Source organism: Drosophila miranda (genome assembly GCF_003369915.1).
Source record: "Drosophila miranda strain MSH22 chromosome Y unlocalized genomic scaffold, D.miranda_PacBio2.1 Contig_Y2_pilon, whole genome shotgun sequence".
Taxonomy (NCBI): Eukaryota; Metazoa; Arthropoda; class Insecta; order Diptera; family Drosophilidae; genus Drosophila; species Drosophila miranda.
Window position 1 is genome coordinate 10,595,460 of NW_022881614.1, and position 274,840 is coordinate 10,870,299.

The 274,840-nt window shown below is 44.7% G+C and overlaps 26 protein-coding genes, 6 long non-coding RNA genes and 15 pseudogenes across 50 annotated transcripts; 27 read left to right on the forward strand and 20 right to left on the reverse strand.

Annotated features, from left to right (window-relative positions):
* Positions 1-897: 897 nt before the first annotated feature.
* On the reverse strand, positions 898-5,916 carry LOC117193074. Of its 2 annotated transcripts, XR_004474498.1 has the most exons (3): positions 5,901-5,916; positions 5,723-5,833; positions 898-1,070 (listed from the first exon to the last, which is right to left on the reverse strand). It is a non-coding gene; the product is annotated as an uncharacterized LOC117193074 (long non-coding RNA). The 2 variants fall into 2 exon arrangements; XR_004474497.1 differs by having other exon boundaries at positions 5,723-5,909.
* Positions 5,917-6,306: 390 nt separating this feature from the next.
* LOC117193067 lies at positions 6,307-8,418 on the forward strand. The gene is made up of 3 exons (XM_033397799.1): positions 6,307-6,601; positions 6,666-6,855; positions 6,912-8,418. The coding sequence occupies exons 1-3, from the start codon at positions 6,388-6,390 to the stop codon at positions 6,967-6,969; spliced, it is 462 nt and encodes a 153-aa protein (XP_033253690.1). The 5' UTR covers positions 6,307-6,387; the 3' UTR covers positions 6,970-8,418.
* A 207-nt stretch (positions 8,419-8,625) lies between these two features.
* Positions 8,626-10,611, forward strand: LOC117193073. Its single transcript, XR_004474496.1, has 2 exons — positions 8,626-9,050; positions 9,118-10,611. It is a non-coding gene; the product is annotated as an uncharacterized LOC117193073 (long non-coding RNA).
* LOC117193077 lies at positions 10,525-12,156 on the reverse strand. Its single transcript, XR_004474504.1, has 2 exons — positions 11,714-12,156; positions 10,525-11,640 (listed from the first exon to the last, which is right to left on the reverse strand). It is a non-coding gene; the product is annotated as an uncharacterized LOC117193077 (long non-coding RNA).
* A 13,037-nt stretch (positions 12,157-25,193) lies between these two features.
* On the forward strand, positions 25,194-26,142 carry LOC117193018 (annotated as a pseudogene).
* A 2,355-nt stretch (positions 26,143-28,497) lies between these two features.
* Positions 28,498-31,001, reverse strand: LOC117193063 (annotated as a pseudogene).
* A 158-nt stretch (positions 31,002-31,159) lies between these two features.
* LOC117185853 (eukaryotic translation initiation factor 3 subunit C) lies at positions 31,160-34,680 on the forward strand. Its single transcript, XM_033397796.1, has 3 exons — positions 31,160-31,265; positions 31,492-31,624; positions 31,687-34,680. Exons 2-3 carry the CDS (start codon positions 31,532-31,534, stop codon positions 34,327-34,329), a joined length of 2,736 nt encoding a protein of 911 aa, XP_033253687.1. The 5' UTR covers positions 31,160-31,265; positions 31,492-31,531; the 3' UTR covers positions 34,330-34,680.
* Positions 34,681-35,952: 1,272 nt separating this feature from the next.
* On the forward strand, positions 35,953-36,538 carry LOC117193070 (TP53-regulated inhibitor of apoptosis 1-B-like). 2 transcript variants are annotated; one of them, XM_033397803.1, is made up of 2 exons: positions 35,953-36,190; positions 36,236-36,538. In XM_033397803.1, exons 1-2 carry the CDS (start codon positions 36,040-36,042, stop codon positions 36,265-36,267), a joined length of 183 nt encoding a protein of 60 aa, XP_033253694.1. In that variant the 5' UTR covers positions 35,953-36,039; the 3' UTR covers positions 36,268-36,538. The 2 variants fall into 2 exon arrangements, with proteins under 2 accessions (XP_033253694.1, XP_033253693.1); XM_033397802.1 differs by having other exon boundaries at positions 35,957-36,190; positions 36,243-36,538.
* A 603-nt stretch (positions 36,539-37,141) lies between these two features.
* Positions 37,142-38,254, reverse strand: LOC117193064 (annotated as a pseudogene).
* Positions 38,255-39,184: 930 nt separating this feature from the next.
* LOC117193066 lies at positions 39,185-40,417 on the forward strand. Its single transcript, XM_033397798.1, has 3 exons — positions 39,185-39,419; positions 39,484-39,673; positions 39,730-40,417. The coding sequence occupies exons 1-3, from the start codon at positions 39,206-39,208 to the stop codon at positions 39,926-39,928; spliced, it is 603 nt and encodes a 200-aa protein (XP_033253689.1). The 5' UTR covers positions 39,185-39,205; the 3' UTR covers positions 39,929-40,417.
* A 2,084-nt stretch (positions 40,418-42,501) lies between these two features.
* LOC117193069 lies at positions 42,502-43,439 on the forward strand. Its single transcript, XM_033397801.1, has 2 exons — positions 42,502-42,893; positions 42,956-43,439. The coding sequence occupies exons 1-2, from the start codon at positions 42,593-42,595 to the stop codon at positions 42,997-42,999; spliced, it is 345 nt and encodes a 114-aa protein (XP_033253692.1). The 5' UTR covers positions 42,502-42,592; the 3' UTR covers positions 43,000-43,439.
* A 5,101-nt stretch (positions 43,440-48,540) lies between these two features.
* Positions 48,541-48,766, reverse strand: LOC117193076. Its single transcript, XR_004474503.1, has 2 exons — positions 48,735-48,766; positions 48,541-48,607 (listed from the first exon to the last, which is right to left on the reverse strand). It is a non-coding gene; the product is annotated as an uncharacterized LOC117193076 (long non-coding RNA).
* A 5,041-nt stretch (positions 48,767-53,807) lies between these two features.
* LOC117193071 lies at positions 53,808-55,057 on the forward strand (annotated as a pseudogene).
* Positions 55,058-64,945: 9,888 nt separating this feature from the next.
* On the forward strand, positions 64,946-71,590 carry LOC117193068. 15 transcript variants are annotated; one of them, XR_004474487.1, is made up of 12 exons: positions 64,946-65,037; positions 65,093-65,535; positions 65,590-65,819; positions 66,601-67,394; positions 67,682-67,864; positions 67,938-68,280; positions 68,378-68,601; positions 68,662-68,837; positions 68,892-69,435; positions 69,500-69,826; positions 70,647-71,326; positions 71,382-71,590. XR_004474487.1 is itself a non-coding variant. In XM_033397800.1 (2 exons), the coding sequence occupies exons 1-2, from the start codon at positions 71,093-71,095 to the stop codon at positions 71,520-71,522; spliced, it is 375 nt and encodes a 124-aa protein (XP_033253691.1). In that variant the 5' UTR covers positions 70,653-71,092; the 3' UTR covers positions 71,523-71,590. The 15 variants fall into 15 exon arrangements, 1 of the variants encoding a protein (XP_033253691.1); XR_004474489.1 differs by having other exon boundaries at positions 67,706-67,864; XR_004474483.1 differs by having other exon boundaries at positions 66,601-67,378; positions 67,505-67,864.
* On the reverse strand, positions 71,520-72,410 carry LOC117193065 (methylosome subunit pICln-like). The gene is made up of 2 exons (XM_033397797.1): positions 72,203-72,410; positions 71,520-72,139 (listed from the first exon to the last, which is right to left on the reverse strand). Exons 1-2 carry the CDS (start codon positions 72,319-72,321, stop codon positions 71,599-71,601), a joined length of 660 nt encoding a protein of 219 aa, XP_033253688.1. The 5' UTR covers positions 72,322-72,410; the 3' UTR covers positions 71,520-71,598.
* Positions 72,411-80,812: 8,402 nt separating this feature from the next.
* On the forward strand, positions 80,813-84,863 carry LOC108159780. Its single transcript, XM_017293340.2, has 7 exons — positions 80,813-81,358; positions 81,425-81,645; positions 81,708-82,511; positions 82,586-82,740; positions 82,833-83,819; positions 83,890-84,179; positions 84,245-84,863. The coding sequence occupies exons 1-7, from the start codon at positions 81,222-81,224 to the stop codon at positions 84,618-84,620; spliced, it is 2,970 nt and encodes a 989-aa protein (XP_017148829.2). The 5' UTR covers positions 80,813-81,221; the 3' UTR covers positions 84,621-84,863.
* Positions 84,864-85,140: 277 nt separating this feature from the next.
* LOC117192888 lies at positions 85,141-86,867 on the reverse strand. The gene is made up of 3 exons (XR_004474459.1): positions 86,727-86,867; positions 86,577-86,664; positions 85,141-85,379 (listed from the first exon to the last, which is right to left on the reverse strand). It is a non-coding gene; the product is annotated as an uncharacterized LOC117192888 (long non-coding RNA).
* On the forward strand, positions 85,368-85,842 carry LOC117192887 (protein PET100 homolog, mitochondrial-like). Its single transcript, XM_033397632.1, has one exon. The coding sequence runs from the start codon at positions 85,456-85,458 to the stop codon at positions 85,696-85,698; it is 243 nt and encodes an 80-aa protein (XP_033253523.1). The 5' UTR covers positions 85,368-85,455; the 3' UTR covers positions 85,699-85,842.
* Positions 86,868-86,979: 112 nt separating the features above from the next.
* LOC117192886 lies at positions 86,980-88,673 on the forward strand (annotated as a pseudogene).
* Positions 88,674-94,540: 5,867 nt separating this feature from the next.
* On the forward strand, positions 94,541-95,423 carry LOC117193751 (leptin receptor gene-related protein-like). Of its 2 annotated transcripts, none has more exons than XM_033398482.1 (3): positions 94,541-94,651; positions 94,834-95,089; positions 95,160-95,423. In XM_033398482.1, the coding sequence occupies exons 2-3, from the start codon at positions 94,868-94,870 to the stop codon at positions 95,265-95,267; spliced, it is 330 nt and encodes a 109-aa protein (XP_033254373.1). In that variant the 5' UTR covers positions 94,541-94,651; positions 94,834-94,867; the 3' UTR covers positions 95,268-95,423. The 2 variants fall into 2 exon arrangements, with proteins under 2 accessions (XP_033254373.1, XP_033254372.1); XM_033398481.1 differs by lacking the exon at positions 94,541-94,651 and adding an exon at positions 94,696-94,775.
* An 892-nt stretch (positions 95,424-96,315) lies between these two features.
* Positions 96,316-99,565, forward strand: LOC117193251 (annotated as a pseudogene).
* Positions 99,514-100,757, reverse strand: LOC117193252 (annotated as a pseudogene).
* A 2,634-nt stretch (positions 100,758-103,391) lies between these two features.
* Positions 103,392-104,572, reverse strand: LOC117192631 (mediator of RNA polymerase II transcription subunit 24-like). The gene is made up of 4 exons (XM_033397356.1): positions 104,490-104,572; positions 104,270-104,427; positions 103,562-104,206; positions 103,392-103,494 (listed from the first exon to the last, which is right to left on the reverse strand). The coding sequence occupies exons 1-3, from the start codon at positions 104,523-104,525 to the stop codon at positions 103,843-103,845; spliced, it is 558 nt and encodes a 185-aa protein (XP_033253247.1). The 5' UTR covers positions 104,526-104,572; the 3' UTR covers positions 103,392-103,494; positions 103,562-103,842.
* A 136-nt stretch (positions 104,573-104,708) lies between these two features.
* Positions 104,709-121,134, forward strand: LOC117192628 (protein tumorous imaginal discs, mitochondrial-like). The gene is made up of 3 exons (XM_033397355.1): positions 104,709-104,737; positions 119,683-120,252; positions 120,319-121,134. Exons 2-3 carry the CDS (start codon positions 119,712-119,714, stop codon positions 121,050-121,052), a joined length of 1,275 nt encoding a protein of 424 aa, XP_033253246.1. The 5' UTR covers positions 104,709-104,737; positions 119,683-119,711; the 3' UTR covers positions 121,053-121,134.
* Positions 104,746-106,131, forward strand: LOC117192630 (annotated as a pseudogene).
* On the reverse strand, positions 106,810-108,524 carry LOC117192632. The gene is made up of 3 exons (XR_004474401.1): positions 108,506-108,524; positions 107,332-107,418; positions 106,810-107,269 (listed from the first exon to the last, which is right to left on the reverse strand). It is a non-coding gene; the product is annotated as an uncharacterized LOC117192632 (long non-coding RNA).
* Positions 121,135-130,839: 9,705 nt separating the features above from the next.
* Positions 130,840-132,445, forward strand: LOC117192629 (annotated as a pseudogene).
* An 11,989-nt stretch (positions 132,446-144,434) lies between these two features.
* On the reverse strand, positions 144,435-146,806 carry LOC117193169 (mediator of RNA polymerase II transcription subunit 24-like). Its single transcript, XM_033397903.1, has 3 exons — positions 146,570-146,806; positions 144,821-144,907; positions 144,435-144,758 (listed from the first exon to the last, which is right to left on the reverse strand). The coding sequence occupies exons 1-3, from the start codon at positions 146,657-146,659 to the stop codon at positions 144,558-144,560; spliced, it is 378 nt and encodes a 125-aa protein (XP_033253794.1). The 5' UTR covers positions 146,660-146,806; the 3' UTR covers positions 144,435-144,557.
* Positions 145,009-146,570, forward strand: LOC117193168 (chaperone protein DnaJ-like). Its single transcript, XM_033397901.1, has 2 exons — positions 145,009-145,637; positions 145,704-146,570. The coding sequence occupies exons 1-2, from the start codon at positions 145,097-145,099 to the stop codon at positions 146,435-146,437; spliced, it is 1,275 nt and encodes a 424-aa protein (XP_033253792.1). The 5' UTR covers positions 145,009-145,096; the 3' UTR covers positions 146,438-146,570.
* A 10,512-nt stretch (positions 146,807-157,318) lies between the features above and the next one.
* On the reverse strand, positions 157,319-159,812 carry LOC117193661 (mediator of RNA polymerase II transcription subunit 24-like). Its single transcript, XM_033398400.1, has 3 exons — positions 159,583-159,812; positions 157,833-157,919; positions 157,319-157,770 (listed from the first exon to the last, which is right to left on the reverse strand). Exons 1-3 carry the CDS (start codon positions 159,670-159,672, stop codon positions 157,570-157,572), a joined length of 378 nt encoding a protein of 125 aa, XP_033254291.1. The 5' UTR covers positions 159,673-159,812; the 3' UTR covers positions 157,319-157,569.
* LOC117193660 (chaperone protein DnaJ-like) lies at positions 158,034-159,551 on the forward strand. Its single transcript, XM_033398399.1, has 2 exons — positions 158,034-158,650; positions 158,717-159,551. The coding sequence occupies exons 1-2, from the start codon at positions 158,110-158,112 to the stop codon at positions 159,448-159,450; spliced, it is 1,275 nt and encodes a 424-aa protein (XP_033254290.1). The 5' UTR covers positions 158,034-158,109; the 3' UTR covers positions 159,451-159,551.
* Positions 159,813-168,684: 8,872 nt separating the features above from the next.
* LOC117193138 (mediator of RNA polymerase II transcription subunit 24-like) lies at positions 168,685-171,201 on the reverse strand. Its single transcript, XM_033397868.1, has 3 exons — positions 170,955-171,201; positions 169,237-169,323; positions 168,685-169,174 (listed from the first exon to the last, which is right to left on the reverse strand). Exons 1-3 carry the CDS (start codon positions 171,042-171,044, stop codon positions 168,974-168,976), a joined length of 378 nt encoding a protein of 125 aa, XP_033253759.1. The 5' UTR covers positions 171,045-171,201; the 3' UTR covers positions 168,685-168,973.
* On the forward strand, positions 169,404-170,849 carry LOC117193136 (annotated as a pseudogene).
* Positions 171,202-174,623: 3,422 nt separating the features above from the next.
* LOC117193140 (chaperone protein DnaJ-like) lies at positions 174,624-175,791 on the forward strand (the record flags this gene model as incomplete). Its single annotated transcript, XM_033397870.1, has 2 exons — positions 174,624-175,119; positions 175,186-175,791. Coding segments are annotated over 2 exons (885 nt in total), but the record flags the coding sequence as incomplete, so codon positions are not given.
* A 1,282-nt stretch (positions 175,792-177,073) lies between these two features.
* LOC117193019 (protein tumorous imaginal discs, mitochondrial-like) lies at positions 177,074-178,074 on the reverse strand. The gene is made up of 2 exons (XM_033397736.1): positions 178,060-178,074; positions 177,074-177,985 (listed from the first exon to the last, which is right to left on the reverse strand). Exons 1-2 carry the CDS (start codon positions 178,072-178,074, stop codon positions 177,176-177,178), a joined length of 825 nt encoding a protein of 274 aa, XP_033253627.1. The 3' UTR covers positions 177,074-177,175.
* A 5-nt stretch (positions 178,075-178,079) lies between these two features.
* On the reverse strand, positions 178,080-178,616 carry LOC117193139 (protein tumorous imaginal discs, mitochondrial-like). The gene has a single exon (XM_033397869.1). It carries the CDS (start codon positions 178,589-178,591, stop codon positions 178,214-178,216), a length of 378 nt encoding a protein of 125 aa, XP_033253760.1. The 5' UTR covers positions 178,592-178,616; the 3' UTR covers positions 178,080-178,213.
* A 141-nt stretch (positions 178,617-178,757) lies between these two features.
* Positions 178,758-179,390, forward strand: LOC117193141 (mediator of RNA polymerase II transcription subunit 24-like). Its single transcript, XM_033397871.1, has 2 exons — positions 178,758-178,868; positions 178,931-179,390. The coding sequence occupies exons 1-2, from the start codon at positions 178,833-178,835 to the stop codon at positions 179,129-179,131; spliced, it is 237 nt and encodes a 78-aa protein (XP_033253762.1). The 5' UTR covers positions 178,758-178,832; the 3' UTR covers positions 179,132-179,390.
* Positions 179,391-181,292: 1,902 nt separating this feature from the next.
* Positions 181,293-182,191, forward strand: LOC117193137 (protein tumorous imaginal discs, mitochondrial-like). Its single transcript, XM_033397867.1, has 2 exons — positions 181,293-181,379; positions 181,446-182,191. Exon 2 carries the CDS (start codon positions 181,586-181,588, stop codon positions 182,177-182,179), a length of 594 nt encoding a protein of 197 aa, XP_033253758.1. The 5' UTR covers positions 181,293-181,379; positions 181,446-181,585; the 3' UTR covers positions 182,180-182,191.
* A 14,177-nt stretch (positions 182,192-196,368) lies between these two features.
* LOC117193481 (mediator of RNA polymerase II transcription subunit 24-like) lies at positions 196,369-198,857 on the reverse strand. 2 transcript variants are annotated; one of them, XM_033398233.1, is made up of 3 exons: positions 198,589-198,834; positions 196,871-196,957; positions 196,373-196,808 (listed from the first exon to the last, which is right to left on the reverse strand). In XM_033398233.1, the coding sequence occupies exons 1-3, from the start codon at positions 198,676-198,678 to the stop codon at positions 196,608-196,610; spliced, it is 378 nt and encodes a 125-aa protein (XP_033254124.1). In that variant the 5' UTR covers positions 198,679-198,834; the 3' UTR covers positions 196,373-196,607. The 2 variants fall into 2 exon arrangements, with proteins under 2 accessions (XP_033254125.1, XP_033254124.1); XM_033398234.1 differs by lacking the exon at positions 196,871-196,957 and having other exon boundaries at positions 196,369-196,808; positions 198,589-198,857.
* On the forward strand, positions 197,051-198,551 carry LOC117193480 (annotated as a pseudogene).
* A 3,404-nt stretch (positions 198,858-202,261) lies between the features above and the next one.
* Positions 202,262-203,192, forward strand: LOC117193482 (annotated as a pseudogene).
* A 1,509-nt stretch (positions 203,193-204,701) lies between these two features.
* Positions 204,702-206,214, reverse strand: LOC117193222 (annotated as a pseudogene).
* Positions 206,215-206,282: 68 nt separating this feature from the next.
* Positions 206,283-207,344, forward strand: LOC117193020 (mediator of RNA polymerase II transcription subunit 24-like). Its single transcript, XM_033397737.1, has 3 exons — positions 206,283-206,392; positions 206,455-206,583; positions 207,333-207,344. Exons 1-3 carry the CDS (start codon positions 206,357-206,359, stop codon positions 207,342-207,344), a joined length of 177 nt encoding a protein of 58 aa, XP_033253628.1. The 5' UTR covers positions 206,283-206,356.
* A 3,295-nt stretch (positions 207,345-210,639) lies between these two features.
* On the forward strand, positions 210,640-218,805 carry LOC117193223 (mediator of RNA polymerase II transcription subunit 24-like). Its single transcript, XM_033397976.1, has 3 exons — positions 210,640-210,874; positions 218,537-218,623; positions 218,686-218,805. The coding sequence occupies exons 1-3, from the start codon at positions 210,815-210,817 to the stop codon at positions 218,788-218,790; spliced, it is 252 nt and encodes an 83-aa protein (XP_033253867.1). The 5' UTR covers positions 210,640-210,814; the 3' UTR covers positions 218,791-218,805.
* Positions 216,526-218,391, reverse strand: LOC117193221 (annotated as a pseudogene).
* A 7,419-nt stretch (positions 218,806-226,224) lies between the features above and the next one.
* LOC108165457 (protein tumorous imaginal discs, mitochondrial) lies at positions 226,225-227,737 on the reverse strand. The gene is given in 3 exon segments (XM_033397974.1): positions 226,225-227,049; positions 227,116-227,232; positions 227,235-227,737. Coding segments are annotated over 3 exon segments (1,272 nt in total). The 5' UTR covers positions 227,656-227,737; the 3' UTR covers positions 226,225-226,315.
* Positions 227,738-257,954: 30,217 nt separating this feature from the next.
* Positions 257,955-259,445, reverse strand: LOC117193021 (annotated as a pseudogene).
* Positions 259,446-274,840: the final 15,395 nt, after the last annotated feature.

Genomic DNA, 274,840 nt, shown 5'->3' on the forward strand with positions numbered 1-274,840 from the left:
CCGCCCCCACAAAGAACGAAAATCTGTGGCATCCACAATTTTAAAGATATGAGAAAACCAAAAACGTAGAATTGTAGAGAATGATTATATCTTTAAGACTGCGGAATCTGAATTGGATCGTATTTGTATTATAGCCAGCATCAAGAAAACAATTTCATTTTTTCTCGCCCTGTCTCTCTCTAACACACACGTAGCATAGATCTCAGAGACTACAAAAGCTAGAGCAACTAAATTTGGTATCCACACTCCTAATATATCGGACCGAGACGAGTTTGTTTCAAAATTTCGCCACACCCCCTTCCGACCCCGCAAAGGACGAAAATCTGGGGATATTCAAAAATCTTAGCGCCAAGATCTCAGAGACTATAAAAGCTAGAGCAACCAAATTTGGTATCCAGTCTCCTAATATATCGGACCGAGACGAGTTTGTTTCAAAATTTAGCCACACCCCCTTCCGCCCCCGCAAAGGATGAAAATCTGGGGATATTCACAAATCTCAGAGACTGTTAAGGCTAGAGTAACCAAATTTGGTATCCGCACTACTGTTAGATCTTACTATAAAACGTGTATCTCAAAATTTCGAAAATCTGTTGCATCCACAATATTGCACATTCGAGAAAACTAAAAACGCAGAATCATAGATAATGACCATATCTATCAGATTGCTGAATCTGGATCAGATCAGATCATTTTTATAGCCAATAGGAACAAATCAATTTGCAGTGGCTACGCAGCGCCCGACGTCACGCTCAGACTGATTTTCTGTCTCTCTCGCACGCACTCTTTGACGTGTCGTTTAATATTAGCGGCGGCTGCCGGAGGAGAGCCATACTGACTAAGTATCTGGTATAACCGTAGAGTTGCGGTGTCCGCAGCAACTCACAACGTTCCCCCTCGTTTTTTGTTTCTTTTGGACCAGGCTAGATCTCTGTGACAATTTCAACTTCGATCAGCCACTAACTGCCGAACACTTTTTCCTCTCTGCCTCCTCCCTACGCGCGGGGTATGGACGCATACGCGGAGCGATGAAACAAACCGACGCGGCTGCCGTCTGCCGGGCACTAGCTGGCCTCTCCTCTCTGGCTCGCCGAATTGCTCCAAGGCGACGTCCCAAAGCTCCGGCGAATTTCCATGACCTGCAGCTGGTTGTCGTGGAAGACGAGCCTCCTCCAATTTCCAACCTAGGGAAATTTGCACACACAGAACACCTTTATACACTTCACTCGGCTGTTTTTCTTTTCAACTTACCCAAACGGGTGCCCCGTCGAAAGGGTGTATTGCAAGGGTATCACTATACACTATACAATGGCGTCCAATGACATCTATTTGTAGCCTCTCTTCTCGTCGAACTTCGACTTCGAACCCGCTCTCCTTTCGACGAGGAAGTCTGACCTGGCTCTGACCCACTCTCTGATCCCAGGCCCTCTTTGCCGACTGTTAAAGAGCCATCTCGTCAGATGGTGCCTAATTTTCGGCGGACCCCCAAAAACCCTAGGCCTCCTCACAGCAGCTACAAGCCTCACCGTACAACTCCCCCCTGCCAAGATCAGACTTGGGGTGCAGAAGGCTCACAAGGATGAACCGCTTGTCGCTGTTATTGGAGGATATCTTTCCCGTGGTATTTCCCAATGATTCGGCTTTGCAGATCTTCCAACTCATAAAGCGAATTTCCTAGCTTTCTCCGAACTCTAGCCTTCACGAAAGCGTGGTCAAGCTTAGCGTTGTATCCAGCTTGGAAGTTGCTTTGTTTAAAATTCCTTCTATAAACTTCCTGCCCAACCTGGTATACTACCTCTCTTGATCTTAGATTATTCTGCTTTTCATTACGAGCATTTGGCTTATCCACTACTTCACGTGCTTTCTTCCTGATCAACTCCAAGGAATCCTCTTTTGTGAAAGCTACCGCCCTTTCTTCCAACATCTCCAGCGATCTCAGCAAAGAGTAAGTGCCACCAGAAGTGATCATCTGCTGACCAAACACCATGTAATATGGCGTAGCGCCTACTCCCGAGTGGATGGACGATCTCAGCGCGCAACAAATGCTGCTTAAATTCTCGTCCCAATCTTTTTGATCCGGACGCACATACGCTCTGATGGCGTCAATCACTGAGCGATTGACTCTCTCGGAGGCATTTGCCTGTGGCGCGTGTACCGCTGTCAAGGTATGTGAGATACGGTGGCTTTTTAAAAGGCTTTGGAATTTTTCAGCCCTGAATTGGGATCCATTGTCGGACACTATGGTTTCGGCCCCCCCGAAAGTATGAAAGAGATCCTCCCGCAAGTATTTGATAACTACATCAGCTGTCAGCTTCTTAACGGCTTTGAGGAAAACAAATTTAGAATAATGGTCTAACACGATAAAAATTGCGACGTGACCACTTCGAGACCTAGGATATGGACCAAGAAAATCAATGTAAAGTCGCTGAAATAATCTTTGTGATTCGGCCGGCTTTCCCATGGGTGGCCGCAAAGTAAAGTTCGGCGCTTTTGTGGTCTTACATTCACTGCAATTGTTCACATAATCTTTGACGTCGTTAACCAATCCTGGCCAAAAGTAGTACCTACGGACGCGCTCCAAGGTCTTATGAATACCCCCATGCGAGGCTAACGGATCATCATGTGACTGTTTTAAGATCTCGCTGATCAAATCCTTAGGCACCCATAATTTCCAGGCAAACGAGTCATGAAGTAATTCGCCATTCGCATGCTCAGCTCTTCGGTAAACTAAGTTGTCGACCACTTTTACGTCTGGCAATCGTGCCTGGTTGCTCTCTACACGCTCCACCAATTCACGATACCCTGCCGCTCTGAAGTGAGGAGATTCTAGATCCACCAGAAGCCCATTACTCTTGTCTATCGCTGCGGTCTCATCCTGGTGAACCCTTGACAATGCATCTGGGACTATGTTCTGGGTTCCCTTTCGGTGCTCGATGCTAAATCGGAAACCTTGCAATTTTAGTGCCCATCGAGTTAACCTCGAGTGCAGATCATTTTGGGACATCAACCACTTCAGTGATGCATGATCCGTTATCACGGTGAATTGATGACCTTCGACATAAGCTCTGAACTTTTTTATGCACACTAAGGCCGCCAGGCACTCTAGCTCGGTCACTGTATAATTGCGCTGGGCTTTATTCAGCTTTTTAGGCACGAAAGCTATCGGCATTTCATCCCCTTCCTCCGTCTTCTGGACTAGTACACCCCCTACTCCCGTATTGCTCGCATCGCAATGTATATAGAAGGGCTTTCCAAAGTCAGGACTTCTTAAAACTGGAGCCTTGCACAGCGTTTCTTTCAATTTCTCAAAGGCCTCTATTCCACCCTGGGACATGACGAATTTTTTTTAGCAAGTCTGTTAAATGGGCGGATAGCGAAGCAAAATCATGTATAAATTTCCTATACCACCCGGCCATTCCAAGGAAGCTCCTCAGGGCTCGGAGAGTTCTTGGGAGCGGAAACTTAGTAATAGCGGAAATCTTTTCCGGGTCTGTTTTAATACCGCCTTCGCCAATTACGTGACCTAGATATTTTACGGATTTCCTACAGAATCTGCTCTTCTCTATATTTATGGTCAGCCCTGCGTGACGGATGTGTTCTGCCACCGAACGCAGTACCTCAAGATGCGAGGGAAATGTGTCTGAAATGACCAGCAGGTCATCTAAGTAGACAAACACTTGATTTCGAAGAGCTGCGGGTATTACCTTATCCATGAGTCTGGACATGGTTTGTGAGGCGTTGCATAAACCAAAAGGCATGACCTTGTATTGGTACAACGGCCTCCCTGGTATGGTGAATGCAGTCTTGTCTCTCGACGCCACCTCCAAAGGTATTTGCCAAAATGCATCTTTCAAGTCCAGGCTAGTTACATATTCTGCCTTGGGCAATCTACTCAAGATGCCATCAATTTGGGGCAACGGGTACGCATCTTTTTCTGTCACCGCGTTTACTTTTCGACTGTCTAGACAAAGACGAGCTTTCCCAGGCTTTTGGACCAGAACCACCGGAGAAGACCAAGCGCTTCCTGACTCCTCAATCACCCCTAATCTCAGCATCCTATCAACTTCCCCGTACAGCAATTTCTCAACGGCCGGTGAGAAATGCTATTCTAGTAGTGTTCCTATTAATCACGACAATGGCCCGGAAACCTGCCCTGGGGCTTATTTTTCTATCGGTATTCCAAAAATCCGTAAGAGAACTGAATGACAGCGGAAATGATTTGGGTTTCTTTGTCTTTAATGAAGACATCGAACAGTCTCCAAGGAAAATTTAAAAAGTGAAGGTTTGTTTTAGGCCATTGCTCGTGAACCACACCCCTAAGTACAAATTTTATTAATTCCTACCTAACAGTGAGGCCCCACGTTGGGCGCCAAAAATAATAATAAATGTAACGTGCAACCACGACGTAGGCGAGATGGTCCTCTCAGCTTGGAGCGGCACGCTGTCAATTTTCCGGCTACTGGCTCGTCGGCCACGAGTGTGGTGTTCTTATGTATTTTGCTCCTCAGCTGAGGCCTACCCTATTATTATTTTACATTTAATGCGTGTCACTAAGCCATTTGAAACCGGACGGAAAGCACAACACCTAAAACGAAAGACAATGACTGCACTGGTGAACGGACAACGACAAGAATTCCTCAGCTGTTCATGAGGAGTGATGTTCGCCCACCCTACCTTGGTCTCGTTGTGCCCGATAACACATGATTTGCTACAAGACCCCTTATATTATGGGGACCTACAGGGGCTTGCTGCAGGAGATCAAACACTATAGCTTCTACTCACACATTATAAACATTTATTCATCGCTTATGACTAAAATTCTTGATCCCTTGTAATTAAGTTTATTCATTAGTTTCTCCCTTCCCCGAGTATTGGCTACGACTTAATTTTAAATAAAATAGAGTGAAGTAATGTAAATAAGTAAGAAGCTTAGATTAGATATGTTTGAGAACAGATAATTTGAATAGGAATGAAAACAAAAGAAATGTAAGAAATTTTAATCTGAGCATTCATCAAAAGGGAAGGTGTAATACGCGAGAGACGTAGGGAAAAGAATCAAGAGGAGAGCAATTATCTACGACTTTCCGATGCCCTCACTTTTCATCCCACTAAATGGGTGTGCTCCCGTGACGAACCTTCAGAGCTTTCGCCACACAAAAAAAATGGAAGATAATTTTTTTGTTTAATCAAAACCACTTACAGGAACCTCCATCGACGAAGCGCTTCCGACTTGGGTTTCTGAAAAGTTAAAAAAAAAAGAGAACACACACAATTCGCACACACCAAAAAAAAGTGAGACGACGACCGAGTGGCTCAGGCAGGTCGAGCTAATTTTACTGTGAATTTTTATCTCTCTTCTTCCCGTCCCTCACGCCCCTTCCGCATTCCTCTGCGCTCAGTCTCGCATTCCTCTTTGCGGATCACCGGCGCTTAGCGAGCACCGGTATGTGGGGGCTCGCCCTCAGCAGCAAAGTTAGGTGGAGAAAAAGGGAAAGGGATAGAGAGATCAAAAAGCCTAAATGAAGAGGGACAATGAAATAACCCGGGTAAAAATGCTTAGAGCATATGACTGTGTTACGTTATTTTTTTTTTTTACTTATTCTTGCTATTTTTTTTGTTTCTTTTGGACCAGGCTAGATCTCTGTGACAATTTTAACTTCGATCAGCCACTAACTGCCGAACACTTTTTCCTCTCTGCCTCCTCCCCTACGCGCGGGGTATGGACCTCTCCTCTCTGGCTCGCCGAATTGCTCCAAGGCGACGTCCCAAAGCTCCGGCGAATTTCTATGACCTGCAGCTGGTTGTCGTGGAAGACGAGCCTCCTCCAATTTCCAACCTAGGGAAATTTGCACACACAGAACACCTTTATACACTTCACTCGGCTGTTTTTCTTTTCAACTTACCCAAACGGGTGCCCCTTCGAAAGGGTGTATTGCAAGGGTATTACTATACAACGCCTCACTGCCTGAGATATATTTCCTTGTCGTGATTTAATTTAAAAGGTTTCTCTCTCTTTTTTTTCGAATATTTAAAAACCCCGCTGCCACTCTAGAAAATGAACACCATCCAATGCTGTCGACCAGGCTTGGAATGCGGCAATGGCGTCCAATGACATCTATTTGTAGCCTCTCTTCTCGTCGAACTTCGACTTCGAACCCGCTCTCCTTTCGACGAGGAAGTCTGACCTGGCTCTGACCCACTCTCTGATCCCAGGCCCTCTTTGCCGACTGTTAAAGAGAATTTCTCTTGCCTCTCGTCAAATGGTGCCTAATTTTCGGCGGATCCCCAAAAACCCTAGGCCTCCTCACAGCAGCTACAAACCTCACCGTACATCACCGTGTTCAAAGCCTGAACACAACCAGGAAGGCGGCGGCCTCCCTCTGCCCTAATATGCCTCGTGATGGCGCAGGCGCTGAAACTGTCAGCTTTGTTACCATGGCTCCGGCACCAACGGAGGAGCAGAAGCTGCTGTATTCCAATGTTGGCTCCTCGCCGGGCAGCCAGCTCAGCTTAGAACAGCAGCCAACTGGTGGCGACGACTTTGGGATGAATAAGATTACCCTGACCTCAATGGACCCCGAGGAGGTTATGATTAATCTGAACGGTAGGTTGCCCTCTTTTTTTATTGATGATGCTTGCTCTAACAAATATTTGATCCTGCCCAATAGATCCACAGAAATCGATAGCCAGCGTGGACGAAATTAAGCAAGCGTCCAGTCCAGGCACCATGCTTCTCTTGTTTGTCGTTTTCATCACCTTCTTTGTGGGCGGATGCGTGGGCATTGTGTGTGTGAAAGCGAAGAACCGCCTGGATGGTCAAATGGACGACAGCCACCACAATCACTTTGGCAAGCCTATGTAAGTGGCACATTTCTCTTTAGCTGAGAGCTATTTTCACGTTAATTTATTTTCAGACAATTTAAAACCCAGAATACCGGCAAGGACATCAATCTGCTGATGGGCTCCTCCTGACACCCTATGTCACCACACAGAAAACGCCGAATTTGGATATTGAAAAGGATCGCAGTCATGAGTGCAAAACCTCCACAGAACATTTGGAAAAGGAGCTGCCCTGCAAGACGTCCACGCTGACGAAAGTGAAACGCACTTACATTTAATGTGGAAGCAGCAGCAGTAGCAGATCCCTCTGCAAAATTAGTCGAATTTCTCTATATATTCTATAACATATTTTCGTAGTTTATGTTGCTCTGTTAGTTGTACGAGTAGTAACCCCCCCACCACATCCCTCGAACGGAACAGACAACAGCTTCGGTGATGCGTTTGAAACGCGTCTCAAGAGTACGGCGCAGAAGCTGTTGCACCATTTTTTATATGTTAGCGTCACTAATATAATTTAATTGTATGTATTAATTGTTTAAGTTAAGGTTATTTGGCAAAATTTAGTTAAATTTATTGACAACAAATTTCGCGGGCTGCCCAAGCGAGGGCCCAAGCAATCCGCATTCCCTTCACGCCGACTTTTTCTGTCCAAGCTGGAATGCTTGCGCCTCGGGCTTAACGAGTAGCAGCCCCGACATGTCGGGCCCCTTATGTGTATTCTATATGTATATTCTGTAAGTGCAAATATTAGAGCTGTAAAAATCTACACACATACATATCATAGTACCCAATCAGCATGTGGCCGAGAGAGACCCCCAGAGAATCCCAACCCGCAGCTCGAATAATTTCTCGAAATTCAAACGAATATTCTGCAAGTATTTTGTTAGACTGAATTTTTTTTTTTCTGTATAATTGTGTGTTTTTGTGGAGAACTAACATGCCAGTGCGATTCCGGTTGCGAACGGTATAGACCGGAAAGGTCTATGCTTTGTGGCTAACAAAAGCGTAAAAATTGTATCTAACATAAGCTCAATAAGGAATTTAAAATTTAAATGTATTTTTTATAGTAAGAACTAGTCTAAGCTACGAACAAAACTTCTATGAGGCTGTTTGATATGAACTGAGTGCTCAGCATTTTAATATTTTTAGTATGTCTACGTTTTAAGCTGTTGTCCGTCCAACTGCAGATTTTACATAAAACATGTACAATGGCAATTATATTTTATAAAGTGTAAAATCCAATTTTCGTATAACTAATATATATATTTTTATATGCATGTGTACGCCTAGTGTCTAAAGAATCTAAGCATAAGCATAAGCATAATCCATAAACGGAAAACATGAAAAAAGCTTCACATAAAATATTTTTAAAACCTGAAAAAAAGGAACATAATCGTAAAGGAAAAATTCTCATATTGTGATAGATTTTATTGAAATTTTATAATGATGAAATGCGATGCCTTCTTGGTCGACAAACGATGATAGAGTCTGATTGCATGCATGATAATATACATACCTGTAGGCCAGGATCTTCTGATTGGAGGATCGGATCAGATCACAAGATGGAAGCAATTACACGATGGGAATTCTAAAGATTTTTATTATTGTGTGCGTCTTGTAAGCAATTCAAAAATTTAATAAAGTCGTCATTTTTCCAAACACTGCTAATCATTTTTAGGGATACCTTAAAATTTGTTTTTATATGTGGCACTAAAACCACACAATACTTTCCAGATCGGCCGCTGTATAGCGAAAATATGGCGTTCGTACTCCGTATTGAGGAATGTAGGGGGCATGAATCGCCTTTGTACGTGTTGGAAGGTGCCTGCCGATCAGCTGCCTGGGCAGCTGACCGCAAGATTGACAATTATCGAAATCAGCCGAGGTCAGGGTTGCTCCAATTTGGCAACCTAGAGGGCGTAACCTCCCCATGCAAGAGTGCATGCAAATGTCAAGTGGCCAGAGCAGGTTTCCGGCTTCGATCTTTTCCTGTGCGATAATCAAGCCGACGAGTCGTGTTTTTTCCAATCAGTGAAAAGTTTTACAACCGCGCCTAATTCCACTAAATATAGTCGAAAGTGTGTACAGTGCCGGAAGGGTTATAAGTGTGGCCGTTTTCTGCGGGAGCCACCTCTTCTGTGGGCGTTCTAACCCCGAGAACCGCCAGAGGCTGGATTAATCTGTGTACATCCACGGATACCGCCGCCACTGCGGTAAGATAAATGTCGATCCCCGTTCTCCGGGCGAATATCTAATAGAGGTAACTCGTATTTTCCGCAGCAAAAGATTTCCTGCGGAAATTGTGGACCAGCTCCTCGGGAAGACGCCGCCTTACGCGCCCCAGCCTAGCGCGACACGTGCTAAGGCGCCGTAAGGCACCCCACGTTTGCGGCACCAAAAAGTGACCAGCAAAGTGGAGTACTTCGACCCGCCTGGAAATCGCAGGCGTCAGCATACTGGTTCATCGTTTTTCCCGGATCCGCCGAGAGGCTCCGTAGATTCCACGTGCCGCATCAACAAGCCGAGACCGCGTCCACTGCTCGTGGGCTGATATTCTCGTTCCGTCGGCCGCTCCCCGTCCCCAACCGGCGCCCATGTCGCCCGGCGAGGAGTTTGTGCTGGCAAAACCAGGCGCATTCGAGCCCTGCAACGTTTAATGTTCTAAAGACTTGCAAAGAAAATACGATCTACCGTTCCCGCTTCAACAGACCCCTGTATTAATAGAGTTTCGTCGACGTAGAATCCAGATCTCGGTCCGTGTTTCAAAAATGGCGCAGTAAAGCCGGTGTTGAAGAAAGACACGGCCCGAGAGCAGCCCAGCAGAATTAAAATTAATAAATACGCTCTTCGGACCCTGATTTCAGTCCCGCCTATCCTCTCCTTGGCAGGCAGTCCGATGCGATTCGCCCAACCCAGTTAAAAAGTAATTGAGCTGCAGGCCATCCGGTCGAATTCGCCAGAGACTCGAACCAATGAACAAGACTCTAGAATCGCTCCTTTGAGCAAACGAATGAAGCTCCTAAAATTTAGCTTAAATATCAGTTAGGCCATTCCGTCGAATCCGACAGAGACTCGAACCCATGAATAAGACTCTAGAATCGTTCCTTTGAACAAACAAATGAAGTTCCTAAGATCTAGCTTTAAATACTAGTTGTACCCGTTCTAATTAAGAATTTATATGAAATATTGGAAAGAATTTAGAGGAAATTGTAAGAAATCTAAAAAGCACCCGAAACAAAACAGAAATTGATTGGATTTAGATCTAACCCCGCCTGAGGGAAATCAAAGGTCTCGAAAGCACTAATGTAAACGAAAGAAAAAGGATAACGTTCTATTTCAGCAGTTGCCGGAAGATCGATCTTTCGCCGATGGAGAAACGTAATTGCGTGAGTAAAATCCTGCGACTTTCGTTTGGTTCTAGCGGGCGCGCCCAATCCTAAGCTCTCGAAAAGTAAATAAGAAACGAATTTACGATGAAATCGCTAATGCATAGCAGCAATCTTACACTTTCCTCACTATATCCTATATTGCCAGTTGTATACAAGCAACCGAATTGAAAGAAAATTTGAATGAATTTGTGCCAGGAATACCCTGCTAACCTTAAGATACACCTTAAGTATTAACCCCACCTCATATCACTTTATATACGCCTCAGAATCTCTCATATACATATACTCGCTGTAGATCTCTAGAATTAGAAAAATATGCCATCGCTGAATATATTAGTTTTGATCGTTTATCGAACAAATATATAATGGAATTTAGATAAAGATACAAAAGGATGAACTCTGTGCCGGCGTGCGTGTAACCGCGATCTAGCTAAAGGGGCCATCTGAAACTTCCGGTTTCGAGGAAGATGGTCATAGGTTGGGCGGGCAAAATAAGCTACCACACTGACATCCGTGGGATAGCAACCGATATCTCCTCCTCTTTCCCTCACTCTTCACTCTCTTTCTACTTTCCCTCTCTCTCTCTCTCCCTCATCTTCTCCTTCCTTCTCTTCTGCACTCTCCCCTATTCTTTACGGAGCGTTTCTTTTATCTTTTCGTCGATCTACCGGTAGTTCTAGCACCGTATAGTCGCAGCACGCTCAATTCTTAGGAAAATAAATCGTTAAAATTATCGCGTGATAGTGTTGCTAAATGGAGACGATCTGTACGCGCAAGAACCACCACCCCAAAGCCGACGAGCTAGAGCCGGAACATTTAAAGCGTGCCCCGCCTTTGCAGATCGCCCCTCCTGTCCGTCTAGCGTAGACGAGCGTTACACGTTACAGTTATAATAATATTATAACTAAAAAGATAATTTTATTAAATGATTAAAGAAATTTTCATAAGTGGCGCCCAACGTGGGGCCCGACAGGGTAGATTCAAATACTCGGTTGGACCCGTGGATGATTAGATAGAAATTTTCTTTTCCGCGTTTACAAAAGTTTCCTTTTCCGTTAAAGTGCTTTCGCTATCCCTTGCGGACTAGTCATCTGAAGTGGAAACCAGATAAAGGAGCAGAGTTATTCCTTTCTGACCCCAGATGACAGTCAGCAAGAAGAGGCTCAATTAACTAGAAGCGACGTAGGCTAAATCCTTCAGTGGAATTGCAGAGCGAGAATGACGAATGTCGACCGCCTGACCCTGCGGGAAATACCGCGTTAGTGTTCACACCATCCTATTAAGTAAAAGTTTTCTTCGACTCCAGCGCATTGGAACATAGATATTCTGCTTTCGAGCGTTACTCTATCCACGATGGAGAGAAGAGATTTATTCCAGAATTACTGACGGTGGTCTCAGAGTTAGCTGTCGGAAGCTGGAAAACAGATAGATCAGGTTTTATTATCGGTTACTGTCCGCTGCCGGCGGCGAACAATCTGGGTACCCACTGTCGGAATCAGTGTCGATCCGTAGATGCGAGTCGCGTTCGAACTAAACGTAAACCTTTCAAAGGAGATATCGAAAAAGAGTAGAATGTAGATTGTGGTGCGCGAGCGTCGGTCATAGAGTTCATTATTGGTATCAAAACTTAGTATCGAAATTTTAGTTGAATAAAACAAAGTTAGGACGAATTATAGTCACGACTTTCAGAGTAGTATTGCCAAACCAATCCCATACTACATAGATGATAGGAAACAACCGAGATAAGTAGCATTTTCTTGCCATGGGTTTGGACAGATCTCCCGGAAAGGAAGCCCAAGGGGCAGGTGAAGGTGTAAGACCTGTGTGCGCGCTGTGCCAGAAAGCCATACAGACCACAGATGAGGTATTCCGATCGGTTTGCGAGCACGAGTTCCATCTTCCCTGTATGACCACATATTTAAAGACTAGCAATGTTTTCCCGGTATGTAAAAGCAGGTGTAGAACTGCAAGCGGGGCTGTGCCGAAGGTAGTAGCGCAAAATACTCGCGCTCAGTCCAAGGAACGTGCAAAAGGGGGAGAAGAAGCGAGTTCTTCTAAAAATATAGATCTGTTGGCAATGGAACAGAGATTGCTCGCTTCGCTAAGTAAACGAATGGCAGAGCTGATTCAAAGCTCGGTAGTTGATTCAATGCAACAGGTAACCCGAACCTCAAGTCAGTCCACTGTCACCGCAGCGTTAGACCGTTCTCCAACGCCGTTGTCCGAGCAGTTGCAAGCAACTAACTATGGAGAGGGAACTGGTCCTGGCCATAGACAAGCACCCCAAAGCATAGGTCATCCGTCACCATTGCGAAGCGGTTTCTCTGATTTATCCCAGAGACCGGACAAAGTGGTCCATATACTCAATGGATGGAAAATTAAGTTCTCGGGAGTCGGGGTATCGATAGATAACTTCATATATAGAGTAGAGGCATTGACCCATTAAACTTTGGAAGGAAATTTTTCCGTGCTTTGCCGGAATGTGAGTGTTTTGTTTGAAGGAAAAGCTAACGAGTTCTACTGGCGACATCACAAGGCAGTAGTTGAAGTTCAATGGGATACTTTATGTGCTGCCTTACGACTGCAATTTCGCCAAGAAAAAGATGACGTTGACATCGAAGAACTGATCCGAAACCGGAAGCAGAAGGCAAGCGAGACTTTCGATGGGTTTTACGATAGCATCTCTAGCTTGACCGATCAGTTGGAGGTACCCTGGACCATTCGGAAGTTGGTTCGGGTATTGAAGAATAACCTGCGTCCGGAGATTCGCCATGAACTGTTGAACGTAGAAATCAGAACGGTACAGGAGCTCAGGGAAATTTGTCGAAGACGCGAAATCTTCTTAGAGGACGTTAAAACTTCGCATGGGTATGCGAAAACAATGCCTTCTCGTCGAGACATATCGGAGCTAAAACAGAACATGGAGGATCAAGAATATTCAGAGAGGGAAAGGGAGATGGAAGTAGACGCAATTGCATTGATCTGTTGGAATTGTCGGAAGACGGGACACAGATATCAAGATTGTGTTTCTGCTCAAGAAGGTTTAGGAAAAACCGACTTGATAACACATGTTATCGACGTGGGGAACGCTAGGCCAGTGAAACAAAGACATTTCCCTGTTTCGCCAGCTGTAGAGAAGGCGATGTACTCGGAAATAGACCGGATGATCCAATTGGGAGTAATAGAGGAGTCAGACAGCGCTTGGTCCTCGCCAATAGTGTTGGTCTCCAAGCCGGGAAAAATCCGCATCTGTTTGGATTGTCGGAAAGTAAACAGTTTCACGGAAAAGGATGCTTATCCCTTGCCTCAGATTAACGGGATCCTGAGCCGTTTGCCGAAAGCAGAATTCATCTCCAGTCTTGATTTGAAGGATGCGTACTGGCAAGTACCGTTGGATGTAAAGTCCCGGGATAAGACGGCTTTTACAGTCCCTGGGCGTCCCCTTTACCAATTCAAGACGATGCCTTTCGGGCTGTGCAACGCCACCAGTACCATGTCACGATTAATGGACAAAATAGTTCCTTGTAACCTTCGAAACGAAGTGTTCATCTACTTAGATGATCTGTTGATAGTTTCTTCAAATTTCGAACGACATCTAGAAGTACTATTAGAGATGGCTAAGCAACTCAGGCGTGGGAAATTAACGATCAACATCAGTAAAAGCCATTTCTGCATGCGCCGTGTAAAGTATTTGGGGCACATAATAGGAGACGGAGGAGTCCGAACAGATCCCGACAAGATAAAGGCTATTGCCGAGTTCCCAGTTCCGAAAAACCTGAGGGGACTGAGAAGCTTCATAGGAATGTGTGGGTGGTATCGCAAGTTCGTACCAAATTTTGCGTCACTCGCCTCGCCCTTGACCGACGTCATGACAACCAAAAGGAAGTTTATGTTTCCAAAGGAAGCCATAGAAGCCTTCAATGAATTGAAGCGGTGCCTTTGCGAAGCCCCGGTATTAAGGAGCCCTGATTTCACGAAACCGTTTTACATCCACTGTGATGCTAGCAAAACAGGAGTAGGGGGAGTTCTGGTGCAGCTGTCTGAAGAAGGGGACGAATGTCCGATCGCTTATGTCTCAAAAAAGCTAAACAAAGCTCAACGAAATTATACAGTAACGGAGCAAGAATGTTTAGCCGCCATAGTATCACTGAAGAATTTCAGAGCGTACGTAGAAGGGCACGAATTCACCGTGATAACGGATCACGCGTCCTTAAAATGGCTCATGTCTAATACCGACCTCAGTTCTCGGCTAGCTCGATGGGCACTGGGATTGCAAAGATACCGATTCAAAATTGAGCATCGTAAAGGTACTCAGAACGTGGTTCCTGATGCCTTGTCGCGGGTTAATGAAGAGATGGTGGCTGCTTTGGAATCACCCGAAGGATCGCTGGTGGATCTGGAATCGGCAGAATTCAAGTCACCCGAGTACACCGAGTTAGTTAGTCGAGTAGAAACCAATAGGGATAAGCTGCCTGATTTGAAAACTGACGGCGTCTTCGTATTCCGTCGTGCAGAGCACCTGTCTGGAGAGCAAATCCACGACGAGTATGCTTGGAAGCTCTGGGTGCCAAAGAGTTTGGTTCCGGATATCCTAGTTCGAGCGCATGATAGATCGCTAGCTGCTCATGGAGGAATCCACAAAACGATCGAACGCGTAAGGCGTCACTACTTTTGGCCAGGTTTGGTTTCGGATGTCAAGGCGCATATCAACTCCTGTGACGTGTGTAAAATGACTAAGGCTCCGAATCGCATTCTCCGACCTCCGTTGGGGAAAGCACCAGAAACCCACCGGTTTTTCCAAAGGCTATTCGTTGATTTTTTGGGGCCCTATCCCCGGTCCAGAAGCGGGAATATTGGCATTTTTATTGTGCTCGATCATTTCTCAAAATACGTATTTCTGAAACCGGTGAAGAAAATTAGCGCAGATGTGGTGGTCAAGTACCTCGATGGAGAGCTGTTCATGACATTTGGTGTACCCGAAACTATCGTGTCCGATAATGGATCGCAGTTTCGATCTGAAACGTTCCGAAAACTCTTGACCCAGTTCAAAGTAACGCACACCCTGACGGCAGTCCATTCACCTCAGGCGAACGCCTCCGAACGGGTAAACCGTTCCGTGATTGCTGGTATCCGGGCTTACATACGACCCGACCAGAAAAACTGGGACGAGTGCTTAAACAGAATAGCGTGTGCGTTAAGATCGGCGAGACATGCCAGCGTAGGAACGACTCCGTATTATTTAGCTTTCGGTCAACACATGATTACGAGTGGTTCGACATATTCGTTATTAAGAAAATTGAACATGCTAGAGGATCGATCGATGTGGTTCGATAAGCAAGATTCCTTTGAAATAGTACGCCAGAGCGCTGGAAAGCAAATGCAACGAAGTCACAAGCTGAACGAGCAGCGATACAATTTACGGTCCAGCAAAGTAACGTTCGCAGTAGGTCAAGAAGTGTTTAGAAGAAATTTTAAGCAAAGTTGTTTTCAGTCCGGCTACAACGCCAAGTTTGGGCCTGCTTTTTTAAAAGCCCGTGTCCTTAGGAAGATAGGTAATTCCTACTACGAATTGGAAGATCTGCAAGGACGCCTGCTGGGTAACTACCACGCAAAGGACATACGACAATAACAAGTCGCTTCATGCGGTATCAGTCTAGGAGATGTAACCACCCCTAGTCTGATCTGGTGGGGGGGCTTTGTAGGGGGCATGAATCGCCTTTGTACGTGTTGGAAGGTGCCTGCCGATCAGCTGCCTGGGCAGCTGACCGCAAGATTGACAATTATCGAAATCAGCCGAGGTCAGGGTTGCTCCAATTTGGCAACCTAGAGGGCGTAACCTCCCCATGCAAGAGTGCATGCAAATGTCAAGTGGCCAGAGCAGGTTTCCGGCTTCGATCTTTTCCTGTGCGATAATCAAGCCGACGAGTCGTGTTTTTTCCAATCAGTGAAAAGTTTTACATCCGCGCCTAATTCCACTAAATATAGTCGAAAGTGTGTACAGTGCCGGAAGGGTTATAAGTGTGGCCGTTTTCTGCGGGAGCCACCTCTTCTGTGGGCGTTCTAACCCCGAGAACCGCCAGAGGCTGGATTAATCTGTGTACATCCACGGATACCGCCGCCACTGCGGTAAGATAAATGTCGATCCCCGTTCTCCGGGCGAATATCTAATAGAGGTAACTCGTATTTTCCGCAGCAAAAGATTTCCTGCGGAAATTGTGGACCAGCTCCTCGGGAAGACGCCGCCTTACGCGCCCCAGCCTAGCGCGACACGTGCTAAGGCGCCGTAAGGCACCCCACGTTTGCGGCACCAAAAAGTGACCAGCAAAGTGGAGTACTTCGACCCGCCTGGAAATCGCAGGCGTCAGCATACTGGTTCATCGTTTTTCCCGGATCCGCCGAGAGGCTCCGTAGATTCCACGTGCCGCATCAACAAGCCGAGACCGCGTCCACTGCTCGTGGGCTGATATTCTCGTTCCGTCGGCCGCTCCCCGTCCCCAACCGGCGCCCATGTCGCCCGGCGAGGAGTTTGTGCTGGCAAAACCAGGCGCATTCGAGCCCTGCAACGTTTAATGTTCTAAAGACTTGCAAAGAAAATACGATCTACCGTTCCCGCTTCAACAGACCCCTGTATTAATAGAGTTTCGTCGACGTAGAATCCAGATCTCGGTCCGTGTTTCAAAAATGGCGCAGTAAAGCCGGTGTTGAAGAAAGACACGGCCCGAGAGCAGCCCAGCAGAATTAAAATTAATAAATACGCTCTTCGGACCCTGATTTCAGTCCCGCCTATCCTCTCCTTGGCAGGCAGTCCGATGCGATTCGCCCAACCCAGTTAAAAAGTAATTGAGCTGCAGGCCATCCGGTCGAATTCGCCAGAGACTCGAACCAATGAACAAGACTCTAGAATCGCTCCTTTGAGCAAACGAATGAAGCTCCTAAAATTTAGCTTAAATATCAGTTAGGCCATTCCGTCGAATCCGACAGAGACTCGAACCCATGAATAAGACTCTAGAATCGTTCCTTTGAACAAACAAATGAAGTTCCTAAGATCTAGCTTTAAATACTAGTTGTACCCGTTCTAATTAAGAATTTATATGAAATATTGGAAAGAATTTAGAGGAAATTGTAAGAAATCTAAAAAGCACCCGAAACAAAACAGAAATTGATTGGATTTAGATCTAACCCCGCCTGAGGGAAATCAAAGGTCTCGAAAGCACTAATGTAAACGAAAGAAAAAGGATAACGTTCTATTTCAGCAGTTGCCGGAAGATCGATCTTTCGCCGATGGAGAAACGTCATTGCGTGAGTAAAATCCTGCGACTTTCGTTTGGTTCTAGCGGGCGCGCCCAATCCTAAGCTCTCGAAAAGTAAATAAGAAACGAATTTACGATGAAATCGCTAATGCATAGCAGCAATCTTACACTTTCCTCACTATATCCTATATTGCCAGTTGTATACAAGCAACCGAATTGAAAGAAAATTTGAATGAATTTGTGCCAGGAATACCCTGCTAACCTTAAGATACACCTTAAGTATTAACCCCACCTCATATCACTTTATATACGCCTCAGAATCTCTCATATACATATACTCGCTGTAGATCTCTAGAATTAGAAAAATATGCCATCGCTGAATATATTAGTTTTGATCGTTTATCGAACAAATATATAATGGAATTTAGATAAAGATACAAAAGGATGAACTCTGTGCCGGCGTGCGTGTAACCGCGATCTAGCTAAAGGGGCCATCTGAAACTTCCGGTTTCGAGGAAGATGGTCATAGGTTGGGCGGGCAAAATAAGCTACCACACTGACATCCGTGGGATAGCAACCGATATCTCCTCCGCTTTCCCTCACTCTTCACTCTCTTTCTACTTTCCCTCTCTCTCTCTCTCCCTCATCTTCTCCTTCCTTCTCTTCTTCACTCTCCCCTATTCTTTACGGAGCGTTTCTTTTATCTTTTCGTCGATCTACCGGTAGTTCTAGCACCGTATAGTCGCAGCACGCTCAATTCTTAGGAAAATAAATCGTTAAAATTATCGCGTGATAGTGTTGCTAAATGGAGACGATCTGTACGCGCAAGAACCACCACCCCAAAGCCGACGAGCTAGAGCCGGAACATTTAAAGCGTGCCCCGCCTTTGCAGATCGCCCCTCCTGTCCGTCTAGCGTAGACGAGCGTTACACGTTACAGGAATCCATTATATTGAGCTATATTTTTTTCAAAATAATTTATATGTTCCAAATAACCATGAGCCAGTCAATCCGGCATGATGGCCCAACAATCAGCCTACTAATCTGCCCATTTCTTACAGTATTTTAATTATTTTTAAATGTACAAGTTCGGGACTTTTTTTTTTTGTATTCGCTATGTTAATACTTGTATAAGCGGTTTTCAATTATAGATTGATTCGTTTGTGGAGGATTCCTGACAGTGACATTGCGTAAGGCTTTGCTTGCAAACGGACCAAGTCGGCATCTTTGGCTTACAATGTGAGGGAACCTGCTGCAAAGGAAACACTGAGGAGTGAGGTTAAAAAGAGCGTGTGCCCAGCTGGAAAAACCATGTTTTCGATCATCATCGACGAGTCTACGAATGTGACATGTACTAAGGTACTAGCGTGCGCTGTAATGTTCGTCGACACGGATGTTCAAACTAAGTACTTATTTTCGATTGATTTGGATGGCGAGAAAGCAAAGGACTTATTCCAAGCTTTGGATATGGGACTTCAGGAATTTGGGTTCAGCATGGAGAACATTATAGGATTTACAGCTGACACCACAAATGTCATGTTTGGTGAGCATAACAGCATAGTTTCCAAGATTAAAAATGCAAATGATTCGGTTCTTTTTGTAAAGTGTGTTTGCCACTCAGTAGCACTCGCTTCAACTTATGCTTGTAAAATGCTACCAAGAAGTCTAGAGCAAACGATTAAGGATACATTCAATTACTTTTCTAAGAGCTCAAAGCGGCACAGAAAATTAAAGGCATTTCAAAAATTTCTAAATTCTCCGGAGCATCAAATACTCAATCAATCATTATGAAATTCGCTGGTTGTCTCTGCATTCTTGTATTGCACGTATGATTGAGCAGTGGGATGCACTTGTTCTTTTTTTTGAGTACGAATTGGCCATAGAAAAAAATTTACCTGCAGAATACACTCTCTCAAATTTAAAAAGCGTTTCAGTCTAATTATATTTATACTTTCTAGACTATATTTTGCCTATAATAAATAGATTTAATATCATTTTTCAGTCTAGCAAAGCTGTAACACACATAATATATAAAAATATGTCTGAAACTTATAAGTTAATATTAAGCTGTTATTTGAATTTACTAGATCCAAGCAGCAATGTTAATTTCGTAGAATTCCAAAAAATGAATTTGGGCATTAATGTAAGCCTCGAAGTGTCAAAATTAGAAAGAAATGAAAAATATGCTTTTTTCCAAAGAGCGCAGTCTTTTTTGATCGAGTTGAGTATACAATTAAAGAAAAGGTTGCCTTTTAACGAGAAGGTTTTTAAACTTCTCTCATTCTTAAACCCTGAAGACATAGTCAATGGCCAATTTGCATGACCTGTATAAAAGTTTCCTCAACTTATTAAAGATCCGCAGGGAATCGAATGTGCTCTTTTTAGTTTATTAAAAACACACTAAAGTCCTGGCCATTTCTGGTATACATTGGGACAAATTAACCATTTCAACAATGAATTAAAATATGAAAAAATTTCAAAATTTGCACAAGTACTGCTTATATTGCCAGTTTGGAATGCATCATGTGAAAGAATTTTCTCCGAAGTGAACTTAATAAAAACAAATACAAGAAATATATTTAAGAATATAAATGTTTCAAATCTTTTATATGTGAGACAAGGTCTAAGGAAGAACAACGGTTGCGAGAATTTTGAACCGAACACTGAAATGCTGTTAAAAAATCCCAGCGACATCGTTAGTGACGATTGTGATGTTAGTGATTAGTATATTATTAAGACTTTATTATTATTAATAAGTCTTATTAAGACATAAGATTATTAAATGAAATGAATTAAACAAGTATTTCGAATAGGCCAATCAAGTAGGCAATAGATTCACCAATCGTATAAAATTATGTGGGCATGGCTAAATGTTCTATATAGCTAGTAATATTCGTCGGAATATCAAAAACGAGGAATATGTAAAATAGAACTTGAATTCGTCAGTATATTTACGGTATATTTTGAAAATGAGGCGGTATGTTTCGGTATATTTCTGAGGGTCGGACGTTATATTTCATCGATAAATCCGCGGTCACACTGATCAATACCGTCTACAGCACATTTTCTAGAATTTCGCCAAAAAAGAGATCCTACAATAATTATATAACAAAACGAGGGGGAACGTTGTGAGTTGCTGCGGACACCGCAACTCTACAGTTATACCCGATACTAAGTCAGTATGGCTCTCCTCCGGCAGACGCTGCTAATATTAAACGACACGACAAAGAGTGCGTGCGAGAGAGACAGAAAATCAGTCTGAGCGTGACGTCGGGCGCTGCGTAGCCAGTGCAAATTGATTTGTTCCTTTTGGCTATACAAATTATCTGATCTGGTCCAGATTCAGCAATCTGATAGATATGGTCGTTATCTATGATTCTGCGTTTTTAGTTTTCTCGAATGTGCAATATTGTGGATGCAACAGATTTTCGTCCTTTGTGGGGGCGGAAGGGGGTGGGGCGAAATTCTGAGATATACGTTTTATAGTGTGATCTAACAGAAGTGCGGATACCAAATTTGGTTACTCTCGCCTTAATAGTCTCTGAGATTTGTGGATGCCCCAGATTTTCGTCCTTTGCGGGGGCGGAAGGGGGTGTGGCGAAATTTGGACGGTCAAGGTCCGATATCACAGGAGTGTGGATACCAAATTTGGTTGCTCTGGCTCTTATAGGTTCTGAGATCCTTGAACTCATATTTTGCAATTGGCAAAACCGACCATGAAACCTGTGTGTTAGAGAGAGACAGAGCGAGAAAGAATGAAATTGTTTTCTTGATTCTGGCTATAATAATTATACGATCTGGTTGAGATCTTACATTCTAAAACATATAGTCATCCTCTACGATTCTGCGTTTTTGGTTTTATCGTATCTTTAAAAATGTGGATGCCACAGATTTTCGTCCTTTGTGGGGGCGGAAGTGGGCGGGGCGAAGTTTTGAAATATTTTTGTAGCAGTGACATATCACAGAAGTCTGGATACAAAACATCGTTGCTCTAGCTCTTATAGTCTTTGAGCACTAGGCGCTGAAGGGGATGGACAGACGGACAGACAGACATGGCTCAATCGACTCGGCTATTGATGCTGATCAAGAATATATATACTTTATGGGGTCGGAAACGCTTCCTTCTGGACGTTACACACATCCACTTTTACCACAAATCTAATATACCCCAATACTCATTTTGAGTATCGGGTATAATGAACAACCTGAGGATAGCCACACTACGATTCTCCGTCGCGGCAGTGTTTAGTGGGTCTTGAAGTCCTCGAGGATCGAGGTATTTTTCGCATAGGCCAGTAGTTGCTGTGGCGTCCTCTTGGAGGCATCTTCCAGTGATGCCAGCACTGGGGCGCCCAGGTATCTCCTCCTTGCCCTTAAGAGAGCAGGACAGTTGCAGATGAGATGTTCTAGGGTTTCGGTTGCCCCAAGTTCGTCACATTTCCTACAACTGTCTCTGTTTGTGATTCCTAGCTTTGTCGCATGCGCCGCAGCCAGGCAGTGTCCCGTTAATATTCCCACTAATAATCTGCAGTCCTTCCGTGGTAGGTGCAGCAGGTAGTGGCTGAGTTTGTCATTGCGTTCCTTGCACATGATTTTCGAGGTTCTGCAGGCGGTGGTACTCCTCCACCTACATTCGGTTTGTGATCCGGCCTGCTTTTCTAGATCGCTTTGCAGCGTTCTGAGGGAGACAGGCACGTTCTCGGTTCTCGTATTCGCCAGCCCGACGCCTTCCTTAGCTAGTAAATCCGCCGTCTCGTTGCCTTCGATGCCCTGGTGGCTGGGAATCCAGTAGATCCGCACTGATCGCCAAGACATTTCTGGAACTGACTGCGGATGACTGCATGGATCTTATCGCCGCTTGGCTGTCGACGAATAGGTTGACCGCATCGTGTGCTCTTTCAGTGAGAAGAGCGACCTCTGCTGCTTTCCTGATGGCAAAAACCTCTGCCTGGAATATGCTACAATGGTCCGGTAGCTTATATGACAGCCTTATCTCAGGGTCTGTACAGTATAGGCCCGCTCCTACTCCTCCGTCCATCTTGGAGCCGTCCGTATATATATTGAGGGGCTCCGTTTGGTCTCTTCCGATTTTCCAGTCTTCAGGTCCCAAGGATGCAGTTGTTTTTACGTCGAGGCATGTTTGGGGGGGTCATGTAATCAGTTGATCTGTTCATTTCCCTTCCAATTGAACTATGCCCGTATTCTTGTGGCGACATATTTCCTGAAGCGATGAGGCGTTGTGCTGCCTTTCCTGCAGTCAGACGGGCGTGGATGTCTAGGGGTTCGATTCCAAGTAGGGTTTCGAGTGCTTTTGTTGGGGTTGACCTCAGCGCCCCTGTAATACAGAGCAAGGCCTGTCGCTGAGTCCTTTCCATAAGCTTATGATACGTTTTCTTTCCAGTAGCTTGCCACCACACTAAGACTCCATACAGCAGAGTTGGTCGCACCACCGAGATGTAAATCCAATGCATCAGAGCCGGAGATAGGCCCCATGTGCTGCTGAGCATCTTCTTGGATGCATAAAGCGCAATGGTGGCCTTCTTCACCCTTTCCAATACATTGGGTTTCCATGCCAGTTTACTATCCAGTACAGTGCCCAGGTATTTGACTTGTGTTTTTGGGGTTAGCCTAGTTTGATTGATCTTCGGGGGGTCGGTACCTTGTACCTCTTGGTAAAGAGGATGAGGTCCGTCTTGTCCGCGTTGATACTGAGTCCTACTTCTTCCGCCCACTCGCGTATCTCCCTGAGTGTTCGTTGCATTAGTGAGCTGAGGGTCGATGGGCAAACACCCGTAATAAGTATGCTTATGTCGTCCGCATAAGCTGTTATTATTGGGGCCTTCCTTTCGTATCTCTTGATGAGGTCGTCGACCACCAGATTCCACAGGAGGGGCGGCAGGACTCCACCCTGGGGTGTGCCTCTGTGTGCCTCTTTCACCATGGAAGCGGTGCGATTGCACCTAGGTCTGCAACCTAGGAGGTTCCTTATCCACAGGTTGATTGCTGGGTGTGTATTAGTTGCTACCAGGCAATTTGTTATTGCTTCCGTAGCCACGTTGTTGAATGCTCCGGAGATGTCCACGAATACTCCCAGTGCATACTTTTTATTGTGAAGGGCTTTCTCAATGGTAGCTACTACCGAATGTAGTGCGGTCTCCACCGATTTCCCTTTAGTATAGGCATGCTGGTTGGTTGACATCAGTCCCCCTACCTCATTCCTGATGTGTAAGTCCAGCAGCTTTTATAGTGTTTTTAATATAAAGGAGGTAAGGCTTATCGGTCTATAGTCCTTGGGACTCGCATGGCTGCACTTTCCTGCCTTTGGGAGGAAGACAACTCTCGAGGTTCTCCATTGGATAGGGATATAGCCCGTACTTATACAAGCTGTGAATATTGCTGAGAGCCATGGGGTAATCGCCTCTTTGGTCACCTGCATCATGGCTGGGAATATCCCGTCAAGTCCTGGTGCTTTTGTGCCCGCAAAGGAGTCTATTGCCCAGTGGATTTGCTTGGTGGTCAACAGATCTGTTGGGGGGTGTTGTTCCTCGGTTGCTAGGTCCTGGTGCTCTTTGGCCTCAGCGACCTCGGTGCAACCAGGGAAATGTTCCTCCATTAGTGCTGTTAGGGCTTCGTCACTGCCCTCTGTCCACTGTCCGTCATCTAGCTTTAATTGGCTTTGTATGGTAGGCTGCTTAGAGAGCAGCTTCCGTAGCCGTGCGGTTTCTGGTACTTTCTCGATGTTGGAGCAGAAGGTCCTCCACGAGTTCCGTTGTGCTTTACGTATTTCCTTCTTGTAGCTCCTGAGTAGGAGTCTGTATTCCTCATAGACGATCCCTTCGTTCGCTTGTTTGGCGATCTTAAAGAATTCCTTGAGGTTGTCCCTTTGAAGAGAGAGATCCCGGCTCCACCAGAGTGGCTTGGACCTCTTCTTCGTCCTCGAGGGTTTGCACGATGTGTGGTAGGCGTCCAGCAACGCGTTGGATAGGGTCTCTAGAGACTTCTCTATGTCCTCCGCGGATTTCACTGTGCCCGGACTCGCGAGCTTCGAAGTAACTGTCTTTTTAAACTTTTCCCAGTTTGTATTCCGGGGGTTTCTATAGACTATTACCTTCGAAGAATGTTTGAAGTCGCACTTAAACTGAATGTACTTGTGATCTGAGAAGGAGGGTCTTTCAAGGACCCTCCAGCTAGATACCGTAGTACTGTTTCCCGTTGCTAGTGTTAGGTCTAGCACGTTGGATGAAGTCAGACCCACGAAGGTGTGCTTCTCCCCGACGTTTGCTATATATAGATTAGTTGCTAGTATAAAGTCTAAGAGTGACTCACCTCTATCATTGATGTCGGTGCTTCCCCACACATTGTGGTGGGCATTGGCATCCGTCCCGATGACGAGTTGATAGTTTTTGGTGCCGGCTTCTGTCACCAGGCTCCTGAGTTCGTCGGGTGGTGCGGGTCTGTCGTGAGCCATGTAGCAGGAAGCTACCAGAAGGCGCTTTTCCTCGCTTTCCAGCATCACAACCGTCAGGTCATCCGTGCTGTAATGAGACTTAAGGTAAGCATGGATTCCCTTTCGTACGAGTACGACGGTTCTGTTCCTGCTTACCGATGTTGCGTAGAACAGGTTGTGATTTGAGGATTTTAGTCCGGCCACTGAATTGCCTGTCGCAATCCAGGGCTCCTGGACTAGAGCTATGTCGGCGAGCCCTTGCTCCATGGCGATGAGGAGCTCCGCACCCAGCATTACTTGCACCTGTGGCTGCAATGTGCACACCAAAGGTAGGTTTTCATTGAAGAAAACCCGATAGTGAGGGAAACATGCCGCATGTTACATAACCTCAAACGCGAGATGATGAAATGGGAGGCAAAACATAATTAATTTATCTTTCTATAGCTGAAAAGGAACTGGTGGAGTGCCTCTCCGAGGAGATCGTGGCCGAGCGCAAAGTGCAGAAGGGCAAGGCTGTTTCCAGCACCCTGGATGGATTCAATGTGAAGATTGTGGGCGGCGATGTGGAGCTCATCAAGGAGACCGACAAGGAGAAGGTCGTGGTTAGCTTCAACGTGAACCATACGGTCGACAGCGAGGAGGAGCCGTAGGTCAATCCCAATGCCGACAAGCCGGAGCTGGGAGAAATGAGGAGCAAACCACAGTTTGAGGTCGATATTATTAAGAGCGGGACCACGCTCTCGTTCACATGTTCCTACCTTCAGGGCGAGGAACAGGAGGGTGAGTACAGTAAGTATACGTAATTTACTATATTTTGAATCTATAATTGATTGGCTCTCCTTTGCAGATGACGAAATGTCCATCTTTGAGGGCGAATGGAACGACAAAGTCTATGCCGTGGCTGGCGATGTTTTGGACGGCTATTTATATGATTTGCTCTTAAACTACCTGGAAGAGAAGGGCATTAGCCAAGAGTTCGCAGAGAAGGCCACTGGCCACTGCCCATGAACACACCTCCTATATAGGATTGCTGGAGAAGCTCTCCAAATTCACGGCGGGTGGCAAGTAAATGCCTGGATTGCATTTTTCCCCGCATAATCGTAAAGCAGAAAGTTGTTTAGATTTATAAGTTCCATCGTCTGCTGCCCCAGTTCATAGCTAAACACATTTTTTATCATGCGTGTTTGTAGTTGTATTGCGGCCGTTGTCCTAGTTAATAAATTCAAAACATTTATTCACCTTTAATGTCGTGCGGGCAAAGCTCTTCCCAATCTGTACCATTCGTGGCAATTGCTTAATACTCGACTTCATGAAATACAGCAAGAGTATATAGTTTAGTTTTCAATCAATTGTTTATTTTCGCAATAAGATTTTCCATTTTCACGGTTGTCGGTTATGCGTAGGGATTGGATGGACGCGATCTGGGCTCGGAGTCCCATGGCTTGTGGCCTGGAAAGTCCTCATGGTTCTTGCAGGCTGCGCAGATGACTTGAGTTACCATCACGAGTATTGGCAGCAGTTTCATCTTGAATGTGGTACAGTGAACTTTTGATTGTATCGTCGAAGCTGTGTTGGCCGCTCTTTATATGATTCGATGAGGGTGTTATCAGCACACGTTCTTTCCCTAATGGGGAGTACTCGGCCATGCTCTGGGATTCACCATGGACCCGTTTATCAGATAAGACAGTGGCTATAAAAGGTGTATTGCGACGGGCTTGCAAGTTTTTTTATGTACAACACTTTAGTTCAAGCATAAATTAACAACTGTAGTATACTATACTTTTGAGCTTAATGTTTAACTAATATTTGCTAAATAATTTAATCAGTTTTTGGGCTATTGTAGGACTTAAAGATTTCGAGGAGGAGCTTCTTCTGGTACGCTTGCCCCTTGCACCTCGCCGAAAACTAGGCCGACCCCCTGCGCTTGCGTTGGCGTTGATGGCCAAGGCTTTGGCCTTCTAGGCTGCTTGCAGAATCAAATCCGTAGCCAGGCTGTTCAGCTGGTGTCATTGGTCAACTCTTGCTCTGCTGTTTCCCGGAGGAGCTGCCGGTTTTCTCGTACTCTGAATTCGTAGTGTACTCCGTGTCGATTTCTCTATCTTCTGCTCCCGCTTGGCGCGCTGAGTGCGTTAACATTAATGCGTTATCAGGTGATGAAATAATAGCACCCACCTTCACACAACCAGAGCCACACACCGATATCTCCATTTAAATAATTGCTATCGGAATGGTTTTCGACAAGAAATTTTCGTTCTCTTTGAAACACATTTTCTTATTAAATATTCTTTAATTATACCCGATACTCAAAATGAGTATTGGGGTATATTAGATTTGTGGTAAAAGTGGATGTGTGTAACGTCCAGAAGGAATCGATTCCGACCCCATAAAGTATATATATTCTTGATCAGCATCAATAGCCAGGTCGATTGAGCCATTTCCGTCTGTCCGTCCGTCCGTCTGTCCGTCCGTCCGTCTGTCCGTCCCCTTCAGCGCCTAGTGCTCAAAGACTATAAGAGCTAGAGCAACGATGTTTTGGATCCAGACTTCTGTGATATGTCACTGCTACAAGAAAATTTCAAAACTTTGCCCCGCCCACTTCCGACCCCACAAAGGGCGAAAATCTGTGGCATCCACAATTTCGACGATACGAGAAAACCAAAAACGCAGAATCGTATGACTATATCTTCTAGAGTGCAAAATGTGAACCAGATCGTATAATTATTATAGCAATTTCATTCTTTCTCGCTCTGTCTCTCTCTAACACACAGGTTTCATGGTCGGTTTTGCCAATTGCAAAATATGAGTTCAAGGATCTCAGAACCTATAAGAGCCAGAGCAAATTTGGTATCCACACTCCTGTGATATCGGACCTTGACCGTTTTGTGTCAAAATTTCGCCACACCCCCTTCCGACCCCGCAAAGGACGAAAATCTGGGGCATCCACAAATCTCAGAGACTATTAACGCTAGAGTAACCAAATTTAGTATCCGCACTCCTGTTAGATCTCACTATAAAACGTATATCTCAAAATTTCGCCTCACCTACTTTCGCCCACACAAAGGACGAAAATCTGTTGCATCCACAATATTGCAGACTCGAGAAATCTAAAAACGCAGAATCATAGATAATGACCATATCTATCAGATTGCTGAATCTGGATCAGATGAGATCATTTTTATAGCCAATAGGAACAAATCAATTTGCAGTGGCTACGCAGCGCCAGACGTCACGCTCAGACTGATTTTCTGTCTCTCTCGCACGCACTCTTTGTCGTGTCGTTCAATATTAGCGGCGTCTGCCGGAGGAGAGCAATACTGACTTAGTATCGGGTATAACTGTAGAGTTGCGGTGTCCGCAGCAACTCACAACGTTCCCCCTCCTTTTTTTTACCATGTTTGTTTTATTAAAAACACACAGGCAATACAACTTCGCTCTTTTCTTTTTATGGTTTTTAAGTTTTCCGTTACAGGTTGATACAAAATTCTATGATTGATTTTAAGTTCTTTAACTAATGAGCGCTAAAGCAAATTCATTTGGGACATGGCAACAACACAATGGGCAATGATGGCGGATGAAAGCAGACCTCCGACTCAGCTCTGTCGGGAACTGAACTGAGTCGGAGGCCTGGCTGCAGCTAACAGCAAAAGTTGTCCATGACCATTCCATTTTAATAGTTTTGAAGTGTTACAAATTTGTTTTTCTGTTTGCTGTTGGTTTTTACGCAAGCAATCGCCCACTGGGGATGGCTGAGTTGGCGTCTACTCTTCGTCGATGGTTTGGACTTGCTGTTGCTGCTGCTGTTGTTGGTTCTTGTGAGGTCCACGCTGGTTGCGGTTGCGCTGATTGCGATTGTCCCGTCGCTGGCCGCCCCAGTTGCCGCCCTGGTTATTCTGGTTGCGGTTGTAGCCGCGGTCCCCACGATTGCCCATGTTGCCGCGCTGGAAGAAGTTGCCCTGCTTCATATCGAAGACCTTCTCGTTAACGTCCACCAGATTGGTCACCTTGTCGACAAACTGCATGGCCAGGGCCTGGAGGCGGGACGGCTCTGAGCGGTGCATGACCACAGTTTCCGAGGGGTCGTCCAGGCTGGCCATCAGCTCCTCGTTGATGATCATCTTGCTGATGATCGAGTGGACCTTCGGGACGGGCAGCTCGTACATCTGAGCCAGGGATGGTATGCTTATGGAAGTGTAGACATTGGAGTACGTGAACAAATAGGTGCGCAGCGACTCCTCCTTGATGGACTTGACGAGCATCTCACGCACGCGATCTGACTCGTAGAACAGATCCCACACCTTGGTGTTCATTTTCTTGTTGACAATAAAGTTGGCGCAGGCCTGCCAGTTACCGCAGCGCATCGCCTTGGCGGCGGCCACAACGTGCTCCCTCATGGATTCGGGGGGACCTACCAGGGATTGACGCTCCGAGGAGCGCAACTGCTGGTAGAAGGTCTTACTGATCATGCGACGGCGGGCATCGAACTCGTGAGCTGCAATGTAGGGAATCTCAAGCAGCATGGCGGACACCAGATAGACACACTCGAGCAGCTCCAGATTGATGTGCATGTGGAATGGCATCTGGCGCTGTTTCTCAATTTTCTCCTGTTCGGCGGAGCGTTCGTGTTGACGCTGTGGCAGCAGGCCCTGAGCCAGCAGTTCCTTGGGCTTTCCGGTGACCATCAAGTCCACCAGACAGTGATGGGCATCCTTCACGTTCTCCTGACGGAAGGCACACAGACCCAAGTTGGCCATCATGCGGTTGTACAGGATACGCGTGGCAGGATCGGCGGCATCGATGTTGTCCTGCAGAGGAGACATGAGGGCCAGGTCGCGAGCCTGGAACCAATTGTCGTGCATGGCATGGTGATAGATGTGCGCCAGGATAGCCCGAGTTCGGATGCGATCGGTGTCGTCCTTGGTATAAATGAACTTGCACAGTTTATCCATCACGTCCACCGAGGTGGCTGTGGTGGCAGGCACCCCGCCAATCTTCTTCTTGAGCACCTCCGGATCGAATTTGTAGTACAAGTGCTCGATCTTCCTCAAGTAGATTCTGCAGCGTTCGTTGGGGTTGCCGCACTGCTCGAAGTATTGCAGGACCAATTCAATAGTCTTCACCACGTTCATCTCGTCCTTCAAGCGGCAAACATAATCGTTTGAGTGGGGATCGCATTCCTTCAGCAGCTTAATGAACTCGTCATCCAGACGCTCAACGGCGGCCAGTGGGCAGCCTCGGATATAAAACGGAGCCGTGATGTATTCCTCGTGCTCCTCGGCGACGCTCTCGCTTATGCTGATGTCGGCGTTGGCCAGGAGCAGCTTCATCGTGCTCTGCATCACCTCCAGCAGCAGGGCCCAGTGCTCCATCTTCATGGGCTCGGATATCTTTTGATTGTAATCAAAGATGGCAGAGATAATGTTGATGTGGATCTTCACCGAGACGGGCACGCCCAGGTTATGCTGATCGGAGATGTCTCTCAGCTCGAAGAGCAGATCGATTTGCAGGCGACGATCGGTGCGCTTCTTGCCACTAATTTGGCCAGAACCAAGGGAATATCGATCTCGGCGTCCTTTTCGAACATCTTGGGCTTCTCCACCACATGACCCTTGACAACCGTCTCCCATTCGCCATCTTCATCATCTTCGGCACGCTTGCGGATCTTCAGCTTCTGCTCCTTACGCTTATCCTTCCGCTTGTCATCGTCTCCCTTGTCTTCTCCCTTCTCAGTGGATCTCTTCAGGAAACGCTCACGCATATTCTGGTACTGGTTCTCGTCCTCGGAAGACTCGGTTTCACTCTCCGAATCGGAGTCCCAGTCAATGGAATCGTCCGAATCCTCATCATCGGCGGGAACCGACTTGGCGGGAGCAGATTTGGCGATCTTGGGAGCAGTCACCGACGCCTCCTTCTTGAATCCCGCATAGCTGTCATCAGCAGCCTCACCCGCATCGCTCACATGGGCCTCTTCGTCTTCAGCTTCACTCTCCTGGTCGGGTGCTTCGCGGAAGCGTGACAAATTCTCCTCGAGTGGGGAAAGTTCGCGTGACCTGATGTCTTTGGTCATCGTTATGGAGTTGGCGCGTGTTGATCGGCGGTTGCTTGCGGAGGGGGGCGTTGGTTGCGGGGTGTGGTGCGACGCTCTCTTTATAAGTCGGGGGACGGATTGTATCGAAACCTTTTAGGTTCGTTACAAAACTAATATGAAAATAACTGTTGCACACATCGTGACTTTTAAAAATACTTATCGATATTTAAGAAATCACGTACAAATATATCAAAACGCTTCGTCTCCTCTCTTTTAGATGTCTTGTGCATTCGACATCGTTTTTTTGCTGTAAAAATAGTAAGTTTATTTGATTTTACGTGTGTTCTGACAATGCCAAGTGGTGGCGCGAGGAGCGAAAAGCGTGCCGGCAGTGAATTAAATTGTAGTTTTACACAGGGTTGTACGTCGCCTTGCCAAATTTGTGGCATGCATTTTTTACAAAACGCCATGTTGGCCGCTTATACATAACCTCAACACCGTTCCAAATTATGTGGCTGTGGATATTAAAACATTGTAATTCCAGGTGCAGTGTAGACAAACGGCTTGCGTAGAAACTAAACAACATGTCACGTTTCTTTTCCAACGGTTCCGACTCGGAATCCGAGTCCAGTGAGGAGGAGGTCCAGGCGCCAAACTTCAACAAAGCCTCCGCCTTTGTAAGTATAAGAGGAAGCAAGTTGAGGGGAAATGTTCATCATCTGCCCATCCCCTCCCCTAGCAATTCAGCGATGATGAGGAGGAAGTCAAGCGCGTGGTTCGCTCGACCAAGGAGAAGCGGTACGAGAACCTAACCAGTATCATCAAGACCATCCGCAACCACAAGAAGATCAAGGATATACCGAATACCTTGAGCAGCTTCGAGGACCTGACGCGCGCCTACACCAAGGCCCTGCCCGTCATCTCAAAGGAGGAAAACGGCATTACGCCTCGTTTCTACATTCGCTGCCTGGCGGAACTGGAGGATTTCATCAACGAGATCTGGGAGGACCGCGAGGGCCGAAGGAACCTGTCCAAGAACAACACCAAGTCCCTGGGCACTCTGCGTCAAAAGGTGCGCAAGTACATCAAGGATTTCGAGGAGGATTTGTCACGCTTCCGCGAAGCACCCGACCAGGAGAGTGAAGCTGAAGACGAAGAGGCCCATGTGAGCGATGCGGGTGAGGCTGCTGATGACAGCTATGCGGGATTCAAGAAGGAGGCGTCGGTGACTGCTCCCAAGATCGCCAAATCTGCTCCCGCCAAGTCGGTTCCCGCCGATGATGAGGATTCGGACGATTCCATTGACTGGGACTCCGATTCGGAGAGTGAAACCGAGTCTTCCGAGGACGAGAACCAGTATCAGAATATGCGTGAGCGTTTCCTGAAGAGATCCACTGAGAAGGGAGAAGACAAGGGAGACGATGACAAGCGGAAGGATAAGCGTAAGGAGCAGAAGCTGAAGATCCGCAAGCGTGCCGAAGATGATGAAGATGGCGAATGGGAGACGGTTGTCAAGGGACATGTGGTGGAGAAGCCCAAGATGTTCGAAAAGGACGCCGAGATCGATATTCCCTTGGTTCTGGCCAAATTAGTGGAGATCATGTCGGCCCGTGGCAAGAAGCGCACCGATCGTCGCCTGCAAATCGATCTGCTCTTCGAGCTGAGAGACATCTCCGATCAGCATAACCTTGGCGTGCCCGTCTCGGTGAAGATCCACTTCAACATTATCTCTGCCATCTTTGATTACAATCAAAAGATATCCGAGCCCATGAAGATGGAGCACTGGGCCCTGCTGCTGGAGGTGATGCAGAGCCTGATGAAGCTGCTCCTGGCCAACGCCGACATCAGCATAAGCGAGAGCGTCGCCGAGGAGCACGAGGAATACATCACGGCTCCGTTTTATATCCGAGGCTGCCCACTGGCCGCCGTTGAGCGTCTGGATGACGAGTTCACCAAGCTGCTGAAGGAATGCGATCCCCACTCAAACGATTATGTTTCCCGCTTGAAGGACGAGATGAACGTGGTGAAGACTATTGAATTGGTCCTGCAATACTTCGAGCAGTGCGGCAACCCCAACGAACGCTGCAGAATCTACTTGAGGAAGATCGAGCACTTGTACTACAAATTCGATCCGGAGGTGCTCAAGAAGAAGAGTGGCGAGGTGCCTGCCACCACAGCCACCTCGGTGGACGTGATGGATAAACTGTGCAAGTTCATTTATACCAAGGACGACACCGATCGCATCCGAACTCGGGCTATCCTGGCGCACATCTATCACCATGCCATGCACGACAATTGGTTCCAGGCTCGCGACTTGGTCCTCATGTCTCATCTGCAGGACAACATCGATGCCGCCGATCCTGCCACGCGTATCCTGTACAACCGCATGATGGCCAACTTGGGTCTGTGTGCCTTCCGTCAGGAGAACGTGAAGGATGCCCATCACTGTCTGGTGGACTTGATGGTCACCGGAAAGCCCAAGGAACTGCTGGCTCAGGGCCTGCTGCCACAGCGTCAACACGAACGCTCCGCCGAACAGGAGAAAATTGAGAAACAGCGCCAGATGCCATTCCACATGCACATCAATCTGGAGCTGCTCGAGTGTGTCTATCTGGTGTCCGCCATGCTGCTTGAGATTCCCTACATTGCAGCTCACGAGTTCGATGCCCGCCGTCGCATGATCAGTAAGACCTTCTACCAGCAGTTGCGCTCCTCGGAGCGTCAATCCCTGGTAGGTCCCCCCGAATCCATGAGGGAGCACGTTGTGGCCGCCGCCAAGGCGATGCGCTGCGGTAACTGGCAGGCCTGCGCCAACTTTATTGTCAACAAGAAAATGAACACCAAGGTGTGGGATCTGTTCTACGAGTCGGATCGCGTGCGTGAGATGCTCGTCAAGTTCATCAAGGAGGAGTCGCTGCGCACCTATTTGTTCACGTACTCCAATGTCTACACTTCCATAAGCATACCATCCCTGGCTCAGATGTACGAGCTGACCGTCCCGAAGGTCCACTCGATCATCAGCAAGATGATCATCAACGAGGAGCTGATGGCCAGCCTGGACGACCCCTCGGAAACTGTGGTCATGCACCGCTCAGAGCCGTCCCGCCTCCAGGCCCTGGCCATGCAGTTTGTCGACAAGGTGACCAATCTGGTGGACGTTAACGAGAAGGTCTTCGATATGAAGCAGGGCAACTTCTTCCAGCGCGGCAACATGGGCAATCGTGGGGACCGCGGCTACAACCGCAACCAGAATAACCAGGGCGGCAACTGGGGCGGCCAGCGACGGGACAATCGCAATCAGCGCAACCGCAACCAGCGTGGACCTCACAAGAACCAACAACAGCAGCAGCAACAGCAAGTCCAAACCATCGACGAAGAGTAGACGCCAACTCAGCCATCCCCAGTGGGCGATTGCTTGCGTAAAAACCAACAGCAAACAGAAAAACAAATTTGTAACACTTCAAAACTATTAAAATGGAATGGTCATGGACAACTTTTGCTGTTAGCTGCAGCCAGGCCTCCGACTCATTTCAGTTCCCAACAGAGCAGTTCCCGACAGAGCTGAGTCGGAGGTCTGCTTTCATCCGCCATCATTGCCCATTGTGTTGTTGCCAAGTCCCAAATGAATTTGTTTTAGCGCTCATTAGTTAAAGAACTTAAAATCGATCATAGAATTTTGTATCAACCTGTAACGGAAAACTTAAAAACCATAAAAAGAAAAGAACTAAGTTGTATTGCCTGTGTGTTTTTAATAAAACAAACATGGTAAAAAAAACGAGGGGGAACGTTGTGAGTTGCTGCGGACACCGCAACTCTACAGTTATACCCGATACTAAGTCAGAATGGCTCTCCTCCGGCAGACGCCGCTAATATTAAACGACACGACAAAGAGTGCGTGCGAGAGAGACAGAAAATCAGTCTGAGCGTGACGTCGGGCGCTGCGTAGCCACTGCAAATTGATTTGTTCCTATTGGCTATAAAAATGATCTGATCTGATCCAGATTCAGCAATCTGATAGATATGGTCATTATCTATGATTCTGCGTTTTTGGTTTTCTCGAATCTGCAATATTGTGGATGCAACAGATTTTCGTCCTTTGTGTGGGCGGAAGGAGGTGGGGCGAAATTTTGAGATATACGTTTTATAGTGAGATCTAACAGGAGTGCGGATACTAAATTTGGTTACTCTAGCGTTAATAGTCTCTAAAATTTGTGGATGCCCCAGATTTTCGTCCTTTGCCGGGGCGGAAGGGGGTGTGGCGAAATTTGGACACGAAACGGTCAAGGTCCGATATCACAGGAGTGTGGATACCAAATTTGGTTGCTCTGGCTCTTATAGGTTCTGAGATCCTTGAACTCATATTTTTCAATTGGCAAAACCGACCATGAAACCTGTGTGTTAGAGAGAGACAGAGCGAGAAAGAATGAAATTGCTATAATAATTATACGATCTGGTTCACATTTTGCACTCTAGAAGATATAGTCATACGATTCTGCGTTTTTGGTTTTCTCGTATCGTCGAAATTGTGGATGCCACAGATTTTCGCCCTTTGTGGGGTCGGAAGTGGGCGGGGCAAAGTTTTGAAATTTTCTTGTAGCAGTGACATATCACAGAAGTCTGGATCCAAAACATCGTTGCTCTAGCTCTTATAGTCTTTGAGCACTAGGCGCTGAAGGGGACGGACAGACGGACGGACGGACAGACGGACAGACAGACATGGCTCAATCGACCCGGCTATTGATGCTGATCAAGAATATATATACTTTATGGTGTCGGAATCGATTCCTTCTGGACGTTACACACATCCACTTTTACCACAAATCTAATATACCCCAATACTCATTTTGAGTATCGGGTATAATTAAAGAATATTTAATAAGAAAATGTGTTTCAAAGAGAACGAAAACTTCTTGTCGAAAACCATTCCGATAGCAATTATTTAAATGGAGATATCGGTGTGTGGCTCTGGTCCCATCCCTAAAAATATCTTTGCGAATATAGAGTGACCATAGAGTGATAAGTGTGGCGGCATACATCCTCACATTTCGACACATTATTTAACATCCAATAAATTATAAGTTAAAATTTCAAAATGAACAGCATTGGCGAGGACTGCAATGAGCTGAAAAAGCAGTACGACGCTTGCTTCAACAGCTGGTTCTCGAAACGCTTTCTAAAGGGCCACACAGACGAATCTGCATGCGCGCCGATTTTCCGGGTCTATCAGGAAAGGTTGCGTGAAGGTGGGTGCTATTATTTCATCACCTGATAACGCATTAATGTTAAAGCACTCAGCGCGACAAGCGGGAGCAGAAGATAGAGTTACGTGAAATCGACACGGAGTACACTACGAATTCAGAGTACGAGAAAACCGGCAGCTCCTCCGGGAAACAGCAGAGCAAGAGTTGACCAGTGACACCAGCTGAACAGCCTGGCTTCGGATTTGATTCTGCAAGCAGCCTGGAAGGCCAAAGCCTTGGCCATCAACGCCAACGCAAGCGCAGGGGGTCGGCCTAGTTTTCGGCGAGGTGCAAGGGGCAAGCGTACTAGAAGAAGCTCCTCCTCGAAATCTTTAAGTCCTACAATAGCCCTACAATAATCAGTTTTTGATTAAATTATTTAGCAAATATTAGTTAAACATTAAGCTCAAAAGTATAGTCAACTACAGTTGTTAATTTATGCTTGAATTAAAGTGTTGTACATAAAAAAACTTGCAAGCCCGTCGCAATACACCTTTTATAGCCACTGTCTTATCTGATAAACGGGTCCATGGTGAATCCCAGAGCATGGCCGAGTACTCCCCATTAGGGAAAGAACGTGTGCTGATAACACCCTCATCGAATCATATAAAGAGCGGCCGACACAGCTTCGACGATACAATCAAAAGTTCACTGTACCACATTCAAGATGAAACTGCTGGCTCTGGTCATCTGCGCAGCCTGCAAGAACCATGAGGACTTTCCAGGCCACAAGCCATGGGACTCCGAGCCCAGATCGCGTCCATCCAATCCCTACGCATAACCGACAACCGTGAAAATGGAAAATCTTATTGCGAAAATAAACAATTGATTGAAAACTAAACTATATACTCTTGCTGTATTTCATGAAGTCGAGTATTAAGCAATTGCCACGAATGGTACAGATTGGGAAGAGCTTTGCCCGCACGACATTAAAGGTGAATAAATGTTTTGAATTTATTAACTAGGACAACGGCCGCAATACAACTACAAACACGCATGATAAAAAATGTGTTTAGCTATGAACTGGGGCAGCAGACGATGGAACTTATAAATCTAAACAACTTTCTGCTTTACGATTATGCGGGGAAAAATGCAATCCAGGCATTTACTTGCCACCCGCCGTGAATTTGGAGAGCTTCTCCAGCAATCCTATATAGCAGGTGTGTTCATGGGCAGTGGCCAGGTCGGACAGCTTCTCTGCGAACTCTTGGCTAATGCCCTTCTCTTCCAGGTAGTTTAAGAGCAAATCATATAAATAGCCGTCCAAAACATCGCCAGCCACGGCATAGACTTTGTCGTTCCATTCGCCCTCAAAGATGGACATTTCGTCAATGGAGAAAACGTCATCTGCAAAGGAGAGCCAATCAATTATAGATTCAAAATATAGTAAATTACGTATACTTACTGTACTCACCCTCCTGGGCCTCGCCCTGAAGGTAGGAACATGTGAACGAGAGCGTGGTACCGCTCTTAATAATATCGACCTCAAACTGTGGTTTGCTCCTCATTTCTCCCAGCTCCGGCTTGTCGGCATTGGGATTGACCTACGGCTCCTCCTCGCTGTCGACCGTATGGTTCACGTTGAAGCTAACCACGACCTTCTCCTTGTCGGTCTCCTTGATGAGCTCCACATCGCCGCCCACAATCTTCACATTGAATCCATCCAGGGTGCTGGAAACAGCCTTGCCCTTCTGCACTTTGCGCTCGGCCACGATCTCCTCGGCGAGGCACTCCACCAGTTCCTTTTCAGCTATAGAAAGATAAATTAATTATGTTTTGCCTCCCATTTCATCATCTCGCGTTTGAGGTTATGTATCACTATCGGGTTTTCTTCAATGAAAACCTACCTTTGGTGTGCACATTGCAGCCACAGGTGCCAGTAATGCTGGGTTTGTGGACATTCAATACGGTTACATGATCATTGGATGCTCCTGACGCCGGCTTCTTTGTCATGTGCCACAGACTGCGAGTGAAGTCGCGTTTTCCCAGGGATCCAGTAGCCTTGGTGGCCAAGCTGGAGAATCGTAGTGTGGCTATCCTCAGGTTGTTCATTATACCCGATACTCAAAATGAGTATTGTGCATTACTTGAAATACAGCAAGAGTATATAGTTTAGTTTTCAATCAATTGTTTATTTTCGCAATAAGATTTTCCATTTTCACGGTTGTCGGTTATGCGTAGGGATTGGATGGACGCGATCTGGGCTCGGAGTCCCATGGCTTGTGGCCTGGAAAGTCCTCATGGTTCTTGCAGGCTGCGCAGATGATTAGATTTGTGGTAAAAGTGGATGTGTGTAACGTCCAGAAGGAATCGTTTCCGACCCCATAAAGTATATATATTCTTGATCAGCATCAATAGCCGAGTCGATTGAGCCATGTCTGTCTGTCCGTCTGTCCGTCCGTCCGTCTGTCCGTCTGTCCTGCAGCTGGTTGTCGTGGAAGACGAGCCTCCTCCAATTTCCAACCTAGGGAAATTTGCACACACAGAACACCTTTATACACTTCACTCGGCTGTTTTTCTTTTCAACTTACCCAAACGGGTGCCCCGTCGAAAGGGTGTATTGCAAGGGTATCACTATACAACGCCTCACTGCCTGAGATATATTTCCTTGTCGTGATTTAATTTAAAAGGTTTCTCTCTCTTTTTTTTCGAATATTTAAAAACCCCGCTGCCACTTTAGAAAATGAACACCATCCAATGCTGTCGACCAGGCTTGGAATGCGGCAATGGCGTCCAATGACATCTATTTGTAGCCTCTCTTCTCGTCGAACTTCGACTTCGAACCCGCTCTCCTTTCGACGAGGAAGTCTGACCTGGCTCTGACCCACTCTCTGATCCCAGGCCCTCTTTGCCGACTGTTAAAGAGAATTTCTCTTGCCTCTCGTCAGATGGTGTCTAATTTTCGGCGGACCCCCAAAAACCCTAGGCCTCCTCACAGCAGCTACAAACCTCACCGTACATCACCGTGTTCAGAGCCTGAACACAACCAGGAAGGCGGCGGCCTCCCTCTGCCCTAATATGCCACGTGATGGCGCAGGCGCTGAAACTGTCAGCTTTGTTACCATGGCTCCGGCACCAACGGAGGAGCAGAAGCTGCTGTATTCCAATGTTGGCGCCTCGCCGGGCAGCCAGCTCAGCTTAGAACAGCAGCCAACTGGTGGCGACGACTTTGGGATGAATAAGATTACCCTGACCTCAATGGACCCCGAGGAGGTTATGATTAATCTGAACGGTAGGTTGCCCTCTTTTTTTATTGATGATGCTTGCTCTAACAAATATTTGATCCTGCCCAATAGATCCACAGAAATCGATAGCCAGCGTGGACGAAATTAAGCAAGCGTCCAGTCCAGGCACCATGCTTCTCTTGTTTGTCGTTTTCATCACCTTCTTTGTGGGCGGATGCGTGGGCATTGTGTGTGTGAAAGCGAAGAACCGCCTGGATGGTCAAATGGACGACAGCCACCACAATAACTTTGGCAAGCCTATGTAAGTGGCACATTTCTCTTTAGCTGAGAGCTATTTTCACGTTAATTTATTTTCAGACAATTTAAAACCCAGAATACCGGCAAGGACATCAATCTGCTGATGGGCTCCAATCCCTATGTCACCACACAGAAAACGCCGAATTTGGATATTGAAAAGGATCGTAGTCATGAGTGCAAAAACTCCACAGAACATTTGGAAAAGGAGCTGCCCTGCAAGACGTCCACGCTGACGAAAGTGAAACGCACTTACATTTAATGTGGAAGCAGCAGCCGTAGCAGATCCCTCTGCAAAATTAGTCGAATTTCTCTATATATTCTATAACATATTTTCGTTGTTTATGTTGCTCTGTTAGTTGTACGAGTAGTAACCCCCCCACCACATCCCGCGAACGGAACAGACAACAGCTTCGGGGATGCGTTTGAAACGCGTCTCAAGAGTACGGCGCAGAAGCTGTTGCACCATTTTTTATATGTTAGCGTCACTAATATAATTTAATTGTATGTATTAATTGTTTAAGTTATCTCTACCGACGCACAAAAGTTACTGAATTCGTCGCCTTGATTCATATTCTCGATGGCCATTTTGTCATTCCTTGAGTTTTCTTGTGTCTGATTTTTAAATGGATAAGAACGTTTGATTAGCGCGCTTCTTTCTGATTGATTACCATCTAACTTATCATATAGTCTTATGTTAATATTATTTTTACGTTCGGTGAATAAAGACGCGCAGGTTAAACTAATAGCTTTTTGCTTTAACGAACTTAATGATGTGTGTTGCTTCGCATTGATATTTTTCTTATGAACTAATTTTACTTCAATAACTTTAAGGGCATCGCGTCCCAACAATACCGGCAATGGCAGCATGTTATCATCTACGATGTTTAATAAAACGATGTATTTCTTTGTGCAAAATTCAATATGGCACTTAAATTTCCCCCATATGGGAATTGGTTGTCCTCCTAGTCCATAGTATTTCCTAACTTCATTATAGGCTTCAACTATAGCCGACTTCGGTATCAAAGACTTATGAATAAAACTTACAGGGCTACCTGTATCAAATAGACTAAAAATACTGACGCCTCTTTGTTCACCAAACGGAAGTCATAAAGTGATTAACTGGACAGCCGCTAAATCGTCGTTGTTTTTTTCTCCTGGTCGCTCCTCATCTTGAACTGCAGCTACCCTAGTGGCCATCTTTCGTTTCGGGCACTGCGAATATAGGTGGCTGGTACTCCAACAGTTAAAACATGCCCCATCCGGTCTCTTTGGCTGACTGCATTCCTTCATAACGTGCCCAAATTGCCGACAGTTGTAGCAACGCATTGCGCCACCACCTTGCTGCTGCCCAACTGCCATACTCACATTTAGTTTTCCCTTTGTCATACCTTCGCTACGAATTGCTACGACGCCAGGAGCTCTTCTGACCTTATCATAGGTGACCATCTTGTCACGCAACTCGTTGAGTGTGCTGCAATATAGCATGGATGCTGCCATGCCCGTCTTGTCCTGCAGTCCCTCTACGATGAATTTGACCACATCGCTCGTGGCCATGTCTGCTTGCGACGCTATGCTGCACATTGCGACGAAATATTGCAATGCGCTTTCATTATTTGCAATTTTCCGTGCCTCCAGTCGCTTTCCAATGTCCCACGCTGTCACTTTCTGCTCAAAGACGTTGAGCAAATCTGCTCGCATCAATTGCCAAGTCAAAGGCGCCAGATGGTCGATGTTCGCCTTCGCCGATCCGCCTAGCAGCCGCTTCGCTAATATCCAGCATTTGGACTCGAATACACCATGGAAATTCATAATGTCCTCAAAGTTACTTATCCAATTGGTTACAGCCTGGTCGTCATCTCCAGAAAATGGACGCATCAACGCCTCAATGTGTGTCAAGTCGATGCAATCTCTCGGCGTTTCCAACTCCATAGCCTCTTTCTCCGTTTTCAATATGCTTAATTTGAGATCAGCTAAGCGCTTGCGAGAAACGGACAATTGTTCCAACTGCTGCAAACGGCGCGATTCTTCTTCGTATTCATCTGATCGCATGGTCAATTTCGAACAAGCGTTGTCTTGTCGCGGCATGAATGCTTCTCGAGCCTTCTGCACATTTTCACCATATTCTTCTGGCGCCGCTTTTACTGCGTGTTGTGCACTACGGTTGTCTCTATCTATCTCGCGCTCAACCGGGACTGCAAAAATGTCTGCCTGCATAGTCTCGTCTGCGTTTGGCGCCGTATTTCCTAGCTCATGCGTGTCTTCCATGATTTTTTGTACTGCTGTACGTAATTGGTGTATGTTGGCATCTTGATCAAAATATACGTTATGTCGCTACGCAATATGTCGCTAAGTTCACTTTTGGTTTTCGCTCTTATGTCTGCATTGTTCATCGCAGTTTTTTTTTTTTTTTGGGCAAACCCCACACCTGATATGTAAACTTTTAATAGCACGGTTGTATTATATGTTCTTCTTTCTTGATCGGCGTATTCGAATGAATGTGTGTTGGCATATCGATACTTGTCGAGGACAAGTATCGATATATCGAGTACATTGGTATTTCTTATAATACTATCGATGAGTAAATCTTAAACTAATATTCAAATCTTATAAACTAATATTCATATCTTACAATATTGAGCTTTATTTTTTTCAAAATAATTTATATGTTCCAAATAACCATGAGCCAGTCAATCCGGCATGATGGCCCAACAATCAGCCTACTAATCTGCCCATTTCTTACAGTATTTTAATTATTTTTAAATGTATAAGTTCGGGATGCTTTTTTTTTGTATTCGCTATGTTAATACTTGTATAAGCGGTTTTCAATTATAGATTGATTCGTTTGTGGAGGATTCCTGACAGTGACATTGCACAAGGCTTTGCTTGCAAACGGACCAAGTCGGCATCTTTGGCTTACAATGTGATGGCACCTGCTGCAAAGGAAACACTGAGGAGTGAGGTTAAAAAGAGCGTGTGCCCAGCTGGAAAAACCATGTTTTCGATCATCATCGACGAGTCTACGAATGTGACATGTACTAAGGTACTAGCGTGCGCTGTAATGTTCGTCGACACGGATGTTCAAACTAAGTACTTATTTTCGATTGATTTGGATGGCGAGAAAGCAAAGGACTTATTCCAAGCTTTGGATATGGGACTTCAGGAATTTGGGTTCAGCATGGAGAACATTATAGGATTTACAGCTGACACCACAAATGTCATGTTTGGTGAGCATAACAGCATAGTTTCCAAGATTAAAAATGCAAATGATTCGGTTCTTTTTGTAAAGTGTGTTTGCCACTCAGTAGCACTCGCTTCAACTTATGCTTGTAAAATGCTACCAAGAAGTCTAGAGCAAACGATTAAGGATACATTCAATTACTTTTCTAAGAGCTCAAAGCGGCACAGAAAATTAAAGGCATTTCAAAAATTTCTAAATTCTCCGGAGCATCAAATACTCAATCAATCATTATGAAATTCGCTGGTTGTCTCTGCATTCTTGTATTGCACGTATGATTGAGCAGTGGGATGCACTTGTTCTTTTTTTTGAGTACGAATTGGGCATAGAAAAAAATTTACCTGCAGAATACACTCTCTCAAATTTAAAAAGCGTTTCAGTCTAATTATATTTCTACTTTCTAGACTATATTTTGCCTATAATAAATAGATTTAATATCATTTTTCAGTCTAGCAAAGCTGTAACACACATAATATATAAAAATATGTCTGAAACTTATAAGTTAATATTAAGCTGTTATTTGAATTTACTAGATCCAAGCAATGTTAATTTCGTAGAATTCCAAAAAATGAATTTGGGCATTAATGTAAGCCTCGAAGTGTCAAAATTAGAAAGAAATGAAAAATATGCTTTTTTCCAAAGAGCGCAGTCTTTTTTGATCGAGTTGAGTATACAATTAAAGAAAAGGTTGCCTTTTAACGAGAAGGATTTTAAACTTCTCTCATTCTTAAACCCTGAAGACATAGTCAATGGCCAATTTGCATGACCTGTATAAAAGTTTCCTCAACTTATTAAAGATCCGCAGGGAATCGAATGTGCTCTTTTTAGTTTATTAAAAACACACTAAAGTCCTGGCCATTTCTGGTATACATTGGGACAAATTAACCATTTCAACAATGAATTAAAATATGAAAAAATTTCAAAATTTGCACAAGTACTGCTTATATTGCCAGTTTGGAATGCATCATGTGAAAGAATTTTCTCCGAAGTGAACTTAATAAAAACAAATACAAGAAATATATTTAAGAATATAAATGTTTCAAATCTTTTATATGTGAGACAAGGTCTAAGGAAGAACAACGGTTGCGAGAATTTTGAACCGAACACTGAAATGCTGTTAAAAAATCCCAGCGACATCGTTAGTGACGATTGTGATGTTAGTGATTAGTATATTATTAAGACTTTATTATTATTAATAAGTCTTATTAAGACTTAAGATTATTAAATGAAATGAATTAAACAAGTATTTCGAATAGGCCAATCAAGTAGGCAATAGATTCACCAATCGTATAATGTTCCAGTCCCACCTGAACGATAGGTGGCCAGGGCTGAGGGCGACGCGCCATCTAGCGGAAGTCCAGGGAGGCTCGATGGTGTATGGGGACATCGGGGGGAGCTGGAGCCGTTACTGGGGATATAAGGAAGAGAATAGGATTAGTTATATGTATTAGTAAGGGAAAAAGGGATAAATAGGAGTGAAAATATTAGAAAACGTGGATTGGATTATGGAAATCGGGGAGCGTGGACGGAGTAACGTCGAAATTTGAAATTTTGTGCTTAAAACAGAAAGTTTGAAGTGAGTACAGAAAAGGCGGGCGATAAAATAGGTTGTAATGCAGAAAATTTTACTAACAGCCGGCAAGGAATATAGCCACCAGAACCGGGCCAGAAGGTTTCCTGGAGAGGGACACTGGAGTTCGAGAAAGTCGACTGCAGAGAAGAAGACTGCCCAACGGAATCTGAGTGAGTTCGTTCCAGTTGCGCGTGTGTGAGCCAAGTAGCGCGGGACATGTGAAGGGGGAGGGTGAAAGAGGACGATTTAGCTGCCAGGGCAATTCTAGCCACACCGCACGATCGTTGCATCGCCTTCCAGTGCGTGCCACACATTTAGTCTCATTCACCAAGTAAAAACCCCGAAACCCTATTCACACACACAAACACGCGCACACGTATACACGGACCTATATAAATTTAGGGCTGACCGGCCACGGCCAGCGATCGCCCACGTCGTTTGAACTTAAAGAAAAAAAACATAATCCGCACTCCAAACACCGTTCCACATTAAATGTTATTTTGTTCCGTGTGTTGTCCTTTATTTAGTAATTAGTATTAGCTTAAACCGTTTAACGTAAAATCTTGGCCATTGAAAAAAAATATGTAAAAACACCAACACCTTTCACGAACCTAAATCTGCGATCAGCTGTTCAGTGCCAGAAGATTAACCCTTAGTGGGTGACGCGGGGGTCCCATCAGTCCACCGTATTTGGTCGAGCGATTTGTGGAAAAATACTGTTTATTGTTTATGTCCCGGGGACCATTAACAAGAGCTCTTGGTAGGTTAAGTCTCCGTAGGGGCTCGAGTTAAATTGACTCCCGTAAAACTGGATCCACTCATCTACACATATTCCATTACGTATGGGTGAGGGTATCCCTGTTGGTTGAACGAAATTTCAGCAGTTATTTCCTTGTTTGCCTTTGTGTCGAACGTTTTGGTGTTTCTTAGTGGTTAGTGATAATTTTGAGTATAGCTATTTATTAATGAGAAAGATGAAATCGTCAATTTACGATTATTAAAGCTTGGATATATATTGAAGCATGATGCATTAAATTTAAAATAGAGGGAGGACGCGTGGCGTAAGCCATGGATTAGGCCAGCCGTCACCGTTCCAGCAGAGGGTGGCCAAAATGAACGTTGTGTTTGGTCACAGGTAGGGCGGGCGCGCGAAGTGATAACACCCAAGCTTGACCCACTTGATAGCCGTCTGTTTATGATTTTCTTTGTTGTTGTTAGGTTGTTGTCAGTTTTGATGTCCCGAGAAGTAGTATGTCTCCTTTTTTGTCTACATTTGGCGGGCAAGGGGAACTACCCAGCCCTGGGGTCGACAGCTAGCCGGCATTGCCCTCTGGGAAACAAGCCAAGTGTAACAAATGGCGCCCAATGGTTTTCGAATTCGCATGCATCTGGACTGACGCAGGTTCGGGTGGTATTACAAGAAATGTCAATGTTGATGCTAGGGATGGATAGACGGAGTTAGTTAACGGATATATAAAATTTGTGATAGGGACTTACGAATTACAGTTGAACATTTTGTCGCTATTCGATGTCGCAAGTGAACGTAAGTCACTGCCGTTCAACAAAAAAATGGACAGGGAGTTTGCGACGGACACATTGCCTGGTGGACTGTGATATCGAATAAATCTGTGATGGAATGTGATATTGGAATAAGTTAGAGTAAGTCATGTAGGTAAATGTTCATTGTAGTTTTGCTCATGCACCGTGAGGCTTTTCGTTTATCGGCCATCGCTTAGAGCGATGACTAGAGTAGATGACAGGCCACACAAAGGTGGTGTTCGTAATTGTAGGATATCCGTAGGGCGACTGTCAAGTGGAGCGCAGAAACTGGAGCGGTTGCTGGTCCCGGCTAGTCACGTGTCCCCCTCTTAATGAATCTTGTAAGAAGAAGAAGAACTGTTAGGAATTTTTGTTGTTAGGTTTTGTGTTGTGTTGAACGTGTTTGAAGTTTGAGTGTCTTAGGTGTCGATCGAATATACATGTATGTTATTATTTATTTATTCAAATATTTAATTGCATATATCTCGTTAACGGCGCTAGTTGGCGCAATATTTATATCGGTATTTATTTATTTATTTATCGGAGTATTTATTGGTCCGAAGCGTGGTGTTATTTATTCTTACTAGTTATTTCTTTGGGTATTTATTTCTTTATTTATATATATTATCTTAGTTTAGGAGTTTCCCTTTTTTTTTTTTTGTAATATTGGTGTTGCTCGGTGCAGATGCCACAAGAAGGGGGTAGTAGACAGTATCATACGCGATCAAGCATAAACAAAACAGTGGACCAGATAGGAGAAGTGTCAGGGGCGATGTTTGATCAAGATCGGGAGGAACTTGGAGCTGTGGGTGGGTTGCCAAGAACACCGGTCCAGGCCAGGTCAGAAGAATGGCCAATGTCCGATCCTACACCCACGCTTGCTTCCGAACTGGCATCAGCAGTCAACGTTGGCTCAGGCTCATGCGACACACAGGGCAGCGAACACTGACTCGATTAGTCGGGTGTTGCAGGAGGAGTTGCGTAAGGGGTTTATCGAGATGATGCACCAACTCAACGAGGTACTCCAGCCGGTTAGACAGCTGCAGCAGCAGAAGGAACCGCAGCGGGAGAAGGTTCACCACGAGCAGGAGTATCGAGGAGCAATCCCGAAAAGGAAGCCGTCTAGCACGACTGATGCGCCGATTCCGCCACCAAAACCATTTTTGGCTCGCTCGGGGCGAGGTGGTATTGGTCCGGAACCGTCTTCAGGAGTAGGACCGATCGCATCCAGTGAGCAGCATCAACGGGGTGGGCATCAAGCGCGAAATTGGCGAAACCCGATAGCACTCAGACACTCGGGTCAGGGTCGTGGCGAGGGTAGGAGAGCTGGTGGGATTCCTCGAGAAGATCCGAATCCAAATCCCCCGGGTTATAGACCTTGGCCACGGTGGGGCCGAGTCGAAAAATGGGACGTGACGTTCGACGGAGACAGCAACAAAATGACAGTCGAGGATTTTGTGTTCCGAATTGAATTCCTACAAGCCCAATGCCGCTGTCCGTGGGATGAAGTTCTAAAGGGATTTCATCACCTGGTTAAAGGAAACGCGCGGGAATGGTACTGGCAGTACATCCGTGATCATGGCGGTGGTGTTTGGCAGGAACTAAGGGGCGACTTAATTGCTCGTTTCCGAGGCACGGCGTCCGAGTTCGACCGCATGAGAGAACTGCGAAAAAAAAAATGCAGCGGTCAAACGAGAGTGTGGAAGACTTTTTCCATGTCATGAGAAAGCTCGCGTCGAGGTTGGAGATGCCACCACCTGAAAAGGAGATGGTAAAAATCGTCAAAAAGGCACTCACAGATGAGATAGCGAGTTTCGTCTACGGCTTACGGGTTTATTCCTTAGACCAACTGCGGGATGAGTGCGTGGAAATAGAGGCACATCTGAAGAGGAAGGCTCGATCCTCGTGGTCGCGGGCCGAATGCGAACGTCAGCGAGGTCGCGCAGGATCGGTCGATTGGCGATGAAGAGGCAGAGGTCATTGAGGAAGCGCAAGTGACACAGCGTGTTCCACAGAAGTTGATTTGCTGGAACTGCGGGCAGACCGATCATGGCTTTAGGGACTGTATGGCATCGGAGAGGCGAATTTTCTGCTACCGGTGTGGAAAGCCCGATGCATATTGTCCAACCTGTCCGAATTGCGCGGGAAACATGAAGAGGGGTGCGATCCAAGCAGGCGAATCACGCTCACAGAAGGGGCCTGCGCAGAGAAAGTAGAAGAAAATAAAAATGAATTAGATAGACGTAAATTGCATGCTAGGTTAAGGAACTTATCATATGAAGAGCGCTTAAGAAATTATTTAGAAACCAGAAATAGAATATTTTCTGAGCTACAAGTGGATGGTATGCGAGCACTGTCGGTGCGGGTGAGAAAGGCGAGATCCCGTTTTAAGCAAAGGCGAGCTATGAGGAGGCAGGTGATTGCTTCAGTAAAGCGTTGGTGCAAGAAAGACCCGAGAGTTTTCGCAGAAATCTCTATAATGGGCAAGTCCGTGCGAGGCCTGTTGGATTCAGGCGCTACACACAGCATGCTAGGGTGTAATGGTCAGGAATTCCTGGAGAAGCTGGGCGTGGAGGCTCGTCGATATTCTTCTATAGTGAAGGTAGCGAATGGGAAGATCGCGCAATCGTTGGCCGAGTAGAATTACCGGTGAAATACAAGGGAGAGGTAAAAAGATTAACGTTTTTCGTATGCCCTTTCTTAGAACAGGAAATTTACTTGGGGGTAGACTTTTGGCGGGTATTCTCATTGGCTCCTGAGGTGATGGAGAAGGTCCAGTAGGGGCATCTCACAGATTAGTGGAAGAAGTGCTGGCTGATCAAGTCGCTCACTATGTGGAAGGCCCGGAGAAGGAGATAGTGCAGGAAGAATGGGAGTTGTCAGAAGAGCAAAGGGCAGCCTTGGGTCAGGTGAAGGCAGAGTTTCTGACTTTCGAAGCCGTAGGCCTGGGAGGACGTCGAGAGAGACTCACAAAATTCAGTTGGTGGAGAAGGCGAGCCTGTGAAGGATCGACATTACCCGCTGTCGCCAGCGATGCGGGAAGTGGTGTGTGGTGAGGTGGACAAAATGTTGGCTTTGGGAGTCATCGAGTACAGTGATAGTCCGTGGAGCAACCGTACCACCGTGATGCGAAGGCCGGGCAAAAATCGTTTCTGTCTCGATGCCCGAAAGCTCAACAAAGTAACCATCAAGGACGCTAACCCACTTCCTAGCATCGAGGGGATTTTGTCGCGTCTCGATCAGACGATATATATCTCCAGCGTCGACTTAAAATTCGCTTTTTGGCAAATCGAGCTGGACGAGCAGAGTCGACCATATACGGCGTTCACGGTGCCGGGACGGCCTCTGTACCAGTTCCGTATGATGCCCTTTGGCCTCTGCAACGCCGCACAACGCCTATGTAGACTGGTCGATAAGGTGATTCCTGTTGAGATGCGTTCAAACGTCTATGCGTATCTCGACGACTTGCTGATTATAGCTGAGGACTTCCAAACGCACGTGAAGATTCTGCGACAGGTTGCCGAGCGTCTACGAGAAGCAAATTTAACGATAGGGCTGAGCAAATCTCATTTTTGCTATAAAAACATTAAATACCTGGGATTTATAGTGGGAGGAGGAGCGCTGAAGATTGATCCGGATCGTGTGTCGGCCATTTTGCGCATTCCCGAGCCGCGATCTGTTCGAGAATTGCGTAGTTTCCTGGGAACTGCGGGCTGGTACCGGCGCTTTATGAAAAACTATGCTGAGATGGCCGGTCCGCTCACAGACGCCCTGAAAAAGTCGGGAAATGGAAAGTTTAAATTGACGGAGGAGGCAAAACGAGCCATGGGGGAGCTAAAAGCTGCACTCACCTCGGCACCAGTCCTGGTACACGCGGATTTCAAGCGGCACTTCTACATACAGTGCGACGCCTCACATTATGGAGTAGGAGCCGTACTCTTCCAAAGGGATGACGAGCAGAGCGAGAGGCCCATAGCGTTTTTCTCTGCCAAACTGAATTGCCACCAAAAAAACTACTCGGTGACAGAGAAAGAGTGTCTGGCAGCCCTCATGGCGATCCTTAAGTTCCGTCCGTACGTAGAGCTTATGCCGTTTACAGTCATAACTGACCACGCCAGTCTCAAATGGCTCATGACCATGAAGAACCTGGATGGTCGCTTAGCTCGTTGGTCCCTTCAACTGCAGGCCTTTGATTTCGGCATAGAACACCGGAAAGGAGCGGACAATGTAGTGGCAGATACATTGTCACGCAGTATTGAAGAGCTGGAATTGGATCCGAGTAGTATCCTGGGTTTTGAAACGGTGGAGTTTGAATCTGGAGAATATCAGGAGTTAAGGAAGGAAATAACAGAGAACCAAGACCGCTTACCTGATCTCCAGATTGTTGACGGCATGATATTCAAGCGCATGCGCTTTGAACGATTGGATGATCAACTGGAGGGCGCCGTCTGGAAATTGTGGGTTCCGAGTTCGCTGACGGCCGCGTTGATAGACAAAGCACATTCGGAAGAGAAGACAGCGCACGGAGGAATCGCGGAAACCTTGCACTTATTGCGTAGGCAGTTTTACTGGCCGAACATGGCGATAGAGGTGCGGGATTATATCCGACGGTGCACCGTGTGCAAGGAGTCGAAAGCGCCGAATTATCGGATGCAGGTCGGGATGGGGCAAGAAGTGGTCACTGAGCGCCCGTTCCAAAAACTTTATATTGATTTTTTGGGCAAATATCCGCGGTCAAAGAACGGTCAGGCGTGGATATTTATTGTAGTTGACCAGTTCTCTAAGTTCACATTCCTAAAGACCATGACCAAGGCCACAGCAAAGTAAGTTGTAAGATTCCTCGTTCACGAGGTGTTTTACAAGTTTGGAGTGCCGGAGATGATTCACTCGGACAATGGGGCTCAGTTCGTCTCGAAAACTTTTAAGGAGATGACCGATGCATTCGGAGTCACTCATATGAGGAGGCCAGTGTATTCTCCGCAGAGTAACGCAGCCGAACGCGTGAATCGCACAGTACTCAGCGCGATTCGGGCGTATCTGGAAGACGATCACCGGGACTGGGATGTGCATCTGCCGGAGATAGAACTGGCTATTAGGAACTCGGTTCACGAGGCAACAGGCGTAACACCATTCTTTGCAGTCTTCGGGCAGCAAATGTATTTGCATGGGTCATGCTACAAGCTGGCAAAGCGACTGCGGTCAATCGGCGAGCATGACATATCGCTGCTGGAGGGTCAGGACAAGCGACAACTCATCCAAGAGAGGATTCGCGCTAGTTTACATCAGGCATACGAGCGTAGTAGGGTAAGATACAACCAGCGAGCTCGGGTGTTTTACGCGAGGCCGGGACAAGAGGTATTCCGCCGAAATTTTGTCCTTAGTGACTTCGGAAAAGGCTTTAATGCCAAGTTCGCGTGCAAATTCATCCGATGCCGGGTAATGAAGCCAGTAGGAGAGAACGCGTATGCTCTGGAGGACCTTAACGGCCGTCCCATAGGAGTGTACCACGCCAAAGACCTGAGAATGTAGTGAGGTTTGGGTGTGGCCTACGTTGGGCGCGGCAGAAGAATGCAGGGCACGCCGGCGTGTGCTCAATAGTGTTCCGGAATCCGGTGGGCATGCCCACGCGAATGTTGTCCCTCCTGGGACTGACGACATACTCGTGGTGGTGCTCCAGTCCCACCTGAACGATAGGTGGCCAGGGCTGAGGGCGACGCGCCATCTAGCGGAAGTCAAGGGAGGCTCGATGGTGTATGGGGACATCGGGGGGAGCTGGAGCCGTTACTGGGGATATAAGGAAGAGAATAGGATTAGTTATATGTATTAGTAAGGGAAAAAGGGATAAATAGGAGTGAAAATATTAGAAAACGTGGATTGGATTATGGAAATCGGGGAGCGTGGACGGAGTAACGGGCGATAAAATAGGTTGTAATGCAGAAAATTTTACTAACAGCCGCCAAGGAATATAGCCACCAGAACCGGGCCAGAAGGTTTCCTGGAGAGGGACACTGGAGTTCGAGAAAGTCGACTGCAGAGAAGAAGACTGCCCAACGGAATCTGAGTGAGTTCGTTCCAGTTGCGCGTGTGTGAGCCAAGTAGCGCGGGACGTGTGAAGGGGGAGGGTGAAAAGGACGATTTAGCTGCCAGGGCAATTCTAGCCACACCGCACGATCGTTGCATCGCCTTCCAGTGCGTGCCACACATTTAGTCTCATTCACCAAGTAAAAACCCCGAAACCCTATTCACACACACAAACACGCGCACACGTATACACGGACCTATATAAATTTAGGGCTGACCGGCCACGGCCAGCGATTGCCCACGTCGTTTGAACTTAAAGAAAAAAAACATAATCCGCACTCCAAACACCGTTCCACATTAAATGTTATTTTGTTCCGTGTGTTGTCCTTTATTTAGTAATTAGTATTAGCTTAAACCGTTTAACGTAAAATCTTGGCCATTGAAAAAAAATATGTAAAAACACCAACACCTTTCACGAACCTAAATCTGCGATCAGCTGTTCAGTGCCAGAAGATTAACCCTTAGTGGGTGACGCGGGGGTCCCATCAGTCCACCGTATTTGGTCGAGCGATTTGTGGAAAAATATTGTTTATTGTTTATGTCCCGGGGACCCTTAACAAGAGCTCTTGGTAGGTTAAGTCTCCGTAGGGGCTCGAGTTAAATTGACTCCCGTAAAACTGGATCCACTCATCTACACATATTCCATTACGTATGGGTGAGGGTATCCCTGTTGGTTGAACGAAATTTCAGCAGTTATTTCCTTGTTTGCCTTTGTGTCGAACGTTTTGGTGTTTCTTAGTGGTTAGTGATAATTTTGAGTATAGCTATTTATTAATGAGAAAGATGAAATTGTCAATTTACGATTATTAAAGCTTGGATATATATTGAAGCATGATGCATTAAATTTAAAATAGAGGGAGGACGCGTGGCGTAAGCCATGGATTAGGCCAGCCGTCACCGTTCCAGCAGAGGGTGGCCAAAATGAACGTTGTGTTTGGTCACAGGTAGGGCGGGCGCGGCGTAGCCAGTGCAAATTGATTTGCTCCTTTTGGCTATAAAAATTATCTGATCTGGTCCAGATTCAGCAATCTGATAGATATGGTCATTATCTATGATTCTGCGTTTTTAGTTTTCTCGAATCTGCAATATTGTGGATGCAACAGATTTTCGTCCTTTGTGTGGGCGGAGGTGGGGAGGAATTTTGAGATATACGTTTTATAGTGAGATCTAACAGGATTGCGGATACTAAATTTGGTTACTCTAGCGTTAATAGTCTCTGAGATTTGTGGATGCCCCAGATTTTCGTCCTTTGCGGGGGCGGAAGGTGGTGTGGCGAAATTTTGACACAAAACGGTCAAGGTCCGATATCACAGGAGTGTGGATACCAAATTTGCTCTGGCTCTTATAGGTTCTGAGATCCTTGATCTCATATTTTGCAATTGGCAAAACCGACCATGAAACCTGTGTGTTAGAGAGAGACAGAGCGAGAAAGAATGAAATTGTTTTCTTGATTCTGGCTATAATAATTATACGATCTGGTTCAGATTTCGAACTCTAGAAGATATAGTCATCTTCTACGATTCTGCGTTTTTGGTTTTCTCGTATCGTCGAAATTGTGGATGCCACAGATTTTCGCCCTTTGTGGGGTCGGAAGTGGGCGGGGCGAAGTTGATGCTGATCAAGAATATATATACTTTATGGGGTCGGAAACGATTCCTTCTGGACGTTACACACATCCACTTTTACCACAAATCTAATATACCCCAATACTCATTTTGAGTATCGGGTATAATGAACAACCTGAGGATAGCCACACTACGATTCTCCAGCTTGGCCACCAAGGCTACTGGATCCCTGGGAAAACGCGACTTCACTCGCAGTCTGTGGCACATGACAAAGAAGCCGGCGTCAGGAGCATCCAATGATCATGTATTGAATGTCCACAAACCCAGCATTACTTGCACCTGTGGCTGCAATGTGCACACCAAAGGTAGGTTTTCATTGAAGAAAACCCGATAGTGAGGGAAACATGCCGCATGTTACATAACCTCAAACGCGAGATGATGAAATGGGAGGCAAAACATAATTAATTTATCTTTCTATAGCTGAAAAGGAACTGGTGGAGTGCCTCGCCGAGGAGATCGTGGCCGAGCGCAAAGTGCAGAAGGGCAAGGCTGTTTCCAGCACCCTGGATGGATTCAATGTGAAGATTGTGGGCGGCGATGTGGAGCTCATCAAGGAGACCGACAAGGAGAAGGTCGTGGTTAGCTTCAACGTGAACCATACGGTCGACAGCGAGGAGGAGCCGTAGGTCAATCCCAATGCCGACAAGCCGGAGCTGGGAGAAATGAGGAGCAAACCACAGTTTGAGGTCGATATTATTAAGAGCGGGACCACGACTTCGTTCACATGTTCCTACCTTCAGGGCGAGGCCCAGGAGGGTGAGTACAGTAAGTATACGTAATTTACTATATTTTGAATCTATAATTGATTGGCTCTCCTTTGCAGATGACTTTTCTCCGTTGACGAAATGTCCATTTTGAGGGCGAATGGAACGACAAAGTCTATGCCGTGGCTGGCGATGTTTTGGACGGCTATTTATATGATTTGCTCTTAAACTACCTGGAAGAGAAGGGCATTAGCCAAGAGTTCGCAGAGAAGCTGTCCGACCTGGCCACTGCCCATGAACACACCTCCTGTATAGGATTGCTGGAGAAGCTCTCCAAATTCACGGCGGGGGGCAAGTAAATGCCTGGATTGCATTTTTCCCCGCATAATCGTAAAGCAGAAAGTTGTTTAGATTTATAAGTTCCATCGTCTGCTGCCCCAGTTCATAGCTAAACACATTTTTTATCATGCGTGTTTGTAGTTGTATTGCGGCCGTTGTCCTAGTTAATAAGTTCAAAACATTTATTCACCTTTAATGTCGTGCGGGCAAAGCTCTTCCCAATCTGTACCATTCGTGGCAATTGCTTAATACTCGACTTCATGAAATACAGCAAGAGTATATAGTTTAGTTTTCAATCAATTGTTTATTTTCGCAATAAGATTTTCCATTTTCACGGTTGTCGGTTATGCGTAGGGATTGAATACTTGGACGCGATCTGGGCTCGGAGTCCCATGGCTTGTGGCCTGGAAAGTCCTCATGGTTCTTGCAGGCTGCGCAGATGACCAGAGCCAGCATCACGAGTATTGGCAGCAGTTTCATCTTGAATGTGGTACAGTGAACTTTTGATTGTATCGTCGAAGCTGTGTCGGCCGCTCTTTATATGATTCGATGAGGGTGTTATCAGCACACGTTCTTTCCCTAATGAGGAGTACTCGACCATGCTCTGGGATTCACCATGGACCCGTTTATCAGATAAGACAGAGGCTATAAAAGGTGTATTGCGACAGGCTTGCAAGTTTTTTTATGTACAACACTTTAATTCAAGCATAAATTAACAACTGTAGTTGACTATACTTTTGACCTTAATGTTTAACTAATATTTGCTAAATAATTTAATCAGTTTTTGGGCTATTGTAGGACTTAAAGATTTCGAGGAGGAGCTTCTTCTGGTACGCTTGCCCCTTGCACCTCGCCGAAAACTAGGCCGACCCCCTGCGCTTGCGTTGGCCTTGATGGCCAAGGCTTTGGCCTTCCAGGCTGCTTGCAGAATCAAATCCGTAGCCAGGCTGTTCAGCTGGTGTCATTGGTCAACTCTTGCTCTGCTGTTTCCCGGAGGAGCTGCCGGTTTTCTCGTACTCTGAATTCGTAGTGTACTCCGTGTCGATTTCTCGTAACTCTATATTCTGCTCCCGCTTGGCGCGCTGAGTGCGTTAACATTAATGCGTTATCAGGTGATGAAATAATAGCACCCACCTTCACACAACCAGAGCCACACACCGATATCTCCATTTAAATAATTGCTATCGGAATGGTTTTCGACAAGAAATTTTCGTTCTCTTTGAAACACATTTTCTTATTAAATATTCTTTAATTATACCCGATACTCAAAATGAGTATTGGGGTATATTAGATTTGTGGTAAAAGTGGATGTGTGTAACGTCCAGAAGGAATCGATTCCGACCCCATAAAGTATATATATTCTTGATCAGCATCAATAGCCAGGTCGATTGAGCCATTTCCGTCTGTCCGTCTGTCCGTCCGTCCGTCTGTCCGTCCGTCCGTCTGTCCGTCCCCTTCAGCGCCTAGTGCTCAAAGACTATAAGAGCTAGAGCAACGAGATTTTGGATCCAGACTTCTGTGATATGTCACTGCTACAAGAAAATTTCAAAACTTTGCCCCGCCCACTTCCGACCCCACAAAGGGCGAAAATCTGTGGCATCCACAATTTCGACGATACGAGAAAACCAAAAACGCAGAATCATAGATAATGACCATATCTATCAGATTGCTGAATATAGATCAGATCAGATAATTTTTATAGCCAAAAGGAACAAATCAATTTGCACTGGCTACGCAGCCCCCGACGTCACTCACTCCTTGTCGTTTCGTTTAATATTAGCGGCGTCTGCCGGAGGAGAGCCATACTGACTTAGTATCGGGTATAACTGTAGAGTTGCGGTCTCCGCAGCAACTCACAACGTTCCCCCTCGTTGATATTCCGACGAATATTACTAGCTATATAGAACATTTAGCCATGCCCACATAATTTTATACGATTGGTGAATCTATTGCCTACTTGATTGGCCTATTCGAAATACTTGTTTAATTCATTTCATTTAATAATCTTAAGTCTTAATAAGACTTATTAATAATAATAAAGTCTTAATAATATACTAATCACTAACATCACAATCGTCACTAACGATGTCGCTGGGATTTTTTAACAGCATTTCAGTGTTCGGTTCAAAATTCTCGCAACCGTTGTTCTTCCTTAGACCTTGTCTCACATATAAAAGATTTGAAACATTTATATTCTTAAATATATTTCTTGTATTTGTTTTTATTAAGTTCACTTCGGAGAAAATTCTTTCACATGATGCATTCGAAACTGGCAATATAAGCAGTACTTGTGCAAATTTTGAAATTTTTTCATATTTTAATTCATTGTTGAAATCTTTCATTTGTCCCAATCTATACCAGAAATGGCCAGGACATTAGTGTGTTTTTAATAAACTAAAAAGAGCACATTCGATTCCCTGCGGATCTTTAATAAGTTGAGGAAATCTTTTATACAGGTCATGCAAATTGGCCATTGACTATGTCTTCAGGGTTTAGGAATGAGAGAAGTTTACTCAAGTTGTATACTCAACTCGATCAAAAAAGACTGCGCTCTTTAGAAAAAGCATATTTTTCATTTCTTTCTAATTTTGACACTTCGAGGCTTACATTAATGCCCAAATTCATTTTTTGGAATTCTACGAAATTAACATTGCTGCTTGGATCTAGTAAATTCAAATAACAGCTTAATATTAACTTATAAGTTTCAGACATATTTTTATATATTATGTGTGTTACAGCTTTGCTAGACTGAAAAATGATATTAAATCTATTTATTATAGGCAAAATATAGTCTAGAAAGTAGAAATATAATTAGACTGAAACGCTTTTTATACCCGATACTCAAAATGAGTATTGGGGTATATTAGATTTGTGGTAAAAGTGGATGTGTGTAACGTCCAGAAGGAATCGTTTCCGACCCCATAAAGTATATATATTCTTGATCAGCATCAATAGCCGAGTCGATTGAGCCCTGTCTGTCTGTCCGTCCGTCCGTCTGTCCGTCTGTCCGTCCCCTTCAGCGCCTAGTGCTCAAAGACTATAAGAGCTAGAGCAACGATATTTTGGATCCAGACTTCGGTGATATGTCACTGCTACAAAAATATTTCAAAACTTCGCCCCGCCCACTTCCGCCCACACAAAGGACGAAAATCTGTGGCATCCACAATTTTAAAGATATGAGAAAACCAAAAACGTAGAGTTGTAGAGAATGACCATATCTTTAAGACTGCGGAATCTGAATTGGATCGTATTATTATTATAGCCAGCATCAAGAAAACAATTTCATTTTTTCTCGCCCTGTCTCTCTCTAACACACACGTAGCATAGGCGGCTTTGCTTAGAGTAAAACATTAGCGCCAAGATCTCAGAGACTACAAAAGCTAGAGCAACCAAATTTGGTATCCACACTCCTAATATATCGGACCGAGACGAGTTTGTTTCAAAATTTCGCCACACCCCCTTCCGCCCCCGCAAAGGACGAAAATCTGGGGATATTCAAAAATCTCAGAGACTATTAAGGGTAGAGTAACCAAATTTGGTATCCGCACTCCTGTTAGATCTTACTATAAAATGTGTATCTCAAAATTTCGCCCCACGCTCTTCCGCCCACACAAAGGACGAAAATCTGTTGCATCCACAATATTGCACGTTCGAGAAAACTAAAAACGCAGAATCATAGATAATGACCATATCTATTAGATTGCTGAATCTGGATCAGATCAGATCATTTTTATAGCCAATAGGAACAAATCAATTTGCAGTGGCTACGCAGCGCCCGACGTCACGCTCAGACTGATTTTCTGTCTCTCTCGCACGCACTCTTTGTCGTGTCGTTTAATATTAGCGGCGTTTGCCGGAGGAAAGCCATACTGACTTAGTATCGGGTATAACCGTAGAGTTGCGGTGTCCGCAGCAACTCACAACGTTCCCCCTCGTTAAATTTGAGAGAGTGTATTCTGCAGGTAAATTTTTTTCTATGGACAATTCGTACTCAAAAAAAAGAACAAGTGCATCCCACTGCTCAATCATACGTGCAATACAAGAATGCAGAGACAACCAGCGAATTTCATAATGATTGATTGAGTATTTGATGCTCCGGAGAATTTAGAAATTTTTGAAATGCCTTTAATTTTCTGTGCCGCTTTGAGCTCTTAGAAAAGTAATTGAATGTATCCTTAATCGTTTGCTCTAGACTTCTTGGTAGCATTTTACAAGCATAAGTTGAAGCGAGTGCTACTGAGTGGCAAACACACTTTATAAAAAGAACCGAATCATTTGCATTTTTAATCTTGGACACTATGCTGTTATGCTCACCAAACATGACATTTGTGGTGTCAGCTGTAAATCCTATAATGTTCTCCATGGTGAACCCAAATTCCTGAAGTCCCATATCCAAAGCTTGGAATAAGTCCTTTGCTTTCTCGCCATCCAAATCAATCGAAAATAAGTACTTAGTTTGAACATCCGTGTCGACGAACATTACAGCGCACGCTAGTACCTTAGTACATGTCACATTCGTAGACTCGTCGATGATGATCGAAAACATGGTTTTTCCAGCTGGGCACACGCTCTTTTTAACCTCACTCCTCAGTGTTTCTTTTGCAGCAGGTGCCATCACATTGTAAGCCAAAGATGCCGACTTGGTCCGTTTGCAAGCAAAGCCTTGCGCAATGTCACTGTCAGGAATCCTCCACAAACGAATCAATCTATAATTGAAAACCGCTTATACAAGTATTAACATAGCGAATATAAAAAAAAAAGCGTCCCGAACTTATACATTTAAAAATAATTAAAATACTGTAAGAAATGGGCAGATTAGTAGGCTGATTGTTGGGCCATCATGCCGGATTGACTGGCTCATGGTTATTTGGAACATATAAATTATTTTGAAAAAAATAAAGCTCAATATAATGGATTCCTCAATACGGAGTACGAACGCCATATTTTCGCTATACAGCGGCCGATCTGGAAAGTATTGTATGGTTTTAGTGCTACATATAAAAACAAATTTTAAGGTATCTGTTCGGTCAAACTCCTTTAAGGAACAAGTATTCAAATGACCCTCGTAAAATAGAGAGCCTACGCTCACTTTTTGTATTTACTCACCATAATTGTTGTGGAGATAATGTTTTTTATCCCCAATCGGCCGACTAATTATTTCGAATTAAATAAAACTCGGCGCAGAAATAAAATTACGATATGTTCTTTAATGCGTGACATCCAAATTGCAAGTGTGGCTTGCCTGCCCTTTACATTGCCGCTCCGATCGCTAAGCGCAGCTTCGCTCGGCCGACGTCGGTAGGCAGACGCAAAGCGGAGATAGCGAAGAGCGAGCTGGCAGAGAGCGTTTAGCAGGGCAAGCAAGCGCAAAGCTTTAACAAGTAAGTAAGTAACAAACAAAATAAGCGGCTGAGGGCCAAGAATTAGGTGCTATTTGGCAAGCAGCTAATCGGCTGGGTTCTGCTCCGAACATTCACCCCCCGTTGGAAGGCAAAGGCTTTCAACAGATCCATCCTGAAGGGCAGAACCGCTATTTTTCCAACGGCCCTCTTGAAGATGCTTGCTTGGGCGCAGCTGGCGGCTACGCTGGGATGATCGTCGAACGCAGCAATCGGCGCTTCTTTACGAAGGCGGCTTGTCGTGATTACGTCTTGATCATCGGGAACCTCTGTAATTGTATAGAATGGCAGGAAATTTGGCAATGTAGAAATTGTTGAAAGTTGAATTTCATTAAGCGTGGATATGTAGGTTTTTAATATATGGAAAAGTTCGCGCTGCAGTTCCTGATTCTCCGATCGCAGTTTTTCCACTTGCACCTGGCACTCGAGCAGCTGCTTCCTGCATTGCTGCTCTAAGTTTTGGTACTCCAGCGTTGTGAGTCGAAAATCGTCAATAGAGATGCACGAGGAATTTTCAAAAGCGGCTAAAGCTGCACGCTTATTCTCCGAGCTATCAATGCTTCCTGATACTATCCAACCAAGTTTTGTCTCCTGCAATGTTGGCAATTGGGCTGATAGTCGAATCTGTCCGACGCACATTAAATCGAAGAACAAACCAGAACCTATCAACAGATCGATACGTTGGGGCTTGGAGAAATTAGGATCAGCTAGTTTTAGATTATTCGGCATTGGCCAATCCTTTGCGTCTACGCCGAAGTTAGGCTGCATTTCCGTAATTGAGTTGGTGACAATTGCAGCGAAGGAAGCTCGATAGCTTGCGTCCTGCGATTGTACAACTATATGTACAGACTTGCTCGAAGGTAGAATGGAATCTCCGATTCCAGAGATGTGAACATAAGACGAGCGATGATTCAACTGCAACTGATCAGCAAGTCAAGATGTTACAAAGTTTGCCTGTGATGCAGAATCCAAAATGGCGCGACATGGGATAAGTGCTCCATAACGATCTGTTACATGGACGAGGGCAGTAGGTAGCAACACGTTCTGGCTAGGCTGAGATTTCTGGATCGAGGGGGAGGGCTGGAACACCCGCTTGCTAGAAGCACAGTCGCGGCCTCTTGCTGGATCGATTCCTCGGCCGGTGAAGAGGAAGATGAAGCACCAGTTCCCGATGGAATGTGGAGTAGCGTGTGATGTTTGGCCTGGCAATGCCTGCAAAGTCCTGACCTGCACCTCTGCAATTCATGGCCTTTGTTGAGGCAGCTCAAACACAAGCGGCTCTTCTTTGCTTCTTTGTATCGTTCAAACGCAGAGAGATTCAGGAATGCCTGACATCTAGATATGTAATGCTCGGAGGAATTGCAATGGTTACATATGGGGTTAGGATGGTCGTTACTGGAGGTGATAAGGGTGACAGGTTTGTCTTCTCCCACCTGTTGACTAGGACTTGTTGCCATGGCTGATCCCAAATTCTCCAGCATCCGACATCTCGCTTCCAGAAATGAGGCCATGCTTGACCACCGAGGCAATCCTGACGTCGGCAAGTTCTCTTCCCATTTCTCCTTTGTTTTGTGGTCCAGTTTCGTGCCTATGATGAAGATCAGCAACCCATCGGATATCTCCTGCGGGGTCGCCAAGGTCTGAAGTGCACGCAAGTGCGAATTGATTTTGTCGCTGAGCGCGCGCAAGCCGATAGCTGAGCCCTTCTCCACCCCTTGCAGCCCGAAAATAGCCTTGACGTGTGCCTGAAAATGTAACAGTTTATTATCGAATCGCAACATTAGCAAAGTCAACGCCTTGTCGTAATTCTCCTCAGAAAGTTCCAAGGAATGAATCGTATCCAGCGCAGCACCATCTAGACATCCACGAAGATATTGGAATTTTTCGATAATTGGTATACGATGGTCTTTGTGCACCATTGTCGAGAACATCGAGTGGAATTCTGGCCAATCCATGTAGTTCCCCCCGAATCGCGGAAGCTGCAACTCGGGCATTCGAGAACGGCCTATACTATTATAGGCGAACAACGACGAATTCCCCTCGAGAGTATGCCGAGCCGTTGAATTGGCAACATTTACCGTGCGAGCAGCCATCAACTCCCGCGACAGCCTGGACCTAACCTTGACATAAACATTCGAAAAGTCCAGCCGGGCATCATGGGCTAACTGCAGGAAATCCAGCCTTTCAAGGCTCGTTTGAGCGGCATCGAAATCCGCATTCATTCGCTCGATTTGCTCTAAGCGAGCTTGAAGTTCTGCCTCATCTAACTCGGCAAGCTCTTCCTTGGTGAGAAAGCGATCCATGGCCTTTAGTTGGCGCGCGATGGACTCGGCCTTGTGCTTGTAGAAATCTACATCACTCGGCATTGCTGCGTTCGCGACATTGGTAGGCTCAGGTGCTGCCATGTTGAGGTTTTAAAAGAGTCACTCAGCACGACCGAAAAAGACACCCGTATACGTATAAACGTGGGAACCGAAAGCAAAGGGATTACAGCTAATGCCTTTAGCTGTGCGGCTGTGCGAGCTGTCCGATTCCGCTTTGTACTCCGCTTGTGTGTATTAGTGAGTTCGCTGCACTGCCTACCGCACTGCACATGACCGAATTGTCGCGACAGAGAAATTAATAGCCAGCAATGCGTGTATGTAGGTGTATGTAAGTGTGTTTTAGCACCGAATTGTGCTTAACCGACGAAAATTTGCTAGGGCTAACGATTGTCGATCGCGAATGATTTTTAATTGACACTGCAACTCAGAGATCACGTCGGGGTCACCAAATTTTATGTGGAGATAATGTTTTTTATCCCCAATCGGCCGACTAATTATTTCGAATTAAATAAAACTCGGCGCAGAAATAAAATTACGATATGTTCTTTAATGCGTGACATCCAAATTGCAAGTGTGGCTTGCCTGCCCTTTACATTGCCGCTCCGATCGCTAAGCGCAGCTTCGCTCGGCCGACGTCGGTAGGCAGACGCAAAGCGGAGATAGCGAAGAGCGAGCTGGCAGAGAGCGTTTAGCAGGGCAAGCAAGCGCAAAGCTTTAACAAACAAATGAGTGACATAGACATAAGTAACAAACAAAATAAGCGGCTGAGGGCCAAGAATTAGGTGCTATTTGGCAAGCAGCTAATCGGCTGGGTTCTGCTCCGAACAAACTTAAAGGGAAAAAAACATAATCCGCACTCCAAACACCGTTCCACTTTAATTTTTTTTTTCCGTGTGTTGTCCTTTATTTAGTATTTAGTATTAGCTTAAACCGTTTAACGTAAAATCTTGGCCATTGGAAAAAATATGTAAAAACACCCGGGGACCCTTAACAAGAGCTCTTGGTAGGTTAAAACTCCGTAGGGCCCGAGTTAAATTAACTCCCGTAAAACTGGATCCACTCATCTACACATATTCCACTACGTATGGGTGAGGGTATCCCTGTTGGTTGAACGAAATTTCAGCAGTTATTTCCCCGTTTGCCGTTGTGTCGAACGTTTTGGTGTTTCTTAGTGGTTAGTGATAATTTTGAGTATAGCTATTTATTAATGAGAAAGATGAAATTGTCAATTTACGATTATTTAAGCTTGGATATATATTGAAGCATGATGCATTAAATTTAAAATAGAGGGAGGACGCGTGGCGTAAGCCATGGATTAGGCCAGCCGTTACCGTTCCAGCAGAGGGTGGCCAAAATGAACGTTGTGTTTGGTCACAGGTAGGGCGGGCGCGCGAAGTGATAACACCCAAGCTTCACCCACTTGATAGTTTATGATTTTCTTTGTCTTTAGATTGTTGTTAGTTTTGATGTCCCGAGAAGTAGTATGTCTCCTTTTTTGTCTACATTTGGCGGGCAAGGGGAACTACCCAGCCCTGGGGTCGACAGCTAGCCGGCATTGCCCTCTGGGAAACAAGCCAAGTGTAACAAATGGAGACGTCTAACAAAAATAAATGATGGGAGTAAATATGTTGATTGATGATTTTTTTTTCTCTCCCTAAATGGGCGAGGGACCCGCACTATGTGGCCAGGATTGTGTATTCGAGCCCAGCAAAAAGCAAGCTAGGATGGCGGAGCTGTGACCTATTCCCTACGGATTGGCCAACAAAAAAAAATTAATTTGGGGTTTCTTTACTCCCCCTCTGGAGCGGACTCACTCTTATGCTTCTTGGGTCTCTTTCCCGTCCCGCTAGTCCTGGTTCCTGGTCTCTCACTGATCTGGATCCCCTGGAATCACAAATTTATTTATCTTTTTTTTTCAGGGTGATGGCCACTACTCCATCCTCATCCCACTCACTTTTTCTTTCAGAACAAAAAAAATCACTAGATCACTATGTACGGTGCGCATGCTCCTCCGTTGCGGGAATCTCTTTCTCTGAACCCCCTCTTGGCTTAGCTGCTCTGTTTAATGCTCCCGGGCCGCTGATCCCCATCGCTCTCTCTTCTATCGCCCTTGAACTAGGTTCAAGAGCATGGCCTGATTCGTGCTGCTGGCGGCTCTCTTTTCTTTGAGGTATGGGTGAGTTGGCTTCGGGACTCCGTTATGGGATGAGATCGGATATCTTCTCTCATAACGGCTCCGGAGAGCGCGCGGAACTCTCACTCTCCAGGACCAGGTGGCGCCACTCTTCGCTAACCTTTTCCCCTTCAATTTTGGCCTTGCCACTCTGTTCAAACTTCTTTCCTCCTCACCGCTTCTATGGGGTATCACCTATCGATATCTTCGCATGCAACACCTAGCGAAAATTCGAGCGACCATGGCCGGAGAATTATTCGCAAACATCGAAGAGTTACACGTTTCCCCAAAACTGCTGGCCTTCCCGGACATTACGATGCCTAGGATCTTGCAGCGCCCAACGTAGGCTTACACCCACTGATCGGATATTCCCTACGTGAGTGCGTTTCCCTTGTTTCTGACTCAGTCTGAAGTTTTCGCTACAATTTTAGGTCTTTGGCGTGAAAAATCCCCACCGGCCACCCCGACAGATCCTCCAGCTCGTAGGCGTTATTCCCTACTGGACGTACGACTCTGCATTTTAGGAATTTCCGGGCGAACTTGGCGTTGTAGCTTTTGCCAAAGTCGCTGAGGGTGAAGTTGCGCCTGTAGACTTCTTGGCCAGGTCTGGCGAAAAAGACTCGGGCCCGTTTGTTGTATCGCTGGCTGCTCCGCTCATACGCTTGGTGTAGGCTGCGTTTAATTTGCTCGCGAATGAGGTGTCGCTTATCCGCGGGATCTAACGCGTGCACTTCATGTTCCGTCAAAGACTGCAGCTTCCTCGCCAGCTTATAGCAGTTCCCATTCAGAAACATCTGTTGTCCAAATACAGCGAAAAACGGCGTTACGCCTCGGGCTTCGTGCACCGAGTCACGGATTGAAACTTCGATCTCCGGTAGGTAGATGTCCCAGTCTCTGTGATCCTTTTCCAAATACGTCCTTATTGCAGCGAGTATCGTCCGATTTACTCTCTCGGCTGCATTGCTTTGCGGCGAGTAGACTGCTGTGCGCATGTGTCGTATCCCGAAGCCGCTGACCATGTCCATGAACGCCTTCGATAGGAACTGCTTTCCGTTGTCGGAGTGGATCACCTCTGGCACCCCGAATTTGTAGAATACCTCTTGCACCAGGAATTGAACGACGTTCGCAGCGGTCGCCTCTCTCATCGCCTTCAAGAAGGTAAATTTTGAAAAGTGGTCTACGACGACGAAAATCCAGGCCTGTCCCCTTTTTGACCTGGGATACTTTCCCAGGAAGTCTATGTAGATCCTTTGGAATGGCCTCTCCGTGACCACTTCCTGACCGATCCCGACTTGGCTACGGTAATTGGGAGCTTTGGATTCCTTGCATTCGGTGCAGCTTCGGACGTATTCCCGCACTTGTGCCGTCATCGCCGGCCAGTAGTGGTGCCTTTTTAACCTATGCAAGGTCTTCTTCATTCCACCGTGTCCAGCTGTGTGGTCTTCGTGGGCCTTCGCGATGAGGGTTTTCGCCAGTGACGCGGGAATCCATAATTTCCACATGGAACCTTCCACTTGGTCGTCGATTTGCGCGAAGCCCATTCGAAGTCTATTCGCAGGTCAGGCAATAATTCTTTGTTCCTGCAGACTTCTCCTTTCAACTCCTGGTATTCCGTTGATTTGAATTCCGTCGTCTGGAATCCGAGGATTTCCGTTGGGTCTAGAACCACCTCCTCGATGCAGCGCGATAGTGTATCCGCCACTATATTTTCGACTCCCTTGCGGTGTTCGATCTCAAAGTCGAACCTCTGCAGCCGCAATGACCATCTCGCTAGACGCCCATTCAGGTCCTTGAGTGACATTAGCCATTTAAGGCTGGCGTGGTCAGTGATTACCGTGAACGGCATCAATTCCACATATGGCCTGAATCTTTCAATCGCCAATACCGCAGCTAAGCATTCTTTCTCCGTTACCGAATAATTTATTTGATGTTTGTTCAGCTTGGAAGAAAAGAATGCCACTAGGCGCTCTGCTTTGTCATCATCCAGCTGAAAAAGCACTGCTCCCACTCCAAAATTTGAGTCGTCGCACTGGATGTAGAAATGGCGTTTAAAGTCGGCATGGACTAATACAGGAGCCGTGGTGAGAGCCTTCTTCAGGGATTCTATGGTCGCCCTCGCTTCCGTTGGCAAGAAAAACTTCCCGCGCGGATGCTTCTTCAGAGCATCTGTTAACGGTACCGCGATGGTGGCGAAGTCCTTGATGAAGCGCCTATACCATCCTGCGGTTCCTATGAAGCTCCGTAGCTCCTTCACTGAACTCGGGCTCGGGATCTTTTGTATAGCCACAACCCTATCGGGATCCATTTGCAGCGTGCCGCCTCCGATGATAAACCCCAGGTATTTCAGCGACTTAAAGCAGAATTTGGATTTTTGTAGACCTATCGTGGTGGCACTGGGCCACCAATCGCAGATATCGCAGATGCGTCTGGAAATCCGGGGCTCTCACCAAAAGATCGTCCAAATAAACGAAAACGTTTGATCTGAGCTGAGTCGGGATTACCTTATCCATCACTCTGCATAACCTCTGGGCAGCGTTACACAGACCGAAGGGCATCATCACGAATTGATACAGCGGACGGCCTGCAACGGTAAATGCGGTGCACTTCCGGCTTTCTGGGTCCAATTTAATTTGCCAGAATGCGAATTTGAGGTCGATGCTGGAAATGTAATATGTCTGGTCAATCCTGGATAGTATACCCTCGATGCTAGGAAGAGGGTAAGCATCTTTTACGGTGAGCTGATTCAGTTTCCGCGCGTCCAAACAGAATCTATTTTTGTTTGGCTTTCGCACCACCGTCGTCCGATTGCTCCATGGACTATCGCTGACCTCGATCACTCCTAGTTCCAGCATTTTATCCATCTCGGTCCAGATCACCTCCTGCATCGCTGGGGATTGAGGGTAATGCCGATCTTTAAATGGTTCTGCGCCCTCGATCAACTGGATCCGATGCTGTTCTACCGTCGTTGTTCCTAATGCGGCATCCTCATAGGTCAGAAACTCCTTCTTTACCTTCTCCAGCTCTTCGGGTTCCGTGTCTTCCAGGGTCCAAGCTTCCACATCCACGTCCTCCTGGCGATGTTCGACGTACTGGCTGATTTGTGACATTTGGATCTCGCCTACTTGGGCCTCGCTGGATCGCCTGGGCTTTTCTCCGAGGACTGTGGGAGCCAGCGCGAAGGATCTCCAGAAATCAATACCCAGGTACATGGCTTGCTCTAGGTACGGGCATACTTAAAACAAGATCTCTTTATTCATTCCGTTATATCCTACGCAGAGTTTGGTTTTGCCGACTATGGACCTGTCTTCTCCAGAGGCTGTCTTGATGATCGAGACATAATTGTCCATTTCCACCTCGAGGTCGGCAAGGAGTTCACGGCTGCCCTTTCCTAAGACACTAACGGATGCCCCAGTATCTAGGAGTCCAGCAATCCGAAGTCCTCTTATCTGCACTTCGACAAATACTCTGGGATCGCGTCCTGCTCCTCGTCTGACTGCCTCGGCCACCTCTTTGCGAGTCTGTCGCCTTTCCTTAAATCTGGAACGGGCCTTTTGGAGTCTACGACTGACACCGCGCATCCCCTCCAGCTGCCTGTCATCAAAGATCTGGTTTCGAATTTGTATGTATCTCCTCATCCTCTCTTCGGCCGGTATGAACTTCAAACTATTTTTATTAAATTTATTCGGGCTATTATTCTTAATTTCTATATTGATTAGTGGACCATCGTTCATTTCTTCGCGGGCTTCTGTCCCGAGCGCTGATCTCCCGCTTTCATCATGCCCGATCGTGCGTTTCCCGAGCAATTTGGACACGTTGGAGTAAACATTTCTGGCTTTCCGCAGCGGTAACAAAATATTTTGCGTTCCTTCGCCACGCAGTCTCGGAACCCGTGGTCGAACTGGCCGCAATTCCAGCAACACAGCCTGAGTTTGTTCGCCAGGTGAGTTTCTTCTACTATCCTTGCTTCGTCTTCATCCAGAAACTCCGTTTCCGGCTCTAGCTCCTCCACTCGCTTCCCGGCTGAATGGAATTTCGGCGCAGGACGGAACGTAGACTTCTGCTCGCGTCCGCGAAAGTGGTACTCCACTTCCAGGCACTCTTCCCTCAGCTGCTCCACGTTTCGGACTCGGATCGCGTAAACGTAGCGCACTCGCACCATTTCGGACTCAACCAAAGGTATGGTGAGTCTAGCTGCCAGCCTGCGCATCGCTCTAAAGTACTCTTCCACAGATTCGCCAGATTGTTGTCGTCGCTCATGCAAGGTGCGTAGCCGCTCGAACTCGCCACCCACTGCTCGGAACCGGGACACCAACTCGTCCTTCAAATCCTCCCATACTTCCGGAGGCCGTTCTCGGACAAATTGCCAATACCACTCCGCCGCTTGTCCTTTGACGAGATGGTGAAAGTCGTCAAGGACCTCGTCCCACGACCGTCGGTTCTGCCTACGGAGGAACTCGACCCTGAACACGAAGTCCTGCACCGTCATCTTATTTGGGTCTCCGTCGAAGTGGATTTCCCATTTGTCGACGCGTCCCCATCTCGCTCCTCTCCAATCATCTCTCCTTTCAAATGGTGGCAGATCTGTTGGACCTCCGCCGTCTCCTGATGTCTCCCGTCTCTGCCTTCCAGCACCTGGATCCAGGTCCGCTTCGCCTATTCCTCGGCGCCAGTTCTGGCTCAACCTCGCTGGCTTCCTTGGAGGCGACTGGGAATTCCATACGTCATCGTCCTTGGACCTTTTGGGAATGGTCCCTGTGTTCGGCTTCTGCCTGAGGTGAGCTAGCGGCTAGATCGCCGTTATTATCCTTGATATCCTTCTGGTCTCTTTCCAATCTCAGGTCTTGGATCAATTCCACGTTCTGGCGCAGAGGCGCCATCACCTCTGTTATGGCCCCCATGAGCTCCATAAAGCCGCGACGGATCTCCTCCTGCAGCGTCTTACTCAGGGTATCTGCCATGCTGCCTCTCCACGTCTCCTGTGCTTGCGCTATGGCGACATTTACTCCTGAGAGAATCTCGGAGGGCAGTGCGTTGGATTGGCCTGGCAAATTCCAGCTGTCGTCTCCACGCCCCTCAGCGCCCTGTGTGTCACCGCCTTGCATCTGTCCTTGGAGGTTACCTGGTGGAGGAGTCCTGCGGGTCATTTTCTGTTTAGACCGCAAGTTGTCCGCGCTTATCAACTTGGCCCTATATTTCCCTACCTCGAACTATCCTATTTATCTTTTTATACCCGATACTCAAAATGAGTATTGGGGTATATTAGATTTGTGGTAAAAGTGGATGTGTGTAACGTCCAGAAGGAATCGTTTCCGACCCCATAAAGTATATACATATATTCTGGATCAGCATCAATAGCCGAGTCGATTGAGCCCTGTCTGTCTGTCTGTCTGTCCGTCTGTCCGTCTGTCCGTCCGTCCGTCTGTCCGTCCCCTTCAGCGCCTAGTGCTCAAAGACTATAAGAGCTAGAGCAACGATGTTTTGGATCCAGACTTCTGTGATATGTCTGGGGATATTCAAAAATCTCACAGACTATTAAGGCTAGAGTAACCAAATTTGTTATCCGCACTCCTGTTAGATCTTACTATAAAACGTATATCTCAAAATTTCGCCCCACCCCCTTCCGCCCACACAGAGGACGAAAGACTGTTGCATCCACAATATTGCACATTCGAGAAAACTAAAAACGCAGAATCATAGATAATGACCATATCTATCAGATTGCTGAATCTGGATCAGATCGGATCATTTTTATACCCAAAAGGAACAAATCAATTTGCACTGGCTACGCAGCGCCCGACATCACGCTCAGACTGATTTTCTGTCTCTCTCGCACGCACTCTTTGTCGTGTCGTTTAATATTAGCGGCGTCTGCCGGAGGTGAGCCATACTGACTTAGTATCGGGTATAACCGTAGAGTTGCGGTGTCCGCAGCAACTCACAACGTTCCCCCTCGTTATTCACTACACTTATCTATTCTTCTTTCAGAACAATCGCCTAAACACTACCTATAACGCTAGCTCACTGATCTTCAGCACAAAAACACTTAATACGGCAAAACAATAATAAGGGGGAAGAGGAACCACAGCAACGAGAGGGTAAGGCTGCTGCACATGGCAGGGAGATCCAAAACGTTGTTATTCAGATCTCAGGTAGGGAGGGTACGTCAGGGGTAAAACATCGACACCTCGACCTGGTCCACGTCTGTGTTGAAGGAAGTTACTGTAATGTTGTTTGTCAAGTAGAGTCCGTTTGCAGTTTTTTTTGTCGGTTACTTTTGTTGTTTCAATTTGTTCGAGATGTCCAATTAGTTGGTATATTGTGCGACCTGAGGGCTTGGGAAGTACCCAGCCCTGGGATGACTGGCTAGCCGGCCTTGCCCCGAAGAAAACAAAGGTTCGTAACAACGTGAAGCCCCCGAGTACGGATCAGGGATGCTGACCAATGCCTTGCGCGGCTATCCTTTGGTGGGCGAGCGGATGAAAGTACCGGAAGGTTACAAGGGCCTAGTCCTGCAGGAGACGGAGAAGCCTTTGAGCGAGTCTGCTGACCGTCAATTGCGCCTCACCGGTGTTTTTGACGAGTTCACCTACTGGAACTACGATAAAGTCCCCTCAAACGGCGATCCCTTCAGACAAGCCATGCTTATGGCAGATATGGCCAAGGCGGTAAGTACAGGAAGCTCCAGTGCGACAAATTTAAGAGTAATGTCTTCCCTTCCAGCTGTCCGAACCCATAAGCGATTTGGAGATTTGGAGGCAGAAATTAGACGAAACCTGGAAAGCTAAAAGGAAAACGATTCCTAGCTCTTTAGCGTGCTTACAGCGTTTATTATATAATATTCTAAAAGCTAATCAAATATAATCTTAACATTTCATACTTTTTAGTCTTAAATTTATATAAGATTTCAAATATAAATACGTTTAGTATCAGTGATGGTTTATTCATCGGCGTCCTCGAAGCGCTCATCGTCGTCGTCCAGGCTCAAGTTCTGCATGCCTCCTACTTCTCCCCCGTTCCGTCCAAGTGTTAGAGCATCGTCGGCCATATCCTGGTCTTCGAGGACCATTCCGCCAGCATCTTCCATGGCGTCGCTGTCCTCCGAATTGCTGTCAGACGAGTCTGGATGCAGGGCCTGGCAAGTAGTCATTGCGCTGTACATCGTATCGACTGTGTGTATATCCTCGGACAACAGCCAGCACTCTGTAACTTCCTCAAACTGTTCGTCCACAGCATCCTCAAAGTTCTCATCGTGCTCATCGCTGCCATTGCCCTCGTCAACGTCTGCCTCTGCCCCGCCACCGTTCTGCCCATTGACGATTGCCGGCTGCGGATTTCCATACACGCCATTCCACTCCACTTTGTGGTCCAGCATGAAATAAATGCACTTCCTTGGGTTCGAAGAAATCCCATGAAGGCTCACTTGTTTCCACTCGATGGATATTCCCTCGGGTAGGTCAATTGGTTGCCAAGAGAGAGAACTAAGAGAGTCGAGACAATAACAATTGACGACGCCGGCATTTTGCACACCATTTTCGACTCACTTTTGAGCGATGTAAATCGTACCCTCGCCCACAATATTGTCGCCCAGCTTGAGCTTGATATTGTTGGCTGTGTACAGCAGTCCATGTTCCGGCGGGGAAACTGGCGTTATTAATACCATTTTGATACGAAAATTGCAATTAAAAAATATTGTTAAAAAAAGCGTCTGGCAGCAAAATAGTGTGATTTGAGATATACGGTCTGACCTTCGGAAATATACCAAAATATACTGTCTCATTTAAAAAATATACCATAAATATACTGACGAGTTCAAGCTCTATTATACATATTCCTCGTTTGTTCCAGTCCCACCTGAACGATAGGTGGCCAGGGCTGAGGGCGACGCGCCATCTAGCGGAAGTCCAGGGAGGCTCGATGGTGTATTAGGACATCGGGGGGAGCTGGAGGCGTACTGGGATATAAGTAATAGAATAGGATTAGTTATATGTATTAGTAAGGGGAAAAAGGGGATAAATAGGAGTGAAAATATTAGAAAACGTGGATTGGATTATGGAAATCGTGGAGCGTGGACGGAAGAGTAACGTCGAAGTTTGAAATTTTGTGCTTAAAACAGAAAGTTTGAAGTGAGTACAGAAAAAGCGGGCGAGAAAATAGGTTGTAATGCAGAAATTTTACTCACAGCCGGCAAGGAATATAGCCACCAGAACCGGGCCAGAAGGTTTCCTGGAGAGGAACACTGGAGTTCGAGAAAGTCGACTGCAGAGAAGAAGACTGTCCAACGGAACCTGAGTGAGTTCGTTCCAGTTGCGCGTGTGTGAGCCAAGTAGCGCGGTACGTGTGAAGGGGGAGGGTGAAAGAGGACGATTTAGCTGCCAGGGCGATTCTAGCCACACCGCACGATCGTTGCATCGCCTTCCAGTGCGTGCCACACGTTTGGTCTCATTCACCACGTAAAAACCCGAAACCCTATTCACACACACACACGTATACACGGACCTATATAAATTTAGGGCTGACCGGCCACGGCCAGCGATCGCCCGCGTCGTTTGAACTTAAAGGGAAAAAAACATAATCCGCACTCCAAACACCGTTCCACTTTAATTTTTTTTTTCCGTGTGTTGTCCTTTATTTAGTATTTAGTATTAGCTTAAACCGTTTAACGTAAAATCTTGGCCACTGGAAAAAATATGTAAAAACACCCGGGGACCCTTAACAAGAGCTCTTGGTAGGTTAAAACTCCGTAGGGGCCCGAGTTAAATTAACTCCCGTAAAACTGGATCCACTCATCTACACATATTCCACTACGTATGGGTGAGGGTATCCCTGTTGGTTGAACGAAATTTCAGCAGTTATTTCCTTGTTTGCCTTTGTGTCGAACGTTTTGGTGTTTCTTAGTGGTTAGTGATAATTTTGAGTATAGCTATTTATTAATGAGAAAGATGAAATTGTCAATTTACGATTATTTAAGCTTGGATATATATTGAAGCATGATGCATTAAATTTAAAATAGAGGGAGGACGCGTGGCGTAAGCCATGGATTAGGCCAGCCGTTACCGTTCCAGCAGAGGGTGGCCAAAATGAACGTTGTGTTTGGTCACAGGTAGGGCGGGCGCGCGAAGTGATAACACCCAAGCTTCACCCACTTGATAGCCGTCTGTTTATGATTTTCTTTGTCTTTAGATTGTTGTTAGTTTTGATGTCCCGAGAAGTAGTATGTCTCCTTTTTTGTCTACATTTGGCGGGCAAGGGGAACTACCCAGCCCTGGGGTCGACAGCTAGCCGGCATTGCCCTCTGGGAAACAAGCCAAGTGTAACAAATGGCGCCCAATTTATTTTCGAATTAGCATGCATCTGGACTGACGCAGGTTCGGGTGGTATTACAACAAATGAAACTCGGGCTGGTAAAGGCAGATGCGGGGAATGAAAAAAAATAATAAATTTTGTGGAGAAGACGACAGCTCGCGAAGTGCAGTTTAGCTGTCCCGGCAGAAGACGCTGCTGCAGGCTTAAGGTGAGCGTAAAGCTGGTCCTTAATGGCGCGGGGTGATTGATGCTAGGGATGGATAGACAGGAGGCAGTTAACGGAAATATAAAATATGTGATAGGGACTTACGAATTACAGTTGAACATTTTGTCGCTATTCTATGTCGCAAGTGAACGTAAGTCACTGCCGTTCAACAAAAAAATGGACAGGGAGTTTGCGACGGACACATTGCCTGGTGGACTGTGATATCGAATAAGTCTGTGATGGTATGTGTTATTGGAATAAGTTAGAGTAAGTCATGTAGGTAAATGTTCATTGTAGTTTCGCACCTGCTTGTTTAAAACAAAGCCGCTTTCGTGTTTTTGAACCGGTTGTCTGTCTGCCGAGAGGTGGTGAGGAGTAGGTGGCCCGGGAGTCGTAAAGACAACCCGCGATGCATCTGTTGTCATGGCAGATCGTTATGATGGATGACAGGAACAAATCACAAGCAAAGTGAGCTCATGCACCGTGAGGCTTCTCGTTTATCGGCCATCGCTTAGAGCGATGACTAGAGTAGATGACAGGCCACACAAAGGTGGTGTTCGTAATTGTAGGATAACCGTAGGGCGACTGTCAAGTGGAGCGCAGAAACTGGAGCGGTTACTGGTCCCGGCTAGTCACGTGTCCCCCTCTTAATGAATCTTGTAAGAAGAAGAAGAACTGTTAGGAATTTTTGTTGTTAGGTTTTGTGTTGTGTTGAATGTGTTTGAAGTTTGAGTGTCTTAGGTGTCGATCGAATATACATGTATTTTATTATTTATTTATTTATTCAAATATTTAATTGCATATATCTCGTTAACGGCGCTAGTTGGCGCAATATTTATATCGGTATTTATTTATTTATTTATCGGAGTATTTATTGGTCCGAAGCGTGGTGTTATTTATTCTTACTAGTATTTCTTTGGGTATTTATTTCTTTATTTATATATATTATCTTAGTTTAGGAGTTTCCCTTTTTATACCCGATACTCAAAATGAGTATTGGGGTATATTAGATTTGTGGTAAAAGTGGATGTGTGTAACGTGCAGAAGGAATCGTTTCCGACCCCATAAAGTATATATATTCTTGATCAGCATCAATAGCCGAGTCGATTGAGCCATGTCTGTCTGTCCGTCTGTCCGTCCGTCTGTCCGTGCGTCCGTCTGTCCGTCCCCTTCAGCGTCTAGTGCTCAAAGACTATAAGAGCTAGAGCAACGATGTTTTGGATCCAGACTTCTGTGATATGTCACTGCTACAAAAATATTTCAAAACTTCGCCCCACCCCCTTCCGCCCCCACAAAGGACGAAAATCTGTTGCATCCACAATATTGCACATTCGAGAAAACTAAAAACGCAGAATCATAGATAACGACCATATCTATCAGATTGCTGAATCTGGACCAGATCAGATAATTTTTATAGCCAAAAGGAACAAATCAATTTGCAGTGGCTACGCAGCGCCCGACGTCACGCTCAGACTGATTTTCTGTCTCTCTCGCACGCACTCTTTGTCGTGTCGTTTAATATTAGCAGCGTCTGCCGGAGGAGAGCCATACTGACTTAGTATCGGGTATAACTGTAGAGTTGCGGTGTCCGCAGCAACTCAGAACGTTCCCCTCGTTTTTTGTAATATTGGTGTTAGTCGGGTGCTGCAGGAGGAGTTGCGTAAGGGGTCTATCGAGATGATGCACCAACTCAACGAGGTACTCCAGCTGGTTAGACAGCTGCAGCAGCAGAAGGAACCGCAGCGGGAGGAGGTTCACCACGAGCAGGAGTATCGAGGAGCAATCCCGAAAAGGAAGCCGTCTAGCACGACTGATGCGCCGATTCGGCCACCAAAACCATTTTTGGCTCGCTCGGGGCGAGGTGGTATTGGTCCGGAACCGTCTTCAGGAGTAGGACCGACCGCATCCAGTGAGCAGCATCAACGGGGTGGGCATCAAGCGCGAAATTGGCGAAACCCGATAGCACTCAGACACTCGGGTCAGGGTCGTGGCGAGGGTAGGAGAGCTGGTGGGATTCCTCGAGAAGATCCGCATGCAAATCCCCCGGGTTATAGACCTTGGCCACGGTGGGGCCGAGTCGAAAAATGGGACGTGACGTTCGACGGAGACAGCAACAAAATGACAGTCAGGATTTTGTGTTCCGAATTGAATTCCTACAAGTCCAATGCCGCTGTCCGTGGGATGAAGTTCTAAAGGTATTTCATCGCCTGGTTACAGGAAACGCGCGGGAATGGTACTGGCAGTACATCCGTGATCATGGCGGTGGTGTTTGGCAGGAACTAAGGGGCGACTTAATTGCTCGTTTCCGAGGCACGGCGTCCGAGTTCGACCGCATGAGAGAACTGCGAGAAAGAATGCAGCGGTCAAACGAGAGTGTGGAAGACTTTTTCCATGTCATGAGAAAGCTCGCGTCGAGGTTGGAGATGCCACCACCTGAAAAGGAGATGGTAAAAATCATCAAAAAGGCACTCACAGATGAGATAGCGAGTTTCGTCTACGGCTTACGGGTTTATTCCTTAGACCAACTGCGGGATGAGTGCGTGGAAATAGAGGCACATCTGAAGAGGAAGGCTCGATCTTCGTGGCGAGGAGCACCCAAAGCCACAAACTATGGTCGCGGGGCGAATGCGAACATCAGCGAGGTCGCGCAGGATCGGTCGAGTAGCGATGAAGAGGCAGAGGTCATTGAGGAAGCGCGAGTGACACAGCGTGTTCCACATAAGTTGATTTGCTGGAACTGCGGGCAGACCGATCATGGCTTTAGGGACTGTATGGCATCGGAGAGGCGAATTTTCTGCTACCGGTGTGGAAAGCCCGATGCATATTGTCCAACCTGTCCGAATTGCGCGGGAAACGTGAAGAGGGGTGCGATCCAAGCAGGCGAATCACGCTCACAGAAGGGGCCTGCGCAGAGAAAGTAGAAGAAAATAAAAATGAACGAGGGGGAACGTTGTGAGTTGCTGCGGACACCGCAACTCTACAGTTATACCCGATACTAAGTCAGTATGGCTCTCCTCCGGCAGACGCTGCTAATATTAAACGACACGACAAAGAGTGCGTGCGAGAGAGACAGAAAATCAGTCTGAGCGTGACGTCGGGCGCTGCGTAGCCACTGCAAATTGATTTGTTCCTATTGGCTATAAAAATGATCTGATCTGATCCAGATTCAGCAATCTGATAGATATGGTCATTATCTATGATTCTGCGTTTTTAGTTTTCTCGAATGTGCAATATTGTGGATGCAACAGATTTTCGTCCTTTGTGTGGGCGGAAGGGGTGGGGCGAAATTTTGAGATACACGTTTTATAGTAAGATCTAACAGAAGTGCGGATACCAAATTTGGTTACTCTAGCCTTAATAGTCTCTGAGATTTTTGAATATCCCCAGATTTTCGTCCTTTGCGGGGGCGGAAGGGGGTGTGGCGAAACTTTGAAACTAACTCGTCTCGGTCCGGTATATTAGGAGTGTGGATACCAAATTTGGTTGCTCTAGCTTTTATAGTCTCTGAGATCTAGGCGCTAATGTTTTACTCTAAGCAAAGCCGCCTATGCTACGTGTGTGTTAGAGAGAGACAGGGCGAGAAAAAATGAAATTGTTTTCTTGATGCTGGCTATAATAATAATACGATCCAATTCAGATTCCGCAGTCTTAAAGATATGGTCATTCTCTACAATTCTACAATTTTCTCATATCTTTAAAATTGTGGATGCCACAGATTTTCGTCCTTTGTGGGGGCGGAAGTGGGCCGGGCGAAGTTTTGAAATATTTTTGTAGCAGTGACATATCACAGAAGTCTGGATCCAAAACATCGTTGCTCTAGCTCTTATAGTCTTTGAGCACAAGGCGCTGAAGGGGACGGACAGACGGACGGACGGACAGACGGACAGACGGACAGACAGACAGACAGACAGGGCCCAATCGACTCGGCTATTGATGCTGATCAAGAATATATATACTTTATGGGGTCGGAAACGATTCCTTCTGGACGTTACACACATCCACTTTTACCACAAATCTAATATACCCCAATACTCATTTTGAGTATCGGGTATAATTAGATAGACGTAAATTGTATGCTAGGCTAAGGAACTTATCATATGAAGAGCGCTAAAGAAATTATTTAGAAACCAGAAATAGAATATTTTCTGAACTACGAGTGGATGGTATGCGAGCACTGTCGGTGCGGGTGAGAAAGGCGAGATCCCGTTTTAAGCAAAGGCGAGCTATGAGGAGGCAGGTGATTGCTTCAGTAAAGCGTTGTTGCAAGAAGGACCCGAGAGTTTTCGCAGAAATCTCTATAATGGGCGAGTCCGTGCGAGGCCTGTTGGATTCAGGCGCTAGACACAGCATGCTAGGGTGTAATGGTCAGGAATTCCTGGAGAAGCTGGGCGTGGAGGCTCGTCGATATTCTTCTATAGGGAAGGTAGCGAATGGGGAAGATCGCGCAATCGTTGGCCGAGTGGAATTACCGGTGAAATACAAGGGAGAGCTAAAAAGATTAACGTTTTTCGTATGCCCGTTCTTGGAACAGGAAATTTACTTGGGGGTAGACTTTTGGCGGGTATTCTCATTGGCTCCTGAGGTGATGGGAGAAGGTCCAGTAGGGGCATCTCACAGATTAGTGGAAGAAGTGCTGGCTGATCAAGTCGCTCACTATGTGGAAGGCCCGGAGAAGGAGATAGTGCAGGAAGAATGGGAGTTGTCAGAAGAGCAAAAGGCAGCCTTGGATCAGGTGAAGGCAGAGTTTCTGACTTTCGAAGCCGTAGGCCTGGGGAGGACGTCGAGAGAGTCTCACAAAATTCAGTTGGTGGAGAAGGCCGAGCCTGTGAAGGATCGACATTACCCGCTGTCGCCAGCGATGAAGGAAGTGGTGTGTGATGAGGTGGACAAAATGTTGGCTTTGGGAGTCATCGAGTACAGTGATAGTCCGTGGAGCAAGCGTACCACCGTGGTGCGAAGGACGGGCAAAAATCGTTTCTGTCTCGATGCCCGAAAGCTCAACAAAGTAACCATCAAGGACGCTTACCCACTTCCTAGCATCGAGGGGATTTTGTCGCGTCTCGATCAGACGATATATATCTCCAGCGTCGACTTAAAATTCGCTTTTTGGCAAATCGAGCTGGACGAGCAGAGTCGACCATATACGGCGTTCACGGTGCCGGGACGGCCTCTGTACCAGTTCCGTATGATGCCCTTTGGCATCTGCAACGCCGCACAACGCCTATGTAGACTGGTCGATAAGGTGATTCCGGTTGAGATGCGTTCAAACGTCTATGCGTATCTCGACGACTTGCTGATTATAGCTGAGGACTTCCAAACGCACGTGAAGATTCTGCGACAGGTTGCCGAGCGTCTACGAGAAGCAAATTTAACGATAGGGCTGAGCAAATCTCATTTTTGCTATAAAAACATTAAATACCTGGGATTTATAGTGGGAGGAGGAGCGCTGAAGATGGATCCGGATCGTGTGTCGGCCATTTTGCGCATTCCCGAGCCGCGATCTGTTCGAGAATTGCGTAGTTTCCTGGGAACTGCGGGCTGGTACCGGCGCCTTATGAAAAACTATGCTGAGATGGCCGGTCCGCTCACAGACGGTCCGCTCACAGAACAAGAGCTCTTGGTAGGTTAAGTCTCCGTAGGGGCCCGAGTTAAATTAACTCCCGTAAAACGGGATCCACTCATCTACACATATTCCATTACGTGTGGGTGAGGGTATCCCTGTTGATTGAACGAAATTCCAGCAGTAGTTCCGTGTTTGCCTTTGTGTCGAACGATTTGGTGTTTCTTTTTGGTTAGTGATAATTTTGAGTATATCTATTTATTAATGAGAAAGATGAAATTGTCAATTTATAATTATTAAAGATTGGATATATACTGAAGCATGATGCAGTAAATTTAAAATAGAGGGAGGGCGCGTGGCGTAAGCCATGGATTAGGCCAGCCGTTACCGTTCCAGCAGAGGGTGGCCAAAATGAACGTTGTGTTTGGTCACAGGTCGGGCGGGCGCGCGAAGTGATAACACCCAAGCTTCACCCACTTGATAGTTTATGATTTTCTTTGTCTTTAGATTGTTGTTAGTTTTGATGTCCCGAGAAGTAGTATGTCTCCTTTTTTGTCTACATTTGGCGGGCAAGGGGAACTACCCAGCCCTGGGGTCGACAGCTAGCCGGCATTGCCCTCTGGGGAACAAGCCAAGTGTAACACGTTTTTGATCTTCCGTGGAATATTCTCAGCTACATAATTTTATCCGATTAGCGAATCAATTTTCTACTTAACTGGATTACGTTAAATACTTGCTTTTGTTGGATTTTGCGTAAAAAAAGGTTTTAGCGAAATAGGTCATAACAAAAAAAACGAAAGAGTATAGACGTTAATATTGCTAAATCTTAATATTCCGTTGAATAATTCTGGCTAACTAAAACTGTTAGTTTTGCCCACATAATTTTGGGCCGTTGATAAATAAATTTTCTACTTGAATGGCTAGTTTTTAGACCTTGCTTTTATTGTATTTTGGCTAAAACAAGGTTTCAACAAAGAAGTCTTATTTTCTTACATGGTAACTACACATTTGGTACATATAATCTACATGTGTATGTAAAAACGTATATGTGTTCCGAAGATTAATCACAATCGTTGCACATAATAAAATTTTGTAATTTCGAGTTCTTTAAGAGATTTACTAACTAATTTCAGCTGTAAATAAAGAAGCATTAGTGTACAGCTTATAATTCTTCAACATGGAGCTGGCGTTTTCGCACAAAATGTTCTTTGGACGCCAGTGACAACTCTGCCAGTTCAATATTTCAATTTTTGCAGCGCGTCTCGCCCAATTTTCTGCAATTAAATTCCACCAGCAAAGCTATCAACAAATATGCTGTCAAGCCACAAACCGTCTACATATATTGTACTTTTAGAAAAGTAATATTTGTTAAAGTGAGCGTGTGAGTGCTGTGATTCGAATCTACGGAAGTCCTTTTCGTTGGTGCTGAGCTGTTGTTGTTTTTGTTGCTTTCGCTGCTGCTGTTGCCCTGTATACGCCCTTGCGTATAACAATGGACATGGAATACGCCAACATCAATGAATTTAATGACCGCGACCTAGCGACACGCATGCGCAACAGCAATTATGAAAAATACAAGTCTCTGGTGCGCATGCACCTCTCCTTCGAGCTAGAACTAAACACCGACGAGTAAGTTGCCTCGAGCGACGCTGCCATCCCATCGAAATATAGTGCTTACCGATTTATGGGTTGCAGGTTCGACTTGCCGTGCCATGAAATCGTCTACGAAGATAAGGGCAAGATAAAGAAGTGGAATCGCCTCTCCAAGAAGAATCGCGGACCTGCCACAGGCTGCACGACTGGGGCAGGCAGTAAGTCGGGGGGCAACAGTCCCACTGAAACGGTGCAGCAACAAATTGATGCTGGCTTTCTGATGCACCTGGAGGAGCTCAAAGAGTTTCTTATGCTGGAGAAGAGTAAGTGACAGGGAGAGTCCGGAAAAATGGATTATTCTAAATGCGGAAATGCTATTCTGCAGATCTCACCCAGGAGGGACTCTTTCGCAAGACAGGAGCCGTTTCCAGGCAGAACGAGCTACGAATGCACATACAGCACGACCAGCGCTTGGATTTGGAACTGACAGGATTCTCGGCTCACGACTGTGCCACTGTTTTTAAGAGCTTTCTGGCCGAGCTGCCAGAGCCTTTGCTTACAGACGCCCACTATCCGGCACATCTTCAGATAGCGCCGCTTAGCCAGGCATTAATGGGGGGTCAGGTGGCGGCTACTGCAGAGCGCCAACGACATCTTCTCAACTCGATGCAGCTGCTCCTTCTCCTGCTCCCCGAAGAGCATCGCGAGTTACTGCAGCACATTATTGAAATGCTCCATTCGGTGGCAGCGCGTGAGGAGAGCAACAAGATGTCCGCGGAGAATTTGGCCACCTTGTTTACACCGCACCTGATTTGCCCCAGGCAAATGCCGCCTGAGGTGCTCCACTATACGGCGAAGAAGATGTCCAGCATTGTGTCCTACATGATTCAGCAGGGTCTGGAAATCTTCGAAGTTCCCGAAAAGCTAGCCACCGATATTCGGGCGTACTTTCTTGAGCGCAAACGCAAAAAAACCATGTCACCGGAGCAAACCCTTGACGAATCCATCTCGGACGTCTCGACGGTCAACACGGTGTACACTTTTGTAGATCGTGCCGCCACGGCAGCGGCAAACAACAGCAATAACACGGACACTGCACTGGCGCAGCTGTACGCGCACATTCAGAGCCTTCCGGAGTCCTCCAAGAAGCGTCGCCTCATCAAGCAGTTTAACAAGCAAAACGGACAAGGTAGCACATTGTCTCCACTCCGTTGCGATCATTTGGGACACAGCTCATTGATTCCACTCATTGATTCCTTTCAGGCACACCGCTGCAGGTCGTTGTAATGAATCGTCTAAAGAACAACGAGGCCACTCGCAGTGCCAAGTCCTTGGGGGACTCCATCAAAAAGCACATCTTCCACAAGAGCCTCATGTCGCGCACCCCTAAGAGAGTGCCCCCCAGCTTTCATCCTGAGGTGAGCCGCAAGAGAAGCATTTGCAACGCATTTATTCCATTTATGTGTGTGTTTATTGGTGACTAACCGCACGTCTCTCCATCGTATCCTAGACGCCCAATCTGTCGCATGTAAAGCAGCCCAAGCTGCGTGTGCTGTTTCAGAGTCCCTGTCCACCGACACCCACCTCATCAAAGGGCACAAGCTCCACATCCACCGTCACCTCTACCTTCATTGCTACTAACTCCTTGCATCAGCTTCAGAAATCCATCTCATCCACATCGCTCAAGATTGAGTCCTCGTCCACGGACAGCAGCTCCAGCTGTAGCATCTCTGCTCCCGCCAGTCGTCAGCAATCGAATGAGCTATCTGTAATGGTTTCTGCTGTCCAAGAAGAGGACGAGATAGACGCTAGTTGCTGTGTGACGCCTCTGAAGCTTATGTCAGCGGCTGCCAAGCAGCTGATCGACAAGAAGAGCGTGGCCTGGGACCACCATCGTCTGTTCGAGATTGAGGAGTACTCGAATCCCTCTACACCCGTGCAGCAGTCCACACGCTACAAATCGGAGCCTAACCTTTTGAGTATTCTGCCCCAGGTTCCAGACGAAGAAAACGTCGATGGCGACGAAGCTCTCACTCCGATTGTTGAGGTGTCCAGCTCAATGGCTGCCAGCAGCAGCTGCCACATGGGCAAGTTGATAACTCGCAAATTGATGAAGGGCGTGAGCATGGGCAATTTAAGATTCCCGTTCAGCACGCCGGAAACGACCAAACGATTGGTGCGCAGTGTTTCGGCCACCCTAAGAAGGCGTCCCAGTAGGGATGAGGGCAAGTATTTCCCGTCGGCAGCAGATGCTCCTCTTCTTGAGGACGTGGACGGTAGCGATGAAGATGAGGATGGGGAAGATGACGATAGATTGCCAGAGTCCAATGGCAGCTCCAATGAACTGCCTGCGATGACCGTGGGCTACCATCAGATCCTCCAGAGCAGCGTGTATCGTAACATGGATCTCATAACGAGCACACCAGCTCTCCACATGGGCCGCCGTTCAATGTCGCCCATCACCAAATCGACGCAGCGCATGCCCAAGGCCATGCAGGTAGACGCAATAGCAACAGCAATAGATTCCCGTATGAAAGATCCTTTTTTGATACCTGATTTCATTGCAGGAGTCTATTATGACGCCACGCTCCCGCAAACCCGTTATGCTGCTCAATGCCTTGGCTGGCAATGGCGGCAAGCAGCTTAACTTGAGCTTATCCGAGCAATATGAACAGGACTCCCTGGCCGGGACCCCCGTGAAGCAGCGCGAACCACCCTCTCTCCATAGCGAGGACGCTACTTCACTTGGCGGCTATGCCGAGATATTGAGACATCAGCAGGGTTATGGCCTACTCAGCTCTAACAGCAATAGCAATGAGGAGTCCAAGCCTCCAAACGCTCTGTCCAGTGATTTCAAGTGAGTCACAATGGCATTACCGGACTACCATTCTTATCTCGCACTCTAATTTCCTTCATCTTTAGGGAATATCTGCTTACACGCAGCGTGCTGACTGCCAGCCCGACGGATTTGTCGTTTGCCAGTCGCTCGGATGACTTCGGTGGAGCCAGCACCACCCAAGATATCGACGACTTCGATGAGGCCGAGCTGAGTCCCAGTTTGCTGTACTGCTTGGATGGCAATGAACCTGCTTCAATGGTCTCGCCCTTGTGCAATGGCAATGTTAATGCCAGCGTCACAAACGGTCGCAAACGATCGGCCGTCACACCCCTTAAGTCTCAACTGATCACAGATGATGCGGACAACAAGGAGAACATGAATGTTCAGGAGGAGCACGTGCGCACCAAAAAGCTGCTTATTACTTCTTCCGAGGAGTATCCAGGCGAAACAGCCCTCTAGCCTTAAATAGTACTCGTACATGTGTAGTTTTTCATAATCCTAACGTTAAAACCGTTGTACGGTTTTAAAAAATGTTCAAGAAAAATATTGCTTCCGTGAAATTGTTTTCGGTATGACATGTGTCCCGCTTTGTAACTGACCGCGTTTTGAAGTTAAGCTAAGAATATTACATTATAAATGCATGCCGTCTCAAAAACATTACATTACATATTAAAGAAAGTGTATACCACAACAGTTAAAGAATTGCACGGGTACTATCAGCGGGACTATGAGAAATCTCGAATTAATGGTCAAATTAACCATCAAACGCTGGAATTAGTGTGCCTGGCTGTTTGGATTACTACTAAACAGAAGAGTACAAACTAGTTAAACCATCGGAAATTATGTTGAATTATCAAGAAATGATTATATTCTATTCTTCAAATCGCAAGTTATAGCAAACGGGATGTTCTCAAAGAGCTCTTGCACACTGATAACCATAAGGAAACGGTATTACGCGACTTATTCTTTTTTTTCATGTGAAAAATTTGTATTTTATTGTAAACAAGTTTACTGCTACATTTCGTGGCAACTTAATCTAGTTTCACAGCGACTTATTCTATAAAACAATTAAATACATTTACTGTTGCATACTTTTAGACAGCAGTTCTGAAATTTCTCGTTTTCTTTTAGCCGTTGCACACACTGTTTTTTCTCCCACCGGACTCTACCCAACACTGTCGGTAGTGTCAAACAGCTGATGTTTGTTGACAACAATTTCTAGACGAAAGAAACAAAGTTTTGTTGGGAAAATTAAGTTTTACAAAAGATTTGTGCGTAAACAGCGACTAGGATAATGGGAACTTGGGTTCTAGAAGTAGCCAAGATGGGCATGTACATGGCATTTCCGGTGGCTCTGTTTCACATCTTCAACCAAACGGAATATTTCGACGAGTGGGTGACCAAAAAGAAGCGCGAGCTGTATCCACCCGAGCACAAGAGTCATCGCGAGGAGCTCCAGTGTGCCATAAGGGAGCATCACGAGAAGCATGATGCCAAAATGATGCGCGCCATGGAGGAGGCAGAGCGTAAGAAGTAGAAATCCATATGGATCACTGCACCCAGCCGTTTCGTTATATAACACCATTTCGATCATCCTGCAGCTATGCCATAAATGCGGCTAAACTGAAACTGTAAACACTTTTGTATGCGACGTAATAAAGACTTGAATGTACCCAAGGCACTAATCCATTCTGAGGATATGATGAGTGGAAATTATCTGTAAATTATCTGTAAATTATCGTCGAACCATGGCTTGTGTGTATGTGCAGTGCCATACTTGAAACAAAATAGATTGGTTTCTAGGGGAAAACACCTCTATTGCATTAACACAAAACAAGGAACCGGGTGCAAAGCGGATTCTCCCCAGTGGAACACTTGAAATGGTCAACGTATATCAAACGATAGACGATTATCAGCAGGCCAGCCGCTCCACTTCGCTGCCACCTGGTTGAATGTGTCCACTGCCCGTTCGATGCTCCTCCACACGCGTATACAAATTCAAATCCAAACGATCAACATCAACGAGGACGCCACTTTCCTGATAACTTGACCGCCATGTGACCGTTGGCATAGGAATTTTGTCACAGTTTAGAAACCCACCTACATGTGTTTTCGGCGTGATGAGTACGATGATGTGTGTTAAGAGCCAGATTAGATGCCCTCCAAGCGATTTACGCCCATTCAATTATTTTGGTAGGTAATGCTATTATCTACTTTCACACGATGCAATAAATAGAAAAATGCCCCGGAAATGAAGCCTTACGCCGAAGATGAAATACTCTTGTAAGTGAAATTCCACATAGATATATTGGATTTCTAGAATTGGAAGAATCCTGCATGCATGTACTCCTAAGGTTAGATGACCAATAAATCTGTATCTTTCAAAATGGATGTTGGGCTCCCCACGCAACTTACCCAACCATCTATATTTGGTACTTAGGTATGAGCCTATAGTGATATTAAAGCACGATCCAGTACAAATTATAGTTCTGGCTGATGTTTCCTATAGCAGATATATAATTTTGAAGTGATCCGATACTGATTCAATCTGTGTGTAATAAATACCATTTTCGTGGCGTAGCAAGATGAAATATAAAGTCCATAAGTTCCGCGCAAAAGTATAATCAGTAGCTCCAGATAGCCGACTGGCAGCGAACGGATTGTTATAGAGGCACTTGATTGTTCTTATAACAATAGGCGGGGGTGTGTATTGGGGGTGGGTGGAGGTGGCGGTGGCATATCAGCAGTCATTTAATTAGCTGTTTCACATTCCGATTGCTTTTTGGGGATTTTTGCTTACGTTAAAGCGCGCTTTTCACACCGCTGCCTCCGCCGCCGCTCTGAAGGGAAACTGTAGAATCTGATTTACGACTCTCTCCAACTTCAAGTATTTCCCCCTCTGCCAGCGTGCCAGTTGTACGCCAGCGTCGACGCTTTGGTTATCTCATGCAGGGCAATTTGTCAAGCCAAATAACGGTCTGCGTGTCAGTTTCAGTTCCATTTTTTGCATCACGGAGAACAGAACAGAACACAACATGTCCAAGGGATCGGTCCTACCACAGTATATAGCCGGTTTATCGGCCAGCTTTGGCGCCATGTGTATGGGCGCCTCAATCGGCTGGTCCTCGCCGGTGGAGAAAATGATCACGGAGGAATCGGACTACGGCTTTGAGATATCCTCGGGCCAATTCGGCTGGATATCCGCACTGCTGACATTGGGCGCCACTGTCATCTGCATACCCGTTGGCTTCATGATCGATTGGATTGGCCGGAGGCCGACTATGCTGGCCCTCATACCGCCATACATGGTCGGCTGGGTCCTAATGCTCTTTGCCAAGAACGTGACAATGCTATACTTTGGCCGCTTCATCCTGGGCATGTGCGGCGGGGCATTCTGCGTGACTGCTCCCATGTACTGCACGGAGATTTCAACGACAGCCTTGCGCGGAACGATTGGCTGTTTCTTCCAGCTGCTGATCGTATCCGGAGTATTCTATGGGTGGGCGCGTTTGTCCCGCTTACCACGATCAACATTCTGTGTTCGATTCTTCCCCTGATCTTTGCCGCAGTGCACATCTTCATGCCGGAATCACCTGTGAACTTGGCCATGAAGGGACGCAACGAGGACACCGCTAAAGCCCTCCAATGGTTACGCGGCAAGGATGCCGATATCAGCGAGGAACTGAAGGAGATCCTCGACGAGGCACAGAAACAGAATGATCAGCCTAAGGTCAATGTTCTGGCTGCTATAAGACGTCCCGTCACCAGAAAGGGTCTGGGGATATCTGTTCTGCTACAGATCTTCCAGCAGTGGACCGGCATCAACGCCATTCTTTTCTACTCGACCTCCATATTCGAGGATGTAGGCTCTGGTCTCAGCGGCAGCACCAGCACAACCCTAATTGGAGTCACTCAAACAACCACAACGCTGGTGGCAGTGGCTATCATGGACAAGGCCGGTCGCCGTATTCTCCTGCTGATATCTGGAGTCGTCATGGCTATCACAACGTGCCTGTTGGGGGTCTACTTTCAGATGAGTGAAAGCGATACAGATTCGGTGGTCGGCCTTAGCTGGCTGCCCATCGTCAGTATTTGCATCTTTATTGTATTCTTCTCCATTGGATTTGGTCCCGTTCCCTGGCTGGTCATGGCCGAACTGTTCTCGGAGGATATCAAGAGTTTTGGTGGATCCATTGCTGGCACCAGCAACTGGCTCTCTGCTTTTATGGTAACGCTCCTGTTCGCGATCCTGAAGGATTCGATTGGGCCGGGACCGACCTTTTGGATTTTCACGGCTATTTCTGTTTTGGCCTTCTTCTATGCCTTATTCTTTGTTCCCGAGACCAAAGGCAAGACGATATTAGAGATTCAGGACATGCTGGCTGGAGGAAAGGTAAAAAAACCCGAAAAGAACGAGGCGTAGCAGATCAAACATCTAAATGTGCGAATTGTCTAATGAATATATGTTAGTGTAAATTATCGATTTAAAATTAAAATTTACAGAAAAGTTAACATCGCTGTTCGGAGCAGAACCCAGCCGATTAGCTGCTTGCCAAATAGCACCTAATTCTTCGGCCCTCAGCCGCTTATTTTGTTTGTTACTTATGTCTATGTCACTCATTTGTTTGTTAAAGCTCTGCGCTTGCTTGCCCTGCTAAACGCTCTCTGCCAGCTCGCTCTTCGCTATCTCCGCTCTGCGTCTGCCTACCGACGTCGGCCGAGCGAAGCTGCGCTTAGCGATCGGAGCGGCAATGTAAAGGGCAGGCAAGCCACACTTGCAATTTGGATGTCACGCATTAAAGAACATATCGTAATTTTATTTCTGCGCCGAGTTTTATTTAATTCGAAATAATTAGTCGGCCGATTGGGGATAAAAAACATTATCTCCACATAAAATTTGGTGACCCCGACGTGATCTCTGAGTTGCAGTGTCAATTAATAATCATTCGCGATCGACATTCGTTAGCCCTAGCAAATTTTCGGCGGTTAAGCACAATTCGGTGCTAAAACACACTTACATACACCTACATACACGCATTGCTGGCTATTAATTTCTCTGTCGCGACAATTCGGTCAGTGCAGTGCGGTAGGCAGTGCAGCGAACTCACTAATACACACAAGCGGAGTACAAAGCGGAATCGGACAGCTTGCACAGCCGCACAGCTAAAGGCATTAGCTGTAATCCCTTTGCTTTCGGTTCCCACGTTTATACGTATACAGGGTGTCTTTTTCGGTCGTGCTGAGTGACTCTTTTAAAACCTCAACATGGCAGCACCTGAGCCTACCAATGTCGCGAACGCAGCAATGCCGAGTGATGTAGATTTCTACAAGCACAAGGCCGAGTCCATCGCGCGCCAACTAAAGGCCATGGATCGCTTTCTCACCAAGGAAGAGCTTGCCGAGTTAGATGAGGCAGAACTTCAAGCTCGCTTAGAGCAGATCGAGCGAATGAATGCGGATTTCGATGCCGCTCAAACGAGCCTTGAAAGGCTGGATTTCCTGCAGTTAGCCCATGATGCCCGGCTGGACTTTTCGAATGTTTATGTCAAGGTTAGGTCCAGGCTGTCGCGGGAGTTGATGGCTGCTCGCACGGTAAATGTTGCCAATTCAACGGCTCGGCATACTCTCGAGGGGAATTCGTCGTTGTTCGCCTAGATCCTCACCCGTCTCACGTTAAAATCGCCGGTATTGGAGAGTCAATTCTACCATCCAGCAAGGCTGTGGACATCGTCCTGCAATCTCAAGACGAAAGCTATCGCGGTTTCCTCTCTGCAATTATCACTGCCTCAATCACAGGAATGCAGCCTAACTTCGGCCTAGACGCAAAGGATTGGCCAATGCCAAATAATCTAAAACTGGCTGATCCTAATTTCGCCAAGCCCCAGCGTGTCGATCTGTTGATAGGTGCTGGTTTGTTTTTCGAATTAATGTGCGTTGTACAGATTCGACTGTCAGACCAATTGCCAACATTGCAGAAGACGAAACTTGGCTGGATAGTGTCAGGAAGTATTAAAAACTCTGAGAAAGCCCGTGCGGCGCTAGCAGCCGTTGAAGATCCCCCTGTCATCTCCGCTTGCGAGACTAATTTGTGCGATATTGTAAGGCGGTTTTGGGAAGTCGATGGAGATTATTCGCCCTCATCAATTTCGGAGGAAGATGTTCATTGCGAACAGCATTTCGTCACAAACTGCATTCGCCTAGAGTCCGGAGCTTACTCCGTGCGTTTGCCAACCAAATTCAGTCTAGAGGAATTAGGAGAATCGTATCAGCAGGCGCTACGTAGATTTCTCAATTTGGAGAGGGAGCTAGCAAAAAATGCACAGCTTAAGGCAAAATATATGGAGTTTCTCCAGGAGTATCGTGATTTAGGACACATGTCGCCAGCTTCGCGGCAGTCAGACCTCCCGCAGTACTTCTTGCCTCACCATTGCGTCCACAAGCAGGATAGTACAACCACCAAATTACGCGTAGTGTTCGATAGATCTGCCAAAACAGCGTCTGGAGTATCACTGAATGATGCGCTAATGGCTGGACCCACCATCCAACCTAAAATTCTGATAACTCTGCTTCGTTTCCGCTTTTTTAAAGTCGCCTTGTGTGGCGATATCTGCAAAATGTACCGCTGTGTACGCGTTTCCCATCCCGATACGCTCGTTCAGTGCATTTTATGGCGCAATGACCCGAAGGAGGAGATTCAGGTGTTCAAGTTGGAGACTGTTACTTACGGAACCAAACCTGCCGCTTTCTTAGCAATTCGTGCTATGCATCAATTGGCAAATGATGAAGAGTTGCGTTTTCCGCTTGGAGCTGATGTTGTTCGAAGAGATTTCTATGTCGATGATCTCATATCTGGAGGGGACAGCATTGATTCTGTCATCAAGATTCGTCAGCAGGTAAAGGAGCTACTTTCGAAAGGATGTTTTCCCATACGTAAATGGTGTTCCAATGAACCCGCTGCTTTGGAAGGCGTATCGGAGGCGGATCGCGAAAAGTTCCTTACCTTTCATGACGGGACTGAAGTAACCAAGGCGCTTGGTCTAGTTTGGGATCCCACCACGGACAATCTTCTGTTTAGCTTCGCTCACGTCGGAACCGCTGCAGGCCCAATATCGAAGCGTTCGGTCCTGTCTACACTAGCTAGGTTCTACGATCCTCTAGGGCTCATCTCTCCCATCATCACAAAAGCTAAAATATTTATGCAGTCGCTATGGAACGAAAGCCTAAAGTTGAATTGGGACGAAAGCCTGCCCCAGGATCTACATACGACTTGGATTGAGCTGACTTCGCAGTTGTCGATGGTTAAAAACTTTAAGTTTCCACGTTACGTGCTTCGGCAGCAAGCCAGATTAGAAATGCACGCGTTTTGTGATGCGAGCCAAGCAGCATATGGCGCCTGTGTATACATGCGTTCGGAAGCTCTTGGCATTGTGCAAAGTCATCTCCTATGCTCTAAATCCAGAGTCGCGCCCTTGAAAAGTATGACTATCCCCAAGCTTGAGCTGTCCGCTGCCCTCGTATTAGCCGAACTAGTGTCCACCATAGTTAAGGGATTATCAGCTCCATGCCAAATACATTGCTGGTCGGATTCGTCCATAGCCCTTGCCTGGATTCGAGAATCACCATTGAATTTTAATATATTTGTTTCTAATCGAGTTCAGCGGATTCAGGAGCTCACCGCTGGAATGACTTGGCATCACGTGCCCACAAAGTTGAATCCTGCCGACATCATATCACGTGGATCCACGCCCGCTGAACTAATGGATAGCAGCCTTTGGATCTCTGGACCACCATTCTTGCGTCTTGAGAGCTCAGAGTGGCCTGCAGGCTTGCAATTGCCGACCGATGTACCAGAACGTCGTCATGCAGCATTGGTTGTTTCAAACGAAAGGGATGTATCGTACGATTGCAAATTTCAAAACTCATTCGGATCCATGCAGCGCGTCTTTGCTTACATATATCGATTCTACATTCTCAAGGACAAAGGCATAGCGCGGTCGAAGGGTCAACTTACCGTAATCGACATCAAAAATGGTACGCATTTGCTCATAAGGGCAATACAGCAGCAACAATTTTCGGAAGAGATAAGGGCCCTCGCCAGCAAACAGGCCCTACCCCCAAAAAGCACGATGGCCTCACTGAATCCCTTTCTGGATAGCTTTGGATTGCTGCGTGTTGGAGGCCGCCTCCAAAATGCCGAATTGGACTACGACGCGAAGCACCCGATCCTGCTTCCTAAGGGACATCCTGTCACTGTCTCTATTATTATCTTCTTTCACGAAAGGTTTCTCCACACAGGAGCTCAAGGATTGCTCGGACTGCTTCGGCAAAAGTTCTGGCCTATTGGTGGACGCAAATATGTTGCGGGAATCATTCGCAAATGTGTTAGATGCTTTCGTTTGAAGCCAGTGCTGAGGGAACATATCATGGGAAACTTGCCTGCGGATCGCGTAAGGACTAATCCAGCATTCCACACAACGGGCGTTGATTTTTGCGGACCCTTTTATCACAAGTCGGAAGTCAGAAGCAGGCCTCCTATCAAATGTTACATCGCTGTCTTCGTATGCTTTAGCACCAAAGCAACTCATTTGGAAGTCGTTCGGGATCTATCTACAGAATTCTTTCTGGCAGCATTAAGGCGTTTTATAAGTCTACGTCCCAAACCTCGAATCATCTGGTCAGACAACGCTACAAATTTTGTAGGAGCAAAAAATGAGCTTTTGGAGCTTCGGCAAATGTTCCTCAGCGATCCTCATACGTCGGCTGTGTCACATCTCTGCGTTTCTAGTGGAATCGACTGGAAATTCATCCCCCCTCGCTCACCTTATTTTGGGGGTTTGTGGGAGGCGGCTGTTAAAGCAGCTAAATATCATTTTCATCGCATCGTCGGGACCTACATTGCTCTTGATGAAATTCAGACCTTGGCTTGTGAAATCTCTGCTTTGTTAAATTCCCGTCCGCTTTATGCAATTACAGAAAGTCCCGATGATCTAGATGTGCTCACGCCAAACCACTTTCTCAATGGAGCCCCGAAAGCTGCATTCGACGAGCCAGATGTGGCGCATCTCCGGGTCAACCTACTTAGTCGATGGCAGCGGCTGTGTCAAATGAAGCAGGCGTTTTGGAGAAAATGGAGCACGGCGTATCTTTCGATTCTTCAGGAGCGGAGCAAGTGGCGGTCATCGTCTCCAAACATCAAGCTAGGAGCGCTCGTCATGATCAAGGAGGAAACGCTGCCACCATTAAGGTGGCCGCTTGGCCGCATTGAGAGCGTCATCCCAGGAAAAGATGGAACCATCAGAGTAGCCGTCATCCGCACTCAAAAAGGCCTTTTCAAGAGGGCCGTTGGAAAAATAGCGGTTCTGCCCCTTCAGGATGGATCTGTTGAAAGCCTTTGCCTTCCAACGGGGGGTGAATGTTCGGAGCAGAACCCAGCCGATTAGCTGCTTGCCAAATAGCACCTAATTCTTCGGCCCTCAGCCGCTTATTTTGTTTGTTACTTATGTCTATGTCACTCATTTGTTTGTTAAAGCTCTGCGCTTGCTTGCCCTGCTAAACGCTCTCTGCCAGCTCGCTCTTCGCTATCTCCGCTCTGCGTCTGCCTACCGACGTCGGCCGAGCGAAGCTGCGCTTAGCGATCGGAGCGGCAATGTAAAGGGCAGGCAAGCCACACTTGCAATTTGGATGTCACGCATTAAAGAACATATCGTAATTTTATTTCTGCGCCGAGTTTTATTTAATTCGAAATAATTAGTCGGCCGATTGGGGATAAAAAACATTATCTCCACAATCGCCTTGCTGTTGTATTTTAAAATTGTTTTTAAAATTTTTAAATTTTCAAATTACTGCGAAGATGTCGTTCAATGAATGATGTCGCGTATTTGGGAATATATTATATATACAGAACTTATCGAGCTGGATAGAACAGCGAACTCCTTCCTTCATTTCAGCAGGTCGTCCCCTCCAATTCCCAGGAGGCTATTTTATTTTATTATTTTTATTATTATAATTTTTTCTCGTTGATCACCTGTTTAAATAAAAAGGGATTATATCGGTATATTTTGAAACTGTGACGTATAAATCGGTATAATTGTGAGAGTCGGACGGTATATTCTATAACTGATTCCGGGGTGACGGTTTACGGTATTTTTAATACTTTTCGGTATTTTTTGAGGTCAAAATTGAACCGACCGAATGGTATATTTTGTCAATTTCATCAATCTATTAAATTCCATTTTCAACGGCATATAGAAATCAAATAAAAGCAAGTATATAGAATAGGCCAGTCAAGTATAAAATTGATTCACTAATCGGATAAAATTTAGACAGTAATATTCCACGGAATATCAAAATCGTATATTTTTAAGATGAGACGGTATATGGTGGTATATTTCTGAGGGTCGGACGGTATATTCTATAACTGAGTCACGGCGACGACAAAGAAAAAAAAAATTATAAACAAAAAACATTACAAACAATGGCTACTTTAAAAGGTAATTAAGCATAGTAAAGACCATGGCCAATAATTCGAAATTCAATTATCTCTCCTTCCATGCGATTTCTGCACGTGACTGCTTTCTTATTGGACGGGCACTGTCTCGGAAAACACAATACAGCGTAAGACTGAGGCACCCACCCCCTGCTGCTTGAACTAACTTTTGATGGTACCTTTCAGGTTGATTATCTGCGCATTTCTCACATGCCTGGGAATGACCTTTCTAATCTTGGCCTGTGCGGTGCCCACCCCAAAGATATACTACTCGTTCTTTGTCCTGTTGTTCTACGCACTGTCGGTGCTGCCAGTTTTCATAGCCAAGCGAACAACGCCGGTGAATGAGACAAATCCAAAGACAGAGTTTGCCCTGTTCCTCACGGCCGGTATGGTACTGAGTGCCTTTGCCTTGCCCATCGTTCTAGCCCACTCGGCGGTGGTGAGTAACTGTAACTTACAGTTGCTGAATAGATAAAGGATATTCATATTCCCCTTTCTCTCCTGGATAGATCACTTGGACAGCGTGCACATTGACATTAATTAGCAATGTTATCAATTATGCGACCATTTTCGGCTATGCCATGCACGATGAGGAACAATATGGAAGTATGTTCTAGGCGGAGGCTGTGAACTAAACGAATTTTACTAGTAAGCACGCATTCTGCACACTTCCTTGCAGACATCAACCAATCTCATATACATATAACCAAGTGTATTCAACATAACATAAACGGCACTCAAAATAAACAAGTAGTTGAAATTTGGCGTCGAAATTGAGTTGAAGGTAAACGGTATATATGGTATATTTATTTAATGAAATTATATTTAATTTACATGAAAACAATGAGTTTTCATTCCATAGATTTGTATGGAGTAAATTATGTATAATGCATAATACTCATGGGGAAATAGGATATTATAAAATTGATGAAATGTTTGTCATCTTAGGCTGCAATGAATTCAGAAACAAGTCAGTCTCTCAACGAAATTTTGCAGATTATGGTCTTACATAGACCAAGAAGACCAAGGTATCGGGATTGAGATATAAATACAGAAGTCATAAGAAAACATAATTCTTTGTAAAAGTCATTATTGATAAGTTTTCAAAGCAGCATGGAAAATAGAATTTTAGCATTAATTAAAGGAAGTATACATATATAGTATGTACATAGGTACCATTTAAAAACTATACATTTCTGTTGACCTTCTTTGCCTAAACCTTAATTAATAAACAATCCAATAAAAAAGAGTCATTAAAATTAGTCAATCTTATAGAAAATTGATTCATCAATCGGATAAAATTATGAATTTAAGACAGGGTGGTATTAAGCTAGTAATTTTCAACCCAATATCAAAATCGAGGAATATGGTTTCCGTTCATGGATCGAGAACGATTAACCCATCGTGGACCATCCATCGAAAATTATGAAGCTTGAGAGATATCGTTGTTTTATTTTAAATAAACAGGAAAGATATGATGGATCTAAAAGAATAATTTACAAACAGTACTGTTTTAAAAAATTTAACTCAAGTTGTTCAATTTTTTAAATAAAGTGATGCTGAGTGGGTTTAGTTTGTTGCTTGCATCGGTATATTTACGGTATATTTTAAAAATTGGGATGGTATATTTCGGTATATTTCTGAGGGACGACGGCGTTCACAGGACGACGTCACTTAATTAATTTTTAAATGAATAGATTCGGATTGGTAAATAAAAATCCGGAGTACAAAGGCCCTACTACTCTGAGAAGACCTAACTTTTTTGAGAAAAATATGGAGAAGCAACCAAACGAGGACGAAGGCGAAGAGCAAAGCGAAAACGATGAATTTGAGGACGACTTGCAATTGGAAACGAGTAGCCAGGATCTGGATACAGAAGACGAAATGATCCCGTCGCAGCTTAACATTTTGCCGAGCATGCCTTCCGACGATGCCCCAATGCGCAAGTATTCATTCAAACTTAAGCACGATGAATCTGGGTAAATTATAGATCAACGACATAAATTGAAGGTATAATTTAATTTTGGTTTTTCCAACTAAAGCAATATTCTCACTGTACATCATACGGTGAAGGAGGAGGGCCAGCTACTGCGCATCCAGATTGCAGCATGCTGCTTCAGTGACCAGAGCAATAAATTGGTGGTCATTGACAAGCGGTAAGATCAGGACGAGCTTGAAAAGTATCCCTGGCTATAATGCGATTTTTTTTCCTCAGCGGCAACATCTTCGTCTTTGATTTTGTTAGCAAACGCTATTGGCGTCTCAGTATTCGCATGCCCAAGGCGAAGCTGATCCGCCCGTCGCCCCTGCACAGGAACGACTACATTGTGGGCAATAAATTGGGTCAAATTTACACTATCGATGTAGACAACTCGATTGTGTCTACCTGCGGCGAGGTCTGCAGTTGGAGGTCTCAGCTGGAGCAGTGGCCTGAAAGGCTCTCGTAAGTACACGACTCTGATGCGCTTTGGACGCGAAGCAGTCTTGGTGAATCTCGAAACTCTGCGGGTTTCGCATCAGCTGGAGTTTGATGAGTCGCGCTATACATTGAAATTTGCTGGGTACCTGCCAAACTCGGATCAGTTTCTCACGTGTTTCACCAACGATTCGCTGCACGTTTGGTCTACCCACTCCTTGGGCACCTTGCGGTCAGCCCTGCCCATAAAGGCAAGAGACCGCAGACTGAGGCTGCTGTCCGCTGGAAAATCCGTGCCAGAGATCACCCTGCGTGGCCCTATCGACAGTGATGTTGAGCATGAGCTGGCGTTCGAGTGTCAGGACCACGACTTTGCCGATGGTCTCTTGCTCGGCTATTGCTTCACACCTGATGGCAACAAGCTTTGTTTAAGCACCTTAGATAGCTATTTTCTCATGCTAAGCACGGCTTCCTTTGATCTGGAGAAAATTTACCGGCTGTCTGACTTCGTTTTGAAGACACTGGCTTTCCTTGTGCAGCCCAAGGAGCGAATTTTGTTCGGCATAACAGGCAGGAATCAAGCTGTGATGCTAGACTTGGCACACACGGATCAAAAGTTCATTGTGCAGCGCTCGAATGCGACCAGCTTAAGCTTGAGTCGGGATGGAAAGTTGCTCAGCATCATCTCTAAATGCGGCGAGGTAAATGTGTGGTCCACTTGCCGCCTCTTCAATGCACTGCAGGCCCAGACAAACTGCCTCAGCAAACTGAAGTGCACGTTCAAACAGCTGCCACCTCTTCCCACCTGCATTGTCAGCGGCTGCATGAACCAAGAGGTGCGACATCTACTTAAGCGCGATCGCCTGAAAGCCATGATCAAGGAATACGGCTGCTACCCGGAGAAATATCGGTTTCTTATATGGACGTCTCTCCTGGAGATTCCTTGCAATGGAAGCCAGTTCCAGTCCCTCATTAAACTGGGTACACCGCCAAATGTCAGAAATCAAGGTAGAAATCTTCAAATCCGGAATGATGCACATAGACGTGGAGTTATAAAAGTTTGGGGCTGTCTTTCCCAGTGGTGCAAGGTCATTGCCTATGCGAACTTTATGCCGCATTTGATCTACCCGTTTGTGAAACAGTTTCCCAAAAACGGCCTGGTGGCCTTTGAAGTTCTTGTGACTCTCATCCTAAACCATTTTCAATTGTGGTTCGAGTTCCATCCCCCATCCAACTATCTGGCCATGTGTGAGAATCTCCTGCAGCGCAGCGACGAGATGCTTTGCAAGTACTACAAGTCTCTAGAGGTGACGCCAAAGGAGTATGCCTGGTCTATGCTCAGCAATGCCTTTGCTGAGGTCCTAGAGGAGCAGCTGTGGCTCATTTTATGGGACAATATAGTCACAGAGCAAACCTTTTTCCCAATATTCCTGGTAGTGGCCTACAATCTGATTCAGCGAGAGATTATCCTTCGGCTGTCAGACAAGCAGGCCATTGTCGCATTCTTTCACGATCAAAATCCGGTTGATATGTGCAAGCTCCTTTGTAAAGCGCGCAAACTGGCGGCCAAATGTGATCCCACCCAGCATCCTCAGCGCTTTATTCAACGATTTACTCCCATACCCAAGGGTTTATATCCCAAATTCCTGAAGTATCCAAGCGAATGGATTGAGCAGCAAGAGGAACAGACGGATAAGATCATCAAGTCCCACCAGGAAATTGATGCACGCATAAGAGAACTAGAACTGGAGGAGGTCAAGATGATGGAGCGTTTTGAAAACGGGCTCAAGCAGGAGGAGCACGCTCGTCGCGTAAAGAAAATGGAGGAACTCTATGCGCACACCATCCAGCGAGAGGAGGAGCGGCTCACCTGCCAGCGGAAAATGCTGATTACTTCCCAAATGGAGGTTCGCCGGCGGAAGAGTGAGGTCATCACAAAGCTGCAAGAGTCCGAGCAGCGACGCAAGGTCATCGAAATGGAGAAGGACATAGACCTTCTTATGCATACCATCGAGCGGGAGAGGCGATGCCACAACCAAGAGATGCAGCTGGCCGAGGACGAGATTCACAACCAGGAAATGGACCTCTTGGCACAGCGCTACATCAATGAGTGCGAGGGTGCTCCTTTGTCCCAGAAGTTCTACGATAATATTCAAAAACTGCGCCAGGAGCGGGACCATCTGCAGAAAAACTTGCACAAGGTTTGTTCTTCTTATTCCTTCTGTCTGTTTAATTGATCTCTTTCTTCCAGATGACCATGGAAATAGTTCAGCCTGCGGATTCATCATCGCAAATGATATCACCGCTTTTGGCTATCGAAAACTCCATTACGGAAATCCTGCGGGAGTTCTCAGACATAATAAGCACTGATAGGTCAGGAGCGTGAAAGCAATACTTCTCAGAGGAAAGCGCAAGAAGGCCTTATTGTACAAATAAATAATGTCGAAGCTATAATTATTATCATGGCACCATAGCATACAAATAAATATTTACATAAAATCAAACCCACTGGGATAGGTTGCATCTTAGGGGCAAAGGCATTCTGTGCATGTTACTTTATATCCACACTCGTAATTTGTGCAGACGAAGGCACTAGCATACTGGGGACATTGATGAGCAGGTGAATGCTCGATGGAGGAATTTTTAGTTGATTTGCCACAACTGCAAGAAAAGTCGAGAATTACAAGGGATTTAAGTGGAAAGTATATCAAATAATACCACCAGCCATGCTGCTGTTGTGCTGATTCAGTTCCTTCTCAAGCCTGGCTATCCTCTCGCGCAGATCCTGATTCTGCTGCTGCAATTGAGCGTTTTGCTTCCGAAGGTCCTTCTGCTCGTTGCGCATCTTGTTCCTGTAGCGGCTGGCAGCCGCTCGACGCCGCTCCATGCAATCCCCGTCCCGATCCGGCTTTGCTCTTACACTTTTTGGCTGTTCAGAGAAGATACGCTTTTGGTTGTTGCTGTGGATAATGGCCTTCAGGCACCAGGCACCCAACGGGGCCGGGGTATTGCGCCTTGTGCTGGGCTTGGGAAGTATGAACGGGCGTCCGGATTGCCCGGGAATGGAACTGGTAAGGTGTTTTCCACTAGGGGGTTCTGTTGCCATGGGCACCGTCTGTGCAGGCAGTACCCAAGCAATAACTTGGGGTTGTATCAACTGTATGGGGAGCGGATCTTCAGCGCAGACTGCTGTCGTAGCTGTGGTGGTGGGCCAGCAGCTGCTCCACATCTATCGAACTGCAGCTCTCGCTTCACATTACCGTTCCAACCGGGACGGGAGGCGGGGCAGTAGTGTGGACCGAAACCGTCTCCAGGGGGACTCGCCATCATTCTGTGGAGCTTCTGGACGATTTGGCGTGCCACTCACGTTCTGTTCTGCCGCACGCTGGAATCCAATGTCGAAGGGATTGACATGCTGCAGGTCCTCAAAGAGGCCCACTTCGTCGCAGTTCTTGATGAGGCGCGTGGGTGTGGGCGTTTGATCGGCAGCAAACAGGTTCTCCTTTTGTCCCAAGGACAGATTCAACGTCATGTCATGCTTGGGCTGTTGCCCGTAGCTCTCGTAGCAGGGCCCATCCTCCCCCGAGGTCTTTGTCCCAAAGTCGGCAAACGAGACGCTGGCCAGGTCCCCGATGCCAGCGGAGTTCTCCATGACGAATAGAAAATGGCCAGAACCACTAACCATACAGTATAATAACCAAACCTAATATGTGTCTGATTTAAGCGATGTAATAATCATCACATCATCAGAACAGGAAGAAGTAAGATCCTTAGGAGATAAATATAAACATAATCCGGCACATCATCACATTGAATTATTCCTTATTTTTGTACCAGACTCTTGGCAGTTCTTTTCGCCTTGTTGGCTAATAAGCTACCAGACATTGATTCCGTGTTTTTATTCGTGTTCCTTGCGGGTTTTTGTTTGATGGCGACGCGCGAAGTAGCTTTTATGGTTTGTCTCAGTCTCGGTCTCGTCCTTGTCTGTCTGTCAGGGTCCTCCCGTCGCCTTGTTGCTGAATGTTCCCCGTCTGTGTCTACTAGTTCATTTACGGCCTTTTACTACAGTTTTTATGCTGGCTTATTAAATGGAAAATAAATGCGGGCCGGGACCGCACGAGATGGGAAGGGATGGGACGTTTATGTATAAGTACGAGTATATATTTGTACATATGTACATACCTACTATAAGTATATTTATTTGGCTTTGACTGAGGTCAGTTATTTTTGGGGTTCTTTTGTGTTTTGTATGGTGTGCCTTTTGGGACCCTTGTTAACCTTCCTTTTCTTTATGGAATTCTGTGTGTACACATTTATTCCATTTTATGGTTTTTGTTTTATGCTTATGTAAGCCTTGGCCTTCAAATGATTTTAAATCTTACACAAAACTTTGAAGAGCAAGAGTGTGAGCTTTCGCCCTTTAAAGCACTTCCAGATAATACTCATGTGGAGGTATAGATTTTTGCATTGATTGAATGAGTGGGAACAACAGTCGCCGACTGGGATTATGGGTGCCACGGAAGGGGTTCGGGATTTGGGATTCTGCAGAGACATACGCAGACATAGCTTTCCAACACAACACAAAAAAAGCCTAGACAAATCCTGGAACCCCTTTACGTCTCTCTCTCTTTCCGTGTGCGAGTCCCCGTTGTCACTCATATCAATCGAAGTGGTACTACTTTTGATTAAAATTTTCCGACCCAACCCCAACGCCAACCCCACATATCCGGTAAACCCTTTGGTTTCCCTGCTTTTAATTGTGGTTTTTAATAATTCTTTGGTGGCTTGGTCCCACATTGGATGGCGGCAGTACATTGGGAGTCCATCCAAAATCTGCATTTGTTATGTTTGATTTGTCTCTGGCTCATGGTTCTCTGTTCCCTTTTGTCAGATTCGAAATGAAGCATTAAATATTTGGCCGTCTGCGAAAACAAAAGCAAATAACGTATGTTTTTTATTGTGTTTTAATATTCATGTGGCTGTATTTTTGTTTTACACATTTTCGATAACAGAAGGATGCATGGCTTTTGGTTTTTTGGGGGGCCTTGTTTAGTACTTGAGAAATGAGCATTTTTAGTAGTGTTGTGTTGCTCATGAGTGAGTGAACAAAAAAGAGTTGTTCACTTAAGTGAGCAACTGAACATGTTCCTTCCAAGCTATTCTTTTTTGTTCACTTGTTCTTTGTTGTTCACTTGTTCTTTGTTTTTCACTTGTTCTTTTTTGCTCACTTGTTCTTTGTTCTTCACTTGTTCATTTTTGTTCACTTGTTCTTTACTCACTTCTTGCGCAATTTTGATCCTCAAAGGGCATTTTGCGATCTGTCAGCTGTTGCTCATATTTGCGTTTACTTCACACTATTTGTATTACCGGCAATGCTGTTTACTCTTTCAAATATTCTGTATGTCGCTAAATTGAAAGTATAGTGAAATTTGGAACCATCTGTGCATGAATAGTGAACAACTGAGTGAGCAAGTCAGCAACTGAGCAAGTGAGCAACAGAGCAACTGAGCAAGTGAGCAACTGAGCAAGTGAGTAACTGAGCAATCTAAGAGAGCAAGTGAGCAATATGAGTGAGTTGACTCACTTACTAAAAAAGAACAAGTGAACATGTTCACCAAAATGAGCAATGTTTGAAAACCGAAAACCTGCCCATATTTCGAGTACTCAGTGCGGAATGTTATAGTTTGGCTGGTTGCGCAGACGGAGAAGCTGAAGAGACGTCGCTTTATGTTGTCCAAAATGCTCTTCACGTCCGCCGACGAGAGGGTCTCTTGCTCCCAGGCAATCAGCACATGATGCAGCACTCCTGGCAGATTCAGGCAGGTCTCTTGCCAGCTCAAAGAGCACGGCTTCAGTTGTGCCGCCTTCGGCTTGCTCAGGCTGAGTAGCAGCTCATCCACCATGCTGTCATCGCAGAGCGCCAATATCTGGCGCGGAATCTTAAGCTTGTTTCGCTCCACCATGCACTCTCTCACCCACTTCTCAAAGAAGGAGTCCCCGCGGTCGGACAGTACCACCTGAAATAAAGGAAACTCAATAAATATATCCTAAATTTTCACCGAGTATTCATTACATCTGAGCCATAGGTCTGCACGATACTTGTTAGCATCAGAAAGGAGACATCAAACAGTGTGGAGCGCGTGACACAGAGCTTGCCGAGCTCCGCAGGAACCGGCTTGGAGTTCTCATTGCACTGAATCAGCCGAGAGACAAACGTCTTCAGGCGTCCGTCCACAGTGGCCACCGACAGGATCAACTCGAAGCTGTTCCCCACCGGCACCTGGCACAGAACATTCACCATGTCCTGCACTTTATTCGTGCACAGGGTCTTCAGCACACCCGAGAGGGGAACCTCTGCGCGTTTGATTATGTTGGAAGGCGTCTGCTGGCCATTGTCGCACTTTTTAAGCAGCAGCGAGGCAGCTTCTCTGTAGACGATAATTCGTTATTAGAAAACATTCTTCGGGGGAAAAATCTTGCATCGAGAAATCTTACCGCTGGCTGGCAAACTTTTTCACATGCACATCGTTTACAAGCTGCTGTTTGGTCTAGTCATTGAGCAAGAATTCAATCATATTGCACGAGCATTTGGTGTCCATAAAGTCGAGCAGTAGATTATCCTGAATGAGCAGCTCCAAGACCTCTACTAGCTCTTGTATATAATCAGAAGGGGGCGGCTGCTCTCCGGGCAAACGCTGCAGGGCATGCAATTGTTTGATAATATACGGCCAGCAGAGGTTGGATACAGTAGGAGATCTTCTCTGCCGGCAGCACATTCAGCTTTTGCAAATCCAAATGTGAGACATCAATGTAGGCGAACTGTTGCAGCTGCTGCTCCACTCCGGGGAGCTGAGAGTGAAATTGGAGTTGGTGAGGGATCCCTTGATGGCCGCATACTTGTCCCGTATCTTTCCGTGGCACTCGAACTCCTCGCGAGAGCCCACATAGAGCATGGAAAGCATGAACTGATGCTGGCTAATCCGATCAATAACCACACAGGTCTGGTCCAGCATATACGACTGCTCGGCGCTTATCTCCCCGTACAGCTCATAGTGCTGGACCGTGCGGGCAAAGATCTGGAGCAGCCAGTAGATCAGCTGGACCACAGCGCCCGGCAGCACAGCCTCCTCCGATTTGATGCTTCAAAGCACTGTTGATTCGATTAGAGGGATTATTGATAACAGATTAGAGAGAGATACTCACCGACAGGTCACACCATCCACAATGCTAACTAGAAACTCCAGCAGCGATGTGATGCAGTAGATACGCTCCAGTTTATCATATCTGGCTATGCAGCGGAGCACTGCGGCATGCGAGACGAGGTGGGCACACAACGAGTGCTTCAGGTAGTTGAGTACCAGCTGAGAGGACAAAAATCATAATGGTTTAAGTTAAGGTCAAATATCAAGGAGGTAACACTCACTGGATTGGCTGTGGAGCCAATCAGCGCCTGCTGCATGAGGCAATCGGCCAAATTGTACACATCCCCACTGACGCCTCGGGGCAGCACCTGAAAATCGGAGGCCCAATATTTATTAATTTATAAAACATCTATCTATGTCTTTCCTGTCAAGGCTTCATAGGGATTCCGGCCGAATCTCCAAACCAATCAGTGCTATCCTAACTATTGTAAAACTGACATCGTAAAAAAATCAAGTCAGCTTATTTCTGGTCTATTTATTCTGATTTTTGGCAAGAATATGTCCCGCTTAAGTCTCTTGAGCAACCGCGCGCTTCTGCTAAGACGAACCACATTGGCCAGACTATACATAGGCCGCTGTCCCCTGAAAGCTGACAGAGGGTACGCCGCGTACCAATTTAAACAACCCAAGACATTTTACTATCCAGATCGTAAACAAGAAGCGGAACGTAAGAGTGGCGTTACCACTGAACAAGCGCAACGTCAGCTCGAAGATGGCGGCAAGCCAGAGGACTTTTACTACAAGGTCCTAGGCGTCGGCAAGTACGCTATCAGCAAGGAAATACGCAACGCCTACTTGATGCTAGCCAAGCGCTATCATCCCGACAAAATGGGCTCGGGGAGGTCCCTGAAACACTTTCAGGAGATCTCCAATGCCTATCATATTCTGACAGATGAAAACAAAAGGCTGGAGTACGATCAACTGGGGGGTGTCAAGGACGAGAAGGCGTTCCTCGAGCAAGCAACTGTGAATCCGACGATCTTGGGGCAAAAGCTGGACTAGGCTAAGAAACTTCAGGCGGAGACAGACGCAAACGATGGTGAGCTGTCGTGTCAATGTGTCCTTGCAACCCCTAGATTAAATAGTAGTCTCCCCTCCCGTATAGAAATTAATAATCTGAAGCAGCTGAATGGCAAGAGTTTTGAATTGAGTCTTAGCTTCGAAGAAGCCGCCAATGGGTGCAAGAAGCGCGTGGACATACGCTACCTGCGGAAGTGTGGCAAGTGCGGCGGCAAGTCGCAGTTGATGACGCATCGTGATGTCGGGAAGGAGCCATGCCGACGCTGCAATGGCGCAGGCAAGGTGACCAAGCGGACGGTGACCTTTACGGCCGAAAAGACATGTGAACACTGTAAAGGAAAGGGATTCATCAACCGCCGCGACTGCGAGCCGTGTGGCAGCCGCGGTTCCATAGCATCCGGTGTCGAGGTGATGTTATCACCATCCAAAACCCGAATACCCAAGAACGTGTTAATTATCGCCTGGTGGTCGAACGCAGCGACTACTTTCGCCGATATGGCCTTGATGTCCATAGTGACAAGCTGATAACTATATCGCAAGCCATTTTAGGCGGCAGGTTCACTGTTCGCGGCCTCCACGAGCCTGTGGAAATACGCGTTGACCCAGGAACGCAGACAAATAGTGAGATAATAATCAAGAGCAAGGGCATACGCTGCGAGAATGGAGTGGGCAACCACGTAGTAACTTTGAAAGTTTTCATACCTACAAAACTTTCAATTAAGCAGCGTCTTCTGATCCTGAGTTTAGCCCAGGCAGAAGATCCCATTTTCGAGCGCAAAACCTAAAAACCAAATAGCATAGCGCTTCAAAACTAATCTTGTTAAATTTTCTGTTAAATTACTCTGTCAATTACTCTGTTAAATAATGTTTAAATTAAAATATACCGTCCGACCCTCAGAAATCACTAACCATACAGTATATAGATGTGCCAGTTCATACAACGAAAGCGTCACACACTGGCTAGCGCGTTCAGTACCCCAGAGTGACGTCATCATGAGAGAGAGAGAGCGCAGAGAGAACATCTTTGCATGTGTTAGTACACACGCAATATGTTTCGACAAAAATATGTGATTGTATGCTTTTTCAGATTTTTTGAACTCTCTCAGGTCTGGTTCTGTTTTGCACATGCATTCTCACGTACTTTGCGTGTGTGTTTAGTATTGCTGGCCGCTAGAACTGAAATTTGAGTTTGGTTCTTGTTTTGGGTCTTTTGATGGACTGACCTACTGCCACAAAATAAATGAAGAATGGGCAGGGGGTGGGGGTATGGTACACTAGGGCGCGGGAAATGAAATAAAAGCTGTTATTTGTTTGATTTATACCACAAAATATAAAATATTTCAATAATATAATTACACATTTATTTCCTTATTTTAAACATGTTTATTATAAATTATAAAAATTATGCAACGCCGTCGGTTCTCGACTTTTTTGTTTATTATAACTAAAACAATGATGTATCTAAATATACAATATAAAAAAAAATATATACATATATACTTAAATAAATTTGCATAAATATATATATTTCTTTCTATAAATAGAGGATATGCCTTAAGAACGTTCATATATGTAACTACATATATGTATGTATATACGTAAATACATACATACATATGTACTTAAAGTCGCCGCTAAAATTGGCTCCTGATTGAAGATCGGTACCCAGGGAACACCACGAGGAGGCCATTATATATTAAATGGGGTCAAAAATTAATCTGACCTTTGAGTCGACTTGATATGACTTAATTTCAAGACTTTTAAGTAATTAAGTCACATCCATGTTCCCCGCCAAAAATTAAATCTGTTAGATATATGTACATACATATGTATGTATGTATGTATATCTAACTAGAAACTCCAGCAGCGATGTGATGCAGTAGATACGCTCCAGTTTATCATATCTGGCTATGCAGCGGAGCACTGCGGCATGCGAGACGAGGTGGGCACACAACGAGTGCTTCAGGTAGTTGAGTACCAGCTGAGAGGACAAAATTCATAATGGTTTAAGTTAAGGTCAAATATCAAGGAGGTAACACTCACTGGATTGGCTGTGGAGCCAATCAGCGCCTGCTGCATGAGGCAATCGGCCAAATTGTACACATCTCCACTGACGCCTCGGGGCAGCACCTGAAAATCGGAGGCACAATATTTATTAAATTATAAAATATCTATCTATGCCTTTCCTGTCAAGGCTTCATAGGGATTCCGGCCGAATCTCCAAACCAATCAGAGCTATCCTAACTATTGTAAAACTGACATCGTAAAAAAATCAAGTCAGCTTATTTCTGGTCTATTTATTCTGAATTTTGGCAAGAATATGTCCCGCTTAAGTCTCTTGAGCAACGGCGCGCTTCTGCTAAGACGAACCACATTGGCCAGACTATACATAGGCCGCTGTCCCCTGAAAGCTGAGAGAGGGTACGCCGCGTACCAATTTAAACAACCCAAGACATTTTACTATCCAGATCGTAAACAAGAAGAGGAACGTAAGAGTGGCGTTACCACTGAACAAGCGCAACGTCAGCTCGAAGATGGCTTCAAGCCAAAGGACTTTTACTACAAGGTCCTAGGCGTCGGCAAGAGCTGAATGGCAAGAGCTTTGAATTGAGTCTTAGCTTCGAAGAAGCCGCCAATGGGTGCAAGAAGCGCGTGGACATACGCTACCTGCGGAAGTGTGGCAAGTGCGGCGGCAAGTCGCAGTTGATGACGCATCGTGATGTCGGGAAGGAGCCATGCCGACGCTGCAATGGCGCAGGCAAGGTGACCAAGCGGACGGTGACCTTTACGGCCGAAAAGACATGTGAACACTGTAAAGGAAAGGGATTCATCAACCGCCGCGACTGCGAGCCGTGTGGCAACCGCGGTTTCATAGCATCCGGTGTCGAGGTGCTGGTTAAGGTACCGCCTGGATCTAAGGACGGCGATGTTATCACCATCCAAAACCCGAATACCCAAGAACGTGTTAATTATCGCCTGGTGGTCGAACGCAGCGACTACTTTCGCCGATATGGCCTTGATGTCCATAGTGACAAGCTGATAACTATATCGCAAGCCATTTTAGGCGGCAGGTTCACTGTTCGCGGCCTCCACGATCCTGTGGAAATACGCGTTGACCCAGGAACGCAGACAAATAGTGAGATAATAATCAAGAGCAAGGGCATACGCTGCGAGAATGGAGTGGGCAACCACGAAGTAACTTTGAAAGGTTTCATACCTACAAAACTTTCAATGAAGAAGACGCTGCTTCTGATCCTGAGTTTAGCCCAGGCAGAAGATCCCATTTTCGAGCGCAAAACCTAAAAAACAAATAGCATAGCGCTTCAAAACTAATCTTGTTAAATTTTCTGTTAAATTACTCTGTCAATTACTCTGTTAAATAATGTTTAAATTAAGTATGCATTTCAAACGACAAACTATTTGATTGTTGCTTGCCTTCTTTATGTTGATGCCTCATTGAGAGTCCGACCAGCGTTCTCGCCACGCCACATAGATGAACTGAAAAATTGTTGTTCTCCTTCATATCCCTCGCTCAAACTCCACTCTCCTTCCGTGATGCAGTTACTTCTTTATTTTAAATTTTTAAGTAACTAAATTTTGTTACTTTTCAGTTGTTTTCTTTTTTTTAGAGCACCGCACCGTAGTAGTGCTGCCAGATATTGAGAGTCCCCATAAGCTAGATTGAAGAAAAAAATAAGCTAGAACAAGCTAAAAATTAAAAACAAATAGTTTAAAAATAAGCTAACCATAAAAACACATCAAAATCATAGATAATTTAATTTTGACGATATACTTTTTTTTATTTATATTTATTTTTTAAGTAATGACATGCATTTTTCCACTTTACAACAAATCGCAGTCTCGTGCTCCTCTGGTTTTTGAGGACTTTTAATAAAAGGTATTTTGTTAGTTCATGCTTGCATTGGACGCAATATGTTTTTTAGCGACAGCATGCTGCCGTAATTCGCACAACTTGGACCCAATTTTTGCTTTATAAGAGCAGCTGTACGATTTTGTGGGGTAAGTTGGCACGTTGCGTAGACACTCCATAAATTCATCAAAATTTAACCAGAAATTGTGGAAATATTGATTATAAGACACTTTCGGCATTTTCTCTTATGTAAATGTGCAAACATGTGCAATACTGTGGTATGACTAAAATTTATCAACGAAAGATTACTATACATTTATACACAAAATTGGATGATATACCAAAATAAGAACTATTTCTTGTTTTTATTGAATTTTATGATTTTCCCGCTAAAAATTAACAAATATTTCAATAAAATCAAAAAACATAAATTTTGCTGTACTAATTATTTTAAGCCAAGATAAGCTAAATGAACCTTTGAATAAGCTAGATTTCAAGCTATACGCATTTCAAATATTTTTCGAGCTATTTGGTTTTAAAATAAGCCAAATCTAGCTTAAAATAAGCGAAAATGACAGCACCGCACCGTAGAGGTGTAAACAGTGTGACCGCGGATTTATCGATAAAATATACCGTCCGACCCTCAGAAATCACTAACCATACAGTATATAGATGTTCCAGTTCATACAACGAAAGCGTCACACACTGGCTAGCGCGTTCAGTACCCCAGAGTGACGTCATCATGAGAGAGAGAGAGCGCAGAGAGAACATCTTTGCATGTGTTAGTACACACGCAATATGTTTAGACAAAAATATGTGATTGTATGCTTTTTCAGATTTTTTGAACTCTCTCAGGTCTGGCTCTGTTTTGCACATGCAAATTAAATAACTGCGGTAGCGGATTGTGTTTTTAAAAAGTTTTTATTTTACTTCTAACTTCACTGATATAGATTTAAGTAGAGGGTCACAAAGGATTCCGGGCAAAGGGTTTGCGCGATCTTAATTTTTAGCTCGACTTTGCGGTGTCGCTTCTGGATCAAGACTGACTTGAACTTTCTGATCTTTGCATCGTTGATCCCTTTCGGGAATAGTTTTTCTATAAACATTTCAATTGATTTCGCCATCCCGAGTATTGGATTTCCTCATCCAAAGAGAGAACTGTAAAATGCCTAAAGTGCAGGATCTGCAGAAAGCCGGGAGTGAGATTGTTTATGAGAAGCCGGGTGTGGGCAAACATTGGTTTTCCATTTAGGCGAGTGTCAAAGATTGGGATTGCGGCGGGAGCCCTTGAGATTGTACATCTTAGAAATCAATTAGGCGGAGGCCCAAGATTGAAATTGTTTTCGTTTTGGAAAGCCAAAGATTGTTTACAACTCGTATAAGAGCTCAATAGAATTGGGTACGTTAACTCCCCCCATTCTTAAATGTTTCGTCCCGATACATTTTGAAGTTCTGATAGAGCTCTAATTTCTTCTGACAGTATTTGAATGTTGCTTTCCACTATTTCTTCTGACGGTATTCTTATTGATTTAATAAGTACAAATTTGGTTAATTTATAGCCGAAGTAAAATAACATTATCAATATCAAAATGATTAAGAATAATGTTGTTAATGGTAAGGCCGTATTACCTAATGTTATAAGGGGATTTAAAATATTAACATTATCAAAAGAAAATTGCTTATCATTCGATTGTATATAATCAACTTATTCAAAATCGCTATATCTATGATGCGATATATATCTTAGAATTTTACCCTTATCATTTATGTGGGTTATATTATTTATTACAATTGTGTTGTTGAATATAAGGAGATACGATCCTAACAAAGTAGTATTGTCTACGATATTTTTGCCTGAAACTAATATGGCACCATCCTGAATGATGTCTATTTCTTTGTTTTTTTTCCTTTTTTTAGTGCAGTTGGCTTTAAAGCCATTAAGTGAATTGGTGAAACAGGTCTTCTTTAAATTTATTTGTGCGTAATTGTTAAAAGTTTCACTTTTAAAATTATTCATTAAATAGTATTTCTCCTTACATTCACAAACTTTTTCACTTATAACTAACATTCCATCATTTTGTGAGATGGCTCTTGCATGGTAAAACTTGCAAATATCTTTAATTTGAGGATATTTTATGTAAATGATTATTAAATCAGCATTTCGAATTATTTTAACCGTTGCAATGTCCAGCAGATCAGACAGTTCAACAGGATTTTTTTTGTCATGCTTATAAATGTCCTCTATTTCGTTTTTATTTAAAATTTTTGTATTGAAAATGTTTACTTTTAAGAGGGTTATGGTATCAACTAAATTTAGTAGGTCAAAATTTATTAATTTTAAACGATGCTTTCTCAGTATCGTTTCTTCATTGAAGATGACATTTTTTAATGAATTTGATAGCAATTCAATTTCTTTGAAAAATTTGGAATTTATTACAAATTGTTTATTATTATTTTCAGTTAATTCATTTACTTTATTTTGTATTTTCAAAAAGTCGCCATGAAAATATTTAATATTTGATGTTATCTTTAGTATAATTCTGTTTCTATTGTTGATTATAATTTTATTCGGTCGATTTTCCTTAACTACCTGCTTTTTGTATCGGGATTGAAGTTTATTTCTTTCCCCGAATTTCTTTTCATAAACTACTTCTCCTATTTTATAATCTTTTTCTCTTCTATCTTTGTTATGTAGCTTAAGCATTTTGGTCTGAGCTTCCTTAAGTAATATTGGATTATGCTTGTGTTCTATTTTGTTATACAATATGTCATATGGCATTTGATTGGTCGTTGAATGTATCGTCAGGTTATATTTCAGTGCCGCCCTTATTATTATTTCTGAATAATCTGTTAGATTTAGTTCATCCTTGATGCACCGCGCTATTTCTGTTAGTGTGGAATGTACCCTTTCTACCTGACCATTTGAGGTGCTGTGTCTGGGATCAGCATAATAAATAGTTAAGTTACTTCTTTGTATGAATGATCTAAATTGTGCTGAAGTAAAGCTTGGTTCGTTGTCAGTCATTAAAGATGTTGCTAACGGAAAGTGTTGCAAAATTTCCATTACCTTATTTTCAATGTTTAATTTACTTTGAATTTCCTTGACCACCAAGTATTTGGAATAAGAATCTATACAAGTTATGAATGTTAGGTTTTGGGCATAGTATATGTCTAAGTGTAATTGATCTCCTTCTTTTGCTGGAATGGGAGCTTCCCCAATTGGAATTTTTACAGGGTGTCTGTGATATTTGTTTTTGTTACAGATCTCACAATTTCTTATATATTCTTTTAACTTTTTGTGCAGGTTTGGCCAATAATACAGCTTAGTTATTTGTTTGTAATTTTCGTCTAGTCCTCTATGGGCTCTGCAATGTGTTTCTTCTATAATTATAGCTTTATCTTCTGAATTTACTACATCTTGGAGGAACTTTCTCGTGAAGAGAAATTTATTTATGAAGTTTTCCTTTAGCTTATTTTGGATAAGGTATAAATCTTCTAAAGTGCAGTGTATTCCTGTGGTTAAGTGAGGCTGAATAAATTCTTTTAAAATGATTAGCAGATTGTCTACCGTATCAAATTCAATAATATGTCGGGTATTTTCATAAACTCTTACTAACTCATGAACTGTGAATCTCCCTTGCGCTAATAGTAGCTGCTGTTTAAATTGGTTTAGAGGCTTGCTAGTCTCTTGAATGACGTTTTCAAAACTACTCTCTGCTGAGTATTTATGTCTGATTCTGAATCTGTCTGGTCGACATCACTATCTGTCATATGATTTATTTTAATCCGAGATAAAGCGTCCGCTACTACGTTAGTTGAGCCTGGCTTATAAATGATTTTTGGTGTGAAACTTTCTATGAAGTAATACCAACGTTTCATTTCAACATTTGGATTTTTTTGGGACATTGCAAAGGACAAAGGTTGGTGATCTGTATGTATTTCAATTCCACTCACTCCGTATAAATAATTTCGCAAATTTTTTAATGCCCATACAATAGCTAATAATTCCTTTTTATTAGTAGCATATAATTGCTCGGTTTTACTTAAAGTTTTAGAAATAAATGTTATGGGATTCCCATCTTGCGACAAAACTGCACCTATTGCTATGTCCGATGCATCTGTGGTTAATGTAATTTTTTTATTGTAATCTGGTTGTACTAATTCAATATGTGCTATTAAACTGTCCTTTAAATTATTAAATGCTCCCATTGCTGGTTCATCCAGCTGTATTAATGTTTTCTTGGATGCCCTTCGTGAAACTTTCCCATTTACTCCACTCAGATATTTTGTTAATGGTTTGGCAATTGTAGCATAATTTCGGACAAATTTTCTGTAATACCCTGCTAGTCCTAAGAAGCTACGTAGCTCTCTGATATTTTTAGGAATTGGATAGTTTTGTATTGTGGAGATTTTGTCTGGATCTGTTTTAATGATATTTTGGGAAACAATGTATCCCAGAAATTCGGTTTCCATTTGAAAGAATTTAGACTTTTCTAGGGAAATTTTCATGTTAGCGTTTTGCAATATCTGTATTATATGAATTAGATCTTTATAATGTTGTTCTATAGTTTTTGAAAATATTATTATATCGTCCATATAGACGTGACAAGTTTTCCCAAATTGTTTTCTAAGTATATCGTCCATTGCCCTTTGGAAAATTCTGGGAGCGTTCGTCAATCCCATAGGCATTCTTAGAAATTCATATTTGCCGTTATTTATGGAAAAAGATGTTTTTTCAATATCTGATTCCCTCATTAAAATCTGATAGAAACCTGACTCTAAATCAATGGCCGAGAAATACTTTGCCTTACCTAAATTGGCAAGGATTACTGAAGGATCTTGCATAGGGTATCTATCCGGTATGGTGTTTTCATTAAGTTTCTTAAAGTCTATTACTAATCTATGTTTAGGAGTTCCGTCCTCATTTACTCCCTTCTTTGGTACTACTATTACCGGTGAATTATATGGGCTTTTACTAGGTCTGATTATACCTTCATCTAACATTTTACTTATTTCGTTATTAACGAAATCGTTAACCGAATAAGCGTATGGATACTGCTTGCCATATGGCAAGCCGGTATATACCGGTCTATCATGTTCAGTGTTAATCTCTCCTTTTATATCCGTTCTGAACGGTAACTGTAAATTTATATTGGCATGGTCTTCTTCGATGATAGATACCATTTTCTCTCTGAGATTTTCTAAATTGTCCTCTTTGTAGGTTATTGTGTTATACAATTTCATTTTTTTCAATTCAGAATTTGCATAATTTTGAATGTCGGATATTTCTACGACGGCGCGTTCAGGATTTTTGCATCCCAAACTTTTAAATTGTTCATTGTCGGATAATTCAACGACGGCGTGTTCAGGATTCTTTAATGCCAAACTATTCGAACTTTTAGTGTCGGATAATTCTACGACGGCGTGCTCAGGATATTTTAATTCCAAACTATTAAAACTTTGGATGTCGGATAATTCAATGACGGCGGGTTCAGGATATTTGAATCCCAAACTATTGACGGATAATTCTTCGTCGGCGTGCTCAGGATTTTTTGATCCCAAGCTATATAAACTTCCTTCTACCTTTACTGAATCACTTTTCATTTCTTTTTCTTCTTCAAAATATTTTTTTATTATATATTCCTTCAACGGAAGGATGGATTTTCCTTCTATAAAGGTTAATTTGTTTAAAGAAAGGACCTCGTCATATATTAGTTTCTCCTCATTGTCTTTATAACTTAAAGTCCCCTTTCCTGTATCAATAACAGCTCCGATTTTCTTTAATAGGTTAAATCCTATTAGTAAATCTGCCTCCATTCCATCTATTTCATAAAACACTTGTTTTGTGTTGAAAATAGTTATATTATGGAAATATTTAATTATTGAAAACCCATTCACTGTAGCAACTTTCTTATAAATTGATAATTCTTTTTTATTTTCGTAAATTCCCTTTTTTATATAACAGGAAGTTGCTTCCGTATCTATCAAAACTTTTAATTCTCTGTTTATTTTTTTATCTACTCTTTTTAAGTAGGGCAGACCTACTTCGGGGGCTGATCTAAAAAATGGTCCTCCTCAATGTTATTTATCCGCATTGCTTTATTAGCCGGTTGTTCCGACATTTCGTTTGGCTTTCGTTTCTGCGCCTGATTTTCGTTAGACTGATTATTCGGTACTACGTTTGCCCTAAAATGCTGAGCTTGGTTATAATTGTTATTATTTCTCCTATAATAACCGTTAGTATTCTCCCGATAATTTCTATTATTATTATTTCCCCTGAATTGATTGCTGTTCTGTCGGTTCTTGATTTGTATCGATTCGTCTACATCCATTGGTTCTGGGGCCTGATTTTGTTGTCTATTACCCAAGAAATAGGGTTGTCCCCATGACATGTTATTCCTCTGAAGATCCTTTTTTTGGTCGAATGGTGAACTATTAGTCCTTGGTTGTCGTTGGTTGAATCTTAATGTATTGTAGTTATTATTCCCTGAATTTCTGGGGCCACTGAATTGGGAGGCAAATTGGGCCCGAATGTTATTTGATTGCAATTCCTGTACCTTTGCCAAGGCATTCGGTAAATCTGGGGGATTCAGTGAAAATAGGATTTCTGCAATGCCGCCGTTTAGGCCAGTGACAAAAATGCGTAAGGCATTGTCTCTAATTTTCTTATTTGATTCTTTCGTGATTTCACTGTCCTTTCCGTGAGTCATTATTGTCTTATTTATTAACAAGGTCATTTTCTTGTTAACCTCGTTATAGAAATCTATTATTGAAAGGTTCCCTTGTCGGAGAACGCTTAACTCCTGTTCTATTATGTAAATTGGTCTCTTGTCACTGTAAACAAAGTCAAGTCGTGAAAGTATGGCATCAAAATTTAAAACTGTCCCGTGGTTGGTCAGTGCGTCATGTGCTGGTCCTGTTATTTTGTTTCTCAAAATTGTTAAGGCAATATAATATTGCTTACTTCCTTTCTTATATAACTTCACTGCAGTTTCTGCAGCTTCCCTCCATCCTACGTATTGGTTTAATCCACCATTGAAAATTGGTAGGGATTCTATTACCTTTAATGTGGTGTCATCTTTTATTGTCTCGTCTATTGTTTCTGCCTGATAATCTGATACCTGATCGGATTTAGTTTCTATTTGTTGTTTTAAATTTACAATTTGCTCCTGTACTTGTGAAATTTGAAGTGCTATCAATTGTTTGACCAGATCTGCAGTGAGATCGGTACTTGTTTGTGAGTTAATCATTTTTAGTTTTTCAAAATCTAAAGTTAGTTGATCCACCTTAAATTGTTCTTATATGTTTGTTTCTATAATCTAATATAACCTAATTGAACTTATATATTTATTAATACAACTTTTGCTCACGAGCTATCCGGTAAGGGTCGTCCTTCTTAGTTTGGCTGACAGATCTTCGAACGGGTCTTCCTTCTTGATTTGGCTGACAGGTCTTCGAACGGGTCTTCCTTCTTAAATTTCTTTGTTTAACTGGGTCTTCTGGGGGTCTTCCTTCTTTGGTTTAGCTGATAGCTTCACTTTCTTTGTGTTTTGGTTTGGTTGGTTTTGTTTAAAAACTTTGGTTTTTTTGGTTTTTTGTATTTTTGAATTGTCTTGATTAGCTTTTGTATTTATTTGTATTTTGTATTGTATTTGTATTGTATATTGTATTTATTTTTGCACACCCTAAGCTCCGGTTTGTTTCCTTTTTATCTCACTTTTTCTTGTCTTATATCTCACAGTCACTCCGCGTTTTTATATCTGAAGGATTTATTCCATTAATTAATTGTCCTTCGGGTTTCGGCACGACGCAACACTTTTATTATTCGGTGCTTTTTATACAACGTCGCCCCACGTTGGGCGCCAATTAAATAACTGCGGTAGCGGATTGTGTTTTTAAAAAGTTTTTATTTTACTTCTAACTTCACTGATATAGATTTAAGTAGAGGGTCACAAAGGATTCCGGGCAAAGGGTTTGCGCGATCTTAATTTTTAGCTCGACTTTGCGGTGTCGCTTCTGGATCAAGACTGACTTGAACTTTCTGATCTTTGCATCGTTGATCCCTTTCGGGAATAGTTTTTCTATAAACATTTCAATTGATTTCGCCATCCCGAGTATTGGATTTCGTCATCCAAAGAGAGAACTGTAAAATGCCTAAAGTGCAGGATCTGCAGAAAGCCGGGAGTGAGATTGTTTATGAGAAGCCGGGTGTGGGCAAACATTGGTTTTCCATTTAGGCGAGTGTCAAAGATTGGGATTGCGGCGGGAGCCCTTGAGATTGTACATCTTAGAAATCAATTAGGCGGAGGCCCAAGATTGAAATTGTTTTCGTTTTGGAAAGCCAAAGATTGTTTACAACTCGTATAAGAGCTCAATAGAATTGGGTACGTTAACTTGCATTCTCACGTACTTTGCGTGTGAGTGTTTAGTATTGCTGGCCGCTAGAACTGAAATTTGAGTTTGGTTCTTGTTTTGGGTCTTTTGATGGACTGACCTACTGCCACAAAATAAATGAAGAATGGGCAGGGGGTGGTGGTATGGTACAATAGGGCGCGGGAAATGAAATAAAAGCTGTTATTTGTTTGATTTATACCACAAAATATAAAATATTACAATAATATAATTACACATTTATTTCCTTATTTTAAACAGGTTTATTATAAATTATAAAAATTATGCAAACGCCGTCGGTTCTCGACTTTTTTGTTTATTATAACTAAAACAATGATGTATCTAAATATACAATATAAGAAAAAATATATATATACTTAAATAAATTTGCATAAATATATATATTTCTTTCTATAAATAGAGGATATGTCTTAAGAATGTTCATATATGTAACTACATATATGTATATACGTAAATACATACATATGTACTTAAAGTCGCCGCTCAAATTGGCTCCCGATTGAAGATCGGTACCCAGGGAACACCACGAGGAGGCCATTATATATTAAATGGGGTCAAAAATTAATCTGACCTTTGAGTCGACTTGATATGACTTAATTTCAAGACTTTTAAGTAATTAAGTCACATCCATGTTCCCCGCCTAAAATTAAATCTGTTAGATATATGTACATACATATACATAAATGAAAATAAAAAACGAGGTGGAACGTTGTGAGTTGCTGCGGACACCGCAACTCTACGGTTATACCCGATACTAAGTCAGTATGGCTCTCCTGCGGCAGACGCCGCTAATATTGAACCACACGACACAGAGTGCGTGCGAGAGAGACAGAAAATCAGTCTGAGCGTGACGTCGGGCGCTGCGTAGCCACTGAAAATTGATTTCTTGCTTTTGATATACGTTTTATAGTGAGATCTAACAGAAGTGCGGATACCAAATTTGGTTACTCTAGCCTTAATAGTCTCTGAGATTTGTGGATGCCCCAGATTTTCGTCCTTTGCGGGGGCGGAAGGGGGTGTGGCGAAATTTGGACACGAAACGGTCAAGGTCCGATATCACAGGAGTGTGGATACCAAATTTGGTTGCTCTGGCTCTTATAGGTTCTGAGATCCTTGAACTCATATTTTTCAATTGACAAAACCGACCATGAAACCTGTGTGTTTGAGAGAGACAGAGCGGGAAAGAATGAAATTGTTTTCTTGATTCTGGCTATAATCATTATACGATCTGGTTCAGATTTTGCACTGTAGAAGATATGGTCATCCTCACCGATTCTGCGTTTTTGGTTTTATCGTATCTTTAAAAATGTGGATGCCACAGATTTTCGTCCTTTGTGGGGGCGGAAGTGGGCGGGGCGAAGTTTTGAGATATTTTTGTAGCAGTGACATATCACAGAAGTCTGGATCCAAAACATCGTTGCTCTAGCTCTTATAGTCTTTGAGCACTAGGCGCTGAAGGGGACGGACGGACAGACGGACAGACAGACAGGGCTCAATCGACTCGGCTATTGATGCTGATCAAGAATATGTATACTTTATGGGGTCGGAAACGATTCCTTCTGGACGTTACACACATCCACTTTTACCACAAATCTAGTATACCCCAATACTCATTTTGAGTATCGGGTATAATAAGCAAAATATAATAAACTCACCGACAGGTCACACCATCCACAATGCTAACTAGAAACTCCAGCAGCGATGTGATGCAGTAGATACGCTCCAGTTTATCATATCTGGCTATGCAGCGGAGCACTGCGGCATGCGAGACGAGGTGGGCACACAACGAGTGCTTCAGGTAGTTGAGTACCAGCTGAGAGGACAAAAATCATAATGGTTTAAGTTAAGGTCAAATCAATCAGCGCCTGCTGCATGAGGCAATCGGCCAAATTGTACACATCTCCACTGACGCCTCGGGGCAGCACCTTAAAATCGGAGGCATAATATTTATTAAATTATAAAACATCTATCTATGCCTTTCCTGTCAAGGCTTCATAGGGATTCCGGCCGAATCTCCAAACCAATCAGTGCTATCCTAACTATTGTAAAACTGACATCGTAAAAAAATCAAGTCAGCTTATTTATCTATTTATTTATTTTGAATTATTGAAGTCTATTTATTCTGAATTTTGGCAAGAATATGTCCCGCTTAAGTCTCTTGAGCAACCGCGCGCTTCTGCTAAGACGACCCACATTGGCCAGACTATACATAGGCCGCTGTCCCCTGAAAGCTGAGAGAGGGTACGCCGCGTACCAATTTAAACAACCCAAGACATTTTACTATCCAGATTGTAAACAAGAAGCGGAACGTAAGAGTGGCGTTACCACTGAACAAGCGCAACGTCAGCTCGAAGATGGCGGCAAGCCAAAGGACTTTTACTACAAGGTCCTAGGCGTCGGCAAGTACGCTACCAGCAAGGAAATACGCAACGCCTACTTGATGCTAGCCAAGCGCTATCATCCCGACAAAATGGGCTCGGGGAGGTCCCTGAAACACTTTCAGGAGATCTCCAATGCCTATCATATTCTGACAGATGAAAACAAAAGGCTGGAGTACGATCAACTGGGGGGTGTCAAGGACGAGAAGGCGTTCCTCGAGCAAGCAACTGTGAATCCGACGATCTTGGGGCAAAAGCTGGACGAGGCTAAGAAACTTCAGGCGGAGACAGACGCAAACGATGGTGAGCTGTCGTGTCAATGTGTCCTTGCAACCCCTAGATTAAATAGTAGTCTCCCCTCCCGTATAGAAATCAATAATCTGAAGCAGCTGAATGGCAAGAGCTTTGAATTGAGTCTTAGCTTCGAAGAAGCCGCCAATGGGTGCAAGAAGCGCGTGGACATACGCTACCTGCGGAAGTGTGGCAAGTGCGGCGGCAAGTCGCAGTTGATGACGCATCGTGATGTCGGGAAGGAGCCATGCCGACGCTGCAATGGCGCAGGCAAGGTGACCAAGCGGACGGTGACCTTTACGGCCGAAAAGACATGTGAACACTGTAAAGGAAAGGGATTCATCAACCGCCGCGACTGCGAGCCGTGTGGCAACCGCGGTTTCATAGCATCCGGTGTCGAGGTGCTGGTTAAGGTACCGCCTGGATCTAAGGACGGCGATGTTATCACCATCCAAAACCCGAATACCCAAGAACGTGTTAATTATAGCCTGGTGGTCGAACTAAGCGACTACTTTCGCCGATATGGCCTTGATGTCCATAGTGACAAGCTGATAACTATATCGCAAGCCATTTTAGGCGGCAGGTTCACTGTTCGCGGCCTCCACGAGCCTGTGGAAATACGCGTTGACCCAGGAACGCAGACAAATAGTGAGATAATAATCAAGAGCAAGGGCATACGCTGCGAGAATGGAGTGGGCAACCACGTAGTAACTTTGAAAGTTTTCATACCTACAAAACTTTCAATTAAGCAGCGTCTTCTGATCCTGAGTTTAGCCCAGGCAGAAGATCCCATTTTCGAGCGCAAAACCTAAAAAACAAATAGCATAGCGCTTCAAAACAAATCTTGTTAAATTTTCTGTTAAATTACTCTGTCAATTACTCTGTTAAATAATGTTTAAATTAAGTATGCATTTCAAACGACAAACTATTTGATTGTTGCTTGCCTTCTTTATGTTGATGCCCCATTGAGAGTCCGACCAGCGTTCTCGCCACGCCACATAGATGAGCTGAAGGATTTTGTTGTTCTCCTTCATATCCCTCGCTTAAACTCCACTCTCCTTTCGTGATGCAGTTACTTCTTTATTTTAAATTTTTAAGTAACTAAATTTTGTTACTTTTCAGTTGTTTTCTTTTTTTTAGAGCACCGCACAGTGGTAGTGCTGCCAGATTTTGAGAGTCCCCATAAGCTAGAATGAAGAAGAAAATAAGCTAGAACAAGCTAAAAATTAAAAACAAATAGTTTAAAAATAAGCTAACCATAAAAACACATCAAAATCATAGATACTTTAATTTTGACGATATATTTTTTTTATTTATATTTATTTTTTAAGTAATGACATGCATTTTTCCACTTTACAACAAATCGCAGTCTCGTGCTCCTCTGGTTTTTGAGGACTTTTAATAAAAGGTATTTTGTTAGTTCATGCTTGCATTGGACGCAATATGTTTTTTAGCGACAGCATGCTGCCGTAATTCGCACAACTTGGACCCAATTTTTGCTTTATAAGAGCAGCTGTACGATTTTGTGGGGTAAGTTGGCACGTTGCGTAGACACTCCATAAATTCATCAAAATTTAACCAGAAATTGTGGAAATATTGATTATAAGACACTTTCGGCATTTTCTCTTATGTAAATGTGCAAACATGTGCAATACTGTGGTATGACTAAAATTTATCAACGAAAGATTACTATAAATTTATACACAAAATTGGATGATATACCAAAATAAGAACTATTTCTTGTTTTTTATTGAATATTATGATTTTCCCGCTAAAAATTAACAAATATTTCAATAAAATCAAAAAACAGAAATTTTGCTGTACTAATTATTTTAAGCCAAAATAAGCTAAATGAACCTTTGAACAAGCTAGATTTCAAGCTATAAGCATTTCAAATATTTTTCGAGCTATTTGGTTTTAAAACAAGCCAAATCTAGCTTAAAATAAGCGAAAATGGCAGCACCGCACCGTAGAGGTGTAACCAGTGTGACCGCGGATTTATCGATAAAATATACCGTCCGACCCTCAGAAATCACAAACCACACAGTATATAGATGTGCCAGTTCATACAACGAAAGCGTCACACACTGGCTAACGCGTTCAGTACCCCAGAGTGACGTCATCATGAGAGAGAGAGAGCGCAGAGAGAACATCTTTGCATGTGTTAGTACACACGCAATATGTTTCGACAAAAATATGTGATTGTATGCTTTTTCAGATTTTTTGAACTCTCTCAGGTCTGGTTCTGTTTTGCCACCAGAATGTTTTAGTGTATGGGTGCACATGCATTCTCACGTACTTTGCGTGTGTGGTTAGTATTGCTGGCCGCTAGAACTGAAATTTGAATTTGGTTCTTGTTTTGGGCCTTTTGATGGACTGACCTACTGCCACAAAATAAATGAAGAATGGGCAGGGGGTGGGGGTATGGTACACTAGGGCGCGGGAAATGAAATAAAAGCTGTTATTTGTTTGTTTTATACCACAAAATATAAAATATTACAATAATATAATTACACATTTATTTCCTTATTTTAAACAGGTTTATTATAAATTATAAAAATTATGCAAACGCCGTCGGTTCTCGACTTTTTTGTTTATTATAACTAAAACAATGATGTATATAAATATACAATATAAGAAAAAATATATATATACTTAATTAAATTTGCATAAATATATATGTATATTTCTTTCTATAAATAGAGGATATGCCTTAAGAATGTTCATATATGTAACTACATATATGTATGTATAAATTTTAATTTTATTTCTTTCAATTTTTATTTTATTTTATTCGGTTTGAGATAGGCGTGGCGACGGCCGACGCGGTTGATTTCTCCCCCCGAACTACTCTACTGCTTACAAGTAAGTTACCAGCACTCCCGACGCTCACTGCTCGTTCTGCAACATTGTTGCGTACCCAAAACTCCGGTGTCGCTGGGCAACATCCCCTGTATAACGGCTGATCTTGTTTTTATATATTTTTTCGATCGATTGTGTTAACTCCTCCTTCACTTAAGTGGAAGACGTCCTCGGATTCCTTTAAGCCGTCATTTAGCACTTGGAGGTCACGTTGGCGTCTGTTTCTCGGAGCCAATCCAGATATTATCGGTCTTCTTACGAGTCCTGATTCCAGTTGGTCGATGTGTCGTAAGTTTCCATACTTAACCTTTATAAGTACGGCAAGCTCGGTACGTCTTCATGGTTTGTTATGTCGAGGAATGTGGATACTGTTGATCCTGGAGACTTCCTCGCGTAGTTCTGTTTATCGATTGTATCCACTATGTCGTTTATGATGATTATGCCATCGTCGATGCGTGTTACAGGTTCGAGATGGCTGGGCCGAGTTGGACAGTGCGCGATGACACCGGAGTATAGTTGCTGCGCACAAGTTGTGTAGGGAAGTTTTTTACAGAATGTTGTTGTAAGAGTGGTAGCGCAGTTTCCGATAGCTGTAACATGGTTACCACCGTCGGCAATTTTTCGTCTTCGGCGAAGTTAATTGTGATGCCGTTGTGCTCAACAGGGTGATTACAGATTAATCTTACAGAATATTTTTTTTTTTTTTTTGCAAACTAGGTAAGGCTTAGGAAAGAATTCATTATTAAATAAAACTTTGATTTTAGCTTCCTCTATTAAATCAGTAATAGTTAAATTCGTAGAGTGTTTATTAATTATTCTTCTCAAATCGTGAGAGTCTAATACGGAAGGGTTAACAATTCCTATCTTTGCAAGTGTAACTGATAACATTAATGCTTTTAATTCTGAAATAATTATTCTGTTTCTTGAAAGTAATGTCTCATTTGCGATTGTAGGAATTGGTTTCTTAACTCTTCTGTATCCTCTATTATTGTTGTATATTGAATAGTGAAGAGGAATATGAACTCATTATGAACTGATGTCTATCTTAAATTGTCCTTGTGGACCACCCTTCCTTTTATTAGGACCGTTGTCCCCAAGTCTGCCTCGATTTTATTTTCGGTGTACAAAGGTGTCAGTTTGTTTCCTAATCGTTTGTTTGCTTTTACAAGGACTGTGTCACCTACTTGAAACTGTCTATCATGTCTTACTTCATTCAGTTTTTTTACCCGATACTCAAAATGAGTATTGGGGTATATTAGATTTGTGGTAAAAGTGGATGTGTGTAACGTCCAGAAGGAATCGTTTCCGACCCCATAAAGTATACATATTCTTGATCAGCATCAATAGCCGAGTCGATTGAGCCCTGTCTGTCTGTCCGTCTGTCCGTCCGTCCCCTTCAGCGCCTAGTGCTCAAAGACTATAAGAGCTAGAGCAACGATGTTTTGGATCCAGACTTCTGTGATATGTCACTGCTACAAAAATATCTCAAAACTTCGCCCCGCCCACTTCCGCCCCCACAAAGGACGAAAATCTATGGCATCCACATTTTTGAAGATACGATAAAACCAAAAAAGCAGAATCGGTGAGGATGACCATATCTTCTACAGTGCAAAATCTGAACCAGATCGTATAATGATTATAGCCAGAATCAAGAAAACAATTTCATTCTTTCTCGCTCTGTCTCTCTCTAACACACAGGTTTCATGGTCGGCTTTTCCAATTGCAAAATATGAGTTCAAGGATCTCAGAACCTATAAGAGCCAGAGCAACCAAATTTGGTATCCACACTCCTGTGATATCGGACCTTGACCGTTTCGTGTCCAAATTTCGCCACACCCCCTTCCGCCCCCGCAAAGGACGAAAATCTGGGGCATCCACAAATCTCAGAGACTATTAAGGCTAGAGTAACCAAATTTGGTATCCGCACTTCTGTTAGATTTCACTATTAAACGTATATCTCAGAATTTCGCCCCACCCCCTCCGCCCCCACAAAAGACGAAAATCTGTTGCATCCACAATATTGCACATTCGAGAAAACTAAAAACGCAGAATCATAGATAATGACCATATCTATCAGATTGCTGAATCTGGATCAGATCGGATCATTGTTGTAGCCAAAAGCAAGACATCAATTTTCACTGGCTACGCAGCGCCCGACGTCACGCTCAGACTGATTTTCTATACTGACTTAGTATCGGGTATAGCTGTAGAGTTGCGGTGTCCGCAGCAACTCACAACGTTCCACCTCGTTTCATTTGGAGTTGTTGTGCTTTATGAACTCTATTCCTGATTTCCACCTCAAGTTCAGGGGAGGACGAGTGAATTACATCGACCGGACGTTTCTTCGTTACGGAGTGAACTGTGTTATTGTATTCAATAGTTGCTTGAAGTATCGTTTCCACAGTATTTGTAAGCTTCCTTTGGGCTGTTAAACATCTCGCGATGTCATTAGTGGTGCTATGGAATCTTTCGACTTGTCCATTGGAAGTACTATGAAGTGGTGGAGCATTTATAATTTGAATGTTATATTGGTTACTTAATAATGATTTTATTGTCTCCGACTTTATGGAAGGTTCGTTATCGCAATAGATCGTCTTGGTGTTCCGGTAAAAATTGATAAGTTGTAAAATTGCTGATTGTATGTCAACTATTGTTCTTGAAGCGATGGGTTGGACAACTGCAAATTTTGAAAGCTTGTCTATGCATGTGAGGAAATATTTTTTATCGGTTGAATATACGTCGATATGTAGCATTTCGCCCACATACGAGGGTATGGGTGTTTCCCCAAGTATTTGTTTTTGTGGGTGTCGGTTGTACTTGGCCGTTTGACAAATTTTGCAATTTGCAACAACCTCGACTGCTAATTTGGTCATTTTCGGGAAAAAATAGTCTTGTAAAATTTGTTTTACATTCTCCTGTGCCGCCCTATGGGCTCTATTGTGTTCTGTAATAACTATTTCTTTTTGTTCGTTCTTGTCCAAAATGTCATTTACTATATGTTTTGTGTATCGGAATATTGTTGTTGGAAATGTTTCTATTAATTTATGTTGAATGAATGCTAATATGGGTAATTCGCAGTGGATTGCATTTACGACATCTTTTTTGACAGCGTCACTTATTTTTTTAATTAACGAGTCCCTACTTGAGAAATATATTGTATGTCGGATCTTTTCACCGAACAAAATGGTTGTGCGATTTGAAGCTACTTCATGTTCCTCTATTATAATTTGGTTTCGAAAGCAGTTGATTGGTTTGTCTGTTGATTCTATAGTGTATGTAAGTGATATTTCGCTGTGTATTGTGGCCCTGTCTGACTGTGCATCATCTTCTAAGGTATGGATGTTGTGTCGTGATAGTGCGTCAGCGACGAAGTTTTCTTTTCCTGGCTTGTAGAAGATATTTGCATTGTACTCGTCTATGAGAGCTTTCCAAGGTCTTATTTTTGCGTTTGGGTTGCGATCAGAAACTGCAAACGTTAGAGGCTGATGGTCTGTAAAAATATTTAAATTTTTTACTCCGTATAGATAGTTTCTGAGGTTTTTCAAAGCCCAAACTATAGCGAGCAGCTCTCTTTCGTTTGTTGCAAAGTTAAGTTCCCTATCATTTAGTGTCCTTGATATCATGGTAATTGGCTTGTGATAAGACGGCTCCCAGACCGAAGGACGAAGCATCTGTTGTTAGGTCAAATGCTTTCTTATAGTCAGGATAGAGTAACATTACGCTTTCGGATGCCAGAATCTCTTTTAGTTTATTGAATGCCGCGCACTGACTTTCGTCTAATTTGACTGGTATTTTCTTTGACTGTCCGGCGCTTACCTTGCCATTTTCGCCCTTAAGGATGTCACTTATGGGTTTAGCTATGGATGCAAAGTCTTTAATAAAACATCTATAGTAACTTGCAAGTCCAAGGAATGATCTGACGTTGAACAAAGTGGTTGGTTGTTCGTAGTTACGAATCGCTTCCACTTTATTGGGGCATGTTTTTATACCATTACTTGAGACGACATTTCCTAAGTATTCGACATTCTCCTTGAAAAAGTGCGATTTTTCGCGCGAAACTCTCATATTGGCATCGTACAGTTTGTCTAAGACCCATGCGATATGCTTGACATGGCTTTCCATGTTTTCGGAAAAAATGATTACATCATCGACATAAACATAGCAAGTTTTCCCAATTTGCTCTCTGAGCACGTCGTCAATGGCCCTCTGAAAAATACTAGGTGCATTTTTCAAGCCAAAGGGGAGTCTACAGAACTCATACTTCCCATTTGCTACGGAGAAAGCTGTTTTTTCTTTTTCTGCAAGTAAAATCTGATGGAATCCAGATTTAAGATCTAGGGTTGTAAAGTATTTAGCTGTACCCAAGTTGGATAATATAGAAACTATATTGGGAATGGGATATTTGTCATCTGTTGTTTTTAAATTTAGTTTCCTGAAATCTATGACCAAACGTTTTTTTTTATTTCCCTGTTCATCGGTAGCTTTTTTGTCTACAACCCAAACGGGGTTGTTGTATGGTGACCGAGACGGTCGTATTATACCACCTTTCAACAAGTCTTGAGTTTCTGCATTTACGAATTCTGAAACGCCCATTGGATATGGGTACAATTTTGAATATATGGGATCTTCATTTTCTGTTCGGATAGTGCCAATGATATTTGTATTATATGGGAGTGCTTCATTTGGGTCTGCGAAAACCCCTGTTCGGTTTCCTAACATCAGCTGAAACTTTTGGGATATAGTCTCAGGGACCTGTATTTCCTCGACATTTGTGAAATTTATGTTTGCACATTTTAAAAATTGGATTGTTTCGGAACCGAAGTTTGTTATTAATTTCTTATTCTTTAAGTCCAGTAGAACGTCACTCTGTTTTAATAGGTCCAGTCCAATTATACCGTCAAATGTCGTGAGGTTTGGTAGTAAAAAAAATGTTGAGTTGGTATTGAAAAGGTGCATTATACATTTTTTGTCTATGCCACTATAGCCATGGATTGACTTCACTCGGAAGGGTTTATTTACTAGGGTAATATGTTTTAGTTCTTTTAATGGTTTTATGTAGTTTTTGGAAGCTCCTGTATCTATGAGTAATTTGATTGTTCTCCCTGCTACTGTCCTTTCTATGAACGGAAGCAAGGAGTTATGTCTAAAAAATTAATCTGGTCATAATCTGAAAGGTCGTTTTCTATGCCATCAACTTCGGCGTTTGCTATAGTTTGGTAATCCTGTTCTTCCTGATCGAGTAGGGTATCTTCTGCTTCTACGTGGTTAATTCTTTGTTGTTTCGGTCCCGTAAAACGTGCGCTACTATTGTTCGGTCGCTTGTTTGTTTGTCCCTGGTTGTTGTAGTCCGATTGGTTGTTTTGTTGCTGACTTTGCCACTGGTTTTGTCTCTGAGGCGCGCTATTTTGTTGATACTGAGTAGTCTGCCTAAAACGTGAGGATGTGTCCACGTCCATTGGTTGGACCTGTTCTGATTTTGGTAAAAATTCTTGTTTCCTATACTGTGGGAGTTTCCCTAGTTGTCTTTGCCTTGTGTCCGTCATTAAATTCTCTCTGCCATGCTGTCTTTGTTCAGTTCTCTGAGCTTTTTCTTCTATGCTACGGGCGTAGTTTGAAGCGAACATATTGCGATCATGATTAGCCTCAACTTCTTGAGCCAATGCCAAGGCAGAGGGTAGATCTTTTGGTCTTGCCGAGAATAGAACATCACTTAAAGTCTTCTTGGTTCCTGAGATGAACACTCGTAGAGCGTCCGCTCTGTATTTCTCATTCAATGAAGAAGCTACAGTGGTTTCGTTAGTCATAATTGTTTTGTTTATAAGGAGGGTCAGTTTCTTTTCTACTTCGTCATAGTACTGTAATAATGTCAAATTTCCCTGCCGGAGCGTTGACATCTCTTGTTCAATTAAGTATATTGGTCGTTTGTCTGCGTACGTAAAGTCTAGTCGATCTATAATGGCTTTAAAATTAAGGGGAGTGTCGAAAGAAGAGAGTACCATATCAGCTGAGTTCTTAACTTTGTTTCTCAGTATTCCTAAAGCTTGATAATGTTTTGAGCTACCGTCAAATTTCTCATAAACTTTGTATGCGGTATGCGCAGCCTTCCTCCATGAGACATAGGTTTCATTCTTTCCCTCAAAGTCGGGCAGGGATTTCATAATATCAAGAGTCTCATTACAGACAACGTCTGTTCTTATCTCTGCATCCTTGTACGCCACCACTTGAGGAGCGTTAATTTGTACACTATTTAAGCTCTCCTGAATACCCTGTAGTTTTGAAGTGAAGCTCTGTTCCTGTACGGCTAGTGCGCTTGAAACCGCGGCCTCTATCATGAGTCTGAGCTGCTCGTTTGATATATTCATTTCTAAATTTATGTTCTCTATTACGTCTTCCTGATAATTTGTTCCTTTTAGTTTCTGAAATTCTTTTACCAAATCTTGTACTTCCTTATCACTCATAACCTAAACAAAAAATGCACCTGTTTTTATTTATTTCACTATCAATCAACTTGCAAGACTAAATAGTGTTTTATGTGGGGTTTTGAGTTTTTTTTTTTTTAATGAACACTCTACTCACATGTTCTTTGTCATAAACTATGTTAGTATAGCTGCTTCTTGATGTCTTCTTGTTGGTAGGTGTATGGTGGTGTATGGTGGACGGTTTATGGTGTATGGTGTACAATTTATGGTGTATGGTAGTATGGTGTCTTCTTTGTCTTTCAGATGCTGCTGGATCTGTTTTTTTTTTTTTTTTATGTTCAATTGCGTGTATTGGTTTTTAATTTTTGCCGCTGGTTTAGGTTTTGCCGTGGGTTCGAATTAGTTGGGCGCCAATTTTAACTTTATTTCTTTCAATTTTTATTTTATTTTATTCGGTTTGAGATAGGCGTGGCGACGGCCGACGCGGTTGATTTCTCCCCCCGAACTACTCTACTGCTTACAAGTAAGTTACCAGCACTCCCGACGCTTACTGCTCGTTCTGCAACATTGTTGCGTACCCAAAACTCCGGTGTCGCTGGGCAACATCCCCTGTATAACGGCTGATCTTGTTTTTATATATTTTTTCGATCGATTGTGTTAACTTATATACGTAAATACATACATACATATGTACTTAAAGTCGCCGCTCAAATTGGCTCCTGATTGAACATCGGTACCCAGGGAACACCACGAGGAGGCCATTATATATTAAATGGGGTCAAAAATTAATCTGACCTTTGAGTCGACTTGATATGACTTAATTTCAAGACTTTTAAGTAATTAAGTCACATCCATGTTCTCCGCCTAAAATTAAATCTGTAAGATATATGTACATACATATGTATGTATGTATGTATGTATATCTAACTAGAAACTCCAGCAGCGATGTGATGCAGTAGATACGCTCCAGTTTATCATATCTGGCTATGAAGCGGAGCACTGCGGCATGCGAGACGAGGTGGGCACACAACGAGTGCTTCAGGTAGTTGAGTACCAGCTGAGAGGACAAAATTCATAATGGTTTAAGTTAAGGTCAAATATCAAGGAGGTAACACTCACTGGATTGGCTGTGGAGCCAATCAGCGCCTGCTGCATGAGGCAATCGGCCAAATTGTACACATCTCCACTGACGCCTCGGGGCAAGGCTTCATAGGGATTCCGGCCGAATCTCCAAACCAATCAGTGCTATCCTAAATATTGTAAAACTGACATCGTAAAAAAATCAAGTCAGCTTATTTCTGGTCTATTTATTTTGAATTTTGGCAAGAATATGTCCCGCTTAAGTCTCTTGAGCAACCGCGCGCTTCTGCTAAGACGAACCACCTTGGCCAGACTATACATAGGCCGCTGTCCCCTGAAAGCTGAGAGAGGGTACGCCGCGTACCAATTTAAACAACCCAAGACATTTTACTATCCAGATCGTAAACAAGAAGCGGAACGTAAGAGTGGCGTTACCACTGAACAAGCGCAACGTCAGCTCGAAGATGGCGGCAAGCCAAAGGACTTTTACTACAAGGTCCTAGGCGTCGGCAAGTACGCTACCAGCAAGGAAATACGCAACGCCTACTTGATGCTAGCCAAGCGCTATCATCCCGACAAAATGGGCTCGGGGAGGTCCCTGAAACACTTTCAGGAGATCTCCAATGCCTATCATATTCTGACAGATGAAAACAAAAGGCTGGAGTACGATCAACTGGGGGTGTCAAGGACGAGAAGGCGTTCCTCGAGCAAGCAACTGTGAATCCGACGATCTTGGGGCAAAAGCTGGACGAGGCTAAGAAACTTCAGGCGGAGACAGACGCAAACGATGGTGAGCTGTCGTGTCAATGTGTCCTTGCAACCCTAGATTAAATAGTAGTCTCCCCTCCCGTATAGAAATCAATAATCTGAAGCAGCTGAATGGCAAGAGCTTTGAATTGAGTCTTCGCTTCGAAGAAGCCGCCAATGGGTGCAAGAAGCGCGTGGACATACGCTACCTGCGGAAGTGTGGCAAGTGCGGCGGCAAGTCGCAGTTGATGACGCATCGTGATGTCGGGAAGGAGCCATGCCGACGCTGCAATGGCGCAGGCAAGGTGACCAAGCGGACGGTGACCTTTACGGCCGAAAAGACATGTGAACACTGTAAAGGAAAGGGATTCATCAACCGCCGCGACTGCGAGCCGTGTGGCAACCGCGGTTTCATAGCATCCGGTGTCGAGGTGCTGGTTAAGGTACCGCCTGGATCTAAGGACGGCGATGTTATCACCATCCAAAACCCGAATACCCAAGAACGTGTTAATTATCGCCTGGTGGTCAAACGCAGCGACTACTTTCGCCGATATGGCCTTGATGTCCATAGTGACAAGCTGATAACTATATCGCAAGCCATTTTAGGCGGAAGGTTCACTGTTCGCGGCCTTCACGAGCCTGTGGAAATACGCGTTGACCCAGGAACGCAGACAAATAGTGAGATAATAATCAAGAGCAAGGGCATACGCTGCGAGAATGGAGTGGGCAACCACGTAGTAACTTTGAAAGTTTTCATACCTACAAAACTTTCAATGAAGCAGCGTCTTCTGATCCTGAGTTTAGCCCAGGCAGAAGATCCCATTTTCGAGCCCAAAACCTAAAAAACAAATAGCATAGCGCTTCAAAACTAATCTTGTTAAATTTTCTGTTAAATTACTCTGTCAATTACTCTGTTAAATAATGTTTAAATTAAGTATGCATTTCAAACGACAAACTATTTGATTGTTGCTTGCCTTCTTTATGTTGATGCCCCATTGAGAGTCCGACCAGCGTTCTCGCCACGCCACATAGATGAGCTGAAGGATTTTGTTGTTCTCCTTCATATCCCTCGCTCAAACTCCACTCTCCTTCCGTGATGCAGTTACTTCTTTATTTTAAATTTTTAAGTAACTAAATTTTGTTACTTTTCAGTTGTTTTCTTTTTTTTAGAGCACCGCACCGTAGTAGTGCTGCCAGATTTTGAGAGTCCCCATAAGCTAGATTGAAGAAAAAAATAAGCTAGAACAAGCTAAAAATTAAAAACAAATAGTTTAAAAATAAGCTAACCATAAAAACACATCAAAATCATAGATACTGTAAGATATGAATATTAGTTTATAAGATTTGAATATTAGTTTAAGATTTACTCATCGATAGTATTATAAGAAATACCAATGTACTCGATATATCGATACTTGTCCTCGACAAGTATTGTCAGAAGCGGCGCCAGAAGAATATGGTGAAAATGTGCAGAAGGCTCGAGAAGCATTCATGCCGCGACAAGACAACGCTTGTTCGAAATTGACCATGCGATCAGATGAATACGAAGAAGAATCGCGCCGCTTGCAGCAGTTGGAACAATTGTACGTTTCTCGCAAGCGCTTAGCTGATCTCAAATTAAGCATATTGAAAACGGAGAAAGAGGCTATGGAGTTGGAAACGCCGAGAGATTGCATCGACTTGACACACATTGAGGCGTTGATGCGTCCATTTTCTGGAGATGACGACCAGGCTGTAACCAGTTGGATAAGTAACTTTGAGGACATTATGAATTTCCATGGTGTTTTTTTTTTTTTTTTTTTATTGGGAAAACAATTTATATTTATAAAATAACAATTATGGCTGGGAAGGGGGGGTGGGTCCGCTCCCACGGGACTGCCGCTAGGCATTACTTCGCGGTGCGGGCTGTGGGGTCATCCTTCTGGCTTAGTTTGTCCGGCTTCGCTCCAGCCTGCGCAGCTCCTTGATCACGCTTGCTGCCATGTAGGCGACCGCGTTCCAAGATTGCTCATCGGCTAGCATCTGGTCGGTGAGGGTGTCCACACTCACTTCTGCAAGCGTCTCCCCTAGCCTCGTTCGTTCTTGCGAGAAGCGGGGGCATACAAAGAAGACGTGCTCTGCATCCTCGTCCACTCCAGGCCCGCAGCAGCTGCAATACGGGTCGTCAGCATGCCTAAAGCGATGCAGGTACTGCTTGAAGCAGCCATGCCCCGTCAGCAGTTGGCCCAAATAATGGTCCATTTGGCCGTGCCTTCTTCGCAGCCATGGGCTAAGCTGGGGAAGGAGACGTCTGGTCCACCTCCCTTTTGCCGCTTGGTCCCAGCGCCGTTGCCACTGGGCTATAGTGCGCTCTCGCCGCTCGCTGGCTACCTCCACTCCGCTCTGCCGCTCAGCTGCCAGGAGATCCAGGGGGCCCATGCCTGCCACAATAAGTGCGGCGTCTTCAGACACCGTCCGGAAGCAGCATGTAACCCTCAGGGCACAGCGTCGGTATGCGCTTCTGCAGACTCTGCTGTATGTGGAAACCATCATTGCTGGTGCCCACACTGCTGATCCATATAAGATTATGGAGGTGACCACCCCAGCGATGAGCTGCCTGCTACGCTGCCGTGGTCCCCCTGTATTGGCCATCATCCTGCTTATGGCCGCCGTAGCTGCAGTCGCTTTTGCGCTGGCGTATTCCAGGTGGGCCTTGAAGTTTAGCCTCTGGTCCATCATTACCCCTAGGTACTTTAGCGCAGGCTTGGTCCTGATGATCGTGCTCCCGACTCTCACGCATGCCTGCTCGACCTTTTTTCTGCTGCTCATTAGCACAGCCTCCGTCTTCTTCTCCGCCAATGCTAGCCCGTTGGCTGCGAGCCAGGCCACTATCATCCCGACTGCTACGTTGGTTTTCTCCTCTACGTCTCTTACGTGTTTCGACTCTGTCACCAGTGCTATGTCGTCGGCGAAGCCCACCAGGGTGCACCCTTCCGGTAATGTAAGCCGCAGGATATCGTCATACATCACGTTCCACAGTATCGGCCCTAGGACCGAGCCCTGTGGGACGCCTCCGGTGATTTGGTGATGTTCTGCTCCTTCTTCCGTGTCGTAGATCAGGACGCGGTCCGTGAAATAGCTTCGCAGAGTCCGTGTGATTTGCTCAGATATCCCCCTCCTGGTCAGGGCCTCTAGGATGCTCTTCCAGCTGGCAGAGTTGACGGCGTTTCGTACGTCTAGTGTACATACTAGGCAGTACTTTTTGTCGCCTCCAGCCCATCGCGTTCCTGCCATGGCTTCCCTGGCAAGGTTTGTCACCATCTCGATGGCGTCAGTGGTGCTCCTCTGCTTGCGGAACCCGAATTGGAGGTCGGAAAGTCCGCGACGCTCAGCCAGTTCCGCCTCCAGTCGGTTACATACCATCCTCTCGAAAATCTTGCCCATGGTATCCAGCATGCACAGCGGCCGGTATGACGATGGGTCGTTGAGCTCTTTGCCTGGCTTGGGTATCAGAACCAGCCTTTGCCGTTTCCATGCTCGTGGGAATGTCCGCTCCGCTAGGCACTGGGTGTACATTGTGGCGAATGCTTCCGGATGGGCTCTAATTATGCATTTTAGTGCTGCATTAGGGACTCCATCTGGACCTGCCGCTTTCCCGATCTTCAGCTTACCCGTGGCCTCCAGTACTTCTCTGGCAGTGATGATGGTGGTGGTGTCCCTCAGGCTAGCTCCTTCTAGCCTAGCTTCCTCTTGTAAGGGTGGTTGTCCAGGGAATAGGGTGCCGACTATCTTTCTCATATGCACCGGATCCTTGGGCATAGGCTGTCTGTTTAATCTCCCCATGACTAGTTTGTATGCTCCACCAAAAGGTTCCGCATCGGCCGCATCGCAGAGCTCCTTGAAGCATTTGAGTTTGCTGCTTCTGATGGCCTCCTTCAGCTCTTTTCTTTTGGCCTTGAATGCCGCGCCATTTCTGCCAAATTGGGCGGAGCCTCTTGCTCGCTGGTAGGCACGCCGAGCTGCGCAGCACTCCCTCCTGGCCTTGGCAATGTGCTCATTCCACCACGGTACTGGCCGGTGCCTGCTTCCTCCGATCTTTCTTTTTTTCATGGCTGCATCACAGGCCGCTTTGACGGTCCTGTAAACGGCAAGCGCGGATGCTTCAGCATCCCCGGCGGCGCTTAGGTTTTCTGCTGCCGAGAGGAGCGCGGCTCTGCTCAGGCTTTCCTCCTTGTACCCGGCCTGGAGCGCCCGCTGTATCCTTGTTGTGTTCCTGGGTGCAAAGGTTTCCGTCATTACGGCTAAGTGGTCACTATGGGTGTAAGCACTCAGCACTTGCCACTTCGCGTGGCGTGCGAGCTCTGGGCTTGCAAAGGTGAGGTCTATAATAGACTCCCGCCCTGCTTTGCTGAACGTTGGTGTGGTTCCTGTGTTGAGGAGACAGACGTTCAGGCTTGCAAACTCGTCCAGGAGCGATGTCCCACGGGGTGTGTTCTTGGCGCTGCCCCAAGTCGTGGCCCAGGCGTTAAAGTCGCCCGCTATCAGGACCAGCGATTTGCCTCGTGCGTCGTTAGCGATGTTGCTGATGATCGCCTCATACTCCTGCTGCGTGAACCTCGGTGCTATGTAGCAGCTGTAGACAAAAGTGCCGCTGTGCTTAGCTCTCACATATCCCACTCTGGATGCTCTGTGGGTAAGCTGTCCTGGTTGTGGGCCACAGCTCCAGATTGCTGCTCCTCCGTCTGAGCTTTGCTGCCAGACTCCTTCGTGTTTTTTGCCGTACGGCTCGCTGAGTAGCGCTATGTCGATCTTCTGCTCCAGGACTGTTTGCGCCAACAGATCCTGAGCAGCTCGGCAGTGGTTTAGGTTGAGCTGCAGGAGCTTAACCATCAACCAGTTTTGCTAGTGCCTTCTTATACTCAGGGCAGCTGCGACTGAGGGCCGAGTGGGCTGCTGAGCGGACGTCTCCTGGCTTGCCAGCGCATAGTATGCACATTGGCGGGTTGTTGCACTGGTTGTGCTTGTGCCCCTCCCCACCACATTTGTAGCATGCATTGCTTGACACAGGCCGCTTGGATCTGCACCTGGCTGCAGTGTGTCCATAGGCCATGCACTTGAAGCAGCGGGTTGGCGCAATCCGTTGCCGCACGCGGCAGACAACCCAGCCGATTCGAACTTTTCCGAGCTCCAGGAGCTTCTTTGCGAGTGCGGGCTGAAGGTTCAGCGTAGCTACCTGCGTTGCGCCATATGCTTTCCGCATGTACGGCACTGCTCCTTGTGTTAAGTCGCCGTCGATCGCTGCAGCTATGGCCTCACATACCTCGTCGCCTGTCGTGAGCTCGTCTATGTTGAGTACCTCAACCGCGACTGTCTCCTGCACGGCCTTCACGGCTGCCTTGTCCCCAAGCGCTGCCTGGATGGCCATATGCAGCTCCTGGGTGGCGGGGTCTGAGGATTGTTGCATCCTTAGAAGCAGCTCGCCCGAGGCTGTCTTCCTGATGCCCTGAACCTTGTTTTTGAGGCTCTGGAGTGTTGGGGCTGCCTTCACCAGTTTGAGGATGTCGGCGTATGATGCCTCCTCGGTGCATTTGACCAGCACTGCGTCTGGTCGGCCTGTCTGCTTGCGTTTCGCACGCCTGCCTCTCACCTCACTCCACTTCTGTGTAGGGTTGGTGTCTTCCGCCTTGCTGCACTGCATCTTGGTTTCCTCTTGTCGAGTGGCGTCAGCTTGGTGTCCTTGCCTGGGCCTTCCGCGCGCGCTCTTCTCCTCAGTTCGGGGTGTTGCCTCGCTCTTGTGGGCTCCTGATGCCGTTTGCGTCGCCTTAGTCGCACTGGGCTTGGTCATCCTGGGTAGGGGGCCAGTTGGGCCTGCAGTGTGATCATGGCACTGGCATCCTCCTGGCGCTGCCCTTTTATCCTCTGGCGCCTGCAGATGGGATTTGACTTCCACTTGCAACTCCTTCATGCGTGCTACCATCTTCTTGATGGCCATGTTGATCGACCTCTGCCCCTTCTCGTTCATCTGGTAGAGTAGGTCGTCCAGGATTGCGCCAATCTCGTCTATGTCCTGTAAGCAGTTCCTGCTTCGCTTGGGGGGGTTTTTCTCCCGCTACTCGATGGTGTAGGGGGGTCCCTCGGCCTCTTCAGAGTATCAGTGCCCTTGCCGCCGTCCTGCGTAGCCACACTGGCAAAGCTGTGCAACGAGCTCTGCTTCGTTGGCGGTGCTAAAGCTGCTTGTGGCGGTGTTCGGGCCACCTTTGAGGCTTTTTGGAAAGCCATTGCTCCTTGGCTTGTAGCGAATTTTGCTTCGTCGGCCAAGTGTGCCACCGGCGAAGCAGGATTCGGGGGAACATCTCTCAGGGCCTCCAGGGTCCGCGCCCCGGCCACGGGATTCCTCCACGCGTGTGAATTTGGGATGGAACTTATGCGTAGGTGTGTGTGCGGTTTGCAAGTGATCCCGCCTTGGAGTTAGGCAGTACCTTCCCTCAGGTGCGGTCGCTGACAGAAGCTAGCTGCTGTGGGCGCAGTTATCTTCCGCAGCGGGCTCTGTCGAGGGCTGGATGCTTTGGCACCTAGTGCCCCTTCACCGCACTGCAGTCGATCAGCTGGTTAGTGGCCTGCACTATCCAGCCCTGGTACCCCAGTCGATCAGCTGCGAGGCCTGGAGTGAAGAAGAAGAACGGGAGAACCGGCCCAAAGGAGAGAAAGGATGAAAAAAGGTGGGAATCTCCAAGTGACGAGTGAAAAGCGCGTTCCAAAGCACTCACGGTGGGCCCCAGCGCCCCTGCCCCCTTTGGGTGACCGTGGAAGTGCAACGCGCAGCCCGGATCAGAAGCCAGTCGGGGTGAGACTCGATCCTCCCAGGTGAGCACGCGGTGTCAGCAAGAGCTTGAGCTAATTTCGGGTATATTTTTTTTTTTTTTTTTTTTTTTTTTTTTTTTTTGGCAGTTGGGCAGCCGCAAGGTGGAGGCGTCAGTATTTTTAGTCTATTTGATACAGGTAGCCCTGTAAGTTTGTGGCATCGACCATGTGGCGCCTTTGACTTGGACATTGGACATTGACATTGGAAAGCGACTGGAGGCACGGAAAATTGCAAATAATGAAAGCGCATTGCAATATTTCGTCGCAATGTGCAGCATAGCGTCGCAAGCAGACATGGCCACGAGCGATGTGGTCAAATTCATCGTAGAGGGACTGCAGGACAAGACGGGCATGGCAGCATCCATGCTATATTGCAGCACACTCAACGAGTTGCGTGACAAGATGGTCACCTATGATAAGGTCAGAAGAGTTCCTGGCGTCGTAGCAATTCGTAGCGTAGGTATGACAAAGGGAAAACTAAATGTGAGTATGGCAGTTGGGCAGCAGCAAGGTGGTGGCGCAATGCGTTGCTACAACTGTCGGCAATTTGGGCACGTTATGAAGGAATGCAGTCAGCCAAAGAGACCGGATGGGGCATGTTTTAACTGTTGGAGTACCAGCCACCTATATTCGCAGTGCCCGAAACGAAAGATGGCCACTAGGGTAGCTGCAGTTCAAGATGAGGAGCGACCAGGAGAAAAAAACAACGACGATTTAGCGGCTGTCCAGTTAATCACTTTATGACTTCCGTTTGGTGAACAAAGAGGCGTCAGTATTTTTAGTCTATTTGATACAGGTAGCCCTGTAAGTTTTATTCATAAGTCTTTGATACCGAAGTCGGCTATAGTTGAAGCCTATAATGAAGTTAGGAAATACTATGGACTAGGAGGACAACCAATTCCCATATGGGGAAAATTTAAGTGCCATATTGAATTTTGCACAAAGAAATATATCGTTTTATTAAACATCGTAGATGATAACATGCTGCCTTTGCCGGTATTGTTGGGACGCGATGCCCTTAAAGTTATTGAAGTAAAATTAGTTCATAAGAAAAATATCAATGCGAAGCAACACACATCATTAAGTTCGTTAAAGCAAAAAGCTATTAGTTTAACCTGCGCGTCTTTATTCACCGAACGTAAAAATAATATTAACATAAGACTATATGATAAGTTAGATGGTAATCAATCAGAAAGAAGCGAGCTAATCAAACGTTCTAATCCATTTAAAAATCAGACACAAGAAAACTCAAGGAATGACAAAATGGCCATCGAGAATATGAATCAAGGCGACGAATTCAGTAACTTTTGTGCGTCGGTAGAGATTGATGAAGAGGAACATATTAACGTAGGTTTCGAATTTGGCCTCACTCTTGCAGAAAAGTGTAGGGAAGTTATTAAGACATACTATTTACACAAAGAATTTGACTTTAAAGCACCACCAAAGTATCAGATGCAGATTCGTGTAACAGAAACAACACCATTTCATTGTACTCCGCGTCGTTTATCCTACCATGAGAGAGAGAAAGTAGCTGAAATAGTAGATGATCTGTTAGAAAAGAAAGTAATCCGTCATAGTGAGTCTCCTTATGCTTCCCCGTTGGTCCTAGTAAAAAAAAAATCAGGAGAACTTCGAATGTGTGTCGATTACCGTGGTCTGAACAAACGAATTGTTAAAGATAATTTCCCATTGCCCCTTATTGAGGACTGTCTTGAGTTTTTAGAAAACAAGTGCTGTTTTTCCATTATAGATTTGAAAAGTGGGTATCATCAAATAGGCGTAGAAGAAAAATCAGTTCCGTATACATCGTTTGTGACACCGCAAGGACAGTATGAGTACTTGAGAATGCCCTTTGGGTTAAAAAATGGATCCGCTATTTTTCAGAGATTTATTTCGGAGCTCTTGAGAGACTTTATTAGGAACAAAAGCATTGTAGTGTACATGGATGATATATTAGTAGCGACTAAAACAGTTGAAGAACACATGGATATATTAAAAAGACTATGCATTCGGTTTAGCGAGCAAAATTTAGAGATAAATCTAAAAAAGTGTAGGTTTGTCAATCGAAACATCGATTTCCTGGGGTAAAAAGTTAATCAAAGCGGAATAGTTCCTAGTGATTCCCATATTGAGGCCTTGAAAAAATACCCAGTCCCTCAAAATGTAAAAGCACTGCACTTATGCTTGGGATTCTTTTCGTATTTTCGACGTTTCATGTTGTCATTTGCGACGACAGCTAAGCCCTTGGTGCAGTTGTTAAAAGAAGGTGGTCCGTTTCCCATGAATAGAGAACAGGTGAAGACGTTTGAAACTCTTAAGAATGCGTTGGCAAATCCTCCGGTATTAGCCATTTTTAGCCCAAATAGAGAAACGGATTTACATACAGACGCAAGTTCATACGGTTATGGCGCAATACTGATGCAAGGACAAGATGATGGGAAGATGCACCCTGTGTCCTATTATTCCGGCAAAACAACAGAAAGAGAATCACGTTATCATAGTTTCGAACTAGAGACATTGGCTATAATTTATGCATTGAGGCGTTTTAGAGCATATTTGGAGCATAGGTCCTTCAAAATAATCACGGATTGTAATTCGTTAGTACAGACGTTAACCAGAAAGTCAATTAGTCCTAAGATAGCACGGTGGTCCCTAGAGTTAGAGAACTATGATTACTCCATTATGCACAGACCTGGGGCCAGTATGGCGCACGTTGATGCGCTGAGCAGACAAGATCAAGTGACGAATATGTTAGAGGATGGTTATAGAGTCAAATACGGTTTAGAAAAGTCTAATTTAGAAAAAGATGAGAGTAGAAAGCAATATACAAGGAATAGTGTAAGTAGAGACAACACTGGTAGTGAGCATAGAGGTACCGTAGAGAACCCTGTGATTAAGTGTAGAGAATTAAATATCAATAGAGAGCGTTGTAGTACCGTACAGAACCCTGCGATTGAGTGTGGAGAATCAAGTGCAGTAGGAAGTAGATTGGGAAATAGGTGGAAGTCTGATGATAGAGAGAACCTTGGTGGTGATTGTAGAGATAACATAGAGAATAGTGAATATAGGGAAAAGGATGGATGGAAGATTGAAATTAGAGATTTGAGCCAATGTAGAGGAAGCGTTAACGATGTGGTGGGGGGAGTAAAGTACATTAGTAGTAGGAATTCAGATAAAGAGAAAAAATGTGTTGAGGATACAGTAGAGAGGGACAAGTTAGAGTTTCAGGAGGAAAGATTACTAAAATCATTGATAGTTGGGGTAGTAGGTGCAACGCCAGAAGATGTTGATTTGATATTGCAAACAGAACAGATGCGAGACAAGGAAGTAGTTAGGATTCGAAAAATGCGGATGGAATTGAAGTAGATTTTGAAATGATAGATGGTATTGTTTACAAGAGGAGTTGTGAAAACAAACTATGTTTCTATGTACCAATGTGTATGGAAGAGCAGTTGATAAGGCGGTCACACGAAAAACTAGGACATCTGGCCGCAGAGAAGTGCGTGAGTGACCTTTTGAGGACCTACTGGTTTCCGTCAATGAGAAGTAAAGTGGCAAGGTTCATCAGAAACTGTCTACCGTGTATACTACACTCGATGCCTAAAACAATCCATAACAGAACGCTCCATAGTATCCCAAAGTCGTGTGTTCCTTTTCATACCCTACATGTTGATCATTTGGGTCCGTTGCCGAGTATTAGATCTAAGCGAAAACACCTCCTTGTGGTAATAGATGCATTCACTAAGTTTGTCAAATTGTTCCCGGTTAATAGTACCAGCACGCGGGAAGCGAAGGATGCCTTAAGTAAATATTTTGATTTCTATAGTCGCCCTACTAGGATAATATCAGATCGTGGGACCTGTTTCACCTCGTTAGAGTTCTCTAGTTTTCTGCAGGAGAGAGGGATAGAGCACATTAAGGTAGCTACAGGTGCACCGCAGGCGAATGGCCTAGTGGAGCGGGTGAATCGTGTTCTTACTCCTATGTTAGGAAAACTGTCAGAGCCCCATGAGCAAGCCGATTGGTATAGGTTGATGAGCAAGGTAGAGCACGCCATTAATAACTCCGTTAACAGCAGTACGAAAAAGACACCTAGCACATTGTTATTTGGAATACCCCAGAAAGGACCCGTTGTAGATGAATTAACCGAATACCTAGAGGAGAAGTTAGCGTCAGAACTTAGAGAGTTGGAAACTATAAGAGAAATAGCAAGTGAGAACATACGGTTGTTCTCACCAAAGTATCGAGGACCGTACAGGATCAATAGAGTATTGGATAATGATCGTTATGAGGTTGTCGACATTGAGGACTGTCAGTTGACGCAAATGCCATTCCGAAGTATATTAGAACCAGCAAGGCTTAAACCCTGGGTAGAGTGTAAGGATAAAACCATGGTCTCATGTTGTTAATCGATGAAATAGTATGTTAAGTAAGACAATACCGAATACGAAATGTTTAACCAACTGTATGTCTTAGTGTATAGATCGTGGGCGATCTGTAGTCAGGTTGCCCGAATGTAAGATATGAATATTAGTTTATAAGATTTGAATATTAGTTTAAGATTTACTCATCGATAGTATTATAAGAAATACCAATGTACTCGATATATCGATACTTGTCCTCGACAAGTATCGATATGCCAACACACATTCATTCGAATACGCCGATCAAGAAAGAAGAACATATAATAAAACCGTGCTATTAAAAGTTTACAATACTTTAATTTTGACGATATACTTTTTTTTAATTATATTTATTTTTTAAGTAATGACATGCATTTTTCCACTTTACAACAAATCGCAGTCTCGTGCTCCTCTGGTTTTTGAGGACTTTTTAATAAAAGGTATTTGGTTAGTTCATGCTTGCATTGGACGCAATATGTTTTTTAGCGACAGCATGCTGCCGTAATTCGCACAACTTGGACCCAATTTTTGCTTTATAAAAGCAGCTGTACGATTTTGTGGGGTCAGCTGGCACGTTGCGTAGACACTCCATAAATTAATCAAAATTTAACCAGAAATTGTGGAAATATTGATTATAAGACACTTTCGGCATTTTCTCTTATGTAAATGTGCAAACATGTGCAATACTGTGGTATGACTAAAATTTATCAACGAAAGATTACTATACATTTACTATACATACATTGGATGATATACCAAAATAAGAACTATTTCTTGTTTTTTATTGAATTTTATGATTTTCCCGCTAAAAATTAACAAATATTTCAATAAAATCAAAAAACAGAAATTTTGCTGTACTAATTATTTTAAGCCAAAATAAGCTAAATGAACCTTTGAATAAGCTAGATTTCAAGCTATAAGCATTTCAAATATTTTTCGAGCTATTTGGTTTTAAAATAAGCCAAATCTAGCTTAAATTAAGCGAAAATGGCAACACCGCACCGTAGAGGTGTAACCAGTGTGACCGCGGATTTATCGATAAAATATACCGTCCGACCCTCAGAAATCACTAACCATACAGTATATAGATGTGCCAGTTCATACAACGAAAGCGTCACACATTGGCTAGCGCGTTCAGTATCCCAGAGTGACGTCATCATGAGAGAGAGAGCGCAGAGAGAACATCTTTGCATGTGTTAGTACACACGCAATATGTGATATGTGTGAAAAATATGTGATTGTATGCTTATTCAGATTTTTTGAACTCTCTCAGGTCTGGTTCTGTTTTGCCACCAGCATGTTTTAGTGTATGGGTGCACATGCATTCTCACGTACTTTGCGTGTGTGTGTTTAGTATTGCTGGCCGCTAGAACTGAAATTTGAGTTTGGTTCTTGTTTTGGGTCTTTTGATGGACTGACCTACCGCCGCAAAATTAATGAAGAATGGGCAGGGGGTGGGGGTATGGTACACTAGGGCGCGGGAAATGAAATACAAGCTGTTATTTGTTTGATTTATACCACAAAATATAAAATATTACAATAATATAATTACACATTTATTTCCTTATTTAAAACAGGTTTATTATAAATTATAAACATTATGCAAAAGCCGTCGGTTCTCGACTTTTTTGTTTTTTATAACTAAAACAATGATGTATATAAATATAAAATATAAGAAAAAATATATATATACTTAAATAAATTTGCATAAATATATATATTTCTTTCTATAAATAGAGGATATGCCTTAAGAATGTTCATATATGTAACTACATATATGTATGTATATACGTAAATACATACATACATATGTACTTAAAGTCGCCGCTCAAATTGGCTCCCGATTGAAGATCGGTACCCATGGAACACCACGAGGAGGCCATTATATATTAAATGGGGTCAAAAATTAATCTGACCTTTGAGTCGACTTGATATGACTTAATTTCAAGACTTTTAAGTAATTAAGTCACATCCATGTTCCCCGCCTAAAATTAAATCTGTTAGATATATGTACATACATATGTATGTATGTATGTACTAGAAACTCCAGCAGCGATGTGATGCAGTAGATACGCTCCAGTTTATCATATCTGGCTATGCAGCGGAGCACTGCGGCATGCGAGACGAGGTGGGCACACAACGAGTGCTTCAGGTAGTTGAGTACCAGCTGAGAGGACAAAATTCATAATGGTTTAAGTTAAGGTCAAATATCAAGGAGGTAACACTCACTGGATTGGCTGTGGAGCCAATCAGCGCCTGCTGCATGAGGCAATCGGCCAAATTGTACACATCTCCACTGACGCCTCGGGGCAGCACCTGAAAATCGGAGGCACAATATTTATTAAATTATAAAACATCTATCTATGCCTTTCCTGTCAAGGCTTCATGGGATTCCGGCCGAATCTCCAAACCAATCAGTGCTATCCTAACTATTGTAAAACTGACATCGTAAAAAAATCAAGTCAGCTTATTTCTGGTCTATTTATTCTGAATTTTGGCAAGAATATGTCCCGCTTAAGTCTCTTGAGCAACCGCGCGCTTCTGCTAAGACGAACCACATTGGCCAGACTATACATAGGCCGCTGTCCCCTGAAAGCTGAGAGAGGGTACGCCGCGTACCAATTTAAACAACCCAAGACATTTTACTATCCAGATCGTAAACAAGAAGCGGAACGTAAGAGAGGCGTTACCACTGAACAAGCGCAACGTCAGCTCGAAGATGGCGGCAAGCCAAAGGACTTTTACTACAAGGTCCTAGGCGTCGGCAAGTACGCTACCAGCAAGGAAATACGCAACGCCTACTTGATGCTAGCCAAGCGCTATCATCCCGACAAAATGGGCTCGGGGAGGTCCCTGAAACACTTTCAGGAGATCTCCAATGCCTATCATATTCTGACAGATGAAAACAAAAGGCTGGAGTACGATCAACTGGGGGGTGTCAAGGACGAGAAGGCGTTCCTCGAGCAAGCAACTGTGAATCCGACGATCTTGGGGCAAAAGCTGGACGAGGCTAAGAAACTTCAGGCGGAGACAGACGCAAACGATGGTGAGCTGTCGTGTCAATGTGTCCTTGCAACCCCTAGATTAAATAGTAGTCTCCCCTCCCGTATAGAAATCAATAATCTGAAGCAGCTGAATGGCAAGAGCTTTGAATTGAGTCTCCGCTTCGAAGAAGCCGCCAATGGGTGCAAGAAGCGCGTGGACATACGCTACCTGCGGAAGTGTGGCAAGTGCGGCGGCAAGTCGCAGTTGATGACGCATCGTGATGTCGGGAAGGAGCCATGCCGACGCTGCAATGGCGCAGGCAAGGTGACCAGGCGGACGGTGACCTTTACGGCCGAAAAGACATGTGAACACTGTAAAGGAAAGGGATTCATCAACCGCCGCGACTGCGAGCCGTGTGGCAACCGCGGTTTCATAGCATCCGGTGTCGAGGTGCTGGTTAAGGTACCGCCTGGATCTAAGGACGGCGATGTTATCACCATCCAAAACCCGAATACCCAAGAACGTGTTAATTATCGCCTGGTGGTCGAACGCAGCGACTACTTTCGCCGATATGGCCTTGATGTCCATAGTGACAAGCTGATAACTATATCGCAAGCCATTTTAGGCGGAAGGTTCACTGTTCGCGGCCTTCACGAGCCTGTGGAAATACGCGTTGACCCAGGAACGCAGACAAATAGTGAGATAATAATCAAGAGCAAGGGCATACGCTGCGAGAATGGAGTGGGCAACCACGTAGTAACTTTGAAAGTTTTCATACCTACAAAACTTTCAATGAAGCAGCGTCTTCTGATCCTGAGTTTAGCCCAGGCAGAAGATCCCATTTTCGAGCCCAAAACCTAAAAAACAAATAGCATAGCGCTTCAAAACTAATCTTGTTAAATTTTCTGTTAAATTACTCTGTCAATTACTCTGTTAAATAATGTTTAAATTAAGTATGCATTTCAAACGACAAACTATTTGATTGTTGCTTGCCTTCTTTATGTTGATGCCCCATTGAGAGTCCGACCAGCGTTCTCGCCACGCCACATAGATGAGCTGAAGGATTTTGTTGTTCTCCTTCATATCCCTCGCTCAAACTCCACTCTCCTTCCGTGATGCAGTTACTTCTTTATTTTAAATTTTTAAGTAACTAAATTTTGTTACTTTTCAGTTGTTTTCTTTTTTTTAGAGCACCGCACCGTAGTAGTGCTGCCAGATTTTGAGAGTCCCCATAAGCTAGATTGAAGAAAAAAATAAGCTAGAACAAGCTAAAAATTGGGTCCGCTCCCGCGGGACTGCCGCTAGGCATTACTTCGCGGTGCGGGCTGTGGGGTCATCCTTCTGGCTTAGTTTGTCCGGCTTCGCTCCAGCCTGCGCAGCTCCTTGATCACGCTTGCTGCCATGTAGGCGACCGCGTTTCAAGATTGCTCATCGGCTAGCATCTGGTCGGTGAGGGTGTCCACACTCACTTCTGCAAGCGTCTCCCCTAGCCTCGTTCGTTCTTGCGAGAAGCGGGGGCATACAAAGAAGACGTGCTCTGCATCCTCGTCCACTCCAGGCCCGCAGCAGCTGCAATACGGGTCGTCAGCATGCCTAAAGCGATGCAGGTACTGCTTGAAGCAGCCATGCCCCGTCAGCAGTTGGCCCAAATAATGGACCATTTGGCCGTGCCTTCTTCGCAGCCACAGCGTCGGTATGCGCTTCTGCAGACTCTGCTGTATGTGGAAACCATCATTGCTGGTGCCCACACTGCTGATCCATATAAGATTATGGAGGTGACCACCCCAGCGAGTTGACGGCGTTTCGTACGTCTAGTGTACATACTAGGCAGTACTTTTTGTCGCCTCCAGCCCATCGCGTTCCTGCCATGGCTTCCCTGGCAAGGTTTGTCACCATCTCGATGGCGTCAGTGGTGCTCCTCTGCTTGCGGAACCCGAATTGGAGGTCGGAAAGTCCGCGACGCTCAGCCAGTTCCGCCTCCAGTCGGTTACATACCATCCTCTCGAAAATCTTGCCCATGGTATCCAGCATGCACAGCGGCCGGTATGACGATGGGTCGTTGAGCTCTTTGCCTGGCTTGGGTATCAGAACCAGCCTTTGCCGTTTCCATGCTCGTGGGAATGTCCGCTCCGCTAGGCACTGGGTGTACATTGTGGCGAATGCTTCCGGATGGGCTCTAATTATGCATTTTAGTGCTGCATTAGGGACTCCATCTGGACCTGCCGCTTTCCCGATCTTCAGCTTACCCGTGGCCTCCAGTACTTCTCTGGCAGTGATGATGGTGGTGGTGTCCCTCAGGCTAGCTCCTTCTAGCCTAGCTTCCTCTTGTAAGGGTGGTTGTCCAGGGAATAGGGTGCCGACTATCTTTCTCATATGCACCGGATCCTTGGGCATAGGCTGTCTGTTTAATCTCCCCATGACTAGTTTGTATGCTCCACCAAAAGGTTCCGCATCGGCCGCATCGCAGAGCTCCTTGAAGCATTTGAGTTTGCTGCTTCTGATGGCCTCCTTCAGCTCTTTTCTTTTGGCCTTGAATGCCGCGCCATTTCTGCCAAATTGGGCGGAGCCTCTTGCTCGCTGGTAGGCACGCCGAGCTGCGCAGCACTCCCTCCTGGCCTTGGCAATGTGCTCATTCCACCACGGTACTGGCCGGTGCCTGCTTCCTCCGATCTTTCTTTTTTTCATGGCTGCATCACAGGCCGCTTTGACGGTCCTGTAAACGGCAAGCGCGGATGCTTCAGCATCCCCGGCGGCGCTTAGGTTTTCTGCTGCCGAGAGGAGCGCGGCTCTGCTCAGGCTTTCCTCCTTGTACCCGGCCTGGAGCGCCCGCTGTATCCTTGTTGTGTTCCTGGGTGCAAAGGTTTCCGTCATTACGGCTAAGTGGTCACTATGGGTGTAAGCACTCAGCACTTGCCACTTCGCGTGGCGTGCGAGCTCTGGGCTTGCAAAGGTGAGGTCTATAATAGACTCCCGCCCTGCTTTGCTGAACGTTGGTGTGGTTCCTGTGTTGAGGAGACAGACGTTCAGGCTTGCAAACTCGTCCAGGAGCGATGTCCCACGGGGTGTGTTCTTGGCGCTGCCCCAAGTCGTGGCCCAGGCGTTAAAGTCGCCCGCTATCAGGACCAGCGATTTGCCTCGTGCGTCGTTAGCGATGTTGCTGATGATCGCCTCATACTCCTGCTGCGTGAACCTCGGTGCTATGTAGCAGCTGTAGACAAAAGTGCCGCTGTGCTTAGCTCTCACATATCCCACTCTGGATGCTCTGTGGGTAAGCTGGACTGGTTGTGGGCCACAGCTCCAGATTGCTGCTCCTCCGTCTGAGCTTTGCTGCCAGACTCCTTCGTGTTTTTTGCCGTACGGCTCGCTGAGTAGCGCTATGTCGATCTTCTGCTCCAGGACTGTTTGCGCCAACAGATCCTGAGCAGCTCGGCAGTGGTTTAGGTTGAGCTGCAGGAGCTTAACCATCAACCAGTTTTGCTAGTGCCTTCTTATACTCAGGGCAGCTGCGACTGAGGGCCGAGTGGGCTGCTGAGCGGACGTCTCCTGGCTTGCCAGCGCATAGTATGCACATTGGTGGGTTGTTGCACTGGTTGTGCTTGTGCCCCTCCCCACCACATTTGTAGCATGCATTGCTTGACACAGGCCGCTTGGATCTGCACCTGGCTGCAGTGTGTCCATAGGCCATGCACTTGAAGCAGCGGGTTGGCGCAATCCGTTGCCGCACGCGGCAGACAACCCAGCCGATTCGAACTTTTCCGAGCTCCAGGAGCTTCTTTGCGAGTGCGGGCTGAAGGTTCAGCGTAGCTACCTGCGTTGCGCCATATGCTTTCCGCATGTACGGCACTGCTCCTTGTGTTAAGTCGCCGTCGATCGCTGCAGCTATGGCCTCACATACCTCGTCGCCTGTCGTGAGCTCGTCTATGTTGAGTACCTCAACCGCGACTGTCTCCTGCATGGCCTTCACGGCTGCCTTGTCCCCAAGCGCTGCCTGGATGGCCATATGCAGCTCCTGGGTGGCGGGGTCTGAGGATTGTTGCATCCTTAGAAGCAGCTCGCCCGAGGCTGTCTTCCTGATGCCCTGAACCTTGTTTTTGAGGCTCTGGAGTGTTGGTGCTGCCTTCACCAGTTTGAGGATGTCGGCGTATGATGCCTCCTCGGTGCATTTGACCAGCACTGCGTCTGGTCGGCCTGTCTGCTTGCGTTTCGCACGACTGCCTCTCACCTCACTCCACTTCTGTGTAGGGTTGGTGTCTTCCGCCTTGCCGCACTGCATCTTGGTTTCCTCTTGTCGAGTGGCGTCAGCTTGGTGTCCTTGCCTGGGCCTTCCGCGCGCGCTCTTCTCCTCAGTTCGGGGTGTTGCCTCGCTCTTGTGGGCTCCTGATGCCGTTTGCGTCGCCTTAGTCGCACTGGGCTTGGTCATCCTGGGTAGGGGGCCAGTTGGGCCTGCAGTGTGATCATGGCACTGGCATCCTCCTGGCGCTGCCCTTTTATCCTCTGGCGCCTGCAGATGGGATTTGACTTCCACTTGCAACTCCTTCATGCGTGCTACCATCTTCTTGATGGCCATGTTGATCGACCTCTGCCCCTTCTCGTTCATCTGGTAGAGTAGGTCGTCCAGGATTGCGCCAATCTCGTCTATGTCCTGTAAGCAGTTCCTGCTTCGCTTGGGGGGGTTTTTCTCCCGCTACTCGATGGTGTAGGGGGGTCCCTCGGCCTCTTCAGAGTATCAGTGCCCTTGCCGCCGTCCTGCGTAGCCCCACTGGCAAAGCTGTGCAACGAGCTCTGCTTCGTTGGCGGTGCTAAAGCTGCTTGTGGCGGTGTTCGGGCCACCTTTGAGGCTTTTTGGAAAGCCATTGCTCCTTGGCTTGTAGCGAATTTTGCTTCGTCGGCCAAGTGTGCCACCGGCGAAGCAGGATTCGGGGAACATCTCTCAGGGCCTCCAGGGTCCGCGCCCCGGCCACGGGATTCCTCCACGCGTGTGAATTTGGGATGGAACTTATGCGTAGGTGTGTGTGCGGTTTGCAAGTGATCCCGCCTTGGAGTTAGGCAGTACCTTCCCTCAGGTGCGGTCGCTGACAGAAGCTAGCTGCTGTGGGCGCAGTTATCTTCCGCAGCGGGCTCTGTCGAGGGCTGGATGCTTTGGCACCTAGTGCCCCTTCACCGCACTGCAGTCGATCAGCTGGTTAGTGGCCTGCACTATCCAGCCCTGGTACCCCAGTCGATCAGCTGCGAGGCCTGGAGTGAAGAAGAAGAACGGGAGAACAGGCCCAAAGGAGAGAAAGGATGAAAAAAGGTGGGAATCTCCAAGTGACGAGTGAAAAGCGCCGTCCAAAGCACTCACGGTGGGCCCCAGCGCCCCTGCCCCGTGACCGTGGAAGTGCAACGCGCAGCCCGGATCAGAAGCCAGTCGGGGTGAGACTCGATCCTCCCAGGTGAGCACGCGGTGTCAGGAAGAGCTTGAGCTAATTTCGGGTATATTTTTTTTTTTTTTTTTTTTTTTTTTTTTTTTTGGCAGTTGGGCAGCAGCAAGGTGGAGGCGTCAGTATTTTTAGTCTATTTGATACAGGTAGCCCTGTAAGTTTTATTCATAAGTCTTTGATACCGAAGTCGGCTATAGTTGAAGCCTATAATGAAGTTAGGAAATACTATGGACTAGGAGGACAACCAATTCCCATATGGGGAAAATTTAAGTGCCATATTGAATTTTTTGTTTTTTTTTTTTTTTTTTTTTTTTTCCATGGTGTATCCGAGTCCAAATGCTGGATATTAGCGAAGCGGCTGCTAGGCGGATCGGCGAAGGCGTACATCGACCATGTGGCGCCTTTGACTTGGACATTGGACATTTACATTGGAAAGCGACTGGAGGCACGGAAAATTGCAAATAATGAAAGCGCATTGCAATATTTCGTCGCAATGTGCAGCATAGCGTCGCAAGCAGACATGGCCACGAGCGATGTGGTCAAATTCATCGTAGAGGGACTGCAGGACAAGACGGGCATGGCAGCATCCATGCTATATTGCAGCACACTCAACGAGTTGCGTGACAAGATGGTCACCTATGATAAGGTCAGAAGAGTTCCTGGCGTCGTAGCAATTCGTAGCGTAGGTATGACAAAGGGAAAACTAAATGTGAGTATGGCAGTTGGGCAGCAGCAAGGTGGTGGCGCAATGCGTTGCTACAACTGTCGGCAATTTGGGCACGTTATGAAGGAATGCAGTCAGCCAAAGAGACCGGATGGGGCATGTTTTAACTGTTGGAGTACCAGCCACCTATATTCGCAGTGCCCGAAACGAAAGATGGCCACTAGGGTAGCTGCAGTTAAAGATGAGGAGCGACCAGGAGAAAAAAACAACGACGATTTAGCGGCTGTCCAGTTAATCACTTTATGACTTCCGTTTGGTGAACAAAGAGGCGTCAGTATTTTTAGTCTATTTGATACAGGTAGCCCTGTAAGTTTTATTCATAAGTCTTTGATACCGAAGTCGGCTATAGTTGAAGCCTATAATGAAGTTAGGAAATACTATGGACTAGGAGGACAACCAATTCCCATATGGGGAAAATTTAAGTGCCATATTGAATTTTGCACAAAGAAATATATCGTTTTATTAAACATCGTAGATGATAACATGCTGCCTTTGCCGGTATTGTTGGGACGCGATGCCCTTAAAGTTATTGAAGTAAAATTAGTTCATAAGAAAAATATCAATGCGAAGCAACACACATCATTAAGTTCGTTAAAGCAAAAAGCTATTAGTTTAACCTGCGCGTCTTTATTCACCGAACGTAAAAATAATATTAACATAAGACTATATGATAAGTTAGATGGTAATCAATCAGAAAGAAGCGAGCTAATCAAACGTTCTAATCCATTTAAAAATCAGACACAAGAAAACTCAAGGAATGACAAAATGGCCATCGAGAATATGAATCAAGGCGACGAATTCAGTAACTTTTGTGCGTCGGTAGAGATTGATGAAGAGGAACATATTAACGTAGGTTTCGAATTTGGCCTCACTCTTGCAGAAAAGTGTAGGGAAGTTATTAAGACATACTATTTACACAAAGAATTTGACTTTAAAGCACCACCAAAGTATCAGATGCAGATTCGTGTAACAGAAACAACACCATTTCATTGTACTCCGCGTCGTTTATCCTACCATGAGAGAGAGAAAGTAGCTGAAATAGTAGATGATCTGTTAGAAAAGAAAGTAATCCGTCATAGTGAGTCTCCTTATGCTTCCCCGTTGGTCCTAGTAAAAAAAAAATCAGGAGAACTTCGAATGTGTGTCGATTACCGTGGTCTGAACAAACGAATTGTTAAAGATAATTTCCCATTGCCCCTTATTGAGGACTGTCTTGAGTTTTTAGAAAACAAGTGCTGTTTTTCCATTATAGATTTGAAAAGTGGGTATCATCAAATAGGCGTAGAAGAAAAATCAGTTCCGTATACATCGTTTGTGACACCGCAAGGACAGTATGAGTACTTGAGAATGCCCTTTGGGTTAAAAAATGGATCCGCTATTTTTCAGAGATTTATTTCGGAGCTCTTGAGAGACTTTATTAGGAACAAAAGCATTGTAGTGTACATGGATGATATATTAGTAGCGACTAAAACAGTTGAAGAACACATGGATATATTAAAAAGACTATGCATTCGGTTTAGCGAGCAAAATTTAGAGATAAATCTAAAAAAGTGTAGGTTTGTCAATCGAAACATCGATTTCCTGGGGTAAAAAGTTAATCAAAGCGGAATAGTTCCTAGTGATTCCCATATTGAGGCCTTGAAAAAATACCCAGTCCCTCAAAATGTAAAAGCACTGCACTTATGCTTGGGATTCTTTTCGTATTTTCGACGTTTCATGTTGTCATTTGCGACGACAGCTAAGCCCTTGGTGCAGTTGTTAAAAGAAGGTGGTCCGTTTCCCATGAATAGAGAACAGGTGAAGACGTTTGAAACTCTTAAGAATGCGTTGGCAAATCCTCCGGTATTAGCCATTTTTAGCCCAAATAGAGAAACGGATTTACATACAGACGCAAGTTCATACGGTTATGGCGCAATACTGATGCAAAGACAAGATGATGGGAAGATGCACCCTGTGTCCTATTATTCCGGCAAAACAACAGAAAGAGAATCACGTTATCATAGTTTCGAACTAGAGACATTGGCTATAATTTATGCATTGAGGCGTTTTAGAGCATATTTGGAGCATAGGTCCTTCAAAATAATCACGGATTGTAATTCGTTAGTACAGACGTTAACCAGAAAGTCAATTAGTCCTAAGATAGCACGGTGGTCCCTAGAGTTAGAGAACTATGATTACTCCATTATGCACAGACCTGGGGCCAGTATGGCGCACGTTGATGCGCTGAGCAGACAAGATCAAGTGACGAATATGTTAGAGGATGGTTATAGAGTCAAATACGGTTTAGAAAAGTCTAATTTAGAAAAAGATGAGAGTAGAAAGCAATATACAAGGAATAGTGTAAGTAGAGACAACACTGGTAGTGAGCATAGAGGTACCGTAGAGAACCCTGTGATTAAGTGTAGAGAATTAAATATCAATAGAGAGCGTAGTAGTACCGTACAGAACCCTGCGATTGAGTGTGGAGAATCAAGTGCAGTAGGAAGTAGATTGGGAAATAGGTGGAAGTCTGATGATAGAGAGAACCTTGGTGGTGATTGTAGAGATAACATAGAGAATAGTGAATATAGGGAAAAGGATGGATGGAAGATTGAAATTAGAGATTTGAGCCAATGTAGAGGAAGCGTTAACGATGTGGTGGGGGAGTAAAGTACATTAGTAGTAGGAATTCAGATAAAGAGAAAAAATGTGTTGAGGATACAGTAGAGAGGGACAAGTTAGAGTTTCAGGAGGAAAGATTACTAAAATCATTGATAGTTGGGGTAGTAGGTGCAACGCCAGAAGATGTTGATTTGATATTGCAAACAGAACAGATGCGAGACAAGGAAGTAGTTAGGATTCGAAAAATGCGGATGGAATTGAAGTAGATTTTGAAATGATAGATGGTATTGTTTACAAGAGGAGTTGTGAAAACAAACTATGTTTCTATGTACCAATGTGTATGGAAGAGCAGTTGATAAGGCGGTCACACGAAAAACTAGGACATCTGGCCGCAGAGAAGTGCGTGAGTGACCTTTTGAGGACCTACTGGTTTCCGTCAATGAGAAGTAAAGTGGCAAGGTTCATCAGAAACTGTCTACCGTGTATACTACACTCGATGCCTAAAACAATCCATAACAGAACGCTCCATAGTATCCCAAAGTCGTGTGTTCCTTTTCATACCCTACATGTTGATCATTTGGGTCCGTTGCCGAGTATTAGATCTAAGCGAAAACACCTCCTTGTGGTAATAGATGCATTCACTAAGTTTGTCAAATTGTTCCCGGTTAATAGTACCAGCACGCGGGAAGCGAAGGATGCCTTAAGTAAATATTTTGATTTCTATAGTCGCCCTACTAGGATAATATCAGATCGTGGGACCTGTTTCACCTCGTTAGAGTTCTCTAGTTTTCTGCAGGAGAGAGGGATAGAGCACATTAAGGTAGCTACAGGTGCACCGCAGGCGAATGGCCTAGTGGAGCGGGTGAATCGTGTTCTTACTCCTATGTTAGGAAAACTGTCAGAGCCCCTTGAGCAAGCCGATTGGTATAGGTTGATGGGCAAGGTAGAGCACGCCATTAATAACTCCGTTAACAGCAGTACGAAAAAGACACCTAGCACATTGTTATTTGGAATACCCCAGAAAGGACCCGTTGTAGATGAATTAACCGAATACCTAGAGGAGAAGTTAGCGTCAGAACTTAGAGAGTTGGAAACTATAAGAGAAATAGCAAGTGAGAACATACGGTTGTTCTCACCAAAGTATCGAGGACCGTACAGGATCAATAGAGTATTGGATAATGATCGTTATGAGGTTGTCGACATTGAGGACTGTCAGTTGACGCAAATGCCATTCCGAAGTATATTAGAACCAGCAAGGCTTAAACCCTGGGTAGAGTGTAAGGATAAAACCATGGTCTCATGTTGTTAATCGATGAAATAGTATGTTAAGTAAGACAATACCGAATACGAAATGTTTAACCAACTGTATGTCTTAGTGTGTAGATCGTGGGCGATCTGTAGTCAGGTTGCCCGAATGTAAGATATGAATATTAGTTTACAAGATTTGAATATTAGTTTAAGATTTACTCATCGATAGTATTATAAGAAATACCAATGTACTCGATATATCGATACTTGTCCTCGACAAGTATCGATATGCCAACACACATTCATTCGAATACGCCGATCAAGAAAGAAGAACATATAATAAAACCGTGCTATTAAAAGTTTACAATACTTTAATTTTGACGATATACTTTTTTTTAATTATATTTATTTTTTAAGTAATGACATGCATTTTTCCACTTTACAACAAATCGCAGTCTCGTGCTCCTCTGGTTTTTGAGGACTTTTTAATAAAAGGTATTTTGTTAGTTCATGCTTGCATTGGACGCAATATGTTTTTTAGCGACAGCATGCTGCCGTAATTCGCACAACTTGGACCCAATTTTTGCTTTATAAAAGCAGCTGTACGATTTTGTGGGGTCAGCTGGCACGTTGCGTAGACACTCCATAAATTAATCAAAATTTAACCAGAAATTGTGGAAATATTGATTATAAGACACTTTCGGCATTTTCTCTTATGTAAATGTGCAAACATGTGCAATACTGTGGTATGACTAAAATTTATCAACGAAAGATTACTATACATTTATACACAAAATTGGATGATATACCAAAATAAGAACTATTTCTTGTTTTTTATTGAATTTTATGATTTTCCCGCTAAAAATTAACAAATATTTCAATAAAATCAAAAAACAGAAATTTTGCTGTACTAATTATTTTAAGCCAAAATAAGCTAAATGAACCTTTGAATAAGCTAGATTTCAAGCTATAAGCATTTCAAATATTTTTCGAGCTATTTGGTTTTAAAATAAGCCAAATCTAGCTTAAAATAAGCGAAAATGGCAACACCGCACCGTAGAGGTGTAAACAGTGTGAGCGCGGATTTATCGATAAAATATACCGTCCGACCCTCAGAAATCACTAACCATACAGTATATAGATGTGCCAGTTCATACAACGAAAGCGTCACACATTGGCTAGCGCGTTCAGTACCCCAGAGTGACGTCATCATGAGAGAGAGAGCGCAGAGAGAACATCTTTGCATGTGTTAGTACACACGCAATATGTTTCGACAAAAATATGTGATTGTATGCTTATTCAGATTTTTTGAACTCTCTCAGGTCTGGTTCTGTTTTGCCACCAGCATGTTTTAGTGTATGGGTGCACATGCATTCTCACGTACTTTGCGTGTGTGTGTTTAGTATTGCTGGCCGCTAGAACTGAAATTTGAGTTTGGTTCTTGTTTTGGGTCTTTTGATGGACTGACCTACCGCCGCAAAATTAATGAATAATGGGGGTATGGTACACTAGGGCGCGGGAAATGAAATACAAGCTGTTATTTGTTTGATTTATACCACAAAATATAAAATATTATAATAATATAATTACACATTTATTTCCTTATTTTAAACAGGTTTATTATAAATTATAAAAATTATGCAAACGCCGTCGGTTCTCGACTTTTTTTTTTATTATTACTAAAACAATGATGTATCTAAATATACAATATAAGAAAAAATATATATATACTTAAATAAATTTGCATAAATACATATATATATTTCTTTCTATAAATAGAGGATATGCCTTAAGAATGTTCATATATGTAACTACATATATGTATATACGTAAATACATACATATGTACTTAAAGTCGCCGCTCAAATTGGCTCCCGATTGAAGATCGGTACCCAGGGAACACCACGAGGAGGCCATTATATATTAAATGGGGTGAAAAATTAATCTGACCTTTGAGTCGACTTGATATGACTTAATTTCAAGACTTTTAAGTAATTAAGTCACATCCATGTTCCCCGCCTAAAATTAAATCTGTTAGATATATGTACATACATATGTATGTATGTATGTACTAGAAACTCCAGCAGCGATGTGATGCAGTAGATACGCTCCAGTTTATCATATCTGGCTATGCAGCGGAGCACTGCGGCATGCGAGACGAGGTGGGCACACAACGAGTGCTTCAGGTAGTTGAGTACCAGCTGAGAGGACAAAATTCATAATGGTTTAAGTTAAGGTCAAATATCAAGGAGGTAACACTCACTGGATTGGCTGTGGAGCCAATCAGCGCCTGCTGCATGAGGCAATCGGCCAAATTGTACACATCTCCACTGACGCCTCGGGGCAGCACCTGAAAATCGGAGGCACAATATTTATTAAATTATAAAACATCTATCTATGCCTTTCCTGTCAAGGCTTCATAGGGCTTCCGGCCGAATCTCCAAACCAATCAGTGCTATCCTAACTATTGTAAAACTGACATCGTAAAAAAATCAAGTCAGCTTATTTCTGGTCTATTTATTCTGAATTTTGGCAAGAATATGTCCCGCTTAAGTCTTTTGAGCAACCGCGCGCTTCTGCTAAGACGAACCACATTGGCCAGACTATACATAGGCCGCTGTCCTCTGAAAGCTGAGAGAGGGTACGCCGCGTACCAATTTAAACAACCCAAGACATTTTACTATCCAGATCGTAAACAAGAAGCGGAACGTAAGAGTGGCGTTACCACTGAACAAGCGCAACGTCAGCTCGAAGATGGCGGCAAGCCAAAGGACTTTTACTACAAGGTCCTAGGCGTCGGCAAGTACGCTACCAGCAAGGAAATACGCAACGCCTACTTGATGCTAGCCAAGCGCTATCATCCCGACAAAATGGGCTCGGGGAGGTCCCTAAAACACTTTCAGGAGATCTCCAATGCCTATCATATTCTGACAGATGAAAACAAAAGGCTGGAGTACGATCAACTGGGGGGTGTCAAGGACGAGAAGGCGTTCCTCGAGCAAGCAACTGTGAATCCGACGATCTTGGGGCAAAAGCTGGACGAGGCTAAGAAACTTCAGGCGGAGACAGACGCAAACGATGGTGAGCTGTCGTGTCAATGTGTCCTTGCAACCCCTAGATTAAATAGTAGTCTCCCCTCCCGTATAGAAATCAATAATCTGAAGCAGCTGAATGGCAAGAGCTTTGAATTGAGTCTTAGCTTCGAAGAAGCCGCCAATGGGTGCAAGAAGCGCGTGGACATACGCTACCTGCGGAAGTGTGGCAAGTGCGGCGGCAAGTCGCAGTTGATGACGCATCGTGATGTCGGGAAGGAGCCATGCCGACGCTGCAATGGCGCAGGCAAGGTGACCAAGCGGACGGTGACCTTTACGGCCGAAAAGACATGTGAACACTGTAAAGGAAAGGGATTCATCAACCGCCGCGACTGCGAGCCGTGTGGCAACCGCGGTTTCATAGCATCCGGTGTCGAGGTGCTGGTTAAGGTACCGCCTGGATCTAAGGACGGCGATGTTATCACCATCCAAAACCCGAATACCCAAGAACGTGTTAATTATCGCCTGGTGGTCGAACGCAGCGACTACTTTCGCCGATATGGCCTTGATGTCCATAGTGACAAGCTGATAACTATATCGCAAGCCATTTTAGGCGGAAGGTTCACTGTTCGCGGCCTCCACGAGCCTGTGGAAATACGCGTTGACCCAGGAACGCAGACAAATAGTGAGATAATAATCAAGAGCAAGGGCATACGCTGCGAGAATGGAGTGGGCAACCACGTAGTAACTTTGAAAGTTTTCATACCTACAAAACTTTCAATGAAGCAGCGTCTTCTGATCCTGAGTTTAGCCCAGGCAGAAGATCCCATTTTCGAGCGCAAAACCTAAAAAACAAATAGCATAGCGCTTCAAAACTAATCTTGTTAAATTTTCTGTTAAATTACTCTGTCAATTACTCTGTTAAATAATGTTTAAATTAAGTATGCATTTCAAACGACAAACTATTTGATTGTTGCTTGCCTTCTTTATGTTGATGCCCCATTGAGAGTCCGACCAGCGTTCTCGCCACGCCAAATAGATGAGCTGAAGGATTTTGTTGTTCTCCTTCATATCCCTCGCTCAAACTCCACTCTCCTTCCGTGATGCAGTTACTTCTTTATTTTAAATTTTTAAGTAACTAAATTTTGTTACTTTTCAGTTGTTTTCTTTTTTTTAGAGCACCGCACCGTAGTAGTGCTGCCAGATTTTGAGAGTCCCCCCATAAGCTAGATTGAAGAAAAAAATAAGCTAGAACAAGCTAAAAATTAAAAACAAATAGTTTAAAAATAAGCTAACCATAAAAACACATCAAAATCATAGATACTTTAATTTTGACGATATACTTTTTATACCCGATACTCAAAATGAGTATTGGGGTATATTAGATTTGTGGTAAAAGTGGATGTGTGTAACGTCCAGAAGGAATCGTTTCCGACCCCATAAAGTATATATATTCTTGATCAGCATCAATAGCCGAGTCGATTGAGCCCTGCCTGTCTGTCCGTCCGTCCGTCTGTCCGTCCCCTTCAGCGCCTAGTGCTCAAAGACTATAAGAGCTAGAGCAACGATGTTTTGGATCCAGACTTCTGTGATATGTCACTGCTACAAAAATATTTCAAAACTTCGCCCCGCCCACTTCTGCCCACACAAAGGACGAAAATCTGTGGCATCCACAATTTTAAAGATATGAGAAAACCAAAAACGTAGAGTTGTAGAGAATGACCATATCTTTAAGACTGCGGAATCTGAATTGGATCGTATTATTATTAAAGCCAGCATCAAGAAAACAATTTAATTTTTTCTCGCCCTGTCTCTCTCTAACACACACGTAGCATAGCCGGCTTTGCTTAGAGTAAAACATTAGCGCCTAGATCTCAGAGACTACAAAAGCTAGAGCAACCAAATTTGGTATCCACACTCCTAATATATCGGACCGAGACGAGTTTGTTTCAAAATTTCGCCACACCCCCTTCCGCCCCCGCAAAGGACGAAAATCTGGGGATATTCAAAAATCTCAGAGACTATTAAGGCTAGAGTAACCAAATTTGGTATCGGCACTCCTGTTAGATCTAACTATAAAACGTGTATCTCAAAATTTCGCCCCACCCCCTTCCGCCCACACAAAGGACGAAAATCTGTTGCATCCACAATATTGCACATTCGAGAAAACTAAAAATGCAGAATCATAGATAATGACAATATCTATCAGATTGCTGAATCTGGATCAGATCAGATCATTTTTATAGCCAATAGGAAGAAATCAATTTGCAGTGGCTACGCAGCGCCCGACGTCACGCTCAGACTGATTTTCTGTCTCTCTCGCACGCACTCTTTGTCGTGTCGTTTAATATTAGCGGCGTCTGCCGGAGGAGAGCCATACTGACTTAGTATCGGGTATAACCGTAGAGTTGCGGTGTCCGCAGCAACTCACAACGTTCCCCCTAGTTTTTAATTATATTTATTTTTTAAGTAATGACATGCATTTTTCCACTTTACAACAAATCGCAGTCTCGTGCTCCTCTGGTTTTTGAGGACTTTTTAATAAAAGGTATTTTGTTAGTTCATGCTTGCATTGGACGCAATATGTTTTTTAGCGACAGCATGCTGCCGTAATTCGCACAACTTGGACCCAATTTTTGCTTTATAAAAGCAGCTGTACGATTTTGTGGGGTCAGCTGGCACGTTGCGTAGACACTCCACAAATTCATCAAAATTTAACCAGAAATTGTGGAAATATTGATTATAAGACACTTTCGGCATTTTCTCTTATGTAAATGTGCAAACATGTGCAATACTGTGGTATGACTAAAATTTATCAACGAAAGATTACTATACATTTATACACAAAATTGGATGATATACCAAAATAAGAACTATTTCTTGTTTTTTATTGAATATTATGATTTTCCCGCTAAAAATTAACAAATATTTCAATAAAATCAAAAAACAGAAATTTTGCTGTACTAATTATTTTAAGCCAAAATAAGCTAAATGAACCTTTGAATAAGCTAGATTTCAAGCTATAAGCATTTCAAATATTTTTCGAGCTATTTGGTTTTAAAATAAGCCAAATCTAGCTTAAAATAAGCGAAAATGGCAGGACCGCACCGTAGATGTGTAAACAGTGTGACCGCGGATTTATCGATAAAATATACCGTCCGACCCTCAGAAATCACTAACCATACAGTATATAGATGTGCCAGTTCATACAACGAAAGCGTCACACACTGGCTAGCGCGTTCAGTACCCCAGAGTGACGTCATCATGAGAGAGAGAGCGCAGAGAGAAAATCTTTGCATGTTTATTGTATGGTTTTTCAGATTTTTTAAACTCTCTCAGGTCTGGGTGCACTTGCATTCTCACGTACTTTGCGTGTGTGTGTTTAGTATTGCTGGCCGCTAGAACTGAAATTTGAGTTTGGTTCTTGTTTTGGGTCTGTTGATGGACTGACCTACTGCCACAAAATAAATGAAGAATGGGCAGGGGGTGGGGGTATGGTACACTAGGGCGCGGGAAATGAAATAAAAGCTGTTATTTGTTTGATTTATACCACAAAATATAAAATATTACAATAATATAATTACACATTTATTTCCTTATTTTAAACAGGTTTATTATAAATTATAAAAATTATGCAAACGCCGTCGGTTCTCGACTTTTTTGTTTATTATAACTAAAACAATGATGTATATAAATATACAATATAAGAAAAAATATATACATATATACTTAATTAAATTTGCATAAATATATATGTGGAGATAATGTTTTTTATCCCCAATCGGCCGACTAATTATTTCGAATTAAATAAAACTCGGCGCAGAAATAAAATTACGATATGTTCTTTAATGCGTGACATCCAAATTGCAAGTGGGGCTTGCCTGCCCTTTACATTGCCGCTCCGATCGCTAAGCGCAGCTTCGCTCGGCCGACGTCGGTAGGCAGACGCAAAGCGGAGATAGCGAAGAGCGAGCTGGCAGAGAGCGTTTAGCAGGGCAAGCAAGCGCAGAGCTTTAACAAACAAATGAGTGACATAGACATAAGTCACAAACAAAATAAGCGGCTGAGGGCCAAGAATTAGGTGCTATTTGGCAAGCAGCTAATCGGCTGGGTTCTGCTCCGAACATTCACCCCCCGTTGGAAGGCAAAGGCTTTCAACAGATCCATCCTGAAGGGGCAGAACCGCTATTTTTCCAACGGCCCTCTTGAAAAGGCCTTTTTGAGTGCGGATGACGGCTACTCTGATGGTTCCATCTTTTCCTGGGATGACGCTCTCAATGCGGCCAAGCGGCCACCTTAATGGTGGCAGCGTTTCCTCCTTGATCATGACGAGCGCTCCTAGCTTGATGTTTGGAGACGATGACCGCCACTTGCTCCGCTCCTGAAGAATCGAAAGATACGCCGTGCTCCATTTTCTCCAAAACGCCTGCTTCATTTGACCCAGCCGCTGCCATCGACTAAGTAGGTTGACCCGGAGATGCGCCACATCTGGCTCGTCGAATGCAGCTTTCGGGGCTCCATTGAGAAAGTGGTTTGGCGTGAGCACATCTAGATCATCGGGACTTTCTGTAATTGCATAAAGCGGACGGGAATTTAACAAAGCAGAGATTTCACAAGCCAAGGTCTGAATTTCATCAAGAGTAAAAATGTAGGTCCCGACGATGCGATGAAAATGATATTTAGCTGCTTTAACAGCCGCCTCCCACAAACCCCCAAAATGAGGTGAGCGAGGGGGGATGAATTTCCAGTCGATTCCACTAGAAACGCAGAGATGTGACACAGCCGACGTATGAGGATCGCTGAGGAACATTTGCCGAAGCTCCAAAAGCTCATTTTTTTGCTCCTACAAAATTTGTAGCGTTGTCTGACCAGATGATTCGAGGTTTGGGACGTAGACTTATAAAACGCCTTAATGCTGCCAGAAAGGATTCTGTAGATAGATCCCGAACGACTTCCAAATGAGTTGCTTTGGTGCTAAAGCATACGAAGACAGCGATGTAACATTTGATAGGAGGCCTGCTTCTGACTTCCGACTTGTGATAAAAGGGTCCGCAAAAATCAACGCCCGTTGTGTGGAATGCTGGATTAGTCCTTACGCGATCCGCAGGCAAGTTTCCCATGATATGTTCCCTCAGCACTGGCTTCAAACGAAAGCATCTAACACATTTGCGAATGATTCCCGCAACATATTTGCGTCCGCCAATAGGCCAGAATTTTTGCCGAAGCAGTCCGAGCAATCCTTGAGCTCCTGCGTGGAGAAACCTTTCGTGAAAGAAGATAATAATAGAGACAGTGACAGGATGTCCCTTAGGAAGCAGGATCGGGTGCTTCGCGTCGTAGTCCAATTCGGCATTTTGGAGGCGGCCTCCAACACGCAGCAATCCAAAGCTATCCAGAAATGGATTCAGTGAGGCCATCGTGCTTTTTGGGGGTAGGGCCTGTTTGCTGGCGAGGGCCCTTATCTCTTCCGAAAATTGTTGCTGCTGTATTGCCCTTATGAGCAAATGCGTACCATTTTTGATGTCGATTACGGTAAGTTGACCCTTCGACCGCGCTATGCCTTTGTCCTTGAGAATGTAGAATCGATATATGTAAGCAAAGACGCGCTGCATGGATCCGAATGAGTTTTGAAATTTGCAATCGTACGATACATCCCTTTCGTTTGAAACAACCAATGCTGCATGACGACGTTCTGGTACATCGGTCGGCAATTGCAAGCCTGCAGGCCACTCTGAGCTCTCAAGACGCAAGAATGGTGGTCCAGAGATCCAAAGGCTGCTATCCATTAGTTCAGCGGGCGTGGCTCCACGTGATATGATGTCGGCAGGATTCAACTTTGTGGGCACGTGATGCCAAGTCATTCCAGCGGTGAGCTCCTGAATCCGCTGAACTCGATTAGAAACAAATATATTAAAATTCAATGGTGATTCTCGAATCCAGGCAAGGGCTATGGACGAATCCGACCAGCAATGTATTTGGCATGGAGCTGATAATCCCTTAACTATGGTGGACACTAGTTCGGCTAATACGAGGGCAGCGGACAGCTCAAGCTTGGGGATAGTCATACTTTTCAAGGGCGCGACTCTGGATTTAGAGCATAAGAGATGACTTTGCACAATGCCAAGAGCTTCCGAACGCATGTATACACAGGCGCCATATGCTGCTTGGCTCGCATCACAAAACGCGTGCATTTCTAATCTGGCTTGCTGCCGAAGCACGTAACGTGGAAACTTAAAGTTTTTAACCATCGACAACTGCGAAGTCAGCTCAATCCAAGTCGTATGTAGATCCTGGGGCAGGCTTTCGTCCCAATTCAATTTTAGGCTTTCGTTCCATAGCGACTGCATAAATATTTTAGCTTTTGTGATGATGGGAGAGATGAGCCCTAGAGGATCGTAGAACCTAGCTAGTGTAGACAGGACCGAACGCTTCGATATTGGGCCTGCAGCGGTTCCGACGTGAGCGAAGCTAAACAGAAGATTGTCCGTGGTGGGATCCCAAACTAGACCAAGCGCCTTGGTTACTTCAGTCCCGTCATGAAAGGTAAGGAACTTTTCGCGATCCGCCTCCGATACGCCTTCCAAAGCAGCGGGTTCATTGGAACACCATTTACGTATGGGAAAACATCCTTTCGAAAGTAGCTCCTTTACCTGCTGACGAATTTTGATGACAGAATCAATGCTGTCCCCTCCAGATATGAGATCATCGACATAGAAATCTCTTCGAACAACATCAGCGCCAAGCGGAAAACGCAACTCTTCATCATTTGCCAATTGATGCATAGCACGAATTGCTAAGAAAGCGGCAGGTTTGGTTCCGTAAGTAACAGTCTCCAACTTGAACACCTGAATCTCCTCCTTCGGGTCATTGCGCCATAGGATGCACTGCACGTGCGTATCGGGATGGGAAACGCGTACACAGCGGTACATTTTGCAGATATCGCCACACAAGGCGACTTTAAAAAAGCGGAAACGAAGCAGAGTTATCAGAATTTTAGGTTGGATGGTGGGTCCAGCCATAAGCGCATCATTCAGTGATACTCCAGACGCTGTTTTGGCAGATCCATCGAACACTACGCGTAATTTGGTGGTTGTACTATCCTGCTTGTGGACGCAATGGTGAGGCAAGAAGTACTGCGGGAGGTCTGACTGCCGCGAAGCTGGCGACATGTGTCCTAAATCACGATACTCCTGAAGAAACTCCATATATTTTGCCTTAAGCTGTGCATTTTTTGCTAGCTTCCTCTCCAAATTGAGAAATCTACGTAGCGCCTGCTGATACGATTCTCCTAATTCCTCTAGACTGAATTTGGTTGGCAAACGCACGGAGTAAGCTCCGGACTCTAGGCGAATGCAGTTTGTGACGAAATGCTGTTCGCAATGAACATCTTCCTCCGAAATTGATGAGGGCGAATAATCTCCATCGACTTCCCAAAACCGCCTTACAATATCGCACAAATTAGTCTCGCAAGCGGAGATGACAGGGGGATCTTCAACGGCTGCTAGCGCCGCACGGGCTTTCTCAGAGTTTTTAATACTTCCTGACACTATCCAGCCAAGTTTCGTCTTCTGCAATGTTGGCAATTGGTCTGACAGTCGAATCTGTCCAACGCACATTAATTCGAAAAACAAACCAGCACCTATCAACAGATCGACACGCTGGGGCTTGGCGAAATTAGGATCAGCTAGTTTTAGGTTATTTGGCATTGGCCAATCCTTTGCGTCTAGGCCGAAGTTAGGCTGCATTCCTGTGATTGAGGCAGTGATAATTGCAGAGAGGAAACCGCGATAGCTTTCGTCTTGAGATTGCAGGACGATGTCCACAGCCTTGCTGGATGGTAGAATTGACTCTCCAATACCGGCGATTTTAACGTGAGACGGGTGAGGATCTAACTGCAGCTGATTGGCGAGTCTCGATGTTATAAAGTTAACCTGAGAAGCGGAATCTAAAATGGCACGACATGGAATAAGCGATCCAAAACGGCCCCTGACATATACGATTGCAGTAGCTAGCAGCACGTTTTGGCTAGGCAGAGATTTTTGACTCGAGGGGGAGGGCTAATATATTTGCTTGCTACTAGGGCACTTGCAGGATCATGCTGGGTCGATTCCGTGCTCGGCGACGGCAACTCAGCGTCAGCGCCCGACTGCATGTGGAGCAGTGTGTGATGCTTGGCTTGGCAATTTCTACATGCCCCTGACTTGCAGCGTTGTAATGAATGGCCTTTGTTGAGGCAGTTTAGACATAAATGGCGCTTCTTCACCTCCTTGTATCGAGAAAAAACAGGGAGATCTATAAATGCCTGGCATCGGGATATGTAGTGATCGGAGGATTTGCAATACTTGCATGTTGAGCTATTATGATCGTTAATGGAGGTGATTAGGGTGCTAGGTTTACTTTCTCCCACCTGCTGGCTAGGAATTGTTACCATAGCCGATCCCAAATTTTCCAGCATCCGACATCTTGCTTCCAAGAATGAGGCCATGCTTGACCACCGAGGCAATCCTGACGTCGGCAAGTTCTCTTCCCATTTCTCCTTGGTCTTGTGGTCCAATTTCGTGCCTATGATGAAGATCAGCAACCCATCGGAAATCTCCTGCGGGGTCGCCAAGGTCTGAAGTGCACGCAAGTGCGAATTGATTTTATCGCTGAGCGCGCGCAAGCCGATAGCCGAGCCCTTCTCCACCCCTTGCAGCCCGAAAATAGCCTTGACGTGTGCCTGAAAATGTAACAGTTTATTATCGAATCGCAACATTAGTAAATTCAACGCCTTGTCGTAATTCTCCTCAGAAAGTTCCAAGGAACGAATCGTATCCAGCGCAGCACCATCTAGACATCCACGAAGATATTGGAATTTTTCGATGATTGGTATACGATGGTCTTTGTGCACCATTGTCGAAAACATCGCGTGGAATTCTGGCCAATCCATGTAGCTCCCACTGAATCGCGGAAGCTGCAACTCGGGCATTCGAGAACGGCCTGTACTATTATAGGCGAACAACGACGAATTCCCCTCGAGAGTATGCCGAGCCGTTGAATTGGCAACATTTACCGTGCGAGCAGCCATCAACTCCCGCGACAGCCTGGACCTAACCTTGACATAAACATTCGAAAAGTCTAGCCGGGCATCATGGGCTAACTGCAGGAAATCCAGCCTTTCAAGGCTCGTTTGAGCGGCATCGAAATCCGCATTCATTCGCTCGATTTGCTCTAAGCGAGCTTGAAGTTCTGCCTCATCTAACTCGGCAAGCTCTTCCTTGGTAAGAAAGCGATCCATGGCCTTTAGTTGGCGCGCGATGGACTCGGCCTTGTGCTTGTAGAAATCTACATCACTCGGCATTGCTGCGTTCGCGACATTGGTAGGCTCAGGTGCTGCCATGTTGAGGTTTTAAAAGAGTCACTCAGCACGACCGAAAAAGACACCCTGTATACGTATAAACGTGGGAACCGAAAGCAAAGGGATTACAGCTAATGCCTTTAGCTGTGCGGCTGTGCGAGCTGTCCGATTCCGCTTTGTACTCCGCTTGTGTGTATTAGTGAGTTCGCTGCACTGCCTACCGCACTGCACTGACCGAATTGTCGCGACAGAGAAATTAATAGCCAGCAATGCGTGTATGTAGGTGTATGTAAGTGTGTTTTAGCACCGAATTGTGCTTAACCGCCGAAAATTTGCTAGGGCTAACGAATGTCGATCGCGAATGATTATTAATTGACACTGCAACTCTTCGATCACGTCGGGGTCACCAAATTTTATGTGGAGATAATGTTTTTTATCCCCAATCGGCCGACTAATTATTTCGAATTAAATAAAACTCGGCGCAGAAATAAAATTACGATATGTTCTTTAATGCGTGACATCCAAATTGCAAGTGTGGCTTGCCTGCCCTTTACATTGCCGCTCCGATCGCTAAGCGCAGCTTCGCTCGGCCGACGTCGGTAGGCAGACGCAAAGCGGAGATAGCGAAGAGCGAGCTGGCAGAGAGCGTTTAGCAGGGCAAGCAAGCGCAGAGCTTTAACAAACAAATGAGTGACATAGACATAAGTAACAAACAAAATAAGCGGCTGAGGGCCAAGAATTAGGTGCTATTTGGCAAGCAGCTAATCGGCTGGGTTCTGCTCCGAACAATATATAGATTTATTTCTATAAACAGAGAATATGCCTTAAGAATGTTCATATATGTAACTACATATATGTATATACGTAAATACATACATATGTACTTAAAGTCGCCGCTCAAATTGGCTCCCGATTGAAGATCGGTACCCAAAGAACCCCACGAGGAGGCCATTATATATTAAATGGGGTCAAAAATTAATCTGACCTTTGAGTCGACTTGATATGACTTAATTTCAAGACTTTTAAGTAATTAGGTCACATCCATTTTCCCCGCCTAAAATTAAATCTGTTAGATATATGTACATACATATGTATGTATGTATGTACTAGAAACTCCAGCAGCGATGTGATGCAGTAGATACGCTCCAGTTTATCATATCTGGCTATGCAGCGGAGCACTACGGCATGCGAGACGAGGTGGGCACACAACGAGTGCTTCAGGTAGTTGAGTACCAGCTGAGAGGACAAAAATCATAATGGTTTAAGTTAAGGTCAAATATCAAGGAGGTAACACTCACTGGATTGGCTGTGGAGCCAATCAGCGCCTGCTGCATGAGGCAATCGGCCAAATTGTACACATCTCCACTGACGCCTCGGGGCAGCACCTGAAAATCGGAGGCACAATATTTATTAAGTTATAAAACATCTATCTATGCCTTTCCTGTCAAGGCTTCATAGGGATTCCGGCCGAATCTCCAAACCAATCAGTGCTATCCTAACTATTGTAAAACTGACATCGTAAAAAAATCAAGTCAGCTTATTTCTGGTCTATTTATTCTGAATTTTGGCAAGAATATGTCCCGCTTAAGTCTCTTGAGCAACCGCGCGCTTCTGCTAAGACGAACCACATTGGCCAGACTATACATAGGCCGCTGTCCCCTGAAAGCTGAGAGAGGGTACGCCGCGTACCAATTTAAACAACCCAAGACATTTTACTATCCAGATCGTAAACAAGAAGCGGAACGTAAGAGTGGCGTTACCACTGAACAAGCGCAACGTCAGCTCGAAGATGGCGGCAAGCCAAAGGACTTTTACTACAAGGTCCTAGGCGTCGGCAAGTACGCTACCAGCAAGGAAATACGCAACGCCTACTTGATGCTAGCCAAGCGCTATCATCCCGACAAAATGGGCTCGGGGAGGTCCCTCCAATGCCTATCATATTCTGACAGATGAAAACAAAAGGCTGGAGTACGATCAACTGGGAGGTGTCAAGGACGAGAAGACGTTCCTCGAGCAAGCAACTGTGAATCCGACGATCTTGGGGCAAAAGCTGGACGAGGCTAAGAAACTTCAGGCGGAGACAGACGCAAACGATGGTGAGCTGTCGTGTCAATGTGTCCTTGCAACCCCTAGATTAAATAGTAGTCTCCCCTCCCGTATAGAAATCAATAATCTGAAGCAGCTGAATGGCAAGAGCTTTGAATTGAGTCTTAGCTTCGAAGAAGCCGCCAATGGGTGCAAGAAGCGCGTGGACATACGCTACCTGCGGAAGTGTGGCAAGTGCGGCGGCAAGTCGCAGTTGATGACGCATCGTGATGTCGGGAAGGAGCCATGCCGACGCTGCAATGGCGCAGGCAAGGTGACCAAGCGGACGGTGACCTTTACGGCCGAAAAGACATGTGAACACTGTAAAGGAAAGGGATTCATCAACCGCCGCGACTGCGAGCCGTGTGGCAACCGCGGTTTCATGGCATCCGGTGTCGAGGTGCTGGTTAAGGTACCGCCTGGATCTAAGGACGGCGATGTTATCACCATCCAAAACCCGAATACCCAAGAACGTGTTAATTATCGCCTGGTGGTCGAACGCAGCGACTACTTTCGCCGATATGGCCTTGATGTCCATAGCGACAAGCTGATAACTATATCGCAAGCCATTTTAGGCGGCAGGTTCACTGTTCGCGGCCTCCACGAGCCTGTGGAAATACGCGTTGACCCAGGAACGCAGACAAATAGTGAGATAATAATCAAGAGCAAGGGCATACGCTGCGAGAATGGAGTGGGCAACCACGTAGTAACTTTGAAAGTTTTCATACCTACAAAACTTTCAATGAAGCAGCGTCTTCTGATCCTGAGTTTAGCCCAGGCAGAAGATCCCATTTTCGAGTGCAAAACCTAAAAATCAAATAGCATAGCGCTTCAAAACTAATCTTGTTAAATTTTCTGTTAAATTACTCTGTTAAATAATGTTTAAATTAAGTATGCATTTCAAACGACAAACTATTTGATTGTTGCTTGCCTTCTTTATGTTGATGCCCCATTGAGAGTCCGACCAGCGTTCTCGCCACGCCACATAGATGAGCTGAAGGATTTTGTTGTTCTCCTTCATGTCCCTCGCTCAAACTCCACTCTCCTTCCGTGATGCAGTTACTTCTTTATTTTAAATTTTTAAGTAACTAAATATTGTTACTTTTCAGTTGTTTTCTTTTTTTTTAGAGCACCGCACCGTAGTAGTGCTGCCAGATTTTGAGAGTCCCCATAAGCTAGATTGAAGAAAAAAATAAGCTAGAACAAGCTAAAAACGAGGGGGAACGTTGTGAGTTGCTGCGGACACCGCAACTCTACAGTTATACCCGATACTAAGTCAGTATGGCTCTCCTCCGGCAGACGCCGCTAATATTAAACGACACGACAAAGAGTGCGTGCGAGAGAGACAGAAAATCAGTCTGAGCGTGACGTCGGGCGCTGCGTAGCCAGTGCAAATTGATTTGTTCCTATTGGCTATAAAAATTATCTGATCTGGTCCAGATTCAGCAATCTGATAGATATGGTCGTTATCTATGATTCTGCGTTTTTAGTCTTCTCGAATGTGCAATATTGTGGATGCAACAGATTTTCGTATTTTGTGGGGGCGGAAAGGGGTGGGGCAAAATTCTGAGATATACGTTTTATAGTGAGATCTAACAGAAGTGCGGATACCAAATTTGGTTACTCTAGCCTTAATAGTCTTTGAGATTTGTGAATGCCCCAGATTTTCGTCCTTTGCGGGGGCGGAAGGGGGTGTGGCGAAATTTGGACACGAAACGATCAAGGTCCGATATCACAGGAGTGTGGATACCAAATTTGGTTGCTCTGGCTCTTATAGGTTCTGAGATCTTTGAACTCATATTTTGCAATTGGCAAAACCGACCATGAAACCTGTGTGTTAGAGAGAGACAGAGCGAGTAAGAATGAAATTGTTTTCTTGATTCTGGCTATAATAATTATACGATCTGGTTGAGATCTTACATTCTAAAACATATAGTCATCCTCTACGATTCTGCGTTTTTGGTTTTATCTTTAAAAATGTGGATGCCACAGATTTTCGTCCTTTGTGGGGGCGGAAGTGGGCGGGGCGAAGTTTTGAAATATTTTTGTAGCAGTGACATATCACAGAAGTCTGGATACAAAACATCGTTGCTCTAGCTCTTATAGACTTTGAGCACTAGGCGCTGAAGGGGACGGACAGACGGACTGACGGACAGACGGACGGACGGACAGACGGACAGACGGACAGACGGAGAGACAGACCTGGCTCAATCGACTCGGCTATTGATGCTGATCAAGAATATATATACTTTATGGGGTCGGAAACGATTCCTTCTGGACGTTACACACATCCACTTTTACCACAAATCTAATATACCCCAATACTCATTTTGAGTATCGGGTATAATTAAAAACAAATAGTTTAAAAATAAGCTAACCATAAAAACACATCAAAATCATAGATACTTTAGTTTTGACGATATACTTTTTTTTAATTATATTTATTTTTTAAGTAATGACTTGCATTTTTCCACTTTACAACAAATCGCAGTCTCGTGCTCCTCTGGTTTTTGAGGACTTTTTAATAAAAGGTATTTTGTTAGTTCATGCTTGCATTGGACGCAATATGTTTTTAGCGACAGCATGCTGCCGTAATTCGCACAACTTGGACCCAATTTTTGCTTTATAAAAGCAGCTGTACGATTTTGAGGGGTCAGTTGGCACGTTGCGTAAACACTCCATAAATTCATCAAAATTTAACCAGAAATGTGGAAATATTGATTATAAGACACTTTCGGCATTTTCTCTTATGTAAATGTGCAAACATGTGCAATACTGTGGTATGACTAAAATTTATCAACGAAAGATTACTATAAATTTATACACCAAATTGGATGATATACCAAAATAAGAACTATTTCTTGTTTTTTATTGAATTTTATGATTTTCCCGCTAAAAATTAACAAATATTTCAATAAAATCAAAAAACAGAAATTTTGCTGTACTAATTATTTTAAGCCAAAATAAGCTAAATGAACCTTTGAATAAGCTAGATTTCAAGCTATAAGCATTTCAAATATTTTTCGAGCTATTTGGTTTTAAATTAAGCCAAATCTAGCTTAAAATAAGCGAAAATGGCAACACCGCACCGTAGAGGTGTAAACAGTGTGACCGCGGATTTATCGATAAAATATACCGTCCGACCCTCAGAAATCACTAACCATACAGTATATAGATGTGCCAGTTCATACAACGAAAGCGTCACACATTGGCTAGCGCGTTCAGTACCCCAGAGTGACGTCATCATGAGAGAGAGAGCGCAGAGAGAACATCTTTGCATGTGTTAGTACACACGCAATATGTTTCGACAAAAATATGTGATTGTATGCTTATTCAGATTTTTTGAACTCTCTCAGGTCTGGTTCTGTTTTGCCACCAGCATGTTTTAGTGTATGGGTGCACATGCATTCTCACGTACTTTGCGTGTGTGTGTTTAGTATTGCTGGCCGCTAGAACTGAAATTTGAGTTTGGTTCTTGTTTTGGGTCTTTTGATGGACTGACCTACTGCCACAAAATAAATGAAGAATGGGCAGGGGGTGGGGGTATGGTACACTAGGGCGCGGGAAATGAAATAAGAGCTGTTATTTGTTTGATTTATACCACAAAATATAAAATATTACAATAATATAATTACACATTTATTTCCTTATTTTAAACAGGTTTATTATAAATTATAAAAATTATGCAAACGCCGTCGGTTCTCGACTTTTTTGTTTATTATAACTAAAACAATGATGTATCTAAATATACAATATAAGAAAAAATATATAAATAAATTTGCATAAATATATGTATATATTTCTTTCTATAAATAGAGGATATGCCTTAAGAATGTTCATATATGTAACTACATATATGTATATACGTAAATACATACATATGTACTTAAAGTCGCCGCTCGAATTGGCTCCCGATTGAAGATCGGTACCCAGGGAACACCACGAGGAGGCCATTATATATTAAATGGGGTCAAAAATTAATCTGACCTTTGAGTAGACTTGATATGACTTAATTTCAAGACTTTTAAGTAATTAAGTCACATCCATGTTCCCCGCCAAAAATTAAATCTGTTAGATATATGTACATACATATGTATGTATGTATGTACTAGAAACTCCAGCAGCGATGTGATGCAGTAGATACGCTCCAGTTTATCATATCTGGCTATGCAGCGGAGCACTGCGGCATGCGAGACGAGGTGGGCACACAACGAGTGCTTCAGGTGTTGAGTACCAGCTGAGAGGACAAAAATCATAATGGTTTAAGTTAAGGTGAAATATCAAGGAGGTAACACTCAGTGCAGGGCCTGCTGCATGAGGCAATCGGCCAAATTGTACACATCTCCACTGACGCCTCGGGGCAGTACCTGAAAATCGGAGGCACAATATTTATTAAATTATAAAACATCTATCTATGCCTTTCCTGTCAAGGCTTCATAGGGATTCCGGCCGAATCTCCAAACCAATCAGTGCTATCCTAACTATTGTAAAACTGACATCGTAAAAAAATCAAGTCAGCTTATTTCTGGTCTATTTATTCTGAATTTTGGCAAGAATATGTCCCGCTTAAGTCTCTTGAGCAACCGCGCGCTTCTGCTAAGACGAACCACATTGGCCAGACTATACGGGCCGCTGTCCCCTGAAAGCTGAGAGAGGGTACGCCGCGTACCAATTTAAACAGCCCAAGACATTTTACTATCCAGATAGTAAACAAGAAGCGGAACGTAAGAGTGGCGTTACCACTGAACAAGCGCAACGTCAGCTCGAATATGGCGGCAAGCCAAAGGACTTTTACTACAAGGTCCTAGGCGTCGGCAAGTACGCTACCAGCAAGGAAATACGCAACGCCTACTTGATGCTAGCCAAGCGCTATCATCCCGACAAAATGGGCTCGGGGAGGTCCCTGAAACACTTTCAGGAGATCTCCAATGCCTATCATATTCTGACAGATGAAAACAAAAGGCTGGAGTACGATCAACTGGGGGGTGTCAAGGACGAGAAGGCGTTCCTCGAGCAAGCAACTGTGAATCCGACTATCTTGGGGCAAAAGCTGGACGAGGCTAAGAAACTTCAGGCGGAGACAGACGCAAACGATGGTGAGCTGTCGTGTCAATGTGTCCTTGCAACCCCTAGATTAAATAGTAGTCTCCCCTCCCGTATAGAAATCAATAATCTGAAGCAGCTGAATGGCAAGAGCTTTGAATTGAGTCTTAGCTTCGAAGAAGCCGCCAATGGGTGCAAGAAGCGCGTGGACATACGCTACCTGCGGAAGTGTGGCAAGTGCGGCGGCAAGTCGCAGTTGATGACGCATCGTGATGTCGGGAAGGAGCCATGCCGACGCTGCAATGGCGCAGGCAAGGTGACCAAGCGGACGGTGACCTTTACGGCCGAAAAGACATGTGAACACTGTAAAGGAAAGGGATTCATCAACCGCCGCGACTGCGAGCCGTGTGGCAACCGCGGTTTCATAGCATCCGGTGTCGAGGTGCTGGTTAAGGTACCGCCTGGATCTAAGGACGGCGATGTTATCACCATCACCATGCTTTTATAAAGCAAAAATTGGGTCCAAGTTGTGCGAATTACGGCAGCATGCTATCGCTAAAAAACATATTGCGTCCAATGCAATCATGAACTAAATACCTTTTATTAAAAAGTCCTCAAAAACCAGAGGAGCACGAGACTGCGATTTGTTGTGAAGTGGAAAAATGCATGTCATTACTTAAAAACTAAATATAAATAAAAAAAAGTATATCGTCAAAATTAAAGTATCTATGATTTTGATGTGTTTTTATGTTTAGCTTATTTTTAAACTATTTGTTTTTAATTTTTAGCTTGTTCTAGCTTATTATACCCGATGCTCAAAATGAGTATTGGGGTATATTAGATTTGTGGTAAAAGTGGATGTGTGTAACGTCAAAAAGGAATCGTTTCCGACCCCATAAAGTATATATATTCTTGATCAGCATCAATAGCCGAGTCGATTGAGCCATGTCTGTCTGTCCGTCTGTCCGTCTGTCCGTCCGTCCGTCTGTCCGTCTGTCCGTCCCCTTGAGCGCCTAGTGCTATAAGACTATAAGAGCGAGAGCAACGATGTTTTGGATCCAGATTTCTGTGATATGTCACTGCTACAAGAATATTTCAAAACTTTGCCCCGCCCACTTCCGCCCCCACAAAGGGCGAAAATCTGTGGCATCCACAATTTCGACGATACGAGAAAACTAAAAACGCAGAATCGTAGAAGATGACTATATCTTCTAGAGTGCAAAATCTGAACCAGATCGTATAATTATTATAGCCAGAATCAAGAAAACAATTTCATTTTTTCTCGCCTTGTCTCTCTCTAACCCACACGTAGCATAGCCGGCTTTGCTTAGAGTAAAACATTAGCGCCTAGATCTCAGAGACTATAAAAGCTAGAGCAACCAAATTGGGTATCCACACTCCTTATATATCGGACCGAGACGAGTTTGTTTCAAAATTTCGGCACACCCCCTTCCGCCCCCGAAAAGGATGAAAATCTGGGGATATTCACAAATCTCAGAGACTATTAAGGCTAGAGTAACCAAATTTGGTATCCGCACTCCTGTTAGATCTCACTATAAAACGTATATCTCAAAATTTCGCCCCACCCCCTTCCGCCCCCACAAAGGACGAAAATCTGTTGCAGCCACAATATTGCACAGTCGAGAAAACTAAAAACGCAGAATCATAGATAATGATCATATATATCAGATTGCTGAATCTGGATCAGATCAGATCATTTTTATAGCCAAAAGGAACAAATCAATTTGCACTGGCTACGCAGCACCCGACGTCACGCTCAGACTGATTTTCTGTCTCTCTCGCACGCACTCCTTGTCGTGTCGTTTAATATTAGCGGCGTCTGCCGGAGGAGAGCCATACTGGCTTAGTATCGGGTATAACTGTAGAGTTGCGGTCTCCGCAGCAACTCACAACGTTCCCCCTCGTTTTTTTCTTCAATCTAGCTTATGGGGACTCTCAAAATCTGGCAGCACTACTACGGGGCGGTGCTCTAAAAAAAAGAAATAGTTTGTCGTTTGAAATGCATACTTAATTTAAACATTATTTAACAGAGTAATTGACAGAGTAATTTAACAGAAAATTTAACAAGATTAGTTTTGAAGCGCTATGCTATTTGTTTTTTAGGTTTTGCGCTCGAAAATGGGATCTTCTGCCTTGGCTAAACTCAGGATCAGAAGACGCTGCTTCATTGAAAGTTTTGTAGGTATGTAAACTTTCAAAGTTACTACGTGGTTGCCCACTCCATTCTCGCAGCGTATGCCCTTGCTGCTTCATTGAAAGTTTTGTAGGTATGTAAACTTTCAAAGTTACTACGTGGTTGCCCACTCCATTCTCGCAGCGTATGCCCTTGCTCTTGATTATTATCTCACTATTTGTCTGCGTTCCTGGGTCAACGCGTATTTCCACAGGCTCGTGGAGGCCGCGAACAGTGAACCTGCCGCCTAAAATGGCTTGCGATATAGTTATCAGCTTGTCACTATGGACATCAAGGCCATATCGGCGAAAGTAGTCGCTGCGTTCGACCACCTGGCGATAATTAACACGTTCTTGGGTATTCGAGTTTTGGATGGTGATAACATCGCCGTCCTTAGATCCAGGCGGTACCTTAACCAGCACCTCGACACCGGATGCTATGAAACCGCGGTTGCCACACGGCTCGCAGTCGCGGCGGTTGATGAATCCCTTTCCTTTACAGTGTTCACATGTCTTTTCGGCCGTAAAGGTCACCGTCCGCTTGGTCACCTTGCCTGCGCCATTGCAGCGTCGGCATGGCTCCTTCCCGACATCACGATGCGTCATCAACTGCGACTTGCCGCCGCACTTGCCACACTTCCGCAGGTAGCGTATGTCCACGCGCTTCTTGCACCCATTGGCGGCTTCTTCGAAGCTAAGACTCAATTCAAAGCTCTTGCCATTCAGCTGCTTCAGATTATTGATTTCTATACGGGAGGGGAGACTACTATTTAATCTAGGGGTTGCAAGGACACATTGACACGACAGCTCACCATCGTTTGCGTCTGTCTCCGCCTGAAGTTTCTTAGCCTCGTCCAGCTTTTGCCCCAAGATCGTCGGATTCACAGTTGCTTGCTCGAGGAACGCCTTCTCGTCCTTGACACCCCCCAGTTGATCGTACTCCAGCCTTTGTATTCATCTGTCAGAATATGATAGGCATTGGAGGGACCTCCCCGAGCCCATTTCGTCGGGATGATAGCGCTTGGCTAGCATCAAGTAGGCGTTGCGTATTTCCTTGCTGGTAGCGTACTTGCCGACGCCTAGGACCTTGTAGTAAAAGTCCTTTGGCTTGCCGCCATCTTCGAGCTGACGTTGCGCTTGTTCAGTGGTAACGCCACTCTTACGTTCCGCTTCTTGTTTACGATCTGGATAGTAAAATGTCTTGGGTTGTTTAAATTGGTACGCGGCGTACCCTCTCTCAGCTTTCAGGGGACAGCGGCCTATGTATAGTCTGGCCAATGTGGTTCGTCTTAGCAGAAGCGCGCGGTTGCTCAAGAGACTTAAGCGGGACATATTCTTGCCAAAATTCAGAATAAATAGACCAGAAATAAGCTGACTTGATTTTTTTACGATGTCAGTTTTACAACAGTTAGGATAGCACTGATTGGTTTGGAGATTCGGCCGGAATCCCTATGAAGCCTTGACAGGAAAGGCATAGATAGATGTTTTATAATTTAATAAATATTGTGCCTCCGATTTTCAGGTGCTGCCCCGAGGCGTCAGTGGAGATGTGTACAATTTGGCCGATTGCCTCATGCAGCAGGCGCTGATTGGCTCCACAGCCAATCCAGTGAGTGTTACCTCCTTGATATTTGACCTTAACTTAAACCATTATGATTTTTGTCCTCTCAGCTGGTACTCAACTACCTGAAGCACTCGTTGTGTGCCCACCTCGTCTCGCATGGCGCAGTGCTCCGCTGCATAGCCAGATATGATAAACTGGAGCGTATCTACTGCATCACATCGCTGCTGGAGTTTCTAGTACATACATACATACATTTGTATGTACATATATCTAACAGATTTAATTTTTGGCGGGGAACATGGATGTGACTTAATTACTTAAAAGTCTTGAAATTAAGTCATATCAAGTCGACTCAAAGGTCAGATTAATTTTTGACCCCATTTAATATATAATGGCCTCCTCGTGGTGTTCCCTGGGTACCGATCTTCAATCGGGAGCCAATTCGAGCGGCGACTTTAAGTACATATGTATGTATGTATGTATTTACGTATATACATATATGTAGTTACATATATGAACATTCTTAAGGCATATCCTCTATTTATAGAAAGAAATATATACATATATTTATGCAAATTTATTTATATATTTTTTCTTATATTGTATATTTAGATACATCATTGTTTTAGTTATAATAAACAAAAAAGTCGAGAACCGACGGCGTTTGCATAATTTTTATAATTTATAATAAACCTGTTTAAAATAAGGAAATAAATGTGTAATTATATTATTGTAATATTTTATATTTTGTGGTATAAATCAAACAAATAACAGCTTTTATTTCATTTCCCGCGCCCTAGTGTACCATACTCCCACCCCCTGCCCATTCTTCATTTATTTTGTGGCAGTAGGTCAGTCCCTCAAAAGACCCAAAACAAGAACCAAACTCAAATTTCAGTTCTAGCGGCCAGCAATACTAAACACACACACGCAAAGTACGTGAGAATGCATGTGCACCCATACACTACAACATGCTGGTGACAAAACAGAACCAGACCTGAGAGAGTTCAAAAAATCTGAAAAAGCATACAATCACATATTTTTGTCGAAACATATTGCGTGTGTACTAAACATGCAAAGATTTTCTCTCTGCGCTCTCTCTCATGATGACGTCACTCTGGGGAACTGAACGCGCTAGCCAGTGTGTGACGCTTTCGTTGTATGAACTGGCACATCTATATACTGTATGGTTAGTGATTTCTGAGGGTCGGACGGTATATTTTATCGATAAATCCGCGGTCACACTGTTTACACCTCTACGGTGCGGTGTTGCCATTTTCGCTTATTTTAAGCTAGATTTGGCTTATTTTAAAACCAAATAGCTCGAAAAATATTTGAAATGCTTATAGCTTGAAATCTAGCTTATTCAAAGGTTCATTTAGCTTATTTTGGATTAAAATAATTAGTACAGCAAAATTTTAGTTTTTTGATTTTATTGAAATATTTGTTAATTTTTAGCGGGAAAATCATAAAATTCAAAAAAAAACCAGGGGGAACGTTGTGAGTTGCTGCGGAGACCGCAACTCTACAGTTATACCCGATACTAAGTCAGTATGGCTCTCCTCCGGCAGACGCCGCTAATATTAAACGACACGACAAGGAGTGCGTGCGAGAGAGACAGAAAATCAGTCTGAGCGTGACGTCGGGTGCTGCGTAGCCAGTGCAAATTGATTTGTTCCTTTTGGCTATAAAAATGATCTGATCTGATCCAGATTCAGCAATCTGATATATATGATCATTATCTATGATTCTGCGTTTTTAGTTTTCTCGTATCCTCAATATTGTGGATGCAACAGATTTTCGTCCTTTGTGGGGCGGAAAGGGGTGGGGCGAAATTTTGAGATATACGTTTTATAGTGAGATCTAATAGGAGTGCGGATACCAAATTTGGTTACTCTAGCCTTAATAGTCTCTGAGATTTGTGAATATCCACAGATTTGCATCCTTTGCGGCGGCGGAAGGGGGTGTGGCGAAATTTTGAAACAAACTCGTCTCGGTCCGATATATTAGGAGTGTGGATACCAAATTTGGTTGCTCTAGCTTTTATACTCTCTTTTGAGCAACCGCGCGCTTCTGCTAAGACGAACCACATTGGCCAGACTATACATAGGCCGCTGTCCTCTGAAAGCTGAGAGAGGGTACGCCGCGTACCAATTTAAACAACCCAAGACATTTTACTATCCAGATCGTAAACAAGAAGCGGAACGTAAGAGTGGCGTTACCACTGAACAAGCGCAACGTCAGCTCGAAGATGGCGGCAAGCCAAAGGACTTTTACTACAAGGTCCTAGGCGTCGGCAAGTACGCTACCAGCAAGGAAATACGCAACGCCTACTTGATGCTAGCCAAGCGCTATCATCCCGACAAAAATGGGCTCGGGGAGGTCCCTAAAACACTTTCAGGAGATCTCCAATGCCTATCATATTCTGACAGATGAAAACAAAAGGCTGGAGTACGATCAAGCAAGCAATCGAGCAAGCAACTGTGAATCCGACGATCTTGGGGCAAAAGCTGGACGAGGCTAAGAAACTTCAGGCGGAGACAGACGCAAACGATGGTGAGCTGTCGTGTCAATGTGTCCTTGCAACCCCTAGATTAAATAGTAGTCTCCCCTCCCGTATAGAAATCAATAATCTGAAGCAGCTGAATGGCAAGAGCTTTGAATTGAGTCTTAGCTTCGAAGAAGCCGCCAATGGGTGCAAGAAGCGCGTGGACATACGCTACCTGCGGAAGTGTGGCAAATGCGGCGGCTAGTCGCAGTTGATGACGCATCGTGATGTCGGGAAGGAGCCATGCCGACGCTGCAATGGCGCAGGCAAGGTGACCAAGCGGACGGTGACCTTTACGGCCGAAAAGACATGTGAACACTGTAAAGGAAAGGGATTCATCAACCGACGCGACTGCGAGCCGTGTGGCAACCGCGGTTTCATAGCATCCGGTGTCGAGGTGCTGGTTAAGGTACCGCCTGGATCTAAGGACGGCGATGTTATCACCATCCAAAACCCGAATACCCAAGAACGTGTTAATTATCGCCTGGTGGTCGAACGCAGCGACTACTTTCGCCGATATGGCCTTGATGTCCATAGTGACAAGCTGATAACTATATCGCAAGCCATTTTAGGCGGAAGGTTCACTGTTCGCGGCCTCCACGAGCCTGTGGAAATACGCGTTGACCCAGGAACGCAGACAAATAGTGAGATAATAATCAAGAGCAAGGGCATACGCTGCGAGAATGGAGTGGGCAACCACGTAGTAACTTTGAAAGTTTTCATACCTACAAAACTTTCAATGAAGCAGCGTCTTCTGATCCTGAGTTTAGCCCATGCAGAAGATCCCATTTTCGAGCGCAAAACCTAAAAAACAAATAGCATAGCGTGTAGTGCGCTTGTTGTAAGAAAAAATTGTTTGCATCGACGTCTTAATTTTCCCTAAAATTATGCTACGCGAATAGGCTAAGTCTTCTGTTGGGTCCAAGAAAGCTAAGCTTTTAACACGCCATCTACTGGGTGCGCTTCGTCACCGTGGGCTGCCCATATTATTTTGTTTGGCTGACGTTTTAATCGGCCTCCTCCTCCCACTGTCATTTTGACAAATCGAAAAGAAAAAGGGAAGAACGAGGGGATGAGGCCTTGATTTCCGGGAGAAGCAGCTCGCTCTCTCCTCGTGGTATCCGAACAGTACGGACGTACTTATCCAGCTCAAAAAAAAAAAAAAATTAATAAAAGGTAAAAATCAAATAAAAGTTCTTGGGAGATCAGCACGATCCGCCGGCCTTTCGGAAGAAAGACCCCATCCACCCAGACGAGAAACCAATCCCCGAGCCACGGTGCAGAGGATGGTGCGAATTTTCTGACGATCGCCCCAAAGCGGGCCACCGTAGAGTTGGGAAGCTCCACCCAACGCCCCAACGCCCTCCGCCAACGCGGTCCACCGTAGAGTTGGGAAGCTCCACCTAAAGCCCCAACGCCATCCACCACAGCGAGCCCTTCAGCAGTTCCCGAGCTTCAGCGCCGACAGAGAGCGGCCCCTCAGCCGTTTCCGAGCTTTAGCGCCGGCAGCAGCGAGCTCTTCGCCGCCCCAACGCGAGCCGTCGCGACCGAGAGTGGGCCATCCAGCCACCGGGCCAAGAGCCTTAAACAAAAAGTGCCAAGTGATCTTCCTTGCCAGGAATAACCAGACCCGTCCAAGGAAAAAGAGACCCTGACCCGAATTTTTTTTGTCACCGTGCTTCGCCCTAACCTAAAAGCCAGATCATGACATGTGAAGGTTAAATGTATTAAATAAACCCCAACGGAACGGGCAGAACTCGTATGATCCTCTTGTGGCCCATTGTGCGTTTATTCCCAAAGAACTTATGTGCGCTTGTTAGGCCGTTGACCCCTTTGTGCATATAAAACGAAACCAGATGCTTGGAGCTTTTTCCGTGCGCCCACAACTTGGTCTATGGATCAAGACCTACCCCAACGAATCTAAATAAACGAATAAATATTGAATAAAGTATAAAATATAGAAGTTAAAGATGGAATAATTTGATTTATGAACTATATATGCTCAAAAAAAAAAGCCCTAAACAAAAAGAAAAAGAAGATCAAGATAATCTGGTGTTAGCCGTGGTCATGCGTGTGCATGTGTGTGTGCTCTCTCTCTAAAACTTACAGGTATTCCCCTCGCCGAAAGATCTTTTGGACGTGGCCGGAACATGAAAGTACGTAAGTGAACAAACTCCCAGTTAACGTTTATAAACTTTTAACATAAAGAGACAAAAGAAAAAACCATACATGAGCCCGGTCGCCCGTAGTCTTTGATTTTTCCCTAAATTATGTTGGAGCTTTTTTTGTTGTAAAGAGGCCTTAAGCCCACGCAAAGCTCAAGAGCTTTGGAAGCTGTAAGCTTTAGCGCAGATCAGCGGCAGCAGGTGCTTCACACCTATGCGACGGTGATTAGTTACCCTTACTTTTGCATTAATACAAAAATACCGAAAATGAAGAAATCTTAAATTACAAAAGTTCCTACTTAAATATTCATTATTATTGTTATTATTCGTTAAATTATTCCCAGTACCCTACCACCTGTTTTTGAGATCATATATTTTATTCCTATTATTTAAAATTATTATTCCTACAGTTTTAATTCTCTTATTGCCCTAGCTTATACTCACCCCATAACTATCTATCATTTTCCTTCTACCCATGTATTTAGCTTTAGGCACTATCGATAAAAATAAATATTGTTAAAGATTTGGAAATGAATTGTTAGAAGATTTTTGTTTAGGAGCCATGCAGGGATCGATGAGGGAGAGTGAGGTATGACCCCCGGCGAGAAAAGGGATCATCCATAAGCCATATTTTCTTCGGAATTAGGATGATCAAGGTTGGGAGGGCCATGGCTGTTGCATCCAACACCAGCACAGCTACCCGTCGGTTCGGGTATGCAACGCGGAAGCCCACTTCCCTGTCCCCTTAATTCCTTTGTCCCTTCTAATTCCCCCAGCCTCCTCATCCTCCTTCCCCAACCCCCTAACACTAGTCATACGGTCATACGCAGGGTATCGCACGCGAAAAAAAATAATAATAAGATAAGGTATCTACGCGAGCACGTATAGGAAAGGACCAGTATAGGAACCCCCCCATACTACCGATCATACAGCCGGGGCCAGCGCGTGCGCCAGTCCTGCCCGATACACCCCCGACCAGCTCGAGTGGCACCGCCACACACAACAATCGTTGTATGTGATATGCTACATTTATCTTATTTTGGAGCCCAACGTGGGGCCGATCCGGCTTGCCCCATTTAAAGAAATAACTTGGTCAAAAGTAACACCTGACTTTTATCCTTGCCAGACCGTTTTTTTTGTGGTTTTTTTGCTCGTCTTTCCTCTGCAACTTATCCAGTGGATACTGTGGATCCGTGTAAGCTCATCATGGCCTACAGGGCCTAGTATCGTGCAGGGTATATTGGCGTGCAGTGGGTCCGATACACTGGAAGTGTTATAACTTATATTGGGTATAACTCCGTGGGTCGAGCTTAGCCTATCAACTAGTTGAAGATTGTTATAGGAGCTAAGCGAGAACACTACTGCAGGAAAGGAGAGCGCATTCCACATCGTTTATGATGAAATTCTACGAAGATTGCCCTAATTAACTGGGTTTTGGCTGTCCCGAGGAACCCCTGAGAAGATTACTGAGGTTGCAAGCCTCGGTAAGCCTAGGTGACATCGGACTCCCATACTACCTGATGATTAGTGGAACTAATCCAGCACCTTTCTCAGCCCCAATACTTCTGATCTGACCTTTTAGATTTCGCCGGATGAGGGATTATTTATCCTGCCACGGATTAACTTGTGAGGCAGATTTCAGTTATAAGTAGATTACCCTATTCCTGTCCCTTCCCTACCCGAAAACAATGCAATCCGCTTTACTCTATTCCTACCCAAAAAACGATTGCATGGCTCCTAAACTGTTTTGATATCTACATATCTATTGACTGTGACTTTTTTTGTATTATTTTCTTTTGCATTTGCTATATATATCTAATATATTCATACTTGGTGGTGCCCAAACCGAAATGGTGGTGTCTCGTAGTACGGAGAATTTAGCCCTCTCAGAAGACACGGGGAAACATTGCCAAATTTGCTCTGAAGTAATCGTTTACCAGATACAACTATTGTCGGCCAGTTGTGGGCACACCTTCCACAGAGTGTGCTTCACCGCTAAAAGTGGTAACAAACGGAAGTGTCCCACTTGTCAGCAAGACCTGAACATCACATCGGCCTCAGCTGAGAATCTTAGTCCCATTGGTCCGTCTACGTCTAGAGCACGAATGCCATCTGTTACTCAGTCCCTTCAGACTAGAAGTCCAAGCAAAAGAGTTGAAGCGTTAAGCCCTCTTGAGATGGCTAACTCAGAGAATGCCAACAGGTCTCCAATCTCCGTCGACCCTCAACAGAATCAGGCCGCTATGGCGGAAACTATACAGCAGTCCATAGTGGACGCGATTAGAGTAGCTATGGTAGAGCAAACCCGAATTTTGGCGACCAGCATGGCTGATCAAACTAACCGGCTAGTTCGAGCCATTTCCGATGGACTTCAAAGTACGGCATCTGTACCCTCCCCGAACATAAATGCAGCTCGGATGCAACCGGTAGCAGAACTAGAACAGCAAATGATCGAGCAACTTTTTCGGCTGTCCACTAGTGAACAGGTACCAGTGCCGGGGATTAATCAATCGGGAAATAGTTCGTCACCCTCGAATTTGGGGCAAACCCGTAATGTTGGCTCAGGAGTTTCCACAGGTTCCTCCGCTTCATCCCTTCGGGCAGATCGTGTTAGCCAGATAATGTCTAATTGGAAACTGCGGTTTACGGGAAAGGCTGGTATGTCGATTGAGGACTTCATTTACCGTATTGAAGCACTTACAAAGCAAACTTTGGACGGTAACTTTGAAATAACAGCTCGATACGCCAGTAACCTCTTTGATGGAAGCGCCAGCGAGTGGTTTTGGCGGTATCATAAAAGTGTCCCTGAAGTCCGTTGGGCAGATCTATGCCTAGCCTTGCGTGGCCAATTTAAAGACGATAGAACAGATAGGAATATCAGAACAGAGATCGAATTAAGGAAACAGCAAACAAACGAGTCCTTTGATGATTTTTATGGCGTAATTGCCGCATTGGCAGATAAACTGTCTGAGCCCATGTCTGAGGCAGCCTTAGTTGAGACACTGCGAGCAAACCTTTTGGCTGAGATACAGCATGAAATTTTATATGAGTCGGCTGCGACGGTGAAATCCTTACGTCACCTGGTCCGAACGCGAGAAATATTCATGCAGTCCGTAGCTAAAACCAAGCCTCCCCTGGCGGCCCCCCGAACTTTACCACGCCGCCAAGTCAATGCTATATTAGACGAATCTATTGCCCCAGATAGTGAAGAAGTAGGTGAAGAAGAAGATCTGGAAGTATCAGCCGTAGAGTTCGTCTGTTGGAATTGCGGTGGCAAAGGCCATCGATACCAAGAGTGCATGGCCGAACGTAGGGTATTTTGCTATGGTTGTGGCAGGGCCGATACTTATAAGCCTAGTTGCAGGAAGTGCAACCCCCACACGGCAAAAAACTCGTTGTCGCGTGCACCGCCGAAAAGTGCACGCAAACAACTGGTCAACCAAGCGACCAATACCGAGTGATCAATTCTTCTCCTTCCACTGACCTTATTATACCAGACGTGTCAAACAGCGTATACGCTGACCACCTTGCTAGCCCTCCAAATCGATCCCAGCGCCGAAGAAGCGATTTTAAGAAACATTGCAAACTTGAGAAAAGACTGCTCTTAGCTTCTGTAGTTGGAAAACCAAATGATTTACGACCCCATGCTCAGATTATGCTTTTTGGTAAACCAGTCTTAGGACTAATGGATACTGGAGCTTCAGTTAGCTGCATAGGGGGAAGTTGCGCGTCCGACGTTATTCGGAATAAAGTCCAATATAAGCCGCTGTCCCTAAAAGTTAGAACTGCCGACGGAAAGAGCCAAAGTATAGTCGGCAAAATTTCCGCAAAAGTCACGTATAGAGGGGAATCCAAGGAACTTTGTTTTTATATTGTACCTTCCTTGACGGGTAATCTCTATTTAGGAATCGATTTTTGGACGGCTTTTGAACTTTTACCGTTGCACTTGATGACACAAAATTTGCGTATTGAAACCTTAGAAGACCCCACAATGAGGGCGCTTCTGCCTTCACAGCAAGTATTACTACAGGAGGTAATAGCTCTCTTCCCATCTTACTCAAAGCAAGGTCTAGGAAAGACCTCTGTAATCACTCACACGATAGAGGTAGCCGACGCAAAGCCCATTAAACAACGCCACTATGCGGTGTCACCGGCAACGGAGAAGCTAATGTACGAGGAATTAGACCGAATGCTGAAGCTTGGGGTTATACAAGAATCGGTTAGTTCGTGGTCTTCGCCCGTAGTGCTGGTTAAAAAGCCTGGCAAGGTTAGATTGTGTATCGATTGTAGGAAAGTAAACTCGGTCACGGTAAAGGATGCATATCCCATGCCCCTTATAGACGGAATCCTGAGTAGACTACCGAAAGCAGAGTTCATCACAAGCATCGATCTAAAGGACGCGTTTTGGCAAATCCCTCTCGATCAAAAATCTCGTGATAAGACAGCGTTTACCGTGCCTGGCCGTCCCTTATACGAGTTTGTCGTCATGCCATTCGGCTTAACCAACGCACCCTGTACCTTGTCGCGACTTATGGATAAAGTCATACCAGCCCATCTACGGAATGAAATATTCATATATCTTGACGACCTCTTAGTTATATCCGATAATTTTGAGCACCATCTGGAGGTGTTGTCCCTGGTCGCATCCCAACTTTCCAAGGCCAATCTTACTATAAATGTGGAGAAAAGCAAATTTTGCCGGAAAGAAGTTAAATATTTAGGCCACGTGATTGGTGGTGGGAATATTCGCACTGATCCTGACAAAATAGCCGCCGTTAAGGACTTTCCAGCTCCCCAGTCGATCAAACAAGTTCGTCGATTTCTTGGAATGACAGGCTGGTACCACAAGTTCATCCACAATTATGCAGCTATTAGTTCACCCATATCAGATACTCTGAAATCTAAGCGCAAGTTTATTTGGACTGACGAGGCTCAGCTTGCTTTCGAGTCATTAAAGTCCCAAATGTGTTCCGCGCCAGTTCTACATAGCCCAAATTTCTCCATACCATTCTCAATACACTGTGACGCCAGTCATACCGGCGTAGGGGCAGTTCTAATGCAAGAAAACAACGAGGGCGCAGACGTACCAATTGCTTTTATGTCGAAAAAGCTTAACAAATGCCAGAGGCAGTACACTGTAACTGAAAAAGAGTGTTACGCTGCGGTTTTAGCCGTAAAAAAGTTCAGGGCATACATTGAGGGCCAAGAATTCACAATCATTACAGATCATGCCTCCTTAAAGTGGCTAATGTCGCAGGCTGATCTTAGCTCCCGATTGGCTCGCTGGTCCTTAAAGTTGCAGGGATTTGAATTTAAAATCTTACACCGAAAAGGGAGTGATAACATAGTCCCCGATGCCTTGTCCCGTACGCACTCAGAAGACTTGTCCTTCTTGGCAATTGATAGCATGTTGGTCGACCCTGATTCTCCTGAGTTCAAATCACCAGAATATCAGTCAATTAAAGAGAAGATTAGGTTGAACAGTTCCCGATTGCCTGATCTGAAAATCAAAGATGAACGCATCTTTCGGCGTGCGGAACATGCCGATGGAACCAAGATCACAGACGATTCCTGCTGGAAACTTTGGATACCCCCATCCCTTGTAAAACCCGTCCTCAAAGCTGCCCATGAGGATCCCTTGTGTGCCCACAGTGGGATAAATAAAACCCTTGAAAGACTCAGGCGATCTTATTATTGGCCAAACTTAGCGGTGGATGTCAAAGAACTCATAAATAATTGCCATATCTGTAAAACCACGAAGCATCCAAATCAACCCTTAAAGCCACCAATGGGAAATACGGGCTTACCTTCTCGATTCTTTCAAAAATTATTTGTAGACTTTTTAGGACCTTATCCGAGAAGCAAGTCAGGAAATATTGGCATCTTTGTCGTGTTAGACCATCTGTCAAAATTTCCATTTTTGAAGCCTGTACGAAAATTTACAGCAGATTCCATAAAACGCTTCCTGGAAGAAGACCTCTTTCACTGTTTCGGGGTCCCCGAAACCATCGTAAGCGATAATGGGGTCCAATTTAAATCTCACACTTTTAACTCCTTGCTTGACAAATATAATATCTCTCATGTCTATACTGCCTTTTATTCTCCTCAAGCCAATGCTTCGGAGAGAGTAAATAGATCCGTTCTGGCGGCCATAAAAAGTTATGTTGACCCGGATCAACGTAATTGGGATGAGAAATTAAGCAGCATTTGCTGTGCACTTCGGTCTAGCCATCATTTAGCCATAAGCACTACCCCGTATCGGCTTGCTTTTGGACAGCATATGGTAACCGATGCCAGTAGCTATAAACTGATGCGTAACCTAGACATGTTAGAAGATCGCGGTGTCCAATTTTCGCGAGAAGATTCCTTCGACATAATTCGCAGCAAAGCAAAAGGCTCTATACAGGCCCAGCACTTCCGAAATGCCAGATCCTATAACTTACGAACGAGACAAATTTCCTATAGGGATGGACAGGAAGTATATAGACGTAACTTTCAGCAAAGCAATTTCGCTAAGGGCTTTAGCGCAAAGTTAGCACCAACCTTTATAAAGTCCCGAGTGCGCAGGAAGCTAGGAAACTGCTATTACGAACTTGAAGATCTTCAAGGCCGCCTTGTAGGCAAATTTCATACCAAGGATATAAAACCTTGACATGAATTGTTACAAGCGCGGATCCCACTTTGGGTGTCCCACCCCAAGCGAGATTTAAGTGGGGGGGATTATGTAGTGCGCTTGTTGTAAGAAAAAATTGTTTGCATCGACGTCTTAATTTTCCCTAAAATTATGCTACGCGAATAGGCTAAGTCTTCTGTTGGGTCCAAGAAAGCTAAGCTTTTAACACGCCATCTACTGGGTGCGCTTCGTCACCGTGGGCTGCCCATATTATTTTGTTTGGCTGACGTTTTAATCGGCCTCCTCCTCCCACTGTCATTTTGACAAATCGAAAAGAAAAAGGGAAGAACGAGGGGATGAGGCCTTGATTTCCGGGAGAAGCAGCTCGCTCTCTCCTCGTGGTATCCGAACAGTACGGACGTACTTATCCAGCTCAAAAAAAAAAAAAATTAATAAAAGGTAAAAATCAAATAAAAGTTCTTGGGAGATCAGCACGATCCGCCGGCCTTTCGGAAGAAAGACCCCATCCACCCAGACGAGAAACCAATCCCCGAGCCACGGTGCAGAGGATGGTGCGAATTTTCTGACGATCGCCCCAAAGCGGGCCACCGTAGAGTTGGGAAGCTCCACCCAACGCCCCAACGCCCTCCGCCAACGCGGTCCACCGTAGAGTTGGGAAGCTCCACCTAAAGCCCCAACGCCATCCACCACAGCGAGCCCTTCAGCAGTTCCCGAGCTTCAGCGCCGACAGAGAGCGGCCCCTCAGCCGTTTCCGAGCTTTAGCGCCGGCAGCAGCGAGCTCTTCGCCGCCCCAACGCGAGCCGTCGCGACCGAGAGTGGGCCATCCAGCCACCGGGCCAAGAGCCTTAAACAAAAAGTGCCAAGTGATCTTCCTTGCCAGGAATAACCAGACCCGTCCAAGGAAAAAGAGACCCTGACCCGAATTTTTTTTGTCACCGTGCTTCGCCCTAACCTAAAAGCCAGATCATGACATGTGAAGGTTAAATGTATTAAATAAACCCCAACGGAACGGGCAGAACTCGTATGATCCTCTTGTGGCCCATTGTGCGTTTATTCCCAAAGAACTTATGTGCGCTTGTTAGGCCGTTGACCCCTTTGTGCATATAAAACGAAACCAGATGCTTGGAGCTTTTTCCGTGCGCCCACAACTTGGTCTATGGATCAAGACCTACCCCAACGAATCTAAATAAACGAATAAATATTGAATAAAGTATAAAATATAGAAGTTAAAGATGGAATAATTTGATTTATGAACTATATATGCTCAAAAAAAAAAGCCCTAAACAAAAAGAAAAAGAAGATCAAGATAATCTGGTGTTAGCCGTGGTCATGCGTGTGCATGTGTGTGTGCTCTCTCTCTAAAACTTACAGGTATTCCCCTCGCCGAAAGATCTTTTGGACGTGGCCGGAACATGAAAGTACGTAAGTGAACAAACTCCCAGTTAACGTTTATAAACTTTTAACATAAAGAGACAAAAGAAAAAACCATACATGAGCCCGGTCGCCCGTAGTCTTTGATTTTTCCCTAAATTATGTTGGAGCTTTTTTTGTTGTAAAGAGGCCTTAAGCCCACGCAAAGCTCAAGAGCTTTGGAAGCTGTAAGCTTTAGCGCAGATCAGCGGCAGCAGGTGCTTCACACCTATGCGACGGTGATTAGTTACCCTTACTTTTGCATTAATACAAAAATACCGAAAATGAAGAAATCTTAAATTACAAAAGTTCCTACTTAAATATTCATTATTATTGTTATTATTCGTTAAATTATTCCCAGTACCCTACCACCTGTTTTTGAGATCATATATTTTATTCCTATTATTTAAAATTATTATTCCTATAGTTTTAATTCTCTTATTGCCCTAGCTTATACTCACCCCATAACTATCTATCATTTTCCTTCTACCCATGTATTTAGCTTTAGGCACTATCGATAAAAATAAATATTGTTAAAGATTTGGAAATGAATTGTTAGAAGATTTTTGTTTAGGAGCCATGCAGGGATCGATGAGGGAGAGTGAGGTATGACCCCCGGCGAGAAAAGGGATCATCCATAAGCCATATTTTCTTCGGAATTAGGATGATCAAGGTTGGGAGGGCCATGGCTGTTGCATCCAACACCAGCACAGCTACCCGTCGGTTCGGGTATGCAACGCGGAAGCCCACTTCCCTGTCCCCTTAATTCCTTTGTCCCTTCTAATTCCCCCAGCCTCCTCATCCTCCTTCCCCAACCCCCTAACACTAGTCATACGGTCATACGCAGGGTATCGCACGCGAAAAAAAATAATAATAAGATAAGGTATCTACGCGAGCACGTATAGGAAAGGACCAGTATAGGAACCCCCCCATACTACCAATCATACAGCCGGAGCCAGCGCGTGCACCAGTCCTGCCCGATACACCCCCGACCAGCTCGAGTGGCACCGCCACACACAACAATCGTTGTATGTGATATGCTACAAGCGCTTCAAAACTAATCTTGTTAAATTTTCTGTTAAATTACTCTGTTAAATAATGTTTAAATTAAGTATGCATTTCAAACGACAAACTATTTGATTGTTGCTTGCCTTCTTTATGTTGATGCCCCATTGAGAGTCCGACCAGCGTTCTCGCCACGCCACATAGATGAGCTGAAGGATTTTGTTGTTCTCCTTCATATCCCTCGCTCAAACTCCACTCTCTTTCCGTGATGCAGTTACTTCTTTATTTTAAATTTTTAAGTAACTAAATATTGTTACTTTTCAGTTGTTTTCTTTTTTTTTTAGAGCACCGCACCGTAGTAGTGCTGCGAGATTTTGAGAGTCCCCATAAGCTAGATTGAAGAAAAAAATAAGCTAGAACAAGCTAAAAACGAGGGGGAACGTTGTGAGTTGCTGCGGACACCGCAACTCTACAGTTATACCCGATACTAAGTCAGTATGGCTCTCCTCCGGCAGACGCCGCTAATATTAAACGACACGACAAAGAGTGCGTGCGAGAGAGACAGAAAATCAGTCTGAGCGTGACGTCGGGCGCTGCGTAGTCAGTGCAAATTGATTTGTTCCTTTTGGCTATAAAAATTATCTGATCTGGTCCAGATGCAGCAATCTGATAGATATGGTCGTTATCTATGATTCTGCGTTTTTAGTTTGCTCGAATGTGCAATATTGTGGATGCAACAGATTTTCGTCCTTTGTGGGGGCGGAAGGGGGTGGGGCGAAATTCTGAGATATACGTTTTATAGTGAGATCTAACAGAAGTGCGGATACCAAATTTGGTTACTCTAGCCTTAATAGTCTTTGAGATTTGTGGATGCCCCAGATTTTCGTCCTTTGCGGGGGCGGAAGGGGGTGTGGCGAAATTTTGAAACAAACTCGTCTCGGTCCGATATATTAGAAGTGTGGATACCAAATTTGGTTGCTCTAGCTTTTATAGTCTCTGAGATCTAGGCGCTAATGTTTTACTCTAAGCAAAGCCGGCTATGCTACGTGTGTGTTAGAGAGAGACAGGGCGAGACAAAATGAAATTGTTTTCTTGATTCTGGCTATAATAATTATACGATCTGGTTCAGATTTTGCACTCTAGAACATATAGTCATCCTCTACGATTCTGCGTTTTTGGTTTTATCGTATCTTTAAAAATGTGGATGCCACAGATTTTCGTCCTTTGTGGGGGCGGAAGTGGGCGGGGCGAAGTTTTGAAATATTTTTGTAGCAGTGACATATCACAGAAGTCTGGATACAAAACATCGTTGCTCTAGCTCTTATAGTCTTTGAGCACTAGGCGCTGAAGGGGACGGACAGACGGACGGACGGACGGACGGACGGACAGACGGACAGACGGACGGACGGACAGACGGACAGACAGACATGTCTCAATCGACTCGGCTATTGATGCTGATCAAGAATATACATACTTTATGGGGTCGGAAACGATTCCTTCTGGACGTTACACACATCCACTTTTACCGCAAATCTAATATACCCCAATTCTCATTTTGAGTATCGGGTATAATTAAAAACAAATAGTTTAAAGATAAGCTAACCATAAAAACACATCAAAATCATAGATACTTTAGTTTTGACGATATACTTTTTTTTAATTCTATTTATTTTTTAAGTAATGACATGCATTTTTCCACTTTACAACAAATCACAGTCCCGTGCTCCTCTGGTTTTTGAGGACTTTTTAATAAAAGGTATTTTGTTAGTTCATGCTTGCATTGGACGCAATATGTTTTTAGCGACAGCATGCTGCCGTAATTCGCACAACTTGGACCCAATTTTTGCTTTATAAAAGCAGCTGTACGATTTTGTGGGGTCAGTTGGCACGTTGCGTAGACACTCCAAAAATTCATCAAAATTTAACCAGAAATGTGGAAATATTGATTATAAGACACTTTCGGCATTTTCTCTTATGTAAATGTGCAAACATGTGCAATACTGTGGTATGACTAAAATATATCAACGAAAGATTACTATACATTTATACACAAAATTGGATGATATACCAAAATAAGAACTATTTCTTGTTATACCCGATACTCAAAATGAGTATTGGGGTATATTAGATTTGTGGCAAAAGTGGATGTGTGTAACATCCAAAAGGAATCGTTTCCGACCCCATAAAGTATATATATTCTTGATCAGCATCAATAGCCGAGTCGGTTGAGCCATGTCTGTCTGTCCGTCTGTCCGTCCGTCCGTCTGTCCGTCTGTCCGTCCCCTTCAGCGCCTAGTGCTATAAGACTATAAGAGCGAGAGCAACGATGTTTTGGATCCAGACTTCTGTGATATGTCACTGCTACAGGAATGTTTCAAAACTTTGCCCCGCCCACTTCCGCCCCCACAAAAGGCGAAAATCTGTGGCATCCACAATTTCGACGATACGAGAAAACTAAAAACGCAGAATCGTAGAAGATGACTATATCTTCTAGAGTGCAAAATCTGAACCAGATCGTATAATTATTATAGCCAGAATCAAGAAAACAATTTCATTTTTTCTCGCCCTGTCTCTCTCTAACACAAACGTAGCATAGCCGGCTTTGCTTAGAGTAAAACATTAACGCCTAGATCTCAGAGAGTATAAAAGCTAGAGCAACCAAATTTGGTATCCACACTTCTAATATATCGGACCGAGACGAGTTTGTTTCAAAATTTCGCCACACCCCCTTCCGCTCCCGCAAAGGACGAAAATCTGGGGATATTCAAAAATCTCAGAGACTATTAAGGCTAGAGTAACCAAATTTGGTATCGGCACTCCTGTTAGATCTAACTATAAAACGTGTATCTCAAAATTTCGCCCCACCCCCTTCCGCCCACACAAAGGACGAAATTCTGTTGCATCCACAATATTGCACATTCGAGAAAACTAAAAACGCAGAATCATAGATAATGATCATATATATCAGATTGCTGAATCTGGATCAGATCAGATCATTTTTATAGCTATTTGGTTTTAAAATAAGCCAAATCTAGCTTAAAATAAGCGAAAGCGGCAACACCGCACCGTAGAGGTGTAACCAGTGTGACCGCGGATTTATCGATAAAATATACCGTCCGACCCTCAGAAATCACTAACCATACAGTATATAGATGTGCCAGTTCATACAACGAAAGCGTCACACATTGGCTAGCGCGTTCAGTACGCCAGAGTGACGTCATCATGAGAGAGAGAGCGCAGAGAGAACATCTTTGCATGTGTTAGTACACACGCAATATGTTTCGACAAAAATATGTGATTGTATGCTTATTCAGATTTTTTGAACTCTCTCAGGTCTGGTTCTGTTTTGCCACCAGCATGTTTTAGTGTATGGGTGCACATGCATTCTCACGTACTTTGCGTGTGTGTGTTTAGTATTGCTGGCCGCTAGAACTGAAATTTGAGTTTGGTTCTTGTTTTGGGTCTTTTGATGGACTGACCTACTGCCACAAAATAAATGAAGAATGGGCAGGGGGTGGGGGTATGGTACACTAGGGCGCGGGAAATGAAATAAGAGCTGTTATTTGTTTGATTTATACCACAAAATATAAAATATTACAATAATATAATTACACATTTATTTCCTTATTTTAAACAGGTTTATTATAAATTATAAAAATTATGCAAACGCCGTCGGTTCTCGACTTTTTTGTTTATTATAACTAAAACAATGATGTATATAAATATACAATATAAGAAAAAATATATACATATATACTTAATTAAATTTGCATAAATATATATATTTATTTCTATAAACAGAGAATATGCCTTAAGAATGTTCATATATGTAACTACATATATGTATATACGTAAATACATACATATGTACTTAAAGTCGCCGCTCAAATTGGCTCCCGATTGAAGATCGGTACCCAAAGAACACCACGAGGAGGCCATTATATATTAAATGGGGTCAAAAATTAATCTGACCTTTGAGTCGACTTGATATGACTTAATTTCAAGACTTTTAAGTAATTAGGTCACATCCATTTTCCCCGCCTAAAATTAAATCTGTTAGATATATGTACATACATATGTATGTATGTATGTACTAGAAACTCCAGCAGCGATGTGATGCAGTAGATACGCTCCAGTTTATCATATCTGGCTATGCAGCGGAGCACTACGGCATGCGAGACGAGGTGGGCACACAACGAGTGCTTCAGGTAGTTGAGTACCAGCTGAGAGGACAAAAATCATAATGGTTTAAGTTAAGGTCAAATATCAAGGAGGTAACACTCACTGGATTGGCTGTGGAGCCAATCAGCGCCTGCTGCATGAGGCAATCGGCCAAATTGTACACATCTCCACTGACGCCTCGGGGCAGCACCTGAAAATCGGAGGCACAATATTTATTAAGTTATAAAACATCTATCTATGCCTTTCCTGTCAAGGCTTCATAGGGATTCCGGCCGAATCTCCAAACCAATCATTGCTATCCTAACTATTGTAAAACTGACATCGTAAAAAAATCAAGTCAGCTTATTTCTGGTCTATTTATTCTGAATTTTGGCAAGAATATGTCCCGCTTAAGTCTCTTGAGCAACCGCGCGCTTCTGCTAAGACGAACCACATTGGCCAGACTATACATAGGCCGCTGTCCCCTGAAAGCTGAGAGAGGGTACGCCGCGTACCAATTTAAACAACCCAAGACATTTTACTATCCAGATCGTAAACAAGAAGCGGAACGTAAGAGTGGCGTTACCACTGAACAAGCGCAACGTCAGCTCGAAGATGGCGGCAAGCCAAAGGACTTTTACTACAAGGTCCTAGGCGTCGGCAAGTACGCTACCAGCAAGGAAATACGCAACGCCTACTTGATGCTAGCCAAGCGCTATCATCCCGACAAAATGGGCTCGGGGAGGTCCCTCCAATGCCTATCATATTCTGACAGATGAAAACAAAAGGCTGGAGTACGATCAACTGGGAGGTGTCAAGGACGAGAAGACGTTCCTCGAGCAAGCAACTGTGAATCCGACGATCTTGGGGCAAAAGCTGGACGAGGCTAAGAAACTTCAGGCGGAGACAGACGCAAACGATGGTGAGCTGTCGTGTCAATGTGTCCTTGCAACCCCTAGATTAAATAGTAGTCTCCCCTCCCGTATAGAAATCAATAATCTGAAGCAGCTGAATGGCAAGAGCTTTGAATTGAGTCTTAGCTTCGAAGAAGCCGCCAATGGGTGCAAGAAGCGCGTGGACATACGCTACCTGCGGAAGTGTGGCAAGTGCGGCGGCAAGTCGCAGTTGATGACGCATCGTGATGTCGGGAAGGAGCCATGCCGACGCTGCAATGGCGCAGGCAAGGTGACCAAGCGGACGGTGACCTTTACGGCCGAAAAGACATGTGAACACTGTAAAGGAAAGGGATTCATCAACCGCCGCGACTGCGAGCCGTGTGGCAACCGCGGTTTCATGGCATCCGGTGTCGAGGTGCTGGTTAAGGTACCGCCTGGATCTAAGGACGGCGATGTTATCACCATCCAAAACCCGAATACCCAAGAACGTGTTAATTATCGCCTGGTGGTCGAACGCAGCGACTACTTTCGCCGATATGGCCTTGATGTCCATAGCGACAAGCTGATAACTATATCGCAAGCCATTTTAGGCGGCAGGTTCACTGTTCGCGGCCTCCACGAGCCTGTGGAAATACGCGTTGACCCAGGAACGCAGACAAATAGTGAGATAATAATCAAGAGCAAGGGCATACGCTGCGAGAATGGAGTGGGCAACCACGTAGTAACTTTGAAAGTTTTCATACCTACAAAACTTTCAATGAAGCAGCGTCTTCTGATCCTGAGTTTAGCCCAGGCAGAAGATCCCATTTTCGAGCGCAAAACCTAAAAATCAAATAGCATAGCGCTTCAAAACTAATCTTGTTAAATTTTCTGTTAAATTACTCTGTTAAATAATGTTTAAATTAAGTATGCATTTCAAACGACAAACTATTTGATTGTTGCTTGCCTTCTTTATGTTGATGCCCCATTGAGAGTCCGACCAGCGTTCTCGCCACGCCACATAGATGAGCTGAAGGATTTTGTTGTTCTCCTTCATGTCCCTCGCTCAAACTCCACTCTCCTTCCGTGATGCAGTTACTTCTTTATTTTAAATTTTTAAGTAACTAAATATTGTTACTTTTCAGTTGTTTTCTTTTTTTTTAGAGCACCGCACCGTAGTAGTGCTGCCAGATTTTGAGAGTCCCCATAAGCTAGATTGAAGAAAAAAATAAGCTAGAACAAGCTAAAAACGAGGGGGAACGTTGTGAGTTGCTGCGGACACCGCAACTCTACAGTTATACCCGATACTAAGTCAGTATGGCTCTCCTCCGGCAGACGCCGCTAATATTAAACGACACGACAAAGAGTGCGTGCGAGAGAGACAGAAAATCAGTCTGAGCGTGACGTCGGGCGCTGCGTAGCCAGTGCAAATTGATTTGTTCCTATTGGCTGTAAAAATTATCTGATCTGGTCCAGATTCAGCAATCTGATAGATATGGTCGTTATCTATGATTCTGCGTTTTTAGTTTTCTCGAATGTGCAATATTGTGGATGCAACAGATTTTCGTATTTTGTGGGGCGGAAAGGGGTGGGGCAAAATTCTGAGATATACGTTTTATAGTGAGATCTAACAGAAGTGCGGATACCAAATTTGGTTACTCTAGCCTTAATAGTCTTTGAGATTTGTGAATGCCCCAGATTTTCGTCCTTTGCGGGGGCGGAAGGGGGTCTGGCGAAATTTGGACACGAAACGATCAAGGTCCGATATCACAGGAGTGTGGATACCAAATTTGGTTGCTCTGGCTCTTATAGGTTCTGAGATCTTTGAACTCATATTTTGCAATTGGCAAAACCGACCATGAAACCTGTGTGTTAGAGAGAGACAGAGCGAGTAAGAATGAAATTGTTTTCTTGATTCTGCCTATAATCATCAGGCGATCTGGTTGAGATCTTACATTCTAAAACATATAGTCATCCTCTACGATTCTGCGTTTTTGGTTTTATCGTATCTTTAAGAATGTGGATGCCACAGATTTTCGTCCTTTGTGGGGGCGGAAGTGGGCGGGGCGAAGTTTTTAAATATTTTTGTAGCAGTGACATATCACAGAAGTCTGGATCCAAAACATCGTTGCTCTCGCTCTTATAGTCTTTGAGCACTAGGCGCTGAAGGGGACGGACAGACGGACGGACGGACAGACGGACAGACGGACGGACGGACAGACGGACAGACGGAGAGACAGACCTGGCTCAATCGACTCGGCTATTGATGCTGATCAAGAATATATATACTTTATGGGGTCGGAAACGATTCCTTCTGGACGTTACACACATCCACTTTTACCACAAATCTAATATACCCCAATACTCATTTTGAGTATCGGGTATAATTAAAAACAAATAGTTTAAAAATAAGCTAACCATAAAAACACATCAAAATCATAGATACTTTAGTTTTGACGATATACTTTTTTTTAATTATATTTATTTTTTAAGTAATGACTTGCATTTTTCCACTTTACAACAAATCGCAGTCTCGTGCTCCTCTGGTTTTTGAGGACTTTTTAATAAAAGGTATTTTGTTAGTTCATGCTTGCATTGGACGCAATATGTTTTTAGCGACAGCATGCTGCCGTAATTCGCACAACTTGGACCCAATTTTTGCTTTATAAAAGCAGCTGTACGATTTTGAGGGGTCAGTTGGCACGTTGCGTAAACACTCCATAAATTCATCAAAATTTAACCAGAAATGTGGAAATATTGATTATAAGACACTTTCGGCATTTTCTCTTATGTAAATGTGCAAACATGTGCAATACTGTGGTATGACTAAAATTTATCAACGAAAGATTACTATAAATTTATACACCAAATTGGATGATATACCAAAATAAGAACTATTTCTTGTTTTTTATTGAATTTTATGATTTTCCCGCTAAAAATTAACAAATATTTCAATAAAATCAAAAAACAGAAATTTTGCTGTACTAATTATTTTAAGCCAAAATAAGCTAAATGAACCTTTGAATAAGCTAGATTTCAAGCTATAAGCATTTCAAATATTTTTCGAGCTATTTGGTTTTAAAATAAGCCAAATCTAGCTTAAAATAAGCGAAAATGGCAACACCGCACCGTAGAGGTGTAAACAGTGTGACCGCGGATTTATCGATAAAATATACCGTCCGACCCTCAGAAATCACTAACCATACAGTATATAGATGTGCCAGTTCATACAACGAAAGCGTCACACATTGGCTAGCGCGTTCAGTATCCCAGAGTGACGTCATCATGAGAGAGAGAGCGCAGAGAGAACATCTTTGCATGTGTTAGTACACACGCAATATGTTTCGACAAAAATATGTGATTGTATGCTTATTCAGATTTTTTGAACTCTCTCAGGTCTGGTTCTGTTTTGCCACCAGCATGTTTTAGTGTATGGGTGCACATGCATTCTCACGTACTTTGCGTGTGTGTGTTTAGTATTGCTGGCCGCTAGAACTGAAATTTGAGTTTGGTTCTTGTTTTGGGTCTTTTGATGGACTGACCTACTGCCACAAAATAAATGACGAATGGGCAGGGGGTGGGGGTATGGTACACTAGGGCGCGGGAAATGAAATAAGAGCTGTTATTTGTTTGATTTATACCACAAAATATAAAATATTACAATAATATAATTACACATTTATTTCCTTATTTTAAACAGGTTTATTATAAATTATAAAAATTATGCAAACGCCGTCGGTTCTCGACTTTTTTGTTTATTATAACTAAAACAATGATGTATCTAAATATACAATATAAGAAAAAATATATAAATAAATTTGCATAAATATATGTATATATTTCTTTCTATAAATAGAGGATATGCCTTAAGAATGTTCATATATGTAACTACATATATGTATATACGTAAATACATACATATGTACTTAAAGTCGCCGCTCGAATTGGCTCCCGATTGAAGATCGGTACCCAGGGAACACCACGAGGAGGCCATTATATATTAAATGGGGTCAAAAATTAATCTGACCTTTGAGTAGACTTGATATGACTTAATTTCAAGACTTTTAAGTAATTAAGTCACATCCATGTTCCCCGCCAAAAATTAAATCTGTTAGATATATGTACATACATATGTATGTATGTATGTACTAGAAACTCCAGCAGCGATGTGATGCAGTAGATACGCTCCAGTTTATCATATCTGGCTATGCAGCGGAGCACTGCGGCATGCGTGACGAGGTGGGCACACAACGAGTGCTTCAGGTGTTGAGTACCAGCTGAGAGGACAAAAATCATAATGGTTTAAGTTAAGGTGAAATATCAAGGAGGTAACACTCACTGCAGCGCCTGCTGCATGAGGCAATCGGCCAAATTGTACACATCTCCACTGACGCCTCGGGGCAGCACCTGAAAATCGGAGGCACAATATTTATTAAATTATAAAACATCTATCTATGCCTTTCCTGTCAAGGCTTCATAGGGATTCCGGCCGAATCTCCAAACCAATCAGTGCTATCCTAACTATTGTAAAACTGACATCGTAAAAAAATCAAGTCAGCTTATTTCTGGTCTATTTATTCTGAATTTTGGCAAGAATATGTCCCGCTTAAGTCTCTTGAGCAACCGCGCGCTTCTGCTAAGACGAACCACATTGGCCAGACTATACGGGCCGCTGTCCCCTGAAAGCTGAGAGAGGGTACGCCGCGTACCAATTTAAACAGCCCAAGACATTTTACTATCCAGATAGTAAACAAGAAGCGGAACGTAAGAGTGGCGTTACCACTGAACAAGCGCAACGTCAGCTCGAATATGGCGGCAAGCCAAAGGACTTTTACTACAAGGTCCTAGGCGTCGGCAAGTACGCTACCAGCAAGGAAATACGCAACGCCTACTTGATGCTAGCCAAGCGCTATCATCCCGACAAAATGGGCTCGGGGAGGTCCCTCCAATGCCTATCATATTCTGACAGATGAAAACAAAAGGTTGGAGTACGATCAACTGGGGGGTGTCAAGGACGAGAAGGCGTTCCTCGAGCAAGCAACTGTGAATCCGACGATCTTGGGGCAAAAGCTGGACGAGGCTAAGAAACTTCAGGCGGAGACAGACGCAAACGATGGTGAGCTGTCGTGTCAATGTGTCCTTGCAACCCCTAGATTAAATAGTAGTCTCCCCTCCCGTATAGAAATCAATAATCTGAAGCAGCTGAATGGCAAGAGCTTTGAATTGAGTCTTAGCTTCGAAGAAGCCGCCAATGGGTGCAAGAAGCGCGTGGACATACGCTACCTGCGGAAGTGTGGCAAGTGCGGCGGCCAGTCGCAGTTGATGACGCATCGTGATGTCGGGAAGGAGCCATGCCGACGCTGCAATGGCGCAGGCAAGGTGACCAAGCGGACGGTGACCTTTACGGCCGAAAAGACATGTGAACACTGTAAAGGAAAGGGATTCATCAACCGCCGCGACTGCGAGCCGTGTGGCAACCGCGGTTTCATAGCATCCGGTGTCGAGGTGCTGGTTAAGGTACCGCCTGGATCTAAGGACGGCGATGTTATCACCATCACCATGCTTTTATAAAGCAAACATTGGGTCCAAGTTGTGCGAATTACGGCAGCATGCTATCGCTAAAAAACATATTGCGTCCAATGCAATCATGAACTAAATACCTTTTATTAAAAAGTCCTCAAAAACCAGAGGAGCACGAGACTGCGATTTGTTGTGAAGTGGAAAAATGCATGTCATTACTTAAAAAATAAATATAAATAAAAAAAAGTATATCGTCAAAATTAAAGTATCTATGATTTTGATGTGTTTTTATGTTTAGCTTATTTTTAAACTATTTGTTTTTAATTTTTAGCTTGTTCTAGCTTATTATACCCGATGCTCAAAATGAGTATTGGGGTATATTATATTTGTGGTAAAAGTGGATGTGTGTAACGTCAAAAAGGAATCGTTTCCGACCCCATAAAGTATATATATTCTTGATCAGCATCAATAGCCGAGTCGATTGAGCCATGTCTGTCTGTCCGTCTGTCCGTCCGTCCGTCTGTCCGTCTGTCCGTCCCCTTGAGCGCCTAGTGCTATAAGACTATAAGAGCGAGAGCAACGATGTTTTGGATCCAGATTTCTGTGATATGTCACTGCTACAAGAATATTTCAAAACTTTGCCCCGCCCACTTCCGCCCCCACAAAGGGCGAAAATCTGTGGCATCCACAATTTCGACGATACGAGAAAACTAAAAACGCAGAATCGTAGAAGATGACTATATCTTCTAGAGTGCAAAATCTGAACCAGATCGTATAATTATTATAGCCAGAATCAAGAAAACAATTTCATTTTTTCTCGCCTTGTCTCTCTCTAACACACACGTAGCATAGCCGGCTTTGCTTAGAGTAAAACATTAGCGCCTAGATCTCAGAGACTATAAAAGCTAGAGCAACCAAATTGGGTATCCACACTCCTTATATATCGGACCGAGACGAGTTTGTTTCAAAATTTCGGCACACCCCCTTCCGCCCCCGCAAAGGATGAAAATCTGGGGATATTCACAAATCTCAGAGACTATTAAGGCTAGAGTAACCAAATTTGGTATCCGCACTCCTGTTAGATCTCACTATAAAACGTATATCTCAAAATTTCGCCCCACCCCCTTCCGCCCCCACAAAGGACGAAAATCTGTTGCAGCCACAATATTGCACAGTCGAGAAAACTAAAAACGCAGAATCATAGATAATGATCATATATATCAGATTGCTGAATCTGGATCAGATCAGATCATTTTTATAGCCAAAAGGAACAAATCAATTTGCACTGGCTACGCAGCACCCGACGTCACGCTCAGACTGATTTTCTGTCTCTCTCGCACGCACTCCTTGTCGTGTCGTTTAATATTAGCGGCGTCTGCCGGAGGAGAGCCATACTGACTTAGTATCGGGTATAACTGTAGAGTTGCGGTCTCCGCAGCAACTCACAACGTTCCCCCTCGTTTTTTTCTTCAATCTAGCTTATGGGGACTCTCAAAATCTGGCAGCACTACTACGGGGCGGTGCTCTAAAAAAAAGAAATAGTTTGTCGTTTGAAATGCATACTTAATTTAAACATTATTTAACAGAGTAATTGACAGAGTAATTAAACAGAAAATTTAACAAGATTAGTTTTGAAGCGCTATGCTATTTGTTTTTTAGGTTTTGCGCTCGAAAATGGGATCTTCTGCCTGGGCTAAACTCAGGATCAGAAGACGCTGCTTCATTGAAAGTTTTGTAGATATGTAAACTTTCAAAGTTACTACGTGGTTGCCCACTCCATTCTCGCAGCGTATGCCCTTGCTCTTGATTATTATCTCACTATTTGTCTGCGTTCCTGGGTCAACGCGTATTTCCACAGGCTCGTGGAGGCCGCGAACAGTGAACCTGCCGCCTAAAATGGCTTGCGATATAGTTATCAGCTTGTCACTATGGACATCAAGGCCATATCGGCGAAAGTAGTCGCTGCGTTCGACCACCTGGCGATAATTAACACGTTCTTGGGTATTCGAGTTTTGGATGGTGATAACATCGCCGTCCTTAGATCCAGGCGGTACCTTAACCAGCACCTCGACACCGGATGCTATGAAACCGCGGTTGCCACACGGCTCGCAGTCGCGGCGGTTGATGAATCCCTTTCCTTTACAGTGTTCACATGTCTTTTCGGCCGTAAAGGTCACCGTCCGCTTGGTCACCTTGCCTGCGCCATTGCAGCGTCGGCATGGCTCCTTCCCGACATCACGATGCGTCATCAACTGCGACTTGCCGCCGCACTTGCCACACTTCCGCAGGTAGCGTATGTCCACGCGCTTCTTGCACCCATTGGCGCTTCTTCGAAGCTAAGACTCAATTCAAAGCTCTTGCCATTCAGCTGCTTCAGATTATTGATTTCTATACGGGAGGGGAGACTACTATTTAATCTAGGGGTTGCAAGGACACATTGACACGACAGCTCACCATCGTTTGCGTCTGTCTCCGCCTGAAGTTTCTTAGCCTCGTCCAGCTTTTGCCCCAAGATCGTCGGATTCACAGTTGCTTGCTCGAGGAACGCCTTCTCGTCCTTGACACCCCCCAGTTGATCGTACTCCAGCCTTTGTATTCATCTGTCAGAATATGATAGGCATTGGAGGGACCTCCCCGAGCCCATTTCGTCGGGATGATAGCGCTTGGCTAGCATCAAGTAGGCGTTGCGTATTTCCTTGCTGGTAGCGTACTTGCCGACGCCTAGGACCTTGTAGTAAAAGTCCTTTGGCTTGCCGCCATCTTCGAGCTGACGTTGCGCTTGTTCAGTGGTAACGCCACTCTTACGTTCCGCTTCTTGTTTACGATCTGGATAGGAAAATGTCTTGGGTTGTTTAAATTGGTACGCGGCGTACCCTCTCTCAGCTTTTAGGGGACAGCGGCCTATGTATAGTCTGGCCAATGTGGTTCGTCTTAGCAGAAGCGCGCGGTTGCTCAAGAGACTTAAGCGGGACATATTCTTGCCAAAATTCAGAATAAATAGACCAGAAATAAGCTGACTTGATTTTTTTACGATGTCAGTTTTACAATAGTTAGGATAGCACTGATTGGTTTGGAGATTCGGCCGGAATCCCTATGAAGCCTTGACAGGAAAGGCATAGATAGATGTTTTATAATTTAATAAATATTGTGCCTCCGATTTTCAGGTGCTGCCCCGAGGCGTCAGTGGAGATGTGTACAATTTGGCCGATTGCCTCATGCAGCAGGCGCTGATTGGCTCCACAGCCAATCCAGTGAGTGTTACCTCCTTGATATTTGACCTTAACTTAAACCATTATGATTTTTGTCCTCTCAGCTGGTACTCAACTACCTGAAGCACTCGTTGTGTGCCCACCTCGTCTCGCATGCCGCAGTGCTCCGCTGCATAGCCAGATATGATAAACTGGAGCGTATCTACTGCATCACATCGCTGCTGGAGTTTCTAGTACATCAATACATACATTTGTATGTACATATATCTAACAGATTTAATTTTTGGCGGTGAACATGGATGTGACTTAATTACTTAAAAGTCTTGAAATTAAGTCATATCAAGTCGACTCAAAGGTCAGATTAATTTTTGACCCCATTTAATATATAATGGCCTCCTCGTGGTGTTCCCTGGGTACCGATCTTCAATCGGGAGCCAATTCGAGCGGCGACTTTAAGTACATATGTATGTATGTATTTACGTATATACATATATGTAGTTACATATATGAACATTCTTAAGGCATATCCTCTATTTATAGAAAGAAATATATACATATATTTATGCAAATTTATTTATATATTTTTTCTTATATTGTATATTTAGATACATCATTGTTTTAGTTATAATAAACAAAAAAGTCGAGAACCGACGGCGTTTGCATAATTTTTATAATTTATAATAAACCTGTTTAAAATAAGGAAATAAATGTGTAATTATATTATTGTAATATTTTATATTTTGTGGTATAAATCAAACAAATAACAGCTCTTATTTCATTTCCCGCGCCCTAGTGTACCATACCCCCACCCCCTGCCCATTCTTCATTTATTTTGTGGCAGTAGGTCAGTCCCTCAAAAGACCCAAGACAAGAACCAAACTCAAATTTCAGTTCTAGCGGCCAGCAATACTAAACACACACACGCAAAGTACGTGAGAATGCATGTGCACCCATACACTACAACATGCTGGTGACAAAACAGAACCAGACCTGAGAGAGTTCAAAAAATCTGAAAAAGCATACAATCACATATTTTTGTCGAAACATATTGCGTGTGTACTAAACATGCAAAGATTTTCTCTCTGCGCTCTCTCTCTCATGATGACGTCACTCTGGGGAACTGAACGCGCTAGCCAGTGTGTGACGCTTTCGTTGTATGAACTGGCACATCTATATACTGTATGGTTAGTGATTTCTGAGGGTCGGACGGTATATTTTATCGATAGATCCGCGGTCACACTGTTTACACCTCTACGGTGCGGTGTTGCCATTTTCGCTTATTTTAAGCTAGATTTGGCTTATTTTAAAACCAAATAGCTCGAAAAATATTTGAAATGCTTATAGCTTGAAATCTAGCTTATTCAAAGGTTCATTTAGCTTATTTTGGATTAAAATAATTAGTACAGCAAAATTTTAGTTTTTTGATTTTATTGAAATATTTGTTAATTTTTAGCGGGAAAATCATAAAATTCAATAAAAAACGAGGGGGAACGTTGTGAGTTGCTGCGGAGACCGCAACTCTACAGTTATACCCGATACTAAGTCAGTATGGCTCTCCTCCGGCAGACGCCGCTAATATTAAACGACACGACAAGGAGTGCGTGCGAGAGAGACAGAAAATCAGTCTGAGCGTGACGTCGGGTGCTGCGTAGCCAGTGCAAATTGATTTGTTCCTTTTGGCTATAAAAATGATCTGATCTGATCCAGATTCAGCAATCTGATATATATGATCATTATCTATGATTCTGCGTTTTTAGTTTTCTCGAATGTGCAATATTGTGGATGCAACAGATTTTCGTTCTTTGTGGGGGCGGAAGGGGGTGGGGCGAAATTTTGAGATATACGTTTTATAGTGAGATCTAACAGGAGTGCGGATACCAAATTTGGTTACTCTAGCCTTAATAGTCTCTGAGATTTGTGAATATCCCCAGATTTTCATCCTTTGCGGGGGCGGAAGGGGGTGTGGCGAAATTTTAAAACAAACTCGTCTCGGTCCGATATATTAGGAGTGTGGATACCAAATTTGGTTGCTCTAGCTTTTATACTCTCTGAGATCTAGGCGTTAATGTTTTACTCTAAGCAAAGCCGGCTATGCTACGTGTAAGTTAGAGAGAGACAGGGCGAGAAAAAATGAAATTGTTTTCTTGATTCTGGCTATAATAATTATACGATCTGGTTCAGATTTTGCACTCTATAAGATATAGTCATCTTCTACGATTCTGCGTTTTTAGTTTTCTCGTATCGTCGAAATTGTGGATGCCACAGATTTTCGCCTTTTGTGGGGGCGGAAGTGGGCGGGGCAAAGTTTTGAAACATTCCTGTAGCAGTGACATATCACAGAAGTCTGGATCCAAAACATCGTTGCTCTCGCTCTGATAGTCTTATAGCACTAGGCGCTGAAGGGGACGGACAGACGGACAGACGGACGGACGGACAGACGGACAGACAGACATGGCTCAACCGACTCGGCTATTGATGCTGATCAAGAATATATATACTTTATGGGGTCGGAAACGATTCCTTCTGGACGTTACACACATCCACTTTTACCACAAATCTAATATACCCCAATACTCATTTTGAGTATCGGGTATAACAAGAAATAGTTCTTATTTTGGTATATCATCCAATTTTGTGTATAAATGTATAGTAATCTTTCGTTGATAAATTTTAGTCATACCACAGTATTGCACATGTTTGCACATTTACATAAGAGAAAATGCCGAAAGTGTCTTATAATCAATATTTCCACAATTTCTGGTTAAATTTTGATGAATTTATGGAGTGTCTACGCAACGTGCCAACTTACCCCACAAAATCGTACAGCTGCTTTTATAAAGCAAAAATTGGGTCCAAGTTGTGCGAATTACGGCAGCATGCTGTCGCTAAAAAACATATTGCGTCCAATGCAAGCATGAACTAACAAAATACCTTTTATTAAAAGTCCTCAAAAACCAGAGGAGCACGAGACTGCGATTTGTTGTAAAGTGGAAAAATGCATGTCGTTACTTAAGAAATAAATATAATTTAAAAAAAAGTATATCGTCAAAATTAAAGTATCTATGATTTTGACGTGTTTTTATGGTTAGCTTATTTTTAAACTATTTGTTTTTAATTTTTAGCTTGTTCTAGCTTATTATACCCGATACTCAAAATGAGTATTGGGGTATATTAGATTTGTGGTAAAAGTGGATGTGTGTAACGTCCAGAAGGAATCGTTTCCGACCCCATAGAGTATATATATTCTTGATCAGCATCAATAGCCGAGTCGATTGAGCCATGTCTGTCTGTCCGTCTGTCCGTCTGTCCGTCCGTCCGTCCGTCCGTCTGTCCGTCCCCTTCAGCGCCTAGTGCTCAAAGACTATAAGAGCTAGAGCAACGATGTTTTGTATCCAGACTTCTGTGATATGTCACTGCTACAAAAATATTTCAAAACTTCGCCCCGCCTACTTCCGCCCCACAAAGGACGAAAATCTGTGGCATCCACATTCTTAAAGATACGATAAAACCAAAAACGCAGAATCGTAGAAGATGACTATATGTTTTAGAATGTAAGATCTCAACCAGATCGTATAATTATTATAGCCAGAATCAAGAAAACAATTTCATTCTTACTCGCTCTGTCTCTCTCTAACACACAGGTTTCATGGTCGGTTTTGCCAATTGCAAAATATGAGTTCAAAGATCTCAGAACCTATAAGAGCCAGAGCAACCAAATTTGGTATCCACACTCCTGTGATATCGGACCTTGATCGTTTCGTGTCCAAATTTCGCCACACCCCCTTCCGCCCCCGCAAAGGACGAAAATCTGGGGCATCCACAAATCTCAGAGACTATTAAGGCTAGAGTAACCAAATTTGGTATCCGCACTTCTGTTAGATCTCACTATAAAACGTATATCTCAGAAATTCGCCCCACCCCCTTCCGCCCCCACAAAGGACGAAAATCTGTTGCATCCACAATATTGCACATTCGAGCAAACTAAAAACGCAGAATCATAGATAACGACCATATCTATCAGATTGCTGCATCTGGACCAGATCAGATAATTTTTATAGCCAAAAGGAACAAATCAATTTGCACTGACTACGCAGCGCCCGACGTCACGCTCAGACTGATTTTCTGTCTCTCTCGCACGCACTCTTTGTCGTGTCGTTTAATATTAGCGGCGTCTGCCGGAGGAGAGCCATACTGACTTAGTATCGGGTATAACCGTAGAGTTGCGGTGTCCGCAGCAACTCACAACGTTCCCCCTCGTTTTTTTTTCTTCAATCTAGCTTATGGGGACTCTCAAAATCTGGCAGCACTACTACGGTGCGGTGCTCTAAAAAAAAGAAAACAACTGAAAAGTAACAAAATTTAGTTACTTAAAAATTTAAAATAAAGAAGTAACTGCATCACGGAAGGAGAGTGGAGTTTGAGCGAGGGATATGAAGGAGAACAACAAAATCCTTCAGCTCATCTATGTATGTGGCGTGGCGAGAACGCTGGTCGGACTCTCAATGGGGCATCAACATAAAGAAGGCAAGCAACAATCAAATAGTTTGTCGTTTGAAATGCATACTTAATTTAAACATTATTTAACAGAGTAATTGACAGAGTAGGTTAGGTTGGTTAGGTTGAGGCGGCTGCCGGGCTCGCTCGGAACCCGTCACACTTAGGCCGGTTTCGGCCCGTTGTGATACCGCATAGGATCATTTCCTTCCTGCGTTGTGAGACTTCCTGTCAGCAATTATCCCAGCCAGATGCTCTCACAAAGTTCGCTATCCTCCTGGGACATAGTTTGGACATCTCTGAGATGTCGTGTAGAAAGGCTGAGCCCAGGTGCTGTAGCCTTCTTCTGCTGAGAGCTGGGCAGGAGCAGAACAGATGTTCCACTGTCTCCTCCTCTTCCTCGTCTCTACAGCTGCGACAAAAATCGTTATGTGGGGCCCCCAGCCTGTTAGCGTGGGTGCCTATTAGCCAGTGTCCCGTGAGGGAACGTGTGACCACGCTGCACCTTTTCCTGCTTAACTTGAGGAGCTCGGAGGTGCGCTTCATGTCCATGGTCGGCCATGTTTGCCGAGTTGTGCGACATCGTGGCACTGTTTGCCACATATCGTTGTTTAGTCGCTTGTATTGCTCCCTTATAATGAGCTTACAGGTGGCCATTGGCATACAGATATCCTCCTTGTCTTGGAGAAGGGGGATTGTAGTGCCAGATCTGGCCAGCTCGTCCGCTATACAGTTGCCCTCGATGTCCCGGTGGCCCGGGACCCAAATCAGGCTAATAGCAAATTGCTGAGCCATCTCGTGCAGAGATTTGCGGCAGTCTGCCACGGTGGCCGAGTTCGAGGAAATCGCGCTCAGCGATTTGATCGCAGCCTGGCTGACGCTATAAATGTTTAGCTTGGTTGCCGTGACGGCAGCCGCTTGTAGGCAGTCTAGAGCCTCCCTGATTGCTATGACTTCCGCTTGAAAGACACTGCAATGATCTGGGAGTCTGAAGGAATGCCTTATGCTTAGCTGTTCAGAGTAGATTCCCCCTCCGACTCTGTCGTCCAGCTTTGATCCATCTGTGAAGATGTTTATGGCCCCATCTGGGCCTGGGAGTCCCTCGAGCCATTCGTCTCTGTGAGGGATGATTGTGTCGAAGGGAGTGTCTGTGTACTCTCTTGGAACTTGGTAGTCTGTTTTTGAGGGGACGGTACTGCTATTATTTAATATGGCTGAGTGACCTATGCACTGTGTCACCCATTGATCTGAGTCTCTTAGACGTATTGCTGCTGCTTCTGCCCGTTCCTTTCCTGCGAGGTCAAGGCTCTGTAGGCATAGGATGGCATTTAGCGCATCATTTGGGGTGGTGCGAAGAGCTCCGCTGATGCATAGGGCGGCAGTCCGCTGGACTTTGCCCAGTTGCTTGGTGATCGCCCTTTTTGATAGGGCCGGCCACCACACCGTAACTCCGTAGAGTAGTATTGGTCTAACTATAGCTTGATATATCCATTGGACTATGCTTGGGATCATACCCCATCTTAGCCCAATAGCTTTTTTGCATGTGTAGAGTGCAGTCATTGCCTTCTTCACTCTGTCTTTGACATTCAGGTTCCAGCTAAGCTTCTTGTCAATTACCAACCCTAAGTAACTGGCACTGTCGCTAAAGGAGAGCCTGCATCCTTGTAGTATTGGAGGGTTGAGGGGCGGGACCTTGTATTTATTTGTGAATAGTACGAGTTCCGTTTTTGAGGGATTTACTCCCAGACCGCGCGATTCTGTCCAATCCGACAGTTGCGCTAGCTTTGTGGACATTAAGTCGCACAGTGTTTGGGGGGATTTCCCCGAGAAGATAATCGCAACGTCGTCCGCATAGGCCACGACATTGCAGCCCCCCCTTCTAGGTCACATAGAATCTTGTTGACTGCTATGTTCCACAGAAGAGGAGACAGGACACCACCTTGCGGGGTGCCTCTGTTGACATACCTTGACTGGGCGGACGATCCCATCGATGATGTCACCGTCCTGCATGTGAGCAATTGATCAATGAGCATCACCAAGTGACGGTCCACCCCCAGGTCAGTCAGGGCTTCTGTAATGGCGCCCGGTACAACGTTGTTGAAAGCTCCCTCAATATCGAGAAAGGCTATGAGTGAGTACTCTTTGTGATGCAGAGATTTCTCTACCGCTGAGATCACTTCATGAAGAGCCGTTTCCGTGGATTTTCCTTTCCGGTAGGCATGCTGTGCGCCTGACAGCAACTGAGGGTGTATAGTTGTCCTCAGTTGCAGCCCGACGAGTCTCTCAAAGGTTTTGAGAAGGAAGGACGATAGGCTGATTGGTCTAAAGTCTTTTGCAGCTGAGTGCGAGGCTTTCCCAGCTTTGGGAATGAAGACTATCTTTGCCTTAAGCCATGTTCGCGGGATTGTACCCACAGCCAGTATCTTCCTGAAGATACCTTCTAGCCAGTTGATGGCCGTATCCCCGGCCTTCTGAAGTTGGGCCGGGATTACCTGGTCTGGGCCTGGCGATTTGAACGGGTTGAAGCTGTTTATTGCCCAGCTTATGTTACCTTTTGTGAGGATGTGATCCATCGAGGTTACCGGTCCCTCTCCTGGAAGATGTGCCGTCTCGATGGTTGTGCACCCTGGAAAATGTGTGTCTAGTAGAATCTGCAGGGACTCCTCACTGGAGTTAGTCCACGTGCCGTCATTCCTTTTAAGATACCCTACCGAGGGTTAGTTTTTGAGAGAATCTTGCGAAGCCTTGCGGCCTCTGACGTTTCCTCAATTTCCGAGAAAAATTTTTGCCAAGAGGCCCTTTTTGCTTTCCTTGTTTCCTTTTTATATAGTGACAGACTGATTTTGTAGTCTGCCCAGTGGCTCTCCTCGTTCGCGCTTTTGGCCCTATTGAAGAGGGTCCTGCAGCTTTTACGTAGGATGTCTATTTGTTTTGACCACCAGGGGGGTTTCTTTTTCCCCTAGGTTTGCTAGAGGGGCACGCTGCCGCGAAGGCTTTGTTGCATGCCTCTGTGAACCTGTTCACTAGGCGATCTAGGTCGTCTTTTGTGTCAGGGCATGATGGTGCTTTGGAGGGGAGTAAGTCCTCCAGGGCTGAGCTATATTTTTCCCAGTTGGCTTTCCTGGGATTAATATAGTCCTTAGGTTTCGGACACTCGAGGGATAGTGTGGTCTCGATGTATCTGTGGTCAGAGAAAGAGTGGTCATCAAGGACTTGCCAACTCTTGACTATGTCTAACAGGTTGGAAGACACTAGGGTGATGTCAATAACCTCCTGTCGATTTTTAATTATAAAAGTGGGGTCGTTGCCCCGATTACAAATAAGTAGATTTGAGTTGAGGATGAAGCTGAAAAGTGACTCACCCCTTACATTTGTGTTCGAGCTCCCCCATTGAGTGTGGTGAGCGTTGGCATCGCAACCTATTAATAGGTCTATGTCCGACCTCTCGCTGTCGCTGGCTAGTTTGCGAACCAGGTCGTTGGGAGGATCGTTTTCCTCATGGGCCATGTAGGACGACATCAGCCTTAGATGTGTCCCTTTCAGCTCTAGGCTTGCCGCCGTGTTGTCGCTATCGCTATAGTTATGGAGCAGAAAGATATTAAGGTGCTTTCTGGCGAGAATGCAGGTGCGGGTTTTACCTTCATGTTGAGCTACAATTATCTTGTACTCCTTCGACCCTAGTCCACAAACCTTGTCTCCCACTATCCAAGGTTCCTGGATCAGGGCTACGTCTGCTCCGCTCTCTTCGAGGCGGAGTATAAGAGCAGCGGATGCCGCTCTACAGTGGTGGAGATTGATCTGAAGGAGCCTCAAGGACATCCTTAGTGTTCTCCACCACTGTAGTGTCGGCATCCGGATCGTCCTCGACTTCCTCGTGGCAACACATCGCCTCGAAGTCGCATCTCAGCGTGCCATCGGTGGAGTAGCCCTCTGGGTCTATCTCTGTGTGATCGTCGGGTGCTTCGATCTCCGAGGCAGCGTCCTGCTCAACTGGCTTGTCGACAGGACGTGCCTCGGCCGCCGCATCCGACTTGTAGACCTTTACGGTCACAGAGCTGAACCCAAAATTGAGCTCGCCTTTGGCAGCCTCAATCGGGGCCAGCGACTCTTTGTTGAGGACGACCACCGCCTGGTTTGTGGGGCCCTGTGTCGTCTCAACTTTGACCACCTTCCAATCTGCTGTTGGGAGGTGGGGGTTGCATCTTTGCAATATTTTTAGGATGCGCTCCGGCTCCTTCATGGAGGCGGGCACCCAGACTCTCGCCCTTGGTCTACTGGGCACTTCGCTCCAGTCTACAGCGACGAGCTTCGCCCCTGTGTAGACTTCCCCGACTTGCGCTACCGCTGCTTTGTACAGCTGTACGGAGCGCTCGTCTTCACAGGCTACGATTTTTATGCAGCCCTGGTACCAGCCCATGTCTTTGCAGACGGGGGGGGGGGGGGGGGGGGGGTCCAGGCTGCTTTTCCAGCAGCTCGAAGCAGCGGTCGGCCAGTGCCGCTTCCACCCACTTCCACTGGTTTCTAGGTATCCGGGAGTCCGCGCTGCCTTTGTCCAGGACGCCAATCAGCGTCCTTTCTCTGGCAATCTGCGCGAATGATGTGTTAGGCAGCACTCTGGAGCGCTTCGGTGTCGGCCCCGGAGTCTCTTGTGAGCGCTGCCTTTTTGGCTGAGGGGCTTCCTTCTTCGGTGCTTCCTTGCCAAAGTTCGGCAGCACCTTCGAGGCCCACTCAACCTTCTTTATCCATTTGTCCGTCGGGCTGGACATCTGGCTTGCGTTCTGCCGACGGAGTATATTGCCAGCACTCCTTCTATCGGCATATGTAAAAGATTTGGCTTGGACACTAGTAGATGGTGACTCATCACCCGCCACTTTACCAGCAGGCAGAGCAGCCGCAGGATTGCATAGCCACTCTGCCAAGGTATCGATTTTGGGAGCCAATTCACCACCCACCCCGACACCGGGATGGGACCCCTTTGGGCTCTCCCTAGCATCTTCCGCCGCGCAGGTTTTCCCTGCTGATTTGCGGGTCGGGCCAGGCCTTTGGGCCGCTGCCTTCCCCTGTTTGGGATTGCTCCCTGTTGGCATTTGGGGAGTGCCAGACTCATTTTTTTTGTTTTTAAATTCTTCCATTCTTTTCCCACGAGCTGCAGAGAAGGGGTACGGTCCGTCCGGGCAGAGATCCACGTTGCCCGGATAAGGCATACTTAGAACAGGGGGCGGCCAAGTCCCTGAGCTCTCCGTTAACGACTGGGCTAGTTTTATATACCGGGCCCCCAGCCAGGCTGACTCTCGGCACGGGTCGAATAACACTCTTAGTCCGGCCCGGTGTGAGCTGAATGTGGGGGGTTGGGATGTGGGTAGGTAGTGTGTAGGGATAGGGGAGTGTGTGAGCTACTTATACGAGGCGGCATTACAAGCACATCGTCAGTGTTGCTACTTCGCGAACACCCGCTGGCTGTCCGGGGCTGCTTATTTTCGGTACTCTCCCTAGGGTTGTCCGATTATTCGCAGCTGACCTACCTATATGACCTGTATATAGGTAGGTCGTTCGCTATCCGCAACCTGCGACCCGTCCGGTGGCCTTAGCTAGGCCCCCTTTGAGCCACCTCACGAGCTCATCAGACCAGAAATTGACAGAGTAATTTAACAGAAAATTTAACAAGGTTAGTTTTCAAGCGCTATGCTATTTGTTTTTTAGGTTTTGCGCTCGAAAATGGGATCTTCTGCCTGGGCTAAACTCAGGATCAGAAGACGCTGCTTCATTGAAAGTTTTGAAGGTATTAAACCTTCAAAGTTACTACGGGGTTGCCCACTCCATTCTCGCAGCGTATGCCCTTGCTCTTGATTATTATCTCACTATTTGTCTGCGTTCCTGGGTCAACGCGTATTTCCACAGGCTCGTGGAGGCCGCGAACAGTGAACCTGCCGCCTAAAATGGCTTGCGATATAGTTATCAGCTTGTCACTATGGACATCAAGGCCATATCGGCGAAAGGAGTCGCTGCGTTCGACCACCAGCCGATAATTAACACGTTCTTGGGTATTCGGGTTTTGGATGGTGATAACATCGCCGTCCTTAGATCCAGGCGGTACCTTAACCAGCACCTCGACACCGGATGCTATGAAACCGCGGTTGCCACACGGCTCGCAGTCGCTCTTGATTATTATCTCACTATTTGTCTGCGTTCCTGGGTCAACGCGTATTTCCACAGGCTCGTGGAGGCCGCGAACAGTGAACCTGCCGCCTAAAATGGCTTGCGATATAGCACCTCGACACCGGATGCTATGAAACCGCGGTTGCCACACGGCTCGCAGTCGCTCTTGATTATTATCTCACTATTTGTCTGCGTTCCTGGGTCAACGCGTATTTCCACAGGCTCGTGGAGGCCGCGAACAGTGAACCTGCCGCCTAAAATGGCTTGCGATATAGTTATCAGCTTGTCACTATGGACATCAAGGCCATATCGGCGAAAGGAGTCGCTGCGTTCGACCACCAGCCGATAATTAACACGTTCTTGGGTATTCGGGTTTTGGATGGTGATAACATCGCCGTCCTTAGATCCAGGCGGTACCTTAACCAGCACCTCGACACCGGATGCTATGAAACCGCGGTTGCCACACGGCTCGCAGTCGCGGCGGTTGATGAATCCCTTTCCTTTACAGTGTTCACATGTCTTTTCGGCCGTAAAGGTCACCGTCCGCTTGGTCACCTTGCCTGCGCCATTGCAGCGTCGGCATGGCTCCTTCCCGACATCACGATGCGTCATCAACTGCGACTTGCCGCCGCACTTGCCACACTTCCGCAGGTAGCGTATGTCCACGCGCTTCTTGCACCCATTGGCGGCTTCTTCGAAGCTAAGACTCAATTCAAAGCTCTTGCCATTCAGCTGCTTCAGATTATTGATTTCTATACGGGAGGGGAGACTACTATTTAATCTAGGGGTTTCAAGGACACATTGACACGACAGCTCACCATCGTTTGCGTCTGTCTCCGCCTGAAGTTTCTTAGCCTCGTCCAGCTTTTGCCCCAAGATCGTCGGATTCACAGTTGCTTGCTCGAGGAACGCCTTCTCGTCCTTGACACCCCCCAGTTGATCGTACTCCAGCCTTTTGTTTTCATCTGTCAGAATATGATAGGCATTGGAGGGACCTCCCCGAACCCGAGCTCCATTTTGTCGGGATGATAGCGCTTGGCTAGCATCAAGTAGGCGTTGCGTATTTCCTTGCTGGTAGCGTACTTGCCGACGCCTAGGACCTTGTAGTAAAAGTCCTTTGGCTTGCCGCCATCTTCGAGCTGACGTTGCGCTTGTTCAGTGGTAACGCCACTCTTACGTTCCGCTTCTTGTTTACGATCTGGATAGTAAAATGTCTTGGGTTGTTTAAATTGGTACGCGGCGTACCCTCTCTCAGCTTTCAGGGGACAGCGGCCTATGTATAGTCTGGCCAATGTGGTTCGTCTTAGCAGAAGCGCGCGGTTGCTCAAGAGACTTAAGCGGGACATATTCTTGCCAAAATTCAGAATAAATAGACCAGAAATAAGATGACTTGATTTCTTTACGATGTCAGTTTTACAATAGTTAGGATAGCACTGATTGGTTTGGAGATTCGGCCGGAATCCCTATGAAGCCTTGACAGGAAAGGCATAGATAGATGTTTTATAATTTAATAAATATTGTGCCTCCGATTTTCAGGTGCTGCCCCGAGGCGTCAGTGGAGATGTGTACAATTTGGCCGATTGCCTCATGCAGCAGGCGCTGATTGGCTCCACAGCCAATCCAGTGAGTGTTACCTCCTTGATATTTGACCTTAACTTAAACCATTATGATTTTTGTCCTCTCAGCTGGTACTCAACTACCTGAAGCACTCGTTGTGTGCCCACCTCGTCTCGCATGCCGTAGTGCTCCGCTGCATAGCCAGATATGATAAACTGGAGCGTATCAGTTAACACCCTAAGAGTTCAATACTCTTATTTCCAATTAAAACAGAAAAAAGTATAAAAATTCTTGCCCAATAGCTTATTACCCAATTGTAATAACAATGCGCAAGAATTCTGTCACAATTTACACAAAAAGTAAAAACCATTTCCTGCCTAAAACAAGAACCGAAACATTGTATTTCTGGAAGTGCTTATGCGCTCCACTTCAAGTCGGCACTTCACGAGAAACCATCGCCCCCACCCCGTCTTCGACGTCGCGACTGCGATAATGTCGACAATGCATTTCTGATGACTCCGCTGTTCTTCACCCCCAACATCGACCAGCAACATTGACTTCCTATTGCCGGTCAATAACTGCAACTCCGCTGTCGCCACTGACGCCGCTGCCTACAATAATTCTGAAGAACCCAACAATTCGGCCTCTGCCGAAGTTCCTCTGCCGCGTTCATTGATAGGTTTCTTTAAGAATTATAATTCTAGATTTAAGCAGTCACATTCTGATATTCAATAAAAGCACTTCGCTAAAGTAAACAGAATCAAAATAATCTTTTATTTTGTCCTTCGAATAAGGATAAAATTAACTTATCTACTGCATCACATCGCTGCTGGAGTTTCTAGTTAGCATTGTGGATGGTGTGACCTGTCGGTGAGTTTATTATATTTTGCTTATTTATTATTTTCATTTATGTATATGTATGTACATATGTATATCTAACAGATTTAATATTAGGCGGGGAACATGGATGTGACTTAATTACTTAAAAGTCTTGAAATTAAGTCATATCAAGTCGACTCAAAGGTCAGATTAATTTTTGAACCCATTTAATATATAATGGCCTCCTCGTGGTGTTCCCTGGGTACCGATCTTCAATCGGGAGCCAATTTGAGCGGCGACTTTAAGTACATACATATGTATGTATTTACGTATATACATACATGTAAGATTAATAATAATGTATCGTTTATTAATAGTGTTTTTCGAAAAAGAGTACAAAGTGTATGATTTAAGATGTGCAATTAATGAGTCTGTTCTTCCGACTTTTTGTTCAACTTTCTGCTTCTACTTCCAACAACCGACTCCCGTATCGATAACCCCTTATCGGTTAGGTCTTTTAAACATCGGTTAAGTCTGGTTATATCGGTTAGGTCTTATCGATGGTATCTTAAGTTCAAATGTTAATTTAGATGGGATAGTGCTAACTGCTTGATACACTGTCCTTTACATTCGGCCCTCCTGCTCATCTTCATCTGTCCCAGATGATAATATATCCGTGCTCAGGTCGTCGTTTTTTATCATAATAGCGCTTGTACACCTCTTGCGCCTTCTCAATGTTTTGTTTCGCTTGGTCACGCAGTTCTTGGCGCTCGTTGTTAAACTGCGTAACCAACTCCTCGTTGAGCACCTCCAATAGTCGACTTTCAGCTTGTCTGTGCATCTTTGTCCCAAACATGACCTCGAATGGCGACGACTTCAACGTAGAATGCACATGCGAATTAATCGCCATCTGGACCTGTGGCACATGCTTGTACCACTTCGTTGACTCCTGAGCTGAGAGCTTTGCGATGATACCCAAAATTGAACGGTTCACCCGCTCAATCTGACCGTTGCCTTTCGCCACACCTGTCGTTGTACACACATGTTCGACTTTGTTCTCGTTAAGAAACTCGCTGAATGCGTTGGATGTAAACGCTGCTCTTCTGTCGCTGACTATGCGCTTGGGAAAACCAAACACAAATGACCAATCTCTCAGCCTCTTCACAACTTCTTCGTGACCTGTTGACTTAGTTGGGAACAGCCACACAAACTTGGAGAATGCATCTACCACAGCAAAAATGTACTTGTATTGCTTGGCTGTCGCATCCATTGGTCCCAAATGATCAACGTGCAGCGTGTATAGTGGTGTGTCACCCTTGTCAATGCAATGAAGATAGCCTTCTTGTTTGCCCAACTTTTTGCTGAAAATTATACAACTGATACAATTAGTAATCAACTTATTTACTTTCCGTTCAAGGTGCGGTATCCAGTATTGCTGCTGAACTGAGTGCATTGTCTTCGCTGTGGAGAAATGACCAACTTCATGCGATCCTTGAATGATTACCCTTTCCTTCAGCCTTGGAACCTCCAATACGTCATTGCCATTTACAGATTTGAAGAGAAGACCTCCTTTAAGCTTGTAGTCTTGATATGGGTGCTGCTTCAGGATCTCAACTGTGGCTTTGATGAAATCGTCATCCTGCTGTGCTTTCTTTATCCGAGCTGTTAGCTCCGTCGTCACGAACATGCATGTCTGCGGAAAACGACTGAGACAGTCCACGTGTCTCATTCTGTCCCCTGGGCGGTGTACTGCTTTGAATGTAAAGTCCTCCATATACAGAATCCACTGGGAAACTTCTCTGGGTATATCTACTTTCGTTGTTGTCTGCTTAAACGCCGCACAGTCAGTGGCAAGATCAAATTTGATCCCCAACAGGTAGTGACGAAACTTCTTGAGTGCGAGGTATGCAGCTTTGACCTCCAAATAGTAACTGTGACGTTTGGACTCGGCTTGTGTAGTCTTTTTACTCCAATAGTAAATCGGGTGGAAATTGCCATCAAACTGCTGCAACAAAACTGCTCCGAAACCTTCTTTGGATGCATCCGTGTGGAGTTCCGTTGGCGCTTCTCGTGAGTATAAATGTAATACAGGTGCGATTACAAGCAGATTCTTTAAGGTTTGTAGCGATTGTTGCTCTGCTTCGCCAATGTTGAAAACTGCTTCCTTCCTGAGTAGATTCGTGAGCGGCCGGGCAACTTGTGCATAGCCAGGGATGAACTTTCTGAAAAAGCCTGTGAGTCCCAGAAATGCTTGAACTGCTTTAATGTCTTTGGGCGTAGCAAACCGACTGACAGCTGCTGTCTTCTCTTTGCCGGGCCAGATTCTCCCGTCCTCAATGATATGGCCCAGAAAGCTAATGCGTGGCTGCATGAAGCTACATTTCTTCCACTTGATCTTTAGGCCAAACTGCGCAGCTGTCTCCAGGACCAACTTTGTCTTCCTCATGCATACCTCGGGCGACGCGGCGTAAACAATTATGTCGTCCATATAAAGCTGCATAATGTCAGAGTTGATTAATTCTTGAAAAATATAGCTTACGAACCGAATGAACGCAGCTGGCGAGTTCTTGAATCCGAAAGGCGCTTTATTAAACTCGAATAATCCCTCCTTTGTAACAAAGGCCGTATACGACTTGCTTTGCTCTTCCATAGGCACATGGAAAAATCCGTTTTCAAGGTCCATTATGGTAAACCACTTAGCCGACTGCAGCTTTTCCAAGACTTCCTCCATGATCGGGACTGGGAAGCAGTCCAGCAATACCATGCTGTTTAACTTCCTGTAGTCTACGCAAACTCTAAGTGTACCATCTTTTTTCTTCACGACGACAACTCTGCTCGCTACATTTGAAGACGACTTGCGCACGATTCCTTGCTCGATCCATTCTTCGACTTGCTTCTTTACGGCACTGGCTTCGTCTGTTGATAAACGACTCGGTGAGTGTTGAAACGGCTTGATTACTCCGTCGGGAACTATCTTCAGTTGGATTGGAGACTGCTTTGCAACTTCTGTGGGCATTTGGTAACTGTTACTTATCATCTGTTCAACGTCTTTTCGATATTGCGGCGGAGCTACAAAGGATGACTCTTCAGTTAAATTATATATAAGAGCATGCTCATCTATTGGCACAGGATCTGCGTCATGCTTCAAAAACGTGTATCCTTGCATATCAGCGACGAAACGGAACTTTTTAATGAAATCATGCCCCAAAAGTGCGTCGAAATCAATCTGGCTACTGGGGACTACTAAAAACTTCTGTGTGGTCTGCAACTTATCCACGGTAACTTCTGCATTAAAGTATCCAACAGGCTTTGTTGATATCTGACCCAGACCGGTCATGGTCTTCAACATACTCTCTTTGATTATGGTTACATCTGACCCTGTATCCACAAGACAGTCAAAAACAATGCCGTTTATTTGAATTTTTTTCATGCGACTGCGATCCAAAATGACGCGAACTTTATCAACTTTATCAGCTTCATAAGGACAGTTACGCGAAATGTGACCATTCTGATTGCACTTAAAACACTTTGTTTCGGCTTTGCAGTCTTTGCGTTTGTGTTCTCCTGATCCACAGTTATAGCAATATTCTTTTTTACCGCTTTGCCCACTTTGCTGCTTGAAACTCGTTTTATGCTGTTCGTTATTGCCCTTCTTCTCCGATATGTTCAAACGATCATAGATATCGAACTCTTCTTTCAAGGCCCTGAAGGTCTTACAGCGATACATGGCATACTTATACTCGTTTCTTATGTCCAGACCGTTTACAATATGGCTTATAACAGCCGCGTGTTCAACATGTCCGACTGCTGCAATTTTTCTCATCTGCAGCAAGTACTCGTGCATCGACTCACTACACTTCCTCTTTCTTTCTTGCAGCAGCTTATGAATGTCTGCACTGTTATAGCTACATGTGAATTCATCCAATAATACGTTCTTGAGTTCCTCATAGGTGCACACGCATTCAGATTCAAGGAAAAGCTTAGCTGCACCGGTCTGGCCTGCACATACTTTTGCTTTTCAGTAAGCTCATATCCGTCGGCATTTTTTTCGAATATCTCAAACCATTTTTCTATGGGAACCGATTTTCCATCACAATCGCTCACAACTTTTGTAAAATTATCTGGAGCGATCTTCATTTCTCGTTGCTCATCGCAAAGCAGTTTCAAACTTAGCAACTTTATCATTTGATCAATCTTGTCATCACTATTGTTTTCTGCATTTTCTAAATCTTCCATCTCGTTTGCACTCGGGCGCGACGTTCCTGGTACAGCTTCTTCCTTCTCTCTCTCTTTCCAGTGCAACGGCGGCGGTGTTTGCATCAGTTTGCGGCTCTTTTCGACTTGTGTCTGTGTACCCGACGAGTGCTTGTCTTTTCTGTTTATAAGTGTGTATCACACACAACGTGTCTGTGCGTGTTTTTTCTGCTTGTGTACGTACTGCGCACGGACAAGGCGACGCTGCGGCGCGACAATGAATTTCACAATTTTCCAACCGAATTAAACGACCGATCTTTTATTAAGCTCCGTGTCTACTGTTAGGCTCACAGAATTTGGATTGTTCAACTTAATGTTTATAGCCACCAACAACAACTTTACAACTTTATGTAGCTACAAACAACAACTTTAACAACTTTTCAACAATCCTCTTCTTGCATCAGCTTCTGCTTTCTTCTGTTTTTCTTTTTCACACACTCCGAGCTCTGTATTCGACGCGGACGAGCCCCCAAATGTAAGATTAATAATAATGTATCGTTTATTAATAGTGTTTTTCGAAAAAGAGTACAAAGTGTATGATTTAAGATGTGCAATTAATGAGTCTGTTCTTCCGACTTTTTGTTCAACTTTCTGCTTCTACTTCCAACAACCGACTCCCGTATCGATAACCCCTTATCGGTTAGGTCTTTTAAACATCGGTTAAGTCTGGTTATATCGGTTAGGTCTTATCGATGGTATCTTAAGTTCAAATGTTAATTTAGATGGGATAGTGCTAACTGCTTGATACACTGTCCTTTACATACATATATGTAGTTACATATATGAACATTCTTAAGGCATATCCTCTATTTATAGAAATAAATATATATATTTATGCAAATTTATTTAAGTATATACATATATATTTTTTCTTATATTGTATATTTATATACATCATTGTTTTAGTTATAATAAACAAAAAAGTCGAGAACCGACGGCGTTTGCATAATTTTTATAATTTATAATAAACCTGTTTAAAATAAGGAAATAAATGTGTAATTATATTATTGTAATATTTTATATTTTGTGGTATAAAACAAACAAATAACAGCTTTTATTTCATTTCCCGCGCCCTAGTGTCCCATACCCCCACCCCCTGCCCATTCTTCATTTATTTTGTGGCAGTAGGTCAGTCCATCAAAAGACCCAAAACAAGAACAAAATTCAAATTTCAGTTCTAGCGGCCAGCAATACTAAACACACACACGCAAAGTACGTGAGAATGCATGTGCACCCATACACTAAAACATTCTGGTGGCAAAACAGAACCAGACCTGAGAGAGTTCAAAAAATCTGAAAAAGCATACAATCACATATTTTTGTCGAAACATATTGCGTGTGTACTAAACATGCAAAGATTTTCTCTCTGCGCTCTCTCTCTCATGATGACGTCACTCTGGGGTACTGAACGCGCTAGCCAGTGTGTGACGCTTTCGTTGTATGAACTGGCACATCTATATACTGTATGGTTAGTGATTTCTGAGGGTCGGACGGTATATTTTATCGATAAATCCGCGGTCACACTGTTTACACCTCTACGGTGCGGTGTTGCCATTTTCGCTTATTTTAATCTAGATTTGGCTTATTTTAAAACCAAATAGCTCGAAAAATATTTGAAATGCTTATAACTTGAAATCTAGCTTATTCAAAGGTTCATTTAGCTTATTTTGGCTTAAAATAATTAGTACAGCAAAATTTCTGTTTTTTGATTTTATTGAAATATTTGTTAATTTTTAGCGGGAAAATCATAAAATTCAATAAAAAACAAGAAATAGTTCTTATTTTGGTATCATCCAATTTTGTGTCTAAATGTATAGTAACCTTTCGTTGATAAATTTTAGTCATACCACAGTATTGCACATGTTTGCACATTTACATAAGAGAAAATGCCGAAAGTGTCTTATAATCAATATTTCCACAATTTCTGGTTAAATTTTGATGAATTTATGGAGTGTCTACGCAACGTGCCAACTGACCCCACAAAATAGTACAGCTGCTTTTATAAAGCAAAAATTGGGTCCAAGTTGTGCGAATTACGGCAGCATGCTGTCGCTAAAAAACATATTGCGTCCAATGCAAGCATGAACTAACAAAATACCTTTTATTAAAAAGTCCTCAAGAACCAGAGGAGCACGAGACTGCGATTTGTTGTAAAGTGGAAAAATGCATGTCATTACTTAAAAAATAAATATAAATAAAAAAAAGTATATCGTCAAAATTAAAGTATCTATGATTTTGATGTGCTTTTATGGTTAGCTTATTTTTAAACTATTTGTTTTTAATTTTTAGCTTGTTCTAGCTTATTTTTTTCTTCAATCTAGCTTATGGGGACTATCAAAATCTGGCAGCACTACTACGGTGAGGTGCTCTAAAAAAAAGAAAACAACTAAAAAGTAACAAAATTTTAGTTACTTAAAAATTTAAAATAAAGAAGTAACTGCATCACGGAAGGAGAGTGGAGTTTAAGCGAGGGATATGAAGAAGAACAACAAAATCCTTCAGCTCATCTATGTGGCGTGGCGAGAACGCTGGTCGGACTCTCAATGGGGCATCAACATAAAGAAGGCAAGCAACAATCAAATAGTTTGTCGTTTGAAATGCATACTTAATTTAAACATTATTTAACAGAGTAATTTAACAGAAAATTTAACAAGATTAGTTTTGAAGCGCTATGCTATTTGTTTTTTAGGTTTTGCGCTCGAAAATGGGATCTTCTGCCTGGGCTAAACTCAGGATCAGAAGACGCTGCTTCATTGAAAGTTTTGTAGGTATGAAAACTTTCAAAGTTACTACGTGGTTGCCCACTCCATTCTCGCAGCGTATGCCCTTGCTCTTGATTATTATCTCACTATTTGTCTGCGTTCCTGGGTCAACGCGTATTTCCACAGGCTCGTGGAGGCCGCGAACAGTGAACCTGCCGCCTAAAATGGCTTGCGATATAGTTATCAGCTTGTCACTATGGACATCAAGGCCATATCGGCGAAAGTAGTCGCTGCGTTCGACCACCATGCGATAATTAACACGTTCTTGGGTATTCGGGTTTTGGATGGTCATAACATCGCCGTCCTTAGATCCAGGCGGTACCTTAACCAGCACCTCGACACCGGATGCTATGAAACCGCGGTTGCCACACGGCTCGCAGTCGCGGCATTTGATGAATCCCTTTCCTTTACAGTGTTCACATGTCTTTTCGGCCGTAAAGGTCACCGTCCGCTTGGTCACCTTGCCTGCGCCATTGCAGCGTCGGCATGGCTCCTTCCCGACATCACGATGCGTCATCAACTGCGACTTGCCGCCGCACTTGCCACACTTCCGCAGGTAGCGTATGTCCACGCGCTTCTTGCACCCATTGGCGGCTTCTTCGAAGCTAAGACTCAATTCAAAGCTCTTGCCATTCAGCTGCTTCAGATTATTGATTTCTATACGGGAGGGGAGACTACTATTTAATCTAGGGGTTGCAAGGACACATTGACACGACAGCTCACCATCGTTTGCGTCTGTCTCCGCCTGAAGTTTCTTAGCCTCGTCCAGCTTTTGCCCCAAGATCGTCGGATTCACAGTTGCTTGCTCGAGGAACGCCTTCTTGTCCTTGACACCCCCAGTTGATCGTACTCCAGCCTTTTGTTTTCATCTGTCAGAATATGATAGGCATTGTAGATCTCCTGAAAGTGTTTCAGGGACCTCCCCGAGCCCATTTTGTCGGGATGATAGCGCTTGGCTAGCATCAAGTAGGCGTTGCTTATTTCCTTGCTGGTAGCGTACTTGCCGACGCCTAGGACCTTGTAGTAAAAGTCCTTTGGCTTGCCGCCATCTTCGAGCTGACGTTGCGCTTGTTCAGTGGTAACGCCACTCTTACGTTCCGCTTCTTGTTTACGATCTGGATAGTAAAATGTCTTGGGTTGTTTAAATTGGTACGCGGCGTACCCTCTCTCAGCTTTCAGGGGACAGCGGCCTATGTATAGTCTGGCCAATGTGGTTCGTCTTAGCAGAAGCGCGCGGTTGCTCAAGAGACTTAAGCGGGACATATTCTTGCCAAAATTCAGAATAAATAGACCAGAAATAAGCTGACTTGTTTTTTTTACGATGTCTGTTTTACAATAGTTAGGATAGCACTGATTGGTTTGGAGATTCGGCCGGAATCCCTATGAAGCCTTGACAGGAAAGGCATAGATATGTAGATGTTTTATAATTTAATAAATATTGTGCCTCCGATTTTCAGGTGCTGCCCCGAGGCGTCAGTGGAGGGAGATGTGTACAATTTGGCCGATTGCCTCATGCAGCAGGCGCTGATTGGCTCCACAGCCAATCCAGTGAGTGTTACCTCCTTGATATTTGACCTTAACTTAAACCATTATGATTTTTGTCCTCTCAGCTGGTACTCAACTACCTGAATCACTCGTTGTGTGCCCACCTCGTCTCGCATGCCGCAGATATGATAAACTGGAGCGTATATACTGCATCACGTCGCTGCTGGAGTTTCTAGTTAGATATACATACATACATACATATGTATGTACATACATATATCTAACAGATTTAATTTTAGGCGGGGAACATGGATGTGACTTAATTACTTAAAAGTCTTGAAATTAAGTCATATCAAGTCGACTCAAAGGTCAGATTAATTTTTGACCCCATTTAATATATAATGGCCTCCTCGTGGTGTTCCCTGGGTACCGATCTTCAATCGGGAGCCAATTCGAGCGGCGACTTTAAGTACATATGTATGTATTTACGTATATACATATATGTAGTTACATATATGAACATTCTTAAGGCATATCCTCTATTTATAGAAAGAAATATATACATATATTTATGCAAATTTATTTATATATTTTTTCTTATATTGTATATTTAGATACATCATTGTTTTAGTTATAATAAACAAAAAAGTCGAGAACCGACGGCGTTTGCATAATTTTTATAATTTATAATAAACCTGTTTAAAATAAGGAAATAAATGTGTAATTATATTCTTGTAATATTTTATATTTTGTGGTATAAATCAAACAAATAACAGCTTTTATTTCATTTCCCGCGCCCTAGTGTACCATACCCCCACCCCCTGCCCATTCATCATTTATTTTGTGGCAGTAGGTCAGTCCATCAAAAGACCGAAAACAAGAACCAAACTCAAATTTCAGTTCTAGCGGCCAGCAATACTAAACACACACAAGCAAAGTACGTGAGAATGCATGTGCACCCATACACTAAAACATGCTGGTGGCAAAACAGAACCAGACCTGAGAGAGTTCAAAAAATCTGAAAAAGCATACAATCACATATTTTTGTGGAAACATATTGCGTGTGTACTAACACATGCAAAGATGTTCTCTCTGCGCTCTCTCTCTCATGATGACGAACATGAACATTTAGCCAATCCCACATAATTTTATACGGTTAATGAACCTATTTTCTACTTAACTGGTTTATTCTTAATACATGCTTTTATTGGATCTTGTCTAAAAAATGGTTTTTCCGAAAAAGGTCAAACAAATGAAACGCAATAAAACGTAAAAGAAAAAACGTTCCAATTGTTCAATTTCTTTATTCCGTTGAATAATGCTGCTAACTAAAACCATTAGCTCTGCCCACATAATTTTATGCCTTTAATGAATACATTTTCTACCTGATTGACTACTTTTAAGTACTCTCTTTTATTGTATAGTGTAGAAAGCAAGGTTTAAGCAAAAAAGGTCAACAAAAAAACAGTGGCAACGTAAGTGAGTATGAAATGTCACGTCAACCGGAGTTTGGGCACAGGTATACCCTATTTCGTTGATATACATATATGAAGAAACTGTTTTTCCGAGCTGATTTAAAACGTAATTAAAATAGAAATGATCTCAGATTGTTATGTTTTGGACATATTAATGCATATGATTAGGGTCTTGTAAATATATCTCGATCCCGATACCCATTCTTGGTTTCTGTAAGAAGACCAAAACCTTTAAAATATCGTTGAAATACCTTTAAAACAGAAACTGACTAGTTTTGGCCTTTATTTGTGCATTAGATGACAAACATTTTCTCAGTTCTATAACATCCATTTCCCAGGGTATGCAAAATGTTGCTCAATCGGCGCAATGTTGTGGAACAATGCTGCTCGATTTCACGGCATATGAGTCTGGCCCATACAAATTAAATGTTGCCAGCAACATAAAACGTAAGTGAGTATGGAATGCGCCGTAAGGGACATTGCTGAGGGGAAAAAGGACATTGTGGCGAGGAAAAATCCCAGAGATAATCCCAAAAAAGTCCCACCAAACTTGAGCGCCAAATAGAAATTGTTTGAATGTGAATCATCGATGTATTTTCTCAAACATCGATGTTTTTAGATATCATTAGATTTACAATGAATGGAATTTAGGCCATTTACACTTATGAATATGTTTGAAAATCTGCCCCACAAATCCAATTGAGATGGCAGTGCTTCGATATATCGCCAAGGCTGATCGCTAGTGGTGGTTATCGATTATAAAATTGATATCGATGCTGCTATTGATTATAAAATTGAAATCGATGCTGTTATTAATTATAAATTTGATATCGATGCTGTTATTGATTAATTTTAAATATACAAAAAAAAAAAAAAAAAAAAAAAAAAAAAAAAACAAAAAATTACACGAAATATTCCTCGTTTTCGATCTTCCGTCGAATATTACCAGTTATAGAGAACATTTAGCCATGTCCACATAATTTAATCCGTTGAATGAAACAATTTTCTACTTGACTGGCGTTTTTTAAATACTTATTTTTAATGGATTTTGCGTAAAAAGAGGTTTTAGCGAAAAAGGTCAAACAAATAGGATGTGTCGGCACTTCTTCGATAGAAGTATCGATAGTTAAAGCATTTAAAATCCAAAGTGTGTGTCTGTTAAAGGCTGGCTACTATGAAACTGGGAGCCAAATTTGAATATTTAAGATATCTCTGTGCGAGTTTTTGAGCGAACAAATATTCAAAGAAACATCGTGTGCCTGCTACGGGAGTATCATCTGAATTTGCCCACCAAGGCTTCACGTTTAAGTTTCGATCTCGGCTGAGAAAATAAATTGAGAATTATCCAAAATCGGTCTCAGATCTTAGCCGAAGTTTTGGACCCCAGAATTGCGTGTTATGTAACGTCTCTCTATCCCAACAGCTTTTGACATTCAGTATTTCCGCCACAAAATTGCGTATCGGACGCTGCCGCATGGCACCCCCGTCCCAAGTGCCTCGGAGTCTTTCCCGCACGTAGAAGCCATCATCATATGTGTGGAGGGGAGAAAACAACGAAAACATTTTTGGCAGTCAAGAAAACACCATAGTTTAAAATTTGGTATCTTTTAAATTAGATTTCTCATTGCGGGAATCAGCAGACACACAACAGAAAACAGATAGCAGACATCAGAAAACACGCAAAATGTTTTCGAGTCGGTCGAACGGGCACGCAACGGGCAATTTTCTAAAACTCGGCCCCACAAAAAGCCGCAAACTCGTCTTGTGGGTCAAGTTCAGTGTTCAAATCGTTCACAACTTCACTTCCCAGGCGACAAGATGGTGGAACCCGACTCCGATTCCGTATCCGACTCCCATCCTCATCCAGCAGTCGAGAGGAGAAGGAAGAGCAAGAAGATGCACAGCATGAAAATTAAGAAAAAGTGATGCGTAATTACAGTCATTCTCTTTCACTGCAGCCAAACGGGCTATTCCACATAGCCATGGTCGATGTATGCAGGTTGCATGCAACAGACGCGCGTTTTTCGGACTGAGCGGATGCTGCTCTTCAATGGTCCATGGCTGTGACTGGGATTGGGACTGGGACTGGGCTTGGACTTGGGTCTTAGTCTGGGTCTGGGCGCTGCTGCCGGTAGAAACAATCAGTTTGAAGTTCGTTCGCATAATTATGGGCAATTTTCAAAGAACATGCGTTCCGATGAACATCTCTCTCTTGCTCGCATTCAAAGTATCCTGCCCCTCCTGCTGCACCCCTACGTCCTGCTGCTGAATCGCCATTTTTCTTATTGTCTGTTGCCCCTTTTTTTGTGGTTAGGCTAAAGCGGATTGGATCGGTCTGTCAAAAGCAAACCTCTGCCGATACGATTCTAGATCGGTTCAGTTAGTCATTTGCTCTGCAACATTTGCAGCATCATCTACCATAGATACGGAAGATATGGCAGAAGAAGAGGCCGTCTCGTAGATCAATCTTTGTTAATGAACAGGCTGTACAAATGACCAACTGGCCAATAGGTTGACCGCCTTCGTACGAGGCTTCAGAAGAGACCCTCAGTCTTCCTCGCATAACGGCACATGCTAGGAGTCTACAAGACACAGGATAGTGCTGATCGCCGGGACTGATTACGGTGGATCCCCCTTAGCGTTTCATAAATATTCAAAAATTCCCCCAGTCCAGTTGGTTTCAAGAACGCCCCACATTTGCTTAACTTTTCTCTGTTGCATTTTGGACAGAACATTTTGTTTGTTTGCCATTTGCCACTGCCCCTGCCACTGACCCAGCGGCAGTTTTGCATATAAATTATGGCTACTGCCTCATTTCGGGCCCTCTCGAGGGAGGACTTTAACAAGAGAGGTAAACGACCAACTAAATTTTATTTATTTTCACTTGGTATCTCAATTTCATCATCGAATATGAAAAAAGCATTTGAACATGGTGAACATGGAACATTTTTTGGAGTTGTGTTTGTTGTATGCCACTTCCATGGCCTGAGGGTGAACTTCCTGTGAAACTTCCTGTGCCGCAACCGAATGATTTCTGCTTTTCCGACGGCACACAGAATTTGGCGCAAAAGATACAGATACATTTTTATATACATTTCGGCTGCGGCTGCCGGGCCAAGCCAATGCTTGGCGCTCCAATAATAATTTCATAATTATGGGTTATTGACGTCGGGCGCTGCGTAGCCACTGCAAATTGATTTCTTGCTTTTGGCTACAAAAATGATCCGATCTGATCCAAATTCAGCAATCTGATAGATATGGTCATTATTTATGATTCTGCGTTTTTAGTTTTCTCGAATGTGCAATATTGTGGATGCAACAGATTTTTGTCCTTTGTGGGGGCGGAAGGGGGTGGGGCGAAATTTGGACACGAAACGGTCAAGGTCCGATATCACAGGAGTGTGGATACCAAATTTGGTTGCTCTGGCTCTTATAGGTTCTGAGAGCCTTGAACTCATATTTTGCAATTGGCAAAACCGACCATGAAACCTGTGTGTTAGAGAGAGACAGAGCGAGAAAGAATGAAATTGTTTTCTTGATTCTGGCTATAATAATTATACGATCTGGTTGAGATTTTACACTCTAGAACATATAGTCATCCTCTACGACTCTGCGTTTTTGGTTTTATCGTATCTTTAAAAATGTGGATGCCACAGATTTTCGTCCTTTGTGGGGGTGGAAGTGGGCGGGGCGAAGTTTTGAAATATTTTTGTAGCAGTGACATATCACAGAAGTCTGGATCCAAGACATCGTTGGCCTAGCTCTTATAGTCTTTGAGCACTAGGCGCTGAAGGGGACGGACAGACGGACAGACGGACGGACGGACGGACGGACAGACGGACAGACAGACAGGGCTCAATCGACTCGGCTATTGATGCTGATTAAGAATATATATACTTTATGGGGTCGGAAACGATTCCTTCTGGACGTTACACACATCCACTTTTACCACAAATCTAATATACCCCAGTACTCATTTTGAGTATCGGGTATAAAAACCAAGAGGGGGGAAAAAAATAAACTACAAATCGCGGCAAAATATTAAATCATAGCCGTTGCAGCGTGGCCGAGATTGATTGTCGCTAATGGGCGTGCGGTTCCAGCGAAAAGCCATCTCAGACAGTTGAATCAGAAGAGAACAGTAACAGAACCGAACCGAACCAGACAAAGTCCCATTCGCAGTTCCAGTCGCAGTTCCCGTCCCAGTTCAAGACCCAGGTACTCGTAATTGTTTTAATTGCCCTTCGCCGCTTCGATTGTGGTGTCTGTCTCAGAAGTAGATCAGGCGGCCCTAGAACGGTTCTGTATCTGAATCCAATTAATTACGACCTTGACCAGGCCTCGGTGCCCACTCCAGGCGTATTATCTAACGGTTGCTGCATTTGAAGTCTTTTAGCTCGTGCTGCGAACGCGCCAGCTCCAGACAGCTCTCGTTGGTCATCAACATAAAGGATGGATCTCTGGATGGGGACCGTGGATGGGGGGACTTGTCGGCGCTGCTCTCATCACGCCGTGATTCGCAAGATGATGGATCGCGTTCACTTTTGATGTATCTGCCACTTTCGGCTCAAAATTTAATGCTCACGTCCAAGAGGCGCTGCCTAATTGCCTCGCTGGCTCTTTGCCTCGCCAGGCCTGATCCCCCCAACGGCCCCCTTCGAGCAGCCTCCTCCTGGCCGCTCTGATCAACTCCATTTCCGTTAAGGCCGCTGGGCAGTTGTCGCTGGCCCAAGTGCAGACCAAGTCTTAAACAAACTTTTGCTTTTGCTGTATAGCTCTTTAGATTTTTCTGTATTTTGGGCTGCCGCCGACGGCTTCTAGCGCACACATCCTGTCCTGTCCGGTCCTCTCCTGTCCTGTCCTGTCCTGCATCCTTGAGATGGGGCTCGCTCTCCGCATAATTGGCGTCTGGAGGCGGGGCTGCGGCTGCCGACCACAAGGCTTGTGTCCAACATGTGCCAGGCCGCAGAGCCCCCAAAGAGCTTAGAAGGCGTGTTTGGCTTAAAAAGCTGAAAACCCTTTGAAGAGGGACTGGGCTCCCGACTAAGGTCTTCAGCTCTGGGGCATTTTTTCGGTGGAGTTTTTTCTACCCGGATTCGCTAGGAGAGCACCCCTAACGGTGCTCTGCTCTAGACATTTGTTTAATTGTATGTTCCGCAGCAACTTCAAAGGAATTTCAGGAATCCAACTCCACATTCAACATGCGGCATGATACATGCCCTAGCAAATGTGATTCATCAAATGTCCAAAGGAATGGAAGCCGTCAAATGTTTTGGCTCTTCGAACATTCTCATTAGGGGAAAGGTGCCAAATCAGTTAATTGTTCACTACTATTTTCACCCTCATTCACTAATTGATGCGCTCAAGAAATCATAATGAATTCTGTATGAGCGGAGCCGAGCGAATCCATTAGCCCAAGACTCTTGCCAACATTCATCAATGAATTCGGATATGCTCAAAGAACTACAGTTCCTCTCAAGTCGGAGATACTAACACCAACCAATGCCGGATCGAATAGATGCGGAACAGATCAGGAGAAAAAAGATATCAATTTCATCATTTTGCAATCTGAAGTCTTTTGATATCAAATAAAGAACAGCGTCTTGGTGGGTCGCGTTTCAAAACTGTTAAGCAGCAGTGACCAAATGTCATATGACAAGGCCGGTATATTATTTTGTACTACACTCTAAGCGATTAAAGATTTTAAGTCTTCTATGGTTTTCCTTGATCAAAGGGATCTATGGATTATTGGTCTCAATTGGAAGCAGTCTTACTGTTTTGAAACAAACTGTTCGTTCGTGATACGATGCGAGATCTAGACAACTCCATCACATTCACATTCACATTAAACCCATTCACAGTTTCCCCTTCAGCCCCAGCTGACCTTTGCGGATTCGAAAAAGAGCCAAATTCCCATTTCCCATTCTTAATTTCCAGTTCTCAATTCCCTTTGAGAGTTTCGGTATTCACGACCTGCGGCCATCTTCAGCCATCGTTCGGGGCTCCGGTCCGTCGGGCCCTGTCTTTTGAGCCGGGCCGGGCCATTGATAAATGATTGGCAACAGTGCAGTGATGGAGCGGCAGCTCCGGAGGAATGGACTGTCTGAAGAGAAGAGAAGTGAAGTGAAGAGAAGAACGGCAGCAAAAACTCATCAATTAAAAGTGCTAATGGCTATCATAATGATATGTTAATATCACTCCTAGCTATGGTCATTCTGCTTTTGTTTTTGCGCTCAGCTCGGAGACGGGGTAACTGCGTTTTAGTTCAGTTAACCTGGCCAGTGGAAAAAAGGTAACACAGCGGAACTCTAAGCCCAGAAGAATGTTGGTGCATGATTAATTATGCCTTGGCGACTTTTTGGCGGTCTCTCGCGAAAAGCGCCGACAACAAACCGAAAAGCTGAAAACCGAGAACCGAAAACCGAAAACCACAAAGGCCAAAACACATTTCTCAGCTTGCTTCATTAGCGCATTTCTTTCGATGGTAACGCAAAAACAGGCAAAAACCAGAGGACCTAGAATAGCAACGCAACCGACCCTTGATATGTGTCAAATTAATTAAGTTTTCTGGCACAACCGTTGGGTCAGAGAGCAGGTGTCGCAGGCATCTGGCCAGGGACCCGCTCGTCCCAAGCCCCAGCCCAAGCCCTAGCCCCTGCTCCATCAGAAACCCCAGCTCCGGTGGAATATTCACATCCGATGGGTTCGGCTCTGATTTATAAGTTCAATCAAACTCATGAATATGCCCAACAGGCCCGGGGCCCGAGGATAACTGATTTATGACTGAGAACGGGCCATAAAATCGATGCAGATACAGAAACAGATACAGATACACGTACGAGTAGGAAGATGTAGATACAGATACAGGAACAGATACAGTGAGTATGCAAAAGGTTGGAGATCGGCTGGGCACATTTTTCACCATTTTCAGATTGATACGTGGTGGAATTTCGCAGTCAGTAAGTGCGCTCCGTACGATACGATCCCCGCCATACCTCCTTCTTCCTTCTTCCGCGTCACATGTGATACATATATGCGTCTGCCCGGATCAGGGGTCGTCTTCGTGCGAATGCCTAATGATTGGTTTGGCTCGGCTTGACTTGACTGGGGTTAAGAATTATTGGTGAACTCCCTGGCGGATGTAGTGCATCATTTGCCAGCTCTAATGATAGGTCAGCCCCGCTCAGACCGGCTCAGCGCTGATGATCGCTGCCAAGCGTCAAGTTTAGATTTAGCATTTTAATTGTTGCGATTCTTTTTAGGCAGCCAAAATGTATGCATCCGTCGGATCCGTACGCTTTTCCTATCCTCTGTCTTCCTCTTTCGGCAGCTTTTCGGACGGCCTGGGATTGGGATGGTGTGAGTCCCTGGGAGTCCAGGGAGTCCATTGCGTGCCAGGAGCCCATCACAGAAATTGCCAGCCAATTGTAATGCAAAGTTCTATGCCGACTTGCAACGCCAACGACAACGCAGTTTGCCTCGGGCCTGGGCCAATTTCTAATTTAACTTCTCTTTTTATCAGCCGTCTGTCTGTCTCTCTCTCTTCGTGTCTAGATATTTGGCCAAAACTTCGGTTGCATCTGTTGTTGTTTTTGTTGTTGTGGTTGTTTTGGTTGTTTTGGGGGGCTGACTATGGCGCTGTGGTGGTTCAGCCGGGTAACAAGTTTGGAAAATTTGCGTTTCCGGCATTTGCAAATTTACAATTCGCGCCTTGCATTTTGACAGAGATGCATGTCCCTTGCCAGGGCGGGTGACGAGTGGAGACCGGTATAATGTTGTGTGCAATGGCAGGGGGTATAGGCATAGGCAGGGCCAAGGGCTGTCAGTGATGAGTAAATGAATCGGGGTATAGTTGGGTTTGGCTTCTGATTGGGATGTGTCAGGCAGTCATGTTGCTTCACACATACATAGATGCATTGATTATTCTTTGTAATTATTTCTTTGAAATGTCTTTTTACATTGTACATTTCTTGCTACCCAGACGATCTTCAAACAAATAATGATATGGTTGAAATATAGCTGTTATTCGGTGAAATTCAATGAATTTAATATGATATTATTGAGTGGGACATTTTAGGTACTGGTATATTAAAGGATTTACCATCTGTCCGATTTCTCAGTTAAACAGATCTCTTATGTCTTTAGGGATAAGATCTCCCCATTTTGTATCTCCCTTTGGTTCTCAAAGTGCATATTGTAATTTTTCCAAAATGTTGCTCATCTCTGGTGATGTGTGGGCGGCGTTAGGTGTTTTCGGGACCTGTCTGCGGTTGACTGGCTGTATGTTTCGTCGGTTGTCTGACTTACTGCCTGTTTTTTGGGTTGGAGGGCATGGTGGGGTTGGGTTGCCCAGCTAACCCGTTATATAAACGTCTTTGCGCGCCTTCATTTTGTGGTTTCTGCTGGAAGTTTTTTTTGCACCAGCCTTTCTGTTTTGGCGAGCAAATGTTTATGGGCTGTGGGCTAACTTCCTTTTAACATACAATAATTTATGCCTGCCGCGGCTCAAATTGCATGCGTCTGTGACCCCAAACCAGGCCCGAGTACTTGTACCTGTACGGTACTCCCCGTCCCCCACCTGTCAGATGGCGGGCGCCAGGCCCGCACCAAATCTCGCACTCTCCAACGTGGAGCGGAAACGCTGACAGCTCATGGCATTGCAGCTGCTCCATTGACTCGCATCGAGAGAAAACCCATAGATTTACTAGTTAAACAAGCTGCTCGCTCTGATATCGGTCGAGATCGGCTGATCGCTTGATCGTTAGGCTAACCCCGCGACAAGATCAACTGCTTTTTGTTCCATTCCCGCTCCCATATAAATCATAAGCCCGCACCAGGCCGGGCCAAACAAAACGAAACGTCAAATTAAAATGCAAATTTAATTGATGTATCGGGCCAACTAGTTTCCAGTCCGAGCCAAGACTATGCGAGTACGTTCATATGTATCCATACATACATATGTATGTGCATATGTATGAGAGAGAGAGACTGATCATTAGATGCAAAAAGCTGAAACTTAAAGTAAAAGTGCACAGCACACAAAACCACACTAAGCCGCACTGAGCCACGCCAGGCCGCAGCGGAAATTATACGAGCAAATGCAATCTGGTTGATGTTGTTGCTGCTGGTGTTGCAGTTGCAGTTGCAGTGTGGCTGTGGCTGTGCCGCTGCCGCTCTTGCAGTTTGCAATTTAAAATGCTTCAGCTAATTACACGCATTTCGAATATGGCCAACTCCCATACACAAGCCCATGAGCAGACCCCTGCCCAGGATACGTGGTCATCGGCTATTAAATAATAGTTGCGGCCCCTGCTAACAGATACAGGTTGAGTTTGCACGCAGTTGGGTGCAGCACTTGGGGGCAGTTCGAACATCAAAGGCAGCAGCTGCATGTGCAACTTTAAGCTAACGGGAGGACATCATCATTAGCCAGAGTTTGTCATTTACCAGTTCGCATTTCGCATCTTTGAGATACTTACTTTGACTGAGTGTCGATTGAAATAATAGAAAATGATTTACTTCTATAAAAAACGAAAAAATAAAATACTCTTGAAATTTATAAGAGGAGCAACATTCACAAAGAAGAAAATCAATGGTGCCTCTCTGACTCTACGTGTTCTTCCGAATCCCCTATTTTTTGTCTGTTCTCTTACTTCAAGTTACTTTTTCCACCTTGTCTTTTTGCATTAGTAGAGGGAGAATCTGGTAGACGTGTGCATTCTCTATAGTTCTGCGTTTTGGTTACCTCTGGATGCCAAAGATGATCGCCTTTTGAGGGTTTGGGGAAAGACACTTGCGTCGAACAGGACAGCTATATAAGCTCGAATATTGATGGTGATCAAGAATATATCAATATGTATATACACGAAACTATTATCTGTATCCCCATACTCTTTGAGTACTGGGTACCTTTTCTTGCACCGATCGACACCTGGTAGAAGGCGAGATATACCTTGTAATTGTAATCGCACCATAACATAGAAAATGAATGCATCAGGGGATGAAATCTGATCCCTCACTCTATTTAGTTCATTGATTACAGAGCAATTATTTGTGTCTAGCATTCCGGACGTGTTCTACCTTTTCTAATATGCTGCAGTTGCCAGATTCAACCAGATTTGACCATTTCGCCTGGTTCCCCTGTGTAGTAGTACCCATTAAAGACCCTTGTTGCAGCAGTCAAAGTTCAAGCTGAAAAGTCGAAAAGTGTCGGTGTCTCTCAATGTCAGGCGAATGGATGCCGGAGGAAGTCGTCCCAGAGACAACTTGAAGTACGAGTATTTCGCAGAGATAGTCGAGGCCAGACCTTAAGACAAACATTGATCGATGCGAGGAGGCAGACCGAGACAAGACGTATCTGTCACAAATCCATCTGACAGATACGTATACTTCTCCATGCAACAGCCATGTATCTGTCCGTCTGTCCATTTATCTGTCTTTGTGTTCTTAAAAAAAAAAACTTCAAATTGGCTGAGGCTGCTGTTGCTTTTCTGTTGCTTTGCATGCAACTCGCTGTTGTTGCTGCTCTTGTGGCTGTTGCAGCTGCACAGCCATCGGTTGAGGGCCACGGCAGCAAAATGGCTGCCAAAGCCATGGACCCATGGCAGCCATGGATCCGATCTGGTCCTGTCCTGCTTGTTTTTCATCTTATTTTCCCTCTCCGCTCCGCTCTCCCCCGCTCCGTGCCGTGTGCCTGTGCCTGTGCCTGCCACTTGTTGTGCTTTATCGTCTGCTGGAAATCTGCGCACGTTTTGGCCGGGGTTATTATGGTTGGCTGCGGGGGGCCCTTGAAGACCAATAAATATACAAAAAGAAACGAAGCTCTCCTCCATCTTTGGCATGGCTGCAGTGCAGTTGTTGTTGCTGTGTTTCACAAGAAATCTTCAGCGTCCCCTCCTCTAGCACTGCACACCCCCACTGCCGGCAAGCTGTCAGCCACTTGCCAGCGTGTTTGTGAACATATTGTATTTTGAAGGGGTGGGAGCCACAATGCAGCCCAGACTCAGACTCAAAGCCGGGCCAAGACCGAGACTCTGACTCTGGCCAAAAGCAGAAGAGGAAGGCAGAAAAAAAAATCAAGAGAGGAAGATTTGCTTCTGGTGCCGAAGCTTCAGATACTCTTGCAGATTCATTAATGATTATAGATTAATGATTATATGATAAAGACATTTTCGTTCGTGTTGGTTTTATTTACTCATTTTCTTGTCGGAGCTTTATGTAATATGGGCTCAATCTCATGTATTCCGATTTACAGTGGCACAGCAAAAATAAGCGAATGTTGCATCTGAATCGCACCAAAACAAAAAGACTCTTAGTAAGGGTATTGGAAACATTTTAGAAGTTGTTGCTGTTGCCTTTTTGGCTGCGGCAAACGCCATTTTTCCCCTTGACTTCGTTTTCTTTGCTGGAAACACTTTGGCTTTGTTCGGGTTGGAACTGGCTCGGAGGTTCTTCGTTCGCATTTTTCTGCCTCCGTGCCTCTCTGTTTCTCCCCTATGGGCTGTCTATTTTTCTAAGCCTTGCTGGCCATGTTATTTGTCAATGCATGACAATTTTATTGGCTTGTTTCTTGTTGTTGCCTGCTCTCTGCTCGCTCTTGGCCTGCCCTTCCTTCCATTGCGACTGTGATGGACGTTTTGCGGTTTGCAGACACTTTAATTTGGGCATGGCCCAAACGGCTGCCCTCCATCGCAGATTCCTTCCCCCATCTTGGGCCGCACTGCCACTGCGTGCACAGTGCCAGGGCCTGGACACGAAGTAAATCACATCACGACACAGACCGATCCAATCGCATCCAATCCAATCCGATCCGATCCGATCCGTTGGATCCATCTGAGGCGATTCAATCGAATCCGCTTTGCATCGGGCTAATTATGGACTTTGATTTGTGTTGTCGATACTCGTATTTTCGGTGATTTGGCGCTAAGCGGTGGATCATGATCAACGGGGTTGGAAAACTCAAGAAAACTCAAGACAGAGAGAGGAGAGACCTCAGAGAATATAACCCGCTAGACACAGATTTGAATATCTTTTTCTGGCTGACTAAATATTTTTTTAAACTATATTAGAATATTTAAAGCATTTTAAGGTTTTAAGAATAGGATAAGGATAGATCTCAAGTGAACGTTTCCTCTAGAACACACCTCGATAAGCTTTCAGAGATTTCATTGGAGTTTTATAAAATACAAATTTCCATTTCATAGCGGAGCTTTGAGCTCTATTATTTGCAAAATATCCCAATTGATGTTTGGCATACTATATGAAGTATTAATGATTACAATTGAGTCATGGCAGTCTTCTCAATAAATATATTAAGGGGCTTCCTGAGCTTTGGCTTTGGAAGGGTTAAGAGCTGCTAGATGGAGTTGCATTTTACGAATGCCGCAAAACGCTCTAGGAAAGAAATCACACGGAATCGTGCCTCTATCTTTGGGTACGGCTTCCCCATCCCCGGCCGCCTTCTAGCCAAACTCCCACTACTTTATTTTTCACTTTCGGTTGGCTAACTACGAGTATAACCGGCCAAGAACTCTTTGGTCCGGTTGGCCAACTCATTTCCTTCTATCCAGTGCCCTGAGGTTGCAATTCAATTTTCCTTTGAAGCAGTTGCAGTTGCCGTTGCCATTGCCGTTCCTTTGCCGTCGCCATTTGCCGTTTGCCGTGGATTCTCGTGGCATGTATTTTGCATATTGACGCGCGGCATTTTGTAAGGCAACATTTCACATTGCAATTGGCATCGACAGCGACAGACCCCGAACAGAGCCAGAGTCAGAGACAGAGACAGACCCAGAGCCAGAGTCAGAGCCACGTTTCGTGCCAAGATAACGAACTACAACTACAACAACCACACATATGTACATGCTATATGTATGCACGTATGCACGTTGCCTGGTTGGGGGCTTGGGCTTGGAGCTCCTTTGGCAAATGTAAAAAATAACTCACGACATCTCAACATGACTCAAAGTCCCCCAACTGGCAAAACCAAAAAACAACAACAGCCAGAGAGCCAGAGCAACGGACACGACCCAAGTCAGTCCGCAAATCTACGCCAACACTCAGGCGATAAAAAATAACCAGCATGCGGGTTCTATAGTACCCGACATATGTGTACATATGAATGTACACCCGACTGCATAACATTGTAATGCATTTGCAATACAACAAATAATAATAATAATAGCTATAACAATAACAATAACAACTACTGACATTTTTATTGAGTGTGCTTGATGAGTTGTTCCTCAAGACAGGTTTCGGTTTCAGTTTCTGTTTCTGTTTCTCTTGCTAGAGCTAGTTTTATCCATCCACAGTGCCCCGAAGCAGAACTGGGATAAGATGAGAGGAGTGGCCTCTTCTGTGTATGACCATGGGCCATAGAAGAAGGCTTTTTTGCTCATTAGTTCATGTCTTCTGCAGTGCTGGTCACATCCATACCTCCATGTTGAGTTTTTTTGTTTGTGAAACTAACTTACCTTAAACTAGGCTTAAATGCATAATCCATGCAGAAGGAAACAGGATCAGCCTACGCTTAAACACCTCAAGACCCCAAGAATATTAGTTAGGTTAGGTTAGGTTCAGGCGGTAGCCTGGGGGAGTGATGAAACCCTCCCAAGCTCACTTGGACCTGTAGAAGGTCCGTTGTGGTGCCGCATGGGCGTGTGCCCCTTCCCAGTGCCTAAAAACCGTGGAGAAACAGGAAGAATATTAGTTAGTTTTGGAAAAAAATAACATTTGACACTTCTGAGATATGGGATTTAAATTGTAGAAATGCCCATAATAGTAATTAAAATGTAACATTTAAATACCAAAAGTGCACTGTATCCGGCTTGGACACCCCTCAACTCTCTTTGAACTTTTGTGGAGCTACTAACTAAGCTGGGACGTGGTTTTATTGGCGGACAGAGAGTGGTCAGCCCTTTTGGATGCCTCGTTTCTTTCGGTATTCCTTGGATATAGTTTTGATAGGACTTTTGATTTATTACAAATTGAAGTTGATTTTAATCGAGTGTTTGCCAAAGTCCGCACGCTCCACGTCCGATGGGGGCCGGCCCACTCGGATACTGAGCGACTCCGAGACTTCGAGGGGTCTGGTCCTGGGACTGGGACTGGGGCTGATTGATGAGTCGAGCAGCTGTCGAGCGCGTTTGAAATTTATGACAAAATATATGAGCCGCACTTTATCAGCTCGTGGTGATCGCAGCACGCAGCGAATATTAATTGGAGCGACTCGATTGGAAAGTGTTTTCCATTTAAATTGAATCTGGAGCGGGCCAACTGCGACTTTGGTCTTGGGCTTCCTTCGAGGGCATTGCATTATTTTATTATAATGTGATTATTTATGCTCTGACTGGAGACGGGAGACTGGAGCTGAGCCTCAGACTGATGTTTGACACCCGATCGATCGCTGGCCCATGATGAATCCCGTGGTGGCATGCAACGAATTGATTTCAAAATTACAGTAATTTTCACAATTTTCTAATTATTTAATCGATTATTGATTTTTGATGTGCGCTAAGTGGCTCACTTAGTGCGTGAGAAATTGATGTGAGAAATCATTTGGTTGCGCCTCTCCCGGTTGCGCCTGATCTCCATCTCCGCCTCCATCTCGATCCTCATCCTCATCCGCATCCCCATCCTGGGCCCGATGAGGTGTTCATGTGCCAAACGATCTTCAGATTCAGAGGGCAGCAGTTGCTGATGGGGCATGTGTGGGCAGGGGGAACGTATGGGAATGTAGGTGTAGCTAATGGAATGCTAAGAGGTCACCACCGGCTAATGACTCAATTAGGTCTAGAGCAGAGATACGATACTGGAGCCTACGCAGAGCATGGGGAACTGAAGTTCATTGAGTTGGCAGCCGAACGAACATTGGAACACAACACTCTCACTCATCTCAACGATGGTTCTGTGGATCGAAGCCCCAGCTTCGAATCCTCTCTCTATTACGATGGCATTTATGACCCAACTAGCCCATATTCCGCCCCAAAAGTAAGCCTATGAAATTGATGGCAATTGAGTGAGGAATGAGAAAAGTGAAATTTGGACGGCAGACAGCATCAAATTTGGCGCCAAGTGGCAATTGAGGAGGCCCACCCAAAAAGCAGACCAGGCCAAGAGCAATTTAAATGTCTCCCCTGGCCACACTCCCTCTCTCTACGAGCACATCTCTATTGACTAATTTCATTTGGCGGGTGCTACAAATTTTCGACTGAGATCAAAATTAAGGATCGCTCGATTGTGGCGTGTTCTTGTCGTGCGTCCCTGGCTCGGGATCGGGCTCTGGCTCGGACCGCTTAAGATCGAATAAGATATAATGATAATGCTCTGATGACGATGACGATCGTAATGAGCTGCAATTGTTGCGCTTTGGAGTGTGCCACACGACTACGGCACAGCCGCTGCCCCTGTCTTTCGACTCTGATTACACTTAAGTGGAGTGGCCAATGTGATTTGGATTTACTGGTTGCCGCCGCTGATGCAGCTCTTGTTCGGCTGAATTTTGTATTTTTTTTTTTTGCAGTGGGCTGGCAAAGTGGGCTGTGGTTGGGCCTCGTCTCTGCCTCAGTGGCTGATCTTGAAGATCGCTTTACGGTTTTCAGGTCCTGTGTCGATTTGATGCAATCATTTCATGGTTAACTTTTGCATACGCATCCCGAACAACCCAGACCAGAAGCTCAGCCATGAAATTGCTGAAATTATTGCGGTACTCGTACAAACTGTCACAGCAAAGTCATCAGCGAATCGAATCGAAGCGGGACAACTGTCTCGTCTTAGTCTTAAGCCATTCGGCAAATCATTAGAATGTCAACGAAATTTTGCTGACAACGATTTTGTAAATTGCCTTGACTTGGTTCGAGTTTCGTTTCGTTTCGGTTTCGGTTTAGTTTGATTTGTTTTTTATGCATATGAATGCGATACGACAGTCATTTGTTCATGAGTAATTACTCTGGCCAGAGTCCGGGGCTCAGCTATCAATGCAGCTGGACAGGTGTCCTCAATGTTCGCCAGTCGGCCAGAGCTTTGTACAATATGCACTGAATAATTAATATAGTGGAACGATTTGACATAACCTGGTGGAGCAGTTCCGCTGTCAGGGCAGTTCGTAGTCCTCGATTCAATAGTCTTACAACATTTGAAATCAATTTACATTGAATTATTTAAACAAAGTGACGCACTCGTTCCTCCAATGCAACCCTCGAAGTTTTCTTAATATACCGCAGTCATAAACTTGTTCAAATATTGACGCCCAATTATGGTAATTTGCATTGTCCCGACCAGAATTGACTATGGATAATTTTCATAATAAAAGTCATACACCATAAGCCGTATGCCATATGCTGGGCCTGTCTGGCGGTTTTACTACCAGGAATCGCCATCAAAGTCGATTCTGGGAAAGCGACTTCGTTTGATATTCAATTGTATTTTGCAATCTCAACCTCGTATTAAGTTAAAAGGTTTTCACCGTAAAAAGTAATGGCGCAAAGCAGTAAATTAATCTTTCTTTTTCTTTGGACGTTGACATGCAATGACTGCATCTTTCAAGAGGCGATGCAGTTACTGCACCGTCAAGTGGCCCGTGTGACACCAGCAGAAGGCTGTTACGCGCGGATCCCAGGCAAAACGCAGCCCTCCTCCCGCCCAACCGACCGAGGGGCGCTGCCGCATGACGTGCGGTGCGTAGCCGAACCAAACGTGAACATGCAAGAAAGATAGCTATTAGACTAACATTCGAGGAAAATTAGTACTAAACTTACTAAGAAACTAAGCATGCAATCAAAATACAAATACCACTACAGTTACTAATTAATAGAAAGGTGTGTAAGGATTAATAATTTAATAAGAGGAAGAGAATTAGTGGTGGATATAATATGGTAGAGGGAATTACAGTCGGAGCATAAGACCCTAAACGGTTCATGCAAGGAATAATTCGATCTACAAAGTGGAAGGAACAACGGTATAAAATTTCTAGTCAGTCTAATAGGAATCGTGAAGTTTATGCGGCTCAACAGATCAGGGCTGTCTATGTCACCCCTAATCAAGTTGTGCATAAATATCACACCAAGCATTTTTCTACGGTTAACTAAGGATGGGAGGCTTACTAATAGTAGTCTACTAGAGTAAGATGGGAGTCTTACACCCGCATCCCAGTTAAGGCCCCGCAGAGCAAAGAGTAAAAAGTTTTTCTGTACTGATTCTATACGGTCCTGGTGTACTTTGTACTGAGGGCACCATACACAGGAGCCGTATTCTAAGATCGGACGAACAAGCGAGGTATAGAGAGTCTTTGTTATATAGGGGTCGTCAAATTCCTTTGACCACCTCTTTATAAACCCAAGCACGCCCATGGCCTTATTTACCATGGTAGAAATGTGTTCGGAAAACTTTTACTTGGGGGTCTAACATAACACCCAGATCATCCACCAGGGTAATTCTCTCAAGAGAACCACCAAATAGGGTGTAGGGAGCCAACAAAGGGCTAGAACGATGAAATGTCATAACTTTGCATTTCGAGGCATTAAGGTGTAACAAGTTTGCACAACACCATGACTGAAAGTTATTGAGATCGGATTGCAAGCGAGAATGAAATGAAATGTCCTTGTACTGGACACAGAGTTTAACATCATCCGCATACATAAGTACTCGAGAGTATGTTAATACTGAAGGCAAGTCATTAATAAAGAGTGTGAAGAGTAAGGGGCCTAGATGGCTGCACTGTGGTACTCCCGAAGAAACCTTTACTGGGAAAGAGAGGGAGTTTTTGAAGAGGACTCTTTGAGACCTGGAACAAAGATAGCTAGAAATCCATCTCAGGAGGTTGGGCGGAAACCCTAAAAGATCAAGTTTATGCGCTAAAAGGGAATGGATTACAGAGTCGAATGATTTACTAAAGTCGGTGTAAATAACATCCGTCTGTAAGTTACCTTGAAAGCCTTTAATAATGAAAGAGGTAAACTCTAACAAGTTCGTGGTGGTTGATCGCCGCCTTATAAATCCATGCTGAGTTGGAGATATAAGTGACTTGAAGAGATGTTGCAAGTGCGGAGTTAAAACCTTCTCAAACATTTTAGGAATAGCGGATAACTTTGCTATACCTCTATAATTTTTTGCATCAGACTTGCTACCTTTTTTATGGAGAGGAATTATAACGTACGGATGACCAGAGTAGCGTTCCTCAGAATAGGTGGTTTGGAAAAATTGGGCAAAAAGATCGGCAATTGCCTGATCATTATTTGCCGACGTATTACAAAATGATAGCGAGGATGGATGTGCGGACGTTCTACGCTTACTGTTTACGAAGCTGTAAAACTGTTTAGGGTCCTGAGAAAAACGTATCCTGCATCGAGATAGGTAGTTCTTATAGCATTGAGCATTAAGAACTGAAAAGTTTGACCGAGCTATTACATAGCGAGAGTGAGAAGTAGGAGAACCCACTTCTTGAAATTTTTTATAAAGTCTTGATTTTAAGTTTTTTAGACTGGATAACTCTTTGGTAAACCAAGGGGGTTTTCCAGATCTAGTCGGACAAGAAAGCGGGACACAAGAATCGAAAAATGTGCCAAGAGCATTGTACAAAATTTTTGTGCCTTTTATGATATCAGTGCACAAGTACAAAGCGGACCAATCAAAATCCCTAATGAGGTTAATTAAGCTTCGCAAACTCGGCTTTACGAAAGCAGTGGACACGTTCGGGCAGCCTACTCGACCGATCCAATACAGTTGGTCCTATATCTAGCGACAGCTCGAAAGTAGGGTGGTAGGCGTCATCAGGTATAGTGAGCGGAAGGGCTCGGGTTAACAAGTTAACAAGTTTGTTTAACTTAAAACAAATTTTAAATTATAATTAAAACAACGCCGTGCACGGGCACGTATGTATATGGTTGCTTGGGTTAGGAAACAGACGAACTAAAAACTAGTTAAGTCAACTGGCCCTAAAGATACAAACAGAAAACAAAACAATTTTTGTTTTGTTTTAATTTAAATAATAAGACCATCATATTTATGGGTATGGGTACGTATGGGAGGGGGAGGGGAGAGGCAGAATATGTGCGTGCTATGATATGGGTATACGTTATATAGTGAGATCTAACAGGAGTGCGGATATTAAATTTGGTTACTCTAGCGTTAATAGTCTCTGAGATTTTTGAATATCCCCAGATTTTCGTCCTTTGCGGGGGCGGAAGGGGGTGTGGCGAAATTTTGAAACAAACTCGTCTCGGTCCGATATATTAGGAGTGTGGATACCAAATTTGGTTGCTCTAGCTTTTGTAGTCTCTGAGATCTAGGCGCTAATGTTTTACTCTAAGCAAAGCCGGCTATGCTACGTGTGTGTTAAGAGAGACAGGGCGAGAAAAAATGAAATTGTTTTCTTGATGCTGGCTATAATAATAATACGATAAAATTCAGAATCTGCAGTCTTAAAGATATGGTCATTCTTTACAATTCTACGTTTTTGGTTTTTCATATCTTTAAAATTGTGGATGCCACAGATTTTCATCCTTTATGGGGGTGGAAGTGGGCGGGGCGAAGATTTCAGACGGACAGACAGACAGACAGACAGGGCTCAATCGACTCGGCTATTGATGCTGATCCAGAATATATATACTTTATGGGGTCGGAAACGATTCCTTCTGGACGTTACACACATCCATGATTTTCGTTCTTTGCGGGTGCGGAAGGGGTTGTGGCGAAATTTTGAAACAAACTCGTCTCGGTCCGATTTGTTAGGAGTGTGGATACCAAATTTGGTTGCTCTAGCTTTTATAGTCTCTGAGATCTAGGCGCTAATGTTTTACTCTAAGCAAAGCCGCCTATGCTACGTGTGTGTTAGAGAGAGACAGGGCGAGAAAAAATGAAATTGTTTTCTTGATGCTGGCTATAATAATAACACGATCCAATTCAGATTCTGCAGTCTTAAAGATATGGTCGTTCTCTACGATTCTTCGTTTTTGGTTTTATCGTATCTTTAAAAATGTGGATTCCACAGATTTTCGTCCTTTGTGGGGCGGAAGTGGACGGGGCGAAGTTTTGAAATATTTTTGTAGCAGTGACATATCACAGAAGTCTGGATCCAAAACATCGTTGCTCTAGCTCTTATAGTCTTTGAGCACCAGGCGCTAATAGGGACGGACAGACGGACAGACGGACGGACGGACGGACGGACAGACGGACAGACAGGCAGGGCTCAATCGACTCGGCTATTGATGCTGATCAAGAATATATATACTTTATGGGGTCGGAAACGATTCCTTCTGGACGTTACACACATCCATTTTCACCACATATCTAATATACCCCAATACTCATTTTGAGTATCGGGGATAAAATTGTCTCTGACTCCATTGGAATTCAAATGTTGGCGCCAACGGCTGAACAGCTTGCCGTATGTCCTGCTGTAAAGCAGTGCAGTCTGCAAGCAGTCACAAGCAGTGTGAAACGGTTGGAAACTGGTTTAGGGCGCCAACAAGCAGTCGAATATGAAAAGGAGAGTGTCTTATTCAAGTAAGTATTTTGTAACGTTTATCTATTTTTATTATTTATAAAAAAATTGCATATAATATTCCAAAGTTTCCGCAATGAAATCATCTGTGACTTAACCCAACTGCATGTATTTTTAATAATATTTCGAGCAATTTAATTGCCTGCCAATTTGTGAACTTGCAACGACAGTTTCCAAAGCAAACTTGAATTTTCTTAGCGGCTAATAAATTAATTATGCGCTTTAATTGATGCCAGACAAAGGCGGCAACAGAGAGTAGACGCGTGGCTTTTTGTTTTGGCGTGTGAACAATTTAGCTGGCCGACAGTGGACTTCGCTGCATGCCCAGGCCAGGCCTAGGCAATGAAGAAGAAGTTACCTGAATTTAGTCAGGTGTTGGAGCAAAAACAAAGTCATTAGCGGCTATGAGCGGGGCGGGGCCGCCGTCTGCTGGCATGCAATTGAAATCCCAGCGAGATGCGAGATGCAGTTGCTCTGTCGGTCAGTTCTTTCAGGCCGAACTATGTGACATTTTTCAAATGCTGCCGCCACGAGTACAAAGAGTCCGAGACAGTACGGTTAGGTTAGCCTGGCCTTGTGCATTTCCTCGCTTTGGGAAACGTGCAGAAATGCCGACGCTCCACTCCACTCCGCTCCACTCCATCTCCATTTCCACCTCACTCCGCGTTGGAGTCAATTGCAACTGCAATTGCAGTCCGAGCTGCAACTCACGCACCGAACAGAATTCGGCACTGGCCCAGTCGGGTCGTCAATGGCAAAGATGGTGTCGGATCCATTGGATGATCATGACCAGTCCAGTCCGTGTTCTGTGCTCCGTTTTGTGCTCCATTCTCTCTGTTGTCTTGTCGCCGCACATGCACATGTACTCACGCCTGTCCAAAGCTATTTAAGCAGCATTCATTCAAAGCTCAGCGCTGAAGACCTCAAGGCGAGTCGAGTCATTCACCTGGTCGACGAGGGCTTGGCCTGCCATTGCCATGAGAGTTGTACAAGCTGGGAGAACTGCTCGTAGCTCGTGTGTCTGACTTGGGGAGAGCTTTCTGGTCAAAATGAGCTCTGCTCTGAGCCCTGTCCCAGCTGCTGCTGCAGCCTCAGCTTCAGCTTTAGCTTCAAATCCCAATCAAATGTCGCCGAAGAGAGCGGGGAATGGCGAGAATTTCCTTTGTGGCCGGACAGTCCTCGGCGGACGGCGTTTTGTTAACAACAAACAAGTGGAATGCAAACTTTCAGTTGCAACAAAAGGAAGAGAAAAAATAAAATAATTTCGGGCCAGTCAGGCGAGTCGAGCGGGCCAGCTAGCCACGTTGACATCTCATCTCCAGCACCGGCCACATCGAGGCTACTCGATGCCTCACCCTGCCGATCTCTGCGGCACGTCGCTCTGCTCTCCTCTTCTATGGCGGCAACACATCAAAGATGAGACTGCCACTGCCACTGCCACTGGCACAGCGACTGCGACGGCGACGGCAAACGCGAGCGAAGTTTTCCTGGCGTTTCTCTGTGCCGCGGCATGATAAGAATTTCTCGTGCCTCCGCTCACTGCAGCTCCCGGCGCGTTTTGTAAGCGGTTCCTCAGTCCCTGAGTTCCTCTCCGCTCAGTTATTCGGCCTGACGAACTGCCTCACCGTTCTCCAGACCCTGGCCATGCCTTCCTCTTGGGTCAGGTTTATTAAACTTCTGGCTGGCCCCTGTTTTCTTGCGGTGCGGTCTTTTGCATTTGGCGACAAATAAGCCAATTTGTTAGCCTACCCAATCGGGTTCATCGTTGATAAGGCAATCAGTTTGTTCGGTTTTGGGTTTTGGCTTGGGTTTCGGGTTTGTGTGCGGTTCAATGCCTATCGGACGATTGCATCTGGGTCTTGGCTCTGGCCGAGTTCCGTTTTGGCCCTGTTTTTTTCGGGCTCTGCAATTAGACACAATGGCTGCGCTTAGCGACTAAGCTCACTTTGTCGATGGGCTCGATGCTGCTGTTGTTGTTTCCTCGGATATATTTAGAAGCTATTTGAATATTATTAACGGCAGATAATTATAGACACGCACACCCACTCATAGACACACACCGCACGCAGATGTGTCTCGGGTTCTGGCCCTGGCTCTGGGTCAGGCGATGCGAAACGCAAAGTGCATGCAGGCGGCTGAGGAGAAAGAGAGAGAGAGGCAGTGAGGAGAGAGTAGAGATCGGACCAGGCTCAAACAATGACATAGAAATGAGTCTCCTCCACTGGACTGGACCTTTTGTTTGCGTGCCGCCCAGACACAGTGGTGGAAAGGCAGAGAGAACTGAAAACAGAGATACTGAAAATAGCATTGGAATCCTAAAATGGAACCTCAAGGAATAGAAACGTAGCTTTGATTCGAAATTAATCTGGAGTTGGGTAGAAAAGGGGACACATTTTTGATAGCCTTCAAATAGCCACTAGAAAATAAGATACTTTTCGTTCCACTGTGCACTGCTGCGGCTGGTGGCAGTTTTTTCTTGTTGTATCTTTTTTGGTTACTTTTTTGTTTTTGGTTTTGGTCTATGGAAACCTACACTCACGCAGGTAATTATTATAATTATCTGGACGGATGCATGAATGAGCAGGGCAGGGAGTGTAGAGCAGGGGAAGTCCTGGTCCTTGCGGCACATTCACATCTAGGGAATCCATCTTGTTCGGACCCCGACCCCTGACCCCGACCCCGACCCCGACACCGAACCACGGCCAGCCGGCCTTCTTTGGAGGAAGCGTTGCCAAATGTAGTAACAGCTACAACGACAACCAAATGTGACTCCGCAACTGACACTAATTACACGGAGGCGGCGGCAGTGGCAGTGCCAGCGACGTCGGTGGCAGCCGAATTCCTGCTCATCCTTGTCCGCATCCTTGTCCGACCATCCGGTAGGTGGTAACCTGTGCCGCCATCTAATTGCATCACCACCGCCACCGCCAGCAGAAGCAGCAGCAGCAGCTCTATGAATTATGTTGTCTTCCTTTAAAGTCCATAGTCCTGGCCGAATTTTAAGTTGCTCTCAGGGACTCTGTCTATGTCTATCTCAATGTAGAAGTTCCTGCCGCCTTCCATGGCCTGGCCTTTGAGGTGGCGGCATCTCTGCGCACGTGCTGCAGATTACACGTTTCAATGACTTTTGGCGGCAGCGAAATTAAAGGAATTACAAATGCCTTTCCCCCCCCCCCCCCCCCACTCTCTGCTCTCCCCTCTTCTGTCTCCAAGATCCAGTTGAACTTCAAATGCCCGACTGCTGTTTCAATTTGTTGCCCATTGTTGGTAGTTGGTCGCTTAATTAAGTTGACGCCGCAATCAAATCAAATCAAAATCCAAACCGCACCACCGAAAGCCGAGTGTATGAGCAAGCGGGATGGATGGACTTTCAGCCACCGCATTCGTCTCTCAAGGACTTTCAGCATATGCTCCTGCTGCTTCGCTTCCCTTTTTTCCGAAGCAATCAGCAATTGCTCTCCAGAGGCTGGGGGAGGTGCCTGCATGGGCGGCTACAGGGATGGGGTCGGGGTGGCGGTCGGACGGCGGTGTTGCTTCACGCGTGTGGTCTGCTAATTCGCTTTAAAGCTCTTCAGGGTCGTTGGGCGCCTTGATAATGCCCCTTTTGTTGACATCCTCAGCATCATCAATGACATCGTTAAGTCATTCATTCAATTGATTCATTTTCCCCGCATTTTCACTCACTGTGCCACGATTTGAAAGGACCCAGTGGATTGTACAATTACTATATACATACTCGTGCATTTATGGGGTAACAGATCTTTATCTGTTAGATGATAACTAACTATAGTATTTATTTCATCAATACGAATTATTCTCAAATTCCCCCTAGTTATAGCAACATCAAATACTACTCGATTTCTTCACTCTTTTATGAATTGCTGATTTTAGAATAAATGACTGCATGTGTCTTTGGACTGGACTGAAGGTTCCTGACAATTTTCAAAGAAAACTCTTGGCTCTATCCAGACAAACTGTTGTTCCCGTGATTTAGGCACATTATCAACCATTCCCTCACTTGTTCATCACAAAGATCTTCCTCCATACGATCGCCAATTAACGCCACTTGGCCTGGCATAATAACCAAATCTACAGATTAGAGACTCGAGTCCTGTTGCTCACTTCAAATCAGACATGAAAATGGTAAAAATATTGGACACATACTGAACACCCAACCGCCTACCGAAATGCTAATTCGAGTGCTCCAATTTCTGAGAGGTGGGGTAGGCGCAACATCCGAATTTGGGATTGTAATTGGAATCAACTGATGGTTGATTGGATGGACATGGACATGGACAGGGACAGGGACATGGGACTCGAATAAACTGCCACTACCCGAATGAATGTGTGTGTCCGATGCGGCATGTGGAGTGTGGCATGGTGGCATGGTGGCAGGCGAGCAGGGAGTGCGTGCATTGAATGTGGCTTGTTTTACAGTCGAGCGCATTTGAATACGTTGCTAATGGGATTTTGATGATGACAATGTTGCCGATGTCGATGTCGATGCCGACACTCACTCACTCACTCCATGTCTCTCCCTTTCATTTGTAACACTTCTAGGTCTATTTTCAATCGAATTGTCCCTACCAAAAAGCAGTCCAGTCCGAAAGGAGCCACATTGTGGATGATGATGATGATGATGGAATGGGATTGCATCCATGGTGCAGGAACATTTTTGTGAAAACTTAAACCGCACTGGCTGTAGGAATACTTGTTCAACTTCTTAAACAGTTTGCTTGGACTAGGAGCACTAGAAGGACTAGAAGCACTAGGAGAAGAGCCACATTATGTCGCTCTAATGCGTACAAGTACATAATGGCCGAAGCACATATATACATAGGTCCTGGTCTTCCTGGTCTACCCATCCAATTACAGCCACCCCTCCAACATGGCTATCAGACAGGGGGCATGCCACTTCAAACTGCCTTCTGACGTTCGTTTGACCCCCGGCCCGGATGCGCCCAGCAACAGCAGCAGCATCAATTGTTAGTATTGTTTCTATTGGTTTCAAAGTTTTGGTTTTGGTCAAAACCAGTACGATCGCAGTTGCAATGGCAGTTGTAAATGCTTACTTCTCTGCGTTGCAAGCACCTTGTCTTCGAAATCATAATATCCTATGGCAGTGTATAGCGACAGGAGCATGTCAAGCAGCGGCAACATAATGTGCCATTCACTTCCGTTCCGGCGACGGTCCCCAAAGAACGTCAACAGATTCAATGGGCAACTCCCCTCTCTCTCCCTTTTTCTCGCCGCCTCAATATCTGCCTCTCTGTCTAGAAAATGTACTTTTTGTTAAAGCCGTTATGTGTACATACATATGTATATATTATGCCTAGACACCTACACAGGGGGTAGCACAGAAGACAGACCCCGGACAAGCCGACAGGCGGACTACATAAGCAAACGCCTGTTCCTGCACGGCCTGTTCCCCTTTCCCTATCCAAGCCTTTACCGCTTCTGTTGCGGTTACATTTTCATGCCACAGCGCGCCATTGCCACAACCACAGGCACACACACATACATCAATATCCACCACTACCTCCACCTACTACACCCACTCCACTCCCTCTGCTGCTGTTTCCTTTTTACAGGTTGCGGGCTGCGGTCGCTCACTGGCTGCGCGGTGGTTGGTTTTTCCTCTAAGGGTTAGAGCCGTCTGCCCTGTCCCCCTGCCACCCGTTCGACCGTTTCCCGAACTGTTTTCCATGTTTTCAGTTTGCCCTTTGCCAATGCAAGTTGGACGATTTGGGCGTGTCGTTCAAATACCGCAGCCCGTGGGTGGCGGTGGCCCCCACCCATACATAGCACCCGCTCCACGGTCCCAGACGGTCCCAAGGTCCCAAAAATACAGAGTTGGCAGCCATACTCGTAGTAGGAGATAGGCGGAAAAAAGCTAGATTTAAAGGAAAATAAGGAAGAAATAAGATAAATCTAATCTACTTTTTAATACAAAAATATTGAAAGTAGAGCAGTTTCTTTCGTGAACTATACTATCAAATACATTCCTCAACTGCCTCACAACTCTGTCTTCTTAGAGAAATATGAATCCTAGCTAAAATATTTGCCAGTACTGGCTGATTTCAAGCCCATCCGCCATCACTGATTGAACTCCAGACGTTTGCATAGTTTTCCGTTGAGTGCTCGGGTAGGTAGCTTTTTGGCCTCGACAACTTTATTGGGCTGCCGTCGCTTCGGCCGCCCATTAGCAACCGCTCCTACCAACTAAGCCCCGCACCCTGCTGTCCTGGCCAAAGCCAACCCCACCAAAAGGTATCTACCCCCCGCGCGGTGTGTCAACCCTCTTGGCCAGACAATATGGCTTATTATTGGCTTTCAGTGTTGGCACGTTAGATTATTTGTGTCTTAATTAGCGTTCGTTCAGATTTGTTGTTGATGTATTAAACTAATAAGCAACCTCAGCACCTGTCACCCTGCCCTGCCAGAATACCCCAGCCATCTTTGCCTCCGCCTCCCACTGTAGGAACTGCGAGTAATTGTAATTCAATTGTCCATCGACCACGGCAAAAGTTTTTATTCAATCTTCTGCGATTGGCTGGGGGGGAGGCCAAGAGCAGCAGAAACTGTCAGAATAATTGGCCAGCCCGAACGAACGAGTTTAATAATAATAATTTAGGCGGCTGATTAGCGGCAGTAGAGCCCGGCTTGTTTCCACCTATTCAATCCCATTCATACCTATTCATACCTTGGCTAATTTGTGTATTTGTGGCTGTCAATTGCCATTGCCCGCCGCCGTGGATCTGTCTGTCGGTCAGTCCTTACAATGGGAAAAGCTTTTGGCCGGAAATTGGTCAGAGTTTTCCACCTCCTCGCATCAATTAGCACCTTATTTTGGTTACCAGTTCCGTGAATCAATGCACGACTGATTGAATATGAGCTGAGTATTTTTACTGGCCGCAATTTAAAAGGATCGACCGCCAAGTATCTATATTCCGTAGAGTACCATCCGGATTTCCCATATCTATGAAATAACATATATATTTTATATAGCAGCAATTGAGCTGAGTAAATAGAGCTCATTAGCCGCAAGAAATGCTTTTGAAATTGCCACAAATCTCCCAACGATTGGTCGCACTTGCGGATCACTTGCGGTCCTCCATCCGGCGGCGTTGTGGGGCCGTTATGGAAATCGCCATAATGCAAGCTTATTAATTGCAATTTGAACCTAAATAGGCTCATTTCGACGAGCGGGTCGCCTCAGCTCCACGAGACCGCTTTGTGATCCCCGTGGCTTATAAATTATACAAATGAGCACGATCCGCTCTGGTCCGTTTCATTGTCGCCAGATCGTTGACCAGCCGCAGCTGGAGCACGTGTTAAGTGGCGCTTTAACTGCACTTAATAAGAAGCAATCGATCGACGGGATATGAAAGTTTACCCTGGCCAGAGTGACCCGTGCCACGGTGGCGGTGGTGGCCCTCCACCGGCTTGCTTCCTTCCGCTGTGGGCACAGGAACAGGCATCCTTGGAAGAACCTAATCAATGCAAATCAATGTAGAAATAGCTTGCAGTAGGCTTTAAATTAGAGCGCGACAAACAAAGTCAACAAACGGAAGTGGCCACTCATCGGTGGATCGGATGAGGGGCCCTTGGAGTGGTGTAGAAGGCGTGGTGGTGGTCCAGGGCACAGTGGTTCAAGTGATGAGAGTTCCCCTCCTGGCTTACGGTCAGTATCTACATACCTTCCACCTATTTGAATCTTCCTTTCTATAATCTTCTATCTGCCTGCCTGTACCTCGGGGTACCTGTCTATAAGCTATTTCAAACCTTCTTTTCAATACTTCTTTCAATTAGCTGTCATCTATCTGTTATCTAACAAACATCTTCTTCCACTATTCCCTGGTCCTGCACCTAATGTGCATGGATGTGTTGCAATTTACATGCGGCCCGGGCACAAAGCAGATATGTAGCTGATATCTTCATTCGCCCATCGCTCATCCGGTTTGTGGCCGGCCAAGAAGGGTTTCCTGATCATCAGTATGCATCAGCAGCATCCACGTCAACGCGCGCACTTTACCTTAACGATTTTTAATTAATATTTTAACCAACTATTAATAAAAGTAACAACTTCCGTCCCAGTTCAGGGCTCACTTGTTCATCGAGCTGACGATGAAGCTGCGCGCCTGATGGATGCTCGTGAAGACGACAGGATAGTTGGCGTTGGCGTAGCCTAGGCCCCAGGAGACGATGCCACAGAGCTGATTTCTGTAGATCACACCTCCCCCGAGTCGCCTGTGCAGCTGTCCTTGCCCGAGGAGCGGGCGCAGAAGGTGGAGGCGTACAGCGAGTCCTGGGACTGATATGCCCGCTGGCAGACGGTCTTCCGGATGAGCTGGATCTGCACTGTGCGACGCTGGTTGGAGGGTTGGGAGCTACTGGATTGCGTGGTTCCCCAGCCGGAGACCCGCATGTAGTTTCCGGGACTCCACTGCACCGAGCAGAGCGGGATCGTCGCGATGTTGTTGCCCGTCATGGAGCTCTGCAGCCGTAAAACGGCCACGTCCATATTCAGCCGCGAGCTGCTGTACGTGCTGGGCACAAAGGTCCTGGCCACGCGTCGTATTACCCCCGTCTGGGAGAGCTTGCTCACTCCGCCCTGAACCGTCATGCGGCTCGCCTGGTAGCCACTGACGCAGTGGGCCGCCGTCACATCCTGCTCACCAGGGAACCGCCGCAGTAGAAGGTCCCATCATAGCGCAGGTTGACCACATAACGCCCCACCGCCGACAGGGTTGTGGTGGTGCCTCCCACGATGCGAGGCTGGATACCCTGGCTGCTCACTCTCCACAGGAGGAGCAGCTGCAGGAAAGTGAGAAGAGAAAGATCTCCAGACCAAAGGCACCTCATGGCTAGAGCAATTAAATGAGCGGCAAGTGCCGGAGCTGTCGTTTATATGCGGGGAAGAACTTCCACTCGGAGATCGGTGCAGCTGTGCAAACAAGATGTGGCTTGACGCAGGCAGGGACTGGGTCACATTTGTGGAAAGTTCTCTTCGAGGTCAACATGCGGCTGAAGACCTTGCGGGGTTCATAGATAACAATCCAATTAGGTATGTACATATATCATTGAGGGGACTACAAAATATTAAAAAATAAGAGAGCAGAACAAACCGAGGTGAAAGCTGAGAACTATTTCATTCAAGAAAAAAAAAACAAATAAGAGTTAAATTGGTTCAGATATTTAATAGATAATTCCATGTTTGTTTATGACTTTTCATAGCTATGGGAACTTCTGAGCAAAAACAAAGCTAAGCATGCAATGACAAATGATGAGAAACCGATTTGTTCATGAGTTTTGCAGGCTCGTTCCTCAAAGCCTTACAGAAACATTTCCCTCGCGAAAGAATTACAAATACCTACCATTCCCAAAGAAGGCTTTAGGACGCCCAAAAACAGAAAGTTTCCATTGCTGAACACTTTTTATCTGCCATCAGCACCTTCCGGACCCACATCAAGCCCAAACTTGTTCTCCTCTCCTTGAGGTGAGTCATGGAATTGAGCGGGATTGGCTGTAGATCCGCTGTGGAAGATAAGACGGCCAGAGACTGCGTCGGAGTCGGGGGTGCCCTTTGGCTTCATTTTGGCCAAAAATGGCATTCCAAGGCAGGCAAAGGAAACCCAGCTTGAAAATGCGGGCCCTATGTGCGGAAGGCTGCTACCATATTGGCGGATGGCTGGAGCTTGAGTTTGGATCCCCCCTGGCGTCTGGGCTTGGGTTTGGGTCTTGGCCGGGACTTGGGCTTGGGTTACACCTACCAGCCAGTGCGACCTTATCGCACCCATTAATCTGGCAGCTCAGGGAAAGAAATGAGCAATAACGAACCAAATGAGGCAAAGCAAGATGGTGGATGTTCTTGACCGCACTAGCCCCCTGCCTCCATTTCAGGAGTCCCCCTTCGACCGGGCCAATATGACGCATAGCCATCAGCACTTCAAGGCGAATATGGAATATGGAGGAGAAGCCTAATAAAAAACAACCCCAAGAGGGAGCAGCAGCGACCGTATGTTAAATATTATGACCAGCTCTACTCTGAAAAACGCCCGTAAAACTTGGGTTCGAACACTCTCGCACACTCTTGCCCCATACGCAACCGACAAAAAAGAAAAACCAAAAAAAAACAGAAAGGAACAAATTAAAGAAAAAAATGGGGAAAAAAATATGAATTCTTTTTTATGATCTCAAGTCATGCAAAAAGCGAAACGAATCAGAACGCGGCGCGCATTGGACGTGAGTCGCGAATGCTTCGCTTCGTGCGGGGCGATGATGGCGGCCATGGTGGCTTAACCCCTCTGCAAGTCAGCACCTCTGCAGCCCTGCACCCCAGCACCCCTGCACCCATCCGCTGGCCATCATCTGTTGGCCACGTTTTGGGGCTTTTTTCATAATAATACCTGGCAATCCACGTGTTTTAGGGTATATTGTAGGCTATGTAGGTCTGGCTATACGAGTATAAACTATGGAGACTATGGCACCATCGTGAAATCGATGGGAGTTGGGCCCCACACCATCTCTTATTTTTTAAAATTTAAGTAGATACGAATAGCGGGTATTCTGAAGTCGAATTACGAGATACTTATTCGCATTTCTTTTAGTTTTCATTTTTTTGTGTTGTTTAGTTCGCTTTCGTATTCCGTCATGTAACATGGAACCTCTGGCGGAAATATTTGACAGTCATAATTTTTTCTATTATTTGCATACTCTCTGTCTCTCTCTCTCTCTCTCTCTCTCTCTGTCTCTTTCCCTCCTACTCTCCCTATCTGTTTTCATCTGTATTGAACGATTTTCTTCATATGGAAAAACGAAAAATGGAGAAGTAGAAGTCGAAGTAGAAAATGCTGATGGAATTTTTTAATGAACATTAAGTGGGCCTTTAGACATTTTGTGCTGCTAAAGTGCAGTTAAGGAATAATTGTTGTGCTGAAAACAACAACGAAACCCATAACTAAGAGCCCAGGGAAAGAGAGAAATAGAAGTTGCAACTGCAACAAAAATGTGGTAAAAAAGTAGAGAAAACCCACACAATGGGTGGGACCACACAATGAGGGAAAGCCGGAGTAGGAGTGTGAGTAGGAATCGGAGGAAAAACTAACTGCTTGGAGAGAGAACAGCATTTGAAAACAAAGTGACGAGAAAGGTCGTAACATCCAAAGGGAGCAATCATCGCACATTGGATTGCCAGAGACGAGGTGCCTAAGAAGTGGAAGCGGATATCAAGGAGGGCACAACAATAGCCACGAAGGTATGCAAAGTACCCTACCCTCAGATAGTCTCTAGAGAGACACCTTCACTCCCCTGCAATATGAGAACTTCTGCACAAAGTGTCGTCAATTTGGAAAAAAAATTGATATAAAATATTAAAAAAAGCTTTTGTGACTCGACTCCTGCTCCGTGGCTTCTAGTGCTCTTCTGATAAAATCGAATTTAGACTTGCTTCTCTTTAGCTTTATTTAACTCTAATTGATGGTGTACAGCAAATCTGGATTGAACGCTTGATGTCTTAAATATGGTTATAAACGCAAACAAGGAGAGCATTCACTTGAATTGGAAAGAATTGATCAGGTTAGGGGCAAAGGATGTTACTCGTAAAACAGGATATTGTTTTAGTCATTTTCCATTCCAGCCCACATACCAAAAGTATCCTAAAGTTCCCCTTTTTTACGTTTTTATTCGGTGTCACGGGAAGACAATGCAAATGATGCACTATCAGAAGCTTTCGCAACTTGACTGTGCGACTCTAAAGGCAGACACCTTTAAATAGTATGGGGAGAAAAGCCAAACCCAACACCAAACCTAAGACCAAGCCCTGAACCTCTTCCGTGAGCAAGGGAGGGAAATACTCATACGCCCCGTTTTAGTTGCAGCAACAACAATGGCAGCCAAAAAGGCAGTCTAGAGGGCGGGGAGCGTCGGGAACAGTGTGCAGCCTCAAAAGCAGCTTCAACTCTTTCGGGCCAAGCAAAAAAGATGAGGGAAAATACAAGACAAACAGTGCAAACTCTGGCACCAAACCACTTGCATGAAGGAGGAGTGGGGGGGGGGGGTTGCAACCGGAGAATAACAGCGTAGCGGGAGGAGTGTAGTTGGGGGTGCGGTCTTGGGGAGGATTGGGGCACCCTCGCCCCGGAATATTCGTTAGCAATTTCGCGTTTGACGAAACATATAATCTTCGCACATTTCTTAGGAAATGAATGGATTGGTGGAATGCTTTGCTTGATGTATTGATAGATGCACGGCGGGATTGATGGATATATGGCTGGTTGGATAAATTGGATTCGTATTGGTTTTCTGCTGTCTCTGCCTCTGCCTTTGCCGCTGCCGCAACAAGACAGCCAAAGGAGAGCAACACAAAACCGAGAGAGAAAAGAAAAATAAAAAAATAGGTGGCATATTTCTTTGGCTGTTGCATTCGCTGCAGTTTCTACCTTTGCATGCAAATTGGTATCCCCTGCTGGCTCTCTGGCAGCTCCTCCCCCCTTGCTCCATGGCGCGGCCACACCCTCAAAATCTCCCATTCTGCAAGAGGCAGGCGCCTCGACGTCGCTGCTGTGGCACTGTTGATGGTTGCATTGCCTTTTTATACCCGATACTCAAAATGAGTATTGGGGTATATTAGATTTGTGGTAAAAGTGGATGTGTGTAACGTCCAGAAGGAATCGTTTCCGACCCCATAAAGTATATATATTCTTGATCAGCATCAATAGCCGAGTCGATTGGGCCCTGTCTGTCTGTCTGTCTGTCCGTCTGTCCGTCTGTCCGTCCGTCCGTCTGTCCGTCCCCTTCAGCGCCTAGTGCTCAAAGACTATAAGAGCTAGAGCAACGATGCTTTGGATCCAGACTTCTGTGATATGTCACTGTTACAAAAATATTTCAAAACTTCACCCCGCCCACTTCCGCCCCCACAAAGGACGAAAATCTGTGGCATCCACAATGTTAAAGATATGAGAAAACCAAAAACGTAGAATTGTAGAGAATGACCATATCTTTAAGACTGCGGAATCTGAATTGGATCGTATTATTATTATTATAGCCAGCATCAAGAAAACAATTTAATTTTTTCTCGCCCTGTCTCTCTCTAACACACACGTAGCATAGGCGGCTTTGCTTAGAGTAAAACATTAGCGCCTAGATCTCAGAGACTACAAAAGCTAGAGCAACCAAATTTGGTATCCACACTCCTAATATATCGGACCGAGACGAGTTTGTTTCAAAATTTCGCCACACCCCCTCCGCCCCCGCAAAGGACGAAAATCTGGGGATATTCAAAAATCTCAGAGACTATTAAGGCTAGAGTAACCAAATTTGGTATCCGCACTCCTGTTAGATCTTACTATAAAACGTGTATCTCAAAATTTCGCCCCACCCTCTTCCGCCCACACAAAGGACGAAAATCTGTTGCATCCACAATATTGCACATTCGAGAAAACTAAAAACGCAGAATCATAGATAATGACCATATCTATCAGATTGCTGAATCTGAATCAGATCAGACCATTTTTATAGCCAATAGGAACAAATCAATTTGCAGTGGCTACGCAGCGCCCGACGTCACGCTCAGACTGATTTTCTGTCTCTCTCGCACGCACTCTTTGTCGTGTCGTTTAATATTAGCGGCGTCTGCCGGAGGAGAGCCATACTGACTTAGTATCGGGTATAACCGTAGAGTTGCGGTGTCCGCAGCAACTCACAACGTTCCCCCTCGTTTCCAATCGATATGTGCACTAGTGTGTATATGGATGTGCATCTGTGTGTGTTGTTTCTGTGTTTTTCTGCTGTGCGCCTATGCAAATATGCAATTAGGTCAGCCTGGCCCCGACTCTTGCCATGGAGCGGCATGTTTGCCGTCATCTAACATGGCATTCCATCAGCAAACGGAATCGGAATCAGAATCACACTCACAGTCAGAGTCAGAGTCGGAATCTGTATTTGAATCCGAATCAGAGAGCGGCAGTCAGTGCACCATCAATACGCTCATCGTCGCAAACTTCCCAATGTTGGGAAAAGGAATAGAACTGAGACTGGGACTGGGACGGGGACTAGGATGGCAATGGCCATGGAAGTGGGAGTGACACGTTGATGGCCAGCATGCGATTGGCTTAATAGTTGGGTCATGTGTGAGTGGGGTGTGTGCAGTATGCGGCATCGGGCATGGCAAGGCATCACATGGTCGATTAGAGACGGTGTACGAGCTCTAAGACAGCCGGCGTTGATTATATAGCTTAAGCGATTGAAATGTTCATAATCTATTGCCTGAAATAGACACTAGTGGTGTTGCAGTATAAATATCGACAAGTCTATACAGTTTACTGAATGATGATAATCATGATTTACTCAAGGTCCTAAAATATTGATTCTTAATTTGCAGTTCTATTCGATTTAATGAATCGAAATGTAGTTATTTTTTCAGGCTAACTTATCAGAAACTAAATATTCTGTAAGAAAAGCAAACAAAAACGAGGGAGAACGTTGTGAGTTGCTGCGGACACCGCAACTCTACGGTTATACCCGATACTAAGTCAGTATGGCTCTCCTCCGGCAGACGCCGCTAATATTAAACGACACGACAAAGAGTGCGTGCGAGTGAGACAGAAAATCAGTCTGAGCGTGACGTCGGGCGCTGCGTAGCCAGTGCAAATTGATTTGTTCCTTTTGGGTATAAAAATGATCTGATCTGATCCAGATTCAGCAATCTGATAGATATGGTCATTATCTATGATTCTGCGTTTTTAGTTTTCTCGAATCTGCAATATTGTGGATGCAAAAGTTTTTCGTCCTTTGTGGGGGCGGAAGGGGGTGGGGCGAAATTCTGAGATTTACGTTTTGTAGTGAGATCTAACAGAACTGCGGATACCAAATTTGGTTACTCTAGCTTAAATAGTCTCTGAGATTTGTGGATGCCCCAGATTTTCGTCCTTTGCGGGGGCGGAAGGGGGTGTGGCGAAATTTTGAAACAAACTCGTCTCGGTCCGATATATTAGGAGTGTGGATACCAAATTTGGTTGCTCTAGCTTTTGTAGTCTCTGAGATCTAGGCGCTAATGTTTTACTCTAAGCAAAGCCGCCTATGCTACGTGTGTGTTAGAGAGAGACAGGGCGAGAAATAATGAAATTGTTTTCTTGATGCTTTCGGTTCAGACTTCGATCTTTGTGCTTTTCGACATTGCACGATTATATGGGTATACGAAATTTCCGACAACAAGCCTGACTTCAGTCTGTTGAAAATAATAATAATAATATAGAGAAGCAGCAACAACATAATTGCAAATTGGCCCGAAAATAAAACAACAAAACGTGAGCCACAACAACAGCAACATGATAATTTAATGTTTGCCAAATGGGCGAACGGAACGGGACACACACCACACACACACACACACACACACACTCCAACAAAGTCAAACACCAGGCCACAGAGGAAAAAAAAAGTAAATTATAGACTGTCTGGTGACCTTGAAAGTGAAATGCTCCAATCCCCGGGAAGGGAAAAGAGAGTGCAGAGAGGTAGATCATCGTGTGTCTGGCTCTGGGTCTGGGTTACTCTGTGACCATAATGCCCGCTCTAATTGCGTCATTGACTGATCCGACACGCTAGTGAGCCGAAAGCAAACAATTGACAGACATTCGCTCGCACATTGAGATACATATTTTGAGATAAATATATGCTTAGGGCTGCGACAATCTGTATCTGTATCTGGGCATCGCCCGAAGATTGAAATTCATCTAGGGGTAGCGGGTACAGGACAAAATGCTCGTCGTTGGCTCCCTTCTAGAGTTACGCAGCCGCTGCTGCGCATGTATCTTGCAGATACACACACACACGCACACTCATTGAAATACTGCCTCTCCATAGCTGCACCTTCGCTGTTTTTATGCAATTGTTTTATTTATCCCCTCCCCCCACCACTCTCTTTGGTTTTTTGTGTGTGCCTGGTTTTGTTAAAAAACGTTCGAATGGGCGTGAACCAAAAATCCAATTTCTGTTGTTGCTGCTGCTGCCGCCGCTGCTTTCTTCTCGAGTTTTATTTTTTTGAGCTGATTTCCGGCGCGTTTTGGATTACACAATGCGGCACAAACGGCAAGCGAAAGGTGAGCGGATTTCTCCGCAACGGACGCTGGAGAGGAGTAGCCGGGAGCAGCCGGAGCTGGCTGGCAGCTAGGCAGCCAGGCAACCAGGCAGCCAGGCAGGCAAGAGAGTGGCAAGTTCCGCCCAGCTCGACGGTGCACGATTCCTGCGTCGCCGTCTTAAGAATCCAATTTGAATTGCCGCCAGTAGCACGCTGGTGCTGCTTCACCCGGAAGCCAGCTGAAACAATGCCCTGGAACTGGTGGACGCGCCCTTGCCACTGCTACTGCCACTGCCAGAGCGACATTTGTTGCGCCCTCGAGTGCGGCCTTTGTTGCTGGCCGAGATCAAGGGTCCTTACCCCGTTGTAGCGGAACCCTGCCGCCAACGCTGCCTCACCCGCCCCAACCACAACTCGATCAACTGTTCGGATTTGGCAACTCGCTCTCTCTCTATCAGCCTCCTGCATCTGTTCCCAACGGAACCCAGCCAGCTGCAGGAGTACACGATACACAACTGTTACCATCTGAAAGATTGGGGGTACATGGATTCCAAAACGTTCAAGCAAACAAAAGCTTGCTATAAATCCTATTAGTAGTAGTGTTTCCTGGAAGTTCAGAGAGCGTTGTGAATGCGATTAGGGAACCGCACTTGATCTCTGATTTCTGATTTCTGATCTCCCACCATGTCATACCCGTACGCCGAGGTATCTTCGGGAGCTACCCCGATGGAGATGCGTGGCTAAAGCTGAGCGTTCACAGCGGGGGGCGAGTTCGGGGGAAATTAATCAAAACTAAACCAAAGCAGAGCAAAGCAAAAGCTCAAAGGCACGCACACTCACTCAGTCACTAGCAATACCCATTCACACATCTGGGGGCCACACTCATGGGTTAATCTTTGCTGGATCGATACTGGTGCTCTGTGTGGCTCGGACAACTCAAACGTCCGCTGAACAATGAAAGTGGCAATTAACCAGAAGCCGAGCATTAAATTACAAAATGCGATCGGCGCAACAGGTTGCCGCTGCGATCACTCGATCACCCCATCACTCACCCGATCGCCCGATCGCCCGATCCCCATCAATAGATTGTAGTAATAATAATAAAAACAAAAGAGCAACAGCAACAACCAATGTTGAATGGATTTGACTGGGACTGGTTCTGCTCTACGAGTATCCCTCTCTCTCGCTCTCTCGATCTATCTTGGTGGCTGACCAGACCCAGTGGGTTTCCTAATCGATTTCTTGAGCAAACTCTGCCTCAGCTTCTGCCAACTGCAATTAGATAGAGCATTGGTTTCTCACTATCTTTTCCTCTCTGTGGGAGACTTGCAGATTGCAGGGAGCGGTCGGTCCCTTTGGCCCCTGAGTGCATTAGAGAGACCTCGAATACCCGCTGGGCCAACGAATATTGATTGAAAATTGATCTATTAAGAGGCTCCGAAGTGCGACATCGATAATCCGTAAGCGAAAAAGTGCACATGCTCCGAACAATAGAGCGACAGAAGGAAGACCCGTCCGTGGGCGTGGTCGCAGTACTCTAAGCCCAAAAGAACCCAATGGAAACCATCCATTTGTACTCGCACTCGTATTATCCGATCTGTGTTTAGTGTTTGCCTCGGCAGGGGGCCCCCGGCTCACACCTCATCGCCGATGGAGTGTTCTCCGTTGAATGACAGTTGGCAACACCTTTTTATTTACGAGTAGTGCCCGAGCCCGTGCCCGTGCCCGAGCCCGTTGTTGCAGCTGCATTTTTAATGATATCACGTAGTTTAATTTGCTCTCGCCGCTGCTCACTTTGGTCTGTTTTATTTTGGTTTTCCTTTTTTTCAAGCGAAATGCAAAAAGTTTTCCAATCCAAACACACATTCATTTCATCGCATGGCAAACGTTATTTCCTTCCTGTCCTTTATGGTTGGATCGTGTGAGGAGAGGAGGGAGGGTGGAGAGGGGAGGGAATAATGGCATGCACTGGATTTGCTCATTATTGTTTGCGCAAACTTTTGTGGTTTTGGGGTCGGAGGTCATTTGGGTTCCGGCATTAATATATACATGTATAAACTGTCATTGATAGCGTTTGCAGTTTGCAGCACCGCAGCTCTGTTCCAATGGCATTGGAAACTTTGAATGCTCGTATTTGTGGGAGTTTGATTAGTTTTCAAAAGTTCTTCAGTAAAGAACTGGTATCAGTCCATAAGTCCAATTCTTAACTATATTTAATCCAAGTATATCCATAAATTTCCAGGTTCTAGTGCTCTCCACGCCCCAGTCTCTCACCCATTGCCATTGGGCTAATAAAGTGGTTAAAGTGCTTTGATTGTTTGAGATGTCAACCCCTGGGTCTCCATCTACTGCTCCTAACCACAAGATCCCATCAGACCGCGACAATATTCATTCACGTTCAGCCAAACACTTTGATTTGTCAACCATTTGAGGCCCACTGGACATGGAGCACTGCCGACTGCTGTCTGTGCCCGAGTACGACTCCGAGTGTGTGACCTTAGGTTCAACTCGTTTGCATGAGCCACATCTTGATTAGTCCAAACACTTTCCAAAATGAATGTCGTCAGCAAACAGCAAAAGTTGTTGCCTGGTTGTATTGTGGTTTGTTGTTGTTGTTGTTGCTACCCCCTTTTGTGGTAATCGAATTGTTTCAGCGCCGCTCGGCAGTTGTCCGCAAATTGAGTCAATTTAATTGACCTCCAGAGGTCAAGCTGTTCTCTTTAGTTATTGTTGTTGTGGTGCGTTCAAGATAGAGACAGAGAGATTAAGAGAAAGAGAGGGTATAGAAGTAGAGACCCTCATGGAAACGTTTTCTTTCTTTTGATCCCCAGAGTCCAGTGGCGGCTTGTCTTTATAAAGAGTGTGGGATCCACAACAGAATCCAAAGGCAACAAAACAAATGAGATAAAAAAAAAGAGGAGCAAAACCGAGAGAGATACCCAGAGTGAGCTTCTTCTCTGTTAATGGATTTAATTGAATTTTGGCTTGTTGCTGCATTTTATTTGTCTTAATTGTCTGCGAAATAATCATAAATCAGTTTTGTGAACGACAACGAAAGCAGCAGCAGCCGGAGACAATTCTCCACCCTGGACTGGGGGCAGGGGCAGCCAGCACTTGGGTCAATCAATTTATAACATATCCCCCAGCTCAGGGTCCAGAACCGAACCGAACCGACCAGAGCTGAGCTGAACTGAAACGCACCGCAGCGAAGCCCAACTCAACAGATCTCAAGCCAGGCGGATGATGCGGCACTTTCACAGTTCGCCTGGGAACTCTGGCCCGACGATGCCTCGACTTGGGGCATTGTTTTGTGGGGTACAACCCTCCGTTATGTTTGGTGTTCTTGGGTTACTTTGTCTGAGTGATGTTGGGGGCGAGAATCACCCACAGTTGGCGAGAGAAAATTTCATGTGCACTTCATATGTACATATCCGTAAATTTTCATGCTGGTTCGAGCATCCGCACAAAAGATTTAGTTAATTTAGCATAGCATAGCATCGGTTCGGTTCGGTTCGGATCTGATCTGACGGGAGTCCTCTGCGAAGTTGGTCGCGGTTTTGCCTTCTATGGCGGCTATCGCGCGGTTCGAATCAAAGCCAGCCAAAGGCAGCTTCCTGGCCATGTTGACAACTAAATAACACGTTAATGTGTTTATTGCGTATGCTACAATGTCCCCAGAGTGTTGCATAAGACCCAGGCAGGAGATGGTGCCGGAGATGGAGCTGGAGCTGCAAATGGAGTCCAGCATTCGACTTGTGTTAGGTGTCGCGGCCAACACATTCGCACTGCTCTGCCCTGCTCTGCCCTGCTCTGCCCTGCTCTGCTCTGCTCTTGATCCGCTCACCACTTTCGCATTAAACATGAGGCGACTCCAACGGCGGACTGGAAAAGAAGCAGAAGCCCCGGACCAGGGGCTTGGGAAAGCCTCGACTGGTTGCACTTGAGTCCGGAGCTTCTTAACATTTATTTATGTATTTATGAAAACGTCAAGAGGCCAGTCGACGTCTATTCACTGATAATCATATGCTGCCCTGGCGAGTATGCACTTGCATTATTACGTGTTTGAGTACTCGTAGATCTCTCTGTCAGTCGCCTCGAATGTGCCGCAATAAAATTATAAATTATTGCACAATAGATTATATTGGGGGGGAATCCAGATGGATTGAACAAAGCAGGAAGTGTGTTGGGGATGCTGATGCTTGGGAACTTCTAAGATCACAAAGGTAGGGATGTTTCTAGGATTGAATATTATGTTTATATAAGTAGCTCACTCACACAAATAAAGCTCACTGCAAAAGCAGCAAACCCTCCTCCACAGTTGAAGAACCTTTTCGGGAAATAGTTTCCTCCCGATTAGATCTGCTTTTTGCAGAGCTGTTTCTCCGGCCAAGCTCCGCCTCAAAGGCAGCTGCACTTCGTGTTGGGTAGATCAAACGCTCGCTTGTCACGTGCCTCACGTGGCACGCCCCCAGCCTGATTAAATTAGCAGAGTTTACGAGCGAATACATAGATAAGTATGTATGTACATATATGCAGTACAGCCACTATCGACAGTCAAAGCTATGAGGTAGGGAAATAAAACCCAGTTTCGCGTAATTGCCCGTTTCGGATTTCTCATTTCGGATTTTGGACTCGGAAGCTTGACACAGGCGCAGGCGCAGCAGCTGAAATGTGTGAGACATGCCCCCGTCTGTCTGCCACTGCGGCGACCTCTTCCACGGTTTTCACACCCTCTCGCCATGTATTGCGCAAGCCAACTCTGTTACAAATGTCAGACGACCTTACGCATTACGGGTCTGATGTTTGCCGCCAAATGTCAGTCAGAGTCAGAGTCACAGTCGAAGTCGAAGTCTGAGCTGAGCCGCTGAGTGAGAGAGAGCAAATTAATTCATTTTCAACACCTATTTTGACAGTTCATAAAATACATTTGTCATATCGGTCAGAGACAGCGACTACTGCCACTGCGGGGCTGCGGCTGCCTGGCCTCTGTTCGGCTCTTAGGCTGGTCAAGATTTATGGTGCCTCATTGAAAATGCAATTCAGGAAAAGAGAGACTACAAAAGCCACTGTCCAAGTCCGATTTCGATTCCGACTCCCTGCCACATCAAATTTGTCCCTTGTTTTTTTCGGGATTTTCGTTTCGTTTTGTTTTTTGTTTTGTGCGAAGCGGTACAGGCAGAGCCGGAGGGCAGGCCCCAAAGCGAGTTGCAAAAATCTTAACAAAGTTATTTTAGCAAACGGTACGACAAAAAATGTCATGTCCTTAAACATTGCAACAGACCAGAGGAGGACGCTATACTACTACTCCAATCGTCCCGTCCCCAAAGCTGAGCCGAACTGAGCTTTGGTCCAGTGCTCTGCAATCGATATGCGTGCAGATGCTCCACTTTGATCAGGTCATCAGCGACACATCGTTCATCATTCCAAGCGGACGGTGCGCAGGAATGCAGAAGGGACAGAAGCAGAAGCGGCAGCGGCAGCAGCAGCAGCAGCAGCAGGAGCTATGCATGACCAGTAGCCAGGTTCAAGACAATGGGCAAAAGCCATGAAAGGAACGCTTTTCAAGTTTTACGCCAAAGACCCCATGTCTGGGCTGGGCTGGGCTCGGGTTTGCGTTTGGGTTTTGGGTTTTGGTTGGACTGAAGCTGAGGCAAAGGCTCCCAGGGCCGATCGCGACTTTGACGGATGAATTTCACAAATAACTTCAACTGCAGCAGCTCTTGGGCTCTGCTCTTTTTGTTGTTTGTTTAGTCTTGTAGTTCCTTCTGGCCGCCTGCGTTATTTATTGTACGAGTATTTGGTCTGGACCCACGGACACACCAATACCAATTTGGTATAGAGTGGAAGTCAGAGACGAGCTGGACTCGGAGCTGATGCTGAAGCTGAAGCTGGACTGGGCGTTGACACAAAACCTTGTTGAGTTTCGGAACGCAACCGCTCGAATGACAGCAACGACAACGTTGGATGTCCCCGTTGTGTCTAAGTTTGGTATGCGTCATTTTTACAAGGAAATTCCTTTGCCTTTGACTCAGACTGGGACTCTGACGCTGAGTCTGACTCTGACTCTTTGTCCTTCTGCTATTGCTGCCGTTGCCTCTGCCATTGTCAGAGATCCACCTCCTGGTGCCACAGCAACTCCTCCTCCAGTCCCAATATTGCTGCTAATTTATGTAAACACGGTAAGTACAGCCAGGGCACTCCTAGCTACCGAATGCCAGGTCCCTACTGCTATCGTGCCCTGGGTCTGTCTCTCTCTCAATTAGAAACCATTGAGTACTCCTGATCTGAGAGAATTCGTGAATTCCTGTCGGAAATTTTAAATTGAAATCGCAAAAAGCGTTCAGAAATGCAAAAATCCTCTTTCGAGCTGAAATTCCTCTTCTTGGCCATTGTCTTTGAGGGTCCGGGTCGAAAAGGTGTTGATTTAATGAGGCTGAGGGCAAGGACCAGTACCGGGACTGGGACTGGGGCCGGGACCGAGCAGGGTCTCCAACAGAACCAACAGAAGGCGACAGTTGAAGCCTGTCTGTCCAGCCATGGGCTCTGTTTTTTATGTGCCATTCGAATACCGAGAGCTGAGTGAATCTGGAAGTCAGCTTTAAACTAAACCAACAAGATGTGTGACTGACATTCTCAGCTTGAGATACTCTCAGGGACTGTAAGATACTTCTGCGAGAGTTGATTCTCTTGCTAAAACGTGTTTTCCTAGCTAATTGCACAACAGCAAGTGAACGAGTCAGGGTAAAAGATGGGACTGCCTCACTCTATAAGAAGATAATATACCTATCGCACTGTATCTGTATCTGCATCTCTCCCTCCCTCTGTTCTGTTTTGGTCGGGTGCAAAACGATGCTGCCTCGAGGGCATAATGGAACCATTCATCGAGCCTGTAAAAGCCTGCCAGCCTCAAGCATATCCTGTTGCGCTCTTTTATGATTAATGGAACAGATTTTCACGCTTCCTTCCGCACTCACACACACCCTCACACCGTTACACGTGCTCACACAGCGAGCACACAGATACACGCTCGTCCGTTGAATGCCACTTAACTTTTTCAAGTGTAATGCATTAATGTGTGGCATCTTCCCCTGCTCCTCTGCCCTCTTAAACGGCAGCCAATGTCCCTGAAAGTGGGCATCTTCCCCCTGCCCACCTTTTCAACAATAACTTTCAGATTATTAAAATTTTCTTTATTATACCCGATACTCAAAATGAGTATTGAGGTATATTAGATTTGTGGTAAAAGTGGATGTGTGTAACGTCCAGAAGGAATCGGTTCCGACCCCATAAAGTATATATATTCTTGATCAGCATCAATAGCCGAGTCGATTGAGCCCTGTCTGTCTGTCCGTCTGTCCGTCCGTCCGTCCGTCCGTCCGTCCGTCTGTCCGTCCCCTTCAGCGCCTAGTGCTCAAAGACTATAAGAGCTAGAGCAACGATGTTTTGGATACAGATTTCTGTGATATGTCACTGCTACAAAAATATTTCAAAACTTCGGCCCGCCCACTTCCGCCCCCACAATGAACGAAAATCTGTGGCATCCACATTTTTAAGGATACGATAAAATCAAAAACGCAGAATCGTAGAGAATGACTATATGTTCTAGAATGTAAGATCTCAACCAGATCGTATAATTATTATAGCCAGAATCAAGAAAACAATTTTATTCTTTCTCGCTCTGTCTCTCTCTAACACACAGGTTTCATGGTCGGTTTTGCCAATTGCAAAATATGAGTTCTAGGATCTCAGAACCTATAAGAGCCAGAGCAACCAAATTTGGTATACATACTCCTGTGATATCGGACCTTGACCGTTTCGTGTCCAAATTTCGCCACACCCCCTTCCGCCCCCGCAAAGGACGAAAATCTGGGGCATCCACAAATCTCAGAGACTATTAAGGCTAGAGTAACCAAATTTGGTACCCGCACTTCTGTTAGATCTCACTATAAAACGTTTATCTCAGAATTTCGCCCCACCCCCTTCCGCCCCCACAAAGAACGAAAATCTGTTGCATCCACAATATTGCACATTCGAGAAAACTAAAAACGCAGAATCATAGATAACGACCATATCTATCAGATTGCTGAATCTGGATCAGATCAGATAATTTTTATAGCCAAAAGCAAGAAATCAATTTTCAGTGACTACGCAGCGCCCGACGTCAAGCTCAGACTGATTTTCTGTCTCTCTCGCACGCACTCTTTGTCGTGTCGTTTAATATTAGCGCCGTCTGCCAGAGGAGAGCCATACTGACTTAGTATCGGGTATAAATGTATAGTTGCGGTCTCCGCAGCAACTCACAACGTTCTCCTTCGTTTTTTTTTTATACCCGATACTCAAAATGAGTATTGGGGTATATTAGATTTGTGGTAAAAGTGGATGTGTGTAACGTCCAGAAGGAATCGTTTCCGACCCCATAAAGTATATATATTCTTGATCAGCATCAATAGCCGAGTCGATTGAGCCCTGTCTGTCTGTCCGTCTGACCGTCTGTCCGTCCGTCCGTCTGTCCGTCCCCTTCAGCGCCTAGTGCTCAAAGACTATAAGAGCTAGAGCAACGATGCTTTGGATCCAGACTTCTGTGATATGTCACTGCTACAAAAATATTTCAAAGCTTCGCCCCGCCCACTTCCGCCCCCACAAAAGACGAAAATCTGTGGCATCTACATTTTTAAAGATACGATAAAACCAAAAACGCAGAATCGTAGAGGATGACTATATGTTTTAGAGTGTAAAATCTCAACTAGATCGTATAATTATTATAGCCAGAATCAAGAAAACAATTTCATTCTTTCTCGCTCTGTCTCTCTCTAACACACAGGTTTCATAGTCGGTTTTGCCAATTGCAAAATATGAGTTCAAGGATCTCAGAACCTATAAGAGCCAGAGCAACCAAATTTGGTATCCACACTC

What these genes read in the sequence shown, in the direction of transcription:
- LOC117193067 (XM_033397799.1), top strand. Translation starts at nt 6,388, where the DNA reads ATGCCTCGTGATGGCGCAGGCGCTGAAACTGTCAGCTTTGTTACCATG. An exon ending in GGTTATGATTAATCTGAACG is followed by an intron (nt 6,602 to 6,665) that starts GTAGGTTGCCCT and finishes CCTGCCCAATAG; the next exon opens with ATCCACAGAAATCGATAGCC. An exon ending in AATCACTTTGGCAAGCCTAT is followed by an intron (nt 6,856 to 6,911) that starts GTAAGTGGCACA and finishes ATTTATTTTCAG; the next exon opens with ACAATTTAAAACCCAGAATA.
- LOC117185853 (XM_033397796.1), top strand. Translation starts at nt 31,532, where the DNA reads ATGTCACGTTTCTTTTCCAACGGTTCCGACTCGGAATCCGAGTCCAGT. An exon ending in TCAACAAAGCCTCCGCCTTT is followed by an intron (nt 31,625 to 31,686) that starts GTAAGTATAAGA and finishes CCCCTCCCCTAG; the next exon opens with CAATTCAGCGATGATGAGGA.
- LOC117193070 (XM_033397802.1), top strand. Translation starts at nt 36,040, where the DNA reads ATGAACAGCATTGGCGAGGACTGCAATGAGCTGAAAAAGCAGTACGAC. An exon ending in TCAGGAAAGGTTGCGTGAAG is followed by an intron (nt 36,191 to 36,242) that starts GTGGGTGCTATT and finishes TAAAGCACTCAG; the next exon opens with CGCGACAAGCGGGAGCAGAA.
- LOC117193066 (XM_033397798.1), top strand. Translation starts at nt 39,206, where the DNA reads ATGCCACGTGATGGCGCAGGCGCTGAAACTGTCAGCTTTGTTACCATG. An exon ending in GGTTATGATTAATCTGAACG is followed by an intron (nt 39,420 to 39,483) that starts GTAGGTTGCCCT and finishes CCTGCCCAATAG; the next exon opens with ATCCACAGAAATCGATAGCC. An exon ending in AATAACTTTGGCAAGCCTAT is followed by an intron (nt 39,674 to 39,729) that starts GTAAGTGGCACA and finishes ATTTATTTTCAG; the next exon opens with ACAATTTAAAACCCAGAATA.
- LOC117193069 (XM_033397801.1), top strand. Translation starts at nt 42,593, where the DNA reads ATGGCACCTGCTGCAAAGGAAACACTGAGGAGTGAGGTTAAAAAGAGC. An exon ending in CACCACAAATGTCATGTTTG is followed by an intron (nt 42,894 to 42,955) that starts GTGAGCATAACA and finishes CTTTTTGTAAAG; the next exon opens with TGTGTTTGCCACTCAGTAGC.
- LOC117193068 (XM_033397800.1), top strand. Translation starts at nt 71,093, where the DNA reads ATGCTGACCAATGCCTTGCGCGGCTATCCTTTGGTGGGCGAGCGGATG. An exon ending in TGGCAGATATGGCCAAGGCG is followed by an intron (nt 71,327 to 71,381) that starts GTAAGTACAGGA and finishes CTTCCCTTCCAG; the next exon opens with CTGTCCGAACCCATAAGCGA.
- LOC117193065 (XM_033397797.1), bottom strand. Translation starts at nt 72,321, where the DNA reads ATGGTATTAATAACGCCAGTTTCCCCGCCGGAACATGGACTGCTGTAC. An exon ending in ACGATTTACATCGCTCAAAA is followed by an intron (nt 72,140 to 72,202) that starts GTGAGTCGAAAA and finishes CGACTCTCTTAG; the next exon opens with TTCTCTCTCTTGGCAACCAA.
- LOC108159780 (XM_017293340.2), top strand. Translation starts at nt 81,222, where the DNA reads ATGGACATGGAATACGCCAACATCAATGAATTTAATGACCGCGACCTA. An exon ending in GTTTCTTATGCTGGAGAAGA is followed by an intron (nt 81,646 to 81,707) that starts GTAAGTGACAGG and finishes GCTATTCTGCAG; the next exon opens with ATCTCACCCAGGAGGGACTC. An exon ending in CCCCCAGCTTTCATCCTGAG is followed by an intron (nt 82,741 to 82,832) that starts GTGAGCCGCAAG and finishes ATCGTATCCTAG; the next exon opens with ACGCCCAATCTGTCGCATGT.
- LOC117192887 (XM_033397632.1), top strand. Translation starts at nt 85,456, where the DNA reads ATGGGAACTTGGGTTCTAGAAGTAGCCAAGATGGGCATGTACATGGCA.
- LOC117193751 (XM_033398481.1), top strand. Translation starts at nt 94,711, where the DNA reads ATGCGATTTCTGCACGTGACTGCTTTCTTATTGGACGGGCACTGTCTC. An exon ending in CTCGGAAAACACAATACAGC is followed by an intron (nt 94,776 to 94,833) that starts GTAAGACTGAGG and finishes GGTACCTTTCAG; the next exon opens with GTTGATTATCTGCGCATTTC. An exon ending in TTCTAGCCCACTCGGCGGTG is followed by an intron (nt 95,090 to 95,159) that starts GTGAGTAACTGT and finishes TCTCCTGGATAG; the next exon opens with ATCACTTGGACAGCGTGCAC.
- LOC117192631 (XM_033397356.1), bottom strand. Translation starts at nt 104,525, where the DNA reads ATGCAGCAGGCGCTGATTGGCTCCACAGCCAATCCA. An exon ending in TTGGCTCCACAGCCAATCCA is followed by an intron (nt 104,428 to 104,489) that starts GTGAGTGTTACC and finishes TTGTCCTCTCAG; the next exon opens with CTGGTACTCAACTACCTGAA. An exon ending in GTGGATGGTGTGACCTGTCG is followed by an intron (nt 104,207 to 104,269) that starts GTGAGTATCTCT and finishes AGTGCTTTGAAG; the next exon opens with CATCAAATCGGAGGAGGCTG.
- LOC117192628 (XM_033397355.1), top strand. Translation starts at nt 119,712, where the DNA reads ATGTCCCGCTTAAGTCTCTTGAGCAACCGCGCGCTTCTGCTAAGACGA. An exon ending in GGAGACAGACGCAAACGATG is followed by an intron (nt 120,253 to 120,318) that starts GTGAGCTGTCGT and finishes CCTCCCGTATAG; the next exon opens with AAATCAATAATCTGAAGCAG.
- LOC117193168 (XM_033397901.1), top strand. Translation starts at nt 145,097, where the DNA reads ATGTCCCGCTTAAGTCTCTTGAGCAACCGCGCGCTTCTGCTAAGACGA. An exon ending in GGAGACAGACGCAAACGATG is followed by an intron (nt 145,638 to 145,703) that starts GTGAGCTGTCGT and finishes CCTCCCGTATAG; the next exon opens with AAATCAATAATCTGAAGCAG.
- LOC117193169 (XM_033397903.1), bottom strand. Translation starts at nt 146,659, where the DNA reads ATGAAGGAGAACAACAAAATCCTTCAGCTCATCTATGTGGCGTGGCGA. An exon ending in GGGGCATCAACATAAAGAAG is followed by an intron (nt 144,908 to 146,569) that starts GCAAGCAACAAT and finishes TCCGATTTTCAG; the next exon opens with GTGCTGCCCCGAGGCGTCAG. An exon ending in TTGGCTCCACAGCCAATCCA is followed by an intron (nt 144,759 to 144,820) that starts GTGAGTGTTACC and finishes TTGTCCTCTCAG; the next exon opens with CTGGTACTCAACTACCTGAA.
- LOC117193660 (XM_033398399.1), top strand. Translation starts at nt 158,110, where the DNA reads ATGTCCCGCTTAAGTCTTTTGAGCAACCGCGCGCTTCTGCTAAGACGA. An exon ending in GGAGACAGACGCAAACGATG is followed by an intron (nt 158,651 to 158,716) that starts GTGAGCTGTCGT and finishes CCTCCCGTATAG; the next exon opens with AAATCAATAATCTGAAGCAG.
- LOC117193661 (XM_033398400.1), bottom strand. Translation starts at nt 159,672, where the DNA reads ATGAAGGAGAACAACAAAATCCTTCAGCTCATCTATTTGGCGTGGCGA. An exon ending in GGGGCATCAACATAAAGAAG is followed by an intron (nt 157,920 to 159,582) that starts GCAAGCAACAAT and finishes TCCGATTTTCAG; the next exon opens with GTGCTGCCCCGAGGCGTCAG. An exon ending in TTGGCTCCACAGCCAATCCA is followed by an intron (nt 157,771 to 157,832) that starts GTGAGTGTTACC and finishes TTGTCCTCTCAG; the next exon opens with CTGGTACTCAACTACCTGAA.
- LOC117193138 (XM_033397868.1), bottom strand. Translation starts at nt 171,044, where the DNA reads ATGAAGGAGAACAACAAAATCCTTCAGCTCATCTATGTGGCGTGGCGA. An exon ending in GGGGCATCAACATAAAGAAG is followed by an intron (nt 169,324 to 170,954) that starts GCAAGCAACAAT and finishes TCCGATTTTCAG; the next exon opens with GTGCTGCCCCGAGGCGTCAG. An exon ending in TTGGCTCCACAGCCAATCCA is followed by an intron (nt 169,175 to 169,236) that starts GTGAGTGTTACC and finishes TTGTCCTCTCAG; the next exon opens with CTGGTACTCAACTACCTGAA.
- LOC117193139 (XM_033397869.1), bottom strand. Translation starts at nt 178,591, where the DNA reads ATGTCCCGCTTAAGTCTCTTGAGCAACCGCGCGCTTCTGCTAAGACGA.
- LOC117193141 (XM_033397871.1), top strand. Translation starts at nt 178,833, where the DNA reads ATGCAGCAGGCGCTGATTGGCTCCACAGCCAATCCA. An exon ending in TTGGCTCCACAGCCAATCCA is followed by an intron (nt 178,869 to 178,930) that starts GTGAGTGTTACC and finishes TTGTCCTCTCAG; the next exon opens with CTGGTACTCAACTACCTGAA.
- LOC117193137 (XM_033397867.1), top strand. Translation starts at nt 181,586, where the DNA reads ATGACGCATCGTGATGTCGGGAAGGAGCCATGCCGACGCTGCAATGGC.
- LOC117193481 (XM_033398233.1), bottom strand. Translation starts at nt 198,678, where the DNA reads ATGAAGGAGAACAACAAAATCCTTCAGCTCATCTATGTGGCGTGGCGA. An exon ending in GGGGCATCAACATAAAGAAG is followed by an intron (nt 196,958 to 198,588) that starts GCAAGCAACAAT and finishes TCCGATTTTCAG; the next exon opens with GTGCTGCCCCGAGGCGTCAG. An exon ending in TTGGCTCCACAGCCAATCCA is followed by an intron (nt 196,809 to 196,870) that starts GTGAGTGTTACC and finishes TTGTCCTCTCAG; the next exon opens with CTGGTACTCAACTACCTGAA.
- LOC117193020 (XM_033397737.1), top strand. Translation starts at nt 206,357, where the DNA reads ATGCAGCAGGCGCTGATTGGCTCCACAGCCAATCCA. An exon ending in TTGGCTCCACAGCCAATCCA is followed by an intron (nt 206,393 to 206,454) that starts GTGAGTGTTACC and finishes TTGTCCTCTCAG; the next exon opens with CTGGTACTCAACTACCTGAA.
- LOC117193223 (XM_033397976.1), top strand. Translation starts at nt 210,815, where the DNA reads ATGTATGTGGCGTGGCGAGAACGCTGGTCGGACTCTCAATGGGGCATC. An exon ending in GGGGCATCAACATAAAGAAG is followed by an intron (nt 210,875 to 218,536) that starts GCAAGCAACAAT and finishes TCCGATTTTCAG; the next exon opens with GTGCTGCCCCGAGGCGTCAG. An exon ending in TTGGCTCCACAGCCAATCCA is followed by an intron (nt 218,624 to 218,685) that starts GTGAGTGTTACC and finishes TTGTCCTCTCAG; the next exon opens with CTGGTACTCAACTACCTGAA.